The 254903-nt window shown below is 47.1% G+C and overlaps 6 protein-coding genes and 1 long non-coding RNA gene across 20 annotated transcripts in view; 2 read left to right on the forward strand and 5 right to left on the reverse strand.

Moving 5' to 3' along the window:
• The window catches only part of sncaip (synuclein, alpha interacting protein), a 16021-nt gene extending 14199 nt beyond the window's left edge, over nucleotides 1-1822 (reverse strand). The window contains exon 1 of one of the 3 annotated variants that reach the window (XM_064297234.1): nucleotides 1326-1822. The gene's annotated coding sequence lies outside the window, so the exon portion shown is untranslated. The remainder of the gene's footprint in view (nucleotides 1-1325) is intronic. The other 2 variants (XM_064297233.1, XM_064297236.1) reach the window with 2 other exon arrangements.
• Nucleotides 1823-7557: 5735 nt separating this feature from the next.
• LOC135233562 (protein-lysine 6-oxidase) lies at nucleotides 7558-37360 on the reverse strand. Of its 2 annotated transcripts, XM_064297237.1 has the most exons (7): nucleotides 14010-14965; nucleotides 13763-13871; nucleotides 12483-12614; nucleotides 10922-11078; nucleotides 10147-10242; nucleotides 9295-9410; nucleotides 7558-8379 (listed from the first exon to the last, which is right to left on the reverse strand). In XM_064297237.1, the coding sequence occupies exons 1-7, from the start codon at nucleotides 14665-14667 to the stop codon at nucleotides 8373-8375; spliced, it is 1275 nt and encodes a 424-aa protein (XP_064153307.1). In that variant the 5' UTR covers nucleotides 14668-14965; the 3' UTR covers nucleotides 7558-8372. The 2 variants fall into 2 exon arrangements, with proteins under 2 accessions (XP_064153307.1, XP_064153308.1); XM_064297238.1 differs by lacking the exons at nucleotides 13763-13871; nucleotides 14010-14965 and adding an exon at nucleotides 37026-37360.
• A 3243-nt stretch (nucleotides 37361-40603) lies between these two features.
• prr16 (proline rich 16) lies at nucleotides 40604-59789 on the reverse strand. Its single transcript, XM_064297248.1, has 3 exons — nucleotides 58820-59789; nucleotides 49136-50068; nucleotides 40604-42722 (listed from the first exon to the last, which is right to left on the reverse strand). Exons 1-2 carry the CDS (start codon nucleotides 58952-58954, stop codon nucleotides 49304-49306), a joined length of 900 nt encoding a protein of 299 aa, XP_064153318.1. The 5' UTR covers nucleotides 58955-59789; the 3' UTR covers nucleotides 40604-42722; nucleotides 49136-49303.
• A 1674-nt stretch (nucleotides 59790-61463) lies between these two features.
• On the forward strand, nucleotides 61464-78926 carry hsd17b4 (hydroxysteroid (17-beta) dehydrogenase 4). Of its 2 annotated transcripts, XR_010323873.1 has the most exons (25): nucleotides 61464-61935; nucleotides 63135-63188; nucleotides 64070-64177; nucleotides 65624-65683; nucleotides 66041-66062; nucleotides 66413-66459; nucleotides 66684-66768; nucleotides 68708-68895; nucleotides 69642-69733; nucleotides 70330-70354; nucleotides 71034-71162; nucleotides 71934-72043; nucleotides 72633-72869; nucleotides 73337-73388; nucleotides 73496-73567; nucleotides 74045-74148; nucleotides 74354-74419; nucleotides 75092-75161; nucleotides 75482-75588; nucleotides 75808-75894; nucleotides 76259-76348; nucleotides 76455-76593; nucleotides 77127-77254; nucleotides 77722-78262; nucleotides 78402-78926. XR_010323873.1 is itself a non-coding variant. In XM_064297247.1 (24 exons), exons 1-24 carry the CDS (start codon nucleotides 61878-61880, stop codon nucleotides 77809-77811), a joined length of 2220 nt encoding a protein of 739 aa, XP_064153317.1. In that variant the 5' UTR covers nucleotides 61464-61877; the 3' UTR covers nucleotides 77812-78926. The 2 variants fall into 2 exon arrangements, 1 of the variants encoding a protein (XP_064153317.1); XM_064297247.1 differs by having other exon boundaries at nucleotides 77722-78926.
• A 1374-nt stretch (nucleotides 78927-80300) lies between these two features.
• Nucleotides 80301-127403, reverse strand: dmxl1 (Dmx-like 1). Of its 7 annotated transcripts, none has more exons than XM_064297243.1 (45): nucleotides 127343-127403; nucleotides 125437-125698; nucleotides 123972-124097; nucleotides 120648-120725; nucleotides 120420-120498; nucleotides 120099-120228; nucleotides 118918-118984; nucleotides 116463-116611; nucleotides 114836-115034; nucleotides 113423-113594; nucleotides 112970-113158; nucleotides 112301-112545; nucleotides 110156-110846; nucleotides 108914-109035; nucleotides 108629-108718; nucleotides 108102-108198; nucleotides 107876-107989; nucleotides 107183-107386; nucleotides 105303-106877; nucleotides 105009-105119; nucleotides 102388-102557; nucleotides 101607-101704; nucleotides 101194-101359; nucleotides 100706-100940; nucleotides 99152-100236; nucleotides 97963-98160; nucleotides 97702-97778; nucleotides 95964-96085; nucleotides 95175-95426; nucleotides 94614-94801; nucleotides 93828-93976; nucleotides 93625-93710; nucleotides 91593-91794; nucleotides 90376-90493; nucleotides 88785-88847; nucleotides 87051-87137; nucleotides 86768-86889; nucleotides 86194-86335; nucleotides 85601-85661; nucleotides 84935-85062; nucleotides 84376-84453; nucleotides 84166-84257; nucleotides 83380-83432; nucleotides 82611-82828; nucleotides 80301-81914 (listed from the first exon to the last, which is right to left on the reverse strand). In XM_064297243.1, the coding sequence occupies exons 2-45, from the start codon at nucleotides 125521-125523 to the stop codon at nucleotides 81696-81698; spliced, it is 8934 nt and encodes a 2977-aa protein (XP_064153313.1). In that variant the 5' UTR covers nucleotides 125524-125698; nucleotides 127343-127403; the 3' UTR covers nucleotides 80301-81695. The 7 variants fall into 7 exon arrangements, with proteins under 7 accessions (XP_064153313.1, XP_064153314.1, XP_064153309.1 ...); XM_064297244.1 differs by lacking the exon at nucleotides 127343-127403 and adding an exon at nucleotides 126828-127335 and having other exon boundaries at nucleotides 125437-125588; XM_064297239.1 differs by lacking the exon at nucleotides 127343-127403 and adding an exon at nucleotides 126828-127335.
• A 17291-nt stretch (nucleotides 127404-144694) lies between these two features.
• On the forward strand, nucleotides 144695-234030 carry sema6a (sema domain, transmembrane domain (TM), and cytoplasmic domain, (semaphorin) 6A). Of its 4 annotated transcripts, XM_064297250.1 has the most exons (21): nucleotides 144695-145645; nucleotides 168813-168881; nucleotides 185148-185292; nucleotides 186312-186429; nucleotides 193753-193813; nucleotides 194426-194488; nucleotides 195883-195984; nucleotides 199381-199471; nucleotides 201749-201868; nucleotides 203060-203148; nucleotides 204664-204881; nucleotides 205745-205876; nucleotides 206753-206908; nucleotides 209150-209323; nucleotides 210341-210481; nucleotides 212043-212120; nucleotides 214142-214200; nucleotides 214677-214697; nucleotides 214835-214885; nucleotides 218421-218579; nucleotides 230138-234030. In XM_064297250.1, exons 3-21 carry the CDS (start codon nucleotides 185193-185195, stop codon nucleotides 231334-231336), a joined length of 3132 nt encoding a protein of 1043 aa, XP_064153320.1. In that variant the 5' UTR covers nucleotides 144695-145645; nucleotides 168813-168881; nucleotides 185148-185192; the 3' UTR covers nucleotides 231337-234030. The 4 variants fall into 4 exon arrangements, with proteins under 4 accessions (XP_064153320.1, XP_064153321.1, XP_064153322.1 ...); XM_064297251.1 differs by lacking the exon at nucleotides 214677-214697 and having other exon boundaries at nucleotides 214814-214885; XM_064297252.1 differs by lacking the exon at nucleotides 214835-214885 and having other exon boundaries at nucleotides 144697-145645.
• On the reverse strand, nucleotides 177830-232449 carry LOC135233567 (uncharacterized). The gene is made up of 3 exons (XR_010323874.1): nucleotides 232316-232449; nucleotides 204638-204938; nucleotides 177830-178192 (listed from the first exon to the last, which is right to left on the reverse strand). It is a non-coding gene; the product is annotated as an uncharacterized LOC135233567 (long non-coding RNA).
• Nucleotides 234031-254903: the final 20873 nt, after the last annotated feature.

Here is a 254903-nt window from a genome sequence, read left to right on the forward strand (position 1 = left end):
CTTGACCTGGTTTCAGCACCTCACTAATCGCAAAGGTACAATGTACCCCTAACTTAAGAAAACTGCGTCACTCACTATCAGACTTTGGATGGCCTACAGTTGCCACTTCGCTTCATAGTAGTCACAACCACAACTTTTAAACATATTAAAAGCGATAAGAATTAACTGATCGCTTATTACTAATGAGTTGCCAGTGACATAATAATTATATTTCTATCATTATAAGCAACGATCTATTACCACAATAGCTTTTCCCTTATGGCAAAAACTCAGATCATGTTTCAGATGACAACTGCAGTTTAACTTGATACCACTTCATAGCAATCACAAGCACGACGGGCCTTTGAAACCTATTAAAAGCGAGAGAAAAAATCAACTGCTCTTACTACTACTGAGTTGCCAGAGACACAATAATTCTATTTATCTCATTTTAAGCAAACGGATCTACTTCCACGATAGCTTTTGCCTTATTGCAAAACTCAGATCATGAGTTTAGATGACAACTGCACCGTTTAACTTGATACCCATCTGTTTAACGTTTGCTAATGACATTTCCATTCTTTGTGGTCTTTGAAATAATTGCAATGGTAAGCGTGTAATTTCCTAGCGATTTTCTTCCAAAGTAACCAATTAGGTGGTCACACACTAGACCTCGCAAGAAATATTTTAGAAACACAAAGGACCAGACGACAAAGAAATAGTAACTTTCCTAGCTCTACCCAAGATTGGAAATAGCTACCGTAAATCCAGGTGACCGTTAGCTGCGATTCTTTTCTTTCCTTTCCAATCATAGTGGGCAAGCTTGGGCGTAGCACTCACGATGCAACCGCACTGTTACACTATTTCTTGTTGTTATAACAAGATGTGAAACAGTACAAGTTAGCGAGCGCGACTTACAAGGCTAGCGCTTGTAAATGTTTTTTCTTGCAATATAAACAAAAAATACAAATAGAGGACTATAGGCCTAGCTAGCTATACACAAATAATCAGCACTTTTAATCTAGCCCTTAAAACATCGATTTTTCCCCCTGAAATACGGCACTGTCTTGATTTAGTTTTAAGGGTAAAATACATTTAAGTGGCTTCTTAGCAGCCTAATTAGGCTATCGTTATTTATTTTGCACAGTGCTATCATTGATAGTGCTAGCTAACTAGCTTTATAACTTACAGCTGTAGCAAAGGTTAGCTAACTAAACATTTATGTAGCCAACGCGTTCGAAGTGCTTTGTCTTAGCTAACCATGTCAACAATAATAACGACTTGAAAGAAACTATTATCCGTATACCGCGCTGGAGGAAGAAAAACAAACAGATTTTGTCGTTTACCTTCTGTAAGACCTTGATTCTCGTAATTCAAATGTATCTACCCGTTCTCCCGTTTCTCCTGAGACGCTGTGCACAAAAGCTGAAGGATGTGAAACGGCGTCTCCTTGCACCGTTTCCCCCACCGAACCGGAAACAGAGCTCCCGGGTACCGTTATCTTCAGTAATCACGGCAATCCAACGTCTTTCTTCAGCTTATTGTTTCAATCGCATGCACAAGATCCGTTGTATATCGGCGCTGGTTCTTATGTAGGAACGGATTCCTACTTTGTAAAGAAAAATACGTAATAGCACCTTGAAAGAAAACTTTGATGACTGAAAAATACCCAATTATACTGCCAATTTTCTTTGCAAGGAGTCAAATCAGATTAATTGGCAATTCATACACTTTATTATAGGCAGAACAAGTCAGCACAAACACACGCACACACCAGTACAAGTCAGCACAAACACACGCATGCACACACACACACACACACACACACACACACCTGGAGCAGAGAAGATATTTTGCAGATTCACTGCAGTTGGACAGTGTTGTGACTGTCAAACATTGACGGAGGATTTCTCACTGATTTGGCACTGTTGCAAGGGATGTTTCTTTTATTTCTGTCCTGGAGTCGCTGCATACAATTGCATGCTGACAGTTTTTCTCTTTGGGCTGCATTGGGATTCCAAAAGAAAAACACTGCCGAGGTATGCTCAAAATCAAATCCAATCAATTTTCTCGTGTAGAAGTTTTTACAGAAAACTGCCACGAAGACGCTTTGCAGAGTAACAGAGAAAGAGCAAGAACAGAGCAAACACCATGCCTGAGCCCCCAAATAGCAAGCATATGTGGTAAAAAAAATAAAAAAACATTTTTTTTAACTCCCAGTGGGGAGAAAAATCCTCAAAAAGTGGCAAGAAAAAACTCCCCAATGGGAAGAATTCTCAGGAGGAACTCGACTATAGAGGGGGAGCCCATCCTCCACTGGCCAGCCTGGTGTAATGTGGTGATTCTCGATGTGCTTGTCATTGAAGAGATGCATTAAAGGCATCTATGTATTACAATTATGTCCGGTTTTAAGTTGGCGAGCAAAAAAATATTGATTGTGTTGCACATGAACAAGTCTTGTGTAACTGATGATAGATTTTCAAGTTAATGGGTTATGTTGAATGATACTACATGGAAACAATTTCATAAAGTAAACAATGATCATGTTGCTGCCCACGCTCCGGATAATAGCTCGGATTGCTGATGTAGCAGAACATGAGAGAAGTGCTTCCTCACCAAACACTGCCCTTCCTAGCTCAACATATTTTTTTCCCAGTGTCATCTCTCTTAATATCTGCTGGTGGGTCAATTACAGACTCACAGAAAATGGAATCGCTGACATGAGCTCTAGTCTTTTTGGCGGCCTTTTGACTAGAGGGGGTCACAAGTTGCCAGTTGTATGTCACCCTGTGGGGCTACAAGCCACAGTCAGCAGTGTCCTTCCGTTTTTACTGGTTGGGTAGGGTCCTGTTTCGCAAAGCAGGATTACTGACTTAGCTGGATAACTGCACAGAATAAAACCCGGAACGCTCCCAGATCTGGAACACGGACTGAAGCGAATAGATCCGTTCCGGGTCTTACTCGGCTCAGTCATCCAGCTTACTCCGCAATCCTGCTCTGTGAAATACCCTCCCAGGTTTGGTTTATGAAATGTGAGCTGCGAGCTGTTCGTATTCCCTCGAAGGTGTTTCGGAATAGCTTTAATTACAGAACGGCGACTGTAAAAGGATAATTTACAGAGAGCAGTGGGCTTGTGGCAAACCAATTTCCATGCTTGTGAGCAGCAGGTAGCTTTGTGAATCCACAGAGGCTGCTGCTGTAATGAACAGGGTGTTATCCGCGAGCATTATCAAAGCTGTTGGGGCTCTGCATTATTCCATAAGTTTCTGCGATCTGCCACAGAAAGACTGTAGGAGTTTAAAATCTCATTCTAATTTTATCCTCTTTAGAAATATAGGAAATATAGGTTAGGCCCTGTGAGAGCTCTCTGAGTCCCGCTGTAGTCAAGGCGTTCATTCCTTTGTGAATATGTAAACATTTTTTTTTTAAATCTTTGAACAGTTCTATTATTGCAAATTCTTCATCTTTTTTTTTTTTTAAATCACAGAACCCAGTGAAACATGAATGCTATTTTTATTAACAGTCAATTTTTTTCTTGAATGTTGTATAATAATAATAATAAGAAACAGAAGAAGAAGGAGGCTGTGTAGTATATTAGTAACTGGGCTTGTAACTTAAAGGTTGCAGGTTCGATTCCCCGGACTAAATCCTACTTTAGTAACCCTTCACAGATCTTTGTATAGATCTCTTGGTACAGATCTAGGCCTTGCTCTGTCCGTTCTATCTGAATATTCATACATTTGCATTTGACCATACAATCATTGCTATTAGTTATGTTGAGGTACAAAAAAAACCTAAAAAGATATACACATACATTCAATACGATTGGTTTTAGTGCTGCCCTCTAGTGGTGACCATACGGAAAACAATCCCTCAGTGTTTCTTGATTAAATTTATTGGTGGACCTTTTGTGTAAAACCTCCATTTTGCTGACTCAGCGTCCGCGGTAGCTTTGATATTATACATTTTATTATTTATTTAAAAGAGATGAATTGGACGTTTGGCCAAGAACTGAGGCGCTGATGCCTTGAAGACTATTAAACGAAGAAGCACCTAGTGCTCATATGGAACACAAAACAAAAATGGAGACTTGCCAGTAACCCTGGCCACCATTGGATGTTTGGGTCATACGATGCATTGGGTTTGCGGTCGGATATGGAGCCATATGCCTGTTACCCCATTCAGCAGAAGCCGTCATGCCTTTTGCTCCACTTATAGGTGAAAAAATGAAGGGTGCTCTAATGCAGATGATGGATTATTCACTGTTATCTCTTCACCAGCGACAAACAGCAGCTTAAATAACGCTGGTACATTACATCCAAACAACACCTTTAGCTGACAGGTTTGTATGATGTGATGTGCCACTACACTGATACATAAAATTTTACGAACAACCAGCATTCATCATCTCATACATGGGATACGCACAAAAACTGCAAAAATGTGTCATGAATCCCATATTGGTTTTTTGTAGGAACATTTTTAGGAACAAAAGTAAGAATGATTTAAGAAAAGTTTTGTGAATGAGGCCCATTGAGTAGCATAAAGTCTGGGAACAAATTCATCGGTGACTTGAATAAATTTGAAACTGACACTGACACCTGATGAATGTACAGACTTCTGTATTCTATTATGACATTGCATGTATGTAACACATTTACTAAAATCTATATCACTGACCGGCTCTACTGTAAATATAAACTAGTCATAACTTAAACCTTCCCATTGAGCATCCAGTCCACTAGAGTGCGCCAAAGAGTTTGGCCAGCTTCAAGATAGACCTGCAATGTGAAATTCCAGTCAAATGTTATTTAATCGGCTACGTAATCAAAATTATTTACATTGAATATATGCACGGATTATTGAATAAAATAAAGCTTATCAAATGGAATATTATGAAGAAATTCATTCAACTGACAGGAAGCACATTGTCTATTTCTCCTCATGTTGAAAGACATAAATGACTACGCCATTCCACTGGTGATTATGTGGTCAAGCTCTCCTACACGTTGGCTATAATGTGGTATACAGTAAGTCAAGTAATGCTCAGGGCAACAATTCAAAGAGAGTTCTTAAATTTGTTCTGAAATTTTGTATATAACAAATAAAAAGCAGAATCATTGTTTTCTTTTTTTGAATCTTTTTCTATTTTTTTATTCTGCCCTATAACTCAATTTGAGTAACTAGAATGTAATGCATAGCCACCTATTGCATATCGGCTGAATCAGCAAATAGCAGTCAAGAAGACGTGGACTGAAAGAGATAAGAGAACATTATGAATCATTTTTTTTTTTTTTTAATGTAACACGTATTTGTTGACATTATGTCTACTCCCTGCGCCGGGGCTCAGAGTAGCATGCAAAAAAGAGACACATTTTGGAGCCTGCCTCCCAGATTGGCCCAGCTTCGTGACCGAAATCATTCTGACACCAAAAATACCAGCGTGCTCGTTAGATCCAGTTTGAGGCAAGCCTGTAAGACGTGCTCAGTGTTCTATGCCAACCCCAGTCCTGAATAACATTAATTCATTTTTTATGATGAGGACATAAAAAATGTCACCGAGTCTCTAAAATTAGAATAGGACTCCAGGGGAAGAAGAAGAAGGGAAAAAAAGAAGAAGAAAAACATTGCCTTCCAGGCTTTCATAATTTTATGATGAAAACACTGTGTGCCTTATCCCAGATGAAAATAAGGTCAAAATACCTTTCATGAAGAGAATTATTGTATTAGCTCACTTAAGCGAGCTCTTCACACACAAATATACGCACATGAAATGTGCTGAAGCCAGCTATTTATGTCTGCATTGTGAGATTTTTAAAGGTTTATCATTCTTGCGATATCAGACAAAAAGATTTGTTTGTCAATTAAAATTGTTCAAGATAAACTTAATGGTAGAATCTTTGACTCTACTCTATGGCTGTGTGTGTGTGTGTGTGTGTGTGGGGGGGGGGTGGGTGGGTGAGTGTGTGTGTGCGCATATGAATATATTTAGAATCGTTTCCACAGCTGAAAAATGTCTTGGATATCTGTATGCTTTAAAGTCAGGCATACCATACCCTCACTATCGCAAAGTGTTATCTTTCAGTAAAACTAACACGGATTGTGTTGTGTTATACCTGCTCTGCACAGTCTGCCTGTCAACTAGGGATCCAACTTCAAAGTGTAACTCTTAAGAGAATGCATTAAATGCTCTTTCCCCCTTGCACAGAAAAGAGCTTATACATAATCCCCAATAAATATATTAAAATGTTCTGCTCACAAGGGGCCGAGCTACGTCTTATCTTGTGATTCTGAAACTTGCAGAAGCGCCCAATCCATACAGCAGTGATACGGAACTCAGAATTAATTCAGGAATGAGATGGTATTGAATCTTGAATGAAATCTATCTTGTAGGCCTCTCAGAATGATAGGATTACACTGGAATGGGTACGGTCTTGTGGCAGTAGCGTACCATGCTGTGCTGCTAGCCAGTAGCCTGCCTAGTTACTGTATTTTGGGCAGAGTGTCTATTAGAAAGCCACATAAGTGAATCTGAGCTTTTAGGTTCTGCAGTGGTGAAATAACTTGTCAAAATGTGTGTAGGAACAGGACACTCGATAGCTGGATCTAGAAGGAAAGGCTGTTTTAATAGCTTCCCACGCTGACAGAACTAGTAATGAGTGGATGTGGTCTTGAGGCTATAGAAACTTTCATGCTACAGTATGTATCCGCCCTACCGTTGGCAGCTGGCAGTCATCCGAGTTAGTTTTGGTCTGGTGGCATTTGTGATCGATTTTTATCGTTTCCATATTAACCAATCTATAAGTAAGTTGCACGCTGCAATATAGTTTGTCTCCTACCAAAGGTTATTTAATGAATGCTTATTATTTTTTTTTGTTTTGCCTCAGCTCAAATTTAGCTGTTCTGCCTTCTGTGATTCCTTCACCATCTCCTTTCCTCCCTTGTGTGTCGTGGCATCTGAAAGCCCGGCGCTAACTGAACAGCAAAAGTACCGCTTCCAGTCACGAAGCCGACAATAAGTAGAGATGTCTCATTCGGTTTCTGCAGGCGTGGTCAATGCCAAATGTGACTTCATCCCACTGAAAAGTACACAGCGCTCACCCGTGGACATGGACATGGCTTTAAGGAACTTAAAATAGCTGGTCTGGCATGGCATGGCCTTCAAACAGTTTTGTTGCATTGGCTAACTAGTTATTATGACATTAAATCATGGTATTAGTCATATCTTTACCTGACTGCGGTTTAAAAAAAAAAAAAATTATATTCAGTGTACTGCAACTGAAAGGAAAAATGACCCAGCAACTTCACTTCACACTAAAATGACTAGAAACTGGGAGCCAGTTATATGCCTTGTAAAAATGTGTTATTCTTTATGTTCCAGGGTGGTATGCTCATCACATTCTAACCATGTCCTCTGAAGGATATCAATGAGTCATTGTGGAAAAAGAAAAACAGTCAGAGTGTGGGTGCCAGCCAATCAGCTTGCTTCCTCTCGATCTTAATGTTTTCATGGCATTCGGAATAATAATATGGACCACAACAGTGTGCCATGTATATCCAGGAAGTGCAGGTCAACAGTCCGTTTCAACAATTTATTAAAGATCCTTTATCATACATAGACTGGGAATGTAGTGTGATAATATGAGATACATAAAATGCAAAATAAAAAAAAAATTAAAAAATAATAAAAAAAGTGTAAAAGATACAAATTCTTTACAATACCTTGCTGCATTACACAAGCAAGGGGAAAATGACTTACGTCCCTTAATAGCCCCACCAGAAGTGGAGCGGAAACGAAATGCTCAGTATAGCACCAAAATCCCGTGGATCACTCTGAGGAGAAACAGTCCGAACACCAGTCAGCGATGTCAACAGACAGTCACAGATATTCTCGGTGTCATTTTCATGGAAGAAAAATGACACGCTACAGTGTTTTTTAAAGTTTCAAATGAGCCAGTTTGTCGTAAGACACGAAACAGTCTGATATGTCTTAATGTCTTTTCTGTATGAGCTATCTCTGCATCAGTTTTCACTATGAATGAAATTGTGAACAACATGGATTATTTTTTTGTAATTCAACTGCACACAACTTAAAGGACCGTTAGCTGTAATGTTATTTTTCCATTTCTATGAGTCTATCTATCTACTATATAGTCTATGCATTAAGAAAGAAAATAGTATAGGTAAAGTATGGTTATAAATGTAATAAATATGATCTGTGAACTTTTTAATGGGGATTTAAGCCCCGTTTTTCTTAAAGCTAAAATGTTACGATTTCCATGTGATTATTGTTTCTGTATGTTATGGTTGCATGGCAAAAAAAGCAGTCCTTGTGGTGTCTTTGGCTTTGATGACATTTGGGGTTTCCATATTTTTCTCCCAGGCACCTATAGTTAGTACCTGAAAAGACAAAAGAACTTTGGGAAGTAATCTCATCCCTAGACACGAAAAAAAGTTGAAACTGAAACTGGTCGATATGAACATTTGTTAGCGTCAGGCTACGGCTAGTCTCTCAAAGGTCTCCACACCCTCTTTCTCAACATGTTATTATCCTTTCTATAAATGACAAAAAAAACAACTTATACTAAAAACAGCAACAAATGAAAACTGCGATTGAGGTTAAAAGTTCATAACAGTCAGTCGCTGATTGACGCTTAGTGTATAAATGGGCAGTTTGTGGGGAGCAACAGTTCCGTGAGGAAAAGTGTTTAGCTTTATGGCTTTAAATGCACTTAAACAGTGACACACTTGCAGCAACCCCAATTAAGACCCTAAAAACACTTAAATTACATGGCTTGTACTTTAGATGTTTACTGAAAAGCAGCTATGAAACCAATGTTTTTCAGTTAAAAACCAGCAATCTGATGATAATAGCCCCGTGCTGCCTACGCTTCACATTACTGCTACAAAAAAAAACTACATGCCCCTAATTTTTTTTTCTTTTCTCCAAATTTGGAATGCCGACTTATATCATATTTGGGCTCGTCTCGGCACTTTTGACGATGTCGTCTGTTAATCCCGTTGAGCGTGGACCAACCACCCTCTGAAGAACATTCTGGCAGCCTTAACTTCTTTGTAAGTGCAGTTTGCACAGGCAGTCTGCAGTGGTGTAACTCTTTCCAGTAAGACATATAGCACCCCCCCCCACCCCCCCCGTCCCTGTGCTACATTAACAGTGCACTGCCTGCAGATGCTTCACCATGCCGAAGGCCAAGGCTTGAGCAGGACAGCTCTGGAATCAAACAGGACTACAAACACAGCTTAACAGTAACAAAACTACAAACGGGGAGGGACAGTAAAAGAGGGCGGACTCACCCTGAAAGACGGCACCCCGACGTGTAGGCGTACTGGCCCGTGTACCGGAGGTCGCAGCGCACGATGTTGTTGGAGTAGTCCGACTCTGGAACCTGGTAGCTGGGGTTCACACTTATCTGGAAAAAAAACAACACCGGCACAAACACTGGGTTCACTTCAAACCGGTTTCACTTTCAGGCGCAATAAAAAAAAATGCAACGTATTCACATCAGTGTCACTTCAGTAGCTACCTACTACAAATAACAAATTTCAGATAATGTTTAAACTAGATAAACTGGTTTCTCTACACGCTTTCAGGAATCTGTGAAATGGTCGTTTTGTGGATGACTGTACACCTTCATCGCACGCAAAAAAAATGTCTGGTACAAACAAAAATATACACTAAATAACGTCCAATTAGCTATTTGCAGCTGCAGCCACGTTCATGCATAATCCTCACTGCTCATTTTGGAGAATGTATACGTCCACGGTTCCTTTCACACCGCAGCCCACAAGTCGGGCTTGTGTAGAGTGGAGTCGGAGAAAGACCTTTCATACGCGGCTGTAGCATGTAGACCATGACCAGCAGGGATCGCTAGAGAGCAATGAAATGCGGACCGCTAACCAAATGAATCATCCCATATTGTGGGCGATGAAATCGGCAATTGTGCGTCGCCATATGGAGCTAGCAGCCGCAGCTGACACTGGCACCGTTAAGATCTTGTATTTTAAATTAAAAGTATTTTGTTGCAGTGCCAAAAACCAAAGCAAAAGGTAATTTGGTTCCCCCAATCTGATTTTAATTTGCATACTGTCAGACGAGGCTGTGCTGCATGAACAGAGAGAAAAAATGTGCACGGACGGGACACAGACCTTCAGGATGTAGTTTCCAGGCTTCACGTCTGTGATATCGATCCACTGGCAGTCGATGTCAGCATTATAGGTGTCATAACATCCTGGGCTCAGTCCCTTTGAAACACAACGTGAAAGACAAGCACCCAACGGTCTGTGGCAGTCTCATTGAACACGGATGGCTGACCGCTTTCACTGGAAGCGGGAAAAGCGGCGGACTCAAGACCAGGCCCGCGCCGCTGTCATCAAAGGTTTTATTACCCTGCCGTGTTTCGCTTTGATATCGCGCTCAAGATTTCCTCCTTGTGTCAGCACATTGGTGATTTTTTTTTGTATTTTTTTTTTGTTGTGCCGTGGCACATCCACTCTGGAAGAAGCCTTCCCAGCCCACGTGGATATATACTTACAGCCCGTGCAATTAACGGAATAAGCCCGGCCAGATAATGGGGCCTTACGAAAACAGTAATGACAACACTTACTGTAATGGGCTGGTATTACGGAGCAATGCAAGATGATAACAGCGTTTGGCAGTTACCTGCTTGAGTGTGTGACGTATAGGCGAACGTTTGGCAGGTACCCACCCGCGTGTGTGACGTGCAGGCGAACGTTTATTAGGTAACCCACCTGAGTGTGATGTTTGGCATGTACCCACCTGAGTGTGTGACGTGCAGGCGAACGTTTGGCAGGTACCCACCTGAGTGTGTGACATTTTGCAGGTACCCACCTGAGTGTGTGACGTGCAGGCGAACGTTTGTCAGGTACCCACCTGAGTGTGTGACGTTTCGCAGGTACCCACCTGAGTGTGTGATGTGCAGGCGAATCGCCTGTAGTGTCCGTAGTCACAGGATGTGTCCTCCAGGCAGAAGCTGGCCTTGTGACCTTCAGCCACTCTCCTCTCTGAGCTGGCCTCCAGCAGGTCATAGTGGCTGAACTCATCCATGCTGTGGAAGTGCCTGAAGAAATGAAAAACGGTCACTGCATCTGAGGCCAGTAGTTTCAGTCTATAAAAATTCATGTGCTATATTACGACAGCTCGAGCTGGATCAGCACTACGTTACTTCCAAAGAGTTTTTTTATTTTTTATTTTTACGATAACGTAGTAAACTTTAAAATAAGGCCAAAAGAGGGTCAACAGGAATCAAAGGGATGGCAATTCATTTTATGAGCCTAAAAAAACCTTTTCAGTTCTCTTGCTTTGCAATTTGTCCTTAAGTTAAGGGCACATTTTTGTAACTTAATATCTTGACATTAAATCCCTAGGTGTATATTAGCTTGCTTATAGAAGCACCTTCATTCCTTTATTCAACACAGATAATGTTATCTGGTCATCGTTCCATCTAAGTAAAGTGTATGTATAGGGTTACTCAATAAAATTGATTTTCCCGACAAGTACTTGCTCCAAATATGCACCGTAAAATATTCAGTGCCAAATCAAGTCTCACAGAGTACATATGGTGCCAACTGGCCCTATGTTCACTGTTAGAGTTGAATCAACACTATGAATTTTACTACGAGGATTTCTTGCATTGTTTAACAAATAGCGATCAGTTTTGTAATACATATGTCAGCCATATAATAGCATGGCATACATTGTGGTTGCTAAGTTACACCCTACCCACCTAACAGAGGTGGACTACATGACAGGTACAGTGGGAGAAAATGTAACTGATTGAACATTAAGTGTGTTTCGTAGAAAACAGGAAACGAGTGGTAACAGTTTACATGAACCGACTGAAATGACACTTGGCTCCTCGTTCAACGTGCTAGCAGGATGATCCATAGTAAAGATGGGATAGTGAGTGTCCATGGAAACAGAATGTAGAGTGCCTCAATGTGCTGAAAATATGTGAAGCTGCCAATCGTTATCACTGACTGCTTTATTTGAACTGAGGACTGTTTTATTTCAAGAGAGCAAAGTATTGTGATTAATTCAACAACAAGGTCTGTGTTATACATACAGTACATACAGCACCCACCAAGGCTCCATGATGGCACACAATCTCATCACGAATGCACTGGCAAATGGGCACAGACTGCATGCAAGACATGAATGAAGTAGCTGTGGTATTTTTATATGTTACTCTTGCATTGGAGTGGCCCAGTTCCCGATCTCAAAAAAACATCTGAAGATGTTATGTACTCTCATGAAGACCAGTTTTTTTTTAACCAAATCATTAGCAGATGGCCAGCTTACTAATAAAATGTGTTACGTTTACGCAAGAAGCGGAGTATGACATCCGTTATGCGGAGTTTAAAACGAGATGTTCTTCGTATTAAAAAAAAAAAAAAAACAGATTAAAGTTTAGTCCATCTGGTTAAAGGGTGTCACGCTGTAAATCAAGAAGTGCGTGACTCACTGGTGGCAACTGTGCCATTCCCAGGAATAGCGAGGCCGGCTCGGGAGGAAGTCCGACGTGCCCTGGTTCTTCACGCGCTGTGGAAACCGCAGCAGCATCCGCGTGTCATAGTCTCTGGCTCTGTCGGCCGTGCTGTGGACATATAACAACATCCGAAGCACGTTTAAAGCAACAATCCCTATTTTTATAGACATATTTTTCAACAAAATCTTATGTTTATAGGGCATATATCACTTTCAAGTACATTTACTGTATGTGGTTGTTTGCCAATAAAGGCGGGGTGAGGGGGAGCGCGATAATTTATATGAACCGAAAATTAATTACAGTGGTGAAATGGAATGAGTCCATTACGTGATCTTGAGCTTCAACTTAAATTTGTTTGTTCAGGTATAATGTTTTCCTCAGATTTGTCAAAGCTCTGCCAAGTGAACAGTGGCAATTCCAGTAAGCTGTGAGCTCATTAAAATGTCTTCAGAGCCAACTGCTCTACAATTTCAGGATTTCCACTTTTCCGAGGAGCAAAAAGTGCCCCTATTCATCATTCAGACGCCTCCTGGAACATTACCAAAACCACGGGCATTATATTTCAACCGCAGACAGGTTATGACTTAAGCACTAAAAAAAAGTCTGTGGATAGCCTAAACATGTCTTCGTGATACAGTCACAGAAAGTGAAAAATCATCCCCAGATTCACAAAGGCAACTTCTGCCAAGAGGTGCATCAACTTTCATGCTTTTGCCTGAAAGCCTGACAAAAAAACAAACAAACATATTTTTTAGTGGTTTTTCTTTATCACTGCCAGGTATCGTGAAATATGTTCAAAATATTTTATCCCATAGAGTTTGGATCTTCATAATTTCTCATTCCGGGGTGCTGAAATGAACTGAAGTGAAAAATGGCTAAACCTTGATGCGAATCATAATGATTTCGAACAAAGGTTTTCCTAAAACCACGAGATTAATTATAAATTAGAACGATATCTTTTATGCGCTCGTGGGTGCAGCCCCGTGGACGCGTAATCATGAACAGAGAGGAGGCGACACAGACGGCAAACACATTACACATTTCTGTGCAGCATTTTTCGTCTGCGCATGCATTTAAAAAAAAATCCAAACTCCCAGAATCCTTTACACCGTAGCTGAAGTTCTTATTTTTTAAAAAAACCTTTGTCGGGGATCTTGTCTATTCTTTCGCTGTGTGGTCCCCCCCTTAAGATGCACTTTGTGGACACTTGGTGAATCAGGGGATCTGACGTTAAGCGCGCTCCCGGGAGATCGTACCTCGCCAAGCAGTTTTCTTCGGCAGCGCATCTTAGGTTATACATAGGTACCCTCTGGACATAAGTTGAGGCTTGTATATAGTACGGATCAGGCACCAAATCGGGCAGACCTGCGGATCATTCACGTTGCAAATTATGTAATGTCTGATACAAACACTTGGACATAAATCATGCAGCGATCTACATCTTGAATTTGCTTTACAACGACTGCTTCACAGGAAAACGAAACATTCAGAAAAAGTTCTTACCGTATTGATAGTACCTGGTACCGTACCCTGGTCTCTCCCTGCCCCGTTGTTGAGGTCTCTCGTACGTGTCATAGTAATTATAATAGGGATTATTGTCGTCTATGGACTTGTATGGATTATAAGGATCGTCGCCGGCCATAGCATCCTCCCGTCTCAGATTGCTGAGTGGCGGAGAATTCGTCAGTGAAGGTTTACCGTCTGTAGTATTAGAGGCACCGTCTGTTCTTTGTTCAGGACCTCGATTGTCTCGTCGCTCCTGGGGTCGTCTAAATCCAGCCCATCGTAAAGCACCGGTGTGCGCCCGTCCACCTGGTCGCCTTGGGGAATCTCTAGAAGTTTGCGGAGGTCTTTGCGTGCCGCCGCGATTTCCAACGGACTCCTCCGCCGTTTCATTGTTTTTACTTGTGATGATGACGGGTCTCGATCGAGCCGAGTTTGTACCTCTTTGCCTCGCTGGCTGAAATTCCGATCCGTGACTTAGCAAGCTAAATACCTGCCCGTTGTGCTGCCACTGAATTCTGTGCCTTAAACCACCTGCTGGTCGGGCATTCCCCGGTCTTATCTCCTGGTGCTGGGTGTAAACTGTCTGCAGAATGCAACTCAACAAACACAAGTGTATGCATAAACATATTGTACCGTCAAAAACATGAGCCCCCATCCTTATTTTTAAGCAAACGAATCGAAGCGATCACCGATGGATGGATTATAGATCTCAGTGGTGAATCAAAAGCAAAACGAGTATGTCATAATTTCCAAGGACTGAGGCAGCACAAAAGAAAAATATCTTAACCAAGTTCTTTTCAAGTAATTGCATTGAATAAAATTGAAAACCTTACATAAAAGGAGATAGGGTTGTCCAGACAATCTCACATCTTTCTGTTGCTTGCTGGTGTGTGGAGTGCGAGCAGGAGGAGGGGTCGAATTTTAAACTTTCTGGAACCGTTACAAAGTTACACAAGCTATTCTGGCAGAACGTTCCTCTAGTTCACGTAATGGACGGGAAACGTAGGCTACGTTCTGCCATAGTTGTCGATCCGTGATTCCTGCCCTGTGGTGCCGTTATTGGGCATTCCTGATCTAACAGTCTATTGTTATCTTTTTTTCCTTTTCAAAAAATTTGGTAGCTGGTAGAATTATACTAGAAGGTTTCAAACTACACCTTATTATATTTTATTGTTCCGGTTGTAAATTGTACTTCTTTTCAATATAACGCTTATCTGGACACATTAAATTCATTTTGTGGACATCGATCACATACTGTATCTTTGCATGACAGCTTGGCGTGGACAAATATCTACAGAATAAAAATAATATTCCCATAGCCTCTTCCCTATCTTAATATTTCGCTAATAACAGGCAGAGAGACTTTTCTGTAAAATAATATTTATGCTGGGAAAAACAAGCTAAGCAAATACTAATTTAATTGCACTGCAGATTTACATTGAATTAAAAGACCCAATTGTTTTGTTTTTTTGCGCAATGAACTGATATAAACTCTGTAAGAGTTGATTTAACACTGAAGGTTTTACTGTGCACCTTCATTCCCCAAACTGTAGCACATCCCATAAACTTTAGCAGGGTCATAAACATTACATTATCAGGGAGGAGCATATGGCGTCATAGTTACAACACTGGATTCTAGAACCCTTCAGGTGATCTAGTCACAGAGCAGAGGAAGCCATTGCCCACGTGTCAAAGATTCTTTACAATCAATGAAGCCCCAAGAGAAGCCAGAAATGGGCGGCTCAAAGCACAAAGTATCGCTAAGTTGTGAGCTGCTCTGTGCTGGGACTTCGGCTGAAATGATGAATAATGTAGGCTGTGGCTGAGAGAGCATGTTGTTTTTTCTTATCTCAGCAGAAAGCACTTTCCACCCTACTTTCTCCTAGCAACACATTGTAAAGTAGAGACTCCAAACTGTGGGCGGCAAATTTCCAGGGAAGACACTGAAATGGCCAGCTGTTCAATGTCATTGAGGATGTTTAAAATCCAAATGTATGTTATTTTGAAAAGCAAGGGGAAAAGGTTACAGTAAGTTCAGTAAGAATTTGCAACTGTGCAACAGAGAGGAATCACACAGTTGCACCCCTCCCTTGCACTAATCCCAGAAATTCAGTTTTTAAAAACAGTTTACAGTTACACATGGATTCTGCCAGTTCTATCATGGGCCTTACAAACCATCATCCAGCTGAAGACATTCAACTGCAAGTTTCGAAATAGCCACCTACTTCAATAAGTGAATAAAATAAAATAAAAATATATGAGAAATACTGTACAGAGGCAACCAAACCACTGTTCAACTGAACCATTATAAATGTAGGAAATTAAAAAAAAAAAATCTTCACCCAAAGTACCAACATTTTATATATTTGCTGCAACCTGTGTATTTGCAGTCCTTCACCCTAGGGGTTGCTTTTTAACTGCGAGACGTCTAAATACAAGTGCCACTTGTGGTTAACGAGAACGTGTCGGAGGTGCTTCAAACATCCATCTGGATCCAAGACTGGGAATTGAATTAATTCATGCCCTGGAAATTACCCATGAAATGTTTCACCCCATCTAAATGCATGTGTTGTGACGCATCGGCCTGCTGACATTGCGTTTACCATTCACTGCACGCCAGACTACCTGCTGACCCTGGCATTCCTGTCCTGAGTGAGTGACCCGTTGTCCTCCTGTCTCCTTTGGGACAGATGTGGCAGTTTTCCCAGAATTCACCAGTGCTCGCCACCCCTGCATTTGGTGCCAACACCACGATCACCACAAATGTTTTGGGGGAAAAAATGCTGTAAATGCTATGGCTAGTCCTACATTGGTGTCTCTGTATGCCATTTTACATATGGCGGGGGTGAAGTATACTCATGGCCACGATGATTTTGCCTTGGTTAATTTTGTTATGGATTGTTAGGAAATTTAATGAGTAAAACATTTAATTGTGAATAGTGGATATACTTCTTGCAAAACAATGGAAACATTGCTGAAATGATTTCTTTTTCATAATTCCCTAACAGTTCATTGCTAAAACATGTCAATAGAATCTTAAAAACATGCTTATCCATCTTTAGCCATAGGTACAAAATGTCAGGGGAAAAAATGTATTAATAGCAGTTTTACACATTAAAATGCCTAAATCTAGCAGACAGGAACATACTGCACTGCTGAAAACAGGACTGCTAGCCAGCGTTTGAAGATGACTTGGCACACAGCAGTTAATAATATCTCACCTGTCCACCACAGGGCAGTACAGCCTGTCTTGGCACATAGACACTACATCATAAAAGACTCAGAACAGAACAGATGTGTGCAATATTGATTTCAGTGACAAATCAACATTACGTTCCATTACAGGCTCTTAGCAGACGCTCTTATCCAGAGCGACTTACACAGCATTCCACATAGTATTTACGTTGCATCCATTTATACAGCTGGATATATCCTGAAGCAAGGCAGGTTAAGCACCTTGCTCAAGGGCACAACGGCAGTGTCCAACCTGGAAATCAAACCTGTGACCTTTAGGTCACAAGACCAGCTCCTTACCCATTATACCACACTGCACATACTGTGGAAAGACTCCACCTCTGACAGCGAGAGATACCGTCCCTGTTGTTTTGCCCCAAAGCGACTGGTTTGGAGGTGCACGATGGTACGCTTTCCAGAATATTTACTGAAGCTGTTCAGGGTTTTAACAACCGTCCCGCGCATGAGCTCAAACCTGGAACTTTCTGGAAAGAAGCCCAGCACTTTTAATGCCACTGTGCCACACTACATTAAATATGGCATTTATAGTTCAGCGTTTAGCAGATGCTTTTATCAAGAATGACTTACGCAGGTGATTTTATTTTAACATGCAAGTCTATTATGCGAGCAGTCTACTGGAGCGGTTCTGGTTAAGCGCTTAGCTCGTGGGTAGAACCGGACCGCTCCCCTTTCAGTTACAAGCCCGGTTCCCCAACCATCGTACCGCACCGCCAACACCACGCTTCTGCCCGAGCTTCCTGCTTCCTGTTTTTAACATGTATTTCTGTGGGTTCTCATTTCTTGTTTGTGAAGTGCTTTTCACTCTGTTAGGGCCGTTTTTGTCGACCAATAAAATCCCGTGGAAAACAACAACATGCTTTTTTTCCTGCTTCCGCGGGATTTTGTTTTTCCTTCATTGTGGCCTCTCACATTAACTGTTTTGTGGCTTTGTCCCAGAGGCCTGAAAAGTCCTTTCAGTTGCCCCCATTACATTTGGCAAGATACCCTTTTCTGTTCTCAGGGTTCCCCCCCCATATAAAATGCTACCGTGTGGAGGCTTGGTCACAGCTGGATTTAGCATCATGGAATAGTAGCTGGAAAAGTTATTCCAGGGAATTTTACGATTTTTTTGTTGTTGTTTCATTCTGCTTGTATTATGTATGTATTGGAAATCAGCTACAACAAAACAAAGAAGATATACTAATTTAATAATTCTGGCTTTCATATTTGGCCATATACCTACTTTCTAGTTATGCTAAAATATAATCTTTATTTGAGCATGAGCGTACCCGTCTTTCAAATTAACTGGGTGGACACAGCCCAGGTTTTAGAGAATCTTTAGAGTCTGCTTGCCATTCTTCCCTGTATGTTTTCTGTCCTGAAAAGGCCTGGATCTCGCTTCCTGAAGACCAATGGATGAATCAGGACCAGAGTGGAGCCAAAATGGATCCCCTGGAGAGGCCTGAATCTGGGTCGCTGTGTTTTCACCTTGTTTTTAAAAATTATACTCGCGCTCATTGTTCCAGGGCACAGATCTAATTGCGTTGGCATGGAAACAAGGTTCCCATTCTTTAACGGGCGCTGCTCGAGGGTTTCTCCCTGACAGCTGGGCTGAGCTAAACAAAAACAAGGCAACCTAACAGGAGTGCTAAGCTAAAGGATGAGGAGTGTGTGTGTGTGAGTGTGTGTGTGTATGTGTGGGTGTGTCTCATGGTGCAGTTCCGGAAATGTGGTTCAGTTCCTGTAAAAACACTTGTGTGTGTGTACTTGTGTGTCCAATTAAAATAGCTGATCAGCTTACTGTATATTACTGAGTACACCTTTATTTTTCAACGGTAACATTTAATAGTGCTTCTCTGTTCACACAGTTGAAGAGCAGAGTTACTCTCTGATTGCAATCCACCTGCTGCTTTCTTGCAGGGCTTAAAAAATCCTTTAATTGATTCAGTTGCTCAATTAGCACCAAGCCCGCCTAATGAAACCCTATTCAAAACTCCCACTCAGTCACAATTTGCCTTCCTTAGTGTCCTATTCTCTGTTGAGGAGTGTGCACTTGCATTCCTCTAATTTTCAGTTTCCAAGAATTTCTTGTCTATAATTTCCAGGCAGGTCTTGAAACATTGCCAAAGGCAGTGGAAACCAGGCATTTACGGGTCTACCGTGTCCCTCACCGGCCGCCATTTTGGCTCCCTGTTCTATGCATTTGCACTTTTCGATCCAATCGACTTTAAAAAACAGACAGTTTGAAGGGCGCAGTGCTATGATCTGCTCCACTGTGTGGAACGAGGCTGAAAATTAATTGCATATAGCAGGGTTAACAGATTCTAAACTGATGTAGCGAGAAATAACATACAGTGAGAATAATAGTCTGTCTCAATCCCCTCAGATCAGATGAGGGAAGATTGCATATCCTAATCAGATTTTATGTTCTTCCAGGCAGCCCTTTTTGCCTTCTGTTTATTGCTGTATGATATAGCACAAGCATGAGATCAAATAAGCAATATGACAGTCTTCACTAGTCACACTGGAGAACATCTACAAACAGAATGCGATTTCTGCCATTTACAGACAGAATGTGCACTGAAAACTGAAAAATATTAATTATAGATGGTCCCCATAATTAAATGTATTACCGCTATAGATTTAACTTGGATTATATATCGCCCGGGCCTAATAGTGGGACTTGATACTGCACTGGAGGGGATTTTCGATGTAAGGAAATCAAATCAGAGGATTCTTGGCACAGGATGGGGTACGATTTATGGTTTACCAATAGAAGTATCCCTTTCCCAATTCACTATTTATTTTTTTTGGATTTGTGGCCAGATACATTTTTCTAGATATAAATACCTCTATTGCTTTTAGGACTGGTGCTCGACACAGGAAAACCCTGGTCCCCCCCCCCCCCCCCCCCAAAAAAAAAAGGAAACAGTGGCTTGTCATTTGGTTATAAAACACAGTCCAGTCTTGAGCACTACTAGCTGGTTGCAGCTGTATTGGCCCTAAATTGCCAGGGCTTGAGTTTTGGTTTTTTATAGCTAAGGTAGGTTCAAAGATGGTCAATGAACTTTGCCTGTTTGCCAGTAATGGAACATAGGTTGCGGATGTTTCTAAGCAACCCATGTTGACCTGACAAATGTACCACTCTCCCGGCTTCATATTTTACTCCGTGAGTCTGAGAACCCCTTTTGCAGAGGCAGTTGGTACCCAGATGCATCCCAGGAAAGAACAGAGCAGAGTGACACTCAAGGGCAGCCTAATCAGCCACCGTGGCAGCTTGGAGCCCCTCGACGCCGCACAAGGCTAGAAGATCTGAGAGACGAGCTACGATGGACTCGGGCCCAGTTGGCATCGCTGAACGCCGCCTCCTGTCCCTGGGCTACTGTGGGCCGCATCAGATATGCTATCTGAGGCTAACCCATTGGAGGAACAGAGACTTTGCCAAGCTTGATACAGAAAACTGTTTTGCACCATAAAGGATGCCCTTCCCTCCCAATGTCGTTTACCAATAACTTGTGTCCCTTCGGTTTTGATGAGCGGTGAGATACATTTATGTGGACCAAATTCACCTCTAGTGCGTCTACTGCCAGTCCTGGACAGGGCGAACACTTCTTCGTCTTATTTACACTCCTGTCTGTCTTGCCAAGTGGGTCACGGTGGGTGTCTGTAATGTAAAGCGAACAGGTGTTTCGTGTTATTTTGGCTTCTCTACCGACCGCCATCGTCTGTGCGGTGCTCCATCCCACATAAGCTGTAAAGCTGCACGTTTTAACACACACACACACACCGTTACACATGTGGACCACCTATTCGTCTTAAGAGAGCTGTTTACAAAGTGTTCTCAAGAAACGGCTGCCAAGCAAGAGGTGAAAGCTTTTCAGACAGTATATGGGGCCTTCCCTTGCCAATTGTGATTCCTCCATCTACGAGCAGAATGTGTGTGGCTTCAGTTTCCAAAACTGTAAAATAGACTTTGTTTGTTTCAGAAGAAGAGCTTATGGGGGCATAATTAAATAAAGATCATCTTCCAGTTGTTTAATGTGCACTGTAACTGTAGAGGGCTGGTTTAAAAAAAAAATGTGTCCGCTAAATGTGAGGAAACTGCAGGGTCCTGAAGAATTTCATAAGCGCTTGTTTCCTCCAGTCATGGAGAGAGAAAGGTCAGATACTGGCTGCTGGTATGATGAGAAATGGGGGCGGGGGGAGGGGGGGGGCATTTTAGGGTACCCTTCATCCTCTATATATTTTCCACTCCTTTATCTCCCATCTGGCATCTGCTAACCTGTGTCAGTGCTGGGTTAGAAGCTTGCAGAAGTTTATGAAGTGGTGATCCAAGGACTCACCGAGGCAGTGTGTGAGCCCCATGAACGCTCAGTCCCAGCGGGCCTCTGTGATGTCGAGAGTCGAGAGAGGACAGGTGTTTCGAGTTATTTTGGACTTTCCACGCATCTCCATCCCGTCAGGATCACACATGCTCCATACTGTATACCACGTGAAGCTGGACGCACAGGCCCCCGTTAGAAATCTGAGCCAGCCAGTAATTTGTTTTGGTAAGCGTGCAGCTAGGGAAGAGCAGTCAAAAGCATGTCTGTCCAAGAAATGTAGTGGAAGCTGCTATCTAGACTGCATATGAGCTTTCTCCATATGGAGTTCTGGCTTAGTCCATATTGGTGATGATGGCTGCATCATGGACACATTCATAAGGAACGCTATCATAGGTACCCTATGACATCATAGGGTATCTTTACCTTTACCAGGTTCTTCTGCCTTAACGTGGTGTCCACCAATGTCAGTGACATCGTGTATTAGCATCTGCTTGTGCACTTTGCGAGTAGCCTCTTACAGACTTGAGTCTAATGATGACTCAGTGTTTGTGGAAGAAATTATTTTTCTTGGCACGTCAAACCGTAATCTGATTAGATGCGTCAACTCCAGCTAACGGGCATTGCAGCATTTAAGGCACGGCCACTGACAATCCAACTGTGAGCTGTTACTTGGATCAGCATTATCCCTTCCCAGGTACGGGCAATTCTCTCCATTTGAGGGCATACTTCTCCATAAGGCTGACAGCAAAAAGCTAGAAGCCCTGCAGAAGAGGCTATTTCACAAACAGCGGGACACCTGGCTGAACAAAATCTCTTCTTAAGCCCCAGTGCTGTGTGTAGTGTACACCAGTTTTCTTGGGTCTGTGTTGTACATTGAGAGACCTATTACATCGATATAGATTCAGAGGTGCAAAAATGCAACTGCAGTTCTGTTAGCTGTTAGCTTGTAGCAGTTACTGTTTTTTTGCATTTGAATTAACCCAGAAAAAGAGTAGCAATAGTTTTCTGTTCATGGGGTTTAGGCTAAATGGTGCCCCAAGGGATAATTTCTTTCTGATGAATGGTTCAACTGACGAAGCCCACTAGTAGCACTAGCACAGGCTAACCGCTAAATAGAAACACTGTTGCAGACGTAACTTATTTTCTTTCATAGTCCGCAGCATCTGCATAACAAATCAGTGGAAGGATGCAGTGGGCTCTCTCTCAGTAAATGTTTCCTTTCGCCGAATGGCGCTAAACTTTGCCTGGTTTGACCGCAGGCCGTTCATTTTAACAACTTTGTCTGCTATTTTGGTTTTCTTCAACAATTCACAGCGTTCCCTTGTTTAGTCCAACAATATAGTGGAGATTTCCACAGGAAATGTTTCAATGGCATCAGTGTCCACTGGAGAGAAAAACAGCAGCTGTTCTTGCTCCCACATACCGAAAACATTTTTTTAAAATCAATATCTGCAAACAAAAATATTAATGTTTACCCTACAGCAGGCCAAACCAAAATGCACATTTTGAATCTTTATTTTTTATTACTTCTTTATTGATTATGAATAATGAGGAATGAGTAAGGATTAACAGTGGATATGTAACAATAAACAAACTTCTCTCAAGTAATTAAAAGGGGGTCAAAACCCTCTGCACTATATCATTCCGAAACTGCGCTTTCAACAGAAACAGTGTACGTTTCACAGTACAATAACAGCACTTGAATATGGCAGAGAAAATGTTTATCTTGCCTCTCTTATGAAATCGCAAACTGTAAAGCCGGGCCAAATGTGAAACAGCCACTTTCAAACTTCAGGTCGTGACGCGTTTCTCTACACTTCTGTAAACCCTCGAAATTAGGACCATGCCAGAAAATGTAAGTCATTGTCCTGCAACTCAAAAATGTGCCCTAACTGCCCCCTGGACAACCGCTTAAGAATCTATACTCACAATGTGGTCTCGCAGCTTACGTAAAACCAGAAAATAAGCAACAGTTCAAGGGAGAGTTCAAAAAGTCTCAAGCGCTGTGTTTTTCCCCCCAATAATTTAAATAGCAGTGACTTCATGTGAGCCAACTCCAGAGCCCTGCAATATGATTCGGAGAAGGAGGAGGAGGAGGAGGAGTGAACCATTTTGAACAAAAGGCCTTTCATAGGGGACTGTCATTTTCTCAGACACACGTACCCATCTTTTCCGCATTCATTTAACAGCCAATGTGTTACATTGATGTGGATTAAAACAATAGCCAGCTGTTTTGCAGGGACAGTGTGGTCCGTTTCTGCGTGAATCCTCCCCGATTTCACCCAGCCGGCTCTCGGGCTGCCTCCTGATTCGCCGGAGAGGAGCTCACAGTGTTCCAACCAGGAAGCCACATCTGCGAACAATTAACCCAGTTCCTCTTCTGTCCACGTCGCTGGAATTCTCGACCGCTGGCTCGGAGCGCGCATAGCCGACATATCTGCAAATAGGCTGGGGAGTTTCGACGGGGCCCTAGAAAACCCGCTCGGTTTCTTCGGCCGGTCCGCTTTGACGGAACACCGCAGTGCGTTAGCGCTCTTGAGGGGACGATAACCCAGCGAGTCCAAACCGGCTGCTTTGGAGAGAGTGGGGAGGCTGTCGGGGAGTGGGGGGGGGGGTCAGATTGGAAGCAAACAGATTTTTGCAGCTGCCATTTTTTGCCACTGTTTACATGACCGTGGCTGTATTTATACAAATGCGTCATTTCGGGTTCCCGCACGCGAGCCTCTTGGACAGTTCCTGGACGCGTGTTATTTTAAAAGCCACCGGGGAACCGTATGTTCTGTTGGCTCTGTCCGCGGGCCACCTTTAGGGCGTTCAACCCGCAGTCACCGCAGTCCCAGGCCATCCCCCCCCCCCCCCCCCCCCGCCCGAGACGGGGACCGTCTCACCCTGTCATTCGCTTCGCGTGACCCTCCTTTTCCGACGACGCCAGGCTCGGTTGGGGCCGACTGGGCCAGCGTGGCCGGCTGGGTCAGCGCCCGACGGTAGCGAGGGCACTGGAAACCCGCGAAGGGAAACCCGCCATGACACCGGCGGGGCTTTCCGGTGTTAAAGGCCGCGAAGGGAAAACCGCCTTTTTTCCCCCCCCGACAGCCGTCTGCGGATGATGATTCATGCAAACGGGCCCGGAGAGAACGGCAGTGGGGTGGTCTCTCGTGAGAACGCTGGCAAGTAGCATCCATCACAAGAGCTCCATCATCCCTTACACTTTTCAGTACAGTAAGTGAACAGCTTTGGCCAGATTAGCTTAAATCCAACCGTAACTCCTTGGCAGCATTAAAACAGCTCAGGCTTACGCGCATATTAATTGATATTAAAATTGAACACAAGCTGGACGGCCACTTCTCCTCGCACATCACGTAAATAGGCTCTCCAGTTGTCCTTGGAATGGGCTTTGCTTCACGTGCTCCGGTGTGAGCTGAGCTTGTTCAGTGGCATTGCAGGAGATATCTGCTGGACTAGCTGTAGTACAGCTAAAGATGCTTAAAAGACCCCCTGCCTGCCATTATGCCTTTTAAAGAGAGGGGTTCTGGGGAAATGTCAAATTTTACTACACATGCTAGCATATGCCGTGACCTGGTGACTCATCATGTTTCAGGCATGGTTTTCATCACTTCAAGTTATCATCTCGATTTTCTGTGGACCGTAGCTTTATGCTCTGGTGAATCGTGCTAAGGAGCCATAACTTTAATATCATACAGACAGGATCATAACTGGATGAAATACAAATAAAAACAGGCAGTAAACATGACCTCTTTCTTTTATAGAAACTATCTAATTGTATTTGGTCACTGGCAGGACTGCTCGAGCATTGAGCAACAAGGTGGCTCTGAAAGCAACAGGGTCAATGTGAGTGAGACCGGCAGCCATCTCTTCTGCTTTCGCAGCTACAGTGTGTGAACAGGGAGAAACCATAGAATTCACATGATAGTAAATGATAACAAAAGGTTTGGTTGACAGAGAAAATACACGGTCAGGTTATTTGCAAACTAAAGTTTCTGGTGGCAGTGTCAGGCCTGTCAGTAGATTTAGAGGCGGTATCAGTGATGATGGGTGAGGTCATGTAGGAAGGTGTCGGCCAACAGTTAACAGTATACAACTGAAATACTGTACGCAGTAGATATCAGGAAAATAACTGCTATGTTTAAATATCTTTCCATAGTTTTACATCACTGCCAGTAGTACACGGTTTCCACAAATGCAGGGTTCTAGTGTGTCTCCTTAAGCACAACTTTATTTCTCCTTGTCTAACAAACATCAAATAAGTCTAGCAAATTACACCGTACACATGTTGAGTTTATTGTCTGCTCATAGGAAATTCATAATAAGCCTTTTATTTTTATAGGAACTTCAAAAGGACATCCTAATTCACCACGTGTTCATCACCAGACAATGAACCACTGTGTATGTGTCAAGTAAGCTTCACAAATTCAAAGCCTGCAGTCACATGTTTGTATGATTTAGCATGCTGGGATACCGAGGAAAAAATGACAATATAGCGAATAAAACACTTTTTATAACTTGGGTATAAAGATCAAAGTGAAGGCAGTTAATCGGCTGGTGGGCATTTCCTAATGGATATACAAGGTAGCCAGGCTTCACGTCTATTAGAAGCAGGTGGGGTAAATAGATTTTTAAACTTTAATCACCATCATAATGAGACTGTTCTCCATGGGAATAAAAACGGGCTATAACAAACAGGACATATAAACCAAACGGAAAACTGGGACACAATGGAACTGTTTTTGCCATTATTAGTCTCTACGAAATGTATGACGTATTTGTGCCAAAAAAAAAAAAAAGTTGTAGTCTGAGTGTGTTTAACATTAACACCATCTACAGTTTATACCGTCCACATGTAACGGGCTGTAGCCTAACAGCACACAAAAAACGAAAGGTTAAAGGCATACTATCCAGGATTTTTACCTTGAAAATATTATAAAAATTACCACGCTAAGGCATATCTATGATGCACTGGAAATGTCTCTGTCTTTACGCTCTTCAGCCAAATTTATGTCCCTTTACCTGTATTTGTCATTCTAAAATTTGTTATAGATGATTCTGGGCGTGGTGCTCTTTTCTGTGTGGAGAGGGGTGGGTGTGGCTACAGAGCCTGTGGTTTGGGATGAGATTTCACTGGAGTGTTTGTTGCTAGCTAGCCAGCTGCTGCAACGTCGGAGGCGAAGAAACCCAGACACAGCAAAGCAAAACGGCAAGCCGACAGCGCTTGTTCAAAAACTAGAGTCAACCTGGGAATTGCTTTTCCTTGGTGGAATCAGCTGAAGTTTGAATGAAAAGAGACATGGAGCTGGCGTGTCACCTCTTGCTATCCAGCTAGCTAATTTAGGTCGCTAGATGGCCCTGGTCACTCGAGGTGAGTGAGCAGTGTTGAAGTTGGAGGAGGAGAATTGTTTTGATTGTAAACACAGAACCACAGCAAGGCTAAACAAAGACTACTAGGAAGACTAGTCACTAGGAGTCATGCCTCCTAGTTTGACTTAAGATTACTTTCTGACAAAGGAAAACTCTAAACGCCTGGAACTAGAAACACAAATTAAAAAGTGGCACTGGAATCCACAGGCACACAACCAATAGACAGGGGACTCCAAGACTGTGCAACAACGGAAAGAACTGGACCAACCTAAATGTTCAATTCACAAGCAAACAAGGAACAGGTGGCAACAATAATTATATCATTGCTTCTGGAACCAGCACAGATGAGTGTTTTTCTGCCTTGTAGTGGTGAGCAGGAGCTGTGACAATGCTTTAGATTGTGTGTTTTCATCTTATTACCCTGCAATAGATTGGCGACCTGCCCAGGGTGTATTCCTGCCTCCCCCCAATGCATGCTGGGATAGGCTCAGGTCATGTTATAGTCATATTATTCTGTCTTGTATTACTAGTCCTGACCAAAACCTTACTAGTCCTGACCAAAACCAGCACTAGTACAATCCAATGTTAGTGCAGACCCTGGACCGAATCACTGCACCAAGACAAAAGTGTCTCAGGGGGTTATATGTACCTCAGTGGGTCCACTGTAGGAATATTTTGACAGGAAGCTTTCTCTGGATACTCATGACATGACTGAGGCAACATACCCTGATGAAAATTCCAGTTTGAACCAGCCTACTGGTCAAGCTGGTTTAAACTGTGTTTCAACACTTTTAACTGGTCAACTTTCTGTTCACCAGCTGGACAGCCTATATAGTGAGCCCAAATTTACAAACGGCCAGCACGCATCATCTCATTCACCTGGGAAATGCACAAAAAACAAAGGTCTGCTCATGTGTCATGAATCTCATATTGTGTTTTCACAGGAACAAAAGTAAGAATTAAGATTTAAGAAAAGTTCTGTGAATGAGGCCCAATGTTTTAAATGCATCCTACAACTTTCTTAACTCACAAATAGATGCGCTGACCCATTTTCCCGAGGAGAGAGACCAGATTGTAAACAACCTCAGGGAGGTTTATAATCTTCGCCGTGTTGTGAGTCGTCAGCTACATCAGACGACAGAAAAACACACTGTGGACACCGTCCATCCCGTCTGTCATTCTGTGGGTTTACAAAGTGCTGGATTCAAATGCTGGAAAAGTGTATCATGTGAAACAACGGCAAAATGTTCAAGAACACTAGCAGGCCATATGGCGAATATGAAGGCAATATGAAAACAACGAAAATAATTTCAAATCATAGAAGAAAAAAAAAAAACATACATTTTGAGGATTTTGCAAATGTAAACTGCATAATAATTTCACAAGTTTTGAGAAGTTGACTTATTTATGACATGTGTGCAAATGTTTTGGTGAACAGACTTCAGAATCAGAGCATCACTCAGCCAAGCGTTTTCACCTGATGGGACTGCATGTTTCAACCCTCCAGCAATCTGAGAATAGTTTGCTAAATAAACGTTATTCACAAGGCTCTCATTTACTGAAATTCCAGCCTCATTCACTGGACTGGAAGGTGAAGTGCTTTTGCATTAGTCATTTTCTATTTATTTGATACAGTTATATGTGAAGTTAATTTGAAGGTGGGGTCAAAACATTTCATTTCAAAATGCACTCCCTGTTTTCACAAGTACACTCTAAAAATCAACAGCTCTCTTCAGTTGTGTACACTTGTTCATTCTCTTCACGTTAATGTATGCTGATATTGTTTGGACACCAAACTCAACTTTCAACACTTGAACCCTTGATTGACTTGACTATTTGAGAACAGTCAGAGTCAACAATCTCCATTCAACTCAATTTAAATCCAAAAAAGGTGGCAAGAGGTGGCACGTGACCTTCTGTCAACTAGGATTGACAGAAGGTCACGTGATTCTTTTTAACCCTATTGAATTTTGTGCTTCTGCACCTGGCGCCACCTACAGGTGTGCAGGCAAGGCAGCAAGGAACCACGGCATCACGTTAAGCCGAAGAATAATGTCATTCAGATAACCAATATCTCTAAGGTGAAACACAAACAAGTCGTTTAGTCCACTAAACTTCAAATGGCAATTCAGTTAATGTCGTTTGAGCTTTTGAACTTTCTTCCTGGTGAGTTGATATGAGTGAGTATTTTCATATAAATAATGTGACGTCATTCTTGTTTTAAATCAGATAATAAAGTTGAAACAAGAAATGATTATGTGATTTGATTAACTTTAACAACTTAAATACAACACAACAATGATCAAATTATTAAATTACTTTAACAACGACAATGAAACAATGAAAACATTGTAATAGCACCAACTTTTTCAGTTCAATTTTAGTGGAGTTTACTCATGATTTCAATGATACAGGGAAAGTTGTTGAACTTGCGTGAATTGTTTAACAGTGGAGTAATCTGTTTTCTGTCTGCACTTGTTCAAAGTAATACATTTTAGAGGGAAGGGTTTTTTCTGTAATTCATAGGCAAAATGTGATTCAAAATTGTACCGGTGCACTTTAAGAGGGATTTATACTTGATATAAGCCTCAGTTAAAAAAAAAAAAAAACCTGAGAAAAACCTGAAAAACCTTACTTTAAAACCTGAGAATGCGGAAGGTGGATGAAATCTGACACGCCACGTGAGAGGAAAAAAAATCTTTAATTTGTGGATTTTCGGGCTTATTTCAGACACATTTCACTCTGCCGCCAAACTGAGCGCGTGAACCTTTAAATGCCCCTTGTGTGCGGAGCAGTGATTCCCTCCGCACAAACAGCAGCCTTTGATTACTCACGGTCTGGGCGGGGAGCCACAGCTGGCTCTCCCCCTTTAAGCGCAGCTCGGTCGGCCTACGTGGCACTGAGCACGTGCAGCCTGGCTGGCCGACCAGCTGTTTCTGTTTCATCACGTAAAGCACGTAAGAAGCATTATCTTGAGAGAAAGAACAGGAGTCCGTCCGGCGGTCCAACGGAACGCTATCAATCTCCCAAAATCCAGCGACCTTCTCACATCACATACACCTCACATCTATAATACGGCGGCATTTAAAACTTTTTTTTTTTTTTGCAGTAGCCGAATACTATCTTAGAGAACTTAAAATGTCAGAACTGGGTTCTGCTGAATTGTAAATAACTTCCACATTAAAAAAAAAAAAAAATGAATTGCGGCAGTTTCAATGCGTAAATTTCAAATCACCAGATTTCACAATGGAGCGGGCATGACATCAATCCCTATTAACCATAAAATTTTTATTCAGGTAGTATGACATCCGTGACCGAAATTCTATTGGAGGCTCCGAGAGAAAGCCGCATCGCAGTCATTAGAGGGATTTTTCATCAGCTGAGTATGAATAAGCAGCGCGTAGCAAGTCGTGCATTCATGCGTTCGGCTGCCTGCTCTGACTTTCCATTTATTGTGCCCTCTACAATAGACTCAGGTGCACGGTAAAATGTTCAGTGTTAAATCAACTTTTACCGAGAGCATATGGTCCCTGTTGGACCCAGGTGTACTCTGTCAGAGTTGAATTAACACTGGACATTTTACTGTGCGGATGCTCATTAATCGCAAATGCTGGAAAACTGAAATCACCTGATTCACCTGTACATTCATCAGGTAGTTCACTAGAAAAGACAGAATGCTAATATATGAATATAACACGCTAGAACTTGCTATTTCAGTGTTATAGCCTGCACAAACATACATACAAACATACATTTCACTTTTACTTCGAATAGCAAAGTGAGAGAAACAGGTAAGAGGCAGTCTCCCTTTAGGTACCTTTTCCCCTGTTTAGCCAAGGGGAACAGACAGAGCGTGAAAGGAATTGAAAAATAAGTTGTATTTTTCTTCCGCTCTCGCTGAAAGATTGCATGCTGTACCTCAACCAAGCCTCCCTCTTGGGAAGACGGAGATGGTCTGTTTAACTGATCTGAGGAAAAGCTCCACAGACGGGCGGGGCCAAACTAAATTCTGACAGGTTTTGAGTCACCACTATTGATCTCGTATCGCTACTCACATCCTTTTAATGTCACTGGCACCTTCTGGCTTCAAAGCAGAGGCCCTGTTAGCTGTCCAGGGCTAATCTGGGTACAAGATCCTCATTTCCATGAAAGGGACGTCTCACCTCCTATTCAGGTGTAGCTAACCCTGTAGCATTTTTACAGTTGACCCCCCCCCCCCCATTACATTACATTACATTATCCAGAGCGACTTACACAACTTTTTACATAGCATTTACATTGCATCCCTTTATACAGCCATACAGGTTAAGTACTGTACCTTGCTCAAGGGTACACTGGCAGTGTCCTACTGAGGAATCAAACCTGTGACCTTCAGGTTACAAGCCCAGCTCCTTGCCCATTATGCTACACTGCTGCCCCACTGTAAGCCCAGAACTGTGTTTTCACTCTAGGAAATGTTCAAGGTGGGGGATATCTAACACACCACAACACCGCCATCTGATCACCCACAACTGTGTGATGTGTGTGGACTGTGAAAACTGTTTAAACTGAGTGTCTTGCACTCACAACCTCCATTACACACAAAAAAAGTCAGTAAATATTTAAGGCGTGGTAAAATAACATTATAATTCTCTCTGGGAGTTGCCTTGTTATTTATGATTTATTATTAGGAGACCTGATAGTGGGCCCTCCTTTCATATTTGCTTGCTTTACTCAGACAGGGGAGAAGCGCGAGGTGGGAGCAGGGGGCTGGAGGGGGGGGGGGGTGCACAGAAGGTGCCACAGCAGGGGATTTAAACTTCCAGTAGCGCAGGAGGACAGATACAAGGTTTCAGAGTCAGCCACAAAGGTGGAAAGTCCAGCGGTCAGAAAGTTAAACAGTCCTGCCATGTCTTTCTTACACCCCTTGCACTCAGCTGACTTCTCCTCCACCTCTGCCTCCTCGCTGAACAGCTGTGCCAATTACCAAATGCAGAGGATTGGGACAAAATACTGAGAAGGACTTTTACTTTCTAAACCAGTCACCAGTGTGGCCTTGTTTCAGATTTGAAAAGATTTCTTCAGTAGCCCTGCATAAAGTTATTTGGTAAATTTAAAATATTCCAAACAAGTAGTATTTTCTGTACATGTATTAATGCTTGGCTAAATAACACTGTATTTGTTACTGATGCATTATTAATCTAATGTGTATTCTGATGTGTCACCTATACCAGAACTCATAGTACAGTACAAATTGGCAGTGTAGGTCTGCATGCCTTTTAACATCATAATGGTATGAAAATGTAAATGTTGTGGAAACCAGCCAAATGGCCAGATTCTTAGAAAAGGAAATGTTGGACGAGAAACAAAAATGCGCTGAAATATTTGCAGTATAACAGGAATGATTCCCACAACAAACATATACTATAAGAGGTGTCACCCACCCCTTCCTCCATCTGGATAAAAGATCAAAAAAAATTATACTTTTCCAGCCAGGAAAAAAAAAAAAAAGTCAAATGGCTCAGACGGACTTCGGGGAAAAATAAGTTTTAGGTTTCCAAACGTCTTAAAAGCAAAAACTGACCACGAGAGGGACTGAGGTTTTCATGCGAATTATAGGTTGACGGTGGCACCACTGAGATTTCAGCGGCTTGGGAGCCAATCAGAAGAGGCGCTCTCACGAAAGCCGTTGTGAGCCATTTTGGACAATCGGGAGAGGATAAGGAAAAAAAAACAAAGAAAAAGTTTGTATAAATAGGGTGGAATGTGGGAAGAGAATTCCGCTGAAAGGTTCTGGCATGATGACACATAAATCAAATGGGTTGGGGCGGTAGTCGTTCAGCTGGAAGGAAGTCTGTTGAGGGCGCCGTAGAGACGAACACCTCATCGTCTGCAAAGCAGAGAGGTGGTAATTTTCTGTACTTGCACTGATTTAGCCCCCATAAGAGGGAAAATTTGCTCATTTACTTCCCATGATGCAACCTGCTCTGTAGCGCTCCATCCAACGTTCGCCTGGGTGTCGTTAAGCTCTTCTTGCAAAGTTTGCTGCATACCAAACTAGACATCCCAGGAAAAAAAATGACAGCATTAAAATATGCAGATTAAAAAATAAAAGTTTTTATACTGATCAGGATTTTTATTTAAATTAAATGTTCCCCATGCTTTTGCAGTACTGTGTGTTCCACTTCTAACCTTTAAATGTTAAAAGTGGAACAAAAATGCAGTTTCATTAATTTTATAAGTGCATCCACAGTATGGAGTATTTTCCATAATTTTTTTTTTTTTTTTACATTTTTAAATACCAAGGAGTAAAAAAATGTGCGGATAACTTTTAACGATTCAGTCCAGACCCTGATGCTACTGTGTTCATAAAGTACCTCCTCTCCGCAGTTGAAGCATAAGTGCCATGTTTTTCATGCCAATACTGAGTTCACATTCAGATTAAATGCTTGCAGTAGCATCAGTAAAATGTGATGCCTAAGATGAAACACGCCAGTCGACTCCTACCTCACCAGACAGCGATTCGCCGTCGACTGATCGTCTGTAGTGTGTGGTGCTATTCACATTGCACTGTGCAAACCCGGCAGTTCCCTTCTTGTTTCCGGGGTGAGCCCTGATGTATTAAAACCTTTTGATTTTTACTGCCTTCGAGGGGGATCTGTCAGCCCCCCTGATAGATTACTTATTACACTAATATACAACCCTTGCCCCCTGGCATCCTTCACAGTCAGCGTGTTGACCAACAGAGAAATTAATGGACCAAAACTGACAGATTAATTAACTTAATTAACTTCACCACACAAGGTAAACTAAGATCTGCTCTGTAACATTATTATGACCCGGGGGGAGGGGGCAAGGGGGGGGGGGGGGGGGTAATGGAGTATAATACAAAAGATTTATATGATTGATATCATTCTGTGATACCGAATGGCACAGTTTGCATTCCGTTAGCATCTTGCAGGATAACAAGAGCAGCAGCAATGACTGCGTGCCCCGGAAAGGCTAAGACTGCTTGGAGACGTAGGAAGCTGTGCGAAGCGGCAATGGAGACTATTAAAATTAGTTAATCGCAATTTATATGCCATCGCTGCTGAAGATTCACACAGACAGGAAGTAGCTAAAGAAGTACAAAAAAATATTTCTGGGGTATTGTGAGTGACACAGACGTCTGGGTTTATATATAATTTTAAGATCAGTTCCAAGATGACACTCCCGGAGATTCGCCCAGGTCAATTCACAATGTGCAATCTCCAGCTCAGCGGCAGGTATGAACGGTCTCGAAGGTGAGATTACAGCAGGTGGCTTTGTTCCAGCATCGCTGAAAGACTGGGAACGGTGTCGGGAACAGTAAGGGAGGAAAAGACACTGTTGGCTGCGGTGATAAAAGCTTGTATAAAGTGTGTTAGTCACACACTTTATACTTCTTTCACTTAGTTTTTTTACAAGTATGATAAACCTCTGCAAAGATTTCAACACACTTTCATTTTTGACCACCCCCCCCCGCCAAAAGAAAGAAAATGAACAACATTATTGACAAAAAGTGTTTGAGTGTGAGCAGCAGCTCTGATTGTATAATTGTTGTATAATTGCTATTGTGTAGTTTCGTAAAGTTGCTATTGTATAGGTTTGTAAACGTTGAAAAACAATACAATAGAAACTTTTAGATTTTTTTCAATCTAGTTCTTTTGGCTTCATTGAGTTTACACTGCCCCCTGTTGGTTAACCGTACCCCTATCCTGCAGCAATTTCAATATAAAACTCCTGGTTGAATATTACATATGTGTGGTGTATGTGTATATTTTATGTGGCTTTTTTATGGGAACATTGCAGCATTTAGCTGAGTACTGACTGAACCAGCCCATGTACTGTGGTCTATATGTTTTTTTAAGTTATCGGTAAGCTGGTTATTTCTGTGGGAGCCTAGCTGAAGATGTTTAAAGTATTGCAGCAAAGATGAAGACTCTTATTTCACATGACTCTTAAGCACAACATTTTGGCTTAAATACTGCCTCATGAAAATCCTTCAAATATATTCCTTAAATGACTACAAACCTGCTCAGAATTCAGGAGTGCAGGCTGTAACATCCACACACACGCGCACGCACACACATGCACGCATGCACACATACATGCGTATAAACACACATATTGACATACTGTACACACACACATGTACATACACACACACACACACATACAGAAGATATTAAGACAACATGAATATGAAACAGATGATAAACCCACGGGAGGTTAAAGATTATGAAAGTTTATCAGCTGGCCATCTCCTGTCGGTAGGAGATTCTCACCCCTCACCCTCACCTCACCCTCACCCCCCACCCCCCCCCTCCCCCCCGCCCTCCTCTGCTGCATGATGCTATCTTCAGGGAACCTCTGCACTCCAACGACAAACTGCCAAGTTTTCTCGTTTTTATCGCCAGATCTGGCCATTGCGACAGGCAGCCCTCCCACATTACACTAAATAAATCCGGGAAAGGGCTGACCCGAACTTCAAATGATGATGATGATGATGATGAGATTATCTTCATTTGAGTCTGCAGTGACTGCCCTGGGGTGTATTGCTTGCCCTTTGTGCTTCTGTATCAACTAATCACAACCGTTAAACTCGCAAAAAAAGTTCCAGTGATCACGAGCGCTTGGATAAAAATGATTCAAAACCTAATTGAGAGGCAGATTAATCAGTTTCCCCTCCATTTTAGCAGCCGTTTGTGAAAAATTGCAGTTGCCTTGATTGGAAAATCAATTTTATTTCATGGAGGAAAAAAAGAGAATTATTGTGTGGACAGCTGAGCCTTGGTGATGTCAGTTTTACTTATCGTCATTTAAAAGACAAGAGATGACATTCCCTTCTCTCCGTGAAAACAGCAAGGTTTTTAATTGCTGGCGCGAGAACAGATGGGACGGAGTTTGTACGATTCTTCTTTATGACGCGACACTTGTAGCCAACGTGCCAGGCTTTTGGCTTGTTCTCTAATTGGACGCTCGTGCCGATATGGGTGGGGCCTGGGGAGGAAATATGTAGTTCTAATACTAGTTCTCTCAAATGTACACTGAATTAAGGCTCTGAAATTCTAACATTAACAAATTCAGATCCTATGAATGCATATCTTTTGAAGATTCAAGAAAAATACTGCCTTCATAAATATTTCAATGTTTTTCCCTCACAAAAAGGGCAGTATATGAAATGAATTCCTATATATACAAATATACAACAAAATATAGCATATATTTAGACTTTTTTCAATATATTGCAATATGTTCCATTTCTGTGAAGTTTCATTAAGAGTTTCACATTAGAACATGCATTTTAAGAATCCCATTCAACCCATGTCCTATTCCTAAAACCCCATATTTAGGCAACAGAACATTCCTATGTGACCTGGGTCACATATGTATCTGTAATACTTTGATTCATTAAATGAAAACACCCTTCCAGATCCCTGAGAATTTTCAGTTAAACATATTTCAATAACAAACGCACAATCATGAGAGAATCACGGAGGATATTGGTGAAAATTGATGGTTCTCTAAAAATAGTCAGTACACCACCAAAGTTTTACAGACGTCGAGTAGTGCACTAGCAATTTTCACAGTATAATTAGTTAAACTTCATCAAGTGAAATGTACCATTAAGAATAAAGTACCATGATCAATCAAAGTAGCGTCATGATATTCCAAAGCATTGGTCTCGGCGTGAGCGGAGAAGTAGAACACACAAGCACTCCGCTCTTGGACCGTACCTGCCTGGGCAGGGCTCTGTTTGTATTGGTCCTTTACGGAAATTACAGTTTCTCTTAAAGAATGCTGATTATGGCAGGAGTTAAATCCAGTACATTTCCACAAAATGATGACATTTTGTCCTCCATTTTTATTGTTATATTTATTGTTGCTATGATTGTCGTTTTTGTTTTTTGTTACTTTTTGCTTGTCATAATAAATGAAGACTGGACCCAAGCGCTGACAAATTACAAGTCAAAACAACATAAATAATGCATTTTATACCCTTCCACTGAACAGTAATTAAGAATCCAAATGAAGGCCCAGAACCAAGCCATACGCAAGAGGCGGTCCTCGCCCGTCTTACCCGATTAAAAGATCCAGAGCATGTGTCACGATGAAATAACATCCAGTGCTGTGGTGCTCCACGGGGTGATGCTCAATGTTACACCAGAGTTGCACGATTTCTTTCCCAACGGGATACAGTCAAGGTATAAATTTATAATAAATCTTCAATATTCCTTCACACGGAACACAGCAGTAAAATCAGAAAAGGGCAACGCAGTGAGCTTATCTTTATGTAAAACGAGCCGAGCTTCCCAAAATTAAAAACGGAGCAAACGAATACGTTTACGAGCCAAAAGGCGTGGCGTTAATGAGAATGACACGCGAGTTTTGTTGACCGCAATGCATTCCAGTATTCTCGAGTAGGGCCTAGTTCAAAGCCTAGCCACAATGCAGTTCACCCGTGACACTGATTTATGCGTTTGCTTCTCTGTAACAGGGAAGTAAATCTGGCCGAGATAAGTGAATCAATGTGAAGGACAAAGACCTTTTTAGTTACAGACTCCTGCCCTTGTCCCTTCACTCTGAGTTAATGGTTTTCTCTGGTGTCTTCCTTCCTCAGAGTTGTTTTAGAATGGATATGAAAGAAGTTTATACTGAGAATAAATATGCCTCTAACTTTCATGTGTTTGTGTGCGTGCATGTGTGCCTGTCTGTCTGGGTGTATCGTATGCAAGTAATTTCGTTTTCCAAAAAGAAATCTCTCCAATTTATAAGTACTCCTGTTTTTAGGACTGTGGGAAGGACAACGCTCTTGGTTCCATTGAAGGCCCAAATGCAGAAGAGATGAAAACTGAGCTTTACGGTCTCTCTCTCACACACACACACACTCTCACACACACACACACACACACACACACACTCTCACACACACACACACAGTTGCACGCACGCACTCACACGCACACGCACACACCAGCCGTGGGTTTCTTGTCAGAAGGAGGATGCTAATGTCGAACAGGAAGTTGTACCTACCTGCCCCCCCGACCAAGGCCCCGAGACACAGCTGCGTATAGATCTTTCCGGAAAGCTGGTGCGTGTGTGTGTGGTCTGGAGAACACGCTTCCAGCCATCTGGCATCGCCAAATTAATCGTTCTCACATGGCAACTGCCCTTCATGTAAATAATGTAATACACGGAATGTAAATAACGCACAGGAAGGAGCACGCGTTTTACAACTTACTGCATGTCCCACAGCACTGGTCCGGACCCGAATCGGTGGTTTAAGAGCAGCATGCTTCTCCTGTACCTGTAAAAGCAGCACGGCCCCCACTTTGGTACGCTTAATACACTCGTTAAGTATGCATGCTGACACCTCAGATTTTTATAGGGCGGTCAGATTCTGGGCTACTACCTCTGAACCATGAAACATTTAACTGCTCAGAACTATTAAGAAAGATTATGTTGCCTTAAAGGTTATAGATGGGACAAAATGACTAATTCCCAAGAAGACTGAACAAAAATCACACATCAGTGGTGCTTCGTGCCTCGTAACACCTTCAATGTCCTTTAAATCGTTCTATGAAAAAAAAAAAAAAAAATCGTAAATAATTAAAATTTAAGAAAAAGCATTTGGTTGCATGTACCCAGCAAAAATGCCCGTGCAGCACCATTTATTATTCTGTCTAGACAATTAATTTAATTATATAATTATGTCATTATTAATCTACTCAGAAGGCCTATTTAAAGCTTCAGTCAGATATATAATGCATGATGGCCGGAAGGTATATTCACCAGGTGGGCCCCGCTGCTTGCAGACAGACCCCTTAAAACCACGTCTGGCTCTTCTGGCTTAGGCACGAGGCCGCCTCCAGCCTCTTTATCTGTCTTTTCATCTTTTCTTACTTTAACATCGCATACGCAGCCAAAGCAATACACACACGCACACACACACGCACACGCGCACACACACACACACACTTGATATAGCCATGCGGAAGTGGTGAGCTCACTGCATGTTTGTTTTCGCAAATTTTGTCCCCCCCCCCCCCCTTCCCCCTCGCTCCCCCTTTCACGTACACCCACTCTTTCATATTTCATATCAATGAAATAAGGGTGTTCTGATAAGCTGGAGTGAATGAAAAGTTTTAATTTGCCACATGAGTGCATCTTATTGCTTTATCACCCTTCTGCTCCCCCCCCCCCCCCACCACCACACACACACACACACACACGTCACTCACACACACTTTCTGAAAGCAGAGTAAATATCGATCTGCGCAAAGCTTGTTAAGGACGCCTATTAGGCTGTCTCAGCCTGAAGGACTTTTGTGGCATGCTACACATCTTCTGAGCTACTCCCGATTTCTGTAAAACCTCAGATACTCGCGGAAGTATCGAACATTAACTGTGCCTCATACTGCATGTCACAGGGAGAAAAGAGGGATCCGTGGGCATGCCCATAACGATCTCTTCCAAGTAAAATTAAAATGTTTCAAATAAAATCATCAGAACAATAACGGTAATTACTGATAATTAGAACTTAAACAGAGTAAGCACTTCTATTTTGCTTTGTAGGAAATGAAATATTCCACAGTGAGAAAATACATTAAATAATAAATGATCACACTTTGAAATGTTTCATCTCTATTCTGCAGAATTTTGGAAAATGATTTTTAAAAATTTTCAGCCTCTAAAGGGAAGTGAAACTCCAAGTGAACCAATTATAATGCAATGTAAGACGACAGGAAAATTGTACTATCACAGATATAAAGATAGTTTAGACACAATCATAAAATGTCCCTTCAAAAAAAAAATCATCTAATATGACTGTATGCAGCAATTACCTGTGAAACATTATGAACAGGCCAGTGTATAAAGGGACGTCCATCTGATAAATACTCACAGTCCTTGTTATTAAACCTCATCAGTCAGAGAAAATGGAGTACGTAACCATGCATACGAACCGAATCATCGTCCCGTCGCTAAGACCCCTGGGCCATTTCTCCGAAACGCTATCTGTGTCTAGGTCCACATTCTATCTCAGTCCAGCGCTCTGCCATTAACTCTGAGGCACAAACACAACCGATGTTGTGTTCATGAATACTGATGCTTATGTATACACAACCGGGCGAGTTCTGCAGTCGGGAATGCAAGAAAACGTGTTCGAATCGCGAAAACTCTGCGTAGAATCAGTATCTGTATGCTAAAGTCCGGGGTAATCTGAACTGAACTTCAAGTCTATTTTCGGTTCTTTGGACATCAACAAACATGAACGTTTGGAAAACCACTCGGAGGGAAACTGAGGTTCGAAGCAGACCTGGGTCAAATATGCATTTGAAATACTTTAAAGTCTCTAGATGCTGGTAAAACCCAAAATGGTCCTAGAGGTTCCTGAGAATGTTTTCCATGAAACATATCGCTCACAAGACACGGTAATATGCTGAAAATAGATGTTTCTTTTCCAACGACCAATCATCTGCAGGAATCCCTGCAGTCCAAGACTTTAACTTTCTGAACCCTGAACATCCCACCTCTGCGAATCCTGAAGCTCAAAATGGCCCTTGTGCACGATAACAAAATGTTAAGTGCCCTTTCCAGCTTAACACAGGCATTTAAACTGAGCATGTGGTCTCAAATCAACACATAACACACACAGGCTGAAAATTAATATATATTTGATCCATGTATTAAACAGGGAGATACACATTTTTATGACAGGTAACATAAACAGTGCATACCCCTCTCTCTCTCTCCTAATGACATCAGGTTTGTAAATACAAACTCAGAGCTCGCTGGTCTCCATTCTGTCCGGACTGATCATCCTTCCCTGATAAGGGACATATTGGAAATGGAAACATTTTGCAGAGCCCACGCGGACCACCGACGGGGAAAGGAAATGACATCATCCAACAGGAAACTGTCCACCGGCTACAGATTGCGACGCCGAACCTTCTGTGCCAGGCGAAAGACACGACGGTTTTTCTGAGCCAGCAATGGCACTGGGGACGGCAGCCATGAAAGGATGACTCAGGGAAATGGCCGTTGTTAACACTTTGCGCCCTCTAGTTTTGCCAGTGCCGCTCAGGAACACTAAGGAATGTATTTGGTTTGATTTATTTCGCTTTGTCACGTCGCCGTTTGTTCTCAGCTTGTCCATTTCATTTAAATTAATTTATGCCATGTTTATACAGAGTCACTTCCTCTTTTTGTCGAAAAATATAGAAATAAATTAGTCCGACATGCCCTACAGAAATAAATGCACTGCAAAAGGTTGAAAGCCATCTTTTAAAATACCCATCTCTCTAAGGAATATCAAAAATATCCTCTTTTTAAATTACTTTCTAAAAATCTCTTTAGAAAAAGGCTCTAAATATATAGATATACAAATAAAATTTGATGCAAATTATTGTAGTTTAAGGTGTGTGTAAAGCTGTATGTTACACGGATGCTAACACAGATCATCCTACATAGATATCAAATACTTGGGGGTTTTCAAACTAATTGCTATGCTGATTTGACTGTTTTGAGCAAAGTATGTAAGTAAATGTTACCCATTTTGGACACTTAAACATGTTGTGGTCATGGTAAATTAATTCATAGCTTTGTTTGGGAATCTAAAAAATAGCTTATATTTGCTTAAATTATATACTCATTGCATTAAAGACAAAGCAGAGCAGTGGCTCATTTGAATGGGCCCCACAGATTAACACACTGAATCCTAAGAGAAAAATATTAATGAAAAAATGGTTTCTAGTAATAAATTATAAAGCAGATAGTTTCTAATTATGTTCACAGCTTCTTTTGGCTTGCTCTTAAGATTATTTCATCTTCTGGTTTCCAGCGATAAGCTCTTATCAATTCCTGTGTGTGGCAAACAGGAAGTTCAGTGCCGTTCCTGTATTCCTCTGCATGTCTAGCTCTGGGCCCTGCACCAATCATCTCCCTTCACAACAGGAAGTGTGGAAATTAAGGAGGACCATCAATATGCAAATTGAAAATGCAAATATCTATGGTTATTTTTGTCTTACCTGTTTTTTTGGCTCTACAGAACTCAAATAAAAGGCCTGAAGTTGAGATTCAAGCTGATCCAACATGAGTAAAAAATTAAAGCAACTGATATAAGTTCTTTATGACATACTTTTTGTTAATATCAAAACCACTGAAGCCATCACCTTGTTTTAGAAAACTTAAGTCGCCTTAATGATATAACGGACAAAACTCACTTTGGTTATTCTGAATGAAAAGAAACCAAAGCGATATACGAAGAACGGAAATAAAAACAAAAACAAACACTGCAGGTCGGCGCGTGTGCAAATCATGATTTTAAACGACTGAACTTGGTCCATTTGTTTCAGTCAAGGCTGACGACTCCTCCATCTTTTCCGCAGCCAGCTTTTCTCAGCGCAGTGGCAGATCGAACCGAGAACCGCTCAAGTTTCCACACTCGAAATGAAACCATTTAGACAAAAAAGAAAAATAAACCGGAATTTAAATTTTGTAAATGAATTTGTTCCTTTTTTTTTTTTTTACTATGTGGGTTTTGTTTACTTTAGCTTCATGTTTTCCTTTCCGTCTCGTGTTCACCGCAGACAAATCCCTGCCCTCTGGTCCGGAGCCTCCTTCTCTGTGGTCATAAATTATTTGGCGACGGTGGCTTGGAGGGATTTCTGTTGAACGGTGAGCGCCTGGGGTTTTTTACATCGCTGTGCGATGGAACATAAAGTAGATCGGAGTTTACTGTCTTGTGATTGCTGTTCCCACAGTTATCCAGCAGGACCTGCAGGGGGATCAAGAAAAGCGCATTAATGACAAAAGGGAACGGGTCGAACTTGCATAACACCTACAGCCATTAAACGCCAGATTTGTAACCACACACAAAGACACACACACACACACACACACACACACTCACACTAACTCTGTTCTCACTCACACACACACACACACCCTCTCTCTCACACACACACACACACACACACACACACACACACACACACACACACACACACACACACACACACACACACACACACACACACACACACTAACTCTGTTCTCACTCTCACACACACACACACACACACACACACACAGTGTAACTGAAATTGCTTTGAGCAGTCTTTCCGATGATATATGTGCATGTGCTGATCTCAGATCACTCACACCACGTTGGCAAAGATCTACCATTCCACGGCTCATCTGTTAAAAGTGTGTCCGTTCAGCCGTGCATACAGTTTGATAATTTAAGCCCACATGCTTTGTTTGATGCATGGTGTTGGGAGCCGATTGGACCGCCACAGACAATGTACCCACATCAAGCACTGTATACTCTGACAAAGTAAATTATGTCTGCCCTGGGTAGACTTAAGAAGGACAATACATCATGCCAAAGAACATATTACTGTTGGTACACAGTATTTCACTCATAGTGAAAAAGCACCTCTCAGTGATTGTACTCAAACAGGTCACCATCATGAACAGATGGCAGTTCATCTTGGAGACAAATGATTTTTTTTTAGCTAAATGTCACCAGATATGCTGTGCATAGATTCTCAATTAATCAACCGCACACAATTATATACAACCAGCTTTTCCCCCCCCCCTCCCCCCAAACAAAAACATCACCTTTTACAGACACACTTAATCATTTAAACAGTATGAAATGAAAAGAGAAAAAAAGATTTTATGTATAATTAACACTGAAAAGTGACGTGTCCTATAAGGCTAACAGACACATCACAACAAGGTCACGGAGTTCCAACACAAACACAAGCATGTAAATTAAGTCAGCACAAATTAATTGGCACAGGTCCTCAAATTAATTTAGAGCATTAAAGTATTCAGAGTATTTTCCAGCTGAGACCTCTGGACATAGACGACTGGGCATGTATGTTTAAAATAAATGCTTTACAATGCAGAGTGTAATGAATGAGCACATTAATATCTAATGCCATGTGCATTTGGCTTTGGGAAGCTTATGGTTAAGAGTCTTTAAACTGCCGTTTTTTTAACGGTAGTGTAGCTTTATTGTTCTATTAGCCTGACTCAGGCTAAGGCTAAGCTTTGGAATCACGAACAGGCATTTCTCCACTTGCTTCAGGTGCACCTGAGGACAGCTGAGAACGAGCTCTCTTTCCGTTTGGTTTGCACATTAGCTGTGATAGCATGCGTTCCATGCATATGACTGTAAATGAGCCTCTGCCTACCATTGTCAGTGTCTTTTTTTGTAGCAGCGCCAACCCAGAATTTTGATGAAACCGCGCACCAATTACCTCGGATGTTCCAGAGTAACCGTGGCATTGTATTTGGAAAGAGACTTTGCTATTGAATTGTTCAAATGTAAATTTTTGGTTCCGCCGAGGTCTGTTGTATCAGGGTGAGTTGCATGCGAGTATCAAGAAAACTCACCAAATCTCAGCGAAACTATCTGGATGATTGTATAGTACGCTGGGTAAGTGGAAACATACCCATACATTTCATTTTAGGGTGAACTGCCCCTTTAAACTATTAAACTAACATATTAATAACAATTGTAGTTTAAAAGTAGCCTTAGGTGTGGCCTACTGGTCTCCACTATTACTCTCAGAAATTAAATGAGTTCTTAATTATCGCAGTCATGGATTGTGTGTGATACATTCCAATGAAACTTTCAACACTGATAAAACGTGCAAGAAATGACGATAAGCACTAACTACTAAGACTTGAAATTGACACATCCAACTTAATTAATTCTAAATTTCATATTTTATGCATTAAAATATAACATTGAAATGAACGGTGTCCCTCCCACTTTGGATTTGCTTTTATCTGCTCGGTTTTCAAAGAGCACAGTGACAGTCTCCTCCCCAGAGACATGCTCAGTAAGAATCACATAAAATGCAATTACATCTCAACTAAACTGTGGCAATGCGCATCACAGAGAATTAATTGCAAAATCAATATCAAAGAACAGAATAGATAGAGGGGACCGTGTGCATCGACTGTAAAACGTGAGCTGTGCAATTAAACCGAGAGTCTGAATGGTGCATGCCAACAGAAGATCTCTATGTGCTGAAGGGAGAAACTAGAGACTTCTGGACTCTCGTAAATCATTATTTTATGGCATGAGCACCAGGGGACATGAGACTGGAAGAATTAGAGTTTAAATCAGTGGTTCTGGTATCTCCGATAAATTATGGAGACAGATAAAAGCACGTAATCCAGAGGTGGGTGGTGGTAGTAGATTCCCCTGCTGAAAAGCTCCTTTGATGCCTATTTTTTTTAATGCATATTACCAAAAATGGCTAACCTTAAATGATTAAAGCAAATGATCTTCATGAATACCATTTCATTTCTGCTCATGTGTTAGACAACCGTTTCTTCTTTCTTTTTCTGCAAGCCGTGCAGTGCTACAAGAGATTCAGAGGAGAGATGTACCTCTCAGTGCCAACAACAGTGGGAAAAGATGGCGTCTAACTAGAGAAACGCAAACGTAGACCCCGTAAAAACAGTGCCCTTCCACCATTGATTCCTTGTTTTAGTTGGTTGAAGACATTGACATTGACATTAAAAAGGTGAGCCATGTTTAAAAGGAGTAATTGCATATGCCATCCATGTTGTGAGGTTGAAAGTTGATAATCTTTCAAAAATCTTCAAATGACTTTGATGAACCTGTCCTATGGAAGATTACTCATAAATAATAGGATGTCAACTAGTCCTAAATGTGCGAGGACTGTCCAAAATTAAGTGCAGAGTGATGTGGAGTGGAGAAGGCCAGTGTCAGAGTCTCCTGCTATCTCTCAAAGCCTAGGGATGGCTTCAGGACCATGGACAGCGGCAGCCCCACCAACAGGTATGCACAGCGAAGGCTGGCTGGTAACAGTCCGATGCCAGGTACAGTAGATGCAGTAATTACCTCACCACTCTTACAGTTAATATCACTAGTTTGGGATTTCATTCGTAACCATAGTTGCAAATGAAATTAATTTTGATTCATTTAATATATCAATTTATTTGACACGATCAATTTGGACATATTTAATCTATATATAATCATTTCAGTAAATGTGCCAGAGTTAGCCAGGAAGGCTAATTTTCATTAGTAGTCCCTGGGCTACACGTCTTTGGACCGTGGGAGGAAACTGGCGTACCCAGAGGAAACCCAGGCGAACACGGGGAGAGGATGAAAGCTCACGCGGAGTATCCGGGCCTGCCGAGACTTGAACCCGCAACCTCCTTGTGAGGCAAGAAGTTATGTTTTTAGAGGTTTGTTTTTATGAACTCTCTTCTCCTCTATTTCCCAGCTCCATTGGCTAATTCCCAGTTTAGCTCTTCTGTCCACTCATCGCCTAATGGAGTGGACACACCTGCCACAATGGCACAGCGACCTTCCACAAAGTCTTAGACTTTGGCTTCACTTGCTGTACTAAAAGCTGGTACTGCAGATTGGCTTATACCTAGCGGTTTGATATCTGCATTAGGACAGGGCTTTGTTTCTCAGGTGGGAAAAATGCTTCTTTGAAAATATTTTGAATATGCGTCGAAAGAGAGATCACCTGCTAGCCAAAGATATATGATAACCACACGAGAAGCTAGAGAATGCAATGTAAATTTAGGGCATACTCCGTCATCCATCTCCAATTCAGGAGGGTTGTCATCTTTATTTATGACCTATTTTGCACCAAGTCTTGCCTCTCCCCAGCACACAGTTCATTTTTTATGAGCAAAACTTTATCTTATGCCATTACCAAAGATGTGTGGGTAAAATACAATGAATACGCATACCACAGTTATAAACATACTACTTGAGAAACGAGTCAATTAACGATGACCATGGGATGAAAAATGAATAGAAGCGTGCATTCATTGTTATTACGCCAAATCCATAAAGTCAAGAGCAAACGCTTGCCTTTTATGCAACAGATTTGTTGTTGATAAATCTAATATGCGTTAAATTTGGTGATTCAGTCTAAACACACAAATCCAGATACGGATCATATTTTTCCAAGTCTGAACGATGTGTGACTTTAGTGCCAGTACTCGACCGTGCTCTTCTGTCACCAACGTTCTATTGGCACATGACGCATCATACTAGGCGTGGTGGAGCTGCAAGACACTCTGTTGTAAAACTGGTTGGCAGCTTGTATGGAACACTAAATACAACAACTAGGAGAAATGCCCAAAACTAAACTCACTGAGTAGGATATTCCACACATGAAAAAAATTACTTGTAAACTGACAACCACATATATTGGATATACAGAAATTGATTTGTCAGCTTTATCTTGATCTGATATGAGTGTAATTAGGGCCTACACAATACATCCTAACATCTAAATAAATGTAGGATTGTCTCACAATGGCAATGGTTACAACAGCCAGGTTTCCTTCCCAAGCACATTTCTAAGCTTTTCAAAGACAAGCTGATGTACACTTTGGTACACTTGAATGCCAAAGACTTCCCACTCATTAACGCTGCTACTCACCCTTGGCGAAAGCTGTGAAATTAAATTCAGATATATCATACTAATAAGCTATTCTCTCAAGTTTTAAAATCCTCAAGTGCCAAAAAAAAAGATATACTACTTTTTGGAAGACATAACAAAAAAGCATTATTCCATGCCTAACTGGATCTGATCCAGATTTATGAATATTAATGAGAGGTTTGATAATATCTAGGCCAGTTGTGTTCATACTGTCATCACCATTATATGATTATTTGGTCTAATTTTAATCACTATTAATGCAGCACATACTTCGATGAGCAGTCGCACCGTAATATAATTTAGGATGAGCATATCTACTCTAAATACTTTAATGCTCTATCTATTGGTTTATCCCTGGCTGAAAACCTAATGAAATTAATTTAAGCAAATCAGTTTGTGCTGTTTGTTAAGAAGCCCTGTGCAGTGTTTTGTGAAATCACTCACAAAATGTGGAATATTAGCAAGTGAGAATCTCAAAGTTTGCCAAACCGCCGGGGCATTAACTGTCGCGTTCCGGCTGTGAAGCTGGGACAGTCAGACAACAAACACGCAGGTCTGTCTTTTTGCCAGCATCAAGGCCGTCATTTCTCTCTGAAAACTGTACGGATTTGTCAAGCGCCTTTCGCGAATAACACCTGGTGTCATTTCCCCCGCTCCCGTTTTGGATGTTTAAAAGAAGATAAACCCAGCGCAGCCGCTGGTCGGGGGGGGGGTTAGGGAGAGAGCCAAAAAAAGCCGGCGTCCGGTAGGATTTAATCCCGGCTATGCCCCCTTGATGAAGTGAGCTGGCAGCCAGGAGTGACTCAACACAGAACCCGGGTTCAAACTCGTTACTCACAGTGTGGGAGGGGAGGTGGGCCTGGCGTATGCGATCCATGTCTGAAATTTCCTCTCAGTCCAGAACATTCAACCTCAAGTGTGCTTGCGCATTTCAAATATACACACACAGACACACGCGTGCACACACACACACACACACAAATGTATTTTTAGAAGGCAAGCAAGCAAGGAAAATGATCATAAAGTGAGATAAAAAAAAAAAAAAAACTTCCTTAGCATTCGATGTGCCGTTCCCTTGAAAAAAAACAACTGGATCTAGATGAGAAAGCGCCGCGAGCTATCCGTGCACCGTAATCAAACGTTTCGCATTTCATCTCACCGCACGAAATTAGCGGCCGCACGTGCCCACGGGCGTAAATTACTTCTGTTGTTGTTTTGTACGAGCACCGGCACTCTTAATTTTCTCCAACTCGTTTTTTTTTTTTTTGGGTTATTAAAATGCGTTTGAGCTAACGGCTGAGTCCTGTCTCAAGGTGAATGCCTGCCCTGCCCTGCCCTGCCCTGCCCTGCACTGCACTGCCCCCCCCCCCCCCACCGGGGCGGGAGCCGTCAATCACAGCGAGCGACTCTTTTTGGCCAGGCCCAGCGCAGGTTAGCACCTGTCTGGACACGGCGGCCTTCTCACGTCACATCGAATTTGTGACACAAGAATGACAGAACGTTCATCTGCATTCACATTTCAGCGAATGATCCCGCATATTATTAGAGAGAAACTTCACCGTCAAATATTAGATTAGATTTTCACTTCAGTTCCAGTCTTGTATGAATGAACATGAAAAAATGATAACATTTCTCCAGGAAATTAAAGATGTGGGTAAATGTCGCAAACAACGCCCCACATAAAGCACATTCTTCGATTTATCTGTTACTTGAGGAGAAAACTCACCCTTTCTTTCCTCTTCGTTTGCTTTGTTTTGTTTTGTCTTCCTGATGGCATTTCGCATCTTTTAGATAATCCATGAATCAATTTTTTTTTGCCGAAGTAGAAAGTGCTCATAAAAATAAAACTAAAATCATTTTCAAAGTGTTTCGGTTAGAACGCGGTTCATTTACATCAAACGGTCGTGGTGGTGGACTTTCGGAGAATAGTTTTCTGTGGCTTGGGGGCCAGGGGGTGAGGCACACAAGGCGTGTTTGCGGGGGGGAAACTGTGACTGGCACTTAGGCAGCCGTTTTCCACCAGGGCCCCGCCCCCAGGGGGGGAGGAGCAGTAGTGGGCGGGGCTGAGTTTCGCGTCGATCAGGTCCGAGTGCAGGTGCGCGTCCGTGTTGTTGACGTTGTACTGGAGGTCGCAGTCGGGGCAGTACCCGTGGTACTGCACCTTTTCGCTGAAGCGCACCCGCTCCCGCGTGGCCTGGGGGCACCTGCTCTTCTCGTGCCGGGGCGGGGGCGGGGGCGGGAGCGGGAGCGGGGGAGGCGGCGTGGGCCCCCGCTCCGGGACGCTTTTGGGGATGCAGCACAGGTCCCTGCTCGGCACGCCGACGGGCTTCCCGGGAAAGAGGCCGTTCCGGAACAGAGTTCCGTTCGCCAGGTGCCCCGCCAGCGAGCTCGGCCCGCGCTCCTCGGTCCGGAGGGGGGTCAGGCGGGGCGGGGGCAGGGGAGGGTGCGGCCTCCTCATCACCGTCAGGACGGTCGGGCTGACCAAGGCCAGCCGAAGGGCGGAGTCGTCGAGGTGGTGCTTCACCTTCTCTATGCTGGAGGCCGTGGTGGTGGTGGTGGTGCTACTGGAGCTGCTGTTCAAGGTGTCCGTCTTGGAGCTGTCCGTCAGCTCCTCCTCCAGCCGCAGGTCAGAGGTCAACGAGTCGATGTCGTGCACAACCTGCGAGGCGCAAGAAAGAGGGGATCACAGCTGGGTCTCGACAGTCAGTCACATGACATCCGGTCAACAGGCGTTCTTATCCAGTCTCATCAAACAAAAGTACATACAGTACGCGCATTCAAAAGGGTTATGAGAACAACACTTAGTACGGAGTACTAGTACTAGTTAAGACTCTTGGGACGCACTTACATTACCATTCTCACGTGATCCGACTTCTGCATCTTATTTTCAACACACAACTGGATACTGAACGAACCAATCGGTATTTTTGCCCCATAAAGTGACTTGGTGTTGTCCATTGTCCAGAGCATGAACTGCACAGATGCTGAGGGAAGCGGCACTTTGTTCTGAAGCTGCTGATGACTTCCAGGAGTTGACCACCTCAAAAAAACAGTTTCCCTTACTAGAGCCTAAAAAATTGCCCAAACTATCCAAACACACCAAGGATGTGCTTACGCTGAAACACGATATCCTCCAGGACCAGTAGTGAGTCGCTACACCTCGACTCCCACACGCTTCCCGACTAGAAACCGGCAGGCAAAAAAAAAAGCGGAGTGCTTTGTCGGGAAAGGCGACGGCTTCCCCTCTCATTCTGAAAATTTGGGCTCCCGCTGAGCAGCCCTCTCTCCCAGCGGCGGTATCGGAGTGGGCTGTGGCGGTACAAAGGCACCGTACGAGGTAGCCTTACTCCTGTCGCCCTACCGTCAACTGCCGTTGCGCGTTTCATCGATTCACTCGTCTGTTTGTTTTATTTATTCGCACAAGGAAAAGCACAGGAGCAGACGTACGTACAGACACAACGGCGGCTGCACACTGATTTGTGCAGGTGACTAAAAGAGAAAAGTCCAAATGGGCTTATAGTACTCTTACCTGGTACTAATCAATCAAATTAAACAACAAAACGATAATAGCGACTTCTGCGTGCGAGGCGCAAGCCACTGGACGAAACGCAGCATCATCCTCCATGTTGGCGTCCGTCTGTTGCCAAGCCAACCATACCTGCACACGTTAGTCACACGAGCTACACGGACATGTACGCACAGGCCACACGCAGGCAGCGTAACGTGAACACGACAGGAGAAAGACCGGTTGTCGGCAAAAAATCACATTCAGGCATCAAGACGTGCATTGTAGATGTAGACTTAGAGCCAGTAGCCATGCGCACACATGTGTCTTGCTGTACCCCTGGTATTGTACAACTAAATGTGTGCACTTCTGCTGTAACGATTCCCTTCTGAAACAAATGCTTGTAAACTTGCATGAATATGCCACCTTTCATATTATACATATATATATAATATTCCAAGATCATATATATATATATATATATATATATATATGAGCTTTGATTATTGCGCCTGATTACTTTCTGAAATGAAAGGAAAGCCTGATTACTTCGTGAAACGATGATTACTTTCCGAAACTAATTTGCAGTAAACTCACTGGAATATGCTAACTTTCATGTTGACAATGAATTATATATGTATGAGCTGGGAATATTGAGCCGGAGGCAATAATTTAATGTCAGTCTCATTTTTGGTGAAAGGTGGGACACTAACAGCGATATTGATCCGTTGACATTTGCAAATGTGCTGTTTTTGACCAAAGGTTGTGCCTCTGTTGGATTACGGTGAAACCATGCTTTGAGAAATACCAGACATTTGCAGTAAACTGTTTGATAGCAGACCCACAAAAAATAATCTAATACAGTATGTCTACAGGCACTGTTTATTCTGTTACGGACCTCAAATTATTGAGTCTCTGGGGCTTCAGAAAACAGTATACACACTTAAATAATACACATACTTTGCCTTATAGTTTGTCTATCAGACACAATTTTACCCTTTTCTCCCCTGGGATAAAGCTGCACGCTCTCGTTTTTTTGTTGAAAGGCACTGTCAATAATTAATCCGGGGTATTGAGTTAACACTTGATGCATGTTGACGATTTTCTCTCTTTTCCCGGGTAGCCGATTCTCAGGATCCTCGAAGATCGACAACAATTGCATTTTATCCAGCTGAAAAAAAAAGCCTGTGGAAAAGGCCCCCTGAAGATTTGTTTGCTAGCGCACGCCACGCAGCTATGCCCGACAACAAGATGTGCTACAGGCCAAATACAGTACTGCACGGGAAAAACATTTATTTAAACATTTATTTATATAAAAATGTAAACACACTGCTTCGATGCACACAATAAACACCCCTTTTCCTAACTGGCAGAAGGACTTACACAAATAGAGCATTTCTCCTCCATGATTTCCCAGGAAAGAGGTTAAGAAGAGAGACATGCAGCCTCTAAATCGTAAAATTCAAATCCCATAAATAGATTTAAAGAAAGAAATTCCACATATTAACTGACATTTAATATTCAGGCTACCACAATGCTGAGTACATTCCTAACAGCACTCATCGGTGCATGATTCCCTTTTGACGTCAACTCTCGCTTGGTACTCAAACAGCAAGGGATCTTCAGCATCTCTCCAACAACTGCTGTAAAATTCTGCTGTCATTGTAAATTCGATCTGGATCTTGACGGTTTTACCATTTCCTTATTCCTCAGCGTTGCATATACTTCGAAACTTCCACTCCCCCTCCAAAAATGTAGTGTCAACTTTCCAATTACTTTCATCAGCTTGTGCGACTGTCCCGCTGAAGGGTAGCACACAGCCGATTCCCGTTTCTTACAGAAACATTGCCCTCAGCTTCTGCTCATGTTCATTCGAGGAAACCAGCTTACTGAGATTGTCTTATTCTTTCCATATGAATACCCCTTTTTGATCTTCAGAGACGAGCAGCCATTTCCTGGGGCTTGTAGGTCTAGCACGGCTTGTTTGCTGCAGTTTGTGGTATGGCACTGAAAAGCTATTCCCCAGGGGTCAGTCCTTGGACCTTTCCTTTTTCTCAAGAGCAACTCATCACGTCCTACTTGCACTCCTGAGACATTTGATGCTTTCAGGGAGAGATCCACCTAGTTCTTTCCCCCCTGTCTTTTTTCCGCCTTCTATTGAGACATGACTCATTCTATATAGTCTCTGTGTTCTGTTCCTGTGTACCCATTATCTTTCGCACATCCCGTCAGTCAGGTCAGGGACAATTTCTGTTGGAAATTCTTGGCAACGTCGCCAGGTCACCTCTCTGCAGTGCTTCTACTGTCCACCGTTTCTTCTCCACCTGAGCACCTACCCTAACCACACGATTCAATTAATCATTACCTCAGCTGAACCCCGCACAGCGTTTTCCCAGTTCTAGGCTTATCAGGCCCTCACAGAGATAGGAAGCCTAGTGAACCTTAGCCCTTTAAGACCAGGATTAAGCAGCCAATGAAGTCCTACAGTACGTGGCTTCCTTGAGTCTCTCTCAGAACGACTGAAGCAGCAAAGCAAACGTGGACAGCAAAGGAATGGATTAAAATTATGCTCAAAGGTTCAGTTCGTATGGACAGATCCGCTAAATGTCGGCAGCTACATTAAATTTATATTACAGGCATTGCGCAGTGCGACTGACACGGCCTCTGCGTTGTTCACGCAGCATCCATTTATACAGATGGATATGCACTGAAGCAATTCAGGTTAAGTACCTTGATAAAGGGCACAATGCCAGTGTTCTACATGGGAACCTGCAACCCTTAGGTTACAACCCAGATAGTAAACGACTCCGGGCCACAACTGTGCCAAGTCCGGCCCAGCAGTGCTGACTTCGGGGCCAGCGTCGGCCCAGATCCGGCCAGGAATCGCTTACTATCTGGGAAGCCCAAGTTCCCTAAACATTACGCTACACCACCGTCCCAGAGTGCTTCCTAATCTGAAGCTGAGCACAAGCAAAATGTCTGAGAATATTTCCTTCCCCCGTGAAATGCAGTTTGCGTGCTTTATCTAGAAGAGAAGATGCCACTTTAACTCATTGCAATTTGACCTGCATTAACATGCAATTTTGCATAATTTATCCACAGTTCTGGATCATCTGAAATTAACCAACTGAGATATGGAAAGTAGCGAATGAAATAAACCTTGTGCGCACATAATATTATGAAAGAAAACACTCCAATCCATCATATCAGTCACATTAGTTAAATTTGATATATTTAGCATAGATACCTTTGCACTGACCAGAGTCAATGAGCCCTTTGCAAATCTCTCCGCATCATTTCAAAGAAAAACGATAAAGCAAAACATCTCGATTCACATTCTGTTACTGTAAAGCACCAGTGGAGCGGGAACTCTAAATGATATGACCCTGAACACTACTCTTTGTGACAGTGACATTTAATGCTAAAATACTTACGACACTTAATACAGTGCTCCACGAACCGGAAAGAGGCACATATTCTGTTATTCACGTTCAAGGTTATTATTATGGAAGGATGTAAAGGAAATTTATGCAATGACATTGTGTTGGACCCAACTAATGTATTTTTACTATGCGTGACAAGACGACATTCACACTGAACCTTGGCGTGCATTTAATTCAACATCAGATTTAACCTGCAACGTGCTCACTACAACTGAGGATACTAATTCCACACTACATTCCTCTTTTATAAAATGTACAGTTTATCAAAGATCATTTTTTATTCACCTACCTTGCTTTCCTGAGCTTTTGTGCCATTGTAGCCTCAGACCAAATTAACATTTGAAATAAATTGTGTTTCTATAACTATTTCAGTTGCGGCATCTGCCATGTTTGCAGGATAATTTACTAGGGGAAAGACTATCTTGTCACAGTTTATAGCAGCGATCATTTTCACAGTGTTAACAGCCGTGAGATCTTTTCACCGTTTGTCGGTAAAATGGTTTCACAGTTGCAGTATAAAAGTGGTGCACTGTCACTAATTTGCAATGCAAGTTTCCCACCGCTGGGCTGCTTAATTATCCAAGTGAGTCTCTGTTCGAGAAGAAATAATTGAAAATGGTTTGATCTTCTGAAACTACAAATGGAAAACATTTGCATGGGAGCGATAACAGGCTGATGAAGAGCTTTCACATGAAAAAAGGATGTTTATCAAGGGACAAATTACTCACATTTACTTCTAAGGGCATTCATAAACAGACAATTATGAGGACAATGCATTCTCCTGTGGCCTATTTCATGAAAGCTATGCCACCCTTTTTGTTAGAACAATGAGGTCCTGTAAACTTTGCTCACTTCAGAAACCATGCTCCAGAGTAAGTTGCCAAAGGCTTAAATAATATCTTTTCAAAAGAGCCTTACAAATACAAGACAAAGGCACCCTTCAAGGCACCATTTGTGATGCCCGGATCTGCTCCTCTTCTACAGAAGCCACTGAACTTTCAGCTTGCGCTGGAATGAGCGCGCGATTCCATTGTTAATTGTTAAAGGAGGCAGAAAAATGCGCACCTGACCCAGGGTCGTAAGCCCGGGCCGACTATGTCGCCATGGCTACCACAGGTCAGAACACCATTGCCCATAGCGCACAGAGGGGAGGAAGGGATTCGGTCAGCAGGGTTCTACCTCATTTCTTCATGCAACAAACAGCAACTCCTCTGGTCAACCGGCTGCCCCCGGTGTGCCCGCGGCTCGCCGGCTAAAAAAAGGAGCAGGCTGCCGATAAGGGAGGGAGAGAGAGAGATTGGCATTTCGGTAATGGAAAAATTATCGCGAGTTTCTCACCTTCTGGCGAGTTGCGCACAATTATAAAGGTAGCCTAGGCCCATCCCCAAAGCGGTTTTCGGTCTCTTCATTACACCACGCACTTCAGCGGGAACGGAAACACCCTCTGCTCTCGCCCCACGTTATCTTAAGCCTCAATAATCTCCACGCAGTAGCTTTGAATGTCGTAAAGTAGATCCCTTGACTGGTGTTTTTGGCTGGACTGGATTCCCTGACTAGGAAAGACATCCCTGCTACTGTTCATTCATGATTCTCCCTTTATCTCCTTGATAACACCCAATAAGCCCATTGAAGACAGTTTTTTTTTTATTTTATTTTTTTTTAGGAGAGTTAGTTCCGTATAGGTCTCCGACATCCCCCCCCGATTAATATTTCATATTTTCTTTCTGACTACGTATGTGCTAATGATGTAGCGCTGCTAGTCATATTTACTCACTGAAGCATGTGTGTGACACCTCTCCTCTGACCCACCTCAGATGTGTTAGCTAAAAGCGAGGCAATCAGGGGTGTTTCCACAGCAACGAAATGGGAATCCATCAGCTGAAACAAGCCCCACCAACAAGGGTGCAAGAGTCCCATCAGACACACCAAACTGGGGAAGTGACTGAGCGCGTGCAGTGCGACTGGAACGGGATTAATTTAATGACATCTCGGCTATCTGACTCCAAAATAACGTTTTAAACTTTTCCCCTGTTCTAACAGTTTTACACAAAGGCAGACTGCAATTTAGGGATTACAGCCTCTTTCTGCCATTTACTGTGGCTCTATATGGATTGCTGTCTGTCTTGGTAGACGCGGACGTGCCTCTGGCTTGTGTAGCCAACAAGGGTACCGTGTGTATCTTGCGATGGCACTAGTGTACATGTGAATGACCGGTGCAGATATCCTGAGTCCTATGTATATGTTGGGCCCTAAAACTGCCAGGTTTGTCGTGGTTTAGAATCAAAGAAGAATGCCAGGATAAAGTAAATGCTATTTATTTTACAGTATATGTCCAATAATGGTAATATACAATGCCGCGAATTGTGCATGTAATGGAATGGCTATCTGCCAATGGTGTGGAGGTGATCACGATAACGTGTCTCCTCAAACCACTTCACTTTTCCCTTCATATTCCCAAGGACCAAAGAAAAACCCCAAAATCATCAAAAAAAGACATGATCACAACAATACAACATCAATGATCCAGCTAGTGTCATCTCTGTAAGCCTATCAAACCATGTTAACCATGGTAACACAGCTGGCTGCAGATTTCATAGGTAGCTCGCATTACCTACTGTTCACTTTTGAATGGAGTTCCAATATCCTTCAGTTAGCGTCCCCTATACAACACCATCAATGACACCGACTTCTTCCCCATGACATCGGTTTTCCAACAACACCAAGCGTGATCGTTGTGTACGTGGAAAACCTATGGTTTACATAATGCTATTTCACGCAGTACTGGCAGAATGGTTGCGACTGTGCAGTATAGTTGCTGACTCCCTGTCAGCAGCGTAAGCACAGTCTGTTTTCATTTGGGGGTCTGATAAGGGGCACACGTTCGTGAGCCACCCTACATGGGTCACATCAGAACAGTAACAAAGCGAGGAAGTTTGGCTGAAACACGATATAAACGACATTCTGTTTTTATGAGGTACTAAGGACCTAACAAAATCAGTACTTCAGTGAATTCTGTCTTGTTGGTACTTCTGGATAATTACTTCTGATTTTTTTTTAAATGCATAATCACCAAAGTGTGGCTATTCACAAACTAGAGGTTGACAAATTTAACGGTCCTGTCCAATATTACAATGTTCAAGACAAAGAGAGAAACAACAAGACATTGCTGACAAAATATAAGATGGGATATTTTCTCCTTATCAACCAATAATATTGATAACATATCTAAACCGATACAGTTCCATGAATGTATGAAAGTGTCCTTGATAAAATACAGTAGATGACACTTTTTCTAATACCGGACTAAGATTTGTTGTGATTTAAATGCATTTTAATTGAGAGACCAAAATGGATTAAAGCATCCCCTCTGCAAGCATCTGGATCCACTCCCTTACGGGCACAAGTTCAACAATAGCCCACCCTGTCACTTTTATGGAAAACTATTAAATTAATGCTTTATATGTTCTGACACTGTATATTTTAATTAACTTCTTTGTGTCCTACATCTTGGCCCTCTAAATTGCACTGTTGTTTTAGAAGCCAACAGAATCTATGCCAAGGAGTTTTTCATATATTTACTTATGAATTTACACACACACGTCTGTGTATATAGTACATTAGGAGAATTATAATGAACCTACGTTACATAATTAATGTTTTGACGCAATAAGCTAATTGATTTCATCATGAATCATTAGACTAAGAAAAAATATCGAAATAACTTGCTTGCTTACTACTCTTGTATTCTGAGACGGCATTCTGTTGTAAAATACAGAAGGCCCAATGTTTTCATTACTTTACAAATTTATTTACATAGCTGAAGGTTCTCCCACACGTAAAATGCACACTGACATAACAAAAACCAATGGCTGTCAGCACAGTGTAGATCTCACTTGTACAGATAAAAGCAACATAATTTTGTTACCTGTCTTTTCAATCGTCCTTAACAATGCTGGAACACATTCATATATGGCCAGCAATATGACCGGGCAGAAAGCATGTGACCAATGACGAAAAATACTCATTCAAAGATTGCCATTCTGCATGTTCAAATGTAAGATAATTTCACGTAATACAAAATGACATTAAATAGGCTACATTGTTAGATATTAATCATAAATGAACATAAAATACGAGAGGAACTGTGTCGTGCCCCCAGACCTTGTCATCCCAAAGATTAACACTGACTCTAAATAAGTAAATAAAAATAAATAATTATATAAATAAATAAATAAATACGACCATAAAGGTCCGAGTGCGGTGGATATACGTAGAATATACGTAGGCCTTGGACCAATTCATTCTAATACAGCTTTACACGGGGGTGGTCCACAATACAGGTCTGCCTCTTTACAAAAAAAAAAAAAACAATCTACCAAGTCTGAGAAACCGCCGCGATTAATTATTTCACAGAGAAAAAACAAACACAAGTAGCGCGCAAATCAACATACAGAACACTAACCTCTTTGAGTTCCTTAGCTACATCCTTTAAGTCTCCGAGGATGTTCTCTAGATCCTTCACGATTGTCTTGATCTGCCGTTTTACTTTAACTTTGGAGACTACTCCCTCTGACTCCGCATTTGTTTTTCCTGACATTCTTCGGTGAAGCACAATAATTATTCAAGGATCACGAATAAATCCTCTCGAGCGATAAGAACGGTACGTCCGTGCATTTTGAGGGTTTCCCCGCTTTCATTTACACATTGCTTAGGGATGTAGCGAAGCACATCGCCAGAGCCTCGGGCAGCACGCCTGCGCAAGAGAGCATATTGAAATTAATATTATTTTAAAAGATTGAAACAAAAAAATGGTGAAGTTGTGTAACACCACAGTAGCTCTTTCCACTGTTTCGCCTGATGTTCTTGTCTGAGGATATATCCAGGGTGTCGTTTCCCAAGCTGAAGCCCGGCATGCTTCTCCATTTCTCATAATATTCTTCACCTGAACAGTGTCAGGAAGTACTTAAACCCTTTAAAATGTAGAATGAACGGGAGGGGACGACGGTCGCTATTTTATTCCATTGAAAAAAATCTGTTTTTTTTATTTAAACAGTTTCAACAATCCACAAACATCGATGCCCGACATCGGCTGTGTTCATTCGTTCGCCTCACGAAAGATGCTATCCGCTCCTCCATTCGACAATCTTGCCAAAGAATCATACCAACAAAGATGTTCAAGTGTTCCTTCTAAGCGCATAATTGGTCACCGTCATCTCTAGACGAATTAATGGGTATCATCGTGCATTCACGAACCATTTCAACGGGGAACCCAGCTGCGGTAATGGCATATTCTTCATCTGATGGCATTCGTAACAACTGCAGGGCTGATATGTAATGAGAATGGGCTGCATCACCAGGCTATTCCGTCCCAGTGTATGAATTGAAAAGTGATGGCTTGGCTTGACAGTCGTACAGCTTTCCGATATTCAGGCACGTCTTGCAGGCCGGTTGTATTATAAAATATTACATATACTGTAATGCAACACTAGTTTTAGAGGAGTAATTACTAAAGCTAACACTTAAGAAAAATAATAAATGCATAAATGAGACAGTGGGTGGGGGAGGGGGTGCGCTTGACATGTAGGGTACAAAAATCGAATAATCCATGTGGCATGACTTCGGAGTCGACTGTGACAGTTAAATCATAGAAACTTAATCGGCACTGCGTGGACAACTTATTGCATGTGTGCAGCTGAACGCAGTTCTGCGTGTTGGCGCGCGCTGTAGCCTAATTAAAACACTACGACGTGCAAAACGTACGTTGACGACGTATCACGGGAGCCAGTCCTCAATCCACAACATGCAGAGAACGGAGTTCGGAGTGTTTGTTTTTGCAAACAATTCATATATAGCCTACATGCAAATGTTTCCAAAACAAGTGAATGCATTAATTTGTTAATAAATGTTGAAACAAATAACCTCTCTCAAGTTAAGGGCTTCTTTCAGTTCACTTTTTAAGATTTTAAAATAACGCCTAATTAAACAGAAATTAAAACAAAATCTGAACATAAAATACCTCAACAAATAACAGTTTGCTGCCACATAATTGAGTGTGAATAATCACACACACCTGGACAGACGGGTGTTAAGATGAGAGAATGAGTCAGGTGTGCTTGGACAGTTTGGAGTAATCTCTGTACATGTCTTGTTGATTATTCATGACACATTTGTACAAATAATGGCTGGTTTAAGGTGCCAGATTTCCACCAGAAACCAACAGCACTAATGCAAATTACGAAGCACCAGCAGTGTTTAGTCAGTGCATAACATGGAGCGGAGGTTGAAAACGGATAGATGAAACAGACTGTGCACAGAAAGGCCTCCAAGAGCAGCTTTTACATGTTCAGAAATAAAACAAACTAATACAGAAGGTAGATAAATGGACTTACCAAAAAGACTGACGGTTCACTTTCAGGATGAGGCTCTACTGCTTTACCCTTCAGCAGCAGACGTGTGTTTAAAAAGGTTACAATCTTTCAGGCAAAATATTTGCTCTGCACTTTTCGGTTTCTGAAAGAACCCCATAATATCCTATGTGGTCTGGGGCCACTCTACAGGCACTTGTGAGTCTACATCAGTGGGACTGAGAATAAGAGTGACACTCACTGTTTTATTCTCAGGATGTATTTTTGAACATTTTTCCTCAAGGGAAAATAGCAATGGATGCAGTAAAAATGTCCCATATTCACATTCTAGAAATTCCAATCAGTTAGACCAACTAATGCGTTCATTTTCTGTGCTGTATGTACTATATGACAAATAAATCCAGTTGAAAGAGGTTCCATTTTAATTGATTCAATTACAAACTGTCAGAAGAAATCAACTGGGTTCTGTGTGCTGAGTGTGGAAACTTGAATCCATCTTTGTCAAATGAATAGCATTTACTGACAGCAAATGGCAACAAGCCAAACATGCATTGTGTTAAAATAAGTTTACCCACACAATTATGGGATAAATTAAAAACAAATTCTACTAAATGAATAGATCTAGAGATTGGCTTTGACACAAACCAGTTTACACAGTGGGTCCCTAGAACCGAGGTTGAAAACCACTGTGCTAGACAGTTCGTGAACGTAATTGTAGCCACAGTTCTGCGATTGGAACACATTGATATCATCTGTACGCATGCGTAGCAAACGTACTTTACACTTACAGAACGCTCCCCAGCTGCTGTTTCAAGTACAGTACCAACTTTAGTCAAGCAGTTAATTGAAGTAGCTATATAAAAATAAATTCTGTAAAGCTAGCCTCCCTCTGCTACCTTTGTGCAGACAGAAGCAGCAAGGGTTTGTCTGCTTGCAATTTAACTAGGCTGCTATCCTTCAAGAGACAGAAGACGGAAGTAAGGAACGTTAGCTATGCAGCAGATGACTAGCTAGTTAGACAACGTTAACCTATAGCTTGCTATATCTTTTGCTGTTCATTGGAAAGCGTGTTTAACCTTACTTTGTTGTTGTTGTTGTCACACATCGGTCTGTGCGCTTGACTTTTTGTTTTGGGAGAACTGTCACCTTGTCATCATGTCCGAGCTGTTGAGATTCGATGGGAAAGTTGTGCTGGTTACTGGAGCAGGTGGAGGTGTGTAGCATTTATTTACTACAAAAAAGCTAACAGGCTAGCCATCACCAAACAAAATAACGTTGCTTAGCTATTGCTAACTTCATCATAATTGCAAGGGAACCTACGTATCGTCTGCGGCCTGTAATCCGCATATGAGACCAACACCATTTAGCTATTTAGTTAGCTTGTTGTAGCACTAACCATGCTTATGTACGGATACATGCACGCAAAACTACAGTGTTCGCCAGCTAACGTTGCTGACATTTGCTAAAGTTGTTAGACTGCCAGCATGCATGGTAGCTAAAAACTTATAGTGAGCAAATATGAAATGCAGCTAATAATAAAATGCTTATGTTGGTGTGCTAACTAGCGAGCATGTATAGACGCTGCCAGCTAACTTTGCATTGTAAGCTACATGGCTAAGAAACCAGGATTCACTGAAAATAAGGCTGTTATAATGCAATGCTATCAACTGTCGGTGAAAAGGCTTGCTGTTGACAAAATTATAATGGCATCAAAATTACGGCAGAGTAACGTTAACCAAATTAGCTAGTTGTTCTAGCTGTCTACATTATCACCGTCATAGAATGTGCTCCCAACCAATATAGTAGAACAAAGTGCGCTATGATCTTGCACTGTGTTAAAGGTGAACATCAGCTCACTGGTTGCGCAAACCAAGGTCCAGCTTCAGATTAGGACCACTGTTTAAATGGCGCACAAATTGAATTCATGTTTTGCCTGGATAAAGTTTTTAGGTTCGCAGTTTTTATTATGATATAGCACAAAAAGCTATCTGCCCTGTTACCACTTCTGTAGTTGATTCTTGATAAGCAGCTGGCTCACTGGTTAAACCATGTCAAGACACATGGTCCCAGTAAGTTTTCGTTGCGACGAAAATATTTCACATTTTGAATTTTGCTTTAATTTACCCGAGTAGGTCAACTGATTACACAGTTCCTTTATGCAGTGACGACCTGGGGAATTATGTGGGCATCAATTACAATCATACACTTCATTTCAAAATGCATCAGAATATTTGCTTCTGATATTCATAGCTAAGAATGTAGCTTTTCCATTTTGTATTGAGGGCTATGGATAGCCAAGTGAATAATTTAAGAATTTAACCATTTATCACTGCTGTTACTGCATACGTAGTGCAGCAGTTAGTAGCCTAAGTCAAGACTTAGCCTACTTACAAATTCGCTTTTTATCCACAGGGCTTGGGAGAGAGTATGCTTTGGCCTTTGGTGAGCGCGGGGCCTCCGTTGTAGGTAAGTCTATACTCGTCTAGTCCTACTGTGAAAGGGCTTAATGACATCAAAATAGATCGCAGGTGCGAAACAGCTGCTTGGGGGGTGGGGACGACGACTGCGGTTCAGAGGCTGGACACGCCCTTTCTACATCAACCCATTTTCCATTCCTAACTGACATTCTTGAAACATTTTGAACTTCTTTCTTGTAGCCTACACCAACTTCACAAATGCGTCCCCCTCGGAAATGAACAAAAATATGAAAAGGAGAACAATGTGGAGATTATTGGTAGTAGTACTGTTTTATGTAAAACAGTAAATAAAATAAATGTAATGTACTGTTTTATCCTTTAGTCCTTGCAAAAATAAGAACGCACGAGCATACTGGTCCTTGCAGAGTAACTAGACTGCCCTTGAAAAGATTTACTTTCACTTTTGTGGTAAAGTGTTTTCATACCTCAATTAATATTCAAGGTCTATAATCCGTTGGCATGTAACTGACTATAATGAATTATTTATGCAACAGCTGTGCTCATAACCATTTTAATTTGAATACTGGGTAACAATTCTCATAAAATTAATTTCTATCCATTGTTCTATATAATTGTGATAAAATGGGAGAAGAACATTGAGAATTACTGAAGGCTCGGGTGTTTTGGTCATTTATTTATTCATGGCCATTTATTTATTCATTTATTTTTGCTGAGACAGACCCTTGGTGGTACAGTAGCCTACATGTCGTCCACAGAGCTGGTTGGTTTCTGTGAGAAAAGAAACGTCTCCCACGGCTCGTTTAAATTTTTAATTTATCTATACGTACGTACGGTTTGTATCTGAAAATGGCGGTCACTTGAGAACGAGACTTCGCACGCGCGTCAGTTCTGTTCCGTTTCCCTCTCCAGTGAACGACCTTGGAGGAGACATTAAAGGAGACGGGAAGAGTTCCTCTGCAGCAGATAAAGTGGTGGAAGAGATCAAGGCCAAGGGGGGGAAGGCAGTAGCTAACTATGGTACGTACAGTAGGTTATTTGTATTAAAAAAAAAAAAAAAAACATTTCTAGGTGCTCACTGAGGAAATGTTTTGAATTCTGTTTTGTCCCGTTTGGTTTTACTTTGACAGCATAACCATTAGAGATAACTATATTCATCCAGATGCCCCAGATTCACTGTCTTTCTCATTTGAATCCAGTAATAAAAAGTTAGTTACATCTACTACAAGGCGTAGTCTGCATTCTTCATACGTCAGTAGATGCACACAAATGTATACGTGTCATTGCAAGTATTAGTGTCAGCATGTCAGACTTGAAGATAAAACTGAAGGCCACCTTACCTTGTGACTGTTTCACACCCCACAATTCTTTCTTTGGTCTTTCTTGTCACTTGACCTGACAGATTTTGTTTTTTACTACCGGAAGATAATGTGGTCTTTCAAGGGTTGCGTGTTAGCAAAATGTACCAAACTATGTGGAATAGCTGTGTTAAATGTTTTGGCTTTTTCTGTAAGAAATATTGAAAAGGATGGTTATTGTTTTTGCATGGCAGCCTGCAAATTGACTGGAAAAGCTATCTGCCCTGCCAGTTATTTGGATACCATTTTAAATCAGGGCTATTGTTTTGCCAAATAATGTGTGTGTATGCATGTAAGCTTGTTGGAAAACGATTATTACTCTGAATAAACACGTGCGTGTGTGCACTTGAAGAAAGATAAGGCAGGCCTTTTGTTAAATTACTCAATACAAGCGGTTCGTTTTTTTCCCATCCACAGAGACTCTGATGCAGAAGTTCAGCTCGTTTTTACAGGTCCTTTGTCTCGAATAAGCACAGCCAATATAAGATTTCCTAGTGACTCTGTTGCATTTTTCATAATCTCTTCTATATTTCAGCGCGTGGCCTGTGCATTTCTCTTGCTGACGGTTGAAAATCTATTCAAGTGGATAAATTATACAAATACAAAAAAATGGATGAAAAGATTGTGTAGTTTTACTTTGCTTATGCATGTACCACAAAGAGCGTTGTTCGTTTCAGTGGAAGGACCTCATTCTTGAAGGTCAAGTGTAATGAGATTAGATGTTGAGGTCACCCCAAAGAATGTCAAGGATATTGCATTATATGATTACTTTTCATGAGTAGGCATCCCAGATCCATAGTGCTTGGAATGCTTGCATTTTTGTCTCTGAATCCAGTCTGTTGCCTTGGCTGAATAGCCTGCTATTCAAGGTAAGGAGACAGGAGTTCAGCAGGGAAAAATCCCCCGGGGGGGTTTAAAATGTATTTCCCTTTGGATCAATAACCCTTTTGCCAGTGACTCACAGCTACTTTTGAAGTGCACAAAGCTGGCCATCGGGAACGGGGAAGGCATTGTTGTGGTGGATCAGAGATCAGGAGCCGAAACGACGGAACATCAGCACGGCCCTCCCTCACTGTTTCTGTCCGGGCTTTTTTGCTTTCCGTTCCAGATTCTGTGGAAAATGGAGACAAGCTGGTCCAGACAGCCCTGGATGCTTTTGGACGAATAGGTATTTTAATAAGGGGTCCAGATTAAAGGCTTAAACGTGCTCCCACTGAGTACAGAAACTAATAATAGAGCTATGACTTAATGTTGTGTGTATCCTGCTCTAGGTTTCACGTCTGAGTGACCTGGATTGCTCTCTTTTACTGCATTCCTGCAGTTGCCTTTAAGATAAATCCTGTGTTAAAAGCAATATTTCACATATTTCTCCGCCTTAACAGGATAACATATTTGAAGTTTGTTTACACATGTGCATTCATGTGTATACATAACCACTTGTTTAATATTGATGGGTGTAAGAGATATTACTTGGACTGGTCACACAACTGACTGCATTAGTAATACTCTAAATGTTCTTTTTCAGATATTGTAATAAATAATGCTGGGTGAGTAACATATTTGAATACTTTTAATACTTTAAGATTTAAGTCCGTTATGAAATGATATCATACATTCTAGGTAAACAAATCCTCTTTGGTGAATAGCAAATGTTTTGAGTAATAGTCATTATTGTAGGACTGACTGTCCTGACCTGTACCAGTTCAAGTAAAGTTGTGAGTTTATGGTGTGTATTTTGGGTGAGAACTCCCACTTCACAGCTGCATAATAATGATGTGATATTATAATTAGGGACAGATTTTCTTAATTTTATGTCCCATGTATTCCCTGTTCTCTGTCTTTGATTATCTTAAAAAGTAGTGTATTTACAAAAATATTTTAAACCTTTTCCTTTTAGGATTCTACGAGATCGCACCTTTGGCCGGACCAGTGACTTAGATTGGGGTATGTTTCTCTGACACCCCGTAAGGATTAACCTGTTAATTAAAAGTGAATTCCATCTGTGCTGAAAGTGTGTCGGAGGCATTTTTTCTGTGCCATGGAGTTTGCATGCAGACATGACTAATCCTGTCATATCAAGGTTGGCTTATCCACGAGCATGCTTGAGCAGTGAGACAAAACATGATTTGTAGCGACTGCTCCAGTTCTACTGTCCTCTCGGTCGTCAGACCTAATCCACAGAGTACATCTGAGGGGCTCCTTCCTGGTCACCCGTGCTGCCTGGAACCACATGAAGAACCAGAAGTATGGCAGGTAATGATCAATGTGGACTCAAGTCAGTCAGGGGAATACAGGAGAAGTGTTTAAGCGTTACTGGCCAATGCTGTTTCTCAATTCAGACTGCTAAATTTCTAAAGAAAATTCAGCTTCAGTCGTGCCAATTTGTCATGGGGGTCAGGTTTGGTATGTTTGGCCTCAGCCTATAACTGCACTCAAATTAACTCTGCAGTCTTTACTTAAACTTCACTTTCCACTGTGGGATTTCTCTAAGAGCCTCTGTTTGGTCTTGTATCAGTCAAATCTTCTTTTCGTACCCCGGCCAATGCCCCCATTGCCCCCTGCTCGTGTTCTGAGGCTGTAATTATGCGCATTAGAGGAGCTGTGAAACCGAGTTTTTTGTGTTTTAAAGGGCGCAGTTAAAATCAGGATAATTCAAGTTCATGCACTTCTGGAAAAAATTGCAGCATTACAGATGGAGAGTGTCTGACAGAATTTAGATGTGTTTTCACAGAGTTTGCTGCTGGAATTTATGATTTATAAACATCAGAAAAAAGCACTGCCTTGCATGCACCTAGTGAAGGCCTAAATAAAGTAGTACTTGTAGGATGTGGGACATTGTCTCTATATACACATACTATGCATACTATGAATAATCAAAAAATGTTAGTCATCCATTCTGGCATCCATTTAAAGCAGATGTAGGTGGCATTCCCATCTTCCATGTCCATGCAAAATTTTTGAGGCAACAAAAATTTACTGCCAATTGTAAGCAGGTGGTGTGATGAAATTTTGAAAGAACTCCAAATTGTTTTATTAAGACCTTTTTTTGCTACAGGAAAAAATGATCTCCACAAAGCAGAAACTAGCAGTATAAAAAAAACACAAGAAAGGCATATATTTACTTGGCTTAGGATCCGCTTAGGATTTACACGAATACAACTTTCACAGTGGTGTTTGTTCTCTATTGAAATTTGAACTGAAAATATTTCAATTGAAAACAACGTGGGACTTTTGTTGTATATACAACGTAAATCTAAAAGTTTTAGAGCACAGGGCTGCTTAACATGGGTACAAATATGTTAGGCTAGTTGTGGACTTGTGTGGAAGTTGTGGAAGTTAGTTTCTGCGGTGTGGATACTGCATAGTGACACAAAATAGTTTCTGCGGTGTGGGCACCGCATAGTGAAACGAAATATGCGCTCCTGTTGACAGAACTGAAGAAGCAGCACGCTAACTCAATCTAAAGTCTGAACTCCGATCCAGATTAAATAAAAGGCACTAAAACGGGTCTCTGAAAAAACATTTTAGCCCTGGCCGTACCCAAGGGCTTCTCCAGATGAGTCACCATTAAAATGCCCTGAATTATTTGCAAATGGAAAGTCACAGGCTCGGCCCGAAGCTGTCCGGTGACCGGGGGGAGAAGTGCACCTCTGTGGGGGTCGAAGCCTGGACATCGGCCTTTCGTTTTCTGCAGCGTAGTATCAGGGTTCCTCTGCAGGGTAGTCAGTTGCGCTTTTGGCCCTTAGCATGGGATTTCTTATGTAGGTTTAATCTTGTGTCTGTGTAGGTGTGACTCTATTTCTTATCCTCTCCAGAGGGTACGGAAACACTCGTCTGCAGTAAAAGTGCACTCTTTATTAAATGAACTACAGCCTTACTAATGCTTACTTTTTTATTAAACAAACTAGAGCTTTACTTAAAAATTACCATTTTACCCAAATAATCACTTGTACTGAGGAAGATAAAAGGTGGAGCTCTTTTTAATAGCATTAGTTAGATTTCTTACAAAAGTAACAAAAACCAGTGGAAAAACACGAGAGGAAGTAGGAAGCAAATGCAGTCCCTCAAAGCATGGTCCTGGGTTAGCAGATGAACAGGGTATTGGGACTGTGCCGTACTTTGTCACGGTGGGGGGATTAGCGTGGCGGGGGTTGGCGTTTTGGCGGTGGCTCACGAACGCGTCTGTGCCCAGGATCATCATGACGTCGTCGGCCGCCGGCGTCTACGGGAACTTCGGCCAGGGGAACTACAGCGCGGCCAAAATGGGCCTGGTGGGGCTGTCCAACACGCTGGCCATCGAGGGCCGCAAGTACAACATCCACTGCAACGCCATCGCCCCCACCGCCGGGTCCCGCCTCACGCAGACCGTCATGCCCCCAGGTCAGCCCCCGCGCCCCGCCACCCCCCCCCCCCCCCCCCAACGTGCCTCCAGGGGTGTGTTGAGTTTCTGGCCGTTTAAGGAACACGGTGCAGCGTCACATCTGCGTGACAGCGTCACATCTGCGTGACAGGTCCCCTTTGAAGGCTAGCGCTTGAAAGGAAAATGTTTTTTCCTCAAGATTTTTCAAAGCTACTTTTAGCATGACTCTCCAAATCTCCCCCTTTTTAAACCTGCTGCCGACACATCCTTGTAATTTTATAACATTCCATTTCCAAAAGAATAGTGCTTATTTTGACCAGCATTTTTGGAGCTGTGACACACTGAAAGGAATAAATAAGAACACGCTTATTCGACCCATTTTCCTCTCTCCCCTGCCACCGATTGGCTGGCGGAATAGACGCGCGCAGAATTCCCACTGAGGAGCATTTCAGCGTTGCACGCAGGGTTGAATTGTAGAATTTTTTTCTTGGCTGCATACGAGTCGGGGACACTGGGATGTGGGAGTCTCTCCGCCGCAAGATGTGCGCTTGTCTGGAGTCTCACACACACACACACACTCTCTGTTTCACACGCACACACACACCCGTGTGTCATGCATTATTTTCCTACTGTGCCACTCGTCATGCCCAGACAGCACGTTGCGAAACGGTCTGTTTCGTCACCTTTCTGAAAGCTGCAGAAGTATTTTTAAAATTCTTACTTGTAAAAATCCTTGCCCCCCCCCCCCCCCGCCCCCCCATTCCAGATCTGCTGGAGTCTTTGAAAGCAGAATACGTGGCTCCGTTGGTTCTGTGGTTGTGCCACGAGCAGTGCCAGGAGACGGGCAGTCTGTTTGAGGTGAGTCTGAGAATAGCAACGATCACGCAACCCACCTCCCCCCCCCAGCAATAGCGGATAATGTTAGCCTGCTTTCCATACCCCTGTATTTAATAACCTGTGAATGGTCTGGAGTTTATCTAAACAGGGGAACAAGGACACATCTCCACTGCACTCCATCATGCTAATCATGACAATGAAGCAATTAAAACAGCAGGAATTATTGTGGATCAGTAATAAGAGACAATTTTATCCTTGTTTTTTATTGACTGACTGCTTGCATTTAACTTTCAGGTTTAACATTATGGGGAAACATTCTGTAAAAAATTATACATGTACCCTCATGTTAAAGTTTTGTAGAAAACTCTTTGATTATTAAACTTTCGATGGCTACATTGTAATTTTATTTTCTAGAAAGTCCACCCCATAACTTCATTAAAATTTATCTAAGTTTTGCAGAATCCAGTTAATTTATTGGTACGTTTTCAAGCCCAGAATAATAACGATACGACTTTTAAAAATGAAAGGAGAAAATGAATGGTGAATGCTATCTCCAGCTGGCTGTTTGCCCAAGCAGTGCAGCACTTCCTAATTATTTTCTGATCGTGTGTGTTCAGACAGGAGCTGGCTGGATCGGGAAGTGTAAGTGCAGTTTCAAACGGTTTTCTCCGTGTTTTCTTTTGCAAGTTTACGGAATGGGGTCATACTTTTAAAATGGGGTGGGGGCGGGGGGGGGGGGACATTAAAATAAACATTACGAAGCCTTTTTGTGAAGGGAGCTGGAAAATGCGATAAAAGTTTCCGAAACCAAACATTACACAGGAGCGGAGCATGTTATCCATTTGCTTCTATCCAAGCAGTTTGTTTTCATTTGGCTTAATCTCAGAGTTGCCATTAAGCTCTGTAAGGGTAGTGCTTCAGCATGAAAGCTCCCTGTGCAATAAAGCAGGTGCTGTGTGTGTCTGTGTGTGTGCGTGTGTGGGCATATATGTGTGTGTGTTTGGCTGAGTGTATCTGTGTGCAGGCAGGCAGGCGTGCGTGTGGGTGGGTGTGTGTCGTGCAGACACGTGTGTGACTCTGTGCATCTAAGCAGTACCTGCGTGTGCGGTGGTTGTTTGTGTGTGTGTGTGGTGTTTGCGTGTGCTACAAAGCGCGTGACCGTGTGTGTCTGCGCAGTAGTGTGTGTGTGCGGGTGTGTGTGAGTGTGTGCGTGTGTGTGTTTGTGTGTGTGCGGGTATGTGTGTGGGTCTGTGTGTGTGTGTGTGTGTGTGTTCGCGTGTGCCTACACGCGCGTGACCCCGTGTCGTTCGTACCCGCGCAGTGCGCTGGGAGCGGACTCAGGGCCACATCGTGCGGCGCAGGGACGAGGCCATGACCCCCGAGGCCGTGCGGGAGGGCTGGGAGCAGATCTGCGACTTCACCGACGCCACCAAGCCGACCACCATCGGAGGTACCGGCCCACCGACCGACCGACCGACCGACCGACCGACCGCGCCCCGAAAACGACTAACGGCTAACGGCTAACGTAGCGCCGCGCTGACCGGGCCGCACCAGCCTGCACGTCAGGATGAAACACACACACGCCCAGCCTGCGCGCCGAGCGGACCCTGCAGCCCCGCGGCTGTTTCCTGGGGAGAGCGCTAACGAGGCCGCGCCGCGCTGTATGTGGGTCAGGCAGCACAGATGTGTAACCCAACCGCAGTATTACACGCCAACTGTTACACGCTAACATGCAGGGCCGCTCGCTGCCCAGCCACTGCGAGAAGATACACGCGTGTACGTAGTGTCCAACCTCAACCTCAGCCCAACATCTGCATAGACACCAGCAAACCAGCCATATTCCCTATATGTGTGCATACTGTAATGATATTGTAAAATATATATTGTGTGTGTATATATCTTGCTTGGTGGGGATAAAAATATGCTCCTATTAAAACTTGTGAACTGCCAACTGCCACTGTACCCTTGAGCAGTGAGCTGAACCTACATTGCTTCTGTAAATATCCAGCTGTATAAATGGCATACTATCCAAGTCACCCTGGATAAGAGTGCCTGCTAAATGCCTGCAATGTAATTGGTTAAATGAATCTTGTTAGTGAGGATGCAGGCTTTGCACGTTTGTCAGTCAGGATTTCTCTGTGTGTCACTGGAGCAGAGCTGAGTGAGTAACACTGTTCTCTTCTCCCCCCCCCCCCCTGCTCCCCCCTCCCTCGTGTGTAAGAGTCAATTAGCACCCTGGTGGAGGTGCTGTCGCGGGTGGACACCAGCGAGGGAGTAACGCCAAATCCCACCAGCACTGTGGCCGCCGCCCCGTCCGGCGGGATCAATCCTGTGAGTACGGGGGGGGGGGGGTGTCGGAGGTCAAGGGGGCGGGGCCAACATCATTATTTTCCAGACTAGTCCGTACGCAGACACCCCCCCTCAATAGTCAGGCTACAGGACCTCTCTTCCCGAAGACACACAGACGCGCACACCACACACTACGCGCACCACACACACCACACAATACAGCGCACACACACACACAAACACACAGCGCACACACACACACACACACAGCGCACACACACACATACAGCCAGGCACCAAACCCATACACGCACACACACACCCTTTCTCAGGAACTGGATCGCGTGCACGTGTCCAGTTTCAAGCCTAATGCGTTTGCCGCAGTCGGCTGCACAACACCGAGTCCAGACGAGCGGGGAATTGCTTTTTCCCGCGCTGTGGAGAATGTGTTTTAGATGAAATCGCGTCCAGCATAGCTGCTCTGAGTGCTGCTCACAGCCCAGATACACACACACACACACACACGTCTATTTCAGTAAGAGCTGAACGTGGAAAAGGAGGAATAAAAAGAAAGGGCTCTCCGCCCTCGCTGACACGACGCCTCCTGTTGCCACGGCGTTCCCCTGTGCAGCTGGAGGCGGTGGGGCAGAAGCTTCCGGACATGGCCTTCAGCTACTCGCACACGGAGTGCATCCTGTACGCGCTGGGCGTGGGCATGACCACGCGCGAGGAGGACCACCTCCGCTTCCTGTACGAGGGCCACGCGGACTTCGCCTGCCTGCCCACCTTCGGCGTCATCCCCGCCCAGGCCTCCATGATGGGCGGGGGCCTGGGCTCCGTCCCCGGGCTCGACTTCGACTTCACCCGGGTGGGTACCCCCCCCCCCAAACGCCCCCTGCTGGCGACCGGAGGAAACTGCCTCCTGTCGGTTTGAATGCAGCTGACGTAGTGGCAGCAAGTGAAAGGCATGGTAATCTCAACTGCCATGCTGGTCTCGGCCTGGGCAAACAGGAAGAGCAGATTCTGGCAGCTCTGGGTGTGCGTTTGTTTCACAGGGGTTTGTAAGAGCACAATCTGGCAGCTCTGGGTGTGCTGGCTCTGGGTGTGTGTTTGTTTCACAGGGGTTTGTAAGAGCACAATCTGGCAGCTCTGGGTGTGCTGGCTCTGCGTGTGTGTGTTTGTTTCACAGGGGTTTGGAAGAGCACAATCTGGCAGCTCTAGGTGTGCTAGCTCTGCGTGTGTGTGTTTGTTTCTTAGGGGTTTGGAAGTCAGTCGACAAGCTTTTGTTAGCACTGGTGTGGCCACGCGTTCACGTTGGCTCTCTCTCTCTCCCAGGTCCTGCATGGCGAGCAGTACCTGGAGCTGTACAGACCTCTGCCCACGTCAGGTACCGGCGCCAAAGCCACGTCTTCCTTTTCTCACGACCCCCCAGGAGTGAAGTGTGTGTGTGTGTGTGTGTGTGTGTTTTTAATGGCTTCCTCCCGTGCCTTGCAGGGAAGCTGACCTCCAAGGCAACGGTCGCAGATGTGCTGGACAAAGGGTCGGGAGCCGTCATCCTCCTGGACGGTAGCGCCGCTCATCTGCCGAGAGGCTGTCTTTCTGCGAGCGCGGCGGGGAGCGCTAACGCTAGACCCGCCCGCTAAACCCAGCCGCTAGACCCGCCCGCTAGACCCAGCCGCTAAAAACCTAGCCGCTAAAAACCCAGCCGCTACGCACCCGCCGGTAGACCAGCCCTAATCGCGTGGACTGCGCTAACGAGCGCTCGGCTGGAGAGCTTGTCTTTGTGTTGTGTATTGTCCTGAGGTGCTAGAGCCATTTTTTTGCATGAGGAATGTAACCGATGGAAGATCCCATAGATGATATTTAATATTTTCAGGGAGAAAAAAAAAAGGGACCAGTTGTTTCATTGTAGAAATACAAAAAAAGGTCCAAGTGCTGTAAGGAATGGGCTCTCCTCATCACGAAACGAGCAGGTTTTTTTTTTTTTGTTCGTTTTTGATTTGATCGGCGACGAGTGTGTCGCTAACCTTTCCGTTTTAACAGTTCACACGTACGACGGCGAGGAGTTGCTCTGCTTCAACCAGTTCTCCGTGTTCATCGTGGGCGCCGGGGGCTTTGGAGGAAAGAGAACCTCTGACAAAGCTAAGGTAACACCCCCCCCCCCCCACCTCCACCTCTTAAACAAAGCAGCCTGTGATTCTCCCTGTAATGCTGCGAGCGCCCCCAAAAAAAAACACCCCCCCACCCCACCCCACCCCCCTCTCAGCTCTGGCCCGCCTGTGTGATCCTTTTTTTCTCCCTCGTTTCTCTCTGACTGAGACCTGTGCTATGTTGCCGCCCCCCCCCCCACAGAGTGCGGTGGCGCCCCCAGACAGAGCTCCAGATGCCGTCCTGACAGACCAAACCACCAGGGATCAGGTAATGCTGAAAGATTCAGTAGCACCGCCCCCGAGTCAGCCCCTCAGGTCGCCTGTGTGCTTGTGAAGCTCATTAAAGGCGTGGCCGTCTAATAAAGTGGGGTTCACATTAACACGGGCTGAGAAAGAGGGCGTGAGAAAGGGGGTGGCGGTGGGTGGGGGGGGGGGGGGCTTTTGCATAATTTTCGGCATGTATTCCTGCACTCCCCTGAGATGAGAGGAGACTTTCAGCCTACTGAAGGACTAGGACTACCAGTGGTCTACAAAACGCTAATTAGTCATTTCACTTAGTACTTTGTCTTGATCTAAATGGTTTTAAGTGCTTTAGTGCTCTGATTGTTTTAAGCCATTAAAACTGCGGCGTCTCGTGAGCAGTCGCTGGCGGGTGCTTCTTCATGCATACGAGATCCCCCCGCCCTCCCCCCCCCCCCCAAAGCTGTAATTGGCATGCGATTAAACGCAGTCACTGTCACACGCGGTCCTCCATCACATCACAACCGCTTCCCACGCCACGCCCGGAGAACGCAGCCCGAGCTCATCGTGAGGAGAAGTTAAAACGTGCTCTGTCTCATCGGGATAGCCCGGAACGGGAGGCTCTGTTAGAGGGATAACCCGAAACAGGAACGGGAGGCTCTGTCAGGGTGAAATTTCAGCTGTGCGCTCTGTGCTGCAGGCGGCCCTGTACAGACTGAGCGGAGACTGGAACCCCCTGCACATAGACCCCAGCTTCGCTGCCATGGGAGGTGAGCCCTGCTAATGCACAGCGGATGTAGAGACCACTACAGGGAAAAAAAACCTGTGTCTCACTGCGGGGGTTGGCTTTTCAAGAGTTATTTTATGACCAAAACCCCCCAAAGATGTCACAATGAATTTAGCAAGATACATCTTTCTCAAGGCAGATCTGAACACACACACACTTTGAAATAATGATTATGTATTATAACCCAGAACTGGAGAAATATTAATACATATATATATGAAATGTACTTATGACAGTGCACAAATACGCAGGATGAAACTGGTTTGCGACATGATATCAGTAAGAGCACTTGACTGATTTTAGGGTTCCAGTCCCCCATCCTGCACGGGCTGTGCTCGTTTGGGTTCGCCGGGCGCCACGTTCTGCAGCAGTACGCCAACAACGACGTCTCCAGGTTCAAGGCCATCAAGGTGAACCCCGCGCGCGCGGAAGGCGATCGAAGGGCGCGCACGTTTACGAGTTCTGATTGGGTTTGTGCGGAGTGGGCGTGGCCTCGCATTCGATAAGCTGACGCCCACCGGCCGACGCCCTTCAGTAACGCGCTTACAGCGATTGGGATGATGCTGTGTGGTTAGATCACATGACCTAGCGGCCCCGCCCTGCTCTGTCTCCCCCCCCTCCCCGCCCAGGTGCGCTTTGTGAAGCCGGTGTTCCCAGGCCAGTCTCTGCAGACCGAGATGTGGAAAGAAGGAAACAGAATCCACATTCAGTGCAAGGTGAGGATGATGATGATGATGATAAAAATGACTGATTTTGCTTCTTTACATGAAAGTGGTACTGTGATCTTTTCTTTCTTTCATTATTTATCTCATGTCATATCCTTGTATTTGTGACGCGCTTATGCCGGGACGTGATGTGTGCGTTTAAAGCATTAAAGTTGAGAACCATGAGAAGATGGAGCGGTAGAAACGTGAGAGGTTCCTCCGAGCTGAAGAGCTCACGCTCTGTCTGAAGAGGACTGAAGTGCCCTGGAGGGAGAGCGGTTCACTCGAGCGTTACCCCCTCCCCGGCGCTCTGACCCCCCCGACCCCCTCCTACCGCGGAGGCGCGGTTTCTTCACGCCCATCGTCTCTGCTTCAGGTGAAGGAGACTGGAGCCGTGGTGTTGGCCGGAGCATACGTGGATCTGCACGGGTCCGACGACACCGCTACGCCCGAGAAGGTTCCCGAGGTAAAGTGGGAGGCGGGAAAAGGGGGGGGGGGGGGGTGGAGCTTCCTTCTCAGTAGGGGTGGTAAGGGTGCATTTAAAATAAAACGTCTTTCCCCGTCCTGCGCAGGCGGGGGCGCTGCAGAGCGACCTGGTGTTCGAGGAGATCGGCCGGCGCATTAAGACCCTGGGGGCGGAGATGGTGAGGAAGGTCAACGCCGTCTTCGGCTGGGAGATCACCAAGGCGGGAAGCGTCGCCGCGCAGTGGAGTGAGTGGAGACGGGGCGTGGCTCACACGCACCGCACACGCTCGCACGCACCGCACACGCTCGCCACACGCACACTCACACGAGGGCGGGGGGGGGGGGCCTTGTGCTCGAGTCACAAACTAAGATTCGGTATCCAGTAGTCTCAGTACTGAGTGAACAGAAACTGCAAAGCAAAAATCCCAAAAAAAAAAAAGAGGAAACCTAACATGTTTCAGAAGTGCTGATGTTTAGATAACAGAGCAGAGGAACTCGTTAATAGCACTTACGAATCTATTAGCACAAGCACTTTTGAAATCATTTTTTTTCTTTCCTTTTGTGCATATGTCAAAGCAATGGTAGTAAATGCAGCACACTGAAGAACACCGTGAACAGAGTAGCCAGCCGTCATAATGGCCGTCAGCTTTGATGTGCCACGTAGGTTCGTAGCAGTACGTATTCTCCAGCGTGAATTCGGCAGCAGTTGTTGCCGTGGTAAAGGAGTGTCCGGTACACTGCACTGACGGGTGTTGATCTCGTGTGTTTTTTTCGTGAAGCCATCGATCTGAAGAGTGGGGAGGGCTCCCTGCACAAGGGCCCGTTCGGCGGGAAAGCGGACGTGACGCTGACCCTCTCAGACGAGGACTTCATGGACGTGGTGCTGGGGAAGCTCAACCCGCAGAAGGTGCAGGGCGCAGGCGCTCGGAAACAAACCTCCTCTGACCTTCAGAGAGATTTAGGGTCAGGTGGCCTCTGCGATTGCAGGATTAGCCAGGCTGAACGTAAACAGCGATACCAGGGCGATCAGGATGTGAAGGTCAGACAGTTTGCTTCGTCGGAGCGTACGACATACAGACAGAACATGGACGACATTCAGAAAGTTCTAGGTGTTCCTGAGAATATAAGCTGGGTGAAAAAGCCAAATATAATGCATATTATATCATATTTAGGAAATCTATGCAGGTAGCTTTGTATATAGGTGCTTGCTGAGCAGATTAGTATTATTATTATTATTATTAACAAATAAGAATAATGTCTAACTCGACTAAGCTAAAGATTGACATTCTCTTCGCTGCTGAACTTGTTCATGTTTACTTGCATAAATGCTGAAGTGTGCCATTACTTTTATTTCTCTTCCCCCCCATTCCCCAGGCATTTTTTGGTGGTAAGCTGAAGATGAGGGGCAATATCATGTTGAGCCAGAAGCTGGAGATGATCCTCAAGGACCACGCCAAGCTGTGAGCGTTCAGCGACCGGACCTCCCACTTCAGCTTCAAACTGTTAAGCCGCGTTTCCACCAAAAGTACCCGGAACCTTTAGTCCCGGGAACTACTTTTCAAGAAAGTAAAAGGTTCCTTCAGCCCACTGTTGTCTGCGTTTCCACCATGGTCTAAAGTCCCGCAAAGATTAGGCAAATTAGCCCACTGACGTATGAAAAAGCGACATTGTCGTCGGTCCATCTGTCCTATGATTTCTTCTGTAACTCCATACTACCACCGAAGTAGCCTACATTATTTTCTAATAACCGGGACAGCCCGGAGGGGTTTATTCCACTTATATGCAACGGGTAACTAACAATGACTGTATATGGTTACTTTTGCATTTATTGATTTTTATCGATTTAATCACCTGGAATTTAAATATTCTTCTGCAGCCGTTTGGGCATATTTTACCGTTGTCAAGCAAAACTGTCGTTGGTAGTTGAACTTGGACCGTTGTTATGCAACAAATAGGATATAACAGGCCAATAGTCACATTGTAACGGTTTTATATATCCCCTCAAACACATTCATTATGTTTTTATGCGAACATTCACTTTCATTCGCACCGAGTTCCTCAAAAGGTTCCTAGTTCCGGGGTGAAGTTCCTGCGGTGGAAACGCGGCTTTAGTCATCCTTCTCTGTGAGGAAATGTGATTCGCATTAACCCGCTCTGACTGACCTTAGAAACCTCTGCATCAGGTACTGTACGCATTGATTTACATGCGAGAACCCTGAGAAATGTGTGAACTGTAAATTGAAGTGTGAATCTGTCCAGATGGGCTTGGATCTTTTTTCCTGGAATCAGTGTCACGATCAAACGCCTAACTGTTCTCTAGATCGTGATCCGTGGATCATGATTTCAGGTCGGAATTCCTGATTAATCAGGAAAATTCACATCCGCGAGATCATGGATACAATTATTTTTACATTGTCTAATAGCCATTTAATATGCTGCTTTTGCTCCCGAAACACTATCACCATAAACAATCGCCAAGATTCGCAAATCAATCTGAATAGGCATGGGGAGTGGACAGTCGCTCGCGAAATGCTTTTGTAATTAACGGAAATATTAATAAAGATTATTTTGGCAAAGATAACAGATGAAGTGGAGTTCTTTTTCCCTTTGGAAATTGTGAGATACGGGTGTGTACTGTAAATGTCAGATGTAATGCATTTTACTTCCGGACAGCAAGGCAGTATTCATGAGCATTCTGAAAGCGTACAGTATATACACTATGGCCATCCCTTTATTGATAGGTGGAAATTGATAGAATACCATATGGTATGTCACGCTCGTGTAATATTTGTTAAAAAAAATAAATAAATTCAATTCAGAGATTACAGTAAATTGCTTTGGCTTGATTACTGAACCATAGCAACACCCACGTGTAGCCAACGAGTTTCATATTAACGCTGCATTATTTAAATATATCCGCTTAGCAAATGCCCTTATGTAATTTATTACCTTGCCCAAAGGTACTAAAGTAGTGACTCACCTGCGGCTCTCCTCTGGGGGCCCACTGGTATTTCGCGGAAGCTTCTGACGGGAAATTCACAGAGCTTTTGTGTGCCCCCCCCCACCCCACCCCCCTTGCACGGCCTCATTCTTTACCTTTGAGATTCGAGCTGCACCTGCGTGAGCCTCGTCTGGCGAACCCTCCTCCTGCAGATTTACGTTTTTCCTTTCGCTGTCCTCGTTGCTCGTGAAGTTGCTCTCACAAGCTGGCTAGCATCTCCGCGGTGGCGGCGGCGGCTAACGAAAGCGGTGTCAGATCAGCATGCGCTTCACGCCGAAAACCGCAAAGAGGCGAGGCTCGTTACCGAGTCCAAGACCGAAGCCCAGGACATTAATTCTGGGTTTGTTTTCATTTTCAAAAAAATATATAACTATATGCAGAATCACATTTCTTTGTGTTTGAGTTCCAGTAGAGACGGGCAGGTGGTAATTACCGGGTCATAACCTTTCTGCAGCGTGACCCTGGCTCTGGGTCGCTAGGCTCTTCTCCGCTATGTTGAGCGCAAGTCGTTCAGCAGCTGACTGATGAACTTTTGATTATAAACCGCTTTGTAGCCGATACACCACAGTCCTGAGATTTTCTTCTTCCTGGGGAATGAATGTCTTTAGACTTTTCTAGCGATGAGTCCAGCTCCCTCACAACTTTTTTTTTTTTTTTTGCCCAATTCTCTTTTGCGTTTCGCTTGTAAAGCGTCTTTGTGACAGTGTCTTCAAAAAGCACCATACAAATAAAGCGTGGACTGAATTGAATATCTCCCCGGTATACAAAACAAAACCTTGCAGTCAGGGTCCTCTGTCGCAGCGTTTCGTTTTGACTGCAGACAAAAGGAGGACAGGCAGGGAGAGACTACCGCAGGTAACGAGCTGCACAGTCCACATACCAAACACACCAAACTCACTCTTTACCTGCTCATACTCCAGCATAACAGTGTAATTACAGCCACATGATTAAGTCCGTTACATCAAAGTCATTTATTATATCGTTACCATTTTATATAATACAGTTTGATTTACAGTTTATGTATTATAAAAATTAGATTTATCTGCGCGTATTCACATTAGATTAAAGGGAAGCAAATAAAGGTGATCGTCATTTTGATTGTTTGCACCCCCCGCCCCCGCCCCCACTCACCACCCCCCCTTCCCCTGCAGAAGTGGGTAATATGTCTTGGCATTCTGCAACGAAATACATATTCATTAAATCATGAAGCAGATACGAAAATGTCCACGTACGTTTGCCTGAAAGAGTTGTTCCTTAAATGATTCGCTTCACGGAACCCGTTAATCTGTGTGTGCTTGCATTATGGGAATCGCTGTAACAGAAGAAATCGCGTCCATTTGATAGAATGAAGCTTTTAGGAGAAAGCGGACTCCTGAGTTATTTCAGCACAGGAAGTTGAAGCATGACAAGTCAGCAGCTACCTATCTCACCTGGTTTAAATTATTTTTTTTGTACACAAATAGCACTATTCATAAATATTACTTATATTTCACAAAATGTTTTTCAAGTATACCTTGCTAATATATTATTTCATCGTAAAGCACTCTATTAATACCCAATAAAGCAGTTAATCAACTTGAATTCCTCTTCTGTACGGTACTATTTACAGAGGGCAGGCAGTCCTCCAGTTTTACCCCCAAATGCAGTAAATATACATTTTTGCAGCAACAGTGCGAGAGTACTCTTGTGCTAGCACTGGGTAGGCATTTAGAAACTCTAAAACTTCATAACTGTGACAGGCTAACGTATGACCACCTCCACCACTTCCTTACCACAGGAAGGTATTAAATCAATAATTCACATTACCACAATAATACTGTACACAAAGGCCTAATATATCAATATTGTTGTCAAGGCTAAATAATGGCTTTCTAATTCTGGTCTACGTTTAATGGTTTCTACAATGGCCGCCTCAGTCACGTCCTTGTCTCCTAGTGGCCCAAGGACGTGCTTCAGCTCTTCTTCATGTAGCGCCATTATTGCTTTGTCTACGTTTAGCAGGAAAGGGCTTCTATTCATTTCTACATAATAAAAATTTAAAACAACGAACGCGGCCCCAAGTACTCCTCAAATAAAAAAAAATAATACGCTGGATGAAATTCCTTTCTCTCGAAGAAAATTCCCCAATTTTCCGAAGGCAAGCATGAACTCGGGGGACGCTAGGTTCCAGGGTTGGGCGGGGGCGGGAGGTCAAGCCGGCTTAATTGACCAATGACTAAAATCGCAAACCAAAAGTTTGTGCTATCCTCCCAAGCTCTCCGCCGGTTGGTTGTGCTGAAGCAGAGGCCCCGCCCCTTTGGGGGTTGTGCGGAGGCGGAGCCCCGCCCGTAGGCCCCGCCCCCCCCCCTTACAGGACGAACCTCACGTCGTTCCTCCGCCCGGCGACGCCGAAGCGGTCGGGCAGGACGCGCATCTTCATGGTGCCGTCGGCGCCGCAGGAGAAGACGTGGTTGGCCGGCCCCGCCTCGATCTGCATGACGCCCGTGCCCAGGTTGCGGAAGATGGACTGGCGCGCGTGCTCGCTGGGGAAGGCGTGCAGCAGGCCGTGCGTGGACAGGCTCCAGACCTGCGCGGAGAGGCGCTGGCGTTACTACCGCGGCCCGGGGGGGGGGGAAAGGAACCGCGCGCGTACGGTCCCAAACCACAGCCGACTGTACGCGATGTATCACACATACGTCTTTTATACTCAAAACAGCTGTTCAATTCAAATCAGGTTTACCTTTCGTTGTCCACGAACAGTCAAGCTAGCTCATTCATAAAGCAGTAATACAATTTCACATTTAAGACTCCACCATAATAACCACAACAATGCCCAAATAACAGGTCCATGATAGAAAGAACCAGCTTGTACAAATTCTATGCAATATTATCCAGACCATTCTATATAATTTAATACTCAAGTGATATGCAAATAATATAAAGACGACTGTCCATTTTGGCCAATACTTTTCATTTTCGCAGATAAAACCAGAGGTAACTGCGTTGCAGCTACCCACAAAACAAACTACCCACCAAACATTCTGAGGTCAGCTGGACGGTCTAATCAGCCCTCGAGGAGGTCGAAATGACATTGATTACTGGGGCAGAAATGGAAGTTTTTGTGGCATCGGTAATTCGATGAGTACAGAACACTGCTCTACTCCAAGGAGAAAAGTGGTCGTGTCACGACTCCCCATCGGTCAGCCTTGCAGACGTGACGCAGGTAGACAGACTGTTCTGGGGGTCCCGGGCGGGGGGGGTGGGGGTCCCGGGCGGGGCTCACCTTGATGTTGCCCTCGGCCGAGCCGCTGGCGAAGCAGCCCTCGGTGGGGTCGACGCCCAGCGCCTTGACGGGCGAGTCGTGGGCCTGGAAGCTCTGGCGCGGCGCGCGCAGGGCCAGGTCCAGCACGCTGATCCAGCCCCGCCGCCCGCCCGAGATCAGCAGCTGCTGCCTGGGGGCCAGCGCCAGCACCGTCGCCCCCGACTCGTGGCAGTTAAACGCTGTAACCGTGGAAACGAAAGGAAGGGGTGACCTCTCTCTCTCTCTCCACCTCCCAGCCTCGGGGTTAACCACCCAGCTCCTCTCTCTGCCCAAAACCGCTTTCTGCCCCCTTCGCTGATCCTAAACCACACTGACACCAGCAGCAGCTACCGTTACGCCCCCACGTCACAGCTTCCTCCACAACATGGGCGACGGTGCAGTATAATGGGTCAGGAACCTTGTAACCCGAAGGTCACAGGTTCGATTCCCGAATGGGACACTCCTGTTGTACCCTTGAGCAAGGTGCTTAACCTGCACTGCTTCAGTACATATCCAGCTGTATAAATGGCTGCAGTGTACTGTAAATGCTATGTAGAATGTTGTGTAAATCCCTCTGGATAAGAGCGTCTGCTAAATGCCTGTAATGTAATGTACTGTAATAACTCGCTGATGGGACTGCACTCAGTCGACAGAAGGAGAAGCAATGGTGTCGTACTGGTACTGTGAGCAAATGCTAAGTGTACTGCCGCTGCGGCTGATCTTCCTGTTCCCTCTCGGAGGGCTGACTCACCGTGGACGAGACTGTTGACCGGAGTCACCAGCGTATCCCACAGACACACGTTCCTACGGAAACACGAGAAACTCAAACCGACGCAGACAGCATGTACCGACAGCTCGCAGACAGCAGCTCACCAATCCGGCTAAAGACGAGCTTACTGCTATTGTGCAAGTCACTGCCTGCTGCCACAACAGACAATCAAGATGAGTAATTAGGCGACTTAATTAGACTATTATCATCATGAATATGACTCAGTCGTCATTCCACTTGCGTCATTACTTTCCATACGACCTTCTATGACTTTGACTGGATAATTACAGCAGCAAAAATGCAGTTTGCTGTCTCTGGAGCATTAGCCCCACGCTGTTTAGGGAGCGTTAGCACTGTGCTGTTAGCTGTTAAGGGAGCATTAGCACTGTGCTGCTAGCTGTTTAGGGAGCGTTAGCACTGTGCTGTTAGCTGTTTAGGGAGCGTTAGCACCGTGCTGTTAGCTGTTTAGGGAGCGTTAGCACTGTGCTGTTAGCTGTTTAGGGAGCGTTAGCACTGTGCTGTTAGCTGTTTAGGGAGCGTTAGCACTGTGCTGCTAGCTGTTTAGGGAGCATTAGCACCGTGCTGTTAGCTGTTTAGGGAGCGTTAGCACTGTGCTGCTAGCTGTTAGCTGTTTAGGGAGGGTTAGTGCCGCACGGCTAGCTGTTCAGGGAGCATTAGCTCTGTACTCCTTCCTGTCTAGGGAGCGTTAGCGTCACACTCCTTCCTGTCTAGGGAGCGTTAGCGCCCGTTTGCCTTCTGACGGCGTACCTGTTGTCGGTCGACAGCCCCGCCGTGGCGATGAGGGAGGACGATCCCACGAACACAAAGTCGTGCGCCGTCTTGTTGTGGCACTGCAAAGTCTGAGAGGGGAGGGGGGTGACATTGTGTTAGGGAGATGGGGGGGGGGGCAGGGGGAGAGGTGGGCGGGGGCGGGGGGGGTTACAGCCCACCCCGTAGCCGCGCAGATTCGGCGCTCACCAGGTAGGGCTTGGGGGCGGTCCCGGTGGTGTTGGTCTGCCAGAGACTCAGGGCCCCGTCTGCGTCCACGATGCCAAACTGTGGAGGAGGAGGTACAGGAGTCATCACACACACAGCAACAAGCACAGATGGAGCTGTAAATAACACACACACACACACACACACACACACAGACACACACACATGCATGTACGCACGTCGTCATATACACTCTCACACACCACACATCACTCTCATCACTCTCACTCACTCACACTCACCTCCCACACCCCTCACTCACCACTCACTCACTCACTCACCACTCACTCACTCACTCACTCACTCACTCAATCACTCATCACTCACACACAACACTCACACACTCAACACCTCACCCTCACATCACTCATCACTACATACACAACCCACACCTCACAGAGACACACACACACACACACACACACACACACTCACAGAGACACACACACACACACACTCACAGAGACACACACACACACACACACACAAACACTGTACACCTACAGACCCAGCGTATAAGGGAAACTGTACTGTGGCTCACTTTGTTGCCCTGGTAGTTGAAGCGGAGTCGGGTGACCCGGGAGTTTCCGGGGCTCCTGAAGCAGATGATCTGCTGGGAGTGGCCCCACTCGAACATGCGCACGCTCCCGTCCTGGGCGCCCGTCAGGTCTGTGGGAGGAGCCAGCCAGACGCTTACATCATCAACGCTCCGCCTGCTACGCTACGCTACCGCTCGCACGTTCCCTCACATTCCCTCGCCGTTCAGCTCCTTACCGCCGCAGTTCAGCTCACACTTACCGCTCGGCACGTTCAGCTCACACATTACCGCTCCCTCAGTCCCTACCGCTCGGCACGTCCTCACTACGCCGCATGTTCTGCGCTAGGCGTGAAATCATACTTTAATTACGAGGCTTCCCAGAAAAACATTCACTTTACCGCCAGGGAAAGCACACAGGTGAATACACCAAGTCAGCTGGTGACACAAGGTTTTCTCTCAAGCGCAATTTTGCCTAAAATATATACATATGTGGAGGAACTCTCAAAATCCTGACACAGCATCTGGTATAGTACGGAGTGGAACAAGTGACAAGTACACCACATTCCACAATTCGGCTTAAAAAAATGTACCATAGAGCTAAAAAGTTACAACTGGAGTTACGACTGCAGTCCCCCTTGTGTTCCAGAAAGGAAAGCGGCGGGTACTCACAGTACGGCAGCGTTGGATGGGAGGTCATCCGTCTCACGTTGTTTATGTTTCGTTTGATTAGCTGTGTAGGGCGGGAACACAGCCAACACAAAGGTCAGCATTTCACTCCAAACTCAGCTGTTCAGCCAACAATCAAGAAGCGAGCCCCCATACGCTCGGAGAGTACAAATTCGCATCGAGACCGTGTCCCGAACTGAACCGTCAGTACGATGAGTGACTGGTCCAAGCGAGGGCGGTTACACCAGCACTACGATGAACGTTTTGTAACTACGCAGACCTTCCTAGACAGAAATGTGGATCCACTAAAAGGTTACAGGAAGAGCTAAAATGACTGAGGAAGGTTACTTATAGTACATAGCACTGCCGTTGTACCCTTGAGCAAGATACTTAGGCTGCGTTGCTTCAGTATATGTCCAGCTGTATAAATGGATGCAAGGCTAATGCTACTATAAAAAGTTGTGTAAATGTCTGCTAAATGCCTGTAATGTAATGTAACCTATGGTAAATGGGGGCAGTTTCTGAGAGCTTTGTAACAGCACATGTGGGGGGGGGGGGGGGTACGGTTATAAAAGACAAACGGCTGCTCCTCTCACCACGGCCGCGCCCCTCCCCGTCTGCAGGCTCCCGAGCCAGGGCATGTTGATGGGGGTCCCGGGACTGCTGTGGGTGTACGGCGTGGTTCCGTGCAGGGTGCCGAAATCCTCCCGCGCGTGCACCACCAGGAAATCGTCCCCCCTGGAGACGCAGCAAAGAGTCGGGCCTTCAGGCTTCGGTCCGTCAGGACCACACCATGCGCGTGTGCGCACATCTGTCAATCATACTGCGCCAAGGTGTGCGATCTCAGATAATGCACATACCGCAATCTGGCACAACAGAAAGGTTCCACTTCATTTCCTCACCACAAAGATTGTGTTTTTCACAAAAGTGCCTTAAATCTCCGAATCGGTCAGGCTGCCGTAGTCGCTGCTCTGCTGTGTTAGTAAGTTCACATCTCCACAGCACCCCGTGAGCGCGACAGCTCGGCGGGAACGCTTTCATTAAGCACCGTGTCACCGGGGCGACGAGGCCAGACCTGCCCGTCTCGCCACATCCTACACAGTCAGCGCCTGTCGGCCTGGTTGCCCCGGTTGCCGTGGCAATGGCTGTCTCTCTCTCACTCTCTCTCACCCTTTGGCTTCAGCCTCCACCTCGTCGTCGATCCACGTCAGGATCTGCGTGGCCAGGATGGAGGACACGTCCAGCTCCTGGATGTCGTGGGTCGAGGCGATGACCAGGCAGTTGCGGTTGGCCTGCAGGAAACAAGCAGACGCCGCACACACCGCACACACACACACCGGTGCTTTTTTAACTTTTAACCGCCTCTTCCTGCAAGGCAAAAAAAACTACAAAAAAAGAACTACAATTGGAACTCTGTCCTCGAGGAACAGGGCCTTCCTCCCGCTGTCTGTACCTTGTTGATGGCGAAGGCTGTGATGATGTCAGACTCCTTGTGGATGATTCTGGCCTTTCCTCCCGGGTAGCCCAGATCTGCCTCTATCTGTGAAGCAGAGGAGAGTCGTGAGAAGCCCCGGCGTGTTCCAGCAGAGTGCAGCTTCAAGAGGCCAGCTAGCGGCCATTCTCTGAGAAATGACTGTTCTCCTGCGACTATTTTTAAAAAACTGCGTATCCCTAAGGAGTTTGAAAATAGTTCGCTGGGGTGAGCAATTTAAAAAGGAACCCAGGGAGGGCGTTTGGATGGCCAGACAGAGCATGCACAAAGTCTGCGGTGCATTTTGCAGCTGATCTGCAAATGCCGCAACAGTAATTCATTGATGCAATGAATGCATCAATGATGCGTCCAACCAAACGCTTTCCCTGGGTGCTTACGTTTCTCACAGTGGAATCTTATGGGCCTTTAGAAGCACACTCCCATGGGAAGAGCTTCCACGATGACCTTAAAAATCAGGATTACTCAACTCTGGTCTTTCAGTTCAATTCAAGCAGCTTTTTTTTTTCCTTTTTTTAAAAGAATATCTCTTTCTTACGGAGAGGGAAAATTTAACAGGTCTGAGAAAACAATTAGCTCGATAACATGACCAGTGGGAACCGAAGCCTATTGACACAGAGTTCTCTCAGGACCAAGAATGATTATTCCCGGTCTAAAGACTTAATTACAGTATCGCGCGTTGGGACAATATACACCGCACAATGGAAGAAACACGGAATTAGAACTTCACTCTGAGTTATAGAGCTGTTAGTACGTGGTGCTGCGTAAGACAAAGCAACAAACGACAAACATGCGTGAGACATAAAATCGTGGATCGATTAAGAGACCACGGCAGTGGACGTTCAGCATTTTGGGGGCGCTCGCTTCTAGGTCAAGTCATACGCCGCGGCTTGGAGACGAAGAGGGAACTGACGGCGAAGGACAGAGACCGTTCGTACCGCAGCGCAACATGAATATTAAAACTGTGAAAGGCTTTTTATTTGGCATTTCTGTTTTTTAATCTTAGCCCTCTGAAATTCAATGTGACATTTTCGGGCCTTGTTTTGGGGCCTCTTCCATGGCCTCTGAAGACCTATTGGGCCAATTACAAAGTCCAGTCAAAGAGCTGTGGCTCGGAAATGACCTACGCGGGCCATTTACATACAAATCATCTTTCACTTCATGTCAATCCAACCTTTAACTGCTCTTTAGCACATCGGCCCGCAACAAAGAGATTGTTAGATCGACTGCCTCTCATAATAAAAAGCTCGCAAAATCGATGAGGCTTTATATTCCTCGGCTACAATTATTTTGAGATTATATTTTCGAAAAAAGAGCAGTCCTTTTCTGGTCACATATCAATCCCTCCTACATTCGGCATAGATCACAAACAGGCTGCTTTTATAATGAAATACACCTGCAATCAACCAAATTCACGTTGAACGTAAAAAGTCTCCCACAGTAAAACGTTCTGTTATGATGCACGATTTAATGTCACAACAAAGTTGCCCCAGCATTAAAAACATGCAGCTGTATGTGAAAATTCTAATCAACAAATAAAATATATCAAATTTGAATTCTGAAAAATTGGTTTGATATTTGAAGTGTAAAATCACTGATACTATTAATTAACACGTGGGATGAAAACTGCATGTTTTTAATCAGACAAACGTCCCGCAAATTTGATTTTCCCCCCATTGGATTAGTGGTAATCAGTACCTGGTTGAAGCTAGGCTCCTCCGTCACAGAATATCTGACATTCTCATTGCGATCTTCAACCAACTAAATCATTAGAGTAGCCACAAGACATCAGACACACAAAAAAAACAAACGTGATGAACCATGCAAGTCAACAGGACACAGTGAAATCTAGAATTAGATTGTTAACAGTCGATAAGTTCCACACACCAGTGCTAAGCTAAATCTTCCAGCACAGTTGGATGTTTGTCAAAAATGTTTTTACCCTGATTATGAATGAATCGAGATTAAGGCCATGAAATGATTCCAGGTGGTTATGTCAACAAAAAAAAATCAATGTGAAAACCAACAGTGAAAGCTTTTCATTGGATTTGACAAAGAAACAAGTAAGACTCTTAAGGGTCACGTAAGGGCCTCAAAAGGAAACGTCATAGTAAATGTTCCGATGTGTCAGTATGAAAGAACACATTCCTCCAGCCTTGCCTTGCAGTTAAAACTGGAAAAAAAAAAGAGCCAGAAGTGCTGCTCAGTCTGTGGGGCTCCCCCTTGTGGCCGGAGGTTTCATGCCCACCTGTGAACCACTGTACTGTAATTCAATTTCTATATGAAACCCTCTTACCCTCTACGAATATATATATATATGAAATAAGGTCAGACCATCTGCTCTGAGAAACAGAGCTTTATTCTGCACTATTCTATACACTGTTCAATATACCACTACAGATCACTTTACATCCTTCACATTAACACAAAGGATCATCCAACATGCGTCTGTGTCCCATATGTGACCCTTAATATAGTGAAAAACAACTATGAGGATTATTCAGAAGCTCAAAGACTAATTACATTGCAATTAGATTACAAGACAGATCATGCAGTAGACACCGAACAGACAGAAGTGCAGAGTGACACAGTTTGCAACATAAGCAGTGACATTCATTATTGAGAAAACACAAAACATGGTTTTCATCCAGAAATACTTGGGCCTCTTGTCTGACTGCCAAATGCCTTGTCCTCAAATTTTTTTTTTTTTTTGCGTTTTTAGCATTTTTCCTCCAGCATTTAGCATTTTTTCCACACCAATTACATTTCTCATTCATCTTAGCACCCCTGCCCCAACATTTTCTTTTTTACTTAGGGAGTTGGGACAATGACAAAGTGCACCGTGAATAAACCTGAAAACCCAAACTGAACAGTAAATAAAAAAAGCAGGTAAATGCACCACACACTGCATGCTAGTCTATATTTTAAAGACATGGAATATTTGGTTTCTGGTTTCAAGTCTGTTGTTAAACTTAGTTTGAACTCATTTAAGTGATTTTTAATGATCCTTTAATGAATGTGATCTGATCCGTTTTGCTTCACCAGGAAACAGAATCACTTGGAGTGTACTGCCCAATTCCCAATCTGGATTCACAAATGCATCAGAGGCCCAAACAGCTTCAAGAGAAAGCCAGCAAGGAGAGGACAGACGCCGTTAAACTGTAACCCAAAAAACCCGAAACCCAGGAGGCGAACCCTGTCCCCAGTGCGCCGGCGCTCTCGTCCCGGGCTGGGGGGGGGGTCGTCAGGGCGGTGTGGGGCGGGACGGGGCGGGATGCGCGAGCCGTACCTCGTTCTGGTCCCGTTTCTTGGTGAAGATGTTGCGGATGAAGGTCTCCTGGACCTGCTCCTGCTTCACCAGGTACTGCCACAGCCTCTTCACGGGCAGCGCCGAGTGGTGGCTGGACCTGCCGGCGGGCATCGCGGGGTTAAACCGGTTTACAGCGCCTCATTGGCTCGCGGCACCGGAGGCGCGCCAATCAAAACCCAAATAACGACGAGCCGTCGGTCGTTCCAAGATCGTAATATAACGGAAATATTCGTCCAAAAACAAGTTCTTTTTACCACCTGCAAACAACACAAGCACCAGAGGAGTGCACCGGGTTTATAAGGAGCGCTCGAGAAAATCCATACAAATTAAACCTGATAAACGGCTCCCACCCCTAAACTTCACCTTGAAAGACAAGGCGAGCGGCCAGTTCAGCGGCTCCCTTGCCCGAAGCTCCCAATTAACTGAAAGTTCTTTGTTCATTATGTCAATGGGACTCTGCAGAGATGCTCATCAGCGCTCATCTAATCAGGCTCTACGGCGGGCAGATTGGGGGTGACGCGTGGGGCGAACTTCTCCCCCTAAACGCGCGTTCGTCCTTCAGGTCTCAGAGCTCGGTGATCAGAATCGGGTGGGGGCGTCCTCCGCCCCGCGCCCCTCACCTCCCCGCTCCATCTGTTAAGCCGAATCTCACGACACGCCCCTCTCTCGCGGGTCATCGCTAGTCATCACACGTGCGGGGAGAACAGCGCCGTTCACCCCCCCGCTGCTGCAGATCGCTGCTCGCATCCATATAAACATAACTTCAGACGGCGTCACTTTTACAGTTCCTTGTTAAGGCTCGACATTCTGACTAAACGAGAAGGGCTTTATCGCTCGTAAGGATAACTGCTAGGCAATACCTCTGTAGATTTTAGCCTTTCATGACTTTCAGCCAGTTTACTGTACTTCTCTGTTGTCGTGGTTACTCTTGTGCACTCGTTCTTACAGTGTGCCGTCATGTTAGCCTTGTACACTACATGGTCAATAGTATGTGGACAACCTGACATGCTGAAACAGGAAAGGGCCTTCCCCAAACTTTTGGGGCAGAACAGAATCGTCTAGAATGTGATTGCATGCAGTAGTATTAAGATTAAGATCACTAGAACTAAGGGGCCTAGCCCCAGACCAAGGGGTGTCCAGATACTTTTGGGCATGGAGCACTGTGATTGGACGGGGGAGGGAGGGAGGGGGCGGACCTGAAGGGCGTGTTGGACGGCTCGAACAGGGCCTTGTGGCGGAGGAGGGCGGGGCCGGAGGCGAGGCTGTCGTCCAGTGGGTGGGCGGAGATGTACTTGGGCGGAGGCCCCCCGAAAATCTCCAGCCTCTTCAGCAGCACCTGCTCCCAGCGCTGCAGCGTCTTCAGCACCGAGTAGCACAGAGGGGACCCCACCGGCAGGTCTGCGGGACGGCAGCGTTAGGGCGGGACAGGGGCAGCTACACACACTGCATACACTATACACACACTACACACACTGCATACACTATACACACACTACACACACTGCATACACTATACACACACTACACACACTGCATACACTATACACACACTACATACATACTACATACACTATACACACTGCACACACTATACACATTATACACTGCATGTGCTATGCACACACTATACACACATTATACACTACACACACTGCATACACTATACACACACTACACACACTGCATACACTATACACACACTGCATACACTACACACACTATACACATTATACACTGCATGTACTATGCACACACTACACACGCTGCACACACTATACACATTATACACTGCATGTACTATGCACACACTACACACGCTGCACACACTATACACACATTATACACTACGCACACTGCATACAATACACACATTATACAGATATTACACATACTGCTCACCCTACACACACTACATATAATATACACATGGCAAACATTACACACATTATACACGCTGCACACACTACACACATTATACAGATATTACACACTGCTCACCCTACACACACTGAACACTCTACACACACTGCATACACTAGACACACACACATTACGTACTCAACATACATCTTACATAAAGCACGCACGCACAGAGGTGGACATAAGCGCAGTGAGAACGGCTAAAATAGCACAATAAATTATACACCGGTTGCTTAGGAACAGGAAGCAATATATGCGGATGTGCCTCTTCCAGATTAGTCACAGCCCCTCCAACAGCTGTGCACACGCGGCCATGGCAACGCTGAGCCTCCACACCTCCTCAGACGTCCTCTTGAAAGGCTCACTCGAGGATACCCTCAAAACCCATTTCCAATACTCAGCCTGGAGAATGTCTCTCTCCCCAGTGTGGGGGGCGGAGACGGGGGGGGCGTTCTGACACAAGCGAGACCCAGAAAACAATCAGCATCACCTGCAGAGGACTCGCTGAGGACTGAGGTACTGAGCATGCATCAACGCACACCATAGGTCCTCTGTTTTTGCCCTCAGGCTGCTCCTGGGTTGTAGAAAAGGCCGGGGGCAAATTCAGCCCAGAGGTACAATGCAGAGAGCATGTGCCAAGGGCAGGGGAGGGGGGGAGGGGGGGGTGGGGGCACAACAATCTCCCTTTGCATGTACAGCCAATTTCCTGGCAATCCAGTCATTACTTTGAGATACTATGTTTGGCCTGATGATGGCACTACAGGAAAGGTCATTGGGTCATTAAGATCAATTGGGTTTTTTCCTCTTCTGAACTTCAAAGAGCACAGTAAATTACAGGGCAATCTGGCCCCTGCTTTTCCAGATATGCCTGTCGCAGATGGCAGGACAAATGGACAGATGTCCTCACATAACCTACTGGACGGAGGTAATAAACCATTTAATTTCAGTCTGGTGGCAATTGGAGGCTTGTGATTAAGGATCCGATCCACAAGGTTGTTCCGCCCATCAAGGAACTTGCAGAATTAATTGGTAATTGGCGCCTGATATTAATCAGCAAATTAAATCCAGTGAAATATATTTTACATGTTGGATAAGTGAGAAGCTTTAGCAGTTGATGCCAGCTGCATTTGGTAATCAGTGCTGAAAATTAAAGAGGATGTAATCCCGCAGGTTTCAGTTTCCAAAAAACTCTCACTAGTCCGACACACACATTCGCCAGTACAAACGAGTAAAAACATCAAAGGGCAGTCATTAAAACTGCCTCACAACAGGCTCAGGACGAGCAGTGAAAAGGTCAGTGGGCGTTACCTAAGAGGTCGTGGCCTGCCATTGGGTAGAAGGACTTCAGGTTGGCCAGCACCAACTGGACCATGGCCAGGCGCATCAGACACCAGCTGGGGAAACAGCGGACGGCGCTCGTTAGCATGGAACGGTGGTCGTTAGCACCGCTGACGTTTGGGGAAAAAACCCAGCGCGGTGTTCTGGGGGGGGAGGGGGAGCAGAGCGTGCACCTGTAAGAGCTGGGGTTGGCGTGCTCCCGAACGGGCGTGTCGGAGTCCAAAACGCCGTGCTCGCCCTCATCTTCGTCATCCTCGTCCTCGCTGCCCTGGCTCTCCTCCGAGTCGTACTCCACCCTGCTCTCCGAGGGCGGCACGAAAGGCTGCGGGAACAGCGCCAAAAAAGAGCGGGAAAATTTAAACTCACAGAGAAAAAACACGGACGATACAGTTAAAAACAACGGACATTTAACTAGCTAATACACTGCACAGCTGCGAGCGCATGAACACAAGCAGCAGATCACAGTAAATGAATGAAGACAAACAGAAGATTTGGATGAACTCTGGAGTTTTACTGGAGAGGGTGAAACCAAGTCCAGTGAATGGATGAGCAATCCTTAAATCAACGCTGAGCAAAACAACATGGTTCTCTGTATACTATAGAAATATTTTGAATTTCTCTCCCGCAGTCACTCATACTCTCACAATTAAAAACACACACACACACACACTCACACTCAAACACACACACACTCACACTCACACACACACACTCACACTCAAACACACACACACTCACACTCAAACACACACACACCACACTCAAACATACACACAGGAGGATATAGTCATATCATTGTCTCCCGCCCCCGCCCCCAAATGCCTAAGCATGAATGTAGACTGCCTGCTGGCATGTACAATTCAAGCTTAGGTTTCCAGAAAGTTCCTGAAGTGAACAGACAACCAACACTCAACAGCGACTGAATTTTAAAGACCCAGAAAGGGAGACCCAGCGCCTGCCTTGGCGATGAAGTAGTCCCAGATGCTGAGCTCGGGCGGGACGAACTCCTCTTTAAAGATGGACGGCTCCTGCTGGACGACGGGGCTGGGCGGGGGGGTCAGCGGATCCTCCCTGGACTGGCTCCTGGCGGACGACGACAGCGGCTTGTTGCGCCTCTGCGTCCGCTCGGACTCCCCCGGGGACGACGCTTAAAGAGACAAAATGGAAGCTGTGAATACCACAGAGATCCACCACTGCTGCTCAGTCACTGCGTGTACACCAGCGACCTCTTCTTACTCCACACGCAACAGCAATGGCTGCTAGAAAACAATTCAGTTTTCATAATACAGAAGCAGCATATCATTTTAGATATAGGTCAAATGACATGAATGTTGAAATGACAAATGACAAAATCTTATCGGACAGGAATTACATACACAAAGAAAAAAAGGGAGATATCTTTCGTCAGATGAAAACACTGCATGGTTACTAAAATGATGACGTAACAGGACTAGAATCACAAGTAAATGCATGACTAACGGTCCGGGTTCAGAGTGAGTTTGAGGGAGAAGCACACCCACCTGAGGCTTGTTTGACGGGACTGAGTTTCTTGGCGATGGGGGTGCGCGCGCCCCCCCCGAACACGGCCACCCACAGCTTGCTGTTGAGGGGGTGGGCGACGATGCGGAAGAGCTCGTTGCTGGAGTGGGTGGCCAGGCCGTGCACGAAGAGGCTGAGCAGCACCGCGGTCAGGATCTCGCACAGCAGCACCGTCAGGCCCGGCTGGCTCTCCTCCCCGGCCGAGCTCAGCAGCCGCACCAGCGCGCCCATGCCTGCGGGGACACCGGCCAATCAGAGCGGGTTCTGCCTGTCAGAGCGCGACACCGGGCCAATCAGAGCGGGTTCTGTCTGTCAGAGCGACACCGAGCCAATCAGAGCGGGTTCTGTCTGTCAGAGCGACACCGGGCCAATCAGAGCGGGTTCTGCCTGCGGGGACACCGGGCCAATCAGAGCGGGTTCTGCCCGTCTCCAGAGCAACGCTGGAGGTGTTGGGTCAGTTACCTGGCCACTGAGCGGGGGAGGTGTTGGGTTGGGTAGGTTACCTGGCCACTGAGCGGGAGAGGTGTTGGGTCAGTTACCTGGCCACTGAGCGGGGGAGGTGTTGGGTTAGGTAGGTTACCTGGCCACTGAGCGGGAGAGGTGTTGGGTAGGTTACCTGGCCACTGAGCGGGGGAGGTGTTGGGTAGGTTACCTGGCCACTGAGCGGGCGGGGTGTTGGGTTGGGTAGGTTACCTGGCCACTGAGCGGGGGAGGTGTTGGGTAGGTTACCTGGCCACTGAGCGAGGGAGGTGTTGGGTTGGGTAGGTTACCTGGCCACTGAGCGGGGGAGGTGTTGGGGAGGACGGTCTCCTCCATGCTGATGGTTCTGGCAGGATGTTGCTGGGACAGCAGGGAGCTCTGGTATACAGTCCCGGTGAAGGGGTTCACATGGCTGAGGGAGACAGGAAGCCGCGGTCAGCCATCGAGCAGCGGGATCAGTAACGGAACAGCGGGGACGAAACGGAACAGGGGACCGAGCGGCCGATCGTTTCCCACAATGCCTCCCTGTCCCAAACGTTCACAAATCGCATCAGGCAGCCAGCCCACCCTGACAAACCAATCAGCTTTCAGTCCTGACACAGTGCTGCACACTCTCTGTAACTGTACGCAGTTCAGGGTCCCCACAGCAGGAATAAAGTACGAATAAGCGTACAAAGGATGTACCAATAATAATGTACGAGCTTCAATTATCTCTGAAGAGCTGCAAACAAAACGGCTTTGGGTTAAGAAGCAATGGGTTTTGGCATTTTACAAAGAAGAGAACTGCGTTTGTATTCTAAATAAACACCCTCAAATCTCTGTCAAAACCACTGACATTCGCTCAATAATTTCACAGCCAGCCTACACTTACTGAAACTGCTACTAATGACCCGGTTGGTGCAGTGGTATCATTTACGGCTAAACACCAGCAAATGATCGACTTCATGAGTTTTGCCTTTTCACTAAAAGAATGAAAAAATAATATGTGGACAAGAGCATTATTATAACATGTATGGATGCATAAGCTGGACCCCATTAATAAAATACTGCAATCAATAACTTGAAACTCAGTATTAAATCAATAGTAGACTCAAGTTGAGTTCCCAACGATACGCACACGCTGCACATCAGGAGCGTCAAACTCCCGTCCTGGAGGGCCGCAGTGTCAGCGAGTATCTGCGGTTTCCTGTCAATCAGCGGCCAATGAAAGCACTGAGAAACAAGGTGAGTGAGCTCATTAGCCAATCGACCACTTCAGCAAATCAGTGGTGCTGAGGGCGCACTGAAAACCAGCTGACCCAGCGGACCCAGGTAACCCAACTGACCCAGCGGACTCCACGGCCCCCCCGGGGCTGGATTCGGACACCCACGATGTAGCTGAGTGTGTGTGTGTGTGTGTGTGTGTGTGTGCGTGAGCTCCCACTTCTGAACCTTCCTCATGCATCCGTACAGGACATAATACTTAAAGGCTGTGAAATGTCAGGTGATATCCTGAAAACCGCCCATGTACCCACCCCCCCCCCCCCCCCGAGGGAGGGTCCTGGGACTGTAATATGATCTCTGGGCAGGGTCAGTGGTGTGCAGAGAGGGAACGGAAGCTTTCTGAGCCAGACCGGCCCATTACCGCCTCACCACCGCCACTGTGACCTCCAGGGTGTCATGTTCTCACCCGACGGGGCCAGAAGCAACGACATGAAAGCACAGGCGGCAGGGTCACGTTTCACAGAGAAAAGCTCCAGAACCATGTAGACTTCCTGTAGACATTTCCTTCATGTGCTATCTGAGAGGCCTGGGAAATCCAATGTTCAATGTCACGACCCCGAATTGTACAGTTACACGTATATTCATGTGTGTTCTGGCTAAGGAACAGCGATACGGAGTCCAGTCAGCAGTATGTGAGAGCGATGGACAAGCATTTCTGCATCGTTAGCAGAAACGCAGACTAGCTTTCTAATGACCAGGGGGAGCTCACGGCAGACAGAGGGATGGTAGGCACTCCTGCAAAGAAGCTTCCGGAACGGCACGCACCTGTAGCTGTGACCATCGCAGAGACACTGGTAGATGCAGGCCGACAGGGAAGCTGCCAGAGTGTGCATGACGTAGATCTGCAGCAGCAAGGAACGCACAGTCAAGTCAGTGATGTCACAGGATGTTCTCAACTGAACATTCTAACGCTGATGATGTCACAATCACTGCTGGCGACTGAAAGCAGCGGAGCTCTAGAACACACGGACTTTAGAATTCTGAAAAAGAAACATTCCAGAACTCTTCAGAAGGGAAGCCCCTGACCTTGTTGTTGACGACGTCCGGGTGTGGGGGCGAGTCCAGGGCGTTGACGGTGTGCAGGATGTCGTGGGTAAGGTTGGTGAGGTGCACTATGGGATTTGTCACCACGGTCTTGGCGCTGGCCGTGCACGCCAGCAGGAGCGGGACGGAGGCCTGGAGCTGCTGCTGGGCGGGGGTGACGGTAGCCTGGGCGTCGTCATCCTGGGACAGCGCACACACACACGCACATGCGCACACACACACACACACAAACACAGGCCGGTCAGTTACTCCACACTTCTACCTGCGGTCACAGACCCAACACCAAAGTAGTCTAACAAATTTTTTCCTGACTAACATTAAAATATCCACAGGAACCCCTTGACTTGAATCCCCCATTGTGCTTGTGATTGTGATAAACTTTCATTCCTGGAGTAAAACCCACCGGAATAAATTTAGTTAAATACAGAAGGGTCTTGTATTTCTTGGGCCGTGGTAATGTAATGGAAATCTACGAGGGCGAGGAGAATTCAGGAGAGCGAAGAGAATTGAGAAAAATCTCTCCCGCACCTTCCCTCGTTCCCATACAATCACCCTTCCCACCTGCATGACGGTTCAGATTAACGTGCAATTCATCTTCATCACGATGGCCGTGACTAAACTTCATCACTGCCGAGAAGTTAAACGGGGTGATGTCGGCCTCTAACTGACGCCCTCGAGTACATCTGTCTTTGTCTGCTAAAATTTGCCGTATAATTTAGAAGTACATGGAAAAAAAATAATTGTTTTTATGAAACCACCCTGGCCACCTTTCAAACAGCCCCCGCAGATCACTGGCTGATACTGACACTGTTATTAACGGACAGTCAGAATTTAAAAAGTGGGAGTCTAATCTGTGCCAGCAGTAGCAGCGGGATTTTGACAGGTTATGAGAATTATGAGTAAAAAATGACACAATAGGAGTAAACACAAGCTTAATCAAAAATAGAAAAAGACAAGACAGTGTCTATGGACACAACTGCAATCTAGCTAATCAACTAGCGCACTTCATACATTGAGGGACAGTGTCTGGGTTAGGGATGGGGAGACTGAATCTGTGGACAGGAACGCTCGGATGAGTTTGCCTATGTGGAGTGTACGTGCAGCTGCATAACCGCAGTGAAATGCGAGCGGGACGCGCTCTGCTGCGCGCGCATGCATGCGGCTCTCTCACCTGCTGCGACTCCTGCAGCAGCAGGATGAGCTCCATGCGCACGGAGGCCAGGCCGCCGCCGTGGGAACCGTGCAGGCTGCAGTAGCTCAGGAACATGCGCAGGAGCGGCTGGTTCCGCAGCAGCCACTGCCTGCGCCTGCGCTGCCACTCCCCCCCGCAGGCCCCCGCCCCCGCAGCCCCCGGCCCCGCCCCCCCCGGCGGCGTCTCCGGGTCGATGCCCTCCGCCACCTCCGCCAGGCCGGGCTGGTACCCGCAGCTCCGCTGCAGCGCCGCCACCTCGCGCTCCAGCCAGTGGCACAGCTGGTGCCGCAGCTTCCCGCCGTCCAGCTCGTAGCCCGTGGACAGCGTGCGCAGCTCCGTCGTCAGGATCTTCAGGCAGGCGGCGAACTTGAGCTGCGCGGTCAGGACGTCCTCCGAGGGGCCGACCGTGGCGGCGGCGTCCTCCTCCTCCTCCCCCGGGGCGGGGCCGGGGCTGTCCGACTCCGGCGAGGCGGCGGTGGTGTCCGGCGTGCCCTTGAAGACGCCGTCGTTGTCGGCGCTGAGGTTCTTCATGGCCAGGCCCGACTCCTCGTCCTCGGAGTCGTCCCGGTCGCTCTCCCACTTGAGCTCCAGAGACTCGTCTGGGACGGTGGCCGACGGCTGGCTCCAGTCGAAGCTCAGCACCGAGTCCGACTGGCTGTTGGACAGGCTGTGGCAGGCCGACTCGAACCCGTTGACCACGGGCGTGGACCAGTCCAGGTCGGAGGCTCGGTCCGGCTTGGCCCCGGTGGGGGTGGAGGGCACGGCGCGGCCGTCCTGGCCCGCGTGGAGCCGGGACTTCTTCACCACCCGGGGCATTTTGGAGAGCACCTCCAGGGCCAGCATGGGGCAGCCGGTCTGGAGGTGGGCGTAGGCGGCGGTGAAGAACAGCCTCCGCTCCACCAGGCTGATGGAGTCGGCCAGGCGGCGGCTCTCCGCGGTCAGCCCCGCCTTGCCGGGGGCCTTCTCCGAGGACCCGAAGTGGCGGCGGAGCAGCAGGGGGTGCGTGCGGAGGTAGGTGTAGAAGTTGAAGACCTCGGGGGGGCCGGGCGACGAGGCGGGGGCTCCTGTCACGACAGGGCGGGAGAAAAGGACTCAAAGGCCGGACTGTAACATGGACATCAGAAACATGCGATTGGACACTCAGGCCTGGGGCTGGCAGAATGCTATAACGAGCATCGCCGCTTCCTTGCAGCTTTCATGTGATTGACAGAAACCCGTCACATGATCACATGGAAGCTGCAAGTCCTTGCTGTTGATTGGCTGTCTTATCGACATCCAACAGGTAATCGGTTTCCTCAGAAGCATTTCACTGAGCCACTGAAGTTTGGATGTTTACTGCCACTTCAGATATGATTAAAGAAAAAAAATAAAGCTAATACACCACATGGTGGCAATGATCATTACTGCATTCAATAATCATTGTTGCGGTGCCTAGCCCTACACAGATGTATTTTTACATCACTAAAACAAACCGAGCCAACAGAATGCAGGACTGTGTGGGACCCCTAGGTGGTGATTCGGCGCCCTGCGTACCCGTGTCTGATTCGGGGCTGGGCTGCTCCAGCAGGGTGTCCAGCGCCTGGCTGTAGTCCTCCAGGATCCAGCAGGCCATGCTCCGCAGGAAGGGGTCCTGGTGCGCCGGGGTGTCCCGGCCCAAAACCTGCCTCTGCAGGACGTGCTTGTACGTGGAGGAGGCCTCGAACTCGGACTCGTACAGCCGGGAGATGACCAGGGCCAGCTGGAGGTCCTGCATCTTCTCCAGGCAAACCTGAAGACAAAGGCAAACCATGATGCATGCTGTGACTGCACATTCATAACTGAAAACAGCAATCTCTATAGCAGTAATTTCATTAATATATATTATAACCCTGACTCTATAGCATGCACATAGACAGCATCATTATTGGGTATGTCTACATGTCCAAATTAATCCCTGAAATAAAACCTGTATGATGGAAAGAAAAAGCTGATCAGCATCTATTTTTAATTTGATAAAGGGGGGGGGGGGGGTCTTCCCTGACCTCCACGGCGTCCTTCAGGGACCCCGCCAGCAGGAAGAAGGCGGCGGAGTGGTGGAAGCGCTGCTTCCCCAGGAGGGAGAAGGCGTTCTTCAGCGCCGCCCTCCGCCACCGGTCCTCGCCGAAGTTGTTGTTGAAGAACGCCGTCATCTTCGTGTTGTTCTGGGCCCTGCAGGCGAGGATGTGAGTTAGTGTGAGGCCTCATTCCCCCCCCGCCCCGCCCCACCCCCTCCCCAGCGCCGTCATCTTTGCGTTCTTCTGGGCCCTGCAGGCGAGGATCCAAGTTAGTCTGAGGCTTTCTCCCCCCATCCCCTCGCCCCTCCCACGCTGTTTGAACGCTTGAACACTGCGTTTCTCCGGGGGGGGGGGAGGAGCAGACGAGGCTAATTTAAGGTGCGGTGCTCAGAGGGCCCTACCTGTACAGTCCCCAGACCACGGCCTTCTTCCTCATGGCCAGGTAATAGATGGCCGCGTCCAGAGGATCGTTGTTCCTCTGAAAGGCTGCCTTCGCCACCTGTGAGAACAAAACAATCTGAATATTAAACATAATTCAATACGACGCATCCAAACTGACCGCCATATAAAACGTGAGCCTTACATGCATCATCGTTTGGACGGGCCGTTCTGTAAAATTACAGAAACTCTTTCCAGCGCAACGCAACATCCTGAACCGCGGCTCCTCGATAACACAGTAACCGTGCTTTTAGCTCCTTCGACATTAAGGCAAATGCGATTTAAGGAGAATGGATGCAGCTTTTTAATCTTAAGGACAAGGAATGGCAGTAAATTCACAATAAACGCTGCGTAAATTACATTCCTATTCCCCTGATTTGCATCAGCGCCAAGCAGGGCACTTACGCAGTAAAGCGCTCGCAAACAGCACAAAGCCCATCCAGTCCCCGTAAAGAGCTCAAATGAAGACAAATACGAGAACGGCATTTCAAACGAGCCGGCATTACCGAACCGCGACTCTGAACGCTGCGACAGCGGGGAGGCGGCGGAGCGGGAGGCAGGGGTGAGGGGAGGATGAAGGGGCAGGGGATGAGGAGGCAGGCGAGGGGCCAGGGGGGAGCGGGCAAGGGGGGGCGAGGGGGCAGGGGGGCAAGAGAGGGGCGAGGGGAGGGGTGAGGGGAGCGGGGTGAGGGCGAGCGGAGAGGGGGCGAGCGGCGGGCGTCCCAGGCGGTCTGGCCCACGCACCTTCTCCATGCAGCGGCGCAGCTTGTTGGTGCTGCGCAGCCACCAGCCCAGCCCCATGGCGCGCAGCTCGGCCCAGGACGGGTCGGCCTTCTGCAGCGCTGGCAGCATGTTCAGCAGCTCCTCCTCCGCCTCAGAGTGGAAGGCCCAGGCAAAGTGGCACGTGGAGAGGCCTGGGGGGGCGAGTCACGGGGGGGTCACAGTCATTGGGTTACAGTGAAATCGCATTCAGAGTCACAGGGTCACAGTGCAGTCACATTCAGAGTCACAGGGTCACAGTGCAGTCACATTCAGAGTCATAGTGCAGTCACATTCAGAGTCACAGTGCAGTCACATCCACAGTGCAGTCACATTAAGAGTCACAGGGTCACAGTGCAGTCACATTCAGAGTTACAGGGTCACAGTGCAGTCACATTCAGAGTTACAGGATCACAGTGCAGTCACATTCATGTAGTCATAGTGCAGTCACATTCAGAGTCACAATGCAGTCACATTCATGGGATCACAGTGCAGTCACATTCAGAGTCACAGTGCAGTCACATTTATGGAGTCAGAGCAGAGTCACATTCATGGAGTCACAGTGCAGTCGCATTTATAGTCACATTCCAGGATCTTAGCAGCAGTCATTATGCATTTGTAAAGATCTCACGGCAGACAGCGAAAGCATACGCCTCCTGCAGACTCAAGAAATCACACCCTCAAACTGCAACCAGTTGCCAGGGAAACCACTCGCCTCAGCAAGCAGGATGTCACAGAACTCGCAGGAGCTAAATGTGTGCTGAATGGGACGTTTAGTTCCAAAGCAGAAGTGCCTTTGACTGCTCTGAATTGATGCCTTTTCACAACCTTGAATTTTCTACATTCAAAAATCGGGCACTATCTCATTCTCTCAAGGGCCCGTGGGATCCCTGAGAATCAGAGGCGATGGCGGCGCCACCGCTCAAATCACCCATACGGAAATTCCATCCTCCTGAATGCAATTAAATGAGGTTGGAGGCCCCATGTGAACCGCCAGTAACCACAATGCTACGGCGGAATACAGAATCTCATTATTACATTTTTTTTTTTAGAACCTACCCAACCCAATCCATTCTCAGAAAATCACATATCGTTGGATTACGCCTCGTTTCTGAGTCTGTGCTCGTGTTACAGACACAAAGTATTAACACGTTTCCCATTCTGACGTTTGTATTACCCAACTTTCGATGAAAAGAGAATTCTAGTTGGCTGAAATTGTGGCTACCCTTACAGATAGCCTGTGGAGCTGAACTTTCACCATGTCATGTGTGCAGTTTTATTATTATTTTTTACATTTCAGTCACTTAACGGCTCACTCGTGAATTCACATGCAAACGTGAACCTGCCGGTCTGGCTGCTCATCACAGACTAGTGAACGGTTTCCAGCACTGCGCTTTCCACACAGCTTTAGGGGTACAGATCCGTCTCAGAGCTCAATCTTTTCTCTGCAATGGAACCAGTTTCCTAGAATTCCTCAAAGGACCAGCTAACTCCAAACAAAGCTGGTTAAACAGGAGCAGCTGTAAGTAAACGGTACTTGTGTCAGGTGGTAATAAACCTTGTGTGTCTCTTCCCATTACCCGGCCTGGGGTTCCCTTACCTCAGGGGTATATATGTACATCTACCTTTACATTTACATTGTAAAGCAAATGTAGCAAGACTACATCACCACAATTTTGTAGTGCTACTTCTTAGAGCAAGCACGCCTCTGCAGAATACAGTCAGTTTTCACTTTTTACAAAAACCTCAATTCCATTTGGACTGCTTTTAAAATTCCACATATTCAGTGCGTCAGCCATATGTTCTGTACAATGAAAGAGCCTTTCCAGGAGAGGGCTGGTTTAGCAACCATCGTCAAAGCACTGTGCAAGTCAGCACGCTTGAGTGTTCGGTTACACTGTACAGGCCGACGGCAGATTTAGCTGGACAGCTCAGCTTGTTTCTGGAGTTCAGCAGTGACTGCATGTACAGGCTGACAGTGAGAAAATGCTGCTCCTCGCAGTAAATATCCTACACGACAGCAGACTACACCACTGCATCGCTGTTTGCTTTGCTAATCTAGCAATGCAAATCACAAATTCTCCACTACGGCTGTCAAGCAGGGCTTGATAATGATCGCACATTCTCTGTGCCCCAGGGTTTGTAATCAGGAAGGTGAGACAGACTCTCAAATTGTAAATATTATAATAATTATAAAAATAATTTTCTTGCTTAATAGAAAGTTTCTTAACGATCTTTTTTTGTGCACTTTTGCCAATGCCGAACATTGTATACTGGTACAATCAATTCTCTGTGTGTACTCCAGCTAATTTTTGTATTGGCTATTGACAGTTGATAATGCGAATGACTTTACGAGGTCTTGCTTCCCAGAACAAGTCCAAAAAAAAGAAAAACTTCTGAGCACTTTGTAACCTTTGAGAGGACATTACGCAAAACTAGAATAACTTGTGAAGGTTTTCCCAGCATCCTCAGCGTTTCCCAACTGTGTTTGAGGAGACTGCGGTCAGCCGTGCCGTTCCACATTGGACAGCTCGCGGCGCGGCCGGGGGGGGTGCTCTGGTTCACTGGACCCGCCGCGTTTCCCCCTCTTTTTCGCGGAGGCCTACCTTGGCGGAGCAGCTGGGCTCGGTGCGCCGGGGGCAGCGAGGTGGACAGGAAGGTGTGGAGCCGCACGGCGAGCAGGAACTTCAGGCCGCACTCGTCCAGCGTCTCGCCACCTGCTCAGCGGGAGAAAGCGCCGGAAGGGCGTGAGATGAGACAGACAGACGGCCGCGCTCTCGGAAGAAAGTTCCGGAAGGCGTGAGACAGACAGACAGACGGCCGCGCTCTGGGAAGGCGTGCGGATCGTCAGGGCGCGTCGCGGGGAGCTTGGCCTGGTCGCTTCGCCCGGCCGCTCTTACCTTGACTTTTGCCCTGGCTCTCGGCGATGTCGGTGCTGGTGGAGGCGATGGTGTCGGCCAGCGCCATCAGGGACATCTGCTCCATGCGGGTCAGGCCGGGCAGGCTGGAGTGCAGGAGGTGGCTGGACAGGACCTGGGCGTGCTCGGGGCCGAAGAAGGCCGGGCCGTACTGGGACAGGTCGATGACCTTGGGGGCCTCGTCCTCCTGGTCGCTGTTCAGGGGGTCGGCCGCCTCCCCGGGGGCAGGGGCCTGGAAGAGCTCGTCGTACGCGTCCGCCTGGCTGGAGCCGTGCCCGCTGTCCCCGCCCACGCTCGCCGTCTTGTCCTTGGCCTTGGGGGCGGAGTCCAGGTCGGCCGCCAGCAGCGCGTAGAGCGGCAGCGGCGGGACGGAGTCGATCTCGGTGTAGTCGGGGTTCTCGGCCCGGCCGAACATCTTGGGGTCGCGGGCGGTGCTGCCGCTGGCGCTGATGGTCAGGGAGCGCAGGCGGCGCTCGTGGCCGCCCGCCTCGTCCCGGAGCGCCACGATCTCCCCAGCGATGCACTTGACCAGGTGGGACAGGATGGCCTTGGCCCGCCGCACCTTGCCCAGGTCCATCAGCTCCATCAGCTGGAAGGGGTGGTACTGCGGCAGGGTGGGGAAGAGCTGGTGCGCCGCCTCGAACAGCCCGGAGTCCTCCATCTCCTCGGGCAGGTCGTACACCGTCCGCTTGCCGCTCAGCTTCTGCGCCAGGCTGGTCATGGAGCGGGTCAGGGCCTTCCGGGGCGGCGGCGGTGCCAGGCCCCGCCCGTTCTCCGGCGTCCGCTTCGCCGGGCCGGTCAGCGAGGTGGCGCTGCCGGCGGCGTCCGCGTCCGGCGGCTTGGCGGGCGGCTGCCACTGCGAGTAGACGTGCATCTCGCAGTCCATGCCCACCACCAGGATGCCGTCCCGCACCCAGGACAGCGAGACGGGCACGGGCAGGGCGCCCTCTACTGACGACACCAGGTCGACGGAGCGCAGCAGGACCAGGCGGGACGGGCGCTGCACGCCCCCCTCGCTCAGGCCCAGCTCGGCCGGCTTGCCCGAGAGCAGCCCGAACATCTGCAGCTTGGACCCCACGCCCACCGTCAGGATGTGCGACCCGTCCTCCCTGGAGACCCAGTCCAGGTGCACCGGGGCCCTTGAGCCGGGCTCCGCCCACTCCACCGCGGGGGCGGGGCTAATGTCGTCCAGCCCAAGCGTCTGCTCCAGCGTCCACTGGGAGCCACCGGTGGACTCGCACTGGAACACCGCCACGTGGGTGGACGTGCCCCTCCCGGCCTGCAGGGGGCGCTCCTGCCTGTACACCACTGCCATGCGGCTGGTGTGGCAGCAGCTGAGCTCCTCGGGCCGTCCCGAGACGCTGACGGCGCTGCTGTTGGGCCGCCCCTCCTCCACCAGCAGCGGCCACTCCTCCCAGGCATACGCCACGTCGCCAGGGGCGACCGACTCCGTCGCCGTCCGGCATCGCCAGAATCGCACCTTCCCGTCAGAACAGGAAGTGGCCAGGAGGTAGGGAGCCCGCCCCGCCGGCTGCAAGGAGGAGGAGCTTAGATGCCCTGTCACAAGAAAAGAGGACTTAAATAAACCCAAAACATAAAGCCACTCCATTCAACCCATTAACTTTAGAAAGGTCTGTGCTACTACCTGCATTGTGTGTGTTTGGTCTGTAATACAGCTACATGACATATATAAACAAACATTTTTTTTTTATATCTTAAACAGTCATTTTAAATTAAAATTAGCTTTAACCTCGGTGTAAGGAAACCAGAGTAGGAAGTCCTGATAATAATGATGAAGAATGATGATGTGATGGGGCATATGGGATGCTAACGTGCTAACATGCTAACGTGCTAATGCTGACCTGCTGAGGGGGTGACCCGGATGACCTCCACGCCCTCGGGGAGCCCCAGCTCCTGGCTGTACACTCTGTGGGTGGCCAGCGTGAGGCGGCAGGCACTTTGGAGGTTGGAGGTTCGACGTCGGGGCCTCTGTGAGCCCGAGGTGCCCGAGGGGGAGCCGAACTGGGGGCCGTTCTGAGACGCAGACGGGTCCGTCGGGGTTTCATCTGTCGGAGGGTAATAAACAAAAACTAATTCCTCTCATATTCGCCCGTTTCCACAGCCCTAACCATGTAGCCAGAGTTTCCCAACCCATAGGGTGTAAAGATCCACCTTAAGAGATTAAATGCAGTTCTACTGCAAACCAAAGTGAGAAATAAGGTTGTGTTGCCGTGACGATGTGAGGCGGGGCTTTGTCCTAGATTAAGGCCAGGAAGGGCTCGTGCCTGCTCCACTCTGCCGAGCTGGACCTTTAGTGTGTTGTGAGGAGGAGATGTGGGGTAACTACACAGGCTTTCATACACAAAAGGAGACCAACTTGGGGGGCGGCATGACAATGGCTACTTTTTAATGGAAGCTCGACGGCTACGAGTTACACCTTGCAGGTTGTCCACCGTTCTTCTCTACCCCTCACACACGTAACCAGCAGAGCACAGTCAGAGTCTTACACCGGTCATGCTTGTGGCATCGCGTTTGTGTGGGCTGGAGGTACCCACCCACAGTGACCTGGAGCGCAGCCAGCTGCAGGTGCCACATGTGCAGGAGGGACCGCCCAGTCTGCGTGTACTCCAGCACCACCAGGAAGAACCGCGCCGAGAAGTCGCCGTGGTCTGGGAAGGGGCGGAAACATCGAGACAAGCGTTAGCATCGTGCTAAACTGGCACAGTGTGGGGGCTGGGGGGGTGGCGGAGGGCTGGGGTTGGGCTGGGCGGGGCAGCCTACCCGTCTCCGTGGGTGGGACGTCCTGTGTGGGGTCTGTCTCGCTCCCCAAGATCAGGTCCTCCTCAAACACGTGCAGCAGCTGGGTCTCCTTCCCCTGCTGAAGAGACAGACAAAGAGTGCCGTTATTTCAGCGTGAACCCTGAGTAAATCATGTCTGAGTACTAAAACTTTTATTTTAGCCACAGTTAAAACAACTGAACAGTGGGTGGTAATTTTGTGTAAACTGTATATTAGCAGACACCTGGGGTGGCTCAGAGAGAAAGGAAAGGATTTATTTGGACTTTCAGGCATACATTTTTTAAATAAATTAAACCAATCAGGTGTGTTTTAAATTTCCACTAATGAGAACAGATGAACATCCATCTTAAAATCAATTACCACACCACTGCAAATGGAACAAATTGTACCCATTCGCTTAATGACTTTATAATGTAATAAAAATGGCATTTCTGTAACCTTTAGCATAATGGGCTTTCCACCAAATCATCTGATTCATACTGTGAAGTCGTTCAGAAAAGTGTACATACAAGCTCAGTGATGGCGTCCAGCTCGATGATGCAGCCTGGCCTCGCAGTCGACTGCTGACTGATGATGTTAAACACTTCTCCAACATATTTCTGAAATTCAAGGGGGGAGGGGAAAAAAAAAAGACAAATATTATATCTAAATCTTTTCCTTTTTCAACAAGTCTTAAAACATTTTCAGTACATGAAGGGAGAAACACATCTGAATAAGGCCTTTACACAAAAGGCTGCTTCCACGCCAGGCATGGGACAAGCCCCACTAAATCGCCGAAGGATGTGGTCCCTTACTGAGATTTCGGGGTTGGAGAGCTCGCTCAGCAGCTTCTTGGCCTCGATGACGGCCTGGTAGAGCCTCAGCGAGTGGCCGTCGCTCGCCACGAAGCAGGCGCTCGGGGAGTTGCCATAGACACCTGGGGAGAGCAAGACAACACCATGACAACCCTGGTGGCCATTTAGAACGAGCGCAACGTGAAATACACTCTGTTTACCCAGAGATGTTCAGCCCGACGCATTTATCAAGGAAAAGAACATTGCAAAATGAAAATCTGCTCCAGATGGTTCTCATAAGGATAACTAATCTAAAGACAAAATATATATGGCAAGCACACCAGGACATGGACAGAAACATAAACGACTTCTCTCACAGATTGTCTACGCTCGCCAAACCACCAGCTCCCAATTCATAATACTGAAAGCTAATAGCATTACATTTATTTGGCAGACGCTTTTATCCAAAGCGACGTACAATAAGTACATACCAAAAAATGGATGGGGGAGGGTTAGGGAGGACTTGAGTTTGTGCCGACATTTAGCTCATGGTGAATACTCATAAGGCCGAGTTGAACAGGATAACTAGGACAGAGCCTATCAGAACCAGAACCTCCTCCTACCAGCTGGACCCTGCTAAGGAAGTAAAGCGGAGGCAGACCATCTGGTTTGACTAAAAATTCTGTGTCATTACCAACTGGACCCGCCTACCCTCACAAAGTAGGGAGTAAACACAGAAATCATATTCTGCTCCCTCTGGCAAAGACTGCTGACCCTCCACTCACTCAGGTCTGTGTTCTTAACACTGAAACTTCTGTCGCCCAATTACTGAAGCCAACTGGATGAACCTTATGAATATTTGTGAAGGCACAGGACCAAGGACAATATTGCAGCCGTGGATGTTCTTTCCTTGGGTACGCCCGCTCATAAACTTCCATAAACTGTGATCGAAGCTGCTCTTGCCAAACCGAACACCCTGCAGCCTGGAAGCCGAGAGGAAGGAAGGGCCACTGGAGATGACCATCTTATTGGTTTACAGGATCTGTGAGGCTCTTACCCAGGTAGCTGATTGGTTAACAGGATCAGTGAGGCACTTACCCAGGCTTGTGATTGGTTAACAGCATCTATGAGGCTCTTAAACCAGGCGTGTGATTGGTTAACAGGGACAGTGAGGCTCTTACGCAGGCGTGTGATTGGTTAACAGGGTCAGTGAGGCTCTTACTCAGGCGTGTGATTGGTTAACAGGGTCAGTGAGGCTCTTACCCAGGCAGTTGCTGGGGATGAGCGTGGGGAGCCAGGCCACGTTGGAGAAGGCCGAGGCGTGCAGCGAGTTGATCCTGGCCAGCTCCGACACGCCCCCGGAGAAGGACAGCGGCCCCACAGGGTCCACCCGCCACAGGATCAGCTCGCTGTAGATGGCGTTGGGGTCCTGGGACATGGCGCCGGCGGACAGGCGTCCCGGGCGGCCCAGCAGCGGGCCGGGGGCGGCGGCGGGGGCGTTGGCGGGTCGGCCGCGGGCGCAGTCCGTCTCCGGCGTGCGCAGCGCGTTGTGGTGCGAGGTGGTCAGCAGCAGGGGCAGCAGCGGGTGGCAGGCCAGGCCGTTGAGGTGGAAGCGGTGGCCGCAGTAGCGCCACTTGTGCGCCACGCTCAGCACGGTGGAGAAGGCCGACTCCTCGGCGAAGCCCACCGCCCACTGGTTGAGCGAGCCGTCGGCGTGCTTGGAGATCATCAGCACGCTGGGCGTGAAGATGCTGAGCCGCGGGCCGCCGGGCGCCTTGGCGTGGCCGAAGGCGACGGGCGCCGACGGCGAGTGTGCCAGCGCGGCGGGCCGCTGCCGGCCCTGCTGGATGGCCAGCTCCAGGTTCTTGTTGCAGGCGTACATCACCACGCTGCGGCTCAGCGAGTTGGCATCGCCCGTCGGGAAGGCCACGGGGATCCGCGACACGAACGACACCTGCCAACAAACACCACGGTCACCGCGTTACCACGGACACCACGTTACCACGGTCACCAAGTTACCACAGACACCACGTTACCATGGTCACCAAGTTACCATGGACACCACGTTACCACAGATACCGCATTACCACAGATACCGCGTTACCACGGTCACCACGTTACCACAGACACTGCGTTACTACGGTCACCGCGTTACCACAGTCACATACAATCTCTTCTTTGTAAAGTACTAGGGCTGCTCGACATATCGAATGGCAGTGTAATAAGAACTGTCGGGGCATACAGGCGATCTTTCTTCTTTTTTTCTTTAATCATATCTGGTGCACTAGTAAACAACCTAACCTCAGAGGCCATGTGAAATGCTTCCAGGGGGAAAAAAAAAGCACTGATATCTGATTGGGTGTTCATAAGACAGCCAATCAAGCAGCAAGACCTTGCAGCTTTCAAGTGACTGAAAAAAAAGATCACATGGAAGCTGTACGACCTTGCTGCCGACTGGGTGTCTTATCAGCACCCAGTAGATCAGTGACGTAATTTTTTTTTTTTTTTTTTAATCCTTGAAGCATTTCACAAGGCCTCTGATTTTTGGCTGTGTAGTACCGCATCAGGTATGATTAAAGGAAGAGAAAAAAGATCATCTACATGCCCCATGGCGGCCGTTCTTCTTATTACACTTTAAAAACCTTGATTCAGTATATCGCGCAGCCCTGTAAAGTACAAAAAAAACCAGGGATAATTGGGCTAAAGTGCTTATTTTCATAAAACGACAACATTGAGTGCTTTATTTATACGCCACGGGCGCTGGAACGCAGCAGTAAATAAACACATAAAAATAAATAAATAAAATAAATAAGACTATCTGTATTTACGTTTTACCATCTGCTCCACCGCGGCTCCAGTCTGAATTGGCCCTTACGCTCTAGAGGCAGCCTTGAACGGCACATCAAAACAAACACGGTCTGCTTAATGCTTTACACACCGCTTTTTTATGTACACGAAACTGCCAAAGAGATTTTAATTGATGCGCAATTAAGAGAGCGTCGCGTCCATCAACACAAGCGAGAGTCAGGAGAGCACGGAGAATACAAATGAGGATGAGCCTCTACAGGAACAGGGCCCTTAGAGACATACGGAGGGCAGCTGTGTGTGCGTGTGTGTGTGTGTGTGCGTGCGTGTGTGTGTATCTGTGTGTCTGTGTGTGTGCGGGCATGTATCTGTGTGTGTGCCTGTGTGTGTGTGAGTGTGTGTGTGTGTGTGTGTGTGTGTATGTATGCCTGAGTGTGTGTGTGTGTGTGAGTGTACGTGTGTGTCTGTGTGTGTGCGGGCATGTATCTGTGTGTGTGCGTGTGCCTGTGTGTGTGTGCGTGTGTGTGTGTGTGTGTGTGTGCCTGAGTGTGTGTGTGTGTGCGAGTGTGAGTGTGTGTGTGTATGTACGGTGCGCTGGCCCACCTGCACCTGCCGGAACATTCCAGGCTGGTACTCGTCCAGCCAGTCCACGTGCCAGACCAGCAGGGAGCCGTCCATCGGGTGGATGCTGAACAGCATGTCGGCGCCTTTGTTCCAGTCCTCCAGCAGCACCTCCACCTGGTGGTCCACTGCAGCCGCGGGCAGCGGGACCCCGCCCGCCTCCGCCCCGCCCCCTCCCGCTCGCCTCCCGGGAGAAGACGGCGGATCTTCCTCGTCGCAGCCGGCTTCTGTCAAACGGTCGACGGAAATGGCGTTTAGAAGCACTGAGGGGCTCTGCACTGAGGACATGAAACCCACACACAGTATAGTATGGCTGGACCAAGCGGGCCTGGAATTTATGACTCAGCCTTGTGAGCGCTACAGAGTTAGCATGCCAACCGTGTACAACTGCATTCAAATATGCTAACCACGTTAGGAACCAACCCTCAGCTAAGCTCTGTCCCTGAGGTTCATGTCTAGATGAACAGAATGAGAGGTTCTTCACTAAATTTACTTAGCAAATTTTTTTTTTTTTTTTAAAGTTTTTAAATTAAGCTTTAACACTGTAAAGGTTTTGAAAGGTTACAATGCAACTGCAGCAGCCCAAGAAGGTTTTTTAAACCAAAAACAGCCAATGGCATTGCTGGAAGGGAACGCGAGCCCCGCCCCTACCCTCGTCGGATTGGGCGGCCTGCTCGGGGGTCTGCTGCTCCAGGCTGGCTCGGAGCTGCTGCAGGTAGACCTCCATGGCCAGCGTCAGGTGCAGCTCCTTGTTGTTGAGCCAGTGGACGGTGAAGGGTCCCCCGGGCTCCTCGTCGTCCGACCCGTTCAGCGCCGAGATGGAGGGGAGGAGGGGAATGTCTGCAACGCACAGCGAGCCTGTGAAGCTTAACAGCGCTTATGTTTCACCGCACAAGCTGAACCACACAAGCTTAACCACACAACGCTTAACTGCACAATGCTCAACTTCGCAACACTCAATTCAGAGTGATCTGAAATATGATCTGAATCTGAATTCAGAGTGATGTGAAATCTGAAATATGGCATAATCCTCCCCACAGAACATCTAGAAAGATGACCATAACCGACTCCAGTTCAGAAGGGGAGCGGGCGTGGCGCGTGTACCTGTGGCAGGGTTGATGCTGGCGGCGATGTGGAAGTGGCAGAGCGCGTTGGCGTGCGGGGCGGCGCTGAGCCGGTGGGCCTGGTGCCGGTCCCGCTGGTGCGGCAGGAAGCCCGTGTGCGAGGGCTGGGCCAGGTTCCGCGCCGGGCCTTTCCACGCATCCTTCAGGTGCAGCTGGCAAACCGAAAAAACCAGCACAATGTCAGAGTTATCGACAGAACGTCTTCGGCTAAACGAACAATGAGCGTGAGCTAGACTGCAGGCAGGACACTGGTACTCTGACTCTATGATGGGGGGCTGTAGGCATGGGGTTGATGGTTTTTGTTTCCACCTTAAAATCAGCAAGCAGCTCACACCCAAGAAGCCAGGTGAGACAAGTTAATTATGTAACTTTATTTTAGCAATGCAGGCCTAAGGTACAGTAAAATCCAGCAGACCCTGCAGCTCTCCAGGACAGGGACTGAAGATCCTTGCTTTATGAACACTGTTTCAGTAAGGTCAGGGGTCAACATGACTGCAGACACGTGGGACTTTGAAATGCCAGTGAGATTGTAGGGATCCACCAAATCCAAAATTATGTTCGTAGAAAAAGATTTCCTGTTCCACAGTCTCAGAATTTTGTAATTATCCCCAAAATGTTTTTGTAAAAAATGTAATCCATGATCCCTCCTCCAAACTGATCATGCGACAGTCAGCGCCTACAGCCGCCAGCGAGCCCCTCAACGCTCGCGACCATGTGATCGCCGCTGACCCCCCTGAACTTTCTCTGACTTTACCCTGCGGATTAATGCCAACATCCTTACACCCCCCCCACCGCCCCCCCCCGCCATCCCGCCGGCCGTCCGCGCGGGCGGGAGCAGCGGCTCAGGCTCGCTCTTTGTCCCGCGACACAAAGAAGCAAAGTCACATGACCGCGGCGTTCGCATTCCTCGGGCCGCTCTCATCGATAAACAAAACTGCCGCTCGGCTGCCGAGCTGCCGTCGCCCCCGGTAACGGCGAGCGGGGCCTCTCTGCTCCCAGGCAACACGAGCGTTCCGTGGGGAGGGGAGGGGGGGGGTCATTTTGGAGCGGGCATTGATAGTGTTATGCTATGACCCCCTCCATCCAGTCATTATCACATCCCTTTTCTTTGCCCCCTAAAAAGCATTCCTTTCTTCGTTTTTTAAGAAGCTAATTGGTCTCGGCATTTTACTTTTACTGTTGCTAACGGGCTGAAAGGACACCAGTGCGTCATGTGACACGAGCTAACAAGCTAAGGTACGATCTTTGGGAAAATCAGAAGTGGGAGTGCTGTGTTTCTTCCAGTCTTTATTACTTTGTATTTACTTTAGATACACGCTTTAAATTCGTCCTCGGGTCCTGCAAAAGCCAAGGGGGAAGGTGGGGGGGGGGGGGCGTCCCGCGTTTGGCTCACCTCCTGGGGGGCCCTGCCCGGCGTTTTGGTGACGGAGGGGCACCTCTTGACGACGTCGGCGGCGGGCCGGAGCACATCCCCGTTGGCGTGACAACCGCCAAAGCCGGACAGCAGGCTGTCACTCGGGAGAACAGTCTCCGCCCACAACCGGCACACGCTGTCCTTGCAGCACGTCAGCAACACGTTACAGACTGAGCCCCTGGGGGAGAGAGAGAGGAAGGAGAGAGGGAGGAGGAGTAGGAAGAGGAGGACAGAGAGGAAGAAGAGAGGGAGGAGGAGGAGGAAGAGGAGGAGGGGAAGGGGGAGAAGGAAGAGGAGGAGGAGGACAAGGGGGAGGAGGACAGAGAGGAAGAGGAGGAGGGGAGGAGGAGAGAGAGAGAGATAGAGAGAGTGAGAGAGGAAGAGGAGGAGGAGGGGGAAGGGCAAAGGCAAGCCAAGGGTGAGCGCTACAAACTGCTGACCCACTGAGCACGCTCAGACAAGAGCACCAATCAAGTAATGGGACCGCTAGAGATCGCAACCAAGCCCACACAGCGAGATTATTTCAACAAATTGACAGTTCTGCTTGGGGTAGCATGAAAACCTATTCTTGTTAAAAGATATTAAAAATAAATAAATAATTGAATGGACAACATGTTTGTTATAGTGCATCTTTATGACGACTATCAGTGTGCGAAACACTGTGTGCCCGCCTAAGGGAAGCAGAGAGCGGGAAACAACAATCCCGTGCCAGAAAAAAAACCAGGAAACCATTCCCTCACCTCAGGAAAAGGAGGTCGAAAAACACGCATCATAACCGCGGGAAATCAAACACGCCGGATTAAAGCCCGCCGAACCCACACGGCCGCCACAGAGCTCCCCGCGCAGCCATGCGCGAACGCTAATCGCTACGCTAAAGCTGCTTTTGAGTATGCGGTGAAAAACCAGGAATTTCGATCACAAATTGTGAGACGAGGCTCATGGGCAACACGTTGAAATTTGATCCAGTTTCTGTAACCCCTGAGGAGAGCTCGCCGCATTTGCATTAGATTCGGGACTGACGAGCGACAGGAAATGATGTGTCAGCGATAAAGACGCCAAAATTACAGCAGACAAAAGGGTCTGTCGCGGGCCAACGAATCGCCATGGAAACGGAGGCATGGAAACGGGAAGGCGGTTTTGGCGTCATTTTACCCCGGACTCAGCGTGAGGCCTTCCCGCGGGCGAACAGCGGGCTGAACGCCGCGATAATTAGGCCCGAAAGGTAATTAAAGCTGCGAATCGGCGAAGGCCTGGCAGAGTTCATTTTGAGAAATTCCCTCCCGTGCGATAAACTACGGAATGATGAACGAGCGGCGACATATCGTTAGCCAAAGTCGTATTTCAAGATTGGCAAGATAATGACGACGAGGAGCGCTTGCTTAAAAGACACCTTAGCCGAGGTGTGTCTAAGGAGCGGATTACGCGTCTGTAAACAAAATTAGGGCTTTGAGAAATGAGCTGGTACTTAAGCACGCGCTCCCTCCCAGGCGCCTCCTCCCTCCCTCCTCCACCGCGCCTCCTCCCTCCTCCCCCGCGCCTCCTCGTTCCTCCGTCGCGCCTCCTCTCGTGCGCGCCTCCTCCTTGCTCCCCTGCACCTCCTCCCTACCGTGGCATGTACTTGCTGGTCTTCCTCCAGAAGCGTGACGCGGGGGGCCAGGTCAACGAGGAGAAGCCACTCCCTGGGACTCGGGAGGGTGGAGCCCCCGTCGACTGCCAGCAATGGGTGCTGTACCACACCTTCACCAGGCAGTCCTCCTGCGGGCGACACCAGCACTGTGACTGAGGGGGACCATCAACACTGTGACTGAGGGGACCATCAACACTGTGACTGAGGGGGACCATCAACACTGTGACTGAGGGGGACCATCAACACTGTGACTGAGGGGGACCATCAACACTGTGACTGAGGGGGACCATCAACACTGTGACTGAGGGGACCATCAACACTGTGACTGAGGGGGACCATCAACACTGTGACTGAGGGGACCATCAACACTGTGACTGAGGGGGCCATCAACACTGTGACTGAGGGGACCATCAACACTGTGACTGAGGGGACCATCAACACTGTGACTGAGGGGGACCATCAACACTGTGACTGAGGGGGACCATGACTCCAACACCCAACACACGCTTAGAAAGTACAGCAAATACACACACACACACAAACATACTACTGTAATACTACTCAAACTATGTGCACATTGCATATTATATATCAGTCTTCCTCCTGTGTATATACATATGCACTCACATACATGCAGGAAGACAAAGTTACAAAGTTGAACATCCAAAAATATTTGCACAACATAATACTAATGTAAATTACATATACCAGTCTGTGTACACACACACATACGTATATTACACACACAAACACACACACACACACACACACACACCCATATACACACACCCCTTTTTAATCACTAACCAGCTGCCAGGTACAGTGTGTCCTTGTTTGACCAGGAACAGAGTCCTGCTGCCAACACTGTGGCAGTTACTCTGGCTCTCCCTGCCTCACTATACACCACACATGTACCAGCCCGGGCACTGTCACAAGACCGGGGCGACGGCTAATTTGGAAGGTCTGGGTGAGATACGCCCAACTTTGGAACGGCCCCCCTCTCAGGCAGTCCCGAATGTCGGCACGCGCGTTGTTCCCACGGCGATGGCGGCTGACTTTTTTTCCCCCTCCTGGCCAATCGAAGTTGTGGTGACCTGGGCCCTTGCTCTGGTTCAGTTTACAGCTCTGTGGCTTTCGATCTGCACATGACTAGATTATCTTGGTGTTGTATTGAGAGTCTTTGCCCTCTTCACCAGGCGAGTAGACTTTCTTGAAAATGTTTAAGTAACGCCAAGAACTGAAAATGTACTGTTCTTTTTTAATAATACCATGTACTGAAAACGTACTGTTCTTTCTTAATTATACCATGCTGGTTACTTTTTTTGTGATTACCGGGTGTATTATAAATTATATTTGACAGCAAGTTCCAGAGCAAGATACAATGTAGTTCTACCGACTTTACTTTATGTGCAGGAACGCGTCAATAAACTTTTAGCACAAAGGGGGAAAAAAATGTTTTCCAGCGATCTATTGAATATGAAACGTTTTGGAGAACTGAAAAATTAAAAAGAATAAATTCTTAACGCGCCTCAAAAGAAGAAAAGCAACTAAAACCATAACACGCGGATGAAACGTCAAACGCACGCCTTGGTTCTGAACGCAACGGCCCTGCCACACACGCTTACGCCAAGCTGTCGGCACGCCGAGAAGGCCGCCGCCCCGCCGTAGCCAAAATCACGGGGTTTGTAACATATCCGCAAACGAGAAAGCGCAAAGCCGTCATACTATCTGTTTGAGTCTAATCCTCTAAAAGTGATCCGAGAGAAGTGGTGAGACACTTCGCATAAGCCAACGAATCCCCTGATGCGTGGAAGGGGAGACTTATCTCATTACACAGCCCATAATACAGATCTCCGTCGCCTGGGGAACGAAAATCACTTTTTAAAAGCTGATCTATAGCTCTGCGCCAAATGCAGAAATGCATCTTCACTAACAGGCAGCAAAATTCAATTTCACAAAAAATGAATAGGTTTTCTTTATTTAGATTATATATTTTTTTTTAATCTTCTTTTGTCATTTTTCCTCATACATTCATCATGCATATGCTCAGAGGGACCAAAGTTGCATACTTTAATTACATATTTTTACAGTTTGTGTCCGCACACCAGTTTAACAAATGCCTCTTCTCAACGAGCAGCCAGAAGTATAAAGCATAGGTAGAATTAAGTCTTGCCATGAGCAGTATAAAAAAAAGAGAAACTGTTATTCAAATTATGCATGTATATGAGCAGTTTGCCTCTGTGCAGTTCGCCAGTGTTTGATGTACAGTTACATGGAGCTGGAAGGAGATGAATGGGTTTTGCAGGTTTGCATATGTTCACACGCACCGTGCAGAGGCAGTGTTTTGTTAACATTTGTTAACATCCTGTAAAAGTGGGCCTGAAAGGGGAGGGGGTGGGGGGGGGGGGGGTAAATGAGACGGAAGAAGACCGACCTGCCCGGCCGTGGCAAAAAACTCGCCCCCCGGGGAGAACTTCATCAGGTGTGTCGAGGACGCGGTTCTGCAAACACAGAGAGAGAAACAGGGACAGATCTTATCTCCTGCTTTGAGTGTCTGAGCTGGTGTGGCTCACATGAGGTGACGGTCCGCTATACTGAAACAGACGGACAACAGAAGATCCAGCTACAGGTCATTAAGACAGCAGGGGCTCTATGAATAGATTTCCAAAGCTTATGAAGTGCACGTCTTCTCTCATCTGGATTCGGTTTCCCCGGAGACTACTTCCAACCCCTCCCCCCCCCCAAATTCATTTCAAAAATGGTGCAAACAGAGCAAACATTTTCCATGTTCTATTTATAAAACAATACGTGAATAAGATATATAGAACAAAGATGACTACATAAAATATGCATAGGATTACTTATCATTCTGTCACTCGTTACTTCAGTAGAGGGTCGCATGATGGTGATACTCATACGCAGCTCGATTTTTTGCCTTACAGCTGAATATGTACCAGCGGATGGTTGTACCACTGGTATGATTAATAGATTAAGAATGAAGAATGTTACATCACTACATTATCATCATTTAGCACACGCTCTTATCCTGAGCGACATACGCAACTTTTGGACCCATTTAAACAACTGGATATGTACTGAAGCAATGTGGATTAAGTACCTTGCTCAAGGGTACAACGGCACTGTCTGACCCAGGAATCAAACCTGCAGCCTTTCGGTTACAAGAGCAGTTCCATACCCGTTACACTACACTGCCGCCTGTTAGACCAGACCATTCACATAAAAAACAATACGGGGGGTGGTGGAGGGTGGGTAGCAATTTTAGCAAATTTAGCATGAAACATAGCGCACTACGGAAAACTGTCCAAGGTATGCAAAGCAGTCGAGGATGCGCACATGTAAAGTGTGTCTCCATAGTCTCAAGCAGGTAAAAAATATAAATAAATAATAATTTTAAAAAAAAATAAGTAGCTGTAATAAGTCTCCTCTTGGTCTTAAGACTACAGCAAATTTCACTTCTAAAATTGGAGCCTAACTTAAGTATCAGCTTCTTCATTGGTTTTTAAACGCAAACTGGCCCTCGAAGTGGACCCTGGCCCGTCGGGCCTGTTCAGCTCGTTCAGCAGCTTTCACAGCACAGCCCTTCCAGAACCTTACTTGCATTCCCAGACACATCTCCATGACGACGGGGGCGCTCGGATGGGCGTGTCGGCCTGCTCGTCCTCGGGGTCCGAACCGGAGCCGGACCACAGCTGCAGACTGGAGGACCCGGTCAGGAGACGGCGCCCTGGTCAAAGACAAGCGCCAGCGTTAGCGTTAGCATCAGCTAGCTCTCTCAGGTCAACGGTTACCCTTTTGTTTTTGAACAGAAGGAACATGGAACGGATTTGACTGTTCGGTGGTAAGCTAGCAATGTGCGGAGGCTCGGGCTTTAGATAATTTCGGCGGTAAGGGGTCGAAATCGTGACTCGGCCGCACCTGTGGGGTCCCACGCCAGGTTGTGCGCGACCGACTGCAAAACAAACTGCCCGCTCTTCTGCCACTGGTAGCTCAATTTCTGCAAACAAACATCAATTAAACAAAAATTCAGAAAACAAAGCAACACTAAAACGGTACAAGAGTATAACAAGCACACGTATCCCAGCTGTAAAGGACACAAGCAAACGGTACACGTGTGCAGAGACACAAAGATTCAGGAGAACTCACCGCGGACGTCTTTCCCTTCGGACTGAGGAGGCGAACGGGTTCGAACACACACACGACGTTCCCGTAGGAGGCCGCCACCTGCCACAACAGAGAGAGAGACGTCAGCGAGGAGTGACAGCGACACAAAGGCTCACACTCCCCTCCCCCCCCCCCCCTTTTCGAATCTGAAAGCGAAAGCGAGAATGAAAGGCAGACATCGCGCGTTTGCGGTTTCAGACATGACCTCGAACGCAGTCTCAACGGAGGTCGAGCAGCTCCAACACCGGGGTGAATATTCAGCAGCGCTGGGAAACCCAATAACATGACCCGTTTATGGTGGATGAATGTTCCGGAAGAAGAGACAGACAGAAGCTCTGATGGCTCTGCAGGCATTTCTGCCCTTGATCACCCCTCCCCCCTTCACCACCCACCCCTCCCCCCTTCACCACCGTCACCACCACAGCAGCAGCACCACACTGTAAGACTCTCTCTACAGAAGCAGAACACTACGCAGAGGAAGAATAAGAGATCGAAGTGTTAAGCGTGTGACAGATGACTACCGTGGGGGGGGGGGGTGGAAAGGACCGCGTAAAGAAATTACAGACTGCAGAGTCCAAATTACGGAGATGTGTGGAGGAGGCTCGGTCTTGGACGTGTGCAGGTACTAAAGAGGACGAGGGCCCAGAAGAACGTGGGGGGGAGGGTGGGGGGGTGCATTAGCGTTGATTACGGCAGGACAACTCCAGGACTTGCGATGCGTGTTATATGCGTGTTACATGCAATGAGAGGAAAGTGTTCTGTGGCAGGGAAGAGGGCCCTCCTGGTACGCTGGCAGCTGGTGTGCCAACGCTGTGTGGCACAGAAGCACGGAGAGAGAGGGGCCGTTTGTGTCCCCGGGGGGGCCCTACAACTCAGACCTGGAAACAGCGGAGGCTGTGAGCTCAGAAAAACTGTGTCGAGGCAGGAGCTCGCAGGGGAAGCTGTAATTTCCTGCTGGGATAATGAGTCGAGGAGAAGGACCACACGGGCCATTTTAATCTCTGTAATAAACTGGCACTGAAACCATCCGTTTGCGAGTTCAGAAGTAAACTTGTAAACAACACAGTCTGGGCTTCCAAACAGACCGAGGGAGGGGAAGCGCGATTTCGGCTGACCGGGGGAGGAAATAGACTCGCCTCTCGCAAATTGACAATCAACAACAGGGAGGACCTCAAACGCTCTAGCGTGATCCAAAATAACGTGGTCTTTATCATAATCGTGGCGACGGTGTAGAAGAGGACACTTATGACGGGTGGCCTTCTTATTTACACCGTCCCATTCTCACCCAAATACGCTCGCTGGCATCTCATCAGCCGGGTCAATTACGTTTTTGCCGCGTTTCGTTCGCCGAATTTTAACAGAGACGAATCGTTCTGTGTACGTCTGCAACGTTTCCGGCATCATTGCTGACGGAATTATTGGGACAATGCACCACCACTTGCTTTCCTTTGAGTGGTTATTACGTAGGCTACCGCTTTCTCAAACACCATGAAATTGCCTGCAATTTTCCGTGCGTCATTTTGTGGCTTAAACAAAAGGGGGAGAAAAAATGCAGAAAAGCCATTCCACACTCGCTCAGCATTACGACAACAATAACTTGCATAACTGCTCCATGGAGGTTTCATTTTTTAACGCATGCATATGTGCAGCCACATCTTCATACAGCGTTACGTACACAGACCATTATAAGAAAGGTATTTTCTTTTGAATTCTCTGCTCCAGCTGCTCATGGTTTTGGGTGGAAAGCAGAGGACTGAGTCATACTGATTGAGCTCATCTACGCAAGTGACTGTCTGCTGCAGTGACTAAATTTCCAAGGCTTGTGGAATGACAGATTACCACAAGGCACTACTTCTGCTTTGGCATTGGTCAGCTGTGAGTCTTCAGCCAAGCTGTGTTGTAGATCACCTGATCTCCAGCGCTAGCATGTTCATCGCTAGTCACTGCTAGCATGTTCAGCGCTAGTCGCTGCTAGCATGTCTAGCGCTAGTCACAGCTAGCATGTTCACTGCTAGCATGTCCAGCGCTAGTCACCGCTGCGTGTCCAGCGCACACCAAATACGGGAAGCGAAGCCTGGGAAATGCAGTGATGCGTAGAAGGCCTTGCAAAAAACGCGAGACTGTTTCTCCCACAGACATTAGAAAAGGTAACCGCGACAGCAAAAACAAAATGGCTCTCCAGAGAACGCCCCCCCAATTTCAGCACCATGCTGAAGTCAACTGGGATTTGAGTTCAAAAAGGAAAACTAGTTGCTCCACAGATGAGGATTCATGCGAAAGAAATTTATGCAGAAGAGGATTAAGATCAAGACTTTATTCCTTGGACACTTGTAACGGAAATACAAGTGACTTAACTGACAGAAAATGTTTGCCCTTGAGAAAACAGAACAAACTGAGCGACTACATTTTAGTCTTGTGTAAAGCTAAATTAAAAAGACTTCAGAATTTTGATATTTCAGTCAGACAGTAATGATGAAAACAATCGCTCTACGCACTGGCAGCAGGCCTTAACCCCTACATGAAAACTGCAAAATCGTCTGAAATAACATCAGACTGCAGACACTGAAATGTAACAGAAGCCTGAGGTTTGAATAACACAAATAACTCTTTCTTGCATGTTCCCCACTAGTTTGCCTTCAAGTGAAACCTGACAAAGCTACATTTGGCTTTCACTAGTGCCACAATATTTCCAGTGATGAACTGATTAGCCGTGTTCTTATTTTCGCCGTCAAGTTTTAGAGATGCCATAGAAATACTTTGCAATCATACCTATTGGTGAAGTCTAAAAAAAGAAATTAATTCCGATGACTGCAAGATGCATACATGTAACTATGTGCTAGTTACATGTAACCTCTATGCAGATCTCAGGCAACTTAAAACAATCCCCTGCAGCCAGTGTGCTAGATTTCACATGGGTAGCTGAAAAGCTTTAGGGCAATAAGCAGTTTACAATCAACCCTCATCAACTAGGGCAAATCATTCAAAGCCCTATTTCTGATCACCCGCTTCATTCAGGTTTCAGAAACACAGGCCTATATCTCATAACTATATTTCATAACCTGCAGGTTTCAGAACCTCCCAAGTACCCAGACTTTGCAAAGGCAACCCAAAATGCTCAAAAAAAAAGGAAGAAAAAAAAAAAAGGATTTAAGCCCCAAAGGAGACTTAATTAATCAAACCAAGCTTTTGCAAGCCTGTGCGTTAAGAGGAGCGCTGCAACGAGAGGACTGTCGCTGTGGAGATTAAGCAGAGAGAGTAGACGGGTAAGAGGGGATGAAGAGGACAGCAAGCGGGACGGTCTCCTACCTGGCCCCCCAGCAGCGAGCAGTCCACACAGCCCACTTGGATGTTCCCATGTTTCGCCCCCGGAATGATCTGCAGCCTCTGAAAGTCGCTGCCCAGGATCACGATGTCGCAGCCAGAAGCGTAGGCCTACGAGAGAGGAGAGAGAGAGCAGAGAAAGTGCATCCATTAGACCACGGCCACATCCAGGCATTCACAGTTTTCTGGGTGTGTACCAACATAGGCTATTCTGCTGCCTGTTATTTTGGCTTGCCAATTCTCAGTTCTGCATCTTCTATAGCTGTGAAATTCCCATTTTTTCAGAGCTGGAGCCAAGCTAACTCACCAAGTACTGGTTCCAAATCCTCGTCCTATTACCTGTATCCGAGCCGCAGTTGCAAACGACTGTCAGCTGAGCTCAACTTACCTAGTGTCGGCCAGGTTTGGCCAGCAAAACTGCGTGGAGAGATTTTGTGAAGCATCGGCAAAACTATTGGGCAAGACAAGATGCACTGGGATGTATCTGGCAAAATTGCAGAGCTACTTAATAATGTAGCTGTCCAATAGACTGTGTGCAATGACCGTGCATATCCAAATTGGCCTGTAATGTGTTGGTCTTAGCCTGTAACGTCAGGATAATTACTGTGCTCTCCAACAAAACAAGCGCAATATCCACTAGCATTAATGTTAACTTTACATTCACCACAGAAGGCATGAGTAGACAAAACAGTTGGTTCTCATACATAGACCACATTAACAAGGATAATATCAAGTCAGCTGGCAATATATTTTTTCATGTTTGTTCAGCAGAAACTTAACTCCCAAAATTCATTTTTTCCCCCACCAGTTCATAAGTTTTAGACTTCTAATTTCTTCTCCTATGCCAGTTCAGGTGACTGAATATATCCCGGTACCAAAATAGAAAACCAGCTGATCATCAGTTCCATATTATCTGCAATAGACTCCCGCAGACAAAGGCATTTGTAATCACCTCATGCACGACACAGCATGCAGTCTGTCAGCACAGAAAGAAAGGCAGAATACAGAGGACATATTGTTGGACACAGGAGTTAACTAAAGGTCATTTTGAATCAGCAATGTTTTTACCTTGCCAACACAAGGCAGGGCAGGCGCAGAAATAGTCTGCCATTGATCTTTACTGAGGGAAGATCTGGCTCGCCAGGGTATTGAATTCTTTGCCCTAGAGTGTACAGCAGGATTTCTGAAGGATGGTAGACCTCATACGAGTTCACATGACTCAGAGATACGTGGGTATCAATGTACTAAAAAATATTTTGGATTCATTCCCAAAAAAAAACAACAAAATGGGCACATGAATTTCGCTGTATGTTACAAGTTTTTACTGGTGTTCCACAAGCAGATTCTGCACGTGGATTTGCTTGCCAGTCACAAACACGGGAATGCAAAGTCACTTTAATGAACATGGCCAACACCTTACTTGGAAAAACGATTAGATGAACTTCCTTACCGTGAAAGGCTCGTCGTTTATGTTGCCTACAGCGAAACAGTTGTCACCGGGGTTGACAGCCCCCGTGAGGACTTGGTGTAGATTCATGGCGCTTAATGCTGTACGTCCCTCTTTCTCACCCTCCCTTTCTCAGCGTGGCATCACACTAGGAGCTGCACCCAGGACAGGACAGCACGATGAAGCCAATGACATTATAATTTCGGGTCTGTGCTTCCAGCAGATATGTCGTGGCGGGGTTGAAACGTGTTCCTGGGTTCGCCGTCTAGTTAATCCAAACCAAGATAACACCATTAACCAATCGGCAAACACTATATTTTGCTAGCATTGCCAAGAAAGCCATCTACTATGCCGGCATACCTGTATTCAAATTCTAAAGTAAAAATAATTAAATGAAAGCGCATATCACCACGTTATTTACTTACACGGATTTCTCGTAGAAATAAATCCATACAATAAGCTTCACACGAGAGAACTTTCCTGAGCTTTTAAACTAAAGAAACAGCTAGCGTCATTCACACAGGATTCACAAAATTCATGTAAATGAAACAGCCTACCTGCACAATGATATACAGCTTGCTGGTAGTTACAGTTAACTCAAGTTGCAGTTGAATAACGTTACTGTAGGTTTGCCAGTGAACCACGAAACTACATAAGTTATTGTAGACGTCAAGAGAATTGATAGTCAACACTTTTACGCGGTGTCCAACTAGTTGTCCTTCTAGTTTGCTAGTCAAGTTAATACAGTTGGTTCAGTTATGTCATTGTCATTTACCAAAACCTGTTCTTGAGTGAAATAGCTAACGCTAGCAAAGCTACGGAACACGTTTTTCATATTTGGCCAAGTGGACTCTTTTCGCCTCCAAATGACCCAGTTCATTGCTTACGGGCCTCCAGGCGTGTGACCAAACATTAGCAATCTAGCTAGCTAGCTAATTAGCTAGCAAGACACTACTTCAACTAGTTCCATGTATCTAATCACGTGATCTACTTCGTCGGAAAGAAGTGAAAATAAACTATTTGACAGTGACACGTATGACTTATCACTTCATACAGGCCAAGACAGTGGGACCCGAGTCAGTGGTTATAACGTTAACGACAAAAAAAAGAAAGACCTTGTTTTGAGCATCTAACGTTAGCTACCAAATGGCGGGGAGTGCCAAGTGCTCAAGGAATTAACACCAACATGCAGGTTCACTCTCTCGCTTACCTGGCCTTATTAACTGACTTGGAAACTCGATATATCTCGAGCTGTCTTGCTTTGCATGTCGTGTCAGCTTCCCTGCAATCTAGTTTGCCGGAACGTAACTAGCTAGCTTCTGTAAGTATATAGCTGTAGCGTGGCTATATCGCGAACTAGATAGGTTCGGTATCATAGCAAACTTGCTACTTACCTTCCGCTCTGTGTTCATGTCCCGTTTTCTTCGACAATACGTCGTAGCTATGTAGCTAGCAGGCTACCCAGTGATTGCTAATATAGCCTGCTAGCTTGATAAGATTTAACATTTCAACACGAACCGCCAGTTAGCGAGCTAGTTGGTTAGCAAGCTGAACGTTACTGTGCTGCTTAATGTGAGGCACAAAAAAGAGTGCTTATTATAAGCTACCATTCGAGCCGACACATGTCACGAGACATTTAACATAAATTACATGTAGAATTTATCAGTTAAATAATTTCAGACGTGGGATACATGTTTGGCTGGGCTGTATAAGGCAGTGCACTATGGTCGCTGTAGTCCACAAAAACTACTACGCTGACGTCATGTATGCTCTTACTTGACATGCCATAACCTGAGCCCTTGTTTTCAGTTTGAAACGTAAGTTAGTTTACATGTAATCTCTTAAACGTTAACACGTACAACTTTATAACACATGACTTCAACCAGCTACCAGAAGCTCAAACACTTACAGTGCACTGCAAAATACTTCCTGCAGAGTTACTCCAAGTTTTTTACTTCCGGTTTTTGTCTTGCACGGGTTGCAGTCATTCATTCAGACCAATGAACAGTGGTTCAGCCACATTTTATGCAGAAAGTAAGCAGGAGCTTTCCAAAGTTGTAATTGTCTCATGAATATGGAATTTGTCACGAATATGGAAAATTATGTTTTATGACTGGCGTATCCTCCTGCGCAGATGTAGTTCACTGGCAGATTTTTTTCAATGAGCATGCCACATTGCTATAAAAGGCTTTTTCTTTTTCTTTTTCCTCTGCTATAGAACCATGTCTCCAAAGAAACAAAAACCTGGCAAAAAGATAAAGGCTAAATAGGTGCGGTGTGTAAATTGTTTAAAATAAAAAATACATTTTTCGTAAACAAGGTGGCTCAGAAAGAATGTGTGCAAATTGAAGGTGTGGGGGGGCTGCCATATTTTCCTCCTACATGGGACGTTCCACACTTTAGCCCAAAATGGTTTTACCCATATTCCCTTTCATCTGTAGTAACCTCTGTCCTGCATATTTTATATATGAAGTAAGTGCAATTAAATACACATTGATCAGAACTGTTTATAGCCTACCAAATTCAGGTTGCCAGGTTACAATTAATGTACAATTCTCACATATTGGTGGTATTAAATTGCAGTTGTGTTTATTATGCTTGGTAATTTCATTTCAGGAATTTACGTCCAAGGAGGTATATTTTCTAATTAATGCTGGCCTAAAATTTTCCAGGCAAGAAATAATAAAACCTTAAATCACCTGGACATTGTCGCTGTCTTACAGGTCATATATTTGATGCGTTTGCTTAACTGCGCAATGAATGAAGTGGAAGTTGGAGGGCCCCGGTTGGCAGTATTTGGCTGTGGATTTACTGGAGCAGCAGTGAGGCTAGGAGAAGTGCTCCTGTCGGGGGGGGGTTACGAGGCCTGAACCCCTAAAAGTGCTCGGTGCCTGCAGCACCATACGAAGCTCGGTGAAGCAAAGGTTGTGCGTCTCCGGGCGCCTCCGGCTGCCAGTACGCAATGTGTCACACGAGATCTCGCCTTGCGCCTGACGGGATTCTCGCACCGGGCCTCTGGTGCGTCCCGCCGGCGGCAGAGAGAGCCTTCGGCGACTGGGGGAGGACGTGCTGAGATTGCGTCCCGCATCGGCGCTGACCCTGTCTGTGGCTATCACAGCATTACCCCCGAGCTCGAATCCCGTCGGCCGCTACAGCTCCCGGGGCCAATCTTACAAGCCCCTGTATTATCGGCGATGACAGCATCCACCTGAGCTGCGGGTCTCTTGTCCGTCTCTTGCCTGCCTGCTTCACTCCCTGTAGAGGCGTTGTGGAGACAGAGTTTTTTTTTTTTTGCAGTAGTGAAGACAGTCTTCACTTCAGCACAGCTCTCTGTGGCTGTGTCTTCTGGCTTAGAACGGGCCACAATTCACTCAAATGGCTGCCCAGCTTCACAAAGCCAGAGCAGCCGAATGAATGGTCATTTATTTATTTATTTTTTTACCAGGCACATTGCATGTGGTTGCTGTGTTTGGGGGGAAAAAGCCTGCTATGTGAAATAAATGAACATGTGTATAAAAAATCATGTTTTAGGCTAAAATAGTTAAAATTGTAGAAGCACCCAACACAACAGGCCAGCTCACTGATTATCACAAATTTAGCCAATCACAGTTTTCATCTGGATTATAAATCACCTCAAATCATGTTCCCTCAATCTACATGTCTACACTAATGTGTCTGTGTGTGTCTGTGTGTGTTTTGTGTACATATTTTGATTAATTCTTTGTTTTAGTTATTTGTAGTTGTTACATTAATCTGTTATTGTCTGTCATTGCATAAGTGGATACTTGCCTATCTGGTTTTTCTGGGTTTTTTTTCTTTTTTTGTTACCTTAGATGTCTTCATGAACTTTGTTTTACTGTCAAATATTTAGATTGTAAAGGAAATATAATAGAAGTGGCCTTAAAAGCTTGATCCAGAGCGGAGTGTTGTGATTTAGAATAACAATCTACGACAGCAGGTTCTGTCAAGGCTTTTGCTGGAATTATCATAAAATATTTAACCCTTCATTCCCGAAGACTTCAGCAGTTCCACTGGACCATGAACCTTGTACACCCATCTGGTTGGGGTTCAGCTGGCATGTCACGTGCTGGTTGTCTGTATAAATCTTCGTATACATGGAGCTCACACAGATGTGCCAGTCACCTGTTTGGGGTCAGAGGCGTTCCCTTAATTTTGTGTGATGTGAGTGCTCCAGGTTGTGGCTTTGGAACCGGAGTGGATCACATGATCGCAGGTGCGTTTTGGACAACGCCCGCTTGTTAGTCTATATTGTCTGCCAGAACATTTGACACAGGGAAAGTGCAGGAAGGGCATTTCAAGCACAATTAAGAGTAGTAGAGATAAGTAGGACAGACCGACTCCCTGTGAATAATTAAAAGCCTTTACATGTCATTGACATTAAGATGGTTTAAGGACATTTTTATTTATTTATTTTTTTGCTGCAAAGGCAGTTGGCGAAAACAGTTTACAGTGCTCCACGGAAGTAGGTCACAGAGCTATTAAAGATGCAGTTTATGCCACACACTAAATATTGCATTGCTCTAAAAAGCACAGTCGCTTCCAATCCCCCCCCCCCCCACCACCACCACTCCGCCCCCCCCCCCCCCTCCTGAAAATATGTCACATTGACTCGATCATGACAGCAACATCATGGAGGCTCTTTGTAGTTTCTTTTGTGTTTTTTGAAACTTCCCCTGACTGTGCGCGAGAAATCTTTAAAAGGCAATTTCTGGAAGCCGTCACTCTCGGCGCTGTGTCACTTCTGGGGGTCAACGCCAGAGATGGGGTTTTTTTTAGGGTAACTGTAAAAGCCACGGAATTGGCTGAGTGTCTGCCTCTACATGTGCGTAACAGCTCGCATGGAAAATAGCATTTTTCCTCGACTGTGCTGATGCGCCGGGACGTTTCGTCGCTGTCGCCTCCCCGATCACCGCAGAATCTAGTTTGTCTTTCTCAGTGCGATTCGAGCCGTCCGAGAGCAGGCAATTACAGGGAACGGGGAACCCAATCTGCAGAAGGGGATGCAGACCAATCTCCTCGCAAATTTAAATGCAATTCATACATTATTTGTCAGCAAAAGCTGTCACAGACTGAACGGTTTGATAAATGCTATGTACCACGTACCCAATTTTTAACACCCCACCCCCCTGCAAATTCATGTCTTTGTTCCAACATATGTGCCACACACACACATACAGAGAGAGAGAGAAACTACTTGTCATCCAAACAGTACTAATATCTAACATTGATCTACTTTTGTAGTTACTGGGTGGTTTTAATGCCATATTGCTGTATAAGGCCCTTATTAAATATATCTATTATTTGTAGTCAGCCTTTGTTCGTTAGGTATAAGGTGATGAGGTCATGAGTATTCTGTGTTTTGCACCTGAGGGACCTGAGGTTTTTATTTCCAGGTGTGATGTTCAGCCTTGACCAAGTTACTTTAGAGTGAGTGGTTAAACACAAAAGACACAAACGAAGAGGTAACATAGACTTATAATGTGTTTATGTTTATGATCATTATGGGATACTAGAATACAGTTTTAATTGATAGGAAAGCTTATTCATCTTTATTGCTATGAACGGGCATCTGTTGGATGAAGTACCATTAATCACCGTAAAATCGTGATTGTTCCAAGAAGAAGCAGTATAAATTGGTAACAGTATACGTAAAATTGTAAGCATATGGACACGACAGTTTGCCAAGCAGATACAGAGTGTAAAGCAGTGGCCACAAGGGGGCAGTGTTGAAGCGTTAAACCGGACTGCATGGTGGCTGCCGCGTTTCAGAGCCTCCACAGGTGATACCTGGTTTTTGTCTCCAGCGTTGATGTTCCTCTGGCTCCTCCTTTTTCAGTAGGGAGGAGGGGTTTGGGCAGGTGAGGCTGTCGAGATGTAATCACGCTCCTGCCTGGACGCTTTGCGCAAGTCAACTGCCTGAATGCATCTGCTTTAAAATTTTATGCTATTTCTTCGACGCCATCCATATGTTTGTCATTATTTCCTCCCTTTTAAACTTGAGACCTCCTGATATTTCTGCAGCCTTATTATATCCTGTCCTGAAAGCGGAGTAATTGTGATATCCGTTGGCATTATCCTTTCAAGCCATGATTATAGGGTCTGAGGCAAATGGGTGGTGCCAGAGAGCGTCGGAAGTCGCCCTGCTGCAAATCCGTTCGGCTGTTGGCGAACGTTTCAAACGCAGGCGCAGGCAGTCATCAGCAGAGCGTCGGTGACAGGATTACGCTGAGAGCGGTGTGTGGCGAGAATAACGCGTTATGACATCTGCGCAGGGGAACCGAAGTGCCCCCGTCTTCGTTGCGTGAGGCTCCGTGGTAGTGTGACACCGTGAAAGGCTTAAAGATGGCCGTGTCGGGGCGCTGGTTTTAATTTTCGCAGCTATCGGGCGCAGATGTGTCGCTGCGGTGCTCTTGCGGCGCTCCGAGCAGCACATTCAGGAGAGCTCAGAGGGCAGGGCTGAGAGACAGCGCTGAGCAGCACATTCAGGAGAGCTCAGAGGGCAGGGCTGAGAGACAGCACTGAGCAGCACATTCAGGAGAGCTCAGAGGGCAGGGCTGAGAGACAGCGCTGAGCAGCACATTCAGGAGGGCTCGGAGGGCAGGGCTGAGAGACAGCACTGAGCAGCACACACATAGGGCTCGGAGGGCAGGGCTGAGAGACAGCACTGAGCAGCACACACATAGGGCTCGGAGGCCAGGGCTGAGGGAAGAGCTATGATGGGACAGCGCTGAGCGGTCGTTACCCGTCCAGCTGTTGTTTTGTCCTCAGGTAGTGATGGCGTTTCCTCTGCCCTGTGGCCCCAATGCCACCCCAACGCGCCCGTCCCTCATCTCATCACCCTGCCATCGTCAGCGAGAGAGTGTCCCACGCTCGGGGGGGCGGGGGGGGGGCCGTGACGGCAACAACCCCCCCCCTTCCCCGCCCCCGAGGCCCCGCCCTGGCACATGGTTCGGGTCCAGCACCGCTCAGCATCCTGCGCGGGTGACTCGGGCTGTGGGAACGGCGGCGACGGGCGGCGAGGGACGGGGGCGTGGCAGCCAGGATATCCCGGAGCATTAGCCGTGCGCTGTTCCCCCAGCGCTTCCCAGAGTCCTCCAGGAAGAGGTCGGGAGAGGTCGTCCGGCTGGGAGGGAGGCCCCCCCCACCCCCACCTCCTCGCCTGGCCCCCGTTTCTCGTCCATCACCTGCCGTCGTTGTGCTGACAGCAGAACTTTCTCCCCCGCCAAACACCCCCCCCCCCCCCAAAGGCTCGCTCGGGGTCCCTGAGCCCGCTCCAGCTCTTATTATAGCCCGTCATCAGGGGACATTATACCTGTTACGCAGACGGCCAATGAAAACCGAAGACCGGCAGTGTTTAATAGTGGCTCAGTGGCTCGGTTTCCGCGGGGCGCACCGATCGGTGCATGACTGAGAAATGAATAATCTCCGCTGGATTTTTTTTTTTTTCAGGCCACGGGGTAGCCATTGGAAAAAGAAAAAAAAAATTAATATAAAATTGAATTGGAGATGAAAATGATTCGGTTAAGCGAGCCGGGCAATCAGATGCACCGAGACGAGAGGAGCATGAGCTGCTTCGCCGCGCCTAGGCCCAGGCTGCATTCTGTAAAATATTGATATGCGAAGAAAAAGCCAGTCAATGACCTGATTCAGTCAGTAACCTTGACAGCGACGACTACCCAAGATTTTGCTCTGTTTACCAGAAATAATTGCACTGCTGGCAGGGGCCCCCTTTCCAAACGCAGCACATACACAAGCTCTTTTTGATGAGCATGTTCGATTCTTTATCCATTTGTTTTGTTGTTTTTTTTTTTTTTTTGCCCCTGGCTAAATGAATGAAAGCGCAATCATTTGGACCCTCTTTTTTCACTCTTAAGTATAAGCAGTGATGTCTCATGCTTATATTGATTTACTTATGGGGGTGTGTATCGACTTTCCCTTTAGGAGAGCTGAATGCTTTGCACTGGTCCTTATCTGGATGCCTGTCTTGGCCTGGAGAAATGTGAAGCCCGGGGGGAGAGCCGGTTTAATGAGCGAAGCAGAATATTTCTCCATTTTGTCACCGTTTAAATCAGCAGCCGCGCTGACGACCATGCTCAGTCAGGGCTAGTGCTTGCATAAAATATCCGGGAGCTGGTTGAGAATGAATAATGTGGGGGGGCGGGGTATTTGTTTACGCAGATCCTCTTAAAATGTTTCTAGCTCGTCTATTTCCCCCCTTAACGCTTATTTTTGTAGGGCACGCTGCCACAGCATAAACAGTAGCCTACTTCCAATCAATGCGCATACTGGATGCAGTTGCGAACGTCAAGTTAGCATGCGAACGTTAGCACGTGAGGGCGGCGGATGCTAAATACCACGAGCTGAAAAAAAACCCACAGGACCGGCACACACCTCACAGGCCTCCCTGTCACTTCTGTTGTATTACACCCGATATAGGATCGAGGCGCGGCGTTCTGCTCGATTAGACCGCGCGAGCTTGGCGGCCTTGTCAAAACATAAAATAGTATGCCTAACGTGGCTCTCTCCTCCACAGCTCGGCTCTGCGAACTCTGAACCAATATCTTATTGCCGCCTATCCAGAATGGATTTTGACAGCTTTATGACAACGTGACTTTATTGATATTGTCCTTATCTTTGCTGCAATTTGCCGCTCCCGAATGTTGACTTCTCTTTTCTGCCAAGTATCCTACTTAAGCTGAGTTGTTGTTTAATTAACCGTGCATTCAAAAAAGAAACGCAACGCAAAGAAAATGGCATTGAGCTGGAAGACAGTTGTAAGTCCACGCGACTATCTTCTTAATGGAATCAATTCACCATCACTCTGCATAACCGAAGCAATCGCAAAAATTGTTTACTTTAGATTAACAAGTTGCTCCTCTGCTGCAAACAGCAGTATTGCGGATTCAGCAGTCCTTTAATCAATTAAAAATAACACACTTAAAAATAGCATATCACCATGATCAAGGGAAATCTACAAGATCTGATATAACAGGCTGATTCTGGTACTTATTATTCTGACAATTATTAACCCTTTAGTGATCCACTGGAGCAAGTGAAATGATGATTTTTCATAGTTTGTCAGTTAAAGGTTTAAAAAATTGACTGTTTTAATTTTTTTTAGCTGTCATTGAACCTCAGATACATACCATAGGCGGCATCCCATTGCATCAGCCTTGGTTCAAATATAGCCTATAGCACAGAAATGGTGTTCTTAGAAGACAAATTTTATGTACAGCATCCACCAAATGCCTTTAGTAAATGAAATAATGCAGTACTCATATTGATAGCAAGGTAAATTTACCCTTTCTTTTGCATTATTTTACCGAAGAGCAATTCTAATGAGCAGTTTTGTATTCAACAGCCAACTTGGCATCAGGTAAGAAACTATTCAGCAACTGATACTTTCACCTTGAGGTGACAACTCTAGTCTTGTTTCCTATATCAGTACCATGTGAATTTTTATCTTGCTTCACAAACATGTCTAAAGGAGGAGGGTGGGGGTGCTGATATAGTATTTGTCTAAAATGTTTCATTGCTGAATCACTCTTTATCACATATGTTTATAAGTCAGACCTACAGCACAGGATAGAGTTGGAACAAGTCTCTGGGTTCACTTACCACAGCAAGTTTAATTACAAAAACACGTTCTGGTTGGAAACGTTTTATTACACTCAAAAGAGCAGATACTCTTGCACTCTAATCTGAAAATGTGTGCTTACTTGGAAAAAAGGCAATTAAAAATGTATCACAGCACAGACTGTAATTAATTAAACTCGGATCCAAGCAGCTTGGATGAACTGTACATTAATTAATGACTGTGCTGGACAGTATTTTTAGGACAGGACTGGATAGTGAACTTCAGGAGGATATGTTTGTGTCCCTAGCTAGAAAACCTTGTTGTGAGGAAGGTATTTTACCTGAACTGATCCACTAAAAGAAATCGTACAGCATTAATCGGTCAAAGCATCTGTGTAAGGTCGACATTGCTAGCATTGTAAGTGGGTTATTTGAACCCACAGCAGAGCGTTTATCTTTCAAGCTATCATCCAATATTATGGGCTGAGTTTCCCTTTGTGTGCATCAGCACAATTCATACCTGACTCCAAGGGCAACTAGATAGGTTTTCAACATCGCAACACAAAAAAAAGGTATATTTGGGCCGTGGTAAAGGAAGCAGACTTAAAATGTGTTGCCTTCCTGTACCCTGCCTGCCATTTTCTGCTCATCTGGGAGGGTACTGCCAAACAAACCGTAACTCAGGTAACACAACACACGGGTAGCGCACCGTCATAATTTCTCTGTAAAATACCAAAAATGCTGCTGTTTCAGGGGAACTTTGCGCTTATTGCTGATCTTGGAGCCAGAATGCCTGCAGGTTAACTCCGCCTCCTGGACGTTCGAGGACCTGATTCGCTTAAGTGCGTCATTATTGTCTCAAAGCTCTATTGAAAATAATGGCTATTCATATTCGTTCATGCGTTGATTTTTCTCCTGATAATAATATGTTGAAAAGGGGTAAAACAAGGATACTTACTTATTTCCAGTTTATTGAGTAAGATTAAGCACAAAAGTGCATTCAGGACTCGAGGGGACGGAAGGAACATGGTATATTGTGTTAGAAATAAAAAACGTGACAGCTCCCAGGCCTCTAGTTTATGGATTTTAGTCAAAATCGTATATTTCTCTTTCCATACAAAGTATGTTCTCTGGTCACATACCTCTTCTCTTCAGTGATGTCTCCAACAACTGTAAACACTATCTGAATAAATGTTTTCTCATGAATATTTGTGTAATACGTCTAATTAATCAAAGATGCGGTTGTTTTCCGTTTCAGTAATTAAGTGCGTTGTCTCTCGTTAAACAATTTAGCATTTCAGGCAGTTTGTGACTAAGTAAGATGCATTAATTATTTTCAGAGTAAAATTAAAAAGGCTGCACGTCCTAGAGGCTTGCACAGGGATCATATTGCGCAAGTTCAGGAATTAGCATTTTAGCTAATGTGGAAAAACACAAAATGACAACCTGACTCTATAATCACATGGCAGGCTTCAGAAATGAATGGTAGAAATAACTCCTGAAATCTTGCCTGCAGAAAATGCCATGACATTTTCAGTTTGGATTAGCTGATCATTTTAGCACATTATTATCTGCTCTTTTGGTTTATGTAGAAAGATTATAAATGTGTCAGAGACGTTTGCAGGAAATCTAGGCTTGACAATGACAGGCCTGCAAATGATAATTGAATTGTGATCCTTGCCCATGCTTTTACCATTTTCAGAACTGTTTTATTTATGTTGCCGGCGACCCTCTGCCAAGGTGACCTATTTTACTTAAATTAAATATTTAATCGTCTATACAGCTAAGTCTAAACTGAAGCCATTCCAGCTGCATTACTTTATAATTAATGTATAACTGATATGCACTAATTGCTTTGTAGAAATGAGAGAGAGAGAGAGAGAGAGAGAGGGAGAGAGAAAGAGAGGGAGAGAGAGAGAGAGACAGAACACATCTGTGTTAGCTCAAGTTTATTGCTCTTCTCTTTATATTTACAAATTATTACCTGCCAATAAAGATTAGTGAATTTGAAATGAGTGTCATAATGGGTGGCATTGTGATGCAGTCAGTAGTGATGTCACCTCACAGCAGAAAGGTACCGAGTTTGAATCCCAGCCAAGAGCCTTTTTGTGTACCGTTTGCATGTTACACCGTGTCCGCATGGGTTTCCTCCCACAGTCCAAAGACATGCAGGTTAGGTCTTCTGGGGAGTCCAAATTGTCCTTGGGGTATGAGCGCGTGAGTGAATGTTGTGTGCGCCCTGCTATGGTTGGTGACCTGTCCAGGATGTATTCCTGCCTTTCACCCCAACGCATGCTGGGGCAGTCATCCTGACTCAAATACACTGCAAAAACACGTCATAACAAGTAATGCAGGCTTGTAATGACACTTAAAATCTTATCTTTTTCTCTCTAAGTAGAAAATAGTAGCTTGTTTTTAAGTTACTTCTTTGCTTGACAAGTGAAATTGTCATACCCCGTTGATGAATCTTGAAATTAGTAAAACTGTCTCACCTCACTGTCGATCAGTTTTATTTCGCATAAGAGTAACAGAAATACAAATTTTAGACTTAAACATCAGCCTTAAATTCTTGTTGAGATGGACTTTTTTTTGTTTTTGCAGTGTAAGCCCGATGTTATTAACAGCTGTGTGAGAGAGAGAGAAAAAACAGGACTGCCCTGACCGAGGGCACAGCTCAGTCAGAGCTGAGAGTGAAACTCTCTTCCTTCCTCTCTCGCCATGAGCCATAATTTCTGTTCCAACCTCGTCGCCCTCTGGCCCGGGTTTCCTCTCCCAAAACTGAGTGCCGTGTTTGCCTGTTTTTGTATGTTGATAATTGGCCTACGCACAACGTTGCGTACTATCATACAACGTTGTGTGTTGTGTATCATGTGGCATACAGTGACATTGCACTACTTTGCTCGACATTGCACGCCTCTGTAATGCACTCTGTTGTGCGCACACCATGCATACTCTTTCCTTTTGTCTTGGTCGCTACTTTGCGTGTTTTGTGATCTGTTCTGGAGCAGTTGGTGTTTTGGCACTCCTGGGCATTCCCAGCAGTCTGCAACGTGCGCAGCGCCATGTGCTTGCTATACGAACGGCGAACAGCCTCCCAATCTATCTTCGCCAGCTACCCCACGCACTGCAAAGAAAAAAAAAGAAGAAAAAAAAAAGGAGAAACGAGCTCTGGGATGAAGTCGCAGTACGAAAACAAGCACTCCGCGCAGCACTCAGGGAAAGATGAATGGCTGGAATGGGAAATTCAGAGCATGAAAAATATAAGAGTGGAATCGGCGGAAAACAGTCCTTCCGCATGCACGCGGCGCGTAAGCGAAAATGCAGGGGCTGAAAAATTAATGAGCGCTACGGTGTGCGCTGGCGCTGGCGCTGGGATTATTTATTCAGCAGCGGCCGCGCGGCTGTTATTAAATCAGCTGGTTTACACACAGCGAGCATCCCGAGTCGGGGCAGGAAAGGGGGTGGGGGGGGGGGCGGAGGGGTATCTCCTCGCGCGTGACGCACAGACCAGCGCTAGTGCGTGGCCTCGGCTCCCCGACGTCCGAAACGGGGGGCGGCGGCTTTTCTGTTTAATTGTTTTTCTTCGCGAGAGGCCCGCTTGCTGTGACAGTGACGTCGGCGGCTGCTCCCGTCTAAAAAGGCTCACGCCGCCGGTTCTTAAAACGGCCCGCTCGTCTTCGTCAGGGGGACGGGGGCGCTGACTTTAACACGTGGCCTGACGCTAGCCTCTGTCCGCGCCGCCTACCCGGCTCAAGGTGATCGCTTAAGTCCCCAAAACATCAGGCGCGGATACGGCGAAGGGGCAGATGCCTCTTCTCTGCAGGCATCGGCGACGGGTTCGCCGCCGCCCGGTCAGGACCCCATGGAGAAGGTCGGCTCATCCGAAGGGCTGATCTCAGCGAATCTGGCCTTAAAAGAGCAATTAACTCGTCTCGAAAGCGCATTTCTTCGATACTGCAGTCATCTTGTTTGGCTGGCAGCAGCATCAGGACACAAGGGGGGGGGGGATGTATGCAGTGATTTACCATAACAAGTGGATTATAAAGAGCGGCGATTAGAACGGCATCAGCAGTTTTGACTGTGGATTAAGGTCCCCGCTTAAATGAGGCTTTCGGGGACGCTGGCTGCAGTTTTACAGTGGGAGTGATGTGGGGAAGTAATGATCAGTCACGGCCATAGGGCTTCAGAGGTGAAGCCACTCCATTAGAAAAGTAGTTGAATGCGACAGGACTTTACAATTATACAACACCTTGACTGGTCACATGCGATGTGCTTAGAATGATGGTTCGATACATTATCGGCAGTCTCAAGGAACGTTCTGGAATTATAGAATTGGAATTCCCAGAGGCATCTGTTGACTCCACTCATTGCTGCAATGTCCTTCGCAGTCTTGGTCTGGTCAGGGTCAAGATTTAATACCAGATAGCAGAGTGTGCCACTACACTTTTTTCAACTGGATGACTTTCCCCCAACAGCCCCTTCGATCCCACATAACATGATTCATCTCTCTCCAAAGTTTGATTTCCTGATCATATTTATAGTCTTGTCCCATCACTGCCACACTGTATTGGTAAGGATTGCATTCTACGGGTCACTGTTTTAATGACTCCTGCTGTATGTGGATCCACCACTCAGAAAAGCTCTAGAATCGCCATTTTTCCATATCTACCTGGGCCATTTTGAACTGGTGCCATAGCACTGAAGTCTCATATTTTACTTTGCTTGCATGCGATTTAAAACAAAACTCACTGGGTATATTAAGAATTGTGTTCTCCTGTAGAGAGCAAGTATATAAACTGAGAAATGAGGTGTAAAAATAAGCATAGAGACACATATATTTTAAGGTCTTATGTGTGGATTCTGTAGTTGTACACGCTCTCTTGCCATTAATTAAAATATCATCAAGGTAGAGAGAGCGATAACTCTTTTTTTCCCTCTGAAGTATCTCACCCATTCACTCACCAATTAACCATATCCATGAGTAAGAAAGCGGACGTGCTTATTAGCTTTACTGTTTACTTCCGTCGGGATTTGAAAAGTGGATAGCGCCAAGGAAGGGTTTCAGCGTTCTTCAAAAGTCAATGAGGGGTTGCACCACTTGCTTTGCTTGTGCGAGCCCCTTCTCATTATTGTCATTATTTCTCTCAAACTTCACTCAAGTTTTAAAACGTACATCTGAGGCTAAACAATGAGATGATTGCAGGGGCTGCCAAAGTCGTTTCCTGACCAGCCCGACTTTAAAAAAAAAAAAAAACAACTAGATCCTACATGTCCTGTGCCCCCGTTCGAAAAGATGACGGAATTTCCAGTGCGAAAACACTTTAAGTTTTCTTCTTCTCTCCTTAGAAACTTTTTTCAACAGAGGGTAAAATAAATAGTTCCAGTCATTACCGGTTTCGTGGGCAGGTCTGTCAGACTGTCGACAGCCTTTCAAGAACACACACACACCGGTGTTTCTTGACAGGGAACACGCAACCCGTTCCCTTTTGTCTACGACCCGATATTCTCGGATGCGATTAGCCGTTGCAAAAATCAATGTGTTATGAATGTGTCTGGAGTCGCTCAAAAGGTGTGCTGCCTTGATATCCTGTTAAAACGAGAAACAGGTTTTTCGCTGCAACCCTCCGAGAGACCAATTAAGCGGGCGCGAAACCCGCCGTACGAAGAGAGTGAAATGTTGTAGAAGACAGGCCGCATGTTGCAGGTGGAGACGCCCCCTCCCCCAACCCCGCCAGCCCCCCACAGCCCAACCCAACCCCAACCCCCACCCCACCCCCACTCAGAATATGACCTGAGTAGTCTATCAAGAATTGCGTTTCGACTCCAGCGGCTCTTGCTGAATAATGGAGAGGAATCAAATCATACGTGAAAAGGGTAGGAAGTATCGTGAACACGCTAACAGTATGTGCACGGGCGGCTGCTTTTGTGTGTGTGTGTGTGTGTATGTGTGTGCACTGTTAGCGTGTAGCCTGTAGGAAGTATCGTGAACACGCTAACAGTATGTGCACGGGCGGCTGCTTTTGTGTGTGTGTGTGTGTGTGTGTGTGTGTGCACTGTTAGCCTGTAGCCTGTAGGAAGTATCGTAAACACGCTAACAGTATAAGCACGGGCGGCTGCTTTTGTGTGTGTGTATGTGCACTGTTAGCATGTAGCCTGTAGAAAGTATCGTAAACACGCTAACAGTATATGCACGGGAGTCTGCTTTTGTGTGTGTGTGTGTGTGCAATGTTAGCATGTAGCCTGCTCACGCCAACGCTTTACCTGTTGAATGCCAAGTTAGGTTGACTGAGCAATTGGACAGTGGCCTAACTGAATCGTCGAAGGTCCAAAATGGCCGTCTGTGCGTGAACCGCTATAAGTGAATGGCAACTTGGACATCCAGGGGCGTGGTGCGTACCTGATAAAGGAAGCGAATTGAGTTCTAATCTACACATTGTGTATGATCCTGAAATGTATTGTGTGGCAGTCACAACAATGGCGCTCTCTCTCCACCCTTTTGTTCAAAGGTAAAGGAACTGAATAGCTGTTCAAGGGAAACTCCCAGCTTACCGCCATAGCGCAATAATAGTAATACAACTCTGTTCCAAGAATCTCATGTGTTTCACGAGCCCACAGGGATTTTGGATCTCTTTGATAATTAAAGAGAGAACAGGTAGGAGGTGGTTTCGTTTGCTCTTTGAAACAACACCTTTTTTAAAAACCGTGTGAGCTTATGCTAACTTGGGTTCAACAAAATGTGTAAAATCCTGGTGATCGTAATGTTTATGATCTTTTTTTCATCCACATCCACAGTTCATTTCCTCAGTTAAAGCAGAGGTCTATGAGTCTGGGTCAACAACACATTTGTGGTGCATTGGGAATCTGATTTTTTTTAAAAAAAATTTTTTTTTACTTTTCCCATGGTCATCAAAAAGAAAACAGCTGATTTATTTTGTTTGAACATGCCAAAGCTGCAATCTTGGGGAATAGATCAATACTGACAGGTATCTTGTGGCTGACTGTTGTGTGCCAAGAAACAGGTTTTCAAGTAGCCCAGACCCATCCCTTGATAGACTTCCAAGTTGGAATATGGAACTCAAACTGAACTCCAAGAATCTTTTATCCTTTTCCCCTCTGAGATTTGAGTAACTGCCATTTTTCTGCACAGAGTTGCAAAATTAAGTCGGTCACATCTACCACCAAAAGTTTATCACTGTAAAATGACCACACAAGAGCAGATCTTCTAATGAGCGCCCCCCCGCCAACCCAACCCACCCCCAACACCAACCTCACTCATCATCTCTGACAGAAATATCAGCGTACAGTTTATGACACAGGTCTGTGGAATCTCGTGTTGAACAAAGGTTAGCCTTCATCGCCAGGAGACAAGGAAGCATCAACAAATCTGAAATCCCCACGGGTGGAGACGCATCTGTCACTAGCAAATAAAGACTTCGATCGGCCAATGCGGTGGCTTGTAAAGCGAACATCATAAACACCTGCCTCTTTACGAGAGCCAATCAACAGCGGGGTGAGGAATTTTGAGACTAAATGACAAACCAAAAGGTTGGAAACAGTGTCAAAGGCTGCTTCCCACCCTGCTTCACCACACCGAAGCCTCCAGGATTATAATTCCAGCGAGATTACCCCACAAAGTGCAGGTGTACTGCATGAATGACATCAAAATTAACTAAATAATTCAACAACAAATATATGTAAACAACAGTCTAACTGGTTTAAGACAATAGTTCATACAGACTGTAGTTTGGACTGTTTCTATTCAGTGTGGTTTTTTTCACATGTACTTGTGGTGAAAGGCTACAAGTGAGACTTAAACTTATGTTCATTATGTCAAGACTACTTTATCCAGCTTGTCAACCCAAGGAGGGTAAGTCAGTTTTCTTCAATGATCGTTTATTTCTGTTTCTGTCTTGAGTCCGAAAGTTCCTTTTTTTATGATTCTAATTTCCAGACAAATCCAGTCTTTGTTTAGTGTTAGCCTTTTCAAACCAGACAAATGCCAGGTCTCAGATGCAGCTCAGACATTTATGAAGAGCCAGATTTGAGTTCCCACTGCGGGAATCCTTCGGTCACAGCGTTGGCCAGGGAGGGAGGGAGCCGGTCAGAAGTGTAATCCCCCCCCCCCCCCATTCCGTTATCAGGCCTATTGGGGGCCAGAAGGCGGGGCTGGGAATTTGGTTTGGGGAGTGGGAGAGGAATGACTACTTCAACTGTCTCCCCAGTAATGAGCTTTTAGCCTCTGTTTTGATATCGGGGACATCCACATTCTCCGTGATCAGCTTGGACATTTTACACATATCTTTGTCATTGCTGGGCGGTGGTGGGGGTGGGGGAGTGTCGGTTTGACCCCCCCCCCATATCTGTGTCTCTGGGTACCAGTGACCTGACACCACTCATAAACTGCATTAGCTGTGCAGTGCTCCCGCTAGCAGCATTAGCTGCAGTAGCACAGCTGGTTGATTACAGAGTGAGAATAGGCAGCTTCCTACCCCCCCTACCCCCTTCCCCTCCTCAAATCGACAAACAACCTACAATCATGGTCATACATTTTAGATAGTGGTTTTAAAGAGAGAGAGAGAGAAGCAAACTGCATTTTAATATTTTGTTATATGCTTATGATAGCTATATTCGATTTGTTATGAGGATTACAAACCTATCTAAAAAGTCTAAAAAGTTTTTCTGAAGGTACAGCTTTCTTCCAACCCCATTCTCTCTCTCTTTTTTGTTTCCTTTGTTTATCTGTCGGTTAAAATTGTATTATTGAACTTATATGAATTGAACAGATATGAATCCCATGTTTTAGTAAGATATTTGAAAATAATTGGTATCTCTATTTTCCTACTTTACATTGGTAATTGACTTGGGAACCTGCATTTATAGCAGCATTTCATTAAATCGTTATGAGTTTGAATCCCATCCATACAGACAGCTTCTGTTCGAGGTTAACACATCCTTGCGGGTATATGGCTAATGATGTCTGATTCAGTCGTTGAAAAAGCAGGCTGCGCTTCTGAGTTTAATTTACTGTCATTTTGATAGAAAGAATCATCTTATTTCAACATAATACGCTTTTTATTAAGACCCGCTGAAGTTAAATTCGCTGTGGTATCAACTTACTGTTTAAATCATTTCATTCTCTAAATCCGTTTAGAGTGAGGTCTTTTGGGGAAAGGTAGCTGCTCGCAGACACTTTGTGATCAATGCGCGCGCAGAACAAGTGTAATAACATACTGTAATGGTAGGGGGAGAGTGTCAGAACGGGACGCAAATACACAACAGCGTGGCCAGTAGCGGAGAGGCTCAAAATGCAGCCATCCGCCCGGAGAGTAAATCACACGGGGCGTGCATTTGATAAACATAAACGTTAATTCATGGAGGTATAACATAACCGTGCGGGGTGAAGTTGAGTTGTCTTTAAATGCTCCCTGGGTGCATATGAACACACGTACAATAATAATACATCTCTTATGGCACCTGAAACCTCGCCCTGTGAGACGTTCGCGTAGCTCGCCATACTGCGTGAGCGAATACGCTTAGAACTGCATATACAACGTAACTGGATTTATTAGGAGTAGCCTAAAATCTAACTAAACAAATTACTAACGGCAACTTTGAAAGGATTTGCTTTTCTGTTTATTTTTTTGAACTGATTGGCTATTGTAAGGATCAAAATTAAGGGCGATTATAAACCCTGTGCCTGGAGAAGACGGGACCACCGGAGTAGGGTTTCCTTTTGACAAAGAAAAGCTTTGAACTGGCTCCGTCCCGTTTGTTTTTGTTCTTCGTGGAGACTCAAAAGCAATTGCGGTTGCCTTCATCAGTTACTGCAACCATTCTCATCCTTACACTGTAGAGTAGAAATAACTCCGTGGGCATGGGAGTCTAACTCGGTGATGTTAGTGTACTTTCTTTGAAAAAAAAATACAAAAGAAAACATAGTATAAAATAGAATTTATTAACCAAAATAAAACGCAAACATAAGACAAATTTGACTACACGCTCGTATTCTGCGGAGTGTCTTTTTTTTGTCCGTCTCGGAATTCTACTTCTGGTCAACAAGGCAAATGACCGATCGGCCGTCGAATTCTGAAAATACAGTAGCGCGTTCATAATACGCTCCCTGTGAAACAAAAGATCCAATTCCACACCATCGCGCTCCAGTCTCGAGCTTAGCTCCTCCCTGCGTGTAGCGGGTGACAGCTGGGATCGCTGTGCACTAGTAAAGGAGGCTTCATCTCCAAATAGGATGACTAGCAGCTTTTGTGGGAGAACTGCGTTCGGTAGCTGCGAATGGTTCGGGACCGCTCCACTGTTAGTTCTTGGACGCCTTCTCGGTTCCGATAAGGGATTTATTAAGAATTGGGTTTAAAGTGGATTCCACATGGATTTTTTCCATACGAAGACCAAAAGTGCGTGCAGGCACGGTCTGTAAGGGAAAAGCGTATATTCTTCAGAGATCTCCGAAAGTACCCCTACGCATTTTCTTGCTGAACATTTATTTAAATTGCTGCTCATAGTTAGAACTGCCACAAAGCCGAATCGTAAATGGATTACTAACAGGAAGACCTGCTGCTCTTCCTCGTATTCCCGAGCGCTGTCCATTCATGATCTGAAGGTAGAGTATTAGTGGATTTTTCTGAAGTTACTTTGCATGCGCTCATGAGACTCTTGGTTTAATGTACATGTGCTGTGCCTCTGATTGGTTTGACAATAAGTGCACAACTAACTTCTGCTTTGTAACGGTGCTGAACCTTTTCTTAAATAAGAAGTTTTCATGTTTTCGATTTCTTAGATTTATTTTCTGCGCAACGTATCGTATATAGCTTCAGATTAATCGTGAAAACATGTCACATTTAATTTCTTTGTTTGAAAGCTAAAATTCACACAGCGCCTTTTGCTGTCAGTAAGTATAAAGTAGCCTGTAATTTTGTTTGGATTGTGTGAATTTGTTTAGCGTCTCGATTCATTTACAGTAAAAAAAAATACTTTACAGCTCGATACCTTTTAAAATGTTGCTTTGAGGGCGCAATTACTTCATGTTAGACCACAAAAAGGAAATTATATTTCCTGATATCTTTAAAGGGGCGTTGTTGATCTAATTAAACACTTTATTTTTCTGTGTACAAGAATAGCTCAGCAGTGAATTCCGGCGAACACTTGTGCATAGCTAAGAGCCCTATGGTTGCCCGATTACTGGGGCCCTGGTTGGTAACACAATTGAAACGATAACATTCTCGCGTCTGGAGAAGGCAAATAGCCGGCGGAGTGTAAGCTTTCAGACCGCGGACCTCAGAAACAGCATCTGTGACACAGTGCATCGGCACGGTTGTTTGTGTCCATGTGCCCCAATAACAGTGTGATCTCAGATTTAAAAAGAATATTTAGGAAATATCCGTGACAATAGCCGCGATGCTGAAATTCGTGAAGATATCCAGCGTTTCTTTAGAATAGGGCATTTTTAGCATTTACGCGTAGTTGGATAGGGTACTCGCCTATGTTGTGTAAATGAATAGCATTTGTTTGTAAATTTAGACTGTGATTTAAAATTTTGTGTGAAGTTAACCTCTTCTGCAGTTCCTGAAATGCTTGATGGTCATAAAGGCACATGATTAAGATACGCGTATTATTGTTTTTTTCTTTACATTGATATTAGCAAATGTATAATTTTGTATCTATCAGCAGGCTACTGAAGATTAAAGAAAATTCAGGACCTCCTAGTTTAGTAATGTGAATAAAAGCGTATACTTGTCACGGTGGTTGCGTTTTAAAAACAATAAGTTACAGGTCATTATCCTGTCAATTTCCAACTAGATGTATAGGGACATACACACACGCACACAGACGCGCGCGCCCGCGCGCGCGCGCGCACAGATCTGGGCGCAAATGGTCAATTAAGACAGCTCAGGGGAAACAGTGTTAACGAGAAGTCCCTAAAATTGTGATTTTGTTTCAATAATGACAAAAGAGAGATCACGGATTAATATACTTGTAGGCTAGATTTAAACCAAAAAAAAGAAAAGAAAAAAAAAAACGTCTGTTTAAATTTGTTATTTATGTATACCGGTGAAACCGAACCACTTGCCTCAACTGTGGGTGTGGCTGAAAACACTGGGTGGAGATAAGGTCAAATTTATACCAATATGTGAAAGGAAAACTGTGAAGCCAGACATTTCCATTATACTTCCACTTGTATACAGAATAAAACTAGTTTCTCAATGTGGACACCTGCAATCTCTCTTCGCGAAAATATGTGCCGATATAAATATCTGGCAGATGCACTGCACCGTGATGTAAGGAGCCAAGTCCATTTCTGGAAGCTCACGAGACGTCCGTGCAGGCAGGCGTTATTCGGGGCAGGGGGATTAGGGGCGCGCGGGTCTGCTTTAGTGGTGGTCGCTTCCCCTATACAGTCCGACGGGGCCCCCAAAAGCAGCTGGACGTTGCGCGGTGAGAAAATGTAGGGGTCTGAAAAGACAATGTGGTCTTTTAGGGTAAGACTGCCGTTTCAGGCTTCGCGTTGCATTGCCTCTGTGCTGAAAGGGTGAAGGAAAACCACATTGTTACATCGCCATATGGCGGTGATCTTTGACACCATATTTCAGTGCCTCGCGGCAGTTAATAGCCTGCAGGCCCATACTTGCGCCAAACTGGCAGCTTGGTTCCTACCAAACTGATTCCAATTTGTGATCATTTGCATGAACTTAACTTTTCTTCCAATTTCCCCTGTAAATGTTTACTTATATAAGCGCTATCATGCAATATACATTAAACAGATTTATTTTTGCAATTAAAACTCATACAGGAATTATGCATAATATAAACCTTGCCCATTTTAACACATAGTTGGCTTGTAAAGAAATTTCTTGTTTAACATTCATCAACTTGAGGAAGATAATGGTCACATACAACTGCATTCTCACAATATGCATTTGTGCTATAAATATAATTATGCAAAACCTTTTACAGTGATATAGAGATTTGTTTCATTCATTAATTCTATGCATTCTTATTTTGAATGAACAATATTATAGGGAGAAAGATTCTGATAGAATATCCTTTATGTACATTTTCAGTCCACAAAAAAATGCATGCATAACAACCAAAGTACAAAATGGCCACTGTATCGTCTTGGAAACAATTTGTGATTTGGATGGTGTGGCAGATCTGATAAGGGTGCGGAAAACAGACCCTTGTAACAGCTGATGGCTCTTTGAGATTTAGTATGTGCCCCGAATAATATTAAATCATTCACAAGCTACAGAACCACAGTAAAACATGCCTACTGAGGACGGTGCTGTTGATTCCTGAATAGAAAGTGGAGGCTCCTCTTACTCTTTGCGATTTCCGTTAAAAAAAATAATAAATAAATAAAGCGCATTCTTCATCCTGGTATTATGAGCAGAAAAAAACCCAGAGCATCAGTATGCTTTGTGGCGTTTCTGTTTGGGGCAACGCACTGTGGAGCATTTGATCTGCAGTTGGTAACAATAGCAATAAGGTTGCCATTGTGTGTGACTGATAGGGATTGGTCACACTGGTGTGTTGGGGTGGCTGCTCTGTGCTGTGTTTACATTTCTCTGTCAAGGTCCCTCGGATTTGCTCAGTCTGAATAATTGATAAATAGGTAGCCTATGTTCAAATGAATCATGCTCAATTAAGCTAAGTGAGTCAGTTTTAATCACTGTTTTTATAAAGAGTGCCAATATACCGGAGGTATTTGCATATTTGTGCACCATTTATTACTATACCTTATTAGTGTTATGATATGTGTCCATATAAATGACTGAGTGCATCTGATGTGATTGCATGTGTAAGATATGCAAATGCAAAGAGATATTCAAAAGTATTAAAACATAAAAGGGGGATGTCTTGGTCTTTGGTTTGCAAGCAAAATATGGCCGCAAGTTTACATTTACATTGTCCACATTCATTCTGACCAGCCTACACCAAAATATTGAGGCTTTTCCCCATGAAGTCTTCTTAAATTCTATTTGATTTCCCAATCATATTTGACTATGGTTTATGCATATAGTATATTAGTCTACTGCAGTCCAATGTTTTCATTGAAAAGCACATCGTATTATTGCTATGCAACCCTCATTAGCTTCAGTCAACCAACTGGCATCGTGATAATAATTTTTTTTAGAATGTGTTAAAATACAGTGAAATGGGAGTGACTGTTGTCACTGGTTTGCACAGTAATGGTGCAGATGCATACCGTGCATTCAGGAGAACTGTGTGTTATAACCTCAGTACACTGCCAAGGTACATTGTGCCAATCAGCCAACAGAGCTTTGTATTGGCATAACATGACACATCTCTGATTACCCTCACTGGTGCAATACCGTCTGACCATCGCAACCTGGTTTGCCTGTCCATCTATCTATCTATTTATCTATCTATCCATCGCAATGTGAAAACATGAAAAGGAGGGAGGGAGGAAGATGGAGGAAGAGGGTTCAGCCCCCAGCCCCCCCCCCCCACACACCCCCCCCCTCTATTTCACAAGACTAGTTAAGGACAACGCTGTGGAGCATTGCATTTGCAAGTATCTGAATGGACACCGGAATTATACAGTTTTGGATGACTTGCCCCTGGAATCATTGTTTTGTTCTTTGTCTTTTTTTTCCAGAATGGTTAACCAGACATCCCCCAAAAGGGAATTTTCGTAATATCTTTTTGATCCATACTTTTTCATTTGAGAGCATGCAAGCGGCATGAGACAAATAACAAGCTGATTGGCTAAGGCATCAAGAAGGAATGTTGCAATGGTATATACAGGACCAAAGCAAGCTAACATCAACAGCTGACGATAGGTCAGTGTAATGGAAGGGCATGCATTAATGAAATGGGGCCCTTCATTAATGAAATGGAGCACTCCAGTTTTCATTCCTGTTTCATTGGACAGGGAGAGAAAAAAAAACTCGACAACCAGAACACATCTTACAGTGCTGGGTACTGCACGGCAGAAGTGATAATTTCATCGCACGTCAACTATCTGAAGTGTTGTGTTAGGTACAGAGATGCTGGCTTTGTCAATAAGACAAAATGCACTGCCAGGAGGAAAGACATTTGTCCAAATATTGGACCGTGTTGGCTGCTACTGTCAACTCTAAACAAATAGGAACTGTAGCTGTCTGCGCTAAGCAAATAGGGAAGTATAGCTGTCTACTGTAAACAAATAGGAAGTATAGCTGTCTACTGTAAACACCTGCTGTCTAAAACAAACAGAAAACCAAACGCTCTCAGTAATGCTCAGTTTTTTCCCCCACAGTTATTTTCTAGACTATTATTATGCTATTATTATGCATGTATCTTAATTTTGTAATGTGAATTTTGTTTGTGCCAAGAAAAGATGCCCGGGTGGCAGTTAATTACTTTTGTTTACTCTTATTTAACAAAGTAGGTCAACTGAGAACTCATTTCTCTTTTGTAGTGGCAGCCAGGGGAGTCAAGGTGGGGGTGGGGTACAAGGGTTTATATTGCCAATCAACATTAGGGGGGGATTAGGTGGCCAGATTGAGAGAGCCGGGTTCTGGAATTTGGCCAGGGCAACAAGGAACAGGAGGGCTGACATACCCTCGCTCTGTCGAAGAGGCGCCTCAGGCCCTTTGGCGAACGCACTTCGAAGAAGTCGAAACCTCGGCATCTCGTCTCGTTCGAGAGGCTTTAAAAAAACCCCGTAAAATTCACATAATTTCGCAAAATTGGAGCAGCTGTAACAGCCAGAGACCGAGAGAGACAAACGCTCTCTAGTCAGCCGCGCAACGTTTCTCTCGCATGTGCATCGGACCACAAGGGCTAATGAAGTTAAAGATTATTCTCCTCTCCTCGGTTGGGAATTTTCCAGCTAGATGAGTCTGCAAATGAAACAATTAACCCTTTGAAGAGTAGGTGTTTTTGGAATTTTGCTTTTTTCAATATTCTAAGTCAGTGTTCTAGAACTCCAGTGCTATCTATTACCAGTAGGGATTGTTACATCAGCATTAGAATGTTCAGTTACGAACATTCTAATCTCATGCTCATGATCCTGCACCTTTAAATGTTAATGATACCGCTTACTTTTAGAAATCTAAGACTTGGTGGTTGAATGTGTATTTATAATAAAATAGGCTTATTACAGCTACTGTGTATGCATGCACATGGATTTATGTTTTCATGTGTACATAGTGGTGGTCTAGACTTAGGGTACCAACAGCAAAGATATATCTAGTTTTCCCTTTCACTTGCTAACATATTTACAAACATAAATACGATGGTGATTACTCATGTTCCACAAATGCTATAGGGTAAATAACCAGAGAGGCATAAGCAGATTTATTAATATTTTATCAAGGTTGCACTTTGGCCAACTGCTCTCTAGGGGGTCCAAAATGAAGTAGTCTTCCTTGAAGAAGCATCATTAAATCCCCTTAGGGAATTGTTTGCTTGGCGTGTGCATTTAAAGCCAAACAACCTAATATCTAATTCATTTTATATCTAATATGTTTTATCTTTCTACACTAGCGCCAGAAGATAAATTTTTATATATATATCGGGTGGAACACCTTCACCTTTATGAGTTATAAGAGTGAAGTGTCACTGTGGTATTGTTTTCCACTGCTATTAAAAATAATAATATCGTAGCAATAAATGTGTACGATGGGCCCGTTGTGTTGTTTGACCTGGTGTAGTGTATCTTGGCTAATACGCTGTCTCTGTTACGTGTTTGGAAAGGGATCATAAAGAAGGCACTATGAAGTTACTTCTGCGGATGCGCATTAAAAAAAGAATAACAAATCATTTCACTAACTGACACTGGACAGCACATAGGAGCTCTGCGATTTCCAGTGTGAAGATGTTGACGGGTTTGGCAATGGAAATACAGTCTTGATTTAAATAATATCTTAACTGTGTTGCCAGGCATTGGATAAAGGAGAATTAAACCGTTTAAAAAATCATTGGGAGCGTCTGGTGGCTAAAGATAAGGTTAATGGGTATATACAATCGCGCACACGTGTGTGTGTGTGTATGTGTGTGTGTCATTGTGTGTCTGTAATGTTTCTATACTTGTAGCATTATTAGTTATTCCCATTTGAAGTTTTGGGTGGATTATTGATTATAAATGAAAAAATCATAAATGTAAGTTTATTATGTTTAGTATTTATAGTACTAATATAATATGGATTGTAAAATGTATTAAGTCCATTTGTCCTGTTCATACTGATGGTTTTATTTCAAGACTGATGACTGGCAACATTTCTCATATGCAATCTCTGGTAAAGGGTTCGTTTGTCAAGTCTAATATTGACATTTCAAGCAATAAGATAATCAGGCGATATCGACTGGAAGTTCCCATGTGCCGTTCAATGCCACTGTCAGCGCATGAAATCCTACCCATGCATTCTGTGTTGCTCCTGGAGAAAGGCAGCCAGTTCTTTAACAACCACTAATTGTGCAGAAAATTGCTGTGCAGGAAAGTGTGCAGGAAGATCGTAATAAAAGCACGTATCTCCCGTTAAATCCCGACTGAAACCGGAAGACAGAGCTTGAAGGTGTGGCCAGGTTTTTGGAAGTCGGAGGCGTGACCGTAACCAGAACCCCTGAATGTGTTATTTCGGAAGGCCTTCGTCTAAAGCTCAGCTTGCACGAAGTGTCTGCTGATCCTACGCAGGCCGTACCGCACTTCACTCCTGTTTGCATACCCGTGCACCGATACTCCCCATCTCAGACCGCATTTCTCCACGCGTGTTTATAAAATCTGAATTCCTCTCGAGCGTAACCGCGTTTCCAGCGCCGTCTCCAGCGGTGTTTTAACGGGTCACCGGCTGATGATTTTGCCCACCGGTGGCCTCTTCTCGAAGAGCTCGTCACCTTGAGTCCCTCCTTTTCCAAGCGTCGATTTCATGCCTGTAATTTCCGCTCTGAGGAAACGGCGGTGAAATGAGAATTGGTTGAGTGGGGAATCGATATCTGGACTGGGGGGGGGGGGGGGGGGGGGGCTGGAGGTGGATCTCCCCCGGCTGGGGGATGGAGAGAGCGGCGTTTGCCTGGTGTGAGGTGCTGCGAGCCAATTGGCTGTTAGCGGGAGCGCGTGTCAGGGACCCCCCGCGAGAGCAGGGTTGTGCGTTTTTTTGCGTGTTCTGCGATGGCGGTATAAGATCTGGACACGGAGGGGCGATGGGGTGGGATGTCGGAGGACCCCATCACCCCATCACCCCCCCCCCGATTTCCGTTCCGCGACTGGCCTAGCGCGAGGGCTGCCTCTGTCCCCCCGTCCTCTGGCCCTGCGGAGATCGGTGATCGCGAGTCTCATCTATTAATCATGGAGGCTGCTTTCTTATTCCGTTGCCATAGTTTCGGGGCCTGAGACGGCGTTGGGGCCTCGCGGCGCTGGGGCTGGAGAGGGAACGCGCTGCCAGGCCACGCTTTTTCGGAGCTGCCGCCTCCACTGGGCGGGGCCTTGAAGAGGCCTCACAGCCCCACAGAGAGGCTTATTACACACGGGGGGAGGGGGAGGGGCCCGGGGGGGTGGGGGAGGGGCCCGGGGGGGGGGGGGGGGGGGCGGGGGCAGGGGGAGGAGCCGCAGATAGAGGTACAGCACTTGGATCATCGCTCCGATCTAATCCAGGCTGGTCAGCCGGCCGTGGAGCAGAAATCAAAGCCTGCTGCTGAAAACACTGAAAGGAAAGGAAAGCTGATTCTGTAGTAGTGATTATTTGAGAAATTTAACCAGAGAGTCATGCACATATATTATACGCAGATGGTCTGCTGACATCTTATTGAAGGTTGTAATTTCACATATAGATTAAAAGCCTGTCTAAGGAAACTGTTAAGTAGCCTATGTTCTTCTTCTATGTTCTTCTTCTTCTTCTGTCTTCTTAGAGTTTCTAGTTTTCCAGTTTGTTGTGAAGACTGTTGTGTCTGAGAGAAATGAAGGCATTAGCTTCCATCGACCGTACCATTTCGGGTTGCTGATCTGATATTGGCATTTATTTTCTCACATTAATCAGCCGCAGCATGAAGAAGAGAGAGAGAGAGAGAAAGAGAAAAATAATACGTTGTTCACTTTTTTCTTCAGTTCAGTTCATGTTTAGAATTTTTTTTCCAGTTTCCGGTCATGTTTTCAGAAACGCAGAGGAGGAGCAGTACGGCTGTTTCTAAACTCCTCTGCCGCGATGCCGCCCCCCCCCCCGGTGCATTCATAATCACCGGTATTATTGTTGACGCACGGTCGCCGCGAGCGCGGCCGCACTCTTGCCGCGCCTCGGCTGGTGGGCGCACTGATGGGAAAGATTTCGGCGCGGAGGTGAGCGCCTCTGATCGCCACGGAGACGTTCTCTCTTCTCCGCGGCCCTCTCGTACGCCGCCGGATCCGCTAAGCGGCGGAGGAGCTCGTCGTTTGTCGGTGCCGCGGGGCTGAAACCGGAGCCTCTCCGATGACTCAGATCCTGGCGTTTCCGCCGTCGGCCGTGACCTCCCACCCCCCCACCCCCCCTTCCCCGCCGCCGAGCCGCGGAGAAAGCCCAAAGTGGGCTGTTTGGACCGACCTGATCTGCGGGCCACTTTTTTTTTTCCCCCCTGAAAGTCTTTGAAGTGTTATGATTGCAGGGGTTTTGATGACATCACTTCGCCCGCCCGCGCTCTCCCTTTCTCTCTCTCTCTCTCTCTCGGGCGCAGGTGAGGTGAGTGCTGCGGGTGAGTGAGGGATGCTGGGTAGTGCGGTCACCGCGGTGGCTGCTCCCGGCCTTTCATCTGTCCGTGTGGATTGCTCGCGAAAAGAGATACAGGGTGGGGGGGGGGGAGGGGGGGGTGGGTTGGAGGTGGGGGATGGAGTGGGATCTGTGAGGCACTTCCTTTTTTAGTTTCAAGTCAAGTTTAAAGATACTTTGGAGATCAATTTGGGGCTGCTGCTTCAGTTTTTAAGCGGTCTTCTTCTTCAAAAACAGTCAAGTCAAATAAAAGTCAGTGAGCCCTTGTCTCCTTTCCATTGATGCTACACTATAGCCAACCTTTGCTTATGAAACATGTACTTAAGTCAGTTTCGTGGGATTGCCACAGCCCTGTACTATCACCGATGCAAGGTTACCACAAACCCGACACCGGTATTTTATTTCGGAAAATGAGATGCTTCCAGCGTTTCTAATACAAAAGAAAACATAATAAAACATGTAAACCGTTACCCAGCAACGATAAAAATAATTTGTAAAGAGTTACTGTGTCACTAACCCCCCCCCACCCCCCACAGAAGCTGGTGTTTTACATCACCGTTAATGAGGAAGTGCCGTGCGAAGCCTTTGGGATTTTCATCTTAACTATTTTTGTCAGTAGGAATGTCTAACAATAACACCACGTTTGTGTACGTTTATTATGTCGCTAATGAGCCCAAATTGCGGCCATGTGGTGCCGTGTGCCCCTGCAACGCCGTGGCGACCACAAGGCCCCCAGTGTTCCGCCCGGGCCCCCCCTCCTGTGCGCGGGCGGGGCGGTAGCGCTTAGCGTCGCCCTCAGAAGGGGCCATCGCAGGCCGCGCCGGTCGAATTTCACAACGGCGGGAGATCGACCTCCGTTAAAACCGCCGCTGCCGTTGCGTTTTTAAATCGTAGCAGATGCTACCCCCCCCCCCCCCACCCCGTGTTGTCTGCGATCCGCGTGCGAGGTTCCTGAAAACAAAAGAAAAAAACAATAGTTGTACTTGTGTTTTTCTCTTTTTGTATTTTGCGTGTGTATTCCGAGCGTGCCGTCTCTCTCTCGCGCGCGCGAACGAACGAACCAACGAACGAACGCCGACTGTGTCGAACAAACAAACGAACGAACTGCGAACTGTGTGGTTTTTGGCGAAGTGTACGCTCAAAGTGTGGCCAGAAAGTTTCGGCAGCATAGTGCTTATGTCAAAAAAATAGTGCCGGCGCGACTATTTACTACACATCAGTGCTGCTGCAGAGCAGAATGATATTTTGAGCAAAAAGGAAAAAACATAATGAGGTGGCGACTTTGAAAATGGATTTTTGACCTATGTCTCGATGCTTTGTGCTGAGTGTGGCTTTGAGTCTAATGTACCTGCTCTGTTCTGCTCGCTAAACACACAATGCAATGCATTTTCTTGATCTCATTTGGCGTGTAGGCCTATTTTTAAGCTTAGTACTACAGTTATCTTGACATATAAAATGTTCAAGATGCCAAGAGACAGTATCTCTTTATACAAGTGGACTCACAAGGGTAATAAAAATCAAATTGCTCTTGCAATCACTTTTTCTTTAGCCTACAAATTAAGCTATTGTTGTTGTTATTTTATATATTTTTTAAGTTTAGAGGTTAAGTCCACCATCCCCTATGGTAGCATCAAACAACAATGGCGATGACCATAGAAGGCGATGCTCTAAATGTCGACTAAATTTTAGTCGACATGGAAACAAAGAAGCGAATGGTTCTAATTCTATCAAAGTTCTAATACAGGATACCTCCTTCTCTTCCCTTTGTGGCATGCAGTCTCTGCTTAAGGGGGGGGGGGAGTAGGGGCAAAGCCTCCGCTATTGGTGGTCCTGCATCACTCCAGCAGCTGGGCCCGCTTGTGAACTCAAGCAGAATCCTGCCAGTTGCTGGGCTTGTGCCTGTTCAGACAGGTCTAATGCAGGCGTTTGTGGCTTCTGCCAAGTGCATCTATCAGCCTAGCATCGGCTGTACAGACACCAGAAACTCTGGACCGCACACTGGATCATTGCACATCATTTCCTGTAGTTATTTATGGACGCATGCATCCATTTTATGCACTGTATCATGGAGTGCATTATTTTATGCTATTTTTGTGCGGATGGGTATTATTTTGGGCCGTGCCATTTTCAGGAAGTGATGGATGAAATGCCAAGGAATTGGTGCACAACAATGCCCGATTGTGCATGCGACTACTGTTTTTTTTTTCTTTTTTCATTTTGAAAAGTTGATATGATACAGACAGCGTGTTAGTTGACCTTTGCAATAATCTCATTACCCTAGTCAACAGCAGGATGGATGCTTTCTCATTTCTTCCACGTACTGCCAATCAGACGAAAAAAAAAATAACAAGCTGCTTTCTCTGCAACTGCCCATCAAAGCATTTTTGTTGATTTGGAAAAAATTACCATCCGCAATTAATTAGTCGGCCATCTTAGGTTTCCCTTCTGTGGTTTAGCTTGGCAGCCTGTTAGCTTGGTGTGCGAGCTAGCGCACAGTAACCAGATAGGAAGGCGCAGGAAACAATACCCTGACGAGCAGCTTCTGTTCAACATCTGACCTACATAAGAGCGGGATCCTCTCGCATTGTGGCTGAAACATTTCTCTACCTGGCTTTGATCTCCTCTTCCCTCAGGGTGCCTGTGGATTTATGTTCTCCTCTATCCCCGGCGAGGTGGAGCCGTCCAGGGCCTGGCCGAATTCCCCTACACGTCTAATGTAGGGAGAGAGAGAGAGAGAGAGAGAGAGAGAGAGAGAGACGCTATCTTGAGCAAACACGACTGCATACAGCGTGGCCGATAAGACCGGTAGCGTCCGTGTAGCGTTGGCGCCATAGCGCAATCATTCAGTTCATTAGCTAACAGGTAGAAGACTGAACACGCCTCTCTGCTATTCAGGGTTGAGGTCTGGAGAGAGGCTGGCTAGACGTTTACAAATGAATTGCCAAAGATTATTTCAAGTGGCTGTTGATTCGTGTTGTGCGAAGCTGGTGAGGTTTTAGGTATCAAAGCAGGATTGATTTGCTTAATGGGTCCTGTCTCATCTCTTGAGTTCTTTTGTTTTTTCTTTCTTAAGCTGAACAAACGGTTTTAACTGCGGCTCCATTCACTGTTACTGTACGCGTAACAAACACTATCACGGTGACAGGTGACAAAGCCCTTTAGAAATTTAAAATAAATTATGCAACGAGAGCGAGGAGTGCCAAAAATTGCAGCCGAAAATGACATCCAGCCAAATCAGCTCTAAAATAATGTGTCTATTAGAGGTATTGTAATTATAGCCATTGTTATGAATGCTGTCTCAGTAGCTGGGCTCTCTCTTTTGTTGTCTGACAGAGTGAGCCCTCAGCTATTTTTTAAATTTAGGACCCATCTGTTCTTTTTCGAGGCTCTCCATATACCCTAGGCCTGCTGAGATGCATCTGTGATTGGCTGAGAGCGGCAGTCATCGAGGACGAGGTCAATTACCTGAGCACCGCAATTTTTTTGATCTCCACCCAGATTATTATGAGCGCCGACTTGGGCGTTTGACTGCTCATTGCCCTCCCCCCCGCGGCAGCGGAGACTGTAATTACTGCACCCATGTCATTTTCACCGCTGCATCCGCTAATGTAACTGCTACCTCCACCATCGCCGCCGCTCGAGCCCGGCTTTGCGTTGTCTGCACACGCCGATTAGACGTACAGGAAGCGCGCGACGCACACACGTTGCCGCGCTATGTTTTCGCCCGTATCTGATTTACGAAGTTCGCGGCGTCGCCATCCTGAAGCCTGAAGCGCTTTTAACGCCGATGTTTTGACAGCGAATTAAAAAAAAAAAAAATGTGACGAGTTAAAATAAAGGCTCGACAAGATACCGGTATTAAGAATTAATGAGGCAATCTGCCACGCCACCTCCCCCCCCCCCTCCCCCACCCCGGATTTCGCACGGCTACAGAGTTTCAGGCCCTACGGTACAGCGGGTTACTGTCAACATGACTACAAGTCCCCTGTTAGGACGGGGCGAACTGAAATAAAACAAAACATTAACAAAATATTGATTTTGGGGAGATAAAATATTTGCGGCACTTTACGGGCCATTTATAGCGGGTGGCCTCTGTCTGCGCGGACGCGGACGCGTCGGGTTACGTATTTTCGGATTATCGAGCGACGCTGAAACCGCAGTCAGGGACGACGCGGATGTTTCGTCTGTCCTAGATTCCCAACCCCCGATATCTCCCAGCATGCCCTGGAGCTCTGGCAAGCGAGAGGCACAGATTCGCTGAAACGGTGCCAGATAATTACTTGCGATTAGCAGGTGAGTTGAATTTTAATATAACACCCGGCACTGTGAGCGGGTCCGGGTGTCATTATCAATGCCCCGTGTTGCCTTTGTGTGTGAATGAAAAGCACTCTGGACCTGAATGGAGACTCAAAAGTTAATTGTATTTTGCCAATCGTATAATTTTAACTCAAGACTGAGGCTCGACTAAAAAAAAAACTAGAGTGGATTCTGACTCACCCGCTAATCATATTTTAAACACAGACCTGAGGGCTGTGCCTTTGGATCGGAATAACTGCAATAATAATGGACTACGCTTGAATTTTGTGTACCTCTTTAAACATAATCGTTAGCAACCAGTACCTTTTATTTACTTCCACTGTATTTAGCGTTTGTATTAAATGCACTGGATAATCTATGGGTTTGTGGCGTTTGGGTGCAGGGCTGTGTGCGGTATGGAACAGGTCGGGTGTGTGATAGGCCTGCTATCCGAGTGGGTTGGGTGTCTGGTCGGATCGGGTGTCCAGTGGGCATGTGCTGAGGGTCAGATGTCCCAGCGGGGAGACGAGTGATGAATTGGGTGTCTGAGCTGGGTGTCAGATTGGGTGGGTATCTCCTGTTTGGTCTTCGATGGGGCAACTGTACGGTGGATCAAGTGCTTGATTGCCTGTGGGCCCGAGTGGTCAGCTGTTGGATGGCTTGGGCATTCTCTGGATTTACTGTATTGACATAAGGTTATGCGTATGTGTGTGTGTGTGTGTGTGCATGTGTGTATGTATGTGTGTGTGTGTGTGTGCATGTGTGTGTGCGCGTGTGTATGTGTGTGTGTGTGTGTGTGTTTGCGTGCATGTGGTGCGTGTGCCTGCGCGTGTGCCTGTGTGTATGTATGTGTGTGTGTGTGTGTGTGCATGCGCATGTGTGTGTGCTTTTGTGTGTGCACATATATATATATATAGATGTATAGATACACATAGCACTATGTAGAATAATGGAGTAATGCAATAGCACTCATCCGGGATTTTGCAGATTATATTACCTCCCGTCCCGAAGGCTGTGAATGTATGCAGGAGGTTCATCTCTATGACTTATCCCCCTCTCCTCCCGGCCCAGACAGATTATGTGAATAGATGGGAAAAGCAGGCCCATGTTACATATTGTACAAACAAAGTGATATTTCCTGTCTGGGGATTCAAGTCAATACCCGTGGTTCTGAACGAACGTGCATCAAAGTATCAGGTCCTCCCATAGTTACAACATCGAGAAAAAAAATAAAAATAAAAAATCGTCCTTTTGGCGAGGCGAAATGCTCAACCCCCCCCCCGTCCTCTGGTCAGGAGGTGGAAGACAATGTTAAAAATGCGAGCTCTGCCCGATGCAGGCCCCCTTCTCACAATGGGCAAGTTGGCAGCGCGGGGAGATGTGTGTGCAAGCCCCTGCGAAGCCAATGTGCTCGAACCCTGAGAACGGATCTGAGAGAGCGACACAAACGCTCATTGTACGCTTTTCGAATACCCCCCCCCCCCACCCCACCCCCCCCCCCCCGCTCTCCAGGCACACGGACAGTTTGAGAGCCCGGTGGAGATCTGTCAAGGTTATAAATTATTCTGTAGTTTTCATATGGTAATCGGCTTTTTTCCGAACTTGTTTTTCAGAAACCGGGTCGGGTTTTTAATGAAAGTCGTCATTGATTGTGCGCTCCCGTATGGAATGTGACAGCGGTGGCTTAATTGACCGCTCTTCTGAACGGGCGAAGGGACGGGAGGGCGGGATCGAGCTTCATTACGGCGGGCGCAGCGGGCTTCGCTGACATCTCTCGTTAACGTTAAGGCCACTCCGCTATTGGTAAACAGACGAGAGACATAAAACGTGTCCCCCGCTCTTTTAACGAACGGCCTATCAAAAAAAAAAATATATCTGGAAATGTGCTTTTGGATGAGTGACTTGCAGGAGAAGGACAAGTTCCCCTATTAACGGAACTGAGAGTGTGTTTTACATTCAAGTGCAACCGATTCATTTGGGGGGAAAAAACAGTGATCTTTCTTGATTTAAAGTATAAGGAAGGTGGTTTGTTTGGGCAGATGGCTTTCTCTCCTGTGCATGACAGTGTATCGCTGATTTGAATTTAGAGTCTGGTTGCAGTTGGACAGGACTAAATGAGAGGCTCGGCTCGAAGATGGAGCACTAGTTTTCCCTCATTTTTCTTCATTCTTCTCCGGGCGAGAAAACGAGAATCTGCGATCCTGGCTAAGTTTGTGAATGTGTTTATCTGTCCCGGCACGAACGCTATCAGGATGGTTTTGCGTATCCCCGCTGAGGATGACCGTGTGTCCGTGTGTGTGTGTCTGCGGGACGTAGGTCCTTATCGGTTCGGCAGCTAAGCTAAAGGCCACGCGGCAAGGCCACGGGAACACGGCGACTGCTCCCTGGTCCCGCAGAGAGGAGGCGGCCCCGGAAATCGCAGATAGCCGGGACCTTCGCGGTCTCAGCCGAGCAGCAAGGCTCCCTGATATTTGGGTTAGCTCCCAATCTTCGCCCGATAATGTCTGTGTTTGGGGTGCCGTGAACTTCCCCTTCCTTTTCGGAAGGGGAAGCTAATCGCTACCTGACACCTTGGGAGACAAAAGACACCCTGTCTGGAAGTTTCGGGGACTGAAGGCTGAAAGTGTCTTTTTTTCCTTTTTCTCCTTGGATTAAACGCTGCATTAATGTGATAAGATAGCACATTGTAGTGTGAGGACAATGCCTTCGATGATGCTCACAGCTGCGAGAAATAACCTTTCCCTCTACAAAAAAAAAAAAACCTACAGAACTGGCGTGAAGTAAATGCCTGTATCAGAAGGTTAGATGGACCGCATCAGGTTGTCATCCAAGTTATGAGGAATGTGTTTTTTTAGGGGGGTGGAGGTTGGGTGGGCATTTTGCCCCGTCTATCCAATGCCATCCTCTGAAATTTCTGACACAACACAAGTTGTTTGGATTTTTCACAGGGATCACATGGCAAGATCATGGCAGATTTTTTTAGCCTAAAGGAAATATGTGGGGTTATCTGTTTATACTTGTTACCGGGTCTTATTTTGATATTTAGCACAGCTCATAATGTATCCGCACTTGGAGTTCCTTAGAAAGTCGGGACTGACTGAACCAATACCACGGAAGATGACTTCATCTGCGAGCATCCCGATTTCCCTCTGAACCACTCAGCTGCATAAACGTTCCTGTGAATTTACTTAAAATAGACAATTAACAGGAACAAAACGCGGGTTAGAATGAGATCATTTTACAGCCCTATCTGACATGATATGCAGGAGATAATATCATTGCTTCGTGGGATGCGAGTGAGGATTTATATTTTGCATTTGCTTCGTTTCGTGCGTGCAGTGGGACTTGGAAGGTCGTGTCTCCCAGTGCTTTGCGGCAGGCAAGTGTTTGAAGAGTGGCGTGTTTTGTCATCTGTCCGCTGTGCGAGCTTAGCAACACCGTGCCAGCCGATGGAACAGTGGGAAGCTGGTTCTGGTGGAGAGGCCTCATGTTCAGATCTGCCCCACATTCCACAGTCTCCCCTCTCCGCCAACAGAGAACCTCGGCCATTCTGATAAAGAGTAAATGAGGAAATCAAGGTCAATTTGTCGGTCCGATTGTGTACACACACACACACACACACATACACTCTCTCTCTCTCTCTCTCTCTCTCTCTCACACACACACACACACACACACTCACGTTCTACGTTATGACCGAACAGATGAATGGAGGGAGGAGCACAGTATCTGAATGAAGGAAGGCCTTCCGTGACAGGGTGCGCTGTTTGAACGAAACGCGATTCCACGACATTCCGCAGAAGGAGATTTTTTCGGGAGTGAAAACACAATTTGTGGAGGTTCAGGTGGGGACATAAATGGAAATTAACAAAAGGTAAATTCCTTACAGACGTTAGAAGGGTTTTTTTCACGCAGAGAGTGGTCAGTGCGTGGAATAGCCTGCCAGGTCACATGGTAGAGGCTGAAACTCAGATTCAATGCTCTGATGATGATTGTCAAGACCAGGCTTGATATGGTGTTAGATACTATCTAGTCTGTAGGTAATCAGAGCACAAGGTACAGCGGCAAGCATTGTTGGGCTGAATGGCCTGTTCTTGTCATTATGTTATATTATATTGTTATGTTATGTTATGTTATGTTATATTGTTATGTTATGTTAAAAAAAGCTTTTCGTCATGTCTTCTAAATAGAAATGATGGTGTGTGCATGTGGGTGTTTGTGCTGACATGCTGCTTGGGGACAATCTATGCATCATTGCTCTTTGTTTATCTCAGATGATTAGTTATTAATTACCAAAAGACTGATTAATTAGAGCAAACTGATCCTGTCACTAAACGAAGGACCCCCCGGCTCTGCATTGCCCCATCATGTTTGGTGGAGATTATTTACATTAATTAGGCCTGAGCGTGCGAGTTTGGATTGTGGCAAATGGGCCGTGTCTGTGAACGTGCGACGGCTGTAAGAAGAAGGAGGAGGAGGTTCGTTAAAAGTCAAACAGGTACAAACGGGCTTCACCATAATCCGCCCCCCCCCCAAACCAACCCCCTCAAATGGTTCTCTGGGTTTCAACAAAATTGAAAATTATGAGTCATGCAGGATCAAGCTATTATAAGATTTAGCAGCAGGGGGAGAAAGGCTTCAGATCGCACATAGCGGTGAACGGTACGGAGAGAGAGAGAGAGAGAACCCTACAGCGGCGATGATGTCATTGATTTCGCCGTCGAGGAGGCGACGGGCAGCGAATCAATGAAGCGGCCAGCGGGACGGGCGCAGTCCATCGCCTCTCCGGCCGTAATTCTTCCGCTAAAATGGCAGTCGGTGGCCAGCAGGCTGAATCCGGCATCATCGCCCGGGAACGTTCCTCCCGCCAACGGCATGAGAGACTGTGGAGTTGGTGGTCGTCGTCACGGAAGCCGGTTTTAAACAGTCACGACATGGCCGCTCTTTCGAGTCGTGTCGTCTATCGCAAAAAAATACAGTCATTGTGTTTCATTAAACTGTGTTTTCAGCAGTCAAATCCCATAAATAGGGTTATGTAATGTTGACTAAATGTGGTCGCATTTTAATGAGGGGTTCTTCAGTAGTATAGCTTTCTCTTTTCTTTTTACCTGAACTTCAAGCATGCACATGAAGAGACAAGTAGCTGCACCAATTGGGTGTGGACCCTGTAACAGTAATGGTTAATGAAGGGCACTAAATACCGCCTGCATCGCTGCCATTCTGCACATTATTTATTGAAGCTACAGAGAGCAGCTTCTAAAACGTTCGATGGCTAAAAACTTCTATGATGTTAAAAAGTGCAGAGCTTCCACCTGCTTCCAACAAGGGCCAGTATCAATATAAATACGTCAGAAAGCCGGTGGCATTTTCAAGCCTTAGAATCCAATTAGGAGATGATTGATTCTTAGTACACAGTTGTACTTTTGTGATCGAACCTAGTTATTAACAGAAAAAGGAAAAAAAAAAATTCCATCTTAAATCTTGAGGAAGTACTTCAGTCCGAAAGACAGAGGGGATGATGGGAAATCTCGTGCCGTGGACACTGCTGCTTTCTCATCGTGCTCCCCGTAGGGGGGGAGGGGTGGTTATGTTGTGTGTGTGTAACAGTCTTGTTTTGGGAGGAGACAGGCCCCTATCTCAGTGTGTGCCCCTCACTTATGCCTCTCTAAGTGCGTGCTCACTATTTGGACCGTCCCCTCTAAAGAGTATAAGGAAGTTAGGTTTGCGTGGGCATTCTGGGGGTGGAGGGTGTTGGCGGGGGTGGGGGGTTTGTTCTATTGACAAACCATGTCACCCCATGGGGCTCGACTAATTGGTTGCAGTGGCTGGCCCCCCTTTTGGTTAAGCTTCTTCACAAAGGCGTCGGTTTGGATCACGTGACCCGGGAGTTAAAGCAGGGGAGCGTGGTGGGGGGGCGATGGGGAGGCGCACGGGGGGGCGGGTGTTGGGTGAGGGGTGGAAGGAATGGGGCCACTAGGTTTGCAAAACAAAGCTGGACTGGGAAGGGGATGAGGGGGAGCTCTTAGCTGACAACAGGAACAAATCCAGCCAGTCTTTGGCCTCCCCAAAGTTATAAGTGACCCACATAGCCACCCATGTGTGAGCCCCCTCTTTTTCCTCTTTCACTGTCGAATGCGACGACCAATCAGAGAATGGAATGTGTTCCAAAAACTTTTTTTTTTGTTTTAATTTGGGAGAGATATCATGATCCAGTCTTAAAGGGCTCCTGTACGGTGTACGTTGTCTTCAGCTGTTGCTTTTCCTGTGCAGAAAGCGCTGCCTCGGACCAAAGTATTGATTATTCCGCCCTGGATGTCTTCAGCTGTGGCTAAAGGTCATTATTGCTCTCCAGTCACGAGCATCAGCGGTCCTTAACTTGGTCAATATTGATTGCACTTTGGTGAGAATGATATTTTTCTGAAGGTAACCTTTTTTTTAAAAAACGGAATTACCGCCTGTCTTTTTGAAGTATAATCATGCACAAAGAAATAAGCAAATGATGTGATTATTGATGTCGGCTGCGACGCACGTACGGCCTTGAAAATAAACACTTTTTACTAGGTTTATTACTTCGCTTGAATTCTGTCGATTTTTGTGTGTTTTTAAAGATGATCCCGTGTCACATTCTATCAAAGGTAATATTTATTATGAATACGGCTGAAGAGAAGGCAAGTCAGTTAAACGTTTCCGGTGGACAGCTTTTGTTGGCCTTCCCCTTCTAAGAATGAAATGTTTCCTCAGCACACTGACCAGAACCCTTGGGTGATAGCTTTTTTTTTTTTTTTTTTTCTTTTTCTTTACAACTCCGGAAACGGCGTGTCTCTGTATTTGATTAAGCTTGCCTTAAAAAGACGCTGCGTTCCCTCCGAAGGCCGTCACCGTGCGATAGATTAGTGGTTTGTGGACTCCTGCGGGTGTCGGAGAGCACATTTAAAAAAAAAAAACACATTCAAATCCAATTTTAAAGTTATTGTTGGAAGTATCGTAGCACGGACAAAACCAATTTTTTTGCCTGGAATGAATGAAATATAAAAAGCCCCTGAGACGCATGGGCCTTCTTGATTGCCCAGCCCGGGGAACGCTTATATAGGATTTTCATCCTTCACCTGTTCCCGTTTTTCTACAAAAAGACAGATAAGAGATGAGAGTGCGGCTGATCCTGCATCAGGAGCAAGGGCCCAGGCTACCAGAGCCGCAACATGTGGCTGAGCCGACTGAAGATGATACGTTTTCCTGTGGAATTCAGTATGCGTCCGACCTGTGTCAAATACGTACTTGTTTTGGACTCAAATACTTTTCTGTGCTCTGTTGATCTTGCCTGGTGTAACTGAGCCTGCCAGTATGACCAGAAGATGGGGGTTTGCACTTTTTTTTAGAGTATTTCATTGGTACCAATACACCAGACAAGATCAGTAAAGCGTAGAAAAGTATTTGAATTCAAACCAAATACTCATTTGACCCAGGTCTGGTATGCACTTATCTGTGCATAGCATCCTATTTGTGAATACGAACTTTGCATTCCCGCATATTTTGTGTATTGCTTTTTTTTTTCTTTTCCTTTAGTGAGCGACCTCCATGACAACAGAGTGGAGTGCTGGGTGTCCCAGGTGTTTGGCTGCTCAGATGTGTTGTGTTTAGGCATCTTCGGCTGCGAACGCGCTCGATCCCGTGCGGCTCTTGGCGCTGCTTGGGGGGGGGGGGATCCGCCGCCCGCTTTTTTATGATGACATGTGCCCCGCGCTGTGAACACAGTGTCGAAAACAGACAGTTGTGTTAAGACACGGCATTGAGCCGCTCCGTGGAATAAAGAGGTGCAAAGGCGGCCCAACGGATTGTTCTGGAAAAAAAGAAGACTTCGACCTCACTGGAGCCACTGCTCTGATATTTTAAAAGTCTCACAGATCTCTGTGTAAAATGACTTCCCACTTTGCACGCGCCCCTAAATATAGTGTAGTGCGGGGGCAGATTTGTTTCCTATGCCTCACCTCGAGGCTTATGGGTAATCTTTGAAAAATAGAGCTGTGCGTCCTACTGTACCTTTTTGTTCACAATATATCGAACATTACTATATGCCGATGGTAGTTCCCTTTGTCGACTTTAGTTGGCTTCATTGCAAGCCATTTCCCCCTTTTCCTCGAGTCACATTGTCAACGTAAGAGTTATCATAAGAGCCGACGCCCGAGTTTAGGCCCTTCCAGATGAATTCCTGCCGGAGAATGGGGTTTCTGCTGAATTGATTGTTCCCCGATTCATCCGATAGGACTGACAACTGCTGACTTGTGCCTGTCCGATGTGCTTTAGCTCGCTTCACAGTCTGACAACCGGAGAGAAAGAAAGTGCCTTGCGGCTGGATGAAGAACGGTGTTATTCTGAGCAGGAACGCATGACGGCCATAGGCTGAGCCTCTCTGCTACCGCAACCTTTGAAAATGCATCTCAGAGCCGGAAGAGGAATTGAGTGGCGTGGTAATTCACAGCACAATAACAGCAGGAATACGTTTGCCTTGTTGGAATATTTTGCCTTCGTCTGAAAATTAGTGAAATATAATTTTTTAAAATTTTTTTTTACTTTTGTGAAAAATGAGTTTAAAAAAGAAGTACTGTGAAGTACTGCATAGTGTAGCGGCCCGGAACAGAACGTTTTATTGGCGGTAGTTTTTGGCGCCGTGTTCCCCCCTGCGGTCATCGTGTGGTTCAGACGATTTCGGCGAACCTCGTGGTCGCTGGGCTTCTCCGTGGCTCGGTCAGGGAAGCAGGCCTGTGTGAGAGCACACTGGGCCCTGTAGCCTCAGCATTGCACTAGCCTGTGCTGTAGAACGTGAGCCGCCATTGGCTGGACGTAGTTCTCTTTGAAAGTCGAGCTTCCTTTAGTGCTGGCCTGTGCTGTGGAACGAGAGCCTCCATTGGCTGGACACGGTTCTCTTTGACAGCCAAGCTTCCTTAAGTTACCTGTGAGTTAGCTCTTCCCCAGTGATGTGCCAGGTACTTAAAGGCTATTGCCTGCAACACCTGTCTAGCCTTTGGCAGGTGCAATGGAGGAAGTAAGTGCATGGAAGAAAATTAACTCCACGCAACACTGCAATGGCAAGAGTACTCAAAGGGTACCAGTTTTCATTAGTAAGAGATACGCCACTGGCGTGGAAAGTACACACTGGCTCATGGGTAAGGGTGTTTTAGGAGAATACACACCCTTCAGCAGCGAGATCCGCAGTGACTACAGAAGCACAAATGAGGATTCCAAGCCGGGGCAAAAAAAAGGGGAGAAGAATTTTATGGCCAGTGGTCCCAAACATAGCAGAAAATGTCAAAGAAAATGCCTTCCGAAATGCCATCCCTTGGTGGTGTGTAGCCTGCTGTGCAGCAACATGACCAAGATATGAAGCAGGAATTTCAGACTGTGGGGTCCGCATTGTCTGAGCACTGGCCTGTCACTTTTTCAGTTGCCCCAATTAAGTGTGGTATTTCTGAAACCCCATGAGAAAACTATAATTTTTATAAAGACATCTCAACATTTTTTATAAATGTTCATGTATCAGGTTTATGTGGAGCTTGCCATTAAGTATAGATGAGTTTACTATTACTACTAGTGTTATTACCATTAATACTAGTATTAAACTGTTGAGGAGTTTAGCCCATAAGGTTTACTTTTCACTGTAATCACCTATGATGGAATGTTTTGAAGGCTGATAAATAGTTGTCATTGAAAACATCACCTAATTAAATAACTGGAAAAGCAGCGAAGACGTGTTGTCAAGTGCAAAGCAAATTGTTGAAATGTTCTGCTTGTGTCTTTCAGGAAACAAGAAGAAAATAATGCTGGGTTCCTTATCCGAAAGTCTCATGCCAGCACATTCCGAATCTTAAGGTAACTCCTTATTGGTTGGTACAACCTTCATCACATGCCTCCATGTGTATGACCACTTAATAGCCATAAAAAAATTGCTAAAAGGTTTCAAGATTAAGCATGGTCCAGCCTCTAATGGAGAAAACTCTTCAAATTCCATTTAGAACTTGTCCTTGTTGTGACCCCATATAGGCGAGTAAATGGTAAATGGTAAATGGACTGCATTTATATAGCGCTTTTATCCAAAGCGCTTTACAATTGATGCCTCTCATTCGCCAGAGCAGTTAGGGGTTAGGTGTCTTGCTCAAGGACACTTCGACATGCCCAGGGTGGGGTTTGAACCGGCAACCCTCCGACTGCCAGACAATCGGTCTTACCTCCTGAGCTATGTCGCCCCGAGTATGATGTAGACCTAATGAGTTGGGAAATTCAATGAGTTCTTCTGATCTGAGGAAAGTTCTCTACTAAGTTTGCTTTTTTGAGTCGTGGATTCCCTCGTCAGATTTCCAATGCTTCAAGATCCACGGTTGAGATATTAATGGGTGTAAGTTATCTCGTAGAACAAAACGTGAACCCCTCTTGTAGGCTTACGTTAACCAGAGACCTTATTTTCGGCATAAAAAGACATCCCTATGGGAAAAAAGCATAGAAAATCTGCAGAGGGAACCCATGACGGAAGAAACATCCAGGTTGGCCTACAAAAATACGCCACCACTGTAACACTCTATTGGTGAAAGGTCTCCACCTCTAATGGGGAGGACTCTCCAACTCTAAAGAGAAGATTTCTGTAAGGAGAGAAGAAGGACAAAAGGGGGGGAATTCTCCAGTTCTAATGGGGGAGAGTTTTCAAACATCTAACGAGGAGAGTTCTCCAACACTGAATGGGAGAGTGCTCCACCTCTAATGGGGAATATTATCTATCTCTGGTCGGAAATGTTTTTTTTTAGGGGGGTGGGGACCAATCACAGGCGAAATACGAAAACATGAACGGGAATTCAGCTGCATGCAGTGCAGCCATATTTTGAGTGCTCCCGGAAGCACAGCCTGGAGTGATGAATGGATTTCTATGAGCAAGACTGTGACACTGGGTATGTTCCCTCCCTCCCTCTCTCAGTACAATGTCAGTAACGCCGAATGGAATGCCAAAATGGCCTTGGATAGCCCAAAAAATTTGTGAAATGAAATATAGCTCGATGATAAGTCATGAGTGGGAAGACTTAATTATGCCAAGTCAAGAGAGACCAGCTGACGGCTGAATAGGTTTGTCTGTTGAGGAGGAGTGTAGTGGGACGTGAGGAAAGGATCCAGTCAATGGATGATTGTGGGTTCTGAGTTCTGAGGATATCTTTACAGACAATAGGGGCAAGGAAAATACGGAAACTTCTGGAAAAGTTGGAGCTCCCTAAACTGGAAATAATATTTGTGTTTAGAGGACTTTACGAGGAACTGGAATGCCCAGATTATGGTATCCCTAGTTAAGTTAAAGCACAAACATTTAAATACTTTTTTTGTTGGGGGGGGGGAGGGGCGGGGGTGTGGGGCTGGGGGTATGCGGTGAGTTGTTTTATTACTAAAACAAAAAAAAACTCTGCTGGTTAGTTGTTTGGTTCTGAAATTGAATATCCTGTCTTCCTTCTAGAAAAAAAAGTATAAATTCAGAACGAATGCTTATATTTTATTGTCCAGCTCCCTCCTCCTTCCTCGTGCTGTACGTTCTCCCGGGTTCTCTTTCACAGTTAATGTCAGCTCCCTCCCGATGGCCGCCGCGGTCAGTGGCCACATTCCCGAGCCGCTCATTCACTGCGTTCGGGAGCCGCATAATGAGCTTTAATCAGCGGCAGGTCCGGTCACGGTGTTTCATTACAGCTTTGTGGCCCCCCCCCTGCCCCCCCTGCCCCGCCCCCCCCGGTCTGCGGGCGGTTTGACTGCGCTCAATGCGCTTATGTCAGGTCTTGATTAGACGAGGGGGGAGCTTGCGAGCAGCAACAGACGTCACCTTTTTTTAAAATAGTTAATCTGTTCCCGGGGACAATGTCTCCTTTAACTCTCTTCCACCCCGCCCCCGTCCCCCGCACTCCGCCTGCACTACCCCCCTCCCCCACAACCCCCCCCCCACGACTGCTCCAGTGTTTCCCTCCCTCACATGCTTTTCGGCTGTCTCCTGTCAGCCCCTGCCACTGGATATACCCATAATGCAACGCTCCGCTTCCCAGTGTGGGTTTCATGCCTCTCGCCATAGTTACGGGCTCTTGGTTTTTAATCGCCAGGCTACGTCTCGGAATACGCGGCTATTTGGCTCATATTCTTTGCTCATTTAGCCACCGACCGACCAATCGACCGGTTGCGAATCAGTTAACGTGTGTAAAAAAAAAAAAAAAAAATTAAGAGTTTGGATGGTGCTCTCGCTAACCGGCAGCACCGCTCTTCCAAATTGAAAATGTTAATTAATTCTGCCGTTATGGAGGTGGCCTAATCTTGTTGAGAAGGAATAAAGAGCCGCTGCTTTGATTTGTAGTGCTGGCTGGAGGGGGGCTCTGTTCCCACCAGATACAGTCGTATCTTTAGGCCTCTGGAGCGCGGCTCTCGCTAATCCGCTCAATGAGCCACTCCAAGGCGGATTTACCTGAACACTGTAACCCTAACTGCTTTACATGTTAATGTGCCGCTCGGCAGCACTGGGGGAGAAGCCTTCTCAAATGAGCACAGTTATCACATCATATAAATTGCTGCCAGGGCGCTTGCCAGGACTGTTTTAATGCCTACTCCCGCACTCCCACCCACCCCCCTACCCCCACCACCGCCCCCCCCCTTTTAACAATTTTTTTTTTCATATTTGAAAATCTAATCCATATTTATTTTTCCCAGCGTTAATAAGGTAAACCCTTTTGGAATTAACCATGTGGTGATTTAATTGAAGAATGCATTTTGAAATACTGCGTATGTGCCAAAACGGGTGATTACTGAGTCTTGAAGATTAAAGTAAAGCAGCCCCACCCAAGCCATAATATGTCCCACGCTCTGCCATAAAAGCTTGTGAATTATGTTTGGGGGCAGAACCTCTTCAATACTGGAGACATTTTGAGACTCAAATTATTTATTTATCTCTAAAAACTCCCTTTAATTATTATATTTTAAAATATGCAAGGTAACTACTAGTTCAGCTGAACTTTGAGAACTGATTATTTTTGTTGGAATCCACTTTATTTGAAGTGGCCGAACGGGGCAGTTGTAATGTGTAACTTCATGTTAACTGAAGTTGTGCAGGTTTAGTATTACTTTGGTTTATTAAACCCTGCAAATGTTCTGATTGACACAATATCAGAAGAAATTTGGTTGTGAAAAAATCTGGTCCCGAATACTGACATTTTATTTTAGCCTTTGGTCAAGTCTAAATGTTTTGAGGTTTTTGTATGCCACAATACTACTGCATGATAAAAAGGTCGAAAATAGACCCTGGCACAATACTAAATGAGCCACACCATTGGTGGGCTGACACAAGCTGCCATTTTCTGATTGGTTTATTTAACTAATTGGCAAATTCATTCATTGAGTGCTTTGAGGGGTGCAGCAGTTGGCGGGATCGTCAGTTGGATGTCAGTTGAGGTGAGCTACATTGTAAGACAGGGAGCCCATTTGTTTAGCCACTACCCGGATCAACAGCGCCTGTTTACTTTTGAACAACTGCATTTGTCTGAGCCGGAGTCTCCGCCATTTAACGGTTAACTGGCTTTAGGGAGAGAGGATGAGCGGGTCTCATCTTCTTACGTCTTAAAGACTGGCACCAACGGTAAAGCAGGCAGGATTTCTTTTATTTATTTTTTTTGCAGTCAGTAATTGCTGAGTGAGTTCCCGGATGCCGCCGTTGTCCTTGGATTAACCGCGGCGGCGGCGGCGGCTTTGGAGGGGACGGCGCGGTTCTGAAAGGACGGGTCTCGCCCGGAGACTCGCTGAGGCAGGAGAGAATGCCGTCTTCCCGCGGCCCGGCGTGGCGCTGGGACAGCGGCGCGCGGAAACCTCCCCTCCCCTCCGTCATTAGTTAAGTGGATATCTGAGCCTAATCAGCCTCAAAGAGGCCGGTCACCCGGTCTTCAATTCCATTACGTTAATTTACATTATTCAGCGAGCTCGTTAATCACATTTTCCGGCGGGTTTCGACTCGACGCGGACGCGACGTCCCTTAAAAAAACGCGGAGCAAAGGGACGGAAAGCGTTTCGTCGAGGAGCCGGCTGACGGAACACCGCGAGGCCGGGCGAGTTCTCTCGGGCCGAGCGCGTCTTTTTTTTTGCGATATCGTTTTCCGCGCGAGCGGACTCCGGCCCGGCGTGTTTATCGGCGAAGCGGACCGCACTACGGGACCCCGGGTTCGGCCCGCCCGATGATGAATTGCGTCGACAAGAGGAATTGAAATGAATTGTTAATGGGAGTCTAGGAGTAGACACACCGACGGGGGGAAGGGACGGGAGGGTTTTCCACTGGGGAGAAAGCAATTTATTCACGAAAATAGAATCCATATTTGTTTCTCATATCGGATTTTGACATGTATAAGTGGAGTGTGAAATTTGGGACCCCAGTCTGTAGTCGGTAAAACGGTCCTTTCTGCACCGGTAACTATACCTGAAGGTTTTTGTTTCTATGGTTTCATAGTGCCAATGGCGTGTTCATACATGCGAGTACTGTATGTTTTAATATTCTGTTTATGATTATTTCTTGACTCAAGCTTGAGAGACAGTTAGAAAAGTTAGTTTGTGTTTACATGCAAACAAGAGCATTGTTTATATTTTCAAGGTCTTCACAGTAGCTTTTAGAAGATGAAAAGTAGGGAAGCAGAGTTAATGAACGGCATCATTTCACAGACGTGTTGTATTAATTAAAGAGAGTAAATATATTAATTATTCCGTCCTCTTAAAACTTTAACAGATCCTGTCAAGATGTTCCTGCCTCGTATTTATCACAAAAAAAAAGGACAACCAGAGCCTCTGAGTGTGAAGGCTGGTAACGGCATTATGAATAATCTGTCAATGAATAATTTGTCAAACGCTCAAGAGGAGTTCTTCAGAAGGGAACATCGCCCGAGGATTATTTTTTCTTCGCGAATCCACTTGAAGGGCTTCGGCGAACGGCGAGCGCGCACACACACACACACACACTTCAGAGGCGTGTTTACAATCTCGATGGAGCGGAGCCTTCCTCTCGTTTGAACTTTCGAGACTCCGGCCCGCCTCTGTAGCGGGGTAGCGGGGCACACCGCGCGTTTCGCGAGGCTGGGCTTAAGCTCCCTTAGTCCCGATGTTTATTCGCCGGCAGGCCGGGGGGTTTTTTTTTTTCCCCGGCTGAATGGGATCGTAAATCCTGGCGTTAGGGGAACAGCGCTGGGACCCCGGCTGGCACCTCGACGTTCCTGCGCTTCTCCGGAGTGACAGGTGGGGGCTCCAGGTATAAGCACCCCCCACCCCCCCACCCCCCACCCAGCTCCACTCTTTTCACGGGAGATCTGCCGTCATCCCACCCGTCCTCACCTCCGTTTCCCCCCCCCCCCTCCCCCCCCCGCGGCTGAAAAGATCTGGCATCAGATTGGCACTCCTGGGCCTCTGTTTGGCCTAATGCTAAATTTGAAAGCCTAGCGTGGAGAGCTGATTGTTGAAAATAGGAAAAAAAAAAAAAGGGGGTGGGTGGGAAAGGGTCAAAGTAAAGGTCACAGGAAGTGGAGCTACATTGGGCTGTGAAAGGAAAAGAAAATCTGACTCTATATTTAGCGTTTTGTAGCTTTCCATCAACAATTTCTTTTCTCTTTTTTTCTTTCCATAACTGGATGCTAGCTCAGTGCTGTAAGTGGCAAACAGCACATAGGGTCTTATAAACGATGAATTACGAATACAGTGATCATTGTAGTGAGCGGTATGTGTTGTGGAGATTCTTGAAAATGTTTTTGGTTTGTTGTCCCGCAACCTGACGTCCTGATGGTTTGCGTGTCATGGAGTGAAATGCCTCCAATCTGCGCCATTATGCCTGGTGAATGCCTGCAATGCCATCAGGAGATTTAATCTGGGGGTCGGCCCTCTCTTGCAATAAACTGATGTCATCCTCTCTCACAAAGCAAAAAAAAAAAAAAAAATCCCCCAGTTCTTTGAGCTTCTGAAATCAAATAGCGCATATTAACAGTTGATTTTCATCTTATGTTCTTTACCTCAGGCAGTTCGCTGCAGCAAAAAAAAACCAAAAACCAAAAAAAAAAAAAAACCAGTGGTTCAACGTTCAATGAGTTGCTCCCGTTTGCAAGAGAGGGAGAGGGAATTGATGCCCATGATCTATCGCCCCCGGTAACAAGATTAATGAAACATTTCCATTAGAAAAATTGCATGACACAGCTAATATAAGGAGTTGGTAATCAAGGACCGCCAGTGACTCAGGGTGGAAAATTACCTATCGAACAGCCGTCGTGTGTTCTGAGGTTAAACACCGCGTGCTGGGGGAGAAAAATTAGTCTCCAGCCCCTCCAGAGAACGCAGTCAGTGCCACCGAGACCGTCTTTCGGCACTTCAGCAGAGGCGCATCGAGCTACGGATATTACACTGGTGCTTTTTAAGTCGGTATTATTTATCTTGTACTATAAATACTGTCGGGTTTGTTGCCGCAGATTCAAAAGCATCCTGTAGCGGCGTAGTATAATGGGTAAGGAACTGGGCTTGTAACCTAAAGGTCGCAGGTTCGATTCCCAGGCAGGACACTGCCGTTGCGCCCTTGAGCAAGGTACTTAACCTACATTGCTTCAGTATAAGTCCAGTTGTATGAATGGATGCGATGTAAACGTTGGGGTAAGTCGCTCTGGATAAGAGCGTCAGCTAAATGCCTGTAATGTAATCCTGAGTGTACGTCGTGTCGTGTTAAACCCTGGTCTTTGCCGTTATTGTTCTCGATTAGTGCACTGGCTCATTAGCCATTACTTCGCAGTTATCCGGCGATACATCTAGCGGGTTGATGTATCTGTGGCAGTTGAGTGTCCCTGTTATTCGCCGATAAAAAGTGAGATCTGTCAGTTCAGCGGTTCGGCGGAGAAACGGGGAGCGTAGACGACCGGTTGCTTTTGCGCGGCGGCGACGCGAGGAGGAATACAAATCACCGAATCGGCGAATCGAGTCCCGCAAAAAAAAAAAAAGAGAAGAAGAAGAAGAAGATTGATTTGGCTCATCGCCCCTGTGTTTTTTCGGCGCGTTGCATCTCAAACAGAGGGGGGGGGGGGCGCGGCGTGCTGTCATCGCTTTTCATCGTAAATGGGGCGACACAAATTGCCTGGAAAAACAGAATTATACCTGAGCGCGGTACGAAAAAGCGAAAAAAAAACTAACAAAAAAACAAAACCAGAGCTGCAGGATGAATGAAAACAAATGAGACTGTCACTCGGGGAAAGCTCCGAGGCCTCGGCCGCCCCGGCGCCGTGGTTCGACTCCATCAGCGAGGTACTTGGGAGAAACTGCGGTGATCGGTATTGCGTGCGTCTCCTTTGTCCCCTTCGGGCTCTGCAACTTTCGGTCCCTTTGACCCGATTGGTTGTCATGCGGCGCAAAAAAATCGGATGGGAGGTTTTACGATCATCCTTGGCTCCTCGGAAGGTTCCGGAGGCAAACCGGGGAAACCCTTCACGGCCGGAGTTTTTTTTAAGTGATGGATGCGCACCAGTAAAAAACGCACCGCTGTACTTGCTGATGCAGGCGCTGCTGGCGAAGCCGGCTTGCTGATTGGCTGGCGGCGTAAACGATTACCCGTAGCGTAGCGTTAGTTCAGCGTCGGCGCCCGCTGGACAGCAAAGCGGGATGTCCATTTAGGGCGGGGTCGGACCGAGGCACGCTGCAGGTTAAGGGACGTCTGCCTTATTCTTGGCGGTAATTCTTGGCGGTTATTCTTGGCCTCCTTCGCGTGGTCCGAATCACACGGGCCGTGGAGTATGACCAGAGTCGTACGGTCAGAATGATGCTTATGCTGTCCGCAGGGTCAAAGGGGAGGATTCTGGGTATAAGTAAGCCTACGTCACAGTGCAGTTAAAGTGCAGCGTATTAGGTGGACCGGCTGAGATGGATCATGGTTTGCACACACCGGCAGTTTACAATGGTGGCTGTTTACAGAGGAAACACGTTCACGGTGAGCAGCAGTGTTCCACCTCGGATTCCCAAAAAAAAATAGAACAGTTACCAAGTTCTGGTCGGTGATGTAATCGCCGTGCCGCACGGCTGCCCTAAATCGGGAAGGCGCGGTGTCATCAAAGGATCGTAAAGAAATTACGCCGCCGTTACATTTGATTTATAACTGCCATTCTGCGTCCGGCGGAGCAGCGTAACGTCTGCTGCGGGAGCCATCTTGGCTTGTTTACGTTGCTCAGGCTCCATTAACAGATTAGCGTCCCGCTCGCTCGGAGCAGATTGTGTTCCCCTCGGCTGCCGTGTCACGTGTCAGGTGTACGTACTCATGTGTAAAGTAGGGGGGGGGGGCGGGAATCAGACACAGAGTCAGATTTGGCTGCCCCCCCCCAAACCCCTCCCCCCCCACTCGCAGACCAGAGGGATAGGGCTAGGCTAATACAGCCTTCCATCATCCCATTATTTTCAACTGAAGTGGAATCTGGTGTTTTTACTGCTACTTCACTGCATTTCATGGAGAAAAAAAAGGAAACCGTTGGAGAAAAAAGCATATTTACATTTCCTGCTATCAGGTGCAATGGTGTCTAACTGCAAGATACATTAGGCTTCATTCATGATTGATAATGACTCATGTTTATATAAATATTCATTATGAATGAAAAGGATGCTAATTTCTGGCCAGCTCTAATTAAGTCTTAAGTCAATGACACTGTATTCCTTGAGAACGATCCAACTTTTAAAATAACAACACAGTAATTTAAAGACCACTTTTCTTCAGGGGTTTGCCAGAGAAATAATATACTTTCTGTTTTCATAAGAGTAAAACTATTGTTTGCCTTTCAGTGTAATATGCACTTTATACTGTATTATTACATTTTTATTTGTTTTTTGTTCCATTGTACCGTACATGAGTACCACTTATGTATTTCACCGCAGCAGGTGTTGTCACACTTAATGGACTGTGCACAGCATGGACCTTTTTCGCAGAACGGTGTTCGTTTCGGTTTTTTTTTTTGTTTTTATCGAGCCATTTTCTCTTTTTCTTCCGGGACGCTGTAAAGTCAGTTATTTGCGACGGTTTCGTAGCACTTGCCCAAGTGTGCTCGCCCGAGCGTCTGAAGAACTCACGCCTGCGACAGATGGGGTTGAAGACACTCTGTGCGGTCGTAGATTATCCTCTCCGAAGGACTTCCCTCTCCTTCCTGTGGGTATAAATTGTGTGTTAGAAATGATTCAAGGTGGGAACACACCACTATTTTTGTGAAGTGATCAATCGCGCCGTTTGGTGATGAAGGGGACAGTCGCAGAAGTGACTCAGTGACGCCTCTGCCAGGGCCTTGGACCGAAAGGCCCGTGTGTTGTTGTCAGTGGGAGGATATTTCCTACCGTTAAGTGTAAATTAAGTGACATCTTTACAACTGGGAATGAATAAGAGCTTGTAATTGCAGGGTTTTTACCAAATTTTTAAAAAGCAAATCTGTTATTAATGTAAGACCTCTCTTTGTTGTGTCTTTCTTTTTTTGTAGAGCAGGTTAAACAATGAAAAAAGAACACTATAATTCAAAGCTTGTGAAAATGAAAAAAAAAAGAACTGGCAAAAGTCGTTGTATGTAGGCTACAGATCTGAGGAGGAAGTCATGTTGGAGGTCTTCTGTTTTGCAAATATGACACATTTTTATTTAATGCGCAGAATGTCAAAGGCTGAAAACCGGCCTTTGTTCATCTTGTTTGCCTCGGCTTTCGCTGCGATGTCTGTGTTTATCTCGACGGTAGTGCTTTAATCAGAAGCATAAGGGTCTGGCCTTTGCTTTTTTTTGTCAACAAAAACCTAAGCCCACCTCTTCCTTTCTGGTACTTTCCCGGCATGAAAGGAAAGTGCCATTAAAGTTACGACAAAAAAGTGGCTGCCTTTTTTTGTCACAAGAGAAATTAAGCCCAGACAGCTTAGATTTGAATTATCCTCAAAGATATGTTTTTCTCTCTGCTTGCCTTCAGTCTGCTGCTGAGATTGAATTTGATGTGGTAGATTTGGAGGCTTTGGCTCAGATATCTGGTTAGAAGTTTGAGACTAACAAGGACAAAGAGGCCGTAACTCCTCTGTGGAAAGTGCTCGGTCACTTTTGTGTTTTATACTGTTGCCTCGTTTAGAGTTATAGCTGGTTTGTTGACGTCTGAGTGTGTGTGTGTGTGTGTGTGTGTGTGTGTGGGGCGGGGGATGAGGGGGGGAGGAGGGTGTGGAGAAGAATGAACAGCTGAATCTTCAGCCCAGTAAAAGCAGACAGATTTAACGCGAGCCTCACCGCAGTTGGCCTCGGGGTGGTTTGTGGTCTACCTGTTATTGCCGCATTAATTCCTGTGTCTCTGTGTCCTGCTTAAAGCCAGTGTTTTCAAATGCTGCAGTCCAACATAGGGGTCAGCGAGCAATTTTACCGAACATGAGTACCGTGCACAGTATGGTCCTGAACCAATACAATTCAGAAAGGTTAAATGTTCTACTAATTCAGTAACCAGAGAGAATCGTTACCAATGTACAAGTAATGGAATAAGTGGTGAGTACATGATGTAATGCACTGAGTCAGTTCGATTGATAAGTGTCATATTTCAGCAAATACATGAAGGCATTTAGAAATGGTAAATTATTCAAATCCTGCCAAATCTCTGGTAAATTATCTGTCAAGGCTCCCCATTGCAGTGTTCATCATTTCCTGGCTTGAGATTGCTTGCATCTTCCTTGATTGACAGGTGTGGAAAAGGTTGTTATTTAAATCTGTAACCTCATTCTCTTTGGGGGTCACAGTCTTTTAAGCACTCGCTGGGGGGTTAGGGGGAGGTGGTGGGGGGTGGTGGGGGAGGGTGAGGGCTGGGGGGGTTTCTCATATAATTTCCCAGTCAAAGCCATTAAGAATGGCTGTATTGTAGCACCATAGAGCGCCCCGTCCTATTCACTGAGCGCTTCAGAAATGAGGCCCGGGTTCTCGCTCGCAAGGCATGTTCTCACCGAGCGGGTTCTAAAAGAGCGAGTTTTCACACAGCGGGTTCTCACAGAGCGGGTTCTCACAGAGCAGGTTCTCACAGAGCGGGTTCTAAAAGAGCGAGGTTCTCACAGAGCGGGTTCTAAAAGAGCGAGGTTCTCACAGAGCGGGTTCTAAAAGAGCGGGTTCTAAAAGAGCGAGTTTTCACAGAGCGGGTTCTCACAGAGCGGGTTCTAAAAGAGTGGGTTCTCACAGAGCGGGTTCTCACAGAGCGGGTTCTCACAGAGCAGGTTCTCACAGAGTGGGTTCTAAAAGAGCGAGGTTCCACAGAGCGGGTTCTAAAAGAGCGGGTTCTAAAAGAGCGGGTTCTAAAAGAGCGAGTTTTCACAGAGCAGGTTCTCACAGAGCGGGTTCTTGCAGAACGGGTTCTAAAAGAGCGGGTTCTCACAGAGCAGGTTCTCACGAAAGTGGGGTTCTCCCCCAAAGATGTCGCGCAGCGTCGGAGTCGTGCGGACAGTAATCGCCATGGCACTGTCTGGCCTTTGTTCTCGGGTCTGTTTACGTTGGCGACGTTCTCGCTGCCAAACAAAAAAAACAAAAAAAAAAACGCCCCGACGTTTCCCGCTTATGATCTGGAGAGCCGTCTCAGGAAAGGCTTCGCACGGAATGGGCAGCGGTTTTCAAGATGGCCGACGAGTTGCCGGGGTGTGGATGTTTCTCCTCGTGCCTTTTTCACTTCACACGCCCGCATCCGCTTCCTGCTGGCCGTTACTCAGCCAGAGTCCTGTGAAGTGAAAAGATAATTTAGTTGGCCGCGGTGAGGTGTCACTTGAGGTTTATTGCCTCCGTTTAATTAAGTTACCCCAATAAACGCACAGATGCCCCGCACTTTAATATCCCTCTCTGCATAATGCAGAGGGGTTTTTATTTTATAAGAAATTGTAAAAACAAAAAGGGAACCTAAGGAATAATTGTGATTGCAGATATATAAATGTTTTTATTTACAACGAACGCATGATGTGTAATCAGGAGCAGAAAAGGCAGAGACTTTATGAGAGCGTGTTTTCCATAGGCCTACTAATAGGCCTACTCTGTTCTTGTTGGAGACAGCATATGTGGGTGAGATATCAGTGTAGACCTCCATTTACGGCAAGAAGGGATGCAGGATGTATTTTGTCTTTTGAATAGGATGTAATTTGATGTATATTTCACAGGGAAATGAACAGTGACCGAATTATATGCAGTACATGTGAATCGTTAACTCAAAAGGAGATTGAGGAGAACGGAGAGCAGTAAATTCACGTTCATAAACCAACGACAAAAAAAAAAAAAAACACACGACACGATCCTCCGACAGTGGAGCCACGGTAATTACGTCGCTAATTGTTTCTCGAATCGTTAATTTTGGAATGGCTCCCCCCCCCGGCGGCTGAACTGAACCCACGGCCGTGCGCTGGGCCTGAACGCTTGGAGCTCTCTGGAGACGCCAGACCGCCGCGGATTCACAGGGAAGGTTCTGGAAGCGCCTCGGCGATGCGTCTCTCGCTCGCTTTGGAAACCGGGCCTAACGCTCCCGATGGCGCCCGTCGCCGCGCCTCTCCGCTCCGCTCTCGATGGCGGGCGCGTGTGCCCGCCCGGCCCCGCCCCGCCCGCGCGGGTTCGCACCTCCGCGAGAGGAACATGTTCGGGCCCTGACACTGCCGCCCGCGCCAGGTTATTTCTGACCCGCCCCCAGCACCCCCCCCCCCCGTAACCGCGGGAGACGGTGCAAATTACCAGCCTGCCAGTCATCATCGCGCGCGGCTCTGACCCCCCCCGTCGGAGGCCTCCGGGCAGGAAGCGGTTAAAGGGGCGCTATGACAGCGGCACCCCGAGCCCGTAGTTATTTAATTAAACCTCTTGCCGTCTCTCCCTCGTTGCATAGAGTGGATGGATGGGCAGGGCACGCGGATAAATTATTCCCTCTGTAATGATGTACAACTCCCTGGGATTCAGAAACTCACTGTGCACGGGAGAGCCAGAGTCAGAGGTCCCCCCGACCCCCCACCTCCCCAATCCACCCCCCCCGCCCCCTCCCACCCACCCACACACCTGCACACACACACACACACACACCCAGCGCTGTACAGCCTACTACCGCTAACCATGTTGATGAAATACACCGCTCTATTTTTACATGCCATTTCCCTAAATGCCTTTAGATAACATGTTGATGCAACAGAGCAGGCAATGTAATTAGGATGTTAATGTGTTTATCGATAAGGCCCGAGCCTGTCCCGCTCCTTCGTTCAGTGGCTCTCCATCACGGCGCAGTGAGCCCGTAATGGGGCCTTGCGGTTACTCACAGGAAGCGCAGTTATTCACAGCTACGCGACCGCGCCGCTCCCCGGCTCTCTGGCACTTCCCCTTTATTTTTAGGACTCGCTGTCGGGCGCTTCCCGGGCCTGTGTTTACACTGACGGCTGCGCCTTCGCCCTTTAAAAAAAAAAAAAAAAAACCTGTGTTTTTAAAATCGCAAACTAAACAGCTTCCCCGGTTCTCCATTTGTAAAGGTTTTTCTTTCTTCCTTTAAAAATTTTTTTTTTTTTTTAAATAAAAAACTAGCTCGTGGTGATATTTCAACAAATAACCAGGGGGTGGGCCTTGCCAGGTCTTTTCCCTTTTGGCAGAGTAAAAAAAAATAAATAAATAAAAGAATTCACACCGAATGTTTACATAATGGTGAGTTATGAATCTTTTCCCAGCAAACGCACACACACACAATCTTTGCATTGCCTGTAATGAGTTTTGGGCCAGGGACCCAGCATGGGGAAGCGGTTAGGAGTCGGAGCTACTGTAAATCAGCCTTTGTGACGTTTCGCCCGGGCTCCATCACAAAGCAATCTCTATTTCTGACTCCACGCCTGGATCCAATCAACGTCCGTCCCTGGCTTCGCCTCGCAATTAAATGCAACTGTTGTTTCGACAAATCACAGTTAACTATGGAAAACAAATAGCTTCTTCATAGCATTGAGGGGAAAAAAATAACGGTGGACCCTGTTTATACAGTGTTCCTCTATGTCAGTTCTTCTCGGTGTGAAATGTGCTCGCATAAGAATCCGTGGGTATTTCCTGTATGTTTGCATAAGCCGTCTGAAAATGACTAAGTAAAGAAAGATTCTCATTTGCTGTCTTCCTACACGTTATCGACCGAACGCTGTCAGGTCAGTCAACAAACCCAAGGTAAAAATGATTAACTCTGTATCAGCTGAGCAAAGCTCGTCCTCCAACAGCAACGCGCTTTGGCGAATATTTCCTTTGTCTTTTCAAAGTGGCGCGATTAGAAGTTTTATTTACGAACAAAGTCACCTGACTATTTTATTGAAGCTTGTTTTAGGATTGATAAGTTCGCTTTGAGTACACCCCCCCGGTCTCCATTTGGGAGCTTTTGATTCATATTTAATCCGGGAGGCTATTAAGTGTACGTGGCAGCGTGCTTCAACCCGTCCCCGTGATTCATGGGTTTAGATATTTATGATTTTTCATGCCGTGCCCTACTTGTTAATTAATTTACGTAGTTTCTTTCTCATCTGGTTCCCACGGGCAACTCATAAATGTCAATTTAGACCATAAATCCAGATCCCCTCTTGTGCTGTGTGTGTGTGTGTGTGTGTGTGTGTTTGTGGTACAGTGTGTATTAAGTTCATGTGTGACTGAAATGAAGTTTGAATGAACGGGTACTAGGGGTGAAAGACAGTTCCCCTCCTTTAATGGAAGTAGCTGGACCAGTCATTCCTGACAATAGCGTTTTACTCTCGGTTTGCTCTTCCGTCTCCAATCGTCCGTTTTCTTCCGTGTTATTCTTTGTTCAGTGGGGTGGTCTGACAAACCTTCTCTGGCCAGATGTCAGTCAATTTGCGAGCGAATTCCTGGCCGGAGATGCATCGTATGAAGAGCTAGTAGTTGTGGGTGGGCGTTCCGCGAACGCCTCGCGAACAACAGCGTTTCTATTTGCATCAGTCGTGTTATTCTGGGAATTTCTTTAGGATGAAAACAGTACGTAGGCACCCTTATATAACGGCGAAGGAAAGAAAAGAACGGCACGGAAACGCGAAAGAGAGCCGAATCGATTGTGCAGAAAATGATAAGGTCGAAATAGAGTCGAGCTTGATGATGTCTCTCCATTCAGCTCCTTGTTATTTCAGTCCGGAGCGGAGCGGCGTGTGGAAAGCGTAGGAATTGTCGGGGTCTCCGATCAAGGCCGTTTCCGGGGGTACTTATTTGTGCGCTTCACGCTGTTAAGTGAATCTCGCAGTGAATAGTGTTTTCATTCCATCCCTGAAAGAGATTCCCGAGTGTATGGAAAAGAGCTCTCTTCTCTTCTTCTCTTTTTTTCCCCCCCTCCTCCTCCTCTGTCCGTTCTGGCACACAACATGGAGGTGGCTGGCCGAATCTGGCTGAGTGGGGGGGGGGGCTGGAGGGGTCTGGGGGAGAGAGAAAACAACTTTCCCCTCGTTCCGTAAGAAGAACTGAAAGAGATTTAAATTAAATTCTCCCCTCCCCCCATAACTGTCTGCCGTCCACCGTCTGGACTGGGAACAAAAAAAAAGAAAAAAGAAAAAAACCGAGTTAGAATTAAACAATCATACTTGATTAAATTACGGCCCGAGCGATTGGTCCGCTGTGATTTATGGGGGCAATTTGTTGCCGAAAACTCCGGCGCGGTCACGAGCCGCCGTGAATTCGGCTTTTTCGGGCCGCCGATAATTCCGCGCGGAGAAGTGCTTCCTGTTTAATAAATTCGGCCTCCGAACCGCCGGGGTCCGGACCCGTAAGCCGTCGCGGGCGGCTGCGCCCGTTGGCGGTGGTCCAACCCCCCCCCCCCCCCAACCCCCCCCCCACCGACGCCCGCCACCCGCCCACCCGTTAAAACCAGAACCGCGCGCCCCTTCTGCGCCGGCAGGTTCATCACGGCAGGCTGCGTTTGAAGCCCTGCCATCGATCCGTGACGCATATCGCCGCCCTAATCCAATTAATTTGCGTGCGTGCGACCACGGCGGGCTCTGTTTTCTCTTTCCTCTCTTTTTCTCTTTTATGCGCGGGGCCCTCTGAGTAAAAGAGGAAGGGGTGGAGGACAACGGGGGGGGGACGCATGCACCGAGCGAAATGTTTTAACCGTTTTTCTTTTTTAATCTCCGCGACGCAGGGCGAAGTAACGAAGCGATCCAGGTCGGACGGCGGCGGCGCCACCATGAGGGCCGCGGCCTTGCTGCTGCACTTAGCGCTGCTGCAGCTCGCCAGGGCCGGCTTCCCAGAAGACTCGGAGCCAATCAGCATCTCGCACGGCAACTGTGAGTACCTGGGGCGAGCGAGGAGTACCTCCCCTGCTCCGAGCGTCTCTCTCTTTCTCCCCCCCCCCCTCTCTCTCCCTCATTCACTCTCTAGCCCTCTGTCTCTCACTTTCTCCCTCTCTGTCTCATTCACTCTCTCTCGCTCTCGCTCGCTCTCTCTCACTCTTTCTCTCTCTCTCGCTCTCTCTCTCTGTGTCTCTCTCTCTCTCTCTGTCTCTCCCCCCCTCACTCCCCAGTGCTGTTGGAATGTTAAAAAAGGTTTCATGGCCAGAGAGAAAAGGAAAAAAAAAAAAGTTTAAAAAACTTAACTGAAGTTTTTCCTCCCACATCAAAGGGTATAAATCCATAAACGTGCGAGACTTCCCCCCGCCCCACTTTTTTTTATCGTGACCTGATGTGGACCGCAGTCTTGAGCGCGATCACCTTGCGCTTCAACCTGCGCTCACCTCACCTGTGCTCACCTGCGTGAGGCTTCGCTGCACACGCACAGTGCACATTATAAATAGCATCACGGTGCATATGACATGACACGTTCCTCTGGGGAGAGCTTAGTTTTACCACAATAGATGTGGCCTACCAATACACATTTCAGAAACACACTTATGCAGAACATTACTGTGGTATTCTTATTCACATTATTTTGTTATTCTGGGAGTCTTCACTGAATAATTCATGTTATGTATTGTTAGATGACATTCGGTCACACACAAACACACAAATACATATCTGTGTATATATATATATATATATACACTATGTGCTTTAAAAAATGCTTGTGCTTAAATAGCTTATTCAGTTACAGGAACAAGCACCATTGGGGTTACACACTGAGTGCCTCCCAAATCGCACAGGAGCCCTTGGGTCTATTCCCATGAAGTTCACAGGGTGCTGAAAACGAACAGCAGTTGAGACGGGTGTGTGACAGGGCTGGGGCAGCAGAGAGGAGAGGCTGCAGAGCTCTGTATGAAAACCGGGCTCTTCTCCCCCCCCCCCCACCCCACCCCACCCCCCCCCCGCAGATACGAAGCAGTACCCGGCGTTCGTTGGCCACAAGCCCGGCAGGAACAACACCCAGCGGCACAGACTGGACATCCAGCTGATCATGATCATGAACCGGACTCTCTACATCGCCGCCAGGTCAGTCCTCTTCCTGCCTTCCCTCCCCCCCCCTCCCCGATTTCCTGCACAACCCCCCTCTCCCTTACATCCCCCACCGACCCCCCCACCCCCCGCCCCCCCATCTCATGTCTCCGCTTAAACCTTTGCCTCTGCCCCCCCCCCCGCTGCCAAGAAAAAGCGTTTTTTTTGTGAAGGGGGGGCCGTATTGTGCTCTAACCCCCACAGCCAAAAGCGCGCAGATAAAAGGCGGGGGGCGCTCGGCAGCTCGGCCCGCTTGGGAAGAGGTGTGGGGCGCAGTAAAACCGCCCGGCGAAATGGGGATTCACTGCTCTTACATTCTGCGCCCCATTAAGAAACCGGGGCGCCGAGGGGGGGGGGGCAGCTTCGGCTCTTTGGCAGATTTCGCTTCACCCCTGGCGACGGGCTCGAGAGCATTTCAGGCAGTTAGGGTAGGATGTCAATTCTCAGCGTGAGCTGAAGCCTCGGAGAGAAGAGCCTGCTGCTCTAAACTGCTCCTCCGACACGAGCAGCCGCAAGCAGCGCTTTAAGGAAATCTGCGCAGGACTTCTGCGCCTTTTACATGAAAGGGCTCTCTTTTTCTTCTTTTTTTCTTTTTTTTGGAAACGGCACTTCTTGTCATTTTTATACACTTTGAAAAGTGCGTCTTGGCAAGCTCTCGTGCAATATTTATTAGGCCGAGGCTGCAACCAATAGTGAGTTAGCCTTTTCTTTTTTTGGGGGGGGGGAGGGGGGGCAGACTTTTTTTAGTCAGTAAAGCTTCTTTATGTACGTCGGCGCTTTCATTTTAACAGAGCAGAGCAGTGATAACATGGTCACAAGATGAAGACGGGGGCTTCTTTCCCCCTGTTAGTGGGGTGGGGGCCTGATTAATGCTCAGTGCATAGGTCCCCTTTTCCCTGTGTAAGCAGAAGCACTATCACACTTCTGTGGACAACACCCTGATTTATAGTCATCTGCTTCGCTTTCTGACCCACGGACAGAGCCAGCGAGGGTACAACTCTGAGCAGGCCGCTTGTTTTCTTCTGCTTATCTGCAGTTTAGCCAACATGTACTATGTCGCTGTTGACGTCATGAGTCACATGATCACACTTCTGCGGACAACACCCTGATTTAGAGTCATCTGCTTCGCTCTCCGACCCGCGGGCAGAACCAGCGAGGACACAACTTTGAGCAGGCCGCTTGTTCTCTTCTGCAGTTTAGCCAACACGTACTGTTGACGTCATGAGTCACATGATCACCCCCACCCCCAGCAGCGGGGGGACGTGGTTCGACAGAACGGAGAACAACGAAACGCGGTGTTTTGTCGGCGTCTGCGTGTGGTTGCCACGCGAGGGCCGTAACCGGGGGCCGTAACCGAGGGACGTTTTTGACTGGAATTGACGTTCGGCGGATGAGATGGTGGCGTGCGTAATCACGACTGCGGGGGGGGGGGGCTGCTAATTTAATCAGCGTTTTATTAAAATGTAACACCGCTGTGGGGACCCAGAGATCCATTCTCAACACCTGGTTATTCGGATAATTCAATTCTATCGAGTTTTTATTCGCCGGCGTCCCAACGAGCGTGCGCGTTTCGCGTTCAGAGTTCCCGGTAAACAAATTCGGCGGACGTCGCTGCGGTTGTTGCGGCCGCCCGTGTATTTGATTGGGGGCCTAAATAATTAATTTATTCATTCAATATGTAAAAAAAAGAAATTTACATACAAATAAAAATGTGTGTGTGAGTGATGATCCGGTTTCTTGGCTGACTGCGTGTTGTTTTGATTCAGCTGGCTGCGGCTGTTGGGCCGCTTTCACGTTAGCTGCGTGATTAAAACATTTTTTAATCTACTTCCTGTTAATCCACTTCCTTATCTAAACCTAACACTGCTGCGGAATACCTTAAGAGCCTACTGTTCAATGCCCAAAATAACTGGCTCTTAAACAGAATAGGAAAAGGTTTCTCAGCTTTTTTGCCTACTGGGTACATCTCTGGTTATTGAGCAGTAAAGTGGTTTTGACTCCACAAGTCACCACAGTGCAGTTAGAGTTTAGCGTACATCTGTTCTTTGCATTTGGCTGTCGGGGGGGGGGGGGGGGTTGTTTCTGGGAAAAGGAAGAGGGCTGTGGAAACAAATTAGCCTTTGCCATAAAAAGCAGTAAAAAAAGAAAAGCAAGGGGCAGTTCTGCAGGTTTTCACAGTGGCGACTCGTAAAAGGGGCAGGAATTCTGTCACAGTGGTGGGGGGGTGGCGGGGGGGGGGCTGAGGAGGGGCAGGGGCCAGTCTGTTGACCCTGTGTGGGGAGGTACCTGGTCAATGGCTGCCGCACCCCTTGTGAACAGGCGGCGCACGAGTGTCCAGATGGGGGGTGATTTATGATTGGTTGAGTACGCGTACGCGGTGCCATGTGCGGAGCCTGATCTCCGCTGGAGCAGCATCGGCTCAGGAAGGCGCGGGCCCGCGCAGATGGTCTCCGGATTCCAATTCCAACCGCAAACGCTGCCCGAGCCCATTTTGTGAATGGCGCAGGTCCCTCTGGCTCAGCCGATCTGCCCCCCTAGCCTATCCCACAAGCCTCTGCTAGCAGTAGGACGCACAGATACACAGATAACACTGTAAATAGACCTCATTTGGCTGCTATTTAGAGACACACACGAAAAAAAAAAAGATAAGATAATCATACTTATTGGCATCAGTGGATACCTCAACAGATGCAGTAAATAAGCCTTTGTGTGAGACAGTAATTACGCGCAAGAATATTGAAATATTAATGAGGTCGTAATCTTTCGTCACTCCCAGCTTCTGTTGTCGCGATTCTAAAAATACGTGCGCAGCCAGGACTGTGGTTCGGTGGCAAAACATTGGGCGTTTGTCAATGGGATTGTTCAATGGCTTTATCCTTCCTATTGAATCACTGGTTGTTTGCTCATTCCTGCAGTGACAAGGAAGCAGGCTTTTACGGCAAGCCTCGTGCCCTTCTGTCGCTTATTGACTGAGCTTCACACAGTCTGTGCTTCCTGTCGAGCAACAAAAGTGTAAATGAAATTATTTTACCAAAAAAAAAAAGAGTTTTTTTTACAATCACTTGAGCGCACATTTTGAAACCATTAGCACGTTATCCACAACTCTTAACGCGAAAAACCTTAGCAAAAGAAAAGAAAAAGAAGAAAAAGAAAAAAGATGAGAACATTTGCATTGAGTGATGAGACCGTGGAGAGGGTGGCTGAGTTTCCCGTGCGGTGCTTTTGACTCGACGCGGCTCCAAACGGAAGCGCGCTTCGCCCCTCGTGGCACCGGCCGCGACCTTTCCGTTTCCACGCCAACCGCTCTGTTGTGAAGTCGCAAACGAGAGAGCGGCGGCGGAAGATCCCGGGTCGGCGTGCGTCGAGCGTGCTCGCCGTTCGGGCTTTGGGGGCGGGGTTTCCAGGCCTGTGGGTGGTTGAACCGCGCCTGGTCTGCGATGGCGGAGTGCCCCTCCCTGCGTTTGCCATGGCGGGGGGAGGGGGCGGGGCCTCGCGCCCGGTTCTGCCCCCCCGATGCCCGCGGCTTAGTGCCGCTAAGCCGCCGCCCCTAAGCCTGCCCGCTGGGAGCTCCTCTGGCCCATGCCAGCCTGCCTGCGGGCACTGCCAGGTCACCCCTGGCGTGCGGGGGCATTGTCGACATTCTCTGCCCCGGCTCCCGCTCGCCATGGCAACCTCACCCGCCCCTCGTTCCCGTGCCTTGATTGAGGGTGGGAATCGGGCAAAACGGGCGGCGGGGGGGGGATTAAGAGAGGGAGGCACCCCGCGCGCGGCTCCAGGCTGTGGCGAAAACCCGGGCCGGCTCGGACCCGCGCGCGGGATCCGGTCATCGCGGCGGAAGCGGATCCCGCTGAAGCTCGCTAGCGACGCGCTGGGTAGCGCTTCCCACGCCTCTCCAGCGCTGCTGGCCAACGTCGCCCACTGTGGTGACAGGCCTTCACCGAAACACAGTCCACCGAAAAAAACTAATGACAAGAAAACCCACCGTGAACACCCCCCCCCCCAGCACCATACCGACACTTCCTACGACTGTCATCGTCATCGTAATGCTCAGGAATAATGGCATCCATTTGGGTCTCGCCAAATCACTTCACTAATTGTGTGTGTGTGTGTGTGTGTGTGTGTGTGTGTGTGTGTGTGTGGGCTGAGTGTGTTCTCGAAGCAAACAATGTACAATGCCCCCCAGCCACACATGATCCAGTTATGAAGTGGGCTGTACATAGAAGTGGCGGGAGGGGGGGTGGGGGGGGGCACTCCATTTGCAGGCGGGAGGTATGGGGGAGCATACTAATGACCCCCCCCCCCCACCCCCCCTGCTTTCTGCCGTCCGAGAGGGAGATTGTTTTACAAAAGGGCCCCCAGATGGCCCGGGCCGGCCTGCGGTCGCCCCGAAGCAGAAGCGGGGTGCTATGAAAACTGAATTTTTTTCGGCACAAAGGCTTTCTGTGTGCGCGGCCGACGCCTGGGCCTCCTCCCCCCGCCTCCCCCCACCCCCCCGCCCAGAACCCCGCAGCAACCCGCCATCTTCAGACCCGCGTGGGTGCTTTACGCCGCCCTCGTGACCCGCGACGATGCTTCCGGAATGTGCCGTTTATTCGTTCGTTATTCCGGAATGCGTCGCTGCTCAGCTAACGTCGAGTTTTTTGCGTCTGTTGCGTTTTTTTTGGCATTGTGATTATTCGGTCCGAGGATCATATCGGGCACACCTTACAAAGCGTTATACTGTACATACGATCAAAAAAAAACTAACATGGTACCACAGAGTAGGACAGAGGGCATGAAGCGGAGGTACTGCTGTGGGGGAGTTCATTAACGGTCGTAAACGTGATGAAAATATTCGGGGAGGCGTCTTGTTCTCCGTTTTGTTCACGCTCGATTACCTGAGCGATGACACACGGACCAGCCATCCATTAGCGGGGCAGAAGCGCTAACACCTCCGTGTTCAGTCTTTGTGTGTCAGGGCTTTTCTGTTTGCTCGCCCTTCCCAGCGTTGCGTTAAGTGATGCTCGGTTAAAAAAGATCCCATCTTTCAAGACAGCCAGCGAGGGGGGGTTTGGGGGGAGGGGGGAGAGGGGGCAGAGTCAGCTGCTTGCATGAACTCTCATTTAGGGCCACAATCATCCTTGGGCCATGGAAATCAAGTAAAAAAAAAAATGTTTTTTTTTCTATTTTTAATTGCGCAGTACACTGTACATTCCTGTTCAGGGACTTAAGAAGTCCTAGAGCCAGAATCAGGAGGGAGGCGGGCGGGGGGTGAGGGGGTGGCGGGCGGGGGAGGGGGGGTTTAAGTGAAACACCATGACAGTGTGTCTTGAGTGGCGGGGGGAGGGGGGGGGGGAGCTGGGGGGTCGGGGCAGAACAAGCAGAGGCTTGCACAGACGCCGCCGCCGCAGGTGCAGCCTGTGTTTGACGGGCCCTGTTTACACAGCCTCAGCCCAGGCTCTGTGCCGCCAGGATGTTTGGATGACGCGCCGCCTGGCCGCGTCTTACTCCAGATCCCCCTCCCCCAACCCCCCCCCACCCCACACTCCTCCCATCCCTGGCTTCACCAATCAGGGGACACCATCGGCGTCTTAGAGGAACGCGCAGACGCGGGTTTGAACCCGAGGAGAGGTCGGGGGGGGGGGGGGGGGGGGATCTTTTCTATCTCTCTTTTTTTTCCGCATGTTTGCTGCCGAGGCGATCCAGGCCAGGCGTCTGCTGAACGGGATTGGGCGCCTGCTCGCGCTGTTTTGATGCAGATAAAATGGAGCCTGCCATCTCCGTGGCGACGCTACGTTCGGCGTTCCCCGTGGCAGGCGGTAGCGGTGCGCGGAGGCGGGACGGGCTCAGACTGAAAGATTTGAGCGGCTCCTCGGCCTGTTTTACGCACTCTGAAACACGAGGAACACCAGCAACCAGACGGGAGCAGACAATACGCAGACAATCCGCTTCGCTAAAATACAGTTCTGTGCACTTCGCTCGTCTCCTCCAATACTGGGACACTGGAAGGAGGGGGGAACAGAAAGTTCTGTTTCCGGAGGAGACAAGGTGGTAGCGGAGGAAAGGGGAATACATTTTAAAAATTTTGGGACGCACCTTACTTCAGGCAAAATAGCGACCCCTCTGGTCAGTCAGGGGACTGCAGTCTGCCTGTATCGAAAGCAGCCCCCGGGGCCTTACACCACTCATATTGCAGCTAGCGCGCGTTGGGCCTCCTCCCCTTACAAAACGGATGGAAAATATTGCAGCGATGTGATTAGTCTGCAGATTAGAGGGTAAAATTCCTTTCTCAAGGTCCATGACAAAACACGGTGTATTAGGCTGCTGGACTGAACAAAGAACTACCTGTCTGATAACCAGGTGCATTTATGAAAAGCCGTCTGTCAAAAACGAATGTTTCTCACTAGACCAGAGCGCTGATTTTCTACAGGCATCGATGCTTGTAAAAATGATTGTGTTCAGCCGACAACTTTGATAGCAAAGTGCACTTTGGTATGAATGTTTTATCCTGTAAAAGATACCAGTGCCTGAGGAAGCCCGTAAAAAGTGAGTTCCTTTCCGAAATTGCTGCTTCTCTAGACTTTAGTGATTTAGTTAATGAGAATGCAAGTCTCTCTGCAGGTTGCGAGATATAATTAAACTAAAATCTGCGAGAGGCTAGCAGCGCAGTCTGTGATTAAAAACACATTTGCAAGTAATCTTAAACAAATTATACCGTTTAGAGAATTCTGCCCAAAGTCTTCTCCGTCCCCCCCTGGCTGCCCCCCCCCTCTCTGCACGCGAGCGGCACCGTCATCTCGGGGAGAATTTCTCAGTTGTCAACGCCGGGACTTCAGAAAAAAAAAAAAAAGAGGTTTTAGACGTTTAACCCCCGAGTTTATGTTTGCCACATGTTGCTTTACGCGGCGGTAGGAAACCTGCGTTTCCAGCGAAACACAGAGGTTCTGTCCGGGCTTTAATGGCTGTTAGTATAAATTTCCTGTGGGTGAACACTGCGCTTAATTGACCTGAACAGTCCGAGAGTGACTTGGCTCCCCCCCCCTCCCCCCCCTCCCCTTCCCACCCACCCCCCCCCCGTCCTGCAAACCTTCACTGGCAGACAAAGGGGCCGTTGTTTCCACGGCAGCACTTAAAAGCTTTGTTGGCTGTTTCTGTCTGAGGGGAACAGATAGCACCGATGCATGCTGCTGCGCGTGGTGTTTTTGGAGTGGGGGGGGGACGGGGGGCGGGGTGATTATGTGGGACATGCACCGTTTCGCAGATGAAACGACGTGAAACCTCTAAAAAGCGTTCTAATGTGGGGTCTTTTTGTTCTGTCTGTTTTTCTGCGCTCTCTCTCAGGGATCACATATATGCGGTGGACATGGACACGGCAAACACAGAGGAGATCTTTTTCAGCAAGGTGAGTTGAGTCCGGTGTGGGGATGAGTCTTTACCTGGCCCCAGATCCGACACCCCCCCCAGCTCGCATCGCATGCTAATTACCTGGCCCCTGCAGAACCCGAGCGGGATCAGGCAGGGGAACCCGAAACGCTCTGACCCCGCCGGACCGCGCTATCCGCCCCAGAATCAGACGTCACGCGGGGGAGGGGCCGGGCTGGGGGGTGGGGGAAACCGGAGATTTTTAGGGACCGGAGGAAAGGAAGGCCCCCGGCATCGCCTTTCGCCCCCTGCGCCCAAATCGGGAAAGTGAGACGGAACTCCGCGCGATAAGGGCCAGTTTGATATCACAGAGGCGGCGATGGCGGTTTTAAAAGTGTCCTAGCGGACAATGCCGGCTTTCCCCAGGCCTGGGGTTAACTCACACAGACCCACAAAGGGGGAAGGGGGAAGGGGGGGGGGGGGCACAGAGCGGTGGGCCTTTTGCGAAATAGGTTGAATCTTTTTTTTTTTTTAAAGACCGGCCGGTTCCCTGGAGAAATCTGGGCATGAAACTCAAAGCGAATCACGATCGATTTCGATCTCCCTCCCTCCCTCCCTCCCTCTCTCCCTCTCTCCCTCTCTCTCCCTGCAGAAACTAACATGGAAGTCCAGGCAGGCCGACGTGGACACCTGCAGAATGAAGGGGAAGCACAAGGTACTCTGATTGGCTCTCGCGTCTGTTGGTGGTCTTGGCTCTGATTGGCTCCCGTGCCTATTGATGGTCTTGGCTCTGATTGGCTCCCGGGTCTATTGATGGTCTTGGCTCCGCACCAGCGTGCTGTCCGTATGTGTTCAGTGTAGCGTATCACCCTGAATTACTGAGGGGAGACCACTGATTCAGCCTTACGATGGGATTCACTGCGCTGCTACACAGGAGAGTGCTACCAGGCCATTGGATGACACCAGGGAAAAAAATGTATTTATGTGTACAGAATGTGAGTTCAACAGAGTAAATGTGATGGATAAAAGCTGGTGTTTGTATCAGTGAGTGATCATCCTCAAATATGCATGTGGCCCATTTGTGTGATGAGTTGAGTTGTGTGTGTGTGTGTGTGTGTGCGTATGGTGCATGTGTGTGTGTGTGTGTGTGGTACACGTGTGGTGCACGTGTGTGCGTGTGTGTTTGTATATGTATGTATGTGTCATAATAGAAGGAAAAGGCTAAGATTTCCAAGACTGATTCTGTTTACAAAGGATTTTTTTATTGTCAAATATGATCAAGAAATCATAAGCATAATGGGAGCACGCTGAAATATGAGACAGCCTAGAAAACTGCCTCCTAAGTTTTTTATGAAATTGCTGCAGAAACTCCTTTCAGTGACCTCAGAAAGCAGAAAGAGTTTTCGAACGTCGCAGAGGCCTTCAGACATATCATGCTTTTGCGTCTGCACATTTTCACATAGCTGCTTTAACCATTATTCTTATTATTGCACCTGTAATCCCTGCCAAACACAGATCGACCTTGTCACAAACGGATAAGATGAGCAGATTTATTTCAGTTTGTTACACATTTACCCCATTTACCCATTTCTTTTAATGTATCATTAAAACTTTTTTCCTATTTTTTTTCCCTACAAGGGTTATAGAGGTAATAAGGGGGATATAAAATGCAATATAACTGAAGATAATATCATTAAGGTCACTATATCTTCCTGAATGTTTTCCGTAAGGCCCTTAGTGCTGATGGCAGATGTTAGGCCTCATCTTGCATCATCTGAGCGCGCTCATAAACAGCAAGTGCCTTTCCAGAGATTTGTGCTCCCTAGTTTTTTTTTTTTTTTGTTTTTTTTTTTCCATTTTGCCATTAACACAACTTTTACGGCTATAATTATGCAAAAGGGGATTTCGCAGGGATACGCGAACAATTACGTTCATTGCCAAGAACGATCCGTCTTTTTTTGCCGACTCAAGTCTTCCGCGTGCCTGTTGAAAGCCTGCTCAGCAACGCTCAGGACGTCTGAAACGATATCTGCACAGCCACAGGAACTGCAGCAGTCACCACACGCATTGTCTGTTTTTTCCCCTCTCTCTCTCTCTCTCTCTCCAAAGGATGAGTGTCACAATTTCATCAAGGTCCTCCTGCAGCAGAACAACGACACCCTGTTCGTGTGCGGGACCAACGCGTTCAACCCCTCCTGTCGGACGTACAAGGTAGGCCTCGCGCCTCTCTTTAATCCTAATCCGGAGCCGCCCTCCCTCCCTCCCTCCCTCCCTCCCTCGCTCGCTCGCCCGCTCAGAATTTGCAAGGCGTGCGTAAACCCAAACAAATGTATCGGGGCGCGGAGAGGAAGTGAGTCAGGGAGATTGGGGGGGGTGGGAGTGTGGAATGTAGGTTGTGAGAATACCATTGATGGATCTCTCCGCTGATCACATGAGCGTGTTTTCGCTCGCGGATGGCGGTCGGGAGCCGCTGATTTACAGGGCGAGTAATTTGAACGGGCGTGGAGGCCGAACGCGGGCCCGAGAGGAATGGATGTGTAATTCAGTAAGAACGCCAGCTCTGTTATCTCCCCCACATTCTTTATTTATTTATTCTTTCTTTCCGTTCGTGGAAGAAGCGCGCGTTACGATTCCTCAGGGTTGCGTAGCGTTCCTAAAGCTTGCAAGAAAATGTTTATCGTCTTGCTTTAAAAAAAAAAAAAAAAAAAGCGTCTTTAGTGCGGATGCTTCTTATAGGCTGCAGCCGGGGAAATGAAGAAGGTCTTCATTAAGGGGATATGAGCCGCGCCGGCACAGCGGTGTTTGAAGACGCCGTTCCATATGGCGGTCTGCGCAATAAGCTGTCATGTGACCTAACGTGGAGCGGTATTTATAGCCGTTGTTAGAATCGCGGGCCGTGCCTTTGTCTGATGATCAAACAAGGCTAACGTGCAAAAGCGTAAACGCTGGGAGCAACAGACGTCTCTGCTCCCTGTCGTCGAGCGCCGGGCGTCGTGCGGGAGAATATTCCGGAGGGACCGGGTGGGGGGCCAGGTGGGGGTGGGGGTGGGGGGGGGGGGGGGAGGGGGCGAGGCACGGCTTGTTTCACAACAAGACGCCTCTGATGACATCGTCAGACAGTCAGCGCGTCGCTAACGCGGCTGCGCTAGCCGGCCGCTAACGTCCGCGCGCGTTCCAGAGCCGCCGCCGCCATGGGCGCCACGGAGACCGTACACGCTGCCCGGAGGCGCGGAGGTGAAGTGCGCTGGCGGGGCTTTTGGCAGCCGTCCCCCCACCCCCCCCCACCCCCCAAATCCCCCAAATCCCCCAATCGCCCAATCCCCCGCCACCATTCCCCCCCCCACCCGCGTCCCCACCGCGGCCCTGAGGAAAGTCCCCTGGGCTTACCGGCTGTGCGCTGGCGTTCGGGGGGGGGGGGGGGGGGTTTGGGGGGTTTGTGGGGGGGTGGGGGGGGCGGGGCGCATGTGCGCAGCCACCTTGGCTGCGTCTCGCCTCTCCATCTCCCCGGTGTGACAGGCTTGAAAGGAGCTTCTGTTTCGGGGCCAAACTCATCCCACATTAATCAGGCCCGTTTGGGGGAGGAGAGTGAGGGGGAGTCAGGGGCCCGTACAAATGTTCCTGTCGATGGCGTCTTCCTCCCCTCACACACACACACACACACACACACACACACACACACACACACACACACACACACACACACACACTCACACTCACCACACACACACACTCCCCCACACACACACCTCTCTCTCGCACACTCTCACACCCACACACACACATACTCTCTCTCTCACACACACACACTCTCACACACACACACACACACACTCACACACACACACACACACACTCTCACACACTCTCTCTCGCACACTCTCACACCCACACACTCCCACACTCACTCACTCACACACACACACTCTCACACACTTACACACTCACACCCTCACATACACACATACACACTCTTTCTCTCACACACACACCACACAACACACCTCTACACACTTCACACCACACACACCACAACACACAACACACACACACTCTCACACACACACGCACACTCTCACATACACACACACACACACACACACACACTCCCCGCCCCTCCTGTATGGCTGGCTCCAGTCTGCTCTGACTCCAGTGTTGACGGGTGTCTCAGACAGACGCCTCTCCAGTCTCAGCCCGGTCCCTGAGTGGGGTGCCCCCCCCCCGGCTGCCTGATATACGGCTGCTGTGGATTACATCACCTGTTGCCGGGCGGAACAGGGGAGAGCCGCCGCCGCCGCCGAGAGGCGCAGGTGATATGGATTGGCAGTGTGTCCCCGCCTAATTACCGCGGATCGCCTGTCAGCAGACGCGCCCAAGCTGAGGTGTGAGGCATTCGGTGTGCGGCCAGGACCCTTTCGCGACAAGCCCAACCGCGTGCGGGTGACAGTTTGTACCGCGGCTCCCCTCCCAACTGCCATTTTTTTTTTTTGAATTTTGACCAATTAATTCATTCGAAAAACAAATATTTCTCGCGCCTGCGTTCGTACCGTCGTTCTGTTTTGTCTATTCGAGACGGGGCCTACGTCCGCGAAGGCACGTACTCTAAAAACAAACAGCGCGGTTTTGTTTTTCAGAAAAAGAATAAATAGATAAATGAAATGACAATAGGAGCAGTGTTCCTCCTCCTGGTGCTGGCCGTTTGATACGGGGGTCGGCCTCGTATATCTCCCCCGATTGTGTGGGAGAGTCTCTTCCTCCCATTCAGGGCGCAGGAATAGATCACTGACAGGGAGCCAAACGCTCCGAGCGCTGAGTTCATCGCCACGGTGAGGCGGGGAGAAACGGGGGGCCTCTCACGGAAACGGGGGGGGGGGAGAGGAGGAGGAGGAGGAGGAGGCCTCCGTCTGGGGGAAAGGAAGGCGCGAGCCTCCGTTCTTCTGGCGCTCTCCGTCCCTCGCGCTCTTCATCCCGCTCTTCGTCGTTTCCGATAATTGCGGCTTTCTCACCTGCGAATTCGGCGGGAGAGTCGAGCCGCCGTTGCGGTCGCGGGTCGTCTCATTCCAGACTTCCAGATCCTTTTTTTTCTTTTCTTCCTTCGTTCTTCCCCCCGTCAGTCACGCTCCGCCCTGGGTGAACGCTGCTTTGACCTTTTTGGCGAGCAGATGATCTCCATTTCCGCCCCGGGTCGGGAATAGAAAACAGAATTCCTTGTCCAGGAGCCCAGAAGGGCAGGATAAGCTCTTATAATTCCGGGAAATCTGCCAGCTTTGTGAAAAAGAAAAAAAAAAAAACTCAGAATTAATTTAGAATGTGACCAGATTTGGGGAGCAGTGACACCCCCCACTCCTCACCCCCCCCTGCCCCCATCGCCACCCCCTGATACTGCTCCCTCCTTTGAAGTGCGTTGGGCTGGAGAGCAGGGCAGAGCAGCAGGACTGTGAGACCTGGCAGGAGGGGACGCGCCCGTCTGTCGTCCAGCTGAACGATGGCGGCGGCGGTGGCGATTTTAGTGGCGCGAGAGAGAATGGCGTTTTCGCGGCGGCGTGGGCACCTCGCGGGCACGGTTGCGTCTGCCCTGACTCACGCTCCTCTTACCCCCCCCCCCTGCAGATGGACACCCTGGACGCCCTCAGTGAAGAGATCAGCGGGATGGCTCGCTGCCCTTACGATGCCAAGCATGCCAACGTCGCCCTGTTCGCTGGTGAGGCCCCGACACACATACCCACACACGTTTCCACGTCACGCCTTCGCCAGCCTAGCGCCCGTCCCACTGCATTATCTACAGATGTCACGTGGTATAGATGAGCGAGTCATGAGTAACATTACGAAACAGAGAAGGCCGGTTTCTTATTAGGTTAGAATTGCGCAATTGTTGTGTAGGGGCCACAGGAGTGCACTCTTTCTCAACTTAACCCTTTGAAGAGCGGGTCTTTTGGAATTTCTTTTTCTTCAAAATTCCAAGTCAGTGTTCTAGAACTCCCCTGCTTTCAGTTACCAGTAGGGATTGTGACATCAGCATTAGAATGTTCTGTTAAGAGCATTCTAATCACATACAGTATCTGTGACCTTACACCTCAGTATAAGGGGTTACAGTATTGTGAGTCCAAATCTTTTAGTGTTGAGCAGCATTGTACTTATACTGTTGAGCATGGAGCTTGCCTAAATTTCTCTGACCAAAAAAAAAAAACCCCTTAACAGCTGTGTTTACAGCAACGCAAGTCATCCAAGATGGTCTAAGTAGTAGTACAAGCAAAGACTAACGGCTTAAATTACAACACCGCCGTTTGAGAAAGCAGCCGGTGGGTGCCACGCGGAGGGCTGCGGCGGGCAGCGGGTTCCAGCGCCAGCGCGCGCGTTTGATGTTCGGTGGCGGGGGGGGGGGCGAGATCCCGCCGCGGGGCGACAGCGTTTTCTGGCTACACCCCCGTCCCCCCGCCCGGCTCCCCACCATGTCAGCAGCCTGCCGCTCGCTGGCGAGCCGGCCAACGCAGCGGAGCAATGGGTACGTCAGGGCAGCGAGCTGACGCCGGAGCTGACGTCGCGAGCTGACGCGGGAGCTGAACGTCGCGGAGCTGAACGTCGCGGAGCTGAACGTCGCGGAGCTGAACGTCGCGGAGCTGAACGTCGCGGCGCGCTTAAAGGCCCGGCCCGTCCCTCGCTCCGCACCCCCGCGCCGAGGCGCGCTGAGGGAGCGGGCCGTTATTCGGCAGGGGAAAACGCACAAGTACTACTGCTCCTCTGTTTCCAGGGCTGGGATCAGTTCCCCTCCAGTTTCCTCAAAGCAGTGAAACCGTCTGCCAGCTGAAAAATCCTCACGCAGAAGGAAAGTTTAGAAATTCAATTTCAGTTTTTTCCCTAAATTTACTTAAATTCAGCTTCATTTCCCACGCTCATAGTACGCTTGCCCAGTACATCCATTTATCATTTAAAATGCATTTGCTCATTTGACTACGCTTTGTAGTTCATGAGGAACATGGCAAACCTTTGCGTGTGGCACAGAGACTGGGGATGAGAGCCACAGTGTAGAGGAGGGGGGCAGAGGTTTTGATCTGTTGTTTTTATTGCTTTGGAGACCAGATGAGGTTTTTTTTTTTATTTGGCAGCCCAGTCCCATGGCATGTTTTTTTTTTTTTTTGGTTCGGAAACTCATGAAGCCATTGTGGCTTTAAACCAAATGAAAGCGAGCCTTCACAGGGATGTGAGGATTGAGAATAAATCAATAAGGGGGAGGAAGAAAGAGAGAGAGCCCGTAGTGAGTCAGCTTTCCAGTGGCGGGTTCTCAGCTCCGCGGGTTTGGAGAGCTGTGAGAGTGATTCATTTTCGTTGATATTCACCGCTAACTCGGTTATGATCCTGTTTTTCTGTTTTGCCAAGGAAGAGTAAACACTCAGGGACGGCCCTGTTCATTCGTAGCAGAAGCGCAGATCTCTGCATAATCGAGGCCGTTTATTCCTTTCGCTGCCCTTTCAATTACGCAGTTAAAGTTTCCAGCGCAGTAGTCCAGCAAACGATGAGGTAATTCCAGTTGGGGAGTCTGGCGTGCGTGTGTGTGTGTGTGTGTGTATGCATGTGTGTATGCGCATGTGTGTGTGTGTCTCCTGGCCTCAGGACCGGGATCCTCCCTGCGTGTGTGTGTACATGTGTGTGTGTGTGTGTGTGTGTCTCCTGGCCTCAGGACCGGGGTCCTCCCTGCGTGTGTGTGTGTGTGTGTGTGTGTGTGTGTTGTGTGCGTGGGCGTGTGTGTGTGTGGTGGAGTCTATGTGTGTGTGTGTGTGTGTGTGTCGTGTGTTGGTGCGTGCTTGCGTGTGTGGTGTGTGTGTGTGGTGGTGTGGTGTGCGTGTGGTGGTGTGCGTGTGCGTGTGTGTGTGTGTGTGTGTAATCCAGTCGTCAGGCTCAGATCCTCAGAGGCTCTGTGTCTCTGTTTTTATGATTGATGCTCCCGCGTTACTCTCGCTCTCTTTCCTTCTTCTCTCTCCAGATGGAAAGCTTTACTCCGCCACAGTAACAGACTTCCTGGCGATCGATGCGGTCATCTATCGCAGCCTGGGCGACAGCCCGACCCTGCGCACGGTCAAGCACGACTCCAAGTGGCTCAAAGGTGAGCGGGCGTGCCCGTCGTGTGCGCGGTGGCCTGAGGGAGGCGCCGACGAGCCGACGCGGGCCGCCGTCACACACGCGTGACATTCCTGTCCCCCCCTCCCTTACATGGGGGTGATGGGCCCGTGAATCGGCGCCGGGCGCGGGGTACCTCAGGCACCCAGCGGGTTGGATAAGAGCGAGGGCGCTCCAAATTCGGGGGCCTTCGGAAGCTCGGCGGCGGAGCTCAGCTGGGAACCCGCTCTCGAGGCGGAACGTTCAGCGCGTCCTGCGATGCGCCACGTTCCAGCCGTTTATGAGTTATCACGAGCGGTCCCTCGAGCTTGCTCTTAATCGAACCAAAATGGCAATTTTTCGATCGGAAACTAGATTCGGATTTCACCATCGTTGATTCCAAACCCGGTGCCTGAAATATTATTTAGGTAAAGAGAGATTCATTATTTATAAAGAATGACAAACCATTTCAGCACTGCGTCCCTGTTTAGCGTTGATACGGTGGGTGAGTGCTGCACTGGGTCAGTGCCTCTGGTTATGCAGACTCAGCCACAGACGTAGGCCCGCTCCTGGCACTGGATTGCAGAGGCCTGTCCATTAGCCAATCCCAGTCTGTGTTCTCCTGTGCGCTACACTCGGCCGTCTCTAAACATGCCAAACTGAGTGTGGAGAATTGTGAAGCCGGTGGGAAGCCAGCGGGAAAATCTCTCCGGCTGATTTACGAGGTCAGAGTTCGTAAAAATGGGGGAAACCCGGCTGACCTTCGACCTCGTCGACTGACTCTTTGAAAGGTCAACGCGGCCCCCGTGTCCAGCTGGGAAGTGGCTCTTCTCTCTGGCAGTTAAAAGTGAAGAGCCCAGGAGCGCTGGCTGTTTACACACTTACCTCAGTGAATCTGCATAATGAATCACGGCTCAGCGCCTCTGCGTTTGCACCGGGGTCTGCTGTAAATTGGGCTTAATTGCTAACGATCTTCCGTTATGCCAACTGTGTTTTGTGATGTATAAACACAGGCAGATGTTACAATATAAACATACAACGTATCGATTCAGCTTGAACGGAGTGACGGAGTGACAAATTGACAATTTATGCATTATTGGCGGCCATTTTGAAATAGCTGTATGTGGGTTTGTGCGCTTGATTTGTGTGGAGTGTTTCTCTTTCACTGGCTAACACTGTACCTGGCTATTGTTTTCAGAGCCTTACTTTGTGCAAGCCGTGGACTACGGGGATTTTATCTACTTCTTCTTCCGAGAAATCGCCATGGAGTACAACACAATGGGGAAGGTGAGGTGATGGGGGGTCAGTCCCGACTGGACAGTCCTGAAAAACCAAGACACTTCCTACCCGAGACCCGAAGCAGGATGTGCTGCTCCTGGAAGTAAACAGGAAGTGGGTGTATCAAGTGTGTCTGGCTTTGGGTGGCTAGGAAGAAACAAATTGTGCCACTCTTCTGTAGAGAAAAACACTTTCAGGATGTCCACTCTAAAATTAGCTTAAAAAAAAAAAGAGAGACTATGCTAATGCTGTCTGGACTTTCAGTTTTGTCTAAAAATATTCTGCAGTCACACTTTTGTGCTACTGTACCCCAGGACCTCCCACTCTCTCTCTCTTGCTGTTTCCAGTGAGGTGACCAAACAGATGCTATCAGACAAGTAAAAAAAAAAAAAAGTCTGTATTTGGTCCGTTTCGATTAATCTTTTCCTTTAGATTTAATATGTAGATTGCATCGGTTTTTTTCATACCCTCAAGAAGAGGATTAAGTCGAAACAATACATCAGGAGAGGGAAATTATTAACCGTTGAGGCCGAACACATCGCCACTTTAATTTGGCTCTCGGCAACTCTGCATGAATGGAAGGGAGGAATCACACTTTTATAACTCAATGCTTGTGGCCCGAGCGCTTGTTAATACGAGATTTTTCACACTCGGTTATTACACGTTATAAAATATCACTGTGAGGTCGAGCGCACAGGGTGATCCGACGATTAACTTTTGCTACACATTTACAGTGGTTCACAGTCTTTTTCGCAAGATGTAGCTATTGGGTTACCAGTCATTACAGAGGGGGAAAAAAAACCAAGCAGAGAAGATGTTTAAATGTAGTCCAAAATCTTTTTGGCCAGTCATCATTCTAGCACCATTAAGCAAAAGCAGTGCACTTGTATCTAAACTGCTGCCTCTAAGTATTACCCAGAAATGAAAAGTATCTGTCCGTGTGGGGCATTCTGGGTTCTGCGGTTTTGGGATTTGTTTCGGTCTCTGCTTTTGATACTCTGGAATTCTGGATCCAAGTTAAATGTTTAGTCGGGTTTGTTGATCAATGACTCCGGATTAATCTGGCGGTCTGCAACGCGGCCTGCAGTGCCTGCAGCAGGCCATCAATCGAGAGGCTTTTTATTTTTTATCTTCCAATTAAAGTGGAAAATTATAGATTGCGAGTCATGAGCCATCACAGCGCTGGCCACTATTGGCCTGGCGGAGGAGGGGAAGGCCTAGAGCCTCTCTGTTATACCTCACAGAATCCAGCTCATCAGAAAATGTGTTGATTGATGAATAGTCAGTTATTCCAAACGTTATTATTGTATGGGTTATTTATGTGTTATTGAACAGGCTATGTCCTTTTTTATAACATGTCACCTATTTTTAGTCTTAATATTGATTGTCAAGTCTTGTTTTATGTTGTATGTTCATGCGCAAAACTGATCCCATTCGGGGCAGTGAAGGTTTCGCCCGTAGGGCGTGGCCAGCGGGCGGTTCGGTTCGCGGTCCTTACCCCCCTGGCGCTTGTGCGGTGCGCAGGTGGTGTTCCCGCGGGTGGCGAGGGTGTGTAAGAACGACCGGGGCGGCTCCCAGAGGGTGCTGGAGAAGCAGTGGACCTCCTTCCTCAAGACCCGCCTCAACTGCTCCATCCCCGGCGACTCCCACTTCTACTTCAACATCCTGCAGGCCGTCACCGACGTCATCCACGTCAGCGGGCGCGACGTCGTCATGGCCACCTTCTCCACGCCTTACAACAGGTGCGAAAGCGGGGCGGGGCGGGGCGGGGCCAGGGCCGGGACACTCTGCCCGTCCTGCTGTGGGACACAGAGGAGAGGCGTCGTTTCGTTTTTTTATTTATTTCACGTTTTGACACGACACACTTGAAAATGATTGATTGCAGTCATCAAAAGCAGACCGTTTACAAGCAGCTAGCAGTTAACCTTAATGTTGCCCTGTGCATTAGTTTATTACCTTTAGTCTCGTTACAGAACAGAGACAAAGATAGATGATGTTATGCATTGGCATAAACAGGGACTATACAGTAATGGTAAAGGGGCAGTTAAATCAGTATGACTGGACATGATGGAAAACTAGGCATTTTCCTAAAGTACAAGGGGTTCACAAGATATTGAGATGTAGCTCCGTGGCTTGGTGACAGAACTGCAAAGCTCTCTGCAGCAACTGGCGACATTCACTCGCACGGACTTCTGGTCAAACCACATAATTCCCAGCTAGTGAGCAAAATTATAACAAACACATTTGGACTGGGCTTCCCAAAACTGTAAAACGAGGGGAAAGATTAGTCATGAACTTTGCGGACCGTCTGGACGGCGTGGAATTCCTCTTGTTCTGTATATATCCACTGCTGTCAGATCGGCGAGATTTACGGCGCGGGTCGCGGGTTCGACAGAATGACGCCTCTGTGCCGGTCACAATCCGGGCCTTGTGCCGCCCGTCCCCCCGCGGGTCCCCGGGTCCCCGGCGGCCAGAGCAGCTGAGATCTCCTTTAAGAAACGGCCCTCGGAGCTAGCGTAGTGAGTCAGGCGCCAGCTATGCGCGTTCCCGAGGAGGGGAAAAATAACGTTCCCGTTATTCCCGTCTGGGAATTCCGCCGCTGCAGCATTCCCGGCTCGGCGGTGTGCGCCTACGACATGGCCGAGATCGCCCTCGCCTTCACCGGACGCTTCAAGGAGCAGAAGTCGCCCGACTCCACCTGGACCCCCGTCCCGGAGGACAAGGTGCCAAAACCAAGGTATGACCCCCCCCACCTCCCCCTCCCCCCCACCCAGAACTCCGGGAACAAAAGCGGATGTGGGCGAACAATGCATGAGCTCACATCCCGCGCGGTTTCCTAATTCGCTCTAATGCGCGAAACAGACGTTACCGTACCTCGTTACCGCCCCCCTTCTAATTAATTCGCTTTTTGCCCATTTATTATTTTTCCGTCTCTTACCCCGGGAAAAAAAAAAACGGGGAAACCAAAAAAGCGTGTCCAAGGCGGGGGGAAGCGATCTGCCGCACAGATAATTGGGGAAAGCAGAGACTCTTGTTCCGCACGGCTCTTAGAGGAGTCAAGAGCAGCGGGAACCGCCACCCGGAGATTACCATAAAATTATGTGTTTGTGCGAAACGAGGTCAAGTGTTAATGAGATGTAAAACACAGGCCCCGGTTCCCCCCCCCCCCCCAACCTCCTCTCATTACTGTAAAAGCCATCAGCGCTGGAGCAGAAGGGAGGTCTGGCCGCCCAATCAGGGTCCCCCCCTCGCGTCAGTGCTGGAGCAGAAGGGAGGTCTGACCGCCCAATCAGGGTCCCCCCCTCGCGGCGAATGCCTCTCCTTTCAGCGGCCGTGCTTTCGTCACGCGTGCTGCACGGGGACCCGCCCGTCCGAAATGTAAGGCGGCCTTTTTCTTTGTTCTTGATCCCTTTTTCTCTCATCAGCCGACCTACTTGCCCGAGTCCAGGTGAAGGGAGACTTCTCTGGGGGGGGGGGGTTCCCCGAAAAGTGAACGGAATATGAAGCGATTTGAGCCATAACTGGGAGGTTTTTTGTTTCGGTTTGTTTTTTGTGATGACTAAAATGGCTTCCCTCGCTGCTCCCCTTTCCCGCCCTTTTTCCCCTTGGCCAGGCCCGGCTGCTGTGCCGGCACGGCGTCCGTGGAGCGCTACAAGCTGTCCAACGAGTTCCCGGACGACACGCTGAACTTCATCAAGATGCACCCGCTGATGGACGAGGCCGTGCCCTCCATCACCAACCGGCCGTGGTTCCTCAAGACCATGGTGCGGTGAGTACACAGAGGTCCTCCTGGACTAATCCCAAAATCCTGAGTACAACACAGGTCCTCCTGACTAACCCCCAAATCCCTGGAGTACACCACAGGTCCTCCTGGACTAACCCCCCCCAAAATCCCTGGAGTACAACAGAGGTCCTCCTGGACTAACCCCCCCAAAATCCCTGGAGTACAACAGAGGTCCTCCTGGACTAACCCCCGCCCCCAAAATCCCTGGAGTACACCACAGGTCCTCCTGGACTAACCCCCCAAAATCCCTGGAGTACACCACAGGTCCTCCTGGACTAACCCCCCCCCAAAATCCCTGGAGTACACCACAGGTCCTCATCGACTAACCCCCCAAATCCCTGGAGTACACCACAGGTCCTCCTGGACTAATCCCCCAAAATCCCTGGAGTACAACAGAGGTCCTCCTGGAAGAGATCCCCCTCCTCCCAAAATCTCTGGAGTACAACAGGGGTCCTCCTGGAAGAGATCCCCCTCCTCCCAAAATCTCTGGAGTACAACAGGGGTCCTCCTGAAAAAATCCCCCCCATTCCCCCCCAGATCTCTACAGATGGTTCAGTCCACAACCACATTGAGCCAAGCCAAGATTTGACACTGCGATTATGATGCAGAACAGAAGAGACCTTCTGCGTGGGGGTGGGGGGGGGGGGAGGCCCCTGAATGGCTGATTAATATGCGGTGTCGACAAAAAGGCCGGTCCCTTTCAAACGCCACTCCAGCTCCAGAGAAAGCGGCGGTATCTCTCGAGTTCCCACTGCTCTCCGCCACAGTTCCCGCAGCGCTATTGGAGGCTGGTTGGCGGCTTTTTAACGCGCGATCGATAAGCGTCTGTTCGGTTTTGCGGATCGCCTCTTAATTCCCATTTAGGAAAGGGATGTTTTTTTTTTTCCTTTTCAATGTAGGTGTGTCTTTTAGGGTTCTAACGGCATTATTGTCTCCGATCCCGCGTGAAGTCCAACGGTAATATTATAAGAAGTAATTCACTCTTGCGAGGCCCAGAGGGAGGGAGGGAAGGGAAAGAATAGGCTTTGGAGTGTCTTGTTTCATAGCTACATTATGCCCTGTTATTCTGATGCAAGAAGTCAGCTGGAAGCCCAGTGTGTAGCAGGACTGTATCTCAGCCAGTACCCCAGAGCGAGAAGCGCGAATTGTACCGTTTGTCACAGACGGGAACAATGGAGCCTGTTCTCAAAGCGGCATGAGAACGCGTTCCAGCCGGGGGGGGGGGCTGGGGGGGGGGTACTCGAGGTTATCGGCCTTTCGTAAAATAATGCTAAAATTAAATAAAATAGAGGACATATCTAGACATGCCTAGCATGCAATACAGACATGCACATACATACCAGGAATTACTTGCTTATCATGAAACGTGAAAGTTATTTCCAACATCATCCGTGGACTGAGGAGGTATGTTCGCAAGCAGAGATGATACATACTAAAGTTATGTACAGTATTGTGTATATTTGACAGTAGAGCCTGCTGTTTATATTGTATTGTATGCCATATTTAATATGCATAATCTATTATTGTAACATACATTATTTGACTGATTGTTTACTGTATTGTGTGTGTGTGTGTGTGCAGTACTGTTCACTGTTTGTTCTTTATGTGAGATGTGTTTGGTCTTCTGTGTCATTAATTAGCACTCAATTGTTTGTGCAAATTTAATTTGAATTCCATCTATTTGATTATCGCTCAGTATTACTTTTGAGAGGGGGGGGGAGAGAGAGTGAGAGAAGGCGAGAGAGAAAGTGAGAGAGAGACAGGGACAGAGAGAGAGGGAGAAGGAGAGAGAGAAAGCGAGAGAGAGTGAGAGAGAGAGAGGGAGAGAGAAAGAGACAGAGGGAGAGTGAGCGAGAGAGAGAGATAAAGAGAGAGAGAGTGAGAGCGAGAGAGAGAGAGAGAGATAGGGAGAGAGAGTGAGAGAGAGAGAGGGAGAGAGAAACAGACAGAGGGAGAGTGAGCGAGAGAGAGAGAAAGAGAGAGAGAGAGAGAGAGAGACAGAGAGAGAGAGAGAGAGAGAGAGAGAGAGAGAGAGAGAGAGAGAGAGAGAGAGACAGAGAGAGATAGGGAGAGAAAGAGAGATAAAGAGAAAGAGAGCTCTTGAGATCACAGCGAGCGCGTGGTCCAGTCAGGAGGCGGGTCTGACGGTGGCGGTGGCGTCCCGCTGCGTGTGATATTGCCGGCGGTACTGATCACAGCCACTTTGATTCCCGCCATCTCGCGCAGATACCGCCTGACGCGCATCGCCGTGGACACGGCCGCCGGGCCGCACCGGAACCACACCGTGGTCTTCCTCGGGTCGGAGAAGGGCATCATCCTCAAGTTCCTGGCCCGCATGAGCGGGGGCTTCCTCAACGACAGCCTCTTCCTGGAGGAGCTCAGCGTCTTCAACCCGGAGAAGTGCGTCCCGCGTTAAGCCCTCCCCAAACCCCCCACAAAAACCCACCCACCCACCCCCCCCGCTTCACCCCCCGCCCCCCACCCACACCCCCCGCGCTTCACCACCTCCCCCCCAAAAACCGGACCCACCCACACCCCCCTGCGCTTCACCCCCCCCACCTCCCCAAAAACCCCCGCCGCTTCACCCCCCCACCCCGAAAAACACCCCAGCAGATGGGCTGCTCTGTCATTTACGGGGGGGTTTTCATCAGTGCTCCGCGCAGAGCCGCGGTTAGCGGTTAGCAAATTAAAGGCCCGGGCCCTGGAACCCCTGAGCCGGGCTCCGACCGCAGCGCCTCCGACTCACAGATGTCCCGGGTGATTAAAGCAAACAGAGGGGATCTGTGTTAGTCTTTCGGGCCAACTGGAAGAGGCCCGCGCGCACACTTAACGGGCCGCCTGGAAACATTACACACACGAATGAAAAAGGGGGGGAAAAAGGGAGGACAAACTGCAAACTTTGATATTTAGATGAAAGCCGCGTGAGTCAGTGTGAGGGGTTTTTTTTTTTTGGAGGGAGATGAATGTGGCCGTCCGGCCCGGAGTGTTGTGTGACATGTTGCTGGGGGATGAAGGACGAGCCAACCCCAAACTCCCCCATCCCCCCCGTCCTTCCATGGCACGGGCAGCACATTCTCTGGCTGTGGGCCACATGGCTTAGCGGTTAGCCTAAGTGACTTTTCTGGGAGTGGATCAGGGAAGAGAGGCCTGCCGCACATTACACAGTGTGGATGGGCTGCGTGCTGTAATCCAGCTGCTCTCTTATGCAAGAGGGAGAGGGGGGCGGGGGGGTAAACCCAGGTGGGGTCGGGGGGGCGGGGGGCCGGGGGGTGATTAGTACAGCTCTGCGCCCTCTGGCTAGGGTCACCCGGCCTTCCCTGGGAGGGGGCGGGGGGGTCGCTGACACGGGATCGAAAGCGCACGGTGGTCCTGTCGGCTCACCGTGTCTGACTGTGCCCCCTCCCTCCCCCCCCCCAGGTGCAGCATCGACGGCGTGGAGGACAAGCGCATCGTCAGCATGCAGATCGACAGCCCGGGCCGCGCCCTGTTCGTGGCCTTCTCCTCCTGCGTGGTCCGCGTGCCGCTGTCCCGCTGCGAACGCCACGGCCGCTGCAAAAAGTACGTCCCCCCCCCCCCGCCCAGTCCCGCCGCCACTTCCTGTTTAACCCCCGAACCGCGACACGCGCACACACGCACGTGCTCTTCGGGTCAAAGGTCGCCAAGGTAACGGGGGAAACAACGAGCGTCAGGCGCGGAGCTGTACGACTTCCGCTTTTCCCTTCCTGCAGTGCAGACTGCTTACGGTACATTTTCAGTTTGTCTCAACTTAATGAGAATGCACTTGCATTTGCATTGAATGCAACTTCCTGTTTGTGTACAGGACAAAAGGTGTCTTTTGATCCTTCCTTATTGTCATTTGAGACCGCTCTTAGTGCAAGTGTCTGCCTTAATGCTGTTTCATTTCCAATCCATCAGAGATCCACGTGATGGACAAACATGCAGTCTTAATCAAGCCGTACATCTCAAAGTAAAAAATAATATCCTTTAGAGACAAGGTCTGGTTGGGTTTTAAACTTATTCTTGTTCACTGTCCAATTGTTGCATTTACACACACATATTCAGATGTGCATTTTCCTTTGAAGTCTTCAAAATACATTTCAACATTTTAATAAACCCTCTGGTTTTTGATATGTATTAAAGTACATATCTGTCTTCTTGAACTTGTGTATATTTCTTTTAATACGATTTAATGCCTCTCTCTCTTTTTCATTTCTCTGTTCTTTTAATTTATCGTGAAGCACTTTTTGTTGCACTAAGGGGTATGAAATGTGCTATATAAATAGGGATAAGGATGATTGATTGATCTGTCTTCACATGTAAAATCTATGCTATTACTGAGTCAACGGTGAAATGAAAGTAGTTCATCAACGCATTAGGAGCAGACGTACTCGACAGTACTGAGCCTGACAGTGTGTTTTCATTCTCTGGCACACAAAGCAAATTACTAAAACACATGCAGAAAGCACAGATTATGTTCATTTTCCTGTGCAGTGAAACCTTCCTGAAAGGCAATAGGAGCCACTGCAGGATCTTGTTTATTGCCACGAGAATGCTACTTTCTTGAGGTATATTTACCTCACGTTGCTACCTCTAAAAGGGTTTTCACGCTACCGTAATTTGCCGTTTCGGAAATATTATCACTATTATTCTTTTTGGTAATATTCATACACACACCGGGCCTCTTAGCTTTTTATTACTTATTAGAAATCCTCAAGTGTTTTTATCGCACACACCTGCTAACTGGCTGAGCGGCAGATTGCTTCTGTTGTGCGGCTGAGCTGCGTTTGACTTGTAATTGGACTGTTCCGGAGGTGTGGCCACGGGGGGATAAAGGGAGGTCCATTCCAGCCGGTTTCACTGTCGCTCTCTCTCCCCCTCTCTCTCCCACTCTTCCATCTCTCGCTCTCTCTCCCCCCTCTCTCTCCCACTCTTCCATCTCTCCTCTCTCTCTCCCCTCTCTCTCCCTCTCCCTCCTCTCTCCTCTCTCCTCTCCCTCTCTCCCTCCTCTCCTCCCTCCTCTCCTCTCTCTCTCTCCCTCCCCTCTCTCTCCTCCCTCTCTCCCCCTCTGTCCCCCTCCCTCCCTCCCTCTCGCTCCCTCTCCCCCCCCCCCCCGTTCCAGGTCCTGCATCGCGTCGCGGGACCCCTACTGCGGCTGGGTGGCGGAGGGCGCGTGCCGGGAGGTCGGCCCGGACACAAAGTACGCCCTTTCATTACCGCCGAAATTAACTGCCAAAATTAACCGCCAGCGCGCGCCGGGCGGCCGCGTCTCCCCGAGCTTTAGGGCCGCCATCGCGGCTAACTGATGCGCCACGCTAGTTATTTCCCCGCAAACAGGAAAGGTTACAGGAAGGCCCGATACCAGAAAAGTGCTATTTACCTCAGGAGGAGAATGACCATAATCCCATAATCCCCTGCTGTATTTTAACTGCCGCTGGAAGAAAAAAAGAGACCCGGCTTTCAGCTTTCTGAACTCACAGCAAAAAAAAAAGAGGAAAGTAAGAAAGAAAGGAAGAAAGAGGGGAAAAATAACCCCGGCGCAGATGAAATCATAGTATGGGGACGGGCTTTTTGATGTCGGCGGAATGAGTGGTCCTGTGTGCCATTTTTTCCCAGCCTGTCATTACTTCCCAAGCCAAGCTCGGGCTGCTCTGGTTCGGTTTCCACTCCGGCATCCGAGCAGACAGGAGGCATTAAGAGGTTACACGACCTCACGTTCGCCGCGCGGCGTTTTTTAAGTGACTGAGTGGGGATTAAACCGCTATGATCTGCTGGGGTTTTTTTTTTTTTTTTTTGTGGCGAGCGAGCGATTGAAAGCTTTTCGCCCCCCCCAGGAGCACACTGCAGCATTTAATAAAGAGCACCGATACAAACAGGCCTCGGAGATGGGCCGCCATGCTTCATCCGTCCTCCGCTCCAACTCTGCTCCCCATCTGGAGGGGGAGGGGCTGTGGTGGGGGAGGGGCTTTGTGGGGGAGGGGCTGGCTGTATGGGGGAGGGCTGTAGTGGAGGGGGGAGGGGACTTGTAGTGGAGGGGAGAGGGGCTGTAGGAGGGCGAGGGGGGCTGTGTAGTAGGGTTGGGAGGGGCTATAGAGTGTAGGGAGGGGCTAGAAGAGGGGGAGGGGCTGTAGGGGGAGGGGCTGTAGGTGGTAGGGAGGGCTATAGAGAGGGAGGGGCTGGCTGTAGTGTAATGTAGGGGGGGAGGGGCTGTAGCAGAGGGGGGGTGAGTTCACACCGCTCCCTTTTGTGCGAGCCGTGGCACCAGGCGTCGACTTTTCAGCAAGTCATCGCAAAACCCGCCGCGCTTTTTACTGGGGTCCAGTGGCTGAGCCCCGCTTCCGCCGCGCTCTGGTCCCCAGAGTCAACTGACACACATCTGAAGTGTCTCTGACTAAACCTGCATGAGGTGCAGGCAGCCTTTCTGTCTTCCTGTTCCTGCGGAGGGTCTGTGGTTACTGTCCATGTCCCAAAGGATTGTGGGAAACGGAACTACCGGATCCATATTTCTGGCAAATTTGTTCAGACGTCTTAGCGAAGTCTTAGGAAAGAGATCTTTTTTCTAATTTAACACTGATTTAAAGCCAGCTCCTGAATGTGAAACGTCCTGCTGGGTGGAGAGCATGCAGGCTGATCTCTCTGAAGCTCGGCAGGCCTGTTTCACAGCACAGTTTGTGGTCCTGCAAGATCAAACCCAAGCTCGCCTCTGTCAAACCAGAGCCACTGTGCTTTGTCTCACCTTGTTGACATTATCCGCCAACACACACACTCACACACACTCACACACACACACACACACACACCACACTGCACACGTACGTACGCACACACACTCACACACACACACACACCACACTGCACATGCACGTACGTACGCACGCACACACACACACACACACACCACACTGCACACGTACGTACGTACGCACACACACACACACACACACACACACACACCACACTGCACACATACGTACGTACACACACACACACAAACACACACCACACAACAGACAGATTTTGTCCCGTCGGATCGGGAGGCGGGCTGCTCCTCCTGGTCAGGCGGTGGGCGTTGCCTGCTCCTCCTGGTCAGGCGGTGGGCGTTGCCTGCTCCTCCTGGTCAGGCGGTGGGTGTTGCCTGCTCCTCCTGGTCAGGCGGTGGGTGTTGCCTGGCCCGCCGGCGGTTCGGCTCGCTCACCGCGATGTCTCTGTTGGCTTGTGCAGATGGGCGTTCGAGCAGGACGTGGAGCACGGCAACACAGATGGACTGGGCGACTGCCAAAGTAAGCCGGCTTCTTCCCTCCGCTTATCGGCGCTCAGAGCGCCTCCGCTCCCCGGCACGGGAGCCGCGCTCCTTCCCCAAACTCCTCTCGTCTCGCGGCCAGCGAAGGGCGGGGTCTAAAAATAGCGGAAGCTATGAAAAAAAACAAGAAACCCGCCACGCCCGAGCGGCTGGCTCTCTCTGAGGATAAAAGGCTGCCAGAGGCGTTAAATTCCTGCTAGCCGTTCATTTTGCCACCAGATAAAAAAATTGAGTAGTACATTTAGGCAATGCGCATTTGATTTGCACGTAATGTCAGTTAGTAGCACTTGTTGAATGTAAAGCACATTTCAGTGTTTCAATGCCTGCATGTTGAATGTAGAAATATTCTGCCATGTGTTAGCACTAGTTCACTCTATGGTGTAGTACAGAATTATTTCTGAGTCGTGTCTGTGAGAAATATTTGAGTGTCTTTGCCTTGTTTTGTCTCATTTCCAGATTCCTTCGTGGCGCTAAATGGTGAGTAGCACAGAAGGCTGAATGTAACTTTTACTCGTCTTTTCCTCTCCTGTTTTTTAATTATTCTTTGCATCCAGCTTGCCTGTTCACTCTCTCAGCGGAAGCAAATCCTGAAGTAAAATTATTTTCCTTTTTAGACGTTCTGTCCTATCCGCACGAGCATGAAAGGTCTCGAAACTCACACCACGGTCAGTTTTTACTGCATCAGACCTTCTGATTACCCCCCAATATTATCTTAACCACTGTAGCCCGTAGAACCCTAACCTACCTACAGCAATCTTAACCATAACGCCCCCACCTACCAGCAGCTGCCCCATCCCCCCATCCCCCACCCCTCACCACGACCACCACCCAAACCAAACACCGCCTCCTATTTGGTCTTTGTGCTGTTTGCTATTCTCCTCAGCCTGTAGAGCTACAGCATTGATTTGTCCTGACCTTTGATTTCCTAATTAGATGGCTCTGGTCGTTAATAGGATAGAGCTCCCAGCTAGGATAGGGCCCCATATAGAGAAAGACGAGGATATCACGGGGGAAGCCAAAACAACAAAAAAAAATAAATAAAAGCTCGCTTTCCCCGGCAGCCTAGAAACAAGAAACAATACATAAAAACCGCATTACGTCACAAAAAGAGCCTCGCAAAAAAAAGGCCCCTGTTGGGGAAAAAAAAAAAAAATGCTGGCTCCCTTTCACACTCATCAAAAGTGTTCGTTCTCGTTTGTGACTTGTGCTGGTGAACCGGTGTCCTCTCCCTTCCGAGGGGGAGGAGAGAACGATAAACATTCCTGATTAGTGTGAAACCGTGCGGAATGCGAGCCGACCTCTGTGACCTCACACACCACCTCTGTGACCTCACACACCACCTCTGTGATCACCGCGTCACCCAGCGGCTGTTTCATAACCCACGTTCAGCCGTTGGCATGACAACATTTTTTATTTAAATTTAAAAAAACAAACAAAAAAAAAAACGATGCTCGTAACTGCTTGTTGCTATCCAGAACGCAATCTGGGGAAAAACAAAACAAAAAACAAGAAAAAAGATTTTTGCTTGTATGGAAAGGTTGTGATGACAGAAGCAGTGCTCGTGTGTTCAGACCCAGAGAAATTCAGATACGTCTTCACAGTGCTGGGAATAATTATGCTACTGTGTATATATATGAATATTTACTCCTTCTGACTAAAATGTATGCACATGCATATGTATTATAAATGTATATATTTCAGAGAAGGGTGCATTGACTTGATTTGAGCTTACGTCAGCCATATCGTCAATTACACTGGGCCTTCAGACAATTTTCACTTGACAGCAAAGAGCTTGAACTGGTTGTTTGAATTAAGATTACTGCTTGAGATATGCACCCCCGTGCCCGAGATGGAATTTTACGCATTTCCTAGTCCAGTACGTATTCAGAATATATCAGAAAGTAGTCAGATTCATAAAAATGGGAAAAGCTGTTTACAGACGGAGGGCACAGGGGCTTGACCCGAAAATCTGGCGTGTAAAATATTTAAGCATGGCCCAAACGCGTCTGTGAACGTCAGGAGAAAAAAATGCATAATGCAGCAGGGCGTTCATTCTTTATTAAAACTCCAGAGGCCTTAAAACAGGAGCTTTCAATTAAACCTTCGGGTGTGTTTTGCCCTTTACTCCACCGCGCGCGCGCAGTGCCTGGCGTCTGGCTTAGCATCTCACCCGTCCTGCGTTAGCACGGACACTTAGGGACCGTGTACGAACGGTATACGGCAGAACAAAGAAACGAACAACAGAAAGGAAACACACTTAGGGACCGTGTACGAACGGTATACGGCAGAACAAAGAAACGAACAGAAAAGAAAGTGGAAGGCGATGAGCGTGCCGTTTGTTTGCGCTCTGTGTTCTGATGAACAGGGGGAAACGCGGGCGTGTGCGTGTGCACGGTCGCGTGCGTGCGCGTGCGTGTGCGCGAGCGAGCGAGCCGGCTCTCCGGGTCCCTCCGCTGCTCCGCAGAGGCCTCTTCCTGTATCCGCCCGACGCCGCGTTTCCCGTGGACCCGGCGAGAGCGAATCACAAGAGAGCGCTGTCACACTGATCGCCTGGCCCCGGGCGCGGCGCTAAATAAATCATCTTAATCATTCGCCGCTCGCCGGCTGCGGGGGCTGCTGTGCGTCGGTGGGCTGTCGGCGACGTCGGGGCGCGGCGTCCCCCCAACCCCCCCCCGCCCCGCCTACGCCCCCGTCCCCGACCCCGACCCACGTGACAGGCGCTGTCAATCGGCTCGTCGCCGAGATCGTGCTGTTCAAAAAAAAAAAAAACGAAGCGAAATTAATTGCGGCCGCCGCCGCTGCGTGGTGTCCCACAAAGAACCCCGGCGATGCTCGAATTCCGCCGAAATTGTGACAGACCTCCCCGGAGAACTGGTCGGCTTCATTTGCCCCCTGAAGGAATACAAAATCCATCACAAACTGCTTCAACCGTAGACCTGTTATAGCTCCAACACCATGATTGTTTACATACCGTTGGCAATAGCTTACACATCTCTGTAGTGTAATGTGGAACTATACCAGGTCATGTGTAGATGTGCCTTTATAGAACTCACTAAATATTTCACACAGAAACAGAAAAAAAGACCCATCAGTTTCATGGCTGGAGCTCTATAGATAAAAGCCAATACAGGATATTTGTATAGTGCATGCCATTTACGAAGGGTTTCATTTACTGATTTTATTTAATTAAGTGTTCAGGCTCTTGGTCATATAGGAGAAGTTTTGTTAATGAGCGTCTTCGGTTACACAGGTAATTTTGAACAAAGACCCCGAAGGCAATTAATGGCTAATAATTAACCTTCACAGTGGAATGTAATTAGTCGAGCCGGAGACAGCCAGCGTGATGTCACGGGCGTTCGCTCGACCTGCGGCGAGGAGTGCTCTGCGCTAGCGGTAACTCAGAAACCAGTTTCACAACACCGTGACATTAATGGCTGCTGAAATCGAAAAGAGGGAAAAAAAAAAAACGTGCAAGCGTATCCGAGCAGCAGGTCGCGCGTTGAACTATAAAAAGAAACCTCTCGGCACGATTTTGCAATTAACTTAAACATCGGGGCGAACGCGAGGCGACTTCCTCCTGGATTGTGATGGGATCCGCGCGCTCCCTTTCGTTAGCATCAGGATATGGATATTTTAATAATAACCGACCCATAATGCAGCTGACTTTGATTTGATTTCGGATGTGATGAAATTATCGGAGGGAACGGAGGGACAGGACAGGACGATGGTCGACACCGCGGAGCAGAAGGTAGTGTTTTTCTGGTTCTCCTCTCGACCTCGGTGAGAAAGGCAGGCCTGGACCGGTCCCCTCAGAGGGACGTCGACCCACACGGACGGTTCCTTCGAGGTCACGAACCGCCGCGGAGGCTGTGTGATAATGAGAGACTCCGGGGTCGTGAAAATGGTTTCTTCACCGCTCGCCTACTCTACCCTCCTCCTCCTCTCCCCTCCCGACCTCTCATCCGTAAGCCCCGCCCCTCTCCTCTCCTCTCTCTACCTCTCATCCTTTGGCCCCTCCCCCCCCTCCTCTCTCTACCTCTCATCCTTAGGCCCCGCCCCTCTCCTCTCCTCTCTCTACCGCTCATCCGTAGGCCCCGCCCCGACCACTCATCCGTAAGCCCCGCCCCCCTTCGCTCCCCTCCCCCCCAACCCCCCCGACTCCCGCACCCGCTCGTCAGTGACGTGTGTTGTGTCCGACAGGCCGCGCCACCTTCCCCTCACACACCAGCGCCCCCCCCCCTCCCGAGCGGGGGCCCCTGGGCCACGGCCGCATGGTGGAGCAGAAGGACCCGCCGCTCCAGTCCGATAAGAGGGACCCGTACGTGGCGGTGCCGCCCCACACCCAGCAGGACGCCAACGGTAAGCCTTGGAATAGTGGAGCCATCCTCCCTGTGGCAGGGGCCCCCCAGATCTACCGCGTGTCCCCTTCCAGCTGACCAGCGCACCGCCGTCACCCTGTCGGGAGAACAAGCTGCCCGCACCTCCGGGGAGATTTATGACACAAAGGGGCCATTACATCCCCCCCCGGGGCGGGGGCAGGGGCAGAGGGGTGTAATATCCAGACTATTACAGCCCAGACCAAGGGGGGGGGCGGGGATTGCGATGTATTTATTTTCCCCGGCACCGTCTTCACCCCCGTCCGTCCTGGGGGGGGGGGGGGGGCGTGACATTGGACGCGTCTCCCCGCCTCAAGGACGATTCGAGGCACAGCGGGTTAAAAAAAAAAAGAAAAAGGCCAAGAGAGGCCACGCCCACAAGCCAGAGATGCAGCGATTCGATTGGTGGATCGATAGCGGATTGGGTATCCCTCATAAATTCCATTAGACTTAATCTAATGTGTCCGCTGCAGAGCTCATCAGTGAAACTTAATAAACAGGTATTATGATGGATGGATATTAATGGTCAGTACTAAAAAAGATTCATAATTGTTCGTGGGGGGATGGGGGATGGGGGGGGGGAGGGAGGGCTAATGCGGCGTCTCCCCGGTCCGCGTCGGTTCGTCTCTTAGCGCAACGCAGGCCAAAATGGCGGCGAAGCGAGCGCCAGGGCGAATGGGAACGACGGGCCCCCGGAAGTGTGCGGAAGCTGGAAGCGGGACACCCGTAGGCGGGACAGGCACAATGGCGGCAGAGCCGAACTTGCACGCTCGTTACCGTGGCATTGCCGTCCACCCCCCTCCCCTCCCCCCACCCCCCTTCCCCGCCATCGCCCCCGGGCTGCCGTGTTCAGCGATGGGCGAGAGGGTGGGGGTGGGGGGGGGCGGGAAAGCTTTACATCTAAATATAGCTGCTTCTTGGTTGTTGTTGTTGTTTTTTTTGGTTGTGTTCTTCCAAAGGCACCCGTCCTGCTTCTCCCAGTTTTGATTTCCGTCGCTGCCGTGGGTTTGAGATCAGCTGTGTCTGCGGAGGTCGTTTTCTTTGCGCTGTTCCTGTGAGCGTGCTGCATGGCTTTCGTTCTTACACACTGATGGGGTTTTTTTGTGTGACGCTGATTTCCTGTTCTTGGCTTCTTTTATTTAATTACTTATTTGATCTGCTGTAATTTTAAGCTCCCTTTTTGTAATACTGTGCATTCCTGCTTTGGCAATGAACCTCACTGTCTTGGCGATGTCAGCGCTCGTGTCCATCTTCCCATTGGCTGTCCTCTACTTCCTGTTGTGTTTCCGGCTGCTCCCATTGGCTGTTCTCTCCTTCCTGTTGTGTTTCCGGCTCCTCCCATTGGCTGCCCTCTCCGTGGCTGGTCTTTTCGCACCTGCATGTGCCCTTTCATCAAAACCCCCAGGGTGCCAGATGTGCTCGGAAAAACATCAATTTACACACCACAGCGCCGTGACTTCAGATGTAAACATCCACAAACATCAAACAAGCATCGCTTCCGGCTCACTTAATTCGACTTTTTAAATTAACGAAGCTCTGAATTAATGGAGCATTGTTGACCTATTTATCCTGCGCAATCATTAAGAAAATGAACATTTACTGAATGAAATGCGTTACGTTAAAGTATGTAAATTTATATGATGTGTATATTAGGTCTAGTGTGCCGGACGCATTTGCATACGATGACAAGTATAAACATGTCAGTCGAGTATATTTTAACATTTAATGTAAAATATTCCTTTCGATTTACTCTACACAACGTTGTGGGAAGGAATACCAAATTTGAAAATATCAATACCATTAATCAATGATTATCTATTCTTAAATGTCATGATTAATTAAGAACTCCTCATGTGAGTTCAAAGGAAGCACTTCAGACCGCTTCTGAGCTCTGAAAGGTCTGTCTGCTAACGATGACGGGCATCAGACCGGCCCCAAAAATAATACAGAAGCCCATACCCTGTGAGGTCATTTAGCCCTTTACTGTAGATGTTCTTGGAAGCGCCAGAAGCCTGAAGTGATGAATACTTACTGGGCATATTTATTACCGAAGTATTCTCCCTCCCCCCCCCCCCCGCCTGCTTAGCGTCACAGCGATGTTTTCGCAGTACATTTTAGCGCTGTTGTGTCTGGGCACATCTATCTGTGATACCTCCACCACCTCCCCCCCCCCCCCCCCCGCCCCCCCACCCCCCCGCCATCTGCTGCCATTGTGCGTAGCTCCCCTTCCACAGGGTCCTTCATCTGTCAGGAAGGAACGTTCCAAGGCTGTACCTTACACCAGCGCAGACGTATTACTAACCATATTTATGGGTCATCTGAACAAATCGAAGTCATATCTTCCCCCATTCCCGGGAATGAAGTCCTGCCCACCCCCTCCCACCCCTCTCTCTCCCCCGCCGACCTGTAGCCATCTCTGTGTGTCTCTCTAATTTATGGGTTCATTACAAAAAGCAACAGCAGATCCTCCCCCACCTCTCTCTCTTTCTCTCACCCTCTCTCCTCTCTCTCGTTCATCCTGTCTCCTCTCTCTCTTGCTCATTCACCCTCTCTCCTCTCTCATGCTATCTCTCAGTCACTCTCTCTTGTTTACCCTCTCTTCTTTTGCTCTCTCCCTCTTTCCTTTCTCTCCCTCTCTACTCTCTGTCCCTCTTTCTCTCCCCCATTCACCCTCTCTCTCTTCCCTCTCCCTCTCTCTCTCCCTCTCTTTCTCTCTCTCTCTCTTCCCCCTCTCTCTCCTCTCTCTCCCCTCTCCTCCTGTCAGACGGTTGTTCTGAGCCCTGGCGTTTGCTGATTTAATCGCAGCATGGCTGACGTTAACCACTGGCGGTCTCCGTTACTCACCCCCCCCCCCCCCTCCATTTAGCCCTGTGATGCGTGCCTGTTTCGGGGCGAAGGGGTTACTCCGTGCAGGGGTGGGGGGGGTCACACGGTGGTTGCCATGCCGAAAGCTGCCGCCCCCGCACGTATTTTTACTCTGTGTGATTTAGGGCGAAAGGCGTACGGGAGGATCAGAAGAGTATGAGCTTGAGAACGCACTTCAGCGTCGTGGGTTAGCCGCTTGAGAACGCACTTTAGCATCCTGAGTTAGCTGTGTTAGCTAAGATGGTATTTTAAAGGAAAGATTCAAAAGACTTGATTATTTAAGATATAGTAAACTAGGGCCAATATGTAGTGCATAATAATTTCATTACTATAATATTTATATCATATTCATTAGTGCCAGTTCTTTATTACTACCTGTTCTTACCATAGTTTTTAAAATGGATTTCTGATTTCCCAAGGATTAAAAAATGATTTTGGGGCAGTGTGGACTTTTTACTATATTAGACAGTTTGTTCTATTGCACATTTAATCAAATTGATTCTGCAATTTTAATTTTGTCATGTTCCCCATCTGCAAAGCCAGAGTAGAAGACAATGAAACATATTCTTGGAAAGTATCCATAATTGCATTCCTTCACTTTCTTTTTCTGAGGGTTCGCTGAACTCCGCTTTGTAAGCACGCTACATAAGACGGGTTTCTTACACCGTTCAAAGTAACGTCCCTTGTTTAAGTTTCTGCCTGCACCGTTTTCTTCTTAACTTCACACAAACTTGTACACAAAGTCCTCTGGCTGAATATATGTCATCTTATGAATCCAAACTTAAAGTAGTAAAGGCAGCAGAGAACAGTTAAAAATGCAATGAACAAGAGATAGTTTACGCAAAATTCTAATCTGCAGTTAGGCACAGAAGAATTCAAGTGATGAGCAACAATCTTAATGTACACATTATTATCAACGTTAATGATTTATGATCTATTCCAGAGCTGTTCACTGGATTACAATTAACATTAGGGAACTTTAAGAGAGCGGATATCTGTAAACAATATTTTCCTGGTCTGAGAACACTCCAAAGGCTAATTCCTAAAATGTATACACCTATTTAAAATGAGCAACAGACAACTAGGGACTCCTTCTTAAGCACAGCTGACGAAGATAACAGATAATCAAGAATGTTCTCTTCATTAGGACCAAACAGAGGCATCGGAGCACTTATCTCTATTCAGGAAATGTCATGAACCTGTTGTTTTTTTAAAACATAGTTAAACGAAACATAGTTTTTACAAGGACACGTTAGCAGCAGGTACTTTTTTCCAGTCGATTGCATCTAATAAGGTAGCTCAGCCTTGGTGGCACTCACATGAAGTAATGTAGGTTATACTGGGGGAAAAAAACCTTGTTTTCTGTTGAAAAAACATGTCAGTTTAAATCAGTGCCATTTAACTTAAAAAGCACAATGGCAAGGTTACTACTTAACGCAAGTAAACAGGAAATCAGCGGCAGGTGGATGGTCTTCTACAAAGAGGCTGGTAAGATTTTTCGGTAACACTTTACAATAAGGTCACATGAATTGGCATTAACTAATATAGTTGTTAACATGAATTAATGATGTACAAATACATTAACAAAGCTGTACAGATTAACTTTTCAGTAGTTAGTAGTTAGCAACGACATTAGCTAATGCCAATTCATGTGACCTTGCTGTAAAATGTTACCAGCTTTTCCTTCATTGTTAATAGTTCATTATCCTAATATTCACCATTATCCAGGGTCATTATCCGTCTAAAGTAAGCACTTTACCGCCTTTATTTTTCACCTCACCAACTGCTGCAAGTCTGTGCATGTTTCAATTACACCTGCCTTAAAAATCCATAAGCTATTAGGTTTAAATGCCTTTTGAATTATTCATGATAAGTGATAAGCCCTTGTTAATACATGAATTGAATGCATTTCTCAATAACCTCAAAACATAACCGTGCAATGCTGCTATGGGTACACATTCGCTCTGCTGTTTCGGGAAATGAAAGGACAGTATTCTGACGTACGTCAGCATGTTTAGAAAATGCCGTAGATATCTGCACTGAGGACAAATTCATGAACAGGCCGCATCATATCTCCTGTAAAATCAAGAAATATTTAAATTTCAGTATTAAAACTCACCATGTGCTTTGCATTAGTCTTGACAAGCTGCTGATGATTTATGTTAGACATAAAATATCGATTTAAATTATTTTGGCCTGACATGGTGGTATCATTTTACCGAGTAGTTTTCAGGGCAATCTTACAGTTTTATAACTATTCTGCAAACTTGCTAAGATTGTAAATGGCAGCTTGCGCATAGCATTGGTGTGCTGGCTTCTAATCTCGCCATATGGGTGACATTTTTCATTTTGAAGCTCCAGTGGGTTTTCTGAGAAGATTAGGAAATACTGACTCTTTAAAAATCTTAAACATCACTTCATCGCTTTTTCGCATCCGAGTGCGTTCAGCACAATTTTTCTGCAGACTTCAGTGTGCCGTTATATGCAAGGTAAGTTTTTATGAAGCATCTCGGCATTTACTTCCGAGCCTGTCCTCCCGAAAAAAAAAAAAACGTTTGAAATCCACCAGAAAAATATACGACGGGAAGAAAACTTATATAAACGCATACATCAAACTGTCGTCACTTTGAAAGCAAACTCGCTGCGGAGTTTAGAAAGAACTTTCAAGATGTTTGATGAACATCTCAGCAAATGTTTACATCAAAGTTGTTGGCGTCTGGTGCATGAAATGCTGTACATCTCAACCAAGCGGAGGGAACAATGATTCTTTTTTGGGTTGCCACTGTAATGGAACAATGACCCTCCTTATTAAAGATCTACAGAGGTCACTTTGCAGTATTTCATGTGAACGGGGCTTTGAACTTATAAATGGCCAAAGTTAGCCAAAGCGACTCACAGTAGAACCCCAATATTCACAGTAGAGGTCTTACACCCCTCGTTTATACCAATCAGTCATGTCAGTGTGTTCCCGTCAGTTTTTCTTTCCCACCAAACCAGGGCGACACAGCGCTGAACACGTTTCTATCTGATCACTAGATCTTATCGTTTCCCTTCTCACCACCTCAGACAATAATGCCTTCAAATGAAACCAGCGGTTTCAGTCGGAGGTTACGGCCCTAGAAAGCCGAGTCCTAATGTAATGTTCGCTTTGATGTCACCACAGACAGAATGGCCTGTGTTGGTTAACCTTGGTCAATTTATAACGTGTAAGAAGTGTTCTGTGTGACAACACTCCCAACGGTCTTTTTTTCTCGAAAGGGTGAGAGTGTGACTCGTTCAGCAGTGGGGAATGCATCTTATGTTCCATAAAATGGGAGCTTGTGTTCTGGGTTTCTCAGAGAGTTCCTGTGCGTTCATTTCATATTACATTTTTAGCAAAATGTGTCAAAAGTTGGTACTGTAGGGTAGGACTGTTAAACACTGAAACTTGGAATTAAAATATCACGGCTCTTGTGGCTTTTTTCGTTGATTTATTTCCAACGAAAAGCCATTTGTCTCACTGGGGTCTGTTCGGATGCACCTCAGAACTAGAATGCACAGCCTATAATTACTGCACGTCCTGATGTTACAACATTATGCATTCAGGTGCATGTATGCCGTGATGTCACAAGACATCACATGATGGGGAGAAGCCCAGCCAATGAGACGCAGTGCTGTGGTGGCAGTTGGGTTTGAATGCAAGAAGAACAGCACAGTGACTGGAGAGAGGCACGGTTTGTTGGGGGGGGGAAAAAACACATCTTTAGCATTTTCATTCATTCGTTTTTACAGAGTTCTCAGACTGCGGAAATGCTGCATTTGTCTCCGGGCGTTTTTCGGAACAGAAGTGCTGATAAGGTCCTGAGACTTGCTAAATCAACAGACAATAGTGCAAAGTCAACAGCGCTGAGCGGTCGCAATTTTTATAACGCAATAAATTAAAGCAGCTAAAGCTACAGTTGTCGTACGCGCACAAGTTAATCATCGGCAATGTTGTGTTTTTATGTCAAATAAATGCTCTTGCTGACGTTCCGTTGGCCTTTTGGTTTCAAATTTATACACAGTCATACTGCAGCGTAAATTCTGGCCAAAGTAAAAGCAGTCGATGTGAATTGTTGTCACAGGTGCGGTCAAGTTTAAAGGACTAATTGGTGGCATTAATCATGTAAAACAAACAAAAAACAGGTTCAGGATGATTAATGAATGTACGAGAGGCTTCCCTACCTTCCCTCTTTGTAGCCCAGCAGACCCCGTCGGGCACGCCCTTATTAAAAACACGGACAGCTGCTCCTCCAGCACAGAGCTAAAAGAGTATGACTTCACTGATATTATAAATATTGATGCGACTGCTCTTGTGATATAAACCCCGACTTAAAATGATACATGCGTGCGGGCTTGAATGCATAATGTGCAATTTCCATAATTTTCGGCAGATAAGACTAATAAGCTAATACGTATGCCGTGGAAACCTTAACTTCATTTCATGAATGGAAGACATTTAGCTAACAACCGGAAGAAAAATGGGAGCATACATTGAGTCGGCTAGAATAATATTGTACTGTTTGAACATCTGAGTAGGCAGAGGTAATTAAATATGGTGTGATTTACAGATTAAGCCAGTATGATTAGAATTATGTGTGATCCCTCATGTAAGGAGACTGAGAAATTAACACAGCTTCTTTATTTTAGCTTCCCTCTCCTCCGCTGATTGTTGCTGTAGATAAGGGCGGCAGGCGAACGCTTGCAATGCAGTGCAATGCGCAACATGCGCATCTTTGCTTCGAAGCTTTTTTTTCAAGGTTATGCGCTCGTCTGTTGAAATAGTTATTTCTGTACGCCAGGTTTGTGGGATGACTTTCTTACAGTAACATCGTAAAAGTTTTTTTTTTTTAAAAACCCACTTAAAACCGAATGTTGCAACGGATTTTTATCTGTTGAACGCGGAGAGAAAAATCGTAATGGCCCGGCAAGGCGACTCATCAAGAAGGTAAGTCATTATCGTCATCAAAAAAAGAGAAGCGTATCTCCCATATCTGGGGTCGGCCAGGGTGCACGGGAGGGGCGAATGTCAGGGGCCCTCCGTACAGACCCTTAAAAGCGGAGCTCCAGTTCTGCACATGAAGGGAAGGTGAACCGCGGATGGCCCGTTAAGTGCGCGCTTTTGTCTCTGTCTGAAGTCTGAGTCCTCCTGTACTGCCCCCCACCCTCCCCCCCCCCCCCCAACCCCGACCCCGTTTGAAGTCAAGACGGGAAACAGTCGACCGCGGAGGGGGAGATGGCGGTCTTCAAAGGTCTGCCTGGGCCTCTGAGGGCGTATCCGTGTCGCCCCCCCTCCCCCCCTTCCCTCGGCGTGTCAGAGGGCTTTGGCGGTTGAGAGTCCCCCCCCCCCCCCGGTGCTGCCCCCCCCCCCCGCCCTCGGTCTTCTGTCAGGGATTATTGCGGTCGCCGGTTGCCACGGCAGCCTTGTCGTTTCCCCGGGTTGGCTGGGGCCTCCCGGCTCAGGCCGGCGTGACACGTTTTAAAAAACTCTCTTTCGGGAGTCCGAGAGTCGCCGAAACGCGAAACCGTACCCCCTCGACCGCAAACCCGCCGCCCATTAATTTCTCCAGATTCCATGTCAGGACGGTTTATTTTTCCTGCCGTCTTTTCCACCCTTAGCCCTGGGACACGGTCGGCCAGGACCGTTATAGATGCGTGCCTCTGCAGACGAAGAAAAGCCAAAAGCACGAGCCCGAACCGCCCGTTTAAAACGTTCAGTTTAAACGGTGGGTTTTCAGCTCTCTCAGCGCCAGCGTGTTGTCACTGCATGTGCAGTCCGGCTTTGAGAGATTTGTGGGTAACTCAGACTCGGAGCTGCACTCCCACCCCTTTTTTTTTTTCTTCGAAAGCTTAAATCAAAGCACGGAATGGAGGCCGCCCCTAAATCGCAAGCAGCTCCAGCGCCAGGCCGCATTAGCGCAGTATGAGCTGAAAGGGTTTGTGGCGAGAGGAGACAGGCCGTCTTAATTAGGGAAGGCCGCTCGCAGAAGACAGGCCGTCTTAATTAGGGAAGGCCGCTCGCAGAAGACGTGCTAAGATATCGAATGGCTGCGGAAAGTTCTGCTCGAGCAAAAGAGCAGAAATCAGAAGGAGGAGGGAGCGGGAGGGGGAGCGAGAGGAGGAGGAGGAGGAGGGGAAAAAAGTGTCCGTCGTCAGATCTTCTTCCCGCGAGCAGACGAGAAGCAGATGTCCCGTTCGCGGGCAGGTCGTTCAGTCATCTGAGATGTAGAAACAGCGCACACACACACACACACACACACACGCACGCACGCACGCACGCGCGGTCAGTTAATACTGCTCAGGCTAACGTCTGACAGTGCTTCATTACTCCCTCTCCCTCTCTCTCTCTCTCTCTCTCTCTCTCGCTCTCCCTCTCCCTCTCCCTCTCCCTCTCTCTGAAACCTTCCCGCTAAAAGGCAGAGGAGATGGCGGTAAGCTGCGCGCGTTAAAGGCCACCGTTTGGGTAAGCCGGAGCTGGCTGGATCGTGGGGGGGGGCGCAGGGGGGGGGGGGGGGGGGGGGGGGATAATGGACTGATGTCCCGACGACATGTTGCAGTCCTCCCTGTGCTTGATTCCATTAAAGGACTCATCCTGCTCATCTGCGTGCCCCCCCCCCTGACACCCCCCCCCCCCCCCGACACCGTCCCCACGGTGACACCACTGGGCTGAACGCCTGGTTCTGCTCCCGTGGGTCGGGTTCTCTGGAAGCCCAGAGATGGCCCAAAATAAACACAAATGATGCAAGCCCAGATGCAGTCTGTGCATATCGAGGTTTTTTGTGCTGCCTTTGCAAACCAAGCTGCACTTTTTTTTTTATACATATCACCTTCTGTTTTTGGTTTTTTATTTTATTTTATTTTTTTTCACCATTCATTTCCACAGACGCAACTGTCGTTCAGCCGCCGGATGGATTTATTTTTGGAAGCACATTGAAGCCGAACCTCAGATCTGGATCAGCGCTGTTTACGGTCAGGCAGAGGAAGGGTGTGTGTGTGTGTGTGTTGTGTCTGCAGCCGTACTGGCCGCAGTCTGCGCTGTGCATTGTTAAACGGGCTTTGAGGCCGTTTGAAGATTAGCCAGTAGTTTACCTCGCGAATGTGCAGCGAAGTAACGGCTTGAGAAAAAGCCAGTCTGTGTTTTAGCAGAGGCTCCCAGGGAAGGGTTTTAGTTGGGAACTGCTGATTTTTTAAGGCATTCCTTGTCACTTTGCCATCGCCATCGCCTGATTGGCCGGGCTTGTGCGAACATGTGTTGGTCAGGCCTTGTTTGTGATTGGACTGCGTACAAATGGGCGGCTCTGATGTCAACCCCCGCGTGCAAATTAGCGAGAGAACGGCACACACTCAAAAAAAAGAAAATGCTGGCTACCAGCATTCGCCCTGGCATTTGTTCTTCGCCGTACGCCACTGTGAATTTTGGGACTAGGCCCGATTCCGTTGCTCTTTATGGCTTTCGTTTAAAGGGCAGATATTCGACTCCTTATGCTTCGGCAGAACAGATTTCCTGGGGTTTTTTTCATTTCGCACAGAAGCAGCCCCTCAGCATCTGCTCGCGTACGTACGAAAGTGTACATTGTGAACACGACTCCGTGTGAACAGCCGCCCTCCGGCTACGCGATGCTAAACCGTGTACCAGGTGCTTCTATTTCTGGCGCTGACAGCACTGAATCCCCCTGGAGTAAGACCCACTTTCGTGCAAAAAGAAAACACAAGGCATCCGTACAGCAGAGCTTCCTCTTCGCTTTAGGTTGACATCTTCATTCACATTCTTTTTTTTTTCTTCTTCTTCTTTTTTTTGGTGTTGTTGTTCGGTTCGACTTCCTGCTCTCCTCGCGAAATCGTCACCGCGTTTCCGAGTTCGTACCCGTCCCGTTCGCAGAGACACAAAGTGCAGCACGTGTCTTCTTCAGTGACTACAAAACATGCAACGGCCCATGCGTTCTGGCTTCTGTACGCTTTTGGAAGTATACGTGGCTGTGCACAGCATTGTAGAGAATCTCTGGAGAAATAATTGTGCGTGCATATGAATGCACATACAGTTCAGTTTTTTACACTTTTGGAATTTGAACTACATAAAACATATCCAACACAAATATATATATATATATGTGTAAAGATAAAGCATTTAGTTTGTTTTCATGCATAGGCAGTATCCTTTTTCTTACGTCAATCTTTTGACAGCTCTTACCAGTGTTACAGCATACGCAATGATTTTTTTGTAATACAAAGGTTTGGTTATTACTTTGTTATTTTAAATCCGTGGTTATGCCAAAAATGCATGAAGTTATTTACACTAGAAGAAGGTTTCTCTCTGTGGCTTGTTGTATAATCTGCAGCTTTGTTGGATAAAGCATATGCTAAGCGTATTGATAAAGCAATATTGATGATAAGTATTGACTAACGATATTGATGATAGGCATATGATGATAGCATATACGATAAAAGCGATATTGACGATAAAGGCGATATTGACGATAAAAGCGATATTTCCGAAAAAGCCGATATTGACGATAAAGGCGATATTGACAATAAAGGCGATATTGCCGATAAAGGCGATATTGCCGATAAAGGCGATATTGCCGATAAAGGCGATATTGATGATAAAGGCGATATTGATGATAAAGGCGATATTGACGATGTTGACGACCTGTCTTGCAGGGGTGATCCGCGAGAGCTACCAGAAGGGCCGCGAGCAGCTGGTCCCCGTGACGCTGCTGGCCATCGCGGTCATCCTGGCCTTCGCCATGGGCGCCGTCTTCTCCGGCATCGTGGTGTACTGCGCGTGCGACCACCGGCGCCGCGCCCTGGAGCTGCCGGGCTCCCGCAAGGACAAGGACGCGGCGGCGGCGGCGGCCGCAGCCTCGCGGCGCGGCTCCATGAACAGCGTGACCAAGCTGACGGGGCTGTTCGAGACGCAGGCGAAGGACGGCGGGCGGCCGGACGCCATCCTCACCCCGCTGATGCACGGCGGCCGCGCCGCCTCCGCCAACGGCAACGGCAAGGCGGCGCTCCGGGCCGACCACCAGCACCACCTGGACCTGGCGGCGCTGCCCACGCCCGAGTCCACGCCCATGCAGCCGCGCCGCAAGCCCAGCAGGGGGAGCCGCGAGTGGGAGCGCAACCAGAACCTGATCAACGCCTGCACCAAGGACCTGCCGCCCATGGGCTCCGCCGTCATCCCCACCGACCTGCCGCCGCGCGCCTCGCCGGGCCACATCCCCAGCGTGGTGGTGCTGCCGCAGCACCAGCACCAGCACCAGCACCAGCACCAGCAGGCCTACCAGCACGAGTACGTGGAGCAGCCGCACCGCGCCGACCTGGGGCCCCTGGGCCTGGACGACCAGGCCGCCACGCTGGAGTACAAGGCCCTGAAGAGCCCGTGCCACGGCCTGGGCCTGGGCCTGGGCCTGGGCCTGGGGGAGAAGGACGGCGCGCCCCCCCGCGTGCCCCAGCGCGAGGCCTCGCTGTCCGCGCCCGCCCCCGTGCCCCAGATGGGCAAGCGGCTGGAGGTGCACTCCTCCATGTACGGGCACGAGTACAAGCGGGGCTACCCGCTCAGCGCCCAGGCCAAGGGCTCCGCCCTCAAGAAGCACAACACCAACTCGTCCAACTCCTCGCACCTGTCCCGCAACCACAGCTTCGCCCGCGTGGAGAAGCCGCCCCCCGCCCCGCAGAGGGTGGACTCCATGCACATGGCGGGCCCCTCGCCGGGGGTGTCCCTGTCCCGCCAGCCCAGCGTCAGCTCCTACGGCTCCCTGCCCCGCGGCGGGGGCAAGCACCTAAAACCCGACGTCCCGCCCAAGCCCTCCTTAGTCTCCCTCTCCACAAACATCAAGTCCAACGACTCGTGCACATAATCGCCCCGGCAACCGGTAACCGAAACAACCGCCACCGCCCATGCCGCGCCCACTTCGTTCCTCGTCAGTGTACAGCAAATACAACACACTTTAAAAAAGATGTTTTTAAAAAAATATATATATATATCTATACGAAACGGTTGTCGTGAAGCTCTCAGGCTGTTGAATCGTGGTTCCTGGAACAAAACAAAAACAAAAAAAAAAAAAGAAGTGGAATATTTGCTATCGAAACGAAACGACAAAATGACTTTCGCCGATATTTCGTCAACAACAAAAAAAAAAAAGCGAAGTCATTCTGTAGCATTCTGGAGCGACGTCTGTGTTGTACTTGAGGAGCGGCACAGTGACTCGATGGATGTTTTATTTTTAGTTTTTTTTTCTTTTCTTTTTTTTTTTTTAAAAACAGGCTGCCAAAAGCACATTTGAGCGGTGAAAGCGGGAGTCTCGGATTGAAAGTGGGAAGCCGGGTGGAGGACCGAGCTCGCACTTGGGCACATTGCTCTCGGACTGCAGCGCTGGCTGGGGCTGACTTTGTGTAGACGACTGTGAAAATGCCTCTCAGTGTTACGGCTGCCAGCCACCGCAATCAAGCTCTTTTTCGGCTGAGGCCTCGACCCGAAAAAATAAATAAATCAGCTACTGTACTGGTTACTGGATAACATGTGACTGTTAATACTAATAGCTCATTGTATTTATTATTTAATAAGTGCTTTTTGGAAAAAAGAAAAAAGAGAGAGACAAGACTTTTTTTTAGGCTCAGAAAAAGGAAACATTTAATATGAATTAATCGAGTGTGAATTTATTTAAAGTCATAAAACTGGAGCCAGTAAAAGTTTTTTTGTTTTGTTTTAGTTTTTTTTTTTTTGTCAAATTGGTCCGTTGACTGTGTAGGACCTCGGCTTTTAAAGCCTGGGACAAGCGTGACCTCCGGTTGTGCGGGGGGTGGGGTGGGGTGGGGGGGGGGGGGATATTTATTTACCTGTGCCAGGTGGCTCGTGAGCAGAGACGGGACGTTCCAGGAGTCGACCGTCCCACGACGGAAGCGGAACGACCGACGCACGGAACTCTCGACCTCATCGTCGCCTCTCCATCGACCTCTCTCCGCCCCGCCCGCGCCAGAGAGCTGCAGGTCCCGCTGCGGGCCAGTCGAGGTTCACTGTTTTTTGCATGTAAAAAAATGCAAAGGGGGAACAAACAAAAAATGAATAGAAAAATCACACACAAAAACAAGAAAACGTGTGAAAGGGTAAGTTTTCTGCCAGGTTTTCGGAAAGTATCGTCTTTTGCCAGATAAAGAAAGGAGGTATCAACTCTAGTCTTCTCACGTGGGCCTTTCATGGGAATTCATCTGTTAATAGCCTGTTTATCTTCCACATGTAAATGTGTGCCTTACACCCAAAGTAGTGGTTTCTTTAGCTGTTAATTATGTTTCCTGGTAGATTTTACGAAGAGATATTTCCCCTTGTCGAGGCAAAGAATGTAGGTGTTCTTGTTGTAACTCTGGTCCCTAGGAATATTCGGAAAAGGGGAAGGGGGTTGGACGGTGATAAACCCCTCGTTCTTTTTTTGTGGTTCCTCTTTTTTTTCGGATTGTGCCAACGATGCGCTTGAAGAAATCCCTTTCCGTTGTGCTGGCAGTGTCGACCATGTTGTGGGTGTTTGTTTTTTAATCCATCAGGTCCCGATATTCTTTTTGGCTCTCATCTTTTGCCGTTTGATAGAGTGATTAATGTGCGTTTCTGCAAAGGCCTCCTTGTGTTCAACAGATGCACTGCAATAACAAACCACAAATTTTTTCGGCCACACCACCATGGTATATCGATAAGACACCGGCTTTCTAGTGTAAATGATAAAACTCGATTTCTAGGCAGTTAAATAAAAAAAAAGAAGCAGGCTGGTTCCTGCGGTAACAAAAACCTCCTCGAATAAAATTAGGCAAATATATTTTAACCCCCTTTTTTTAAAAACCAAGTTTCAGCAATTGAAACAGATTAGTATGATTAATCTATTAACTCTCTATATCGATGTGCTATACAGGAGGGTTTTATCTGACTATTTTTTGTTTATTTGCGGATTTTTACACGATATTTCACGTGATGTTTATCACCATCGCTCCCAAACGGGCAGATCGCTCGCCCGGTTGTCTTTCTGCAGAGAGAGGCGAGCATCGAACCCTTCGACGGGTTTCTTATGACAAACGAGAGAAGCGAGCCATTACCTGTGGCCGTGCTGCCAATGTGAAATTAACACGTAGGTTTTTACCCCCCCTGCCCCCCCCCCCATCGGTTTCCGTAAAGGAGTAATCGTGTTTCTTTAACCGAATTGTACATAGACGCTTGTAGGGTTTTGAGTGCATTGACTGTGTCATGCATCAGAATATTCCTTGTGAAGGGACGTTCGTTCCTGTTCCTTTCTTTTCAGTAGTGCAGATGGCATCTATGCCCACAGTTTGGATGGTGTCTGTTGACCGTGGGCTGTTTTTGGTGTGCCTTTGTCTTTCACCCTTGCTATACACTGCTAGATGCAACCGAGTCAAACTCTCAAAATCGTTTCTAATTTGTAAGCTTGTAAAATATTGTGATGTCACCAGGTTTTTTGCCCTTCACTTCTTTAACATTTGATTCACAGCTAAATGTATGTTGTAAAGAAATTCTCTTTAATAAATGAAAAAAATGTAATAAAAACAAAAACTAAGCATTGCCGCCACTTCGTTTTGTTGTCGTCCTCGTCCTTCCATTGGTCCAATCAAAGTCACGTGATTAGGCGTGTCACCTGCGAACTGTGAAAGAGGCCTCCATTCACAAACACTGCATAACACTAAGCAGAAATGAGAACAGGCTCGTCTAGGCCTTTCACTACACCTGAAGGCAAGCTGATGTCCCCTGTGGTTGAGACACAGATAGGCCTATCTCTCTTTTTGCAGCTAAGAATGCGGTTGGGACAGATAGGGCTATCTCACAGCTGTTAAGAATGTGCAGGTATACACAAAAACAAACGTCCCGTTGATCTACGATCTTTGTATAAATTGTTAGTATAAAGGCCTATAGTTTACCATGACTAAAAAACAGCTGATAGTGATCTGTCTGGAGCCGTTTTTTTGCAGATATGCATTGTGGTGCCATTCAACGCATCTGTTGATGTGGAGATGAGTCACGAGAATATAAGATTAGACCACTGGGGTAGAAAGGTGCTAGCTTCTTGTGATTAGTTCCTGCTTTTTGTTCCTCTCTGAATGTTGTCTTTGTCAAACACGTGTAATCTAATGCCAACACTTTTTCCTTTCATCTTCCTTGATGAAAGCCTGATAAAAAACCACTGTCCACATTAAACCGGGATTCAATAATGGCACCACGGTACAATCAGGCCCACATTACCTTTGTTGCTAATAGCGGGGCGGTTTTCAAACTCACTGATATCCAACTGATACTCCTGGTGAATTAAGGCTGTTCAAAGCACACGTTTAACTTCTTCCACATTTTCTTCCCCTAAACTTACTTTTTAACACAAAGCAGGTTTGGCGCCTCACCATTTTCTCCCTTTGAACTCCGCAAACGGGTCGCCCTCGGTGACCAGGTGTCTGCAGTTTCGGCGATTAGGAGAGCCGTGGAAATTACCCCTGAACCTGGTGCAGCACTTTCAAAATTTATGACCCGACTGATTTCACCTGGCAGTCTATAATTTAATCAATTAAAAGAGATGAACCTCGCTCGAAAGGAATTCCTTGGCATGCAGCATATTACTGGAAAAAAGTAGCATTTAGTTGATCTGGTAAAAGTTCTGGGACGTGAAAATGGTTCCTTCATCCTTCGCAGCGTACACAGCTTTTTCTCTGAAAAAATACGGCCTTATGGGGGCAAATCCCTCAATAGATACTAAAAATGTCTGATTAAGAACAATTAATCACTTGTTACAAATCAGCGGTTTCCATTACAGATGGAATGAAGATCAGCATATAGAGGGGATCCCAAAGACGGAGTTTAAAAGACCTGTAATTTATAGATGTAAATATATAAAGGGGCCTTTCAAAAATAATAAATGTAGCAAATTTGGGACGTGTAAGTGTAACATGAAGTTACCCGGTTTCCCTCCTTTTCTAGAAGACTTACCTGTCTACCATAAATCCATTCATCCATCCACTATCTATACCCACTTATCCTGGGCCGGATTGCGGAGGGCCCTGGAGCCTATCCCAGCATGCACTGGGCGAGAGGCAGGAAGCCTACCATCCATTTAGACGACAAGTGGAGGATGACTGCAATTGTGAATGTGAATGCAGCCATCGAACGCAATGGATGGTGGGGCCCCTGCATATAATCACCAGCTCAATTGAGAGGCCTGACTGACAGACCATTCACTGCGTGAGAGAAGTATAGGGTCACCGGGAGGTACCGGCAGAAGACACAATACACACAAAAAAAGAGGTTTTTTAAAAATGCACGGCACGGCCTGCTAAAATGAAGCCATTCCACATTAGCTCGGAGACAGCTGGCTGTCTGTGGTAGACGCAATGCAAATATACCGGACAGGAGGGGAAGAAAAGCTTCAGCAGATTCCCCCCCCCACTCCTCCCCCAAGCCCCCCCACCATACACAAATCACCCCAGTGCCACATTTACCAATTAGAAGCACTAAACCAACAACTGCTCTAAATGGGGTTTGTATTTGGGTATTCCTTCCAGCGTCGAGAAATAGTGGGTGCCCTTTATGCAAGACCGTTTAGCTCCGCCCCCGAACGATGATGTCATTTCTCACTCTCATTATTCACGTAGAAGCAGGCCCCTGTCAGTTATCATACTGCCACCTGTTAGCGTGGATTTCATGCTTTCCCTTCAAAATTCGGGAGGGAGAATAAAAACACTTCAATTCCAGACAAAAACAGCCCCGGGGCAGAAAGCCGTGTCAGTGGGTCACATGACACCGTCGCCACCGTTCCCTCGCCCGCGATCGTATCTCGCACGAAAAAGCCTCTGACCTCCCCTTGGCAACCCTCACCGCACATCTGAAATCTGCCAGAAATCTCTGGCCACAGCCAGTCCGGTCAATTAATGCTTGGCTCTTCACACAGTAATGCATTCTGACTGCTGATATCTTTAAATGACTCACATCCCCAGACACAGTGTGACTCCCCTCTCCCCTTCCCTCTCTCTCTAGACTTTACAACCCGCAAAAGAAAAGAAAAGAAAAGAAAAGAAAGAAAGAAAAAGATTTTTTTCTGAATTCAAATTTACACGTGCTGCTGTGGGGTTTGCAGTCCTCGCTGGTCTGTGACCTCCGGATTGTCCGCCTGATTGATTCGCGGTTATATTTGCTCTCCTGCTGCGGGCTGGACACCGTCTCTCGCCTCTGAGCTAGGCTGGACGCATCCCCTATGTCTGCTGCAGTCAGGAAATTAAACTGGACTTAAACCGAGAACATCGATTCCCATCTGTCTGCCTGGGGGGGGGGGGGGGGGATATATCAAAACAATAATGTGCACTAAAGACTGCAACAACAGAAAGTGCCACCCAACCATGTGCATTCAGGAACAGCTTCATCATTTCCTTAGTGCAAGCTTTTCTGCCTCCAGACACGTTTGTGCTTATATATTTGATATATGCTGATATATATTTGGCCTTTTATCCCACATTCAGGTCCACGTTACCATTGTTACTAATAGCAGGGGGTCTTCAAACTCATTGATACTCACTGATATTCCTGGTGAATTAAGGTTTCTGTCTCCAGACACGTATGTGCTGATATATATTTGATATATGCTGATATATATTTGGCCTTTTATCCCACAGTCAGGTCCACATTACCAATGCTACTAATACAATGGTATAACTCCCGGAAATAGTCATATGAACAGATCAGGAGCATTTCTTTGTTGAACTTCTACTAATCTGAATCACAGGCTGTGGTTCAATGAGAACACTGCAGTGAATTCACAACACCCACCATTTGTCAGTGTGGTTAGGGCTGACTTTTATAAATCAATATGCATAAAGAGAGATGACGAATTTAAAAAAAAACAAAGCCATGCATTGTATTTATTTAATGCATTATTTAGCATTCCCCCCCCTCAATAGCAATGCAAATACATTTCTATGAATTGCACCAAATTATACGTATGTTCACGGAAATATAAATGGAGACAATATGGGAATGATCTTTGCCAGTTACATTATGGTAATGTGTGACTTTGATTTAGAGTCAATGTAATCATTTGATACATCAGTTTAATATGCTGGTATTCCCAACATAGGCACCCATGCTCTGTGATATATTAAATATGTGATTCACTCATTTGTTTGCTGACTGTGCTGTGTAGCTGCACATGTATTTCTCTCCTTTCATTTTTAATCCTATTTTAAAAGTATTTTAAGAAATTTAAATGATATAATTTATTAGTTTTCCCGAATAGTCATTTTTGATTTATTTTATAAATGAAAACGGGAAAATGGACAGCACTGACGAGAACACAATAAACTATTTGTTTTATTAAATCTATGTATGAGGGCCTGATTGGGCCAAAGCCTTCCTCAGTGTGCCAAAAAAAAAAATGAAGAGGTCCAACCCCACATCCAGTGCTTAAATGGATCAGCCATACACCATGTGACACACACTGACAACCTGGGAACCATTGGCGTAGGCTGTTTAAATATAGATTGCATTTTTCAATATTACAAGGATCGAGTTATCAATTTTTCAATTTATACTTCATAATCGGGCAGGCATTGAATATCCTGGGTGGTGCGCTGTATGATTTGAACATATTCATTTCCTTTGATGTATTTTATAACTCTCAATCTTCAGCTGTAATCAGTGAAGTTGCATCTTTCTCCCGCTGAAGCCATTCAGGCTATTAGCAAAAGCTAAATCTGCGGGGTGTACCTAAGTGGCCAGTGATGAATTAACAGCGTATTGGCAACGTGCTACCTGACAAGATGCACTGCCCAATAACAGCTGCCGGTCCCAGTTCATTGTGTGTGAAGAAGGAAATTCAATGAGTCCTGAAGCTCTCGACATTTCTAATTCTGAAGAAAAGCCACTCATACAGGAAGATTCGGGGCAATCCGCTGAAACTGGCGAGATTAAGATCTAATTAAGATATGCAAGGGATGAGCCACCGTATGACAAACTGAACAGATGCATCTTGGGAGTTACCATATGCATTAATTCATCGGAGACCAGCAAAAGGATTTACCGCGACAAGTAAAATACTCTGAGAGGATCTGAGTTTGTATTATTAAGAGGATAAAAATATCTATGTTGCCTTTGCTATTCTAAGTAGAGAAAATATAAATATGAAATGATTACAGTACGTGCTATAGTGCAATAGAGATTCTCCCCATTGCTTCTACACACAGCGTCTTCCCAGGGCAGGAAATCTGGAGCTCCATTTTGTCATTGGGTGTGACAGAAGTGGCAGCACCCTGGCTTTGGTTTAAAAACTGTTTCTTTAGACCTGCCTGCTCTGTTTCGGGGAGGGGGTCAAGCCTGATCTCATTGGACTGTGGGATAGGCCACGCCAGACGGGTCCATCGAGAGCGATGCATCACGCTGAATTATGGGAATTCCCGCGGTTGCGGCTAAACTCGACCCGACGGGACGCGCCACGCGCCGACCTTGTTTCCTCCCGTTCCCTCTCCCTCACGGACGCCCCTGTCGAAAAGAAAAAGAACAAAAAAACTCCTCTGTGCGAGCTCGGCGGCGAGACTTCTCCGGTCGCGCGCGCACCGTTTCGAGTCAAGGCCACGTCCGCGGAAGCGAGCCGGTTAACCTCGCAGTCCTGCCGCTCAGGGTCTGGTTCGGATTTACCGGTGGCCCAGGCAGCCTGTTGCCATGGTCACGCTCCACTTCCTCGTGCCTGTCCTCAGACCGCAGCCCTGGAAGGGGGGTCACGACCTCCGGCCAACCCAAAGAGCGAAGCTCACGGGGGCGGAAGCTCGCCCCCGAAGCGCTCGCTGCTTGCACCCCGAGCCCTAACGCGGCGGCGGGGCGACTGCTACAGTACGCACATTTAAATATTTATATAGACGAAGCTTTCGTGTATGTACCTCATAAAACATGCATGGACTCAGATTAGCTTTTATGTGCACAGTGCACTTTACTCACACACAGATATAATTTGATCTCATTTACTTCAGCCCTCCGGTGCCGGACTCCTCCCACCGATTTTACATCACGGGCTGCTTAAACGGCGTCGCGAAAAGCCCACCGCCCCCGCCGAGGCGCAGCCGCGACCCCGGGCCCAGGAAATTAAGGAGAGCCGACCCCCAGAGCGTGCTCGTCGCCACGGTTACGGCCTCGCCTGTCGGCAGGGGCCGCAGACGAAAAGGGAGGGGCTGTGAGTGGCTGTGTGAAACGGCTAAACCCACCGGTGGCCCCCCCCCCCACAACCCCCCCTGAATCGAGGTGATTGTGGGCTGACCTTGACAGCGAAGGGGATTAAGAGGAGGAAGGAGCCGAGGGAGGGGAAATCGGGGGGTAGGTGAAAAGGGGCCCCAAGGGAGGTGTGAGGAAAGTGGAGGAGGCCTACGAAAGCTCCACCCCCCCGGCCCCCCGTCAGCTAAAGCCATTGCTTATGGATGCACACGGACCCAACAAGACTGACACACGCTTCCGCACCGATTCCCCTCATGGCAACCCGCAACTGAGGGTTGCCATGAGAGACTCCCCCCACAGCTGCGTGTAAGACCCAAAGGGGAGCGCCCAGGCCCAGAAAAAGCAACGGAGAGACAGGGGAGCATTCTGCTCTAGTCCCACGGCTGTGATTGACACGAGTATACACAAAAGGAGACATGAAATAACCTTAAAATGCAGGCAGATATTAGAATGGTAGCATTGTACCGAGAATGGTTACTTGTTTTTACCTGCATCTGTCAAAAGGACACTGTCACAGTTTTTGTTGGTTTTTTTTATGATTTAGGGGGGTTTGCTGTTTTTTTCAAATGCAGTGAGGAACAATGGCTTAGTCTCTCTGTGCATATCACAATTCACAAATAAGGTCTTTATCTTAAATGAGCCTTCTGGGCTGCGATGCTGCGGCTGGGACTTTCAAAGCACCCGTGGTGCAGGTGGGCAGGAATAATTACATGATAATGACGGAGGTGCTCGCATTTAATCCAACAGAACCAAAGCCACCAGCTTTCCAACAAATTTCGAGAAATAATTTAAATCTGCAAATGAGGCATTTGTCTCAGCTTCTTCTGGTTTATGACGTGGAGGAGAGGTGGACTGGCAAAATTACATGGCAATCGTGAAGGCGTTTGCATTTAACCCTTTGAAGTGTGGGTTTTATAAAAATGTTTTTTTCAAAATCCTAAATCGGTGTCCTAGAACTCCACTGCTTTCAGTTACCAGCAGTGATTGTGACATCAGCATTAGAATGTTCAGTTAAGAACTTAACTTACATCTTAAAGGGTTAATCCAACAGAACCAAGGCAATGAGATTTCTAACAAATGTATTGCTCTGTATTTAAACAAAAAAATACTTTTACAAACAGGGCATTTCCTTTGGGGTTGTGACGATGCAGCTCGGATGTTAAAAGTGGCCCGTGATTGCGGGGTTGCACGGGTTCAGCGACATGATTACACGGTGAAGAGGAAAGGTGCTTGTGTTTAATTCAACAAAGCCAAGTGGATCAATCTAATGACAAATGACTGAAATATTTCACTAATATTAAAGGCATTCGTCTCGGTTTTACTTTGTGGGCTGTGCGGATGTGGCTCGGTTGTTAAAAGTAGCCAGTGGCACAGGAGGGGGATTGGTCTGATTACACAGTGCAAACGAATGTGTCCGCGTCTAATCCGGTAAAGCCAATTCAATCACCTAGCAAACATATCAGCAAGCATGTACAGCCAAATAAGGATTTAATCATCTTCTTTCGAGAGGAGGAGGCGAGACAATACGCAGGAGGTCCAATTTTGCGAATGTAGCCTCTGAACCGTTGCCCTTGGCGGTGGCATCTGCTGTCTGCAGTCGCGTAGCACGGTAACCATTTTGTTCTGGCTGGTTTCTCTCGTGACAGGCATTAGGCCGTTGCGTGTCGCTCCACTACACCCCCAGCCCCCCCCCATCCCCCAACACTCTGGCACGTCTGTGCGTTTTTGGTGAAGAGCTTGTGACGGCGCCCCTGGTGGCCTGCCCCCTGTACTGCTCTGTAACGCGCGCGGGTCGCGTACCAGTCCCAGCACAGAAGCGCGGGGTTCGAGGTCGCGTGTCGCCGTCTCTCGACGGGGGCGCCGCTCGCTCGCGAGGCCGGGATTTGAACAGTCAGCTCGTGCCCCGGTCCATCCAAACAGTCGCTCACATTACTCAATACTGCAATTCACTTCCCAGCTATCCTCATGGGAAAAGCCCCAACTGCCTTCGAACCTGCGCCAAGCAGGCCTTCCGACACGGTTTCCCTCACGCGGCAGACCCACACGCCCAGTGCTCTGCTCTGTGGACATGACACAAACTCTCTCACACGTCCGTATGCTTTCTTTACGAAACATGCCTCTCGTTCTTATTATGGATTTCTTTAAGCTGTTCTCTAATAGCTTTTCTTTATCGTTGCTCAGGCGACCGACCCGATGCCGTGATTATACAGCCCTGCCTTTCACGGATCTCATGAACAGCACAATAAACTACACACTTCAAGGTGCTGAGGTTAGGCCAAGGCTACTGTAGAGTGCGCATGCTGAATTTCAGCGTAAAACTGTAGCCAATTCACGAGGTCGATCACGAGTAATAAATCAGGGGACTGAAATACTAATGCTTGTTCTCCAGGGGTTGAAGCTAGACACCACCCAACCTCCACCACAAACCTCCAGATCCAACCCCCCCACCACCCTCCAGATCCAACCTCCACCACCACCCTCCAGATCCAACCTCCACTACAACCATCCTCCAGATCCAACCTCCACTACCACCACCCTCCAGACCCAACCTCCACTACCACCACCCTCCAGACCCAACCTCCACCACCACCCTCCAGATCCAACCTCCACCACCACCCTCCACCACCAACCTCCCCCACCACCCTCCAGATCCAACCTCCACCACCACCCTCCAGATCCAACCTCCCCCACCACCCTCCAGACCCAACCTCCACTACCACCACCCTCCAGACCCAACCTCCACCACCACCCTCCAGACCCAACCTCCACTATCACCACCCTCCAGACCCAACCTCCACCACCACCACCCTCCAGACCCAACCTCCCCCACCACTCTCCAGACCCAACCTCCACCACCACTCTCCAGATCCAACCTCCCCCTCCACCCTCCAGAAAGGGAAGCGATTTCTTCCCTTCCTTGTCACACGCTTGCGCAGATATATCACTTACACTCACCCTGCCCTGACGCGATCGCTCTGAGGCAATCATACAGTACGTGACACGTACTAATTGGACGAGCCGAGCCAAGCCATCTGGTCTCCACACTGCTGGATTGCCTTTAGACACAGTGGAGGTGCTGGTTAAACCATCTCTGACAGGGGCCTCTGCTTGCCAAGGCTTTCCCCCGGCCCAGACACGGTCAAGGCTGTGATTTCGACACCCCCCACACCCTCCCTCCCTCCCTCCCTCCCAGGCCCATCCCCCCTCCCCACCTCGTCTTCTCCCCCAATAAAGAGGGCCCAGCTGCAGCCGAGCTCGTCGGAGGCGCGAGGCCTCCCTTCTGGAAAATGACAATTCCCCGCGATGCTGAAGGTCACACCCAGCCGTCCGGCGGCATGATTATATAGCAGAGGTGCCTCGGCGGAGGGCAGTTAGATTGATTTTCTGTCACCGCGGCCGAAAATTAATAGAGGAGATCAAATGATTATTTTTTTTTTTCTTAAACCCAAACTGATAAATGATTTCCAAGTTACCTGTTACAAGGTTACACATCATTGCGATAATTATGCTACAGAAAGATATGACTAAATGCAATACCCATGAATAATGCGTAAAGCGAGAGAGAGAGAGAGAGAGAGAGAGAGAGATGGATGGGAATTGGGGTTATTGCTGAAAGGTATGAAAACATTAAGCTGGGGCTTCCGTCGCTTTAAGCGAGACTAACATCAAACAATTCATTTTAATGAGACGCGTACATATATGAACGCTCCGTGTAAGCACCGAGCCTTTCCACTGAAAAAGACAAGGAATTGAATTCAGACTGAATCGCAGGCACTCTGGAACTCTGAAACGATATATTTAGCGACTGCGAGAAAAAGGCGTACCGCACATAGAGATAATGCGGGAGCTTCTTTAATTGCCCGCATGCGGGAGAAAGTAGGCCATTCTTCAAGCAGGGGCTGAATGAACGTCTGCCTCCGAATGAGATTCTGAGCCGTGTTTATGTGAAACACAGAGCCGGAAGCAAGGAAAGGACCCTTCAAGCATCTGGAAAATAGAATGAAAGACACCATTTCTTTTTTCTGCCCTTCCTCCCCCCCTCCCCTCCTCCTCCCCCCCCATGGTCACATCATATCAGTATGAAATTACAGCTTCTTCACCACAATTACAGATGGTCTCTCCCCCTCTCTCTCTCTCTCTCCCCCCCTTTCTCATGTTTCAGGCTGGATGGTCAGGTGACTGATCACCTTTCAGAAATTACATTCCAAATAACGTGTAATCTTCCGGACCGATCTGAACCAAGCGATGTGAAACACTGCACCGCTGTTCTTTATTCATAATCTGGGGCAGGAAACCCCCATGGCTACCCCCAGTTAACCGCACTGCATTTTAAACGCTTTTCAGGGGCACGTGATTGGGGCGAAGGAAAAAAAAAAAAAAAAGAAAAAAAGGAGAGAGAGACTCTTTAGCGATCACCGGACCAGTGTTTCGGGCACCGGGCGTGCCACGCCCCCCCCCAGCTGTCACTCAACGTGGCTCCACGCGATCGCCGTGACAAATGTATTTTTATATCCCATTTGGCACGGGGGGTCAAAGGTCAGCGCATATCATTTGGCCAGGCAGCAGTCGCACATCGGCCGATATCGACCCCCCGCCGCAACGAGGATGCGTTTGGGACCCGCAAATGGCTTCGTCAGACAGTTCATTTGCACAATAAATTGAAGAGGAAAAAAAAAAAAAGGTTTTCCTTCATTAATGGGTTTTCCTTTCATGTCGTTCAGAAGCCCAAAGTTCCTGGGCTGATAACAGCCCCTTTTAGGCAGGGTGACAGACTGTGAAAAACTAAAAAAAAAAATGTACCCCCATCTAAAGAGCCCAGAAAAGCATAATTCAAGTGCAGACAGATGCCCACTGGGGCTGAATGATGCAATCTTCACACAGCCTCTCAGCCTTTTAATTTCCGTCTGCCTCCAACCTCCACGGTCATGTGATCACAGGTCTCCGGCTGTAATTGGACTGTCGCTAGCGGTTACGCTCGCATACAGCGAGACCCCCCCCCCCCGCCCCCGGCAGACTATTTAATCCCATATTTATGTCCCTCGTCCCGGTAACGCGGGGTATGTCCCGACACGGGCCGCGTCTCTCCTGATTGATATCGGAATTAAGCCAACATGATGGGGAGTCCCACGTCTGCGCAGGTGCTGATATTAGCGGGGGGGGGAGGGATGCTGGGGGGGTGGAGAAGGGGGGCAGCAACACGCAACGCTGTGACAAGTTCAAACGAACGCAGAGCGCAGAATGGCCGGAGGCCAAGCGAGAGGTCAAAGGTGAAAAGTCCGGGGGGCGGGGTTGGAGGGGGCGGGGGGAGAAAGTGTAAGTCCTATCATGTGTCTCTTCCACCCATAACCTCAGCCCAGCTGCTTTCTCTGATTAGCTCTACTGTACCTCGTGGCTGAAGCTAACTGTGCTAGTTAGCAGATCCAGGTGATCAAAACGAGGACTTTCACTGACTGGGGCTGGATTTTCCAACGGGCGCTTCTGACGCCCCGTTCGTGATGTCTGTCGGCGTGGCGAGCGAGCGGGTTTTCGCTGACGCAGCCTGGCACTGTAGCTGTGGGCCGAGATCCTTCATCCATTATAGAACAGGGAGCCGCGACCCCCCCCCCCAGGGGCCCTCCCCCATTTCCCCAGCTGGTCCCCAGCCAGGCTCCATTTGCATGCCTGCTACCCGCTTCCATTCATTATGCTGACAACGCTCGAGATCTCCCAGTGCCCGCCCCCCCCCCCAAACCCCCCTGCATAGCGTGAGCCGCGCCAGCTCCAGGCCCCGGCTCTCACCGCACGCGGGGGGGGGGGGAAAACGCCAAATCTCACTTCAGCCGGCAAAGTGCTGGGCTCACCCCAAACGAGAGGCCATTTCTCCACACGCTAACACACCACTCGGATTCATTTCTCAGGGAACAGGCTTCGGATTCATCCGTTTGTCCTGGCGTATAAAATCAAAGCCTTAATCCCAGATATCTCTGGAGAGATATCTCCTCCCCTCAAAAAAAGCTGGATTCAGCAGTAGCATGGAGGAAAAAAAGAAGCTTAACCCTAATCCAACAAGCACAGTAATGCCCTTACTGTGGTCATAGTTTCCCTTTTTCAGACAGGAGCAGTAAGGCTAATAAATAGTAGCATTGTAGCATAATATTACACAACTGTTCAAGGTACTAAACCTGAATTGCCAGAGCATGTACTATATCCCATGTAAGTATATGCGACTGTAAGAACTGATGCCGTGTAAATATGCTAGTTTCTGCGGATATGTGCTGAACCAGGACCCAGAACGGGCCCCCAGCTCCCTGGCCCAACGTGGGCCGTTTGAGGGAGCAGACTGACCCAGACTGGGCCGGCGTTCCCTGGAGGACGTCTCCCGCAGATGGTAGAGCAGGAGATGCCCCCAAACCCAGATAAATAAATGAAAACGACTTCAATAAAAGGCATTAATAAAACATAAACGCACGACTCCTGTCTGACTCCTCGCATGAGAGTGATGAACTGGGCCCTGAAAAACAATACATTGTGCGTGCGTGTGTGTGCGTGTGTCTGTGTGTCTGTGTGTTTGTGTGTTTGTGTGGTGTGTGTGTGTATCTGTGTGTTTGTGCGGTGTGTGTCTGTGTGTTTATGCGAGTGTGTGTGTGTGTGTGTCTGTGTGTTTGTGTGGGTTGTGTGTGTGTGTGTGTTTGGCCCACTAAAAGGTCAGTAATTTTGTAGAAAAAAAAAAACAAGTAGGTCTGCTGTATTAGTGTGATTTACACAGTATAATGTTTCTGTTATGGTGAGATACACAAATAAAGTCAGAATCCCAACCCCATTCTATTCCACAGCATTATACAGTATTACTCTGAAGCCATGTTATCAAGCGCATAATAAGCTCGGTAAGGTCATGCTGTAATGGTATACACTAAGCACTGTAACATACATTCTGTTGGGGAAATATACACTTGTACGCTTATCTGGAAACTTTATTTTAGCTCACGGGTCACGGCTACCTGCCAACTATGACAAATAAGGATTTGAAAACAGCATATTGCCCATATTATCTCCAATCTCTGCACTGGTAGCCAGTTGAGTTCAGAATTGATTTTAAGACCCCTTTAATTACTTTGAAAGTGAGGCATGGGCTTGGCACCAAACTGGCATGGGCTTTGCACCAAATCCATGAGCTCATTCCCCCCCGATCGCCCGCTCAGGTCATCAGATAAAGCTAGGCCGGCTGCTCGCAGGCCACGTTTAAAATCGAAGGAGACCGCACCGTCTCAATCAAAGCCCCCTAAACTCCAGAACGGCCTTCCCACGGGCTTCAGGACGACCACTTTAGTGACCCCTTTTAAAAACTCTCTTTTATTGACTCGCGTTTACTACGCTGTAACCCCTGTCGTGTATCTTTTTTATTTGCTTTTTTTTAATGACAGTTTTTTATTCTTTTTTATCTTTCTTCTGCTTCTCCTTCACCTTGTCTGCTATTTGGTTCTCCGTGTATTTTTTGAAGCACCTTTTACTGTACTGCAGGAAGGATTGTTATTATATTATTATTATTATTATTATTATTATTATTATTATTATTATTATACTATTGTTGAGATTCTGGTTTGGCCCTCTAAGCTCAAAACATGACTGCTGTAGTATAGATGCATAGTATAGTATAGTATAGTATAGGGTAATACAATGTTTAGCCATATAAGACAATGCTCAACAATGATGCTGGTAAGAGGAGGGTACTTTCTGATCTTTTTCCTTTTAACAGTTGCGGGGGGAAAAAAATGTATTTCATGTTTATTTAATTCACAAAAACACTTCCAAACAGGCTTTCAGCATGCGAGCGTAATTATCAAGCCTAAAAAAGGATAAACATTTGTTTTACCATCTGTTCCACTCGTGAACTCAGGCTCTGCCTGAAATGCTCGTACTTTTCCAGGCTTTGATATTGTAAATTGCGGTGCCCCTGAAAAACAAGGAACAGAAGCAGAGAGTGCAGCGGGCTATCAGAGGGACAGCAGGCTAATTTAATCGTGGGGTTTCGCCCAGGCCAAGGAGGAGGGGGCGGAGATGAAAGAGAAGGCACCAGCACGGGAGGCCACGCGGGAAAAAAGCAGCAGACGCGTACGCGGGCACGCTCTCACGCTAACAGCGTGGCTAACCTAAACCAGCGCCACCAATCCCGTTAGCACACGGGTGCTATCACGCTAACAGCGCGGCTAACCTAAACCAGAGCCACCAATCCCGTTAGCACATGCGTGCTCGCTAACAGCACAGCTAACCTAAACCAGCGCCACCAATCCCGTTAGCACACGGGTGCTATCGTGCTAACAGCGCGGCTAACCTAACCAGCGCCACCAATCCCGTTAGCACATGCGTGCTCGCTAACAGCACAGCTAACCTAACCAGCGCTACCAATCCCATTAGCACACGGGTGCTATCGCGCTAACAGCGCGGCTAACCTAAACCAGCGCCACCAATACCGTTAGCACACGGGTGCTATCGTGCTAACAGCGCGGCTAACCTACACGCCACCAATCCCGTTAGCACATGCGTGCTCGCTAACAGCACAGCTAACCTAACCAGCGCTACCAATCCCATTAGCACACGGGTGCTATCGTGCTAACAGCACAGCTAACCTAACCAGCGCTACCAATCCCATTAGCACATGCGCACACACACCACCCAGCCTGGGAGCAATGGCACACCTCTTTAATCTGGTCCTTACATCACACATGCACACACACACGTGCATGCGCAGGGACATGTGCGCACACACACATGCACTCACACATTCACACACACGTTCACACACGCACACATGCACACGCACACACCCACACACATATGCACACACTTTACACATACTGTACGGTTGGCTCTGTGGTTCTGACGCTTTTTGTCATCCATGTTTTTGTGCATTTTAGTAACCCCTGCAGTTACTAGCTTTGAAGGAATGAGATGAGCTACAATGTGGTCCCATGTAAAACAAAACGTAACATGGGAAACACACATTCAGTTTTTTAACTAGAGATAAAATTCAGCACAAACAACTTTAAAATTAACACAAATCATTTTCAATCAGTTACAATTCATTAAAAAAAAAAAAACACCCACGAGAAGTAATCATCGCGCTTCACGTCAATTACCGCAGATGAGCTGAAAGGCAGAAAAGCTTTATTTCGAAGGTTCTTTCGGCAGTAAACAGATGGAGATATGTGCAGGGGACATGAGATTTTCTCAGAGGAAGGCACACGGATTTGTGAAACAGGATTAGCTGGTGTGTAATGATATGAGCGCTGCAGGGTTTGACATGCTTTGCTATAGGAGTGTGTGTGTGCGTGTGTGTGTGTGTGAGTGCGCGCAAGTGTGTGGTGTGTGTGTGTGTGTGTGTGTGCGTGCTCATGTGTGGTGTTGGGGGTTTGTTCAGTCAGAATTTACTTGGGGATGGAAGTGTGGATATGGAAATATCCAGAATTCGAGGGGCTCTTAGATTTTAGGGGTGGTGAAATATGCATGAACCCTCTCTTCTGGAGAAGCTTTCTCGCACAGTGTTCCGTTCTGGGTACTGACAAGCAGAATCGTCTATTTGAAGACAAAGACCACCATTAAAAAAAACAACACACAAGGGGGGTGGGAGGTGGGACACGTCTGTCTTCTACAAATCTCTCAGCGTTTCATTCTTCCCCTTCTAATTATAGAGAAGATGTAAAATTGATGTTCGTGAAGCACTGGCAGACCCATTCAAATCCGAAATTGTAATGTAACAAAGATTGTCTTGTTTGAAGGATTATTTCCCCCCCTGAAGCCCTGTATTTTTATACTCGGCACAGGAAGGTGAAAGTGGAACTTTGCCATTACTCCGTGTCAGTCTTGCTCAACGCTGTACATGGTAAAAAAATTTAAATGTGCCATTTACAGAATAATAGGAGATGAGTCACAGGGTAATGCATACATTAGACGGTAACATTTCCTCATGTCTTCTGAGGCAGAACAGGAAACGAAGGCAGGCAGCTGCCAGTCTGTCGAGGAATGACTTCCTGTCACTCTGACGGGCCAATTTTCCTGGTTTAGCATTCGCACCTTTCCGTCTGCTTGCTGCGCGGGCGACAGTATGGTCATCCAAGCAAGGTCACCTCATCTCAAACGCTGACACCTGCACCGCAGGTAGGACAGCACAACTGACTCTCGCTCCGAGATCAAACTCAGCGGGAAGAGACTACACTCTCAAAGCGGAGATAATCGAACTCCGTGAACCCAACTAACTCATCCATTGTGAGCTCCGAAAATCATTCGTGCTGAAATTATTAGAGAACTGCACCGGAAATCCACCTATTTTGCGTGCGGTGAACCACTCTGAACCCGAAAGTTATTTGTGTTGAAATTATGAAGGAGTTTTAACCGAAATCAAACTACTTTGTACAGGGCGAACCACTGTGAACTCCAAAAAGTTATTCATGCTAAAATTACAAAAGAATTTTCACAGGAATCAAACAATTCTGCGTGGGGTGAACCACCGTGAACTGCAGCCTTAATAATGTCGAAATTACTAAAGCTTGTTAATTTTAATCAAAGTCTTTTGCGTTGGGACAAATTCAGTGAACAACACAAACTGAAACAAGGTCAATTTTTCTTCATTAATGAAAACATGGACTTCTAGCATATCTATTACTATACTGTCTCAAAGGCTACAGCAGTGTTGGCACATTTATCATATTTCTATCTCAATTGTTCAAATAACTCTTAATTTCATGCTGGGCATGGTTATAAATCCCTGCCAAGAGTCGTCAGTTTTTAAATTACTTTTTCATTCAATTTAATGGTTTAAGTCTTGAATACCTACAATAGTCTTTGTCTTAAAGACCTAATCATTGAAATCTGCAAATATGTCCTTCTTTCAAAGATGGAGTTAAAACTACTCTCCATAAAACTCATTACAGGATGAAGTCAAAATCTTCTCAAATCTGTTTTATCTTCAGCTTTGAACTAAAAAGCACAACTGCTAGGAAAGTGCCCTTCAGGGTTGAGCAGATCTTACTGTCTGATTGTGTTCTCATAAAGTGCTGCTTTAATCACATCTGTGCATGAGGCCTTCTAGCACCTTCCAGAACGACTGTCTAGTATCAAGTGTGTAAACTTTGTGTTAACTTTCTTATTTAGGAGCTACATACGGATTATGCAGGTTCAATAAGTTCTTCAGGAAATTTTCACGGAATACAGTCACCATCCATATCGCAAGTGACCTTTCTATAGCTCAGTAAATCAGAACATCATGGCATCGATGTTATGGACAGCGCCATAGCACATCCTGAGTTTAGAAGTCAGATGGCATGATTATTTCTGTTTTACATTTTCTGCGTGATAAACACAGGCAGTTCTCATTAAGCCAACGTGAGGAGCTAATTACAGCATTGCCGTATGTAGCTCACTTTGTATGTGCGTAAGGGGATTGCTCAAGGGGAAAAGATGAAAATTAGCCTTTGAACGAACTCTAATGCAACATACTGGATGCACTGTTATCCGTGTTGCGATTCACAACCGTATATTGTCTCTGTCACATAAATGTGAATAGCTGAACCTTTTTACAGAAGTTGGCACAGACTCCGTAAGTAGATTACAGAGAAACGGATGGCCGAGCCACGGATGGGTTAAGTTTTTTGGCGGCGTTGTCGCGGTGTTGTCACGGCGTTGCCGCGGTGTTGCCGCGGCGTTGTCGCGGTGTTGCCGCGGCGTTGTCGCGGCGTTGTCGCGGTGTTGTCGCGGTGTTGCCGCGGTGTTGCCGCGCTCGACCGGGGACGCGGCTCATATCGACCCTTTGTGAAGCCCAGAGCAGCGTCTGAGCTGTGACAATGGCCATCAGGCTCAGACCCCTTGGGCCGGCCAGTCTACGCCGCCTCTGGCATCTCTCCGACACGCGCGCATCGAAGAGACCCGAGGGGGGTGGGGGGGTGGGGCTCTGTCATCATGACCGAGGCAAGAACGGGGGAGACACTTGCAGAAGGGGCGGACGAGACCGGTTCCATTAAACCCCCCCCCCCCCATGATGCGCTCGTACCTCCAGGCGGGGGGATTTGGCGAAGAGGCCGCCGTCACATTCGGCTACGGGCTGAGCGCTCCTCGGCCATTACATCACCCCGCCCCGTCACAGGGCCCCACATTGTCCCCCCCCCCCCCGACACAGAGTCGCCGCTGTCCCCGGAGTGCTCCGAGCGTCGCCCGGGCCCGGACGCAGGCCCCTGTTAGCACAAGCGCCCGCTCACACTGAGGGGCCAGCCAAAAAAAAACACAGTCAAGAACAGCCCGCTGATTGATTTCACTCCTTAATTGCTCTTGGTACATAAGAGACGCCCATCAAAATTTCGAGCCCTTTAACAAGTTTCATAATTACTGATCTGGATCCACACGCAGTTCAGCTCCTCGAAAAAACGCGTGAAGCTCTACGTATCGCTACTTCGACCACTGGTAATTTCAACTCAATAAAAATTCAAAGCACAGTTCGCTTCAATGCGAGCACATTAATTCCCTATGGGTAATCGGCATGCTCGCAGTGAATTTTGATTGCTATCAATAACGTTTCGTATGCGAGAATACGTGGACTTTATTAATCATCCTTTCCTCATAAAAACTGAGAGTGTATTTCACAGCGAATGAAGTAACTGTGAAATAATTTGAAATGTGCTAATCACTACTACTTCATACTGTGCGAAACACAAATCTCCATACTGGCAAGCATATTCACCAGAAGGACATCAGGAATGAAGAAATGATATTACAAATTATGAAATAGACAGAACGGCGAGCTGGGAACAGGCTATTACGTTCAATTAATGTTTAACTTACGTACTGCAAGAAATGCAAAATGAAAAAGTAGAACATCATATGTTACATTTAAAATCAGCAGCGAGTTCATCCTGCCAGTCTTCGGTTTTGTCAGAAGAGTTCTGAAACTATATTTCAAAACACTCGCGTTTTCCTTGCACATCAACTGAGAATGACTGAGTGACATATGGACACATTTAAGAGTGTCTAGGGTGCTTGATAAAAGTTGCTAATTTGTTGGATTGCTGTTGCATTACACACCGATGCTATCTGTGATTTATAAATAAATAATATAAAATAAGAAATACTGTAGACTAACTTTTAATGCTAAGCTCCGGTATTCAGCAACTATACAAACTAGAGTAAGTACTGGAAACAAAGAAAATGAACAACATTCTGTGTAACAAACGAATACTAGAGATATTGTCAGCTAGTAGGGACAAAGAATGAATGAAAGGCCTTTATGTAGTTTGTTAATAAAAAGGCTACAAGATTTTTTTTTTCTTCTTCGGCTTGTAGTTTAAAAAAAACAAAAAAACAATTTCAGTTCTGGGGAGCCCCCACCCTAATAATAATCACCTGCATTCTTCGTGTTAGCCAAGCCAGGCATTGAACTTAAAGTAAACATGGACCTGACACAAGCTGCTGTTGTTTAAAGACACTGTCTGCTTCTGAGTGACTAGTGTTTAAGGTTTTTGGGGGTTTGGGGGTAAATCAGATTAAAAAACACAACAACTGGAGGCTATCCAACAGGAGAGCAAATCAAAGACTATTTACTGTGGCACTTTCACATTATGAACTAATTTTGCATCGCTCAAACAAGGCCTCCACTAACGCGGAGAATCACAGATAATATTCTGATTGTGCTCACACAATGTGGAGGTTTTCTCTTTGTCTACAGTTTCAGCTTGTGTCTGGGTACTATTGTAATTCTGCCTCAGGGAGTCTTTGTTTCTGAGCTGTTGTTTCTCTCCAGCCCTTGTCCTGTCCTGTCACAATTTGTAGTTCTTGTGCTTTTTTAGAGGGTTACCACATCGGTTGTTGTTTTTTTGTTTAGTTTTTTGTTGTTGTGTAGGGTGAATGAACATTGTATGCAGGCCACCCTGTTCGCGAGCGGCAAACCTGGATTACTCCGGGCCTGTTTCCTACCTCCCAGGTTCCCACTCTCGGTTCTGTGTTTTGCTGAGTCCCGGTTGGATGCACTGGGCACAGCACCTTTTCCCATCGCGGTCCTCGCGTCGCCATCTGTTCCGCATGCTGTGTAACACACATCTCCCCGAGGCAATGACTTCGGTGATTTTTTCACATGGTGAAAAACTGTAAATTGGGTAGAATAACAGCTCCAAGTCGAACGCCGCGCAGTGTGGCTACGCGCGCGCGCACGCGCTGGAGGGTTTTTTTTTTTTTTTTTTTTGACCCCGCCCAACCGTCTCCCCTTTTTGTCAGCGCGTGGGGGAATGAGCGGTCGGAACGCGCACTTCTGGCAACGCCGGTTAATTTTTTAAAAAGCGCAATAAAATAAGAACGTTATAATTTGATTGCGCAGTCTCATTCGCTTACGCGCACAACACAAAGAGGGCTGCCAGAATGTCAACTGACGCCAAATTTCCCAGAGTGACTCACTCCTCCGTTTCAAAAACAATTAAGAACCCATTTGACAGGCTTGTTATCCCATCAATGGGAACTTTAGCGTAAAAACACAACCCAGTGTTTTCAAAGTAAGGAATAATTCAGTTCAAAAATGTTAAATAAAATTCCTGTGTAAGAAACATCAGACTAAAACAAAGACTAATTAGATGGACCAGCCTGTCCTCAACAAAAGCATCCTTAGGCTAACACCCCGAGTCTTTTCCCCGAGTCATCCACAGCTACTACAAAGACTTATTACACACCAAAGTCCTTCATGAGTACACTCAACATGTTTCAACAACTCTCCGGCTCAAACACAGTCCCCTCACATCTTCTTGAATGATCTTCATTGGCGGTAATGTAATACAAAAGTCATGCAAGACCAGAATTTCCCATTATACCACTTACAAGATAAAGGATGCTTCTTCTGAAGGCAGGGCTTTGATAGCTGGGGAAAAGCCTAGCACATGCTCAAATTATGCTCCTGATCCTTTTCTGCTAATTAACGCAAAAGTTAACCCTGTAAATGCCTTATGTTCTTAAAATGCGGCACAGAAAGATAATAAAATATGGCTAAAATGTCACTTTTGTCACTTTGGCTGAAGTCACTTGACCATGCACCGCCAAATGACCATGAGAAGTTGCACATTTTCATTGTACACTGTAACCGTGCTGAGCCATCTTCTGGCTTTGTGCATCCTTTTCTGCTGAAGGCACTGTTAATGATCTTACATACAAAATGTAGATTCCTTATTATATAATCATTATACACACTCAGTTTTAAACTAC

This window comes from Anguilla rostrata, chromosome 10 (genome assembly GCF_018555375.3).
Source record: "Anguilla rostrata isolate EN2019 chromosome 10, ASM1855537v3, whole genome shotgun sequence".
Taxonomy (NCBI): domain Eukaryota; kingdom Metazoa; phylum Chordata; class Actinopteri; order Anguilliformes; family Anguillidae; genus Anguilla; species Anguilla rostrata.

Coding starts and splice junctions, on each gene's coding strand:
- LOC135233562 (XM_064297237.1), bottom strand. CDS start 14,667: ATGGGGGCTCATGTTTTTGACGGTACAATATGTTTATGCATACACTTG. Junction 12,615..13,762: donor GAAGAAAACTGCTTGGCGAG/GTACGATCTCCC, acceptor ATATGTCCACAG/CACGGCCGACAGAGCCAGAG. Junction 9,411..10,146: donor CTGGAAACTACATCCTGAAG/GTCTGTGTCCCG, acceptor TTTTTTTTCCAG/ATAAGTGTGAACCCCAGCTA.
- prr16 (XM_064297248.1), bottom strand. CDS start 58,954: ATGTCAGGAAAAACAAATGCGGAGTCAGAGGGAGTAGTCTCCAAAGTT. Junction 50,069..58,819: donor TAGCTAAGGAACTCAAAGAG/GTTAGTGTTCTG, acceptor TGCGCCTCGCAG/GTTGTGCACGACATCGACTC.
- hsd17b4 (XM_064297247.1), top strand. CDS start 61,878: ATGTCCGAGCTGTTGAGATTCGATGGGAAAGTTGTGCTGGTTACTGGA. Junction 66,460..66,683: donor GACCAGTGACTTAGATTGGG/GTATGTTTCTCT, acceptor CTCGGTCGTCAG/ACCTAATCCACAGAGTACAT. Junction 75,895..76,258: donor GAATCCACATTCAGTGCAAG/GTGAGGATGATG, acceptor TCTCTGCTTCAG/GTGAAGGAGACTGGAGCCGT.
- dmxl1 (XM_064297243.1), bottom strand. CDS start 125,523: ATGAATCTACACCAAGTCCTCACGGGGGCTGTCAACCCCGGTGACAAC. Junction 120,499..120,647: donor CGAAGGGAAAGACGTCCGCG/GTGAGTTCTCCT, acceptor GTTTGTTTGCAG/AAATTGAGCTACCAGTGGCA. Junction 102,558..105,008: donor AGCCCAGCTGCTCCGCCAAG/GTAGGCCTCCGC, acceptor TCGCCCCCCCAG/GCCTCTCCACGTGCCACTTT.
- sema6a (XM_064297250.1), top strand. CDS start 185,193: ATGAGGGCCGCGGCCTTGCTGCTGCACTTAGCGCTGCTGCAGCTCGCC. Junction 205,877..206,752: donor GACAAGGTGCCAAAACCAAG/GTATGACCCCCC, acceptor CCCCTTGGCCAG/GCCCGGCTGCTGTGCCGGCA. Junction 206,909..209,149: donor TTCCTCAAGACCATGGTGCG/GTGAGTACACAG, acceptor CATCTCGCGCAG/ATACCGCCTGACGCGCATCG.